Source organism: Macaca nemestrina, chromosome 15 (assembly GCF_043159975.1).
Source record: "Macaca nemestrina isolate mMacNem1 chromosome 15, mMacNem.hap1, whole genome shotgun sequence".
NCBI classification, from domain to species: domain Eukaryota; kingdom Metazoa; phylum Chordata; class Mammalia; order Primates; family Cercopithecidae; genus Macaca; species Macaca nemestrina.
Window position 1 is genome coordinate 113,004,587 of NC_092139.1, and position 205,941 is coordinate 113,210,527.

Consider the following 205,941-nt stretch of genomic DNA (forward strand, 5'->3'; position numbering starts at 1 on the left):
TCCTAGGATAACCCAAAGTTATTTCAGAATGGCTCCACCCTCCCCACAGCCAATAACAAACTCACTAGTGAGGTTTGGGGTTCTGTCACAGTTCTTACAGTGTACTCCACTAAGGAGGTACCGCTGGATAACCCAGCTCCGTAGTTACTCAGATCATTTTATTCTTTTTTGCAAGTGGGGTTAAGTCATCAACATCATACAGAGATTAATTAGTTTCTGTTGATTTTCTTTATCCTTTTTCTAAGAGACAGGGTCTGGCTCTGTTATCACAGCTTTAATCACAGCTCAAAGTGGCATGATCATAGTTCACTGTAGCCTCGACCTCCTGGGCTCAAGCAATCCTGGGACTACAGGCATGCCCCACTAGGCTGAGCTATTTTTTTTTTTTTTTTGGTAGACATTGGGTCTCACTATGTTGCCCAGGATGGTCTCTAGCTCCTGACCTCAAGGGATCCTCCCACCTTGACCTCCCAAAATGTTGGGATTACAGGCATGAGCGTCCTTACCCTGCTTCTGTTGGTTTTTCTCCTATCCTTGTTGACTTACTTTTATTTATTTATTTATTTATTTTTCTTTTTGAGACGGAGTCTCGATCTTTCTCCCAGGCCGGATTGCAGTGGCGCGATCTCGGCTCACTGCAAGCTCCGCCCCCGGGTTCACGCCATTCTCCTGCCTCAGCCTCCGGAGTGGCTGGGACTACAGGTGCCCGCCACCACGCCCAGCTAATTTTTTGTATTTTTAATGGAGACGGGGTTTCACCATGTTAGCCAGGATGGTCTCGATCTCCTGACCTCGTGATCCACCCGCCTCGGCCTATCAACGTGCTAGGATTACAGGCATGAACCTCCTTGCCCCGCTTCTGTTGTTTTTTCCTCTTATCCTTGTTGACTTGTTTTTATTTCTTAAATGTAAAATTGATTTAAGGTGCATCCAGAGATGTGCACAGGTTCTTGTGATGGAAGGAACCACGCAGCCCAGGTGAGGCGTCCGTCACAATTTTCAAACACCCCTTTAAGAGGTAGGCATTAACACAGCGCTCCATCCCTTTGGAGGCAGCCCCGGGCTGAGCGCAGGACTCCTAGGTTCCACCAGCCTCGGGGTTTCCAGGAGTCCAAGAGCGGCCAGGGGGTGAGTCCCTGTCCCCGTGCCCCTGACCACGCTCCAATACCTCCCCTGCACCCTCCATCCTCCCCGCCCCCTCCCCCCCCCCCCCCCCCCCCCCCGCCCTCCTGGGCCTTGGCTTGTGCCTGTGAACCGAAGGGGTCATACCTGGGTCTCTGGACAGCTCCCAGGCCTGGACTTCGTTTTCCAGGTTATCACCTTTACTGGTCAACCCATTTTGTTTCACAAGAGCCCAGTGAGTGTTTGACACGAAATAGAGCCTCCGTAAATAGTTGTAGGAATTAGCGTCATTTTACAGTATGGAAACTGAAGCTCCAAGTGAGAGTAACTTACCCCCAAGGTCTCATTGGTGAGAGACGCTGTGGAAGGGCTGCCCTGGCCTGGGTACACAGTAGGCGCTTTGATGCAGGCTCGGGAAGGTCCTGCCTGGTGGGATTGCGCCCTGGGGCACCGCGCACTAGTCGGGGAAGCCCCGGGCAGGGCGTATGTAAATAGCGCGCGAGGAGGCCGCGGATTGGCCGGCCCGGGCGGGGGCGGGGCGTGCCGAGGGGCCAGGGCTGCCAGGTGCGCTGGCAGGGAGAGGTCAGGTGTCCGCGCCCGCCCGCTGGACCTCCAGCCCCGCGCTCTGGCGGCTCCTCCCGGGCGATGCCTCCGCTCTGGGCCCTGCTGGCCCTTGGCTGCCTGCGGTTCGGCTCGGGTAGGCAGGGAAGGGCAGGAGGAGGCTGAGCTCAGAGAAAGGGGGCAACTGTGTCCTGGGGCACCCGCCGCCTGGACCCTGATTCCTGGCGCTGGGGACCCAGATACTACTATTATGAATAATAGTGCTAGCCAACGTTTACGTGCGTCCTCTGGTGGGAATCCGAGGGCTCACGGATGGCTGCAGCCCTGCGATGTGTGTTGCAAGAGAGCAACATGCAGGGGGGCTGCGGGAGGGCAGAGAAGGGACTAGCCCCGGACCCATGGTGACGCCTGGAAGGGGGCAGATAGAGAGATATTTCCGCCGAGGAAAGCACATGGGCAAGGTCATGGAGGTGGGAGACAGCATTTGGCTGTCCTGGGAATTGCCAGTCCTTGGGACCGGCTGGAGTGTGGGATAAGGGGAGCCTGTGGAGGAAGGGGTGAGGCTGGAGACCCAGAAAAGCAAAGCCCAGAACTTCAGGACCTCCCTGCCTTTCCAGAGAGGCTGGACTTCGTCAGGGGGCGCTGGGGGACCATGGAAGGGCCATAGCAGGAGAACGAGACAGCCAGATTTGCATGTGGTGGGGAAGGTGTTACTAGGGTCCAGGTGAGGAAGTTGGGATGGAGGAGGGCTGGGCCCATGGGGCGGAGAGATGCTTCGGAGGGGCAATGGAGTTCTTGGCAACTAAGTGTCTGCAGCAGGGAGAGAAGGCAGCAGTTTGGCCCCACTGCCCCATTTCTGAGCAGGATGACTGGGCAGGGGGCAGTGTCTGAGACAGGTTATGCGGTGGCCCAGGGGTGGGTGAAGCCCAGGGCCTGGCACACGGCAGGTGGTCAGTAACTGCAAGCAGAGTGGGTGTGGACAGTTCTGCCGGGGGTGAGTTCCCATCCTCACTGCCTCCTCCAGCTGTGAACCTGCAGCCCCAACTGGCCAGTGTGACCTTCGCCACCAACAACCCCACACTTACCACTGTGGCCTTGGAAAAGCCTCTCTGCATGTTTGACAGCTCAGAGGCCCTCACTGGCACCCACCAGGTCTACCTGTACGTCCTGGTTGACTCAGGTAAGGGTCCTGCTTCCCTCTGGCTACTCCAAAAGGGGCTTTGACCTGTCTGCAGGGAGGAGGGAAGGAGGCAGGTAGAGGAACCCTCCACGCCTATAGTCGTTTCATTAAACTACCCACGCTCTTTATTAGCATGCCCTGGCTTCCACTCCGGGCCAGCCCTTGGCTGGGTGCTGCAGTCACAGACCTGTCCTTGCTCTGCAGGGACATCCAGTTAGTGAGGGAAGTAATAATACCAGCAATCACTGAGGACCTACACCATACCGGGCACTTTGCACACTGTAGAGCTAATATCTACAACCAGCTTGTAAGGCAGCTATTACCAATCCCCATTACAGAGCACGGAATCAAGGCTCAGAGAGGTGGAATAAGCCGCCTGGAGCTCCCAGAGCTGGAGAGTGAATCCTGATCTCTCTAGTCCCCAAGCCCAAGGTCCTTCCTGAGGCTTCGCAAGGCGGCTCGAGATTGGTGTTTTTGAGGCAAAACCATGGATTTGGACCTGCTGCTCTGGCCCAGCCCTGATCCCTTCCCTGGAGGGGATCCTGAGCTTCTGAGACAAGCCAACATCAACTCTTGCATTTCTAGCTGCCAGTCATTTACAACAGCTCGTTCAGGGCCATCATTTTCTTCTTTCAGCACGTCTTTATTGACTATAAACTAAAGTGCCTGATCTCTGGGCACTGTGAGGAATTTCTCTCCCATTTCATAGAAGACTAGGGTCTGGAGAGGTAGAGTAAGTTGGCCAAAGTCACCCATCTAGTAAGGAGGAGACCTGGGACCTGCCTCCACTTTATTTCCCTTGGTCATATGACCCTCCTTTCCCATTTTACACAAGAGAAAATCCAGGGCTTTCAGCAATGAAGTGACAAAGGTCTGTTGGGAATGGGGGGTTGCAGGAATGTCACAAGATAAGGCGAGAGTCAGACACAGTGCCCAAAGCAGGGAGGTGATCCTTGCCCGTCTCCCACATTGCACTGGGAGGGCAGAGACTAAGCTAGCCCCATGCCTGTGACCCCAGTGCCCAGCACAGGGCTGGGGCAGAAAGGATGATCGGGGCTTTTGATGAATAACTGAGTGAGTGCTGCTGAGCCGGAGTGGCCAGGAGCCTCACTTCCTGCACTGCCTCTGCAGCTGGCTCCAGGAATGCCTCAGTGCAAGACAGCGCCAAGACCCCACTGGGCTCAACGTTCCTACAAACAGAGGGTGGGAGGACAGGTCCCTACAAAGCCATGGCCTTTGACCTGATCCCCTGCAGTGACCTGCCAAGCCTGGATGCCGTTGGGGATGTGTCCCAGGCCTCACAGATCCTGAATGCATACCTGGTCAGGGTGGGCGCCAACAGGACCTGCCTGTGGGACCCCAACTTCCAGGGCCTCTGTAACCCACCCCTGTCGGCAGCCACGGAGTACAGGTGGGTGTAAACAAACTGCTACAGGAAAGCGGCAGTTCCCCAGTCCTGACAAGGGAAAGCAGGGGCAAAGCAGGAGCAGCCACATTTCTCGAGAGCTCATATGCTAAGTGCATCCCAGGTTCCAGGCAGGCTGTGCTGAGCCTCAAGTTCAGAAGGGGCCCCTCTTGGATTGATGTTCTGCAACTACCATCTTGGAATTCTTTTTTTTTTTTTTTTTGAGACGGAGTTTTGCCATCTCCCAGGCTGGAGTACAGTGGCACGATCTCAGCTTGCTACAACCTCCACCTCCCAGGTTCACATGATTCTCCTGCCTCAGCCTCCCGAGTAGCTAAGATTACAGGTGCATACCAGCACGCCCAGCTAATTTTTGGGGTTTTTAGTACAGATGGGGTTTCACCATGTTGGTCAAGCTGGTCTCGAACCCCTGACCTCAAATGATCCACCTGCCTTGGCCTCCTCCATAGTGCTGGGATTACGGACGTGAGCCACCATGCCTGGCCCATCTTGAAATTCTTTTTTTTTTTTTTTTTTTTTTTTTGAGACGGAGTCTCCCTCTGTCACCCAGGCTGGAGTGCAGTGGCTGGATCTCAGCTCAGTGCAAGCTCCACCTCCCGGGTTTACCCTCCCGGGTTTACCCCATTCTCCTGCCTCAGCCTCCCGAGTAGCTGGGACTACAGGCGTCCGCCACCTCGCCCGGCTAGTTTTGTTTTGTTTTTTTTTTTTAGTAGAGACGGGGTTTCACCGTGTTAGCCAGGATGGTCTCGATCTCCTGACCTCGTGATCCGCCCGTCTCGGCCTCCCAAAGTGCTGGGACTACAGGCTTGAGCCACCGCACCCAGCCGAAATTCTTAATTGTTGAACAAGGGCCCACATTTTCATTTTGCTCTGGGCCCTACAAATTATGCAGCTGGCCCTGGCCCATCTACATGTGTGGAAGTCACCCACCCAAACCCCTTCGTCTTACAGGAAAGGAAACTGTGCCAGAGAGGGAAGGTTGCCCAGTGGAAAGCTGGGGCCCAGCGTGAACAGAAACCCTACCAAAGCCTTGCCATCCGCAGCCTCAACGGAGTTTCGCTCTTGTTGCCCAGGCTGGAGTGCAATGGTGCAATCTTGGCTCACCACAACCTCCGCCTCCTGGGTTCAAGAGATTCTCCTGCCTCAGTCTCCCAAGTAGCTGGGATTACAGGCATGCGCCACCATGCCCGGCTACTTTTGTACTTTTAGTAAAGACAGGGTTTCTCCGTGTTGGTCAGGCTGGTCTCGAACTCCCAACCTCAGGTGATCCGCCCGCCTCGGCCTCCCAAAATGCTGGGCTTACAGGCATGAGCCCTCGCACCTGGCCTGGGTGAGACTTCAAGGATCTTAATTTTTATTTGCATGTTAAGCTACAGGTTGTAGATGTCTTTGTCATCAGAACATCCATCATTTTAAAGTGACTGTGTATGAGACCTTAAGTAGGCTGTGACTATTTTGTACTGCATTGCCCAGTCTTCTTCTGTGATTAGTAATACTTGTTGTGGGGTTTCTGCGCTTAAAATATACCTCCTGTACAAGGGCAGCAGGGTTTATGATGGATATTATTCCAGTTTTTTTTTTCTTTTTCTTTTTCTTTTCTTTTCTTTTCTTTTTTTTTTTTTTTTTTTTGAGACAGGGTCTTATTCTGTGTCCAGGCTAGAGGGTAGTGATGCAATCTCATCTCCCTGCGCCCTCTGTCTCTGAGGGATCCTGTGGCCTTGGCCCCCTAAAGTGTTGGGATTACAGGTGTGAGCCACCGCATCCAGCCTCAGCTTTTTTCTTTTTTCTTTCTTGCTTTATTTTTTATTTATTTATATTTTTTTGAGACAGAGTCTTGCTCTGTCACCCAGGCTGGAGTGCAATGGTGTGATCTTGGCTCACTGCAACCTCTGCCTCCTGGGTTCAAGTGATTCTCCCGCCTCAGCCTCCTGAGTAGCTAGGATTACAGGTGCCTGTCACCATGCCCAGCTAATTTTTGTATTTTTAGTAGAGACGGGGTTTTGCCATGTTGGCCAGGCTGGTCCCGAACTCCTGACCTCAGGTGATGTGCCCATCTTGGCCTCCCAAAGTGTTGGGATTACAGGTGTAAGCCACCACACCCAGCCTCAGCCTTTTTCTTTTTAAGTTTTCTTTGTGATGCCAAGGAGTAGGCTTGGAGTAGTGGAAGGCAGAAATGCAAGGAAGATAGATGCATTAGTGCTCAGCAACTATACCACGTGTGTTACATGGAGGAAAGAAATGGAGGGGGCCGGGCGCGGTGGCTCAAGCCTGTAATCCCAGCACTTTGGGAGGCCGAGATGGGCAGATCACAAGGTCAGGAGATTGAGACCATCCTGGCTAACACGGTGAAACCCCGTCTCTACTAAAAAATACAAAAAAATAGCCGGGCGAGGTGGCGGGCGCCTGTAGTCCCAGCTACTCGGGAGGCTGAGGCAGGAGAATGGCGTAAACCTGGGAGGCGGAGCTTGCAGTGAGCTGAGATCCGGCCACTGCACTCCAGCCTGGGCGACAGAGCGAGACTCCGTCTCAAAAAAAAAAAAAAAAAAAGAAATGGAGGGGAGCTCTAAGAGGCAGCACCTAGAAGAGCGGCTTCCTACTCTGAAGGCTTCATGGATGGAGGAGGTGGCAGCTAAGCTGGGGAAGGGTACAGGGGGTCCTATTGGCCAAGCTCAGCACTGTCCTGTTGCCCAGAGCCCACTCAGTAGCTGTTTATATTTCCATCTCCTGGAAGGAACCCCCCACCGTCTCCCACCTCTAGGCCATCCTATGTTTTCCCACCGCCTCCCTGTGGCTGGGGCTCACAGGAAGCGTAAAAGTCACCCTGGCTCCATCTCCTTCCAGGTTCAAGTATGTCCTGGTCAATATGTCTACGGGCTTGGTGGAAGACCAGACCCTGTGGTCGGACCCCATCCGCACCAACCAGCGTAAGTGGTGGGCCGTGGTGGGGGTGATGCTCAAGGGGACCCGAGAAGGCAGGGCCAGGCACGGCGGTGAGAATCAAGGCTCATCTGTTCCTGTGAAAGCCTCCCAGGCCAGGCGGTGATGAGTAAAATGCTCCTCAAAGCCGTTGATCCAGGCCAGGCGTGGTGGCTCACACCTGTAATCCCAGCCTTTGGGAGGCTGAGGCAGGTGGATCACGAGGTCAGGAGATCGAGACCATCCTAGCTGACCCGGCGAAACCCCGTCTCTACTAAAAATACAAAAACATAATTAGCCGGGCGTGGTGGGGGCACCTGTAGTTCCAGCTACTCTGGAGGCTAAGGTGGGAGAATAGCGTGAACCCGGGAGGCAGAGCTTGCAGTGAGCCGAGATTGCGCCACTGCATTCCAGCCTGGGTGACAGAGTGAGACTCCATCTCAAAAAAAAAAAAATACAAAAATCAGCTGGGCGTAGTGGTGCGTGCCTATAATCCCAGCTACTCGGGAGGCTGAGGCAGGAGAATTGCTTGAACCAGGGAGTCGGAGGTTGCAATGAGCCAAGATCATGCCACAGCACTCCAGCCTGGTGACAGAGCTAGACTCTGTCTCAAAAAAAAAAAAAAAAAGGGTCGTTAAACTTGGAACTTCCTCCTTCCTCCTTTCCATCCTTGAGGGCCAGGCGTGGGAACAGATCAAGGTGGAGGCCTTGGTGGCATTTGGGCTGCGGATGGGTGTAAGTGGATCAAAGCTGGCCCATCCCTCCATCTCTCCAGCCCTTGCAGTGGGTTGGCCTCAAAGGCTCGCGGAGCTGACCCGGCATTTAGGTCCTAGCCAGCCCCTTTGCTAAATCCTCATAGCAGCAAGCACCAGTGGCCAGGTGAGATGGCTCCAAGGCCTAAAACTAAGATAGTGAAGGCAGCAAGGAACGAGTCCGCCTCCCCGCACTCCTACTCCTTAGCACCTGGGCAGCTGTCCTGGGGGTGGAACGCCAGGGTCCTGCCCCGTTCCTTGCTCCGCAGAGACCCAAAGTTTATACGGAGTCTTGTCTGCTGAACGGCAGGGGTCATGCCAGGGACTCTGATGGTAATTTTGAGTGAATGATACCCTAACTGAAGACCCCCTCCCGCCACACCTTAGCCCCTAAGACGAGGCTGTCTGGCAGGATGGGTGTCAGGGGGCTGTGCATTTTACCTGCAGAGCCTCCTGCCGTGCCCGTGTGCACCCCCCAGGGGTGTGGGGGGCTCCGAAAGGTTGCCTGAGGTCACACACAAGTGGGTGGTAGAAAGCCTTGTGTGTGTGTATGTGGGTGCCTGTGCCTGTTGTGGTATGTGTGTGTGTGTGTGTGTTTGTGTTGTGTGTGGTGTGTGGTATCCGTATAATGTGCATGTAGTTTACGGTGTTGTGAGTGGTGTGTGAGTGTGAGAATGTGTGCGGTATGTGGTGTGTGGAGAGTATGTGAGGAATGTGGTGTGGGTGAGTGTGACAGTGTGTGGCGTATACCAGGGGTCCCCAACCCCTGGGCCACGGACCGGTACCAGTCCCTGGTCTGTTAGTAATGGGGCCGCACAGCAGGAGGTGAGCATCTGCATTTGCAGCCGCTCCCTGTGGCTCGCATTACTGCCTGAGCTCCGCCTCCTGTCAGGTCAGCAGTGGCATTAGAGTGTCACAGGAGTGTGAACCGTGTTGTGAACTGCGCATGCCAGGGATCAGGTTGCATGCTGCTCATGAGAATCTAATGCCTGATGATCTGTCACTGTCTCCCATCACTCCGGATGGGACTGTCTAGTTGCAGGAAAACAAGCTCAGGGCTCCCACTGATCCTACATGACGATGAGTTGTGCAATCATTTTATTATATATGGCAATGTAATAATAATAGAAATAAAGTGCACAATAAATGGAATGTGCTTGAATCATCCCGAAACCACCCCCAGCCCACTCCCATCTGCAGAAAACCTGTCTTCCCTAAAACCGATCCCTGGTGCCAAAAAGGTTGGGGACTGCTGGTATATGTGGTGTGTGGTGGGGGTGTGTGTGTGAATATGAGGCTGTGTGTGGTATGTGTGGTTAGTGTGAGAGTAGGTGTGGTGTGTGAGTGTAGGTGTGGGGTGTGTGTGTGGTGTGGGTGGTGTATGTGGTGTGTGGTGGGGATGTGTGTGAATATGAGGGTGTGTGTGGTTAGTGTGAGAGTATGTGTGGTGTGGTGAGAGTGTTTGGTGTGGGTGGTGTATGCGTGTGTGTGGTTTATGGGGTGTGGTATGTATGGGAGAGTGTGTGGTGTGTGAGTTTGAGAATGTGTGTGGTGTGTGATACGTGTGGTATATGTGTGGGTGGGGTGTGTGTGTGTGGTGTGCGGTATGTATGTATGAGCATATGTGTGGTGTCTGTAGTGCATGTGTCAGTGTGAAAGTGTGGGAGTGTGAGCATGTATGGTATGTGTGGTGTATGTGAGAGTGTGTATGATGTGTGTGGTGTGTGTGGTATGTGTGTGATGTGTGGAATGTGTGTGGTACATGGTACATGTGTGTGGTATGTGGTGTGTGAGTGTGAGTTGGTGTGTGGTGTGAGTTGGTGTCTGTGGTATGGTGTGTGTGGTATGTGGTATGTGTCTGGTGTGTGGTGTGTGGTGTGTGCGTGTATGTGTGGTGTGTGGTGTGTGGTGCATGGTGTGTGGTACATGGTGTGTGCCAGAGTGTGCATGAGTGTGATTTGGTGTGTGTCATGCGTGGTACATGGTGTGTGTGGTGTGTGGGGTGTGTGTGAGTGTGTGTGAGTTGGCCTGTGTGGTATGTGGTGTGATATGTGTGGTATGTGGTGTGTGTGTGAATTGGTGTGTGGTGTGTGGTGTGTGTGGTGCGTGAGTTGGTGTGTGGTACGTGTGTGCTATGTGGTGTGTGACAGTGCATGTGGTGTGTGTGTGGTGTATGTGAGAGTGTGTATTATGTGTGTGGTGTGTGTGGTGTGAGAGTGTGGCAGTGTGTGTGTGTTTCAGTTGGTGTGTGGTGTGTGGTGTAGTGTGTGAGTGTGAGTGTGTGTGAGTTGCTGTGTGGTATGTGAGTGTGAGAGTGTGTGTGAGTTGGTATGTGTGCTGTGTGGTGTGTTAGAGTGTGGCAGTGTGTGTGTGTGGGTTTGAGTTGGTGTGTGGTGCATGAGTGTGACTGTGTGTGTGTGAGTTGGTATGTGTGGTGTATGGTGTGTGAGTTGGTATGTGTGGTGTGTGGCGTGTGTGTGAGTTGGTATGTGTGGTGTGGTGTGTGTGTGAGTTGGTATGTGTGGTGTGTGGTGTGTGTGTGAGTTGGTATGTGTGGTGTGTGGTGTGTGGTGTGTGTGTGAGTTGGTGTGTGTGGTGTGTGGTGTGTGTGTGAGTTGGTATGTGTGGTGTGTGGTGTGTGGTGTGTGTGAGTTGGTATGTGTGGTGTGTGGTGTGTGTGAGTTGGTATGTGTGGTGTGTGGTGTGTGTGTGAGTTGGTATGTGTGGTGTGTGGTGTGTGGTGTGTGTGTGAGTTGGTGTGTGTGGTGTGTGGTGTGTGTGTGGTGTGTGGTGTGTGTGTCAGTTGGTATGTGTGGTGTGTGGTGTGTGTGAGTTGGTATGTGTGGTGTGTGGTGTGTGTGTGAGTTGGTATGTGTGGTGTGTGGTGTGTGGTGTGTGTGAGTTGGTATGTGTGGTGTGTGGTGTGTGTGTGAGTTGGTGTGTGTGGTGTGTGAGTGTGGCAGTGTGTGTGAGTTGGTGTGTGTGGTGTGTGGTGTGTGTGTGAGTTGGTATGTGTGGTGTGTGGTGTGTGTGTGAGTTGGTATGTGTGGTGTGTGGTGTGTGAGGGCGGCAGTGTGTGTGGCTGGGGTGACTCCTCCCATCTTCACTCCTGCCCGCCCCTCCTGTGGCATTCCTACTCAGTGTGATTTCACTGAAACAGCCTTGGAACCCTTGGGACTAAGAGTCCTGAGCCCAAGACCAGCCTCTGCCCCTCACTGCTGTGTGAGCCATTATGGACCTCGGTTTCCTCATCTGAGAAGAGGGGAGAAGAATTATTGAAGGGCCTCCACGGCAGGGTTCCTTCCGCAGGCAGAAGCACAAGGCCCAGTTCTCTTGGGGGAGGACCGCGGGGCCCGTCTGGGGGACAGCATACACTTCAGGACCAGGCGGGCCCGTCTTGAGCCTGGATTCTGCATGTTCTTGGCTGGGGACTCAGGCTCCCTGAGCGCAGTGAGTGATCTCCAGGGTGGGGTCTCCAGGGAACCTGCCTGGAACAGTAGCTGCAAGTGGCTGGCTGCAGTAGGACCTATACATCATCTGTTCACATCGTTCCAAAGGGCGACGCCAGCCCCAGAAGAGTGACAGCCACCGTCCACCTGGCCCCGTCAGACCAGGGCCCTTTGCCTCATCTTTGTTTATAATCCATATGTCATCCATCTCACTAGAAGACTCGAGTCAGTTTATGATTTAAAATTATACAAAGCCCGGGTGCTCTGGTGGCTCACACCTGTAATCCCAACACATTGGGAGGCTAAAGCGGGAGGATTGCTTGAGCCCAAGAGTTCAAGACCAAACTGGGCAACATGGTGAAACCCATCTCTACAAAAAAAAAAGTACAACAAATTAGATGGGTGTGGTGGCGTGCACCTGTAGTCCCAGCTACTTGGGAGGCTGGGGTGGGAGGATTGCTTGAGCCTGGGAGTTTGAGGCTGCAGTGAGCCAGGATGGCACCACTGCACTCATGCCTGGGTGACAGAGCAAGACTCTGTCTCAAAAACAATAACCTAAAATAATGCAAAAAAAAAAAAAAAAAAAAAAAAAAAAAAGAAGAGTTAAAAGAGGAAGTCGGCCGGGCGCAGTGGCTCAAGCCTGTAATCCCAGCACTTTGGGAGGCCGAGATGGGTGGATCACGAGGTCAGGAGATCGAGATCATCCTGGCTAACACAGTGAAACCCCGTCTCTACTAAAAAATACAAAAAACTAGCCGGGCAAGGTGGCAGCGCCTGTAGTCCCAGCTACTCGGGAGGCTGAGGCAGGAGAATGGCGTGAACCCGGGAGGCGGAGCTTGCAGTGAGCTGAGATCCGGCCACTGCACTCCAGCCTGGGCTACAGAGCGAAACTCCGTCTCAAAAAAAAAAAAAAAAAAAAAGAGGAAGTGGCCAGAAACACACAAAAGAAAGTTGGGAAGTGGAATGTGCGGAAAACAAGGTAATTGTGCCTAAAACCTGAGAGAAGTTGCTGCACTGGGTCCCAGGGTGATCCCTGGATCCCCGGCAGCCAGGGCGGGGGAGACACCTGCCACCTCCTGGGAGAAGGCTGAGGGTGGCGCTGTGTCTGGGGAGTAATCAGGCTGCATCCCACCACAGTCACCCCATACTCGGCGATCGACACGTGGCCAGGCCGGCGGAGCGGAGGCATGATTGTGATCACTTCCATCCTGGGCTCCCTGCCCTTCTTTCTACTTGTGGGTTTTGCTGGTGCCATTGTCCTCAGCCTCGTGTAAGTACCCAGCTGGGAGGGCTGGACCCCAGGGACACGCCAGACACATTCGGCTTGCAGGGACTCAGCAGCAGGGTCCTCCAAGGCAGGGGACAGCCCGGAAGGCAAGGAAGCTACCCTCTGCCCTGTGGGTGGGGTCTGGTGAAGAGGGAGCAGAGTCCTGGGATTTCAAAGCAGGAGGACCATCGAAGTCAAGTTGCTTAGCTGGGAAGGGTGGGGCTCAGCACCTGGGCTTTTGGGCAGACGGCCAATTCAGATCTTAGCTCTGACACTCAGAGTTATGCAACCTTAGATATGGCTTACTGTCCTTCTATTCTTCAGTTTCCCCATCTGGAAAATGGAAATAATAAATATTAGTCATCTCACGGAGTTGTGAAGGTTGAGTGGAATAATCTCTATAAAGTTTCTAGAGCAGCGCCTGGGAACTCAACAAGTATTTCCTTTCATTGTCATTATAATACACCCACTTGTAGTACAGAGGGGGAAACTGAGGCCCAGAGGGGGTCAGAGTGGCCCAAGGCGACACAGCCTGCAGACCAGAACCCAGAGTTGGGGTCCTAGAACCTGGGACTCGGGACTCCACTGACACCTCTGATTTGTGTCGGCTTTGGATGAGAGTGGTGTACCAGAGTTAGCAGGGCTGTGGGTGGGGAAAGCAGGTGAGCCCACAATCCACTAACCCCTGGGAAGACCAGGCAGCAGACAAACCAAGGTACTGTAGGAATCCAGAGGAGGGCAGGGCGGGTGCTGCCTGGAGCATCAGGGTGGCCTTCCTGCAGGGTCAGTGTGAGCAAACTCTCATTGGCAGAGTCCTTCTCAGTGAGAGGCAGGGAGGCCCAGGGGACTTTGAAGACCCAGAGAGGTCCCAGTGTGGGTAGGGGTGGAGCAGATAGAAAAGTTTCTTGGAGTAAGTATAATTAAGTGGATCCATGGAAACCAGCCAGGCAGGAAAAGATAGGTGGGGTGGGTGTGGGTGGAGATCGAATGAGGGAGGAGGCTGAGAACTTGCAAATCAGGTTGGTGGACTGTGGGCTTCCCTGTCTTCCCCACCCACAACCCTGCTAACCCTGGTACACTCCCCGGGAGACCTGGAGTCCTCATCCAAAGCCGACACAAATCAGAGGTGTCAGTGGAGTCCCGAGTCCCGGGTTCTAGGTCCTCAACTCTGGGTTCTGGTCGCAGGCTGTGTCACCTTTGACATTTAATGACGAATGACTCTGACGTTTAAGTTAATAAAAACAATAGATGATATCAGCCTCCCAGAAACTGTGCCTGGCTGCACCTGGGAGCAGTCAGAACATGGCAATGTCCCTCCTTCCTTTTGGGCAGTACCCTAATCTGGCACTGAAGAGCCCGTTATCTGAATTTAGCCCAGCTTTTCCATGTATCCCTCCTGCTACCCCCACTCTGTTCCGGCTCCAGCTGCACCAACTCTGATCTGCACTATTGCTCCAGATACTCCTCAGCCCTTCATGCTTCACACCTGCCTGCCATGTGCTGACCCCACACCTGAATGCCTTTCTCTACCCTAACACTCCTCTTTTTTTTTTTTTTTTTTTTTTTGAGACAGAGTTTCGCGCTTGTTGCCCAAGCTGGAGTGCAATGGTGCTATCTCGGCTCACTGCAACCTCCGCCTCCCAGGTTCAAGCGATTCTCTTGCCTCAGCCTCCTGAGTAGCTGGGATTACAGGCATGCACCACCATGCCCAGCTATTTTTTTTTGTATTTTTAGTAGAGACAGGATTTCACCATGTTGGCCAGGCTGGTATCGAACTCCTGACCTCAGGCAATCCACCTGCCTCGGCCTCCCAAAGTGCTGGGATTACAGATGTGAGCCACTGTGCCCAGCCCACACTCCTTCGTTAGGGCCACATGAGCTGCCGCCTCCTCCAGGAAGCCTTCCTGCAGCTCCCCCCTGCGTTCGTCCATGCTGCGTGGTCATTGTTGCAGTCAGTCTCCCCCTGCAACCTTAGCTCTTTGGGAACATGGGACAATGGCCTCAAATTGTCCAGCTTCCAGTAAGACCTATGCGTTGTTCACATCGTTCCAAAAGGTGGACCTCTTCCTTATTCCCAGTGCCTGGCACAGGGTCAGTGCTCCAGAAAGATGGGTAGATTGAGTTCATGTCTACGAAGACAACATCTGTGAAAGCGATGTCTGACTATGAAGGTCCTCAAGCAGCTAAAGGAGTTTGGGTTTGCTCTGCTCCCCTAATCCTGGGTCTCTCCATCCCCTTGGACAGGGACACGGGGAGTTCTGACGGGGAAATGACTCACGACTCCCAGATCACTCAGGAGGCTGTTCCCAAGTCACTGGGGGACTCAGAGTCTTCCTACACGTCCGTGAACCGGGGGCCGCCGCTGGACAGGACTGAGCCATATTCCAGCAAGCTCCAGGACTGAGCCCAGCGCCACCCCTGGGCAGCAGTATCCTCCTCTCTGGCCTTGCCCCAGTCCCTGCAGCGGTGGTTGTCACACCCTGACTTCAGGGAAGGTGAAACAGGGCTTGTCCCTCCAACTGCAGGAAAACCCTTAATAAAATCTTCCGATGATTTCTAGTTCAGTAACTACTTACAGAAGAATGAGTGAGAAGGTGTATGAATGAATGAGTCAATGTCAAACTGAGGGCTTGGATTGTTTCTCTACAGGGTGGGTGGGAGCAGGGGACTAATTTTCAGTCAAGGCTACAGCATGTGAGTTGCCAGGCAGTGGCACATGCCTGTAGTCCCAGGGACTCAGGAGGCTGAAGTGGGAGGATCACTTGAGGCCAGGAGGGCAGGGCTGCAATGAGCTATGATCATGCCATTGCACTCCAGCCTGGGCAACACAGCAAGATACTGTCTCAAAAAACAGACAGGCTGGGTGCAGTGGCTCATGCCTATAATACCCGTACTTTGGGAGTCTGAGGTGGGTGGATCACCTGAGGTCAGGAGTACAAGACCAGCCTGACCAACATGATGAAACCCTGTCTCTACTAAAAAATACAAAATTAGCTAGGTGTGGTGGCGCATGCCTGTAATCCCAGCTACTCAGGAGACTGAGGCAGGAGAATCTCTTGAACCTGGGAGGCAGAGGTTGCAGTGAGCCGAGATCGTGCCATTGCACTCCAGCCTGGGCAACAAGAACAAAACTCTGCCTCAAAAAACAAACAAAAAACCAAGTTGGTTGACCCTCCCTTACCCCTGAAGCCTCTAGTCTCGGTCTTCTCATCTATAACATGGGCTGGTGGAAATGGTGAAATTCCGAGGCCATGCACGCCTGACTAGCAAAAGGGAAGAGCTGCCCAGCCCCCCTTCCCCAGGCCTCAGTGCACTCCCACTCCAGCAGGAAGACCGGAGGATGGTGAATGAGGCACAGCCACAGAAGCACCCCGATGGGCCGAGGCTGCCGGATGCCTGGGAGGGGCACCGGGTCAGCCTGGGGGGTGAAAGGGCTGTCCCAGTCTAGGGTCTCCATTCAAAAGCTTCAGCTCTCTCTTCGAGCCAGGCAGGAAGACTGCTTCCCCATTGAGTGTGCAAGACAAAATCACGGTCCGTCTTCCTGTTGCTGAAGGAAGATGTGGTTTGTCAGAGCAGGGTTGGTTACAGTGTGGATGCCATCCAAGCGCTGCAAATACGACAGCCCAGGCAGGCTGGCAGGTGCCCCAGGTGGACCAGATACTTTACCCAGGGCCACTGTTAAGCAATGAATGTTTGTGTCGCTCGACATTCATGGGTTGAAATCCTAACACTTGCTGTGATGGGATCTGGAGGCGGGACCTTTAGAAGGAGATAAGGCATGAGAGTGGAGCCCTCTTTCCACGTGTGAGGATACAGTGAGAAGTCTGCAGCGTGTAACACAGAAAGGGACCCTCATTAGACCCCCCCACGCGGGCACCCCGATCCCAGATGTCCAGCTTCCAGACCTGTGAGAGAGAAATTTCTGTTAACAAGCCACCAGTCTGCAGTTCTTTCTTACTTTTTTTTTCTGAGATGGAATCTCGCTCTGTTCACGAGGCTGGAGTGCAGTGGCACAGTATCGGCTCACAGCAACCTCCACCTCCCAGGTTCAAGTGATTCTCCTGCCTCGGCCTCCTGAGTAGCTGGGACTACAGGCGCGTGCCGCCGTGCCTGGCTAATTTTTTGTATTTTTAGTAGAGACAGGCTTTCACCGTGTTAGCCAGGATGGTCTCGATCTCCTGACCTCGTGATCCGCCTGCCTCGCCCTCCCAAAGTGCTGGGATTACAGGCGTGAGCCACCACACCTGGCCCAGTCTGCAGTTCTTAGTGATGGCACCTGAGTTGACCGAGATAGGTGTGGATTCTGAGACAGGCAGCAAATCCATTAGAGGGACCCTAAGTGGAGAAGGCAGGAGGCAGAAGCCAGAAGTCGCTTCAAGGCAGGGAGTGGTGAAGAGGGCCATAGCAGGGGTCAATTCCCGCCACAGGTGCCGAGAGGAGCCTGAGTCTGTGGGTGTGGAAGGTGCCGATCTGGAAAGGGCACCCAGGCTGGACATACCCTGGACACACCATCCCTGGAGAACATCTTCTAGCCTCACAAGGCTGGCCTCGGCAGCCACGGGAATTCCCAGCTCCTCCCCTCCTTGGGTATCCTTACTAGAATCCCTGTTCTTTAGGAGGTGGGGTCCCAGCACTTCACTCTTAAGAATCGGCAGCAGCGGGGAAAGGCAAAGCTGCCTTGAAGTCTGCTATTGTTAAAAATCCATGCCAGTGGCCCAGCGCGGTGGCTCAAGCCTGTCATCCCAGCACTTTGGGAGGCCGAGGCAGGAGGATCACTTACAGTCAGGAGTTTGAGATCAGCCTAGCCAACATGGTGAAACCCTGTCTGTACCAAAAAATACAAAAATTAGCCAGGTGTGGTGGTAGGTCCCTGTAGTCCCAGCTACTCGGGAGGCTGAGGTGGGAGAATCGCTTGAACGTAGGAGGCAGTGGTTGCAATGAGCTTGGCGACAGAATGAGACCTGTCTCAAAAAAAAAAAAAAAAAAAAAAAAAATTCATGCACGTTTTGCATTCTGTTTTTTTTTTTTTTTTGAGACGGAGTCTTGCTCTGTTGCCCAGGCTGGAGCGCAGTGGCCGGATCTCAGCTCACTGCAAGCTCTGCCTCCCGGATTTACGCCATTCTCCTGCCTCAGCCTCCCGAGTAGCTGGGACTACAGGCGCCCGCCACCTCGCCCGGCTAGTTTTTTTGTATTTTTTTTTAGTAGAGACGGGGTTTCACCATGTTAGCCAGGATGGTCTCGATCTCCTGACCTCGTGATCTGTCCTTCTCAGCCTCCCAAAGTGCTGGGATTACAGGCTTGAGCCACCGCGCCCGGCCTGCATTCTGTTTTATACCATGCCTATGTTTATTGTATTTTGTAATTGAGGTGAAATTCATATAAAATTAATCATTTTAAAGTGAACAGTTCAGTGGCATTTGGTACATTCACAGCCTTATGGAGCCACAACCTCTATCTAGTTCCAAAACCTTGTTTGTTTTTTTGTTTGTTTGTTTTTGAGACTGAGTTTTGTTCTTATTTCCAGGCTGGAGTGCAGTTACGTGGTCTTGGCTCACTGCAACCTCCACCTCCCAGGTTCAAGCAATTCTCCTGCCTCAGCCTCCCAAGTAGCTGGGATTACAGGCATGCACCAGCAGACCTGGCTAATTTTTATATTTTTAGTAGAAACAAGGTTTCACCACGTTGGCTGGGCTGGTCTCGAATTCCTGACCTCAGGTCATCTGCCCACCTCTGCCTCCCAAAGCCCTGGGACTACAGGTATGAGCCAACGCGCCTGGTTGTTCCAAAACATTTTAATCACCCCAAAAGGAAACCCTGGACCCATTAATCAGTTACTCCCCATCTCTCCCCTACCCTCAGCTCCCGGCAACCACCAATCTGGTGGCATTTTGTCTCTATGGGTTCACCTATTCGGGATATTTCATATAAAGGGAGTCACACAGCAGGTGGCCTTTTGTGTCCGCCTTTTTAAACTTAATATCGTGTTTTCAAGGTTCATCTACATTGTAGCGTATAGCTTCATTCCTTTTTATGACTAATATTCCATTGTATGGATAAACCACATTTTATTATTATCAGTTAGTAGACATTTGGGCTGTTTCTGCAATTTGGTTATTAGGCATAGTGCTGTAAATATTTGCTTTCAGTTCTCTTGGGTACATTCCTAGGAGTGGAATTGCTGGATCATGGGGTAATTCTATGTTTGACTCTTTTTTTTTTTTTTTTTTTGAGACAAGGCCTTGCTCTGTTGCCCAGGCTTGAGTGCAGTGGCATCATCACAGCTCACTGTAGCCTTGACCTCCCCAGGCTCAAGTGATTCTCCCACCTCAGCCTCCCAAGTAGCTAAATTCCAGCATGCACCACCATGCCCAGTTAGTTTTTGTGGTTTTTTTTTTGTAGAGATGGAGTTTCATCATGTTAGCCAGGCTGGTCTCGAAACCTGGGCTCAAGCAATTCACCCACCTCAGCCTCCCAAAGTGCTGGGATGCTGGTATTACAGGCGTGAGCCACTGCACCTGGCCTGACTCTTCTTCTTCTTTTTTTTTTTTTTAAAGACAGGGTCTCACTGGGCACGGTGGCTCACGCCTGTAATCCCAGCACTTTGGGAGGCCAAAGTGGGCAGATCGCCTGAGGTCAGGAGTTTGAGACTAGTCTGGCCAACATGGTGAAACCTCATCTCTACTAAAAATACAAAAATTAGCCAGGCGTGGTGGCAGATGCCTATAATCCCAGCTTCTCAGGAAGCTGAGGCAGGAGAATCGCTTGAACCTGGGAGGCGGAGGTTGCAGTGAGCCGAGATCGCGCCATTGCACTCCAGCCTGGGGGACAAGAGTGAGACTTCGTCTCAAAAAAAAAAAAAAAAAGGACAGGGTCTCATTATGTTGCCCAGGCTGGTTTCGAATTCCTGGGCTCAAGCAATCTCGTCTCGCCTTGGCCTCTCAAAGTGCTGGGATCATAGGCATGAGTCACCGTGCCTGGCCTGTTTGACTTTTTGAAGAACTTCTGCACCGTTTTCCTTTGCCACCAGCAATGTAGTCTGTATTCATCTTAACATGAAAATAGTGTTTAAATGTTCCTATTTTGGAGTAAAATAGTTGCTGTGGAGAAGGCCTCAGACTTATCCTATGGATTTAGGCACTCCCAGATTTATATGCATTCATCCAGTTTGCAAAGCAGGATTGCAGCTAACCTGAGCCCCTCTCTTAGCAGCAACTGCCCCTCATTCGAGTAGTTGTTGAGTGGCCGTCCTCTCCGCTGGCCTGGCTAATCACAGTTCCAGGGAACGTGAATTTCCACACAACAGTTCATGAGATATGAGCTAAGGGGACCAAAGCAATTGAACAAACATGTTTCCAGACAAGTGAGTAAGTGAGCAAATGAAAGATCTCTCCTGCCATTTGCTGAGCCAGGGACCCCTCCCTGGTGACCAGCCTCTCTCGTCAACCCAGAGAGTATTTTTTTCTTTTTCTTTTTTTTTTTTTTTGAGATGGAGTTTCGCTCTCTTTGCCCAGGTTGGAGTGCAGTGGCGCAATCTCGGCTCACTGCAGGCTCCGCCTCCCAGGTTCAAGTGATTATCCTGCCTCAGCTTCCCAAGTAGGAGAGATTACAGGCACCCACCACCACACCTGGCTAATTTTTTGTATTTTTAGTAGAGACAGAGCCAGGCGCAGTGGCTCACACCTGTAATACCAGCACTTTGGGAGACTGAGGTGGGTGGATCACGAGGTCAGGAGATCGAGGCCATCCTGGCTAACATGGTGAAACCCCTCTGGTAAAGGTTGGACCCATTTTTGTGACCCCTACTCCATCCGGCACACGGCAAGGAGGGGAAGGAGTTTGGTAATTTTAATAATCGCTCGCGTCGTTATTTATTGGACACGTGTTTTGTGCTCCATGTTCACGGAAGGAATGAGGCATCCACGTAAGGAGATATATATATATATATATATATATTTTTTTTTTTTTTTTTTGAGATGGTGTCTCGCTCTTGTCACCCAGGCTGGAGTGCAGTCGCACCATCTCAGCTCACTGCAACCTCCACCTCCCGGGTTCAAGTGATTCTCCTGCCTCAGTCTCCCAAATAGCTGGGATTACAGGCGCACACCACCACACCTGGCTATTTTTTGTATTTTTAGCAGAGATGAGGTTTCACCATGTTGACCAGGTTGGTCTAAAATCCTGACCTCAGGTGATCTGCCCTCCTCAGCCTCCCAAAGTGCTGGGATTGCAGGTATGAGCCACAGCACCCAGCAAGGAGCAATATTTTGCCAATGTTGGCAGGTTCAAGGCCAGCAAGAGGAGAGGTGGCCGAGGGTGGGCAACGTGGCTTGAGGCCACCATGGGGAGGCTGGATTTTATTCGGGGGCTAACGGGAAGCTCTGAACAGTTTCGCACAGAGAATGGTCTTCATAAAGCCCAAGTCACAGCCGTGCAGAGGATGGATTTGCGGGCAGGAAGCCGAGGGGTGGCAGTGTAACTCTGATGGGGACACGGAAGAATTTGCTGATGAACTGGCTGTGGGGAAGGAGGGGGAAAGGGGATCTGGCGTGGCCTCTGGGTTGGGGGCCGGGGCCACTGAATGCATGGTGGTACCCTCAACCAGAATGGGGACACGAAGTTTGAGCTACGGGCAATCCAGAACGTGGGGTGGGCTCAATGCAAGCTGCATGGGATGCATCAGTAGGGCTGAGCAGCAGGCTATCTAGGTATCTGCATACCCGGGGTATCTGGCTCTGGCACTCGGGGGAGGAAGGGGCTGCAGATATCCGTGTTGGAGTTGTCAGAGTTATCAGAGTGGGTGGAGCAAATGGTTGCTCTCAAATACTGGCTGCCTGGATTGAAAAGGATTATATTACCTCCCACCCTGCATCGTCAGGTCTGGCCGTGGGACAGGCGGGGCCACTCTGAGCAGAGGTTTGAAGAGCCTTTGGATGGTTCCTCTGTCGCTCAGCCTCTGTGGGGAGAGAAGCATAGCCCAAGGGGGGCTGCTATGTGTTCCTGGGACCTGAATGAGGAAGACGCATGGAGTCACAGCCTGCTCACAGCCAACAGGGATCCCAGACAGGAAATTAACCTTTGTGTTGTAAACAACTGAGACATTAGGGTTGGTTGTCACTCACTGTAGGGGAACTGCTTGGAGCAGAGCCAGTGTCCCGCAGCCCTTGCCCGTATCCGCAGAGGCTACAGAGGTCCAGCTTCCCTGCTGCTGATCCAAACCTTGGCAGAACTCCCAGTGCTCCTCCCAGAACATGAGAGCATGGGAGGTTTGCGAGTTGCTGCCACATGGCCCTGTCCCCACCTCCCATCTTCCTGGGGCCTTTATGAGAGTTTCTAGTGGCCCTCGGCTCTGATGAGGTTTGAGGCTCCTTCCTCGTCCTCCTCCTTAGGGTACAGCTGCAGTTCAGCAACAGGGTGCCTCCCGCTCATGCTGTCCTCATTGGGCCCCTCTTATTTCAGTGTCATCCTGTGGGATGAGGATACAGGGAACAGGGAGTGAGCATCTCTGATCTTTTGCTGTCTGAGTCTAAAGAGGACTCTGTTTTTGCTTTTTTTTTTTTTTTTTTGGCCAGCTGAATCCATTAGCCTTGCTTTGTCAGTCATATTAAAGCAAAAAAAAAAAACAAGTATGGCAAGCTTTCTGATACACTAAGCAATGAATGATAGTATTTGAAGCTCTGGGACTGCTGAGATCATGAAAGGCGAAGGACCAGAGATGCAGCGAAGGTGATGGACAGAGCCGCAGTAGTATTTGGGTGGGAACAGAGGGTCACCATGGAGGCCAAGAGAGAATTCATGGGAAAGCCGGACCCTGCTCTGTCAGTCACTGAGACATCCCTGTCACTGAGACAGCAACGGTGTTACTCCACCAGCCACTCTACCCGCACTTTTTTTTTTTTTTTGAGACACAGTCTCACTCTGTCACCGAGGCTGGAGTGCAGTGGTGTGATCTCAGCTCACTGCAACCTCTGCCTCCTCGCTTCAAGTGATTCTCCTGCCTCAGCCTCCCGAGTAGCTGGGACTACAGGTGCCAACCACCATGCCTGGGCTAATTTTTGTATTTTTAGTAGAGATGGGGTTTCACCATGTTGACCAGGCTGGCCTCGAACTGCTAACCTCGGGTAATCCGCCTGCCTTGGCCTCCCAAAGTGCTGGGATTACAGGTGTGAGCCACCATGCCCGGCCCTCTACCCGCACTTCTGCAGACAAAACAGCTCCTCCTCTCCGGATGGGGCCTTGGAGAATGTGGATCCCAGGCCCCTCCTAGGCAGCACGAGGGGAGAAGCAGTAAGTCTGGATTCTGAGGAGTAGAAAAAGCCCTTGACATCTTCCCATCAGCTCTCCCCAATCCCCCTGAGCTGAATAGCCCAAGTTGATGGTGGGGGTGAGTGGGAGTTGCTGCGCTTGGCTGCTGGGCTCTGGGCTGGACTCAGGCTTCACAGAAACTGCTAATTATAAATCCATGCAGAAGCAGTTTTATTAGCTCGCTTCTCCAAGTCTGTAGAGCTCATCTGCCATGGCCGAAATGGCAGGGCCTTCAGAGCTGAGCTTCCCACCTCCACGCAGAGGTGGCTTCACCTTCCTCCCATTCCAGCCATGGTTCATGGGTTAGCTACTCACCCTAGGGGTGCTGTGTGATCTGGGACAAGGACGTAACCTCTCTGGGCTCCCCTGACCTCATCTGTGCAAAAAGGGCCAGATGCTTGGGAAGGCTGCTCCTGAGTGGGTTATTTCTTCTGAGATCAGGCTAATCATAAGGGATGCCATTCAGTTTGATCCAACAGAACCCGGAGTCCCAGGCTTAGGAAACCTAGGAGCCACCCATCCGCTCAGAAGAACAGAAATTCTCAAGGAGTTGTCAGAGCAGAATCTTGGACAGAATTGGCACCCTAAATAAAAGAGCCCCTGTTCCTTATCACCCTCTGTCAACTCATCCAGCTTGATTTTTCCACTTTATTGGGGCATCACCGATTTATAATAAGATGCACCTATTTAGAACATATCTAATGAGGACTTTTTTTTTTTTTGAGACGGAGTCTCGCTCTGTCGCCCAGGCTAGAGTGCAGTGGCGCGATCTCGACTCACTGCAAGCTCCGCCTCCCGGGTTCACGCCATTCTCCTGGCTCAGCCTCTCGAGTAGCTGGGACTACAGGCGCCCGCCACCACGCCCGGCTAATTTTTTTGTATTTTTTTAGTAGAGACGGGGTTTCACCGTGTTAGCCAGGATGGTCTCGATCTCCTGACCTCGTGATCCGCCCGCCTCGGCCTCCCAAAGTGCTGGGATTACAGGCATGAGCCACCGCGCCTGGCCATGAGTACTGTTTCTGTTTTTGTTTTTTGAGAGGGAGTCCCTCTCTGTCGCCCAGACTGGAGTGCACTGGCGCAATCCTGGCTCATTGCAACCTCCTCCTCCTGGGTTCGAGCGGCTCTCCTGCCTCAATGTCCTGAGTAGCTGGGACTGCAGGTGCCCACCACATGCCCAGCTAATTTTTGTATTTTTAGTAGAAATGGGGTTTCACCATGTTGGTCAGGCTGGTCTTGAAGTCCTGACCTTGTGGTCTGCCTGCCTCGGCCTCCCAAAGTGCTGGGGATGCAGGTGTGAGCACTACGCCAGCCTATCTGATGCGTTTTAACAAATGTATACGCCTGTGAACGCTCCACTGCAATAGTGATGACATATCCATCTCCCTCAAAAACTTCCTTGGGCTTCTTGGTAATCGCTCCCTGCCACCCTGTACTGCACTGATCTTTTTAAATTTTTTTAAAAAAATTTTCGAGGCAGTCTCACTGTGTTGCCCAGGCTGGAGTGCAATGGCACAATCTTGGCTCACTGCAACTTCCGCCTCCCAGGTTCAAGTGATTCTCCTGCCTCAACCTCCTGAGTACCTGGGATTACAGTCATGAGCCACCATACCAGGGCTATTTTTTGTATTTTTAGTATAGACGGGGTTTAATCATGTTGACCAGGCTGGTCTCAAACTCCTGACCTCAAGTGATCTGCCCACCTCAGCCTCCCAAAGTGCTGGGATGACAGGCGTGAGCCACTGCACCTGGCCTGATCTTCTTTCCATCACTAAAGATTAGTTTGCAGTTTCTATAATTTTTATATAAATGGAACCATATGGTATGTTCTCTTTTGTGTCTGGCTTCCTTCACTCAGCATAACTATTTTGAGATTCATCATCCTGCTGCATGTATCAACACTTTGCTCCTTTTCCTTGCTAAGAAGCGTCCCACTGTGTGGATATTCTACAATGTGTGGATCCACCATTGACCTGTTTTGTTTCCAGTGTGGGACTATCACACATAAAGCTGCTGTGGGCACTCATGTGCAAGACTCTGTGTGGACATCTGCTTTCGCTTCTCTTGGGTAAATACTGGAGAGTGGGATAGCTGGGTCATATCATGGGGGTATGATGAAAATAATTTTTTTTGAGACAGTCTCAGGCTGAAATGCGATATTGGCTCATTGCAGCCTCTGCCTCCCAGGTTCAAGCGATTCTCCTGCCTCAGCCTCCTGAGTTGCAGGGACTACAGGTGTGCCCCACCACGCCCAGTGAATTTTTTGTATTTTTAGTAGAGACGGGGTTTCACCATGTTGGCCAGGCTGGTCTCAAACTCCTGGCCTCAAATGATCTGCCCACCCTCAGCCTCTTTTTTTTTTTTTTTTTTTTTTTTGAGATGGAGTCTCACTCTGTTGCCCAGGCTGGAGTGCAGTGGCACTATCTTGGCTCACTGCAACCTCAACCTCCCGAGTTCAAGCAATTCTCCTGCCTCAGCCTCCCAAGTAGCTGGGATTACAGGCATGCAGCACTACACTCGGCTAATTTTTGTACTTTTAGTAGAGATGGAGTTTCACCATGTTGGCCAGGCTGGTTTCGAACTCCTGACCTCAGGTGATTCGCCCACCTCACCCTTTTAAAGGCATGAGCCACCATGCCTGGCCGCGGGGTATGATGAATTTTTAAATAAACTGCCAAACTCTTTTCCAAAGTGCTTGTACATTTTTCAGAGAAAACCTTTTTATTTTGAAATGATTCACAGGAAGTTGTAAAAAAGAAATGTACAGGGAGGTCCTGAGCACCTTTACCCAGCCTCTCCCCATGTTAATGCCTCATATAACTACAACATAGTTATGTCAAAAACCAGGAAATTCATATTGGTACAATCCACAGAGCTTATTCAGCTTTCACCAGCCACAAGTGCTTGTGTGTGTGTGTAGTTCTATGTAATTTTATCAAATATGTAGCTTTGGGTTACCATCAACACAAACAACATACAGAACTGCTTCGTGTCCACAAGGCTCCTGCAGCCCTGCATAACCACACGCACCGCTTCCCTAGCCCCTAAACCCTGGCAATCACTAATTTGTTCTCCATCTTGACAATATTGTCGTTTAAAAATGGTTCTATATGACATTTTGAGCTGGATGATAAAAACAAAATTAAAAATGAAAATAAAAAAATAACTTCTATAAATGAATCATAGAGTTTATGTAACTTTTATAGATTGCCTTTTCTTCATGCAGCCTAATTTCTTTGTGATCCATTCAAATGATTGCGTATATCAAGAGTGCATTCTGGCCAGATGTGGTGACTCATGCCTGTAATACCAGCACTTTGGAAGGCCGAGGTAGGTGGGCCACCTGTGGACAGGAGCTCAAGACCAGCCTGGGCAACATAATGAAACCCCATCTTTACTAAAAATACAAAAATTAGCCGGGCGTGGTGGCAAGCGCCTGTCATCCCAGCTATTTGGGAGGCTGAGGCAGGAGAATCCCTTGAAGCCGGGAGGTGGAGGATGCAGTGAGTCCATTGCGCCCCTGCACTCCAGCCTGGGCAACAGAGCAAGATACCGTCTCAAAAAAAAGAAAAAAAAAGCGCATTCCTTTTTAAATTTTTTGTAGAGACAGGGTCTCAACATGTTGCCGTGGCTGGTCTTGAACTCCTGGCCTTAGGCAATCCTCCCCACCTTAGCCTCTCAAAGTGCTGGGATGACAGGTGTAAGCCCCTGTGCCCGGCCTCCTACTTACTGTTGAGTAGTATTCCACAGTATAAATGGGCCACAGTTCGTTTAACCATGCACCCACGGAAGGACATTTGGGTTGTTTCCCGTTTTTGGCTATTGTATGAATATAGTTTTCATCTCTGTGGGATAAATACCCAAGAGCACAATTGCTGGATGTTTTGGTAAGTGCAAATTACTTCTATGTTTTTTCTGAGATGGAGTCTCGCTCTGTCCCCCAGGCTGGAGTGCAGTGGCACTATCTCAGCTCACTGCAAGCTCTGCCTCCTGGGTTCACGCCATTCTCCTGCCTCAGCCTCCCGAGTAGCTGGGACCACAGGCGCCCGCCACCACGCCTGGCTACTTTTTTGTATTTTTGGTAGAGACGTGTTAGACAGGATGGTCTTGATCTCCTGACCTCATGATCTGCTTGCCTCGGCCTCCCAAAGTGCTGGGATTATAGGCGTGAGCCACTGTGCCTGGCGCAAATTACTTTTAAAAGAAACTGCCAAACTATTTTCCAGAGTGACTGTACCATTTTACACTCTTTGCTTGCAATGTATGCATGGTCCAGTTTCTCTGCATTCTCACCAGCAATTGCAACGAGGGTCATCACTCTGTTTTACTCTAGCCATTCTGGTAGGTGTCTGGTGGTGTCTCATTGTGTTTTTGATGTGCATTTTCCTAATGAATAATAATGTTGAGCATGCTTTCAAGTACTTATTTGCCATCCATATATATTGGGGGAAGTATGTGTTCAAATCTTTTGCCCAGTGTTTTGTTTTTCTTTTTCTTTTTTTGAGACGGAGTCTCGCTCTGTCGCCAAGGCTGGAGTGCAGTGGCCGGATCTCAGCTCACTGCAAGCTCCACCTCCCGGGTTCCCGCCATTCTCCTGCCTCAGCCTCCCGGGTAGCTGGGACTACAGGCGCCCGCCACCTCGCCCGGCTAGTTTTTTGTCTTTTTTGGTAGAGACGGGGTTTCACCGTGTTAGCCAGGCTGGTCTTGATCTCCTGACCTCGTGATCCGCCGTCTCGGCCTCCCAAAGTGCTGGGATTACAGGCTTGAGCCACCGCACCCGGCCTTCTTTTTCTTTTTTTTCTTTTCTTTTTTTTTTTTTTTTTTTTTTGAGACAGGGTCTTGCCCTGTCACACAGACTGTAGTGAAGTGGCGTGATCTTGGCTTACTGCAACCTCTGACTCCTGGGCTCAAGTGATCCTTCCATCTCAGCCTCCCAAGTAGCTGGGACCACAAGTGTGCACCACCACGCCCAGCTAATTTTTGTATTTTTTGTGGAGACGCAGTTTCGTTATGTTGCTGAGGCTGGTCTTGAACTCCTGAGCTCAAGCAATTTGCCAGCCTTGGCCTCCCAAAGTGCTGGGATTATAGGTGTGAGCCACTGTACCCAGTCTTACACAATTTTTAAAAATTGAGTTGTGTACCTTCTTCTTATTTATTTATTGTTTTAGAGACAGGGTCTTACTCTGTCACCTAGGCTGGAGCACAGTGGCACAATCATAGCTCACTGAGACCTCAAACTGCTGCACTGAAGCACTACTACTGTCTCAGCTTCCCAAGTAGCTGGGACCACAGACGTGTACCATCACGCCTGGCTAATTTTTAAATTTTTTTAGTTGAGACAGGGGTCTCACTATGTTGCCCAGGCTGGTCTCAAACTCCCAGCTTCAAGTGATCCTCTCACCTCGGCCTCCCAAAGTGCTGGGAATACAGGCTTGGGCCACCGTGCCTGGCCCCTTCTTATTGAACTGTGAGTGTTCTTGTCATATTCTAGATTAGGTCCTTGGTCCAACATATGTTTTGCAAATTTCTTCAGTCTACGTCTTGCCCTTTAAATTTTGTAGCAGCCTCTGTCCCTTACACAACTTCATTTGTCTTCATAGCCTGACACCAGGGATCATTGTCCATTTCCCCACCCACTACGCTGTGAATGGCAGGTGGACCTGACAGCAGTAACTTAAGCATACCCTGACAATGACCTTTTGGTCTAAGAAGAATGTGTGTTTGGAGTCCTGAAGTAAGGAATCTGGGAGTGGCCAACTTGGAGGTTCACTTCTTATCTATGAAGAGATCTGAACCCCTGGCCTGTCGGTCCCTTGGAATGCAGGCCGTACAGGGGATCCAGGCCCTTTGCTGTGGCTCAAATGGAGGTTGCTAGGTGAAGGGGGCTCCATAAAAATTGCTATATAAATAGGATGCTTTTTACAAATGATAGTGTTTCTCCTGTCTAGCCCGCTGCCACTGGATCACTTTTGTATCTAAGTCCTCAATAAGCCCCACATCTCATTCACTGGCTCTGGGTCTCTTCTTCAGCCTCTTGGACATGGTGCCATTCTTATTGGAGTCAGTAGAGGCCTGGCGCACCATACTGTCAGCTCCACGAGGGCAGGGCTGGTTTTCCCACTGTGTCCTCAGCTCCTTACACAGTGGGTGTTCAGTAGATATTGTTCAGTGCTCCTGCCAGTCCTCCCGGACATGGCATGTCTTGGTGGCAGGTGACACAGATTGGTGAGTGGAAACCTCAGAGCAGCCGGTTGCAAAACTTCTAGACCAGCAGCAAGGGGGCCTGAGCTGGGGCACGGGCAGGGTCTGGGGAAGGGGAGACGAGCTGATGGAGAAGGAGAGCCAGAGAGATTTTTCCAAGGTGCAGCCTCCCCTCTTCCCTTCCCCTGCCTGCCACACACACCCCACCTGCTGCTTAGCAATGGCATCACGGCCCCTCCTGCCAGCCTGCCCAGATGCAGGGAGCAGCAGGAGAGTTTCTTTTTTTTTTTTTTTTTTTGAGACGGAGTCTTGCTCTGTCGCCCGGGCTGGAGTGCAGTGGCTGGATCTCGGCTCACTGCAAGCTTCGCCTCCCGGGTTCCCGCCATTCTCCTGCCTCAGCCTCCCGAGTAGCTGGGACTACAGGCGGCTGCCACCTCGCCCGGCTAATTTTTTTTTGTATTTTTAGTAGAGACGGGGTTTCACCGTGTTAGCCGGGATGGTCTCGATTTCCTGACCTCGTGATCCGCCCGTCTCGGCCTCCCAAAGTGCTGGGATTACAGGCTTGAGCCACCGCGCCCAGCCCTAGCAGGAGAGTTTCTATAGGAAACAGACATGGGCGTGACTGACATGTGGGGAGGCTCTAAAAGGCTTAATTAGCTTCTTTACCAGTAAGGAAGGAGACCACTACTACTCCGGCTGCCCTCCTCCCCCGACCTTGCCTAGTTCACAAGACAGGAGGAAAGAGAGAAAGAAACAAAAGTAAGATAAATAGCCAGACAACCTTGGCACCACCACCCGGCCCTAGGAGTTAAACAAAGTAATAATAATATCAACCCCTGGTCTAAACTACTTGTGTTATCTGCAAATTCCAGACACTGTATGAAAAAAGCATTGTAAAACTTTTTGTTAGCTGATGCATGTAGCCCTCAGTCACGTTTCCCACGCTTGCTCGATTTATCACGACCCTTTCACGTGGGTCCCTTAAAGTTGTAAGCCTTTAAAAAGGCCAAGTATTTCTTTTCGGGGAGATCGGCTCTTAAGACGCGAGTCTGCCAACGCTCCCGGCCGAATAAAAAACCTCTTCCTTCTTTAATCCAGTGTCTCAGGAGTTTTGTCTGCGGCTCGTCCTGCTACACCATGAGTGTGTTTACAGCATGTATGTGTAATGACACACACGGTGTGAGGGTGTATATTGCATGGTGCATGTTACCTCTGTGGGGTGTGTTCTCGTACACCGGTGCAGGGCATATATGTGTTATGGTGTGGGTTTGTCCACAGAATAAAGCAACAACTTCCTCTCCAGGATGGGAGGACTATTATGTGGTCTCTGGTGTCCTTTCTGTCCATTCCCTGGAGCATCTCACCAGGGGCCCTGCCTGTGAATCTGTTGGCTGTCTCCTTTCTGACAGTGCAAAGCTCCTTCTGCAGCCAGACAGACCCTGGCAGCAATTCCAAGCAGATGCCCACTTTCCAGCTTGGACTAGTTGCTCTAAAGCCTCTGAGCCTGTTTTTCGGTCTGTTAAAGGAGATTAATAACACCTACCTCACAGGGTGGCAGCGATAGTGAGGAACGGTATGCCTACGAAGAGTCTGGAATAGCGCCTGGCACATAGTTGGTGCTCAATTCATAGTAGTGTGTACGCCCACACAAAGGTGTGTACATTCCAAATGCACGAATGCCCCCCAAGGTACCCTCAATACACAAATAGATTGAGTCTGGACTCGGTGCAGTGGCTCATGCCTGTAATCCCAGCACTTTGGGAGGCCGAGGTGGGAGGATCACTAGAGCCTAGGAGTTTAAGACCAGCCTAGGTACCATGGTGAGTCTGTCTCCATGAAAAATAATTAATTAAAAATTAAAAAAACATATTTTAATTTGAAAACTTTTAAAAAGGAAAGAAATGGACTGGGTCTGGTCGCTGGGCTCCTGGGGACAAGCCTTGCTGTGCACACACATCTTCATTAGTGTGAGTTGTGCTCACACCGGCTGTGTGGAGGCTGGGACACGGACACTCCGCAGTGCCCAATGATGTGTCACACCCACACATTAGCACCACGCGGGCCCCTTGCCAACCTGCCATATCTGCCCCCTTATCTACTCAGAATGGTCAAGGTGCCCAGGGCACAGTGTCTCAGTAATTTTCCACAACCTGAGAAAAAGCTGCATCTCTCTTGGATGTGGGGAGAGGGCGAGCCCTTGCTCCTGAGGCGTCCTTCTGGCTGTCCTTGCTCTTATAAGGCTGACTGGCTGAGTTTTTGGGTGGAGGGGCTGAGGTTCCCAGCCTGTCTCAGATGGTGCTGAACGTGACTGGAGATTATGATTGCTTTGGTCTCACCACCCCTCAGAGGATGCCCTGTGCAGAGTCTTGGGTCTGACTGACCTCTGCAGCACCCAGCCCATAGGTCCTGTTAATCAAAATCCTTGCTGGGGCCTGGAAGCTCCTTGAGGGGTCACGTCTCCCACAGGTCTAGGGCTTCAGCACCCAGTACAGGAGCAGGTGTTCATGAACTGAATTATATATTTTTTGCATTAAAAAAATTTTTTTTCAGACAGAGTCTCGCTCTGTAGCACAGGCTGGAGTGCAGTGGCATGATCTCAGCTCACTGCAGACTCTGCCTCTTGGGTTCAAGTGATTCTCCTGCCTCAGCCTCTGTAGTAGCTGGGATTACAGGTGCCCGCCACCACGCCTGGCTAATTTTTGTATTTTTAGTAGAGACAAGGTTTCGCCATATTGCCCAGGCTGGTCTGGAACTCCGGACTTCAGGTGATCCACCCGCCTCGGCCTCCCAAAGTGCTGAGATTACAGGCATGAGCCACCGGCCTTTTTTTGCATTTAAATCGCACCTCCAGGGGTTAGGAAGCTGTATGCAGTGGTGGTTACTTGTGTAGGTCGAGGCATGGCACTACACAACCTCTTGGGCCTGAGCTTCCCCTTGTTAAATTGGAATAACAATGAAGACGCCTTCCTCATAGGGCTGTCCCAAAAACACCACGAGGAAACTCAGGCAGAGTCCTCAGGGAGTGCCTGATCCCACGTACGGAGCACCCAGGGGTTGCCCTCTTCATCCCAGAGTCACAGTTCCCACAGTTTCCTGGACTCTGCCCCTTCCCAAAATATCACAGGCCGCTAACACAGCACTACCTTCTGTCACACCCTAGTCCTGGTGGGCTAGGATGGGGGAGATATTAACAGCCAACTTTAAAATCAGACAGATAAAAAGGTGCTATGGAGACAGGAAGTCATAATTGACTCCAGCTTGGGCAGGGCAGGCTGGGAATAGGAAGTAGATTGGGGTCTTGTTTAGGTAAGAGAAAGACTTCAGTGGCAGACAAAGGAGGAGTAATAAGATCGCTAGGGGGCCCGTGCCCAGCCAATCCACGCATATTCTCACTTAGGCCTTGCAATACCCCCAAGGCGGGTGCTAGGATCACATCCTTTACGGACGCGGAACCTGGGACAGGGATGCGCGAGTAGTCAGGGGGCCTCGCTAGATCGAACCTAAGCTGGGGAAGAGTATTTCTTGTATTTTTAGTAGAAATTCTCAGCCTCGGGGAAGAGTATTTCTTGATGAGGGAAGAGCACGGGGAAGACACTCACGCGCGCACAAACATGTGGGCGGCCGTGGTGTGCCCAGCGCCGTGCTGGCTTCTGGGGACTCCCGGTGTACAAGACGGATAAGGTACCCGGATGGGAAGTGGGAGCCAGTCACAAGCGCACCTAATTTCGGAGAGTGACAAGCACTCTGAAAAGAAAGAACGTAGGGCTGGGGAGGGGACTGGCCAATTTAAGCGGGCAGGAGTCTGTTGGGGAACGGAGACTAGCCTCAGGTCTAGGCCCGTCTTGGGTTGGGGACAGAAGCTGTGCCTAAGTGTGGTGCAGGATGCAACTGCAAAGGAGCGCTTCCGAACGCACTTGATGCTCGCCACGTCCCTGCAAAGTGCTCCCGCCCCCACTCTGTAGATAAGGAAACGCGACGCGCTGCTCGCCGGGCCAGGTGGGGGCGGGACGCTGACTCCCAGCCCAAGGCCTCACCTGCGCCCCCGATTGCGCCTGCGCTGGATACCCCGGGGGCGTGGCCTCCCTGGTGGGCGGGACCGTGACCACCCAGGTGGGCGGTGCCAGTGGCTCTGGCGGCGGGGTTGGGCGCGCGTCCTGGCTCCGCCCTCTCCCGGGGAAGGGCCTCCGGCGGCGGCTTGGCCGTTGGTTTCGGGACGGAACGTTCACGCGGCGGGGGCGGGCGCGCGGGGGAAGGGTTTGCGGCGGCGCCGCTGCCGGCTAACGCGGAGGGGCGCCTGGAGGCGGTGTGGCGTCCGCTCGGGCTCCGACTCCGGTTCTGGCTCTGGCTCTGGCTCTCGCTTCTAGCTCGCGTGCCCGTGCAGTCCCCTCCCCGAGAACCATCCCCTTGCCCCGCCCAGCGTGAGGGGCGCGCGGCCGCCGAGAGACCCCGGAGGCGTAGCCGGCCGCGGAGGTGAAGAGTCGGGAGCGCGAGCTGGGACCAGCGTCTCGGAGGCGCCGCAGGTGAGGGGGCGGGGCGGGCCCGCGGGCATCTTCCTCAGGATCCGCCTCGGCCCCGGGGCCACCCCCAAGACTCCCTCTCAGCTCTTCCCCTGGAGCCCCTGCCCCCGAGACCCCCTCAGGATCCGCCTGCCCCTCCAGGCCCGCGAACCCTGAAACTCCCAAGATTTTCTCTGGACTCCGAGACCCCCTGAGGACCCCGGCCGCTAGTGGGCCCTGAGAACTGTTGGTTCCGGAAACTCTCGAGGTTCCCTTGAGACTTGCTTCCAGCAGCCTCCTCAGAAGCCCCCAGGCCCGGGGCATCTTCCTGGGGGGAGCCGTGGGTCCCAGTGTCCTTAGCCCCGCTAGACCTCGGGCCCCCGTGCCGCCCACCCTGAGGCTCCCTCTCCGACCTGATCTCAGGGCTAGGTGTCTCCAACTTGAGGTCCCTGGACCTGCCGGGCGTGGGTGGAAGTGTTCCTAGGGCTGGTGATAACTTAAGATGGTAACAGCGCGCCCGACGACCACCTCCTAAGCTGCGGTCCCCGCGCCTACAGGTGCAGGGCCGGGTTTAACTTTAAATGCTCTGCTGAGACTCAGGTGGCCGCACAGGACAGTCTATAGATCAGGAGACCTGAAGTGGGCGAGGGCGGCTGAACCGGGGAGGGAGTGAGTTAGGGCACATGGGGACGCTTTTAGGTTGTTTATTCCTCTTAATGTTTTCATTTAAGGAACTTTTTTTTTTTTTTTTTTTGAATGCCTGATAGGCTTCAGGAATTGACACTGGAAATAGAGATGACACGGTCCCTGATGTCAGGGCCTAGGGACCCCGGGGCATAAGACAAGTAGGTCGGTTTTACCTGGAGGAACCTGTGTCGCCGCTGACAGGGAACCCATCTGGGTGGGCATGGGACTCTGGGAAGGGGTGGGATTCTGGGGAAGGAGTGGGTGTTAAGGAGGGCGTTTAGGAGTCGTGGGGAGGAGGTGCTAAGTAGCAGGTGAGCTGATTCTTGAAGGTTGAGCTAGAGAAGTTTGCCAGGGTCGTTCCAGGCAAAGTTCCAGGGGACAGCCAGTATGTCACAAGGCAGAGAGGTTCTGCCATAGCACAGCACACAGTGTTGGAAGGCGGGAGGTGTGGCTGGAGCGCACCTAATGAAGGTGGCGTGGGAGTGAATGCTAACTGCAGAGAACCCAGCTTTGCACCCGGAGGCCCACCGTGCCCTTGGCCCTTTCTTGAACGACTGCCCCTGCCATTGTCCCGAGAAATGATCCAGCTGAGCTGAAGGAAGGTGGGAGGTGGTCGGGGGGAGAAGTGAGGGAAGTGTCTCAGTAGAGACCTGGAATGGGAGAAGCTGGCACTTTCGCAGAGTGCTGGGTTTGAGGTGGGAGCGACAAGAAGGAGGATGTGATTCTGAGAGCCAGTCAGGACCAAAGCATGCCCAGTTTAAGCTGAGTGGAGGGTTTGGTACTTCAAGGGAGTGGGTGACCATTGAAGGGCTTCGGGAGCAGAGGGGCGGGAGTTGGTGTGTTTTTCAAAGATCCATATGGCTGTGCTGGGGAGACTTTTTTGGAGGAAGCAAGACCCTATAAGAGATGGGGGTGACCTGGACCAAGGCGGTGGTAGTGGGGGACTGTGGCTTCCTGGAACAGGGCTAAGCTGCTGAAAGCCCGGGCGCAGAAGACTGGTTCCTCCTCTTTCCTGTCTGAGCCTGGGGACTGAACTTTTAAGTGAGGTTTTTGTCCTATTACCATAGGGCCTGTGGTCGTCTTAGTGCTTCAGGGTGACTGTGTTCATCACTGTAGACTAATGACCACACAGGATGCAGTGGGGTAGGGTGAGTAGAGGTTGAGTCTCCGAGGTGGGCCAGGACCATGCTGGGCTAGGGGTCCTGAAGAGAACCCGTGTGTGGATAAAACACCCAACGTGCTTTTTCTATTCTCTCACTCAACAACAATCAACAGAGTTGTCTTCTGTGACCAAATGTGGGGAGAGGTTTCTCCCTACCACTAAGTGGCCAATCGTTTGTGCAAGAGACGCCAACTGGGTATCTTCCAATTCAGTTCTGACACTGTCTACCTGGAGATAGCATCAAATCCCACAAGTTAAGGGCTCAGTCCCCAAGACTGCCCTCCACCCCTTTGGACACCAGTCACAAGCCTGGGCCTCTGGAACTTCTGATCCATCAGCTTCAAGTTGGGGTTCCCATGACCCTTCCTTAGGTTTGATTAATTTGCCGGTTGCGGTGGCTCATGCCTGTAATCCTAGCACTTTGGGAGGCTGAGGTGGGTGGATCACCTGAGGTCAGAAGTTTGAGACCAGCCTGGCCAACATGGCAGAACCCCATCTCTACTAAAAATACAAAAAATTAGCTGGGCATGGTGGTGTGCACCTGTAATCCCAGCTACTCAGGAGGCTGAGGCACGAGAATCCCTTGAACCTGGAAGGCTGAGGTTGCAGTGAGCAGAGATTGTGACACTGCACTCCAGCCTGGGAGATAGAGCAAGACTTCGTCTCAAAAAAAAAAAAACCAAAAACATTGCTGTAGAACAGCTCACAAACACTCATGTTTACTGGTTTGTTATAAAAGATATTGCAAAGGACACAGATGAGAAGATGAATAGGGTGAGGCGTGGGGGATGTTGTGCAGCGCTTTCATGCCCTCCCCGGGTCATACCATCCTCCAAAAACCTCCACATGTTTCTATTTCTCTCAGGAAGTTCTCAGAACCCGACCTTTTGGGCCTTTTATGGAGACTTCTAAAGCATGTAGGCATGCTTAATTAAACTGTTGGTCTTTGGTGATCAACAAAATCTTTAGCCCCCCCTTGCCCGGGTTAGTGGGTGGGGCTGAAAGTTCCAAGGATTTAATCCTGCCTTGGTCTTTCTGGTGATAAGCACCCTTCTGAAGCTATCCAGGGCCTGTCTGCGTCAGTCAGCTCATTAGCATACAAAATGACAGCACTTTGGAGATTCCAAGGATTCTAGGAGTAGTAAGACAGGAAACAGGATGAAGACACAATAGAGATTTCAACAAAATGGAAAGCTGTTGGAGGGGAGACAAGTTCAGATGTGTCAGAAATTTCCCTCTGGCAACTATGTGGGACTAGAGGACTAGAGGGTCTGGAACTGGAAGCAGGTGCTTTTCAGTGTTAGACATGTCCTGAGGGCCTTTTTTTTTTTTTTGAGATGGAGTTTCGCTCTTGTCGCCAGGGCTGGAGTGCAATGGTACAGTCTCGGCTCACTGCAACCTCTGCCTGCCAGATTCAAGGAATTCTCCTGCCTCAGCCTCCCAAGTAGCTGGGATTACAGGTGCCCGTCACCTTGCCCAGCTAATTTTTTGTATTTTTAGTAGAGACGGGGTTTCACTATGTTGGCCAGGCTGGTCTCAAATTCCTGATCTCAGGGTGATCCACTCGCCTCGGCCTCCCAAACTGTGGGATTACAGGTGTGAGCCACCGTGCCCAGCCAAGTTGTGAAGGCTTTTAAGACTGTGGCAGACGGGGCCGGGCGGGGTGGCTCAAGCCTGTAATCCCAGCACTTTGGGAGGCCGAGACGGGCGGATCACTAGGTCAGGAGATCGAGACCATCCTGGCTAACACGGTGAAACCCCGTCTCTACTAAAAAATACAAAAAATCAGCCAGGCGAGGTGGCGGGCGCCTGTGGTCCCAGCTACTCGGGAGGCTGAGGCAGGAGAATGGCATAAACCCAGGAGGCGGAGCTTGCAGTGAGCTGAGATCCAGCCACTGTACTCTAGCCTGGGCGACAGAGCCAGACTCAGTCTCAAAAAAAAAAAAAAAGACTGCGTCCGACGGTATGGATTAAACAGATTAGGAAGAAAAATCTACAGGACTTGTTTGTTGAAGTCTTGAGTTAGGTGAGGGAGAGAGAGACTCTGGGATAACTGCACAGTGGAACTTCCTGTGGTAACCCAGATGTAAGGACTGCTGTCCAGTATTCACTGGCTGCTTGTGGCTGCCGACCACCAAAAATATGACTCATGTGACGGAGCTGTTTAATTTTATTTAATTAGCTTTATTTAATTTTAATTAAATCTAGGCCGCATTCCCCGTCACACATCTCGGGTGCAGTAGGAAGTACACTGTTCCAGGCTTTGTTCTTTTATTCCATTTAAAGCTTCCAGCAACCTTAGGAGGTATAAGATATTCTTTTCTTTGTAGAAAAGGTAAATAGTCTCAGGAATGAGTCCTTGCCCAGGTAGTAAGGATTTCAGCCAGTACTGATTTGTTGGCCAGGCTCTTGCTCCTATGTCCTAACTCCTTCCCCCAAGGAGCCTGCAGCGTCTCCTTGTCAGGAAAATGCCCTCCTCTTGAGTGGTGGCATTGTTCCTCCATGTGGCCCTCCTTATCTGTTCCCACCCCGCCAAGCTAACAGGGACAGTTAGGTGATAAGCACACTGTCCCGGGGCTGGTCTTTTTCCTGAGGCTGCTCTGCCTACTGCCTCATCTGTCTGCCTAATGGGAACTCTTTCAGCATTTCTGGGGAACGAAAAACTATAGAAAACAAAGCTCTGTGCCTTATTTGTAACAATTTGGTGGTACAGAGGTAGAAATGAGTGCCTTAAAGTGTTGGGGTCACAGTGGACCAGACAATGCCCGGGCCAGTGGGAAGAATATGGGACATGAGCCAGGAGTTACTCTATAGCTTGTTCCCAGCCCCGTGGGGGAAGTTGACGAAGTCACTGCTTCTCAGTCTCAATTTTCACTTCTGAAAAATTAGGGCATTTGGTTTCATGTAACCTTTAAGATCCTGCCCGCTCTGAAATTCTGTCATTTTAAATTTTGTTGAAGGTTTACCTTCTAGAACACGTCTTACGTATCCTTTCGAGGTGGGGTAAAGGCAGGTGGGTCCATAAGCCCCTGGCCTCTGTCTTGGCATGTTTTAACATTGGCTTGTTAAGTAACACGTTTATTTGAGTTAATGTGTCCCATCTGGTGGACAAACTGTATGTAAAACGTTGAATGTTTTAGTGGATGGCAGAGTTCCCTGTAAAATATCAGGTATATTTGTTTGCCATTTCAAGCTGCACTGATGTTAGGAGGGAAGGCGCAAGAATATGTAACACACAACTTGGGGCTGGCCTGTTGGAAAGGTTCGGTGCTGGCCTTGGCCAGGTTGTGGGTCATAGTCACCACCTCATTGGGTTATTGAGAGGGTTAACTGAGATAGTGCGTTAAAACGCTTAGCATTTTCCCTTGAATCTCTATTAAGGGCTGAAAAAGTGGCAGTAATTAATGTTGCTCTTTGAATTAATTTGTGACCAAGTTAAACTAAATTTGAATTAGATTGTTTTTCTAGTGGTAGGTTTTGCTGTTTTCCTGTATGTCCAAGCAGCTCTATTTGGTGGGACTGGTTTCAGGAATCCAATTAACTTATTTCCATCGTTACAAAATAAGACATTTTTTCCATTAAGTTCAACGGAATAAAAAGTGATTGGTTAAGTGGAGTGCGTTCAGATTAAGGGTTCGTATTTTCTGTAAATTGAAGAAAATAACTCATCCTGAAGATCCCTTATTATTAGTAATGGCTGAAATTAAGTTTTACCAGAACCATGATTACATTGAAAGTAGTTGTGGTGACTGCTTTGGAAAAGTGCTGGCGTGAGGCGGTTGAGTAACAGATTGTGCGCTTTATTGAGCACCTTTCAGGTATGCGTCTCCCTTGCAAGTCTGCAGCAGTCCAGTCGGTCCTGTGCATGTTGGAATTCCCATTTAAGAGACAGGTTTAGAGAAACAGGTTTAGAGAGGTCTACCTGGCTGGGGAAAGGGTGGCGTCTCCTTGTCTCCAGGTCCTGTGTTTTCTCCACCTTAGTCCTAATGCTGCTTCAGGTGGAGTTGTTGTGGTTTCGAGACTAAGCCTCTCCTTTGCAGTTCCAGAAGCTTAATTTTTTGCCCATTTGTGCCTTGTTTCCAGTGCAGGTGAACCTAGTCATGCTAATCACACTCACCTGTCAGCTAGGTCGCAGATGATTCATTTGTGGTTGGAAATATGACTGCCACATGTGCTTGAAGACTGTTGCTCAGTTGCTCGGTGATTTTTTTTTTTGAGATGGAGTCTTGCTCTGTTGCCCAGCGTGGAGTGCAGTGGCACGATCTCGGCTCACTGCAACCTCTGCCTTCCGGGTTCAAGCGATTCTCCTGTGTTAGCCTCCAGAGTAGCTGGGATTACAGGTGCGCACCACCACACCCGGCTAATTTTTGTATTTTTATTAGAGACACAGTTTTACCATGTTGACCAGGCTGGTCTCGAACTCCTGACTTCAGGTGATTCGGCCGCCTTGGCCTCCCAAAGTGCTGGGATTACAGGTGTGAGCCTCCACACCCAGCCTTGCTCAGTGATTTCTGCTGCCACACTCTTCCGCCTCTCCCAAGCCTACATGGGAGACCTGATTGCTGTGAAAAAGGAAGTTTGTGGGAATCGTATCTAGAATGAAGGGAGAGGAGGATATTAATGAGCAGGGTCTGGCCATTGAGCTTCCATGGCATGCAGTCATCTGTCATGCTGAGGGTCATGCTGGGAAGGGCTTGCTTGAAGGCTCCCCATCTTCCAGACCTGCCTTGGTATAGTCAGAATGCAGTGGATAGATTCTGGCCTCCTTTAAGGACATTCCAGTCCTTAAAATCCACCCTGGCTACACAGATGAAATTTAGTATTTCCAAGCCTCTTGTCTCCTGTCAGTAGCACATTTATAAATGGTTTCTTAGTGTGAGGCACTTTTGTAACAGTGGCAGTAGTAATATTGGAACTAATAGCCTACTGTGTTGCTGGGCTTTGCTCTAAGGGCTCAACATAAATCAACTCATTTGTAGTCACAGCGACTTTGTCTGACTTTCTTTGCAAATTCTGCGTTCATTTTTTTATCACTCTGTGGGTTGACTACAGGTGAGTTAAAGGTCAGCATTCGGAAACTTTGCCGAATAAACGTGATACCACTCACTCCTGTGTGAGATGGATGTAGTTTGAGCATATGTTTACTCTGAGTCCCTCTTGCTTCATTGTAATCAGATGCTGCTTGAACACTCTTTATCTCCCTGCTTTTTGAAACTGCTCAAAGCCCATGTGATCATCTGTTTATAGAAAGAAATTAAGCTTGGCTGGGTGCAGTGGCTCACACCTGTAATCCTAGCACTTTGGGAGGCTGAGGCAGGTGGATCGCTTGAGGTCAGGAGTTCGAGACCAGCCTCTGACCAACATGGTGAAACCTGTCTCTACTAAAAAACCTCAAACTTATCCGGGCATGGTGGCGTGTGCCTGTAATCCCAGCTACTTGGAAGGCTGAGGCAGGAGAATTGCTTGAACCCAGGAGGTGGAGGTTGCAGTGAGCTGAGATTGTGCCATTGCACTCTAGCCTGGGCAACAAGAGCGAGACTCCGTCTCAAAAAAAAAGAAAAAAAGTTTTCTTAAAGGATACTTTTGAGGATCCCACAATCTTGACACTTCCAGTTGATGGTTGTGCTTGTTAAGTGAAAATATAGCTTGTAATGGAAAGCGAGTAATTTAAGGTTTTTTTGTTATGCCACTTTTAATCATTACAGTTCTTGACACACATTCCCCTCTCCCCACAGACTGTCGTGATGTTGGTTCATTCGTCTGTCTGCTCTGTTTTCTTTGGCACTCTGGGCTTCTCCCTGTCCCACCAGGGTTTAGACAGCCACAGCCTATTTGCTAGCTCAGCGCCAGGCCCAGGCCCAGGTCCCGGCCCAGCAGGTTCTTCTGCCAGGCTCGCTGGGGTCACTCATACAGTTGTGGCCCAGGGCAGCCTTGCTTTTGTGTTGGTGGATGGTACCTCGGCTGCCCACTGAGTGGCAGGGCAGAGTTCCACTGGGACAGGCTCTGTGGTAAAGGGTGTGTCAGACTTGTACTTGCTTCCCATTATCCCATTTGCTGATATCTCAGTGGCCCGAAAGTCATGTGGCTAAGCCTGGAGTCTGTGAGGGGCTGTAGAAGGGTGTGGCTGCCAGCAGGCATGAGAGGGGCGGGGCCATTAACATCCTCCTACAGTAGGGTTGTGAGGTACTTTGTTTTACTGCCTGTAAATAACAAGTTCGATTTTGGTAGCTTATATTTTGCATTGAACTCTGTTTGATGAACGTTTATGTAGTGCTGGATGCCAGGGATTGAAGAATACGACCGTCTCTGGCTACTCTGTGCTAGTTTATAAAATGCTAGTGATCTCAAGTTCTAAGCAGATAGCATCCTGGTAAGACTTTGGCTTTGGATTAAAAAAGACAGGAACTGCTTATAAGAATCTCTGCTGGGGCCAGATTTTGCTTTCAGAAATGCTGATAGGTCCTTGAAAAAAGAGAAGGGTTGCTATAATGACTTGGCTCTGGGCCTGCAAACCATGCTGACAACATAGTCACCAAGGAAACCAAGAGATGCAGCGTCTGAAAGGCCTCCAAAGGGTTTTGTTACTGTTGTCTAGGATCTGATTGGCTTAGATGGTGTCTGGATGGGAGCAGAACCCTGGAGCTTGCTGTCCTGCTGAAACTTCGAGGACCTGGTGCTGAGTGCTTTGGAGATCACCTTACTTGGATTTTGATTTAAAAACAAGGGGGAGATTTAGGGTAATTTCTAGGTTATTGTGAGATTTGACTCTGATGTTTATGCTGCTGTAAAACAGGAAATGAGGTAATGTCTTTAAACATGTAGTGTGATAATGAACTGTAAATGTCTAAATATGGGCAACTGTGCAGTTGAGGTTGCAGAGTTACTGTGTTGAGTTTTTATATAATTGGGTACTTCCCATCTGCCTATTGAGGTTGAACTCTGTGTGGTTCTGTTTGAAATACTGTCTGAGGAGCCAGTACCAGACTTGCAGTTCAGGCTGAGAGAGAGGTTTGGAGCACTTAAGCCAGCCACAAACCACCCAGGAGTGCAAGCTGTGGCCTGTTATGTAAGTGTTAGGAATAGTGATACCTTGTTCTTTTGGGAAACTTTGAAATCACTTAATTTCGGAGTTAAATATAGCCTGCAAAAGTTTAATTTGTTCATACTGTTTTTGAAGATGTGTAAATGCAATATTTAGGTTTTGAATTTGTAACCATAATCGCATATATATGGAGAATCAAAAGCAGTTGAACAGTAGTTGAAAGAACTAGAGGTAGATTTTGAAAGTTCTTTACTGTGGTAACAGTTTTGGGCATGTGGTTTTTTTAGGTCACTGGTTGACCAGTATGTGTTTAAAAAATATTCTAAAATGTCATGTACAGAAGGCTGAGCTAAACAAGCCCTTCTCATAGACAGGGAGGAGTAACTATTTGGAAGCGATGTGGATGATTTTGTGGGGGGCAGGAGTGGGGGCACTTGGATTAGTCAGCTGATGAGCCCTATTATCGTCCCCTTCCAAATAGGATTGAACAGGAGTGGCTCCTGAGTCCTGCCCCGCAGCAGGAGGCCAGGAAGGGAAGTGCCGGGCAGCCTCCTCCACAGGCCAGAGCCTGAGCTGTTGGACTCAGCAGTTCCAACTTTCAGAGCACTTTCATACAGAGGCCTGAGCTTTCCAAACTCAGCGCATTAGCAAGAATCCATGTTTTATAGTTGGTAAAACTGAGGATTGGTGAACAGTTAAATCAGTCATTGAAATCTCAGGGATGGGGTCCAGAGTTGCTTATATTATTAACATATGGTGGAGGGATTCTGTTACACAGTGGAGAAACTCAACATGTTACTTTCCTTAGAAAGTATCTAGTGATTAAAAAAACAAAAACGATGAGTTTGATGATTGGTGTTAACTCCTCGGCGGGAAGAAGGGTCAGTGTTAGGGCCTGGACTGCCAGCCTTTCCCTGGGGCAGGTCACAGGCATCCGTGAGCCTGGCTTTCTTTGCCTGTGGACTGTGGTTTCTTGGCATCTGGGGGAAGGTCGCAGACATGTTTGGGAGTTGATGGAAGCTGTGAACTCTCCCTGGGAAAATGTATGCATGGACTTAGGCAGTTGTGTACATTTTCAGGGAATAACCAGGATCCCATTTAGCTCTGCGATCTAATGATGCTTATGGACTGATTAAGCCTTGTTTCCTTACCCTGGAAAATTACTTTTGATGGCCTGATTCTAGTGGCGGGGTGTGTGTGTGCGAGTGAAGAGTACACATGTGAAAAAGTGATTTTTCAGCCAGTCGCCGTGGATCACACCTGTAATCCCAGCACTTTGGGAGGCCGGGGCAGGCGGATCATGAGGTCAAAGATCGAGACCATCCTGGCTAACATGGTGAAATCCCATCTCTATTAAAAATACAAAAAATAGCCGGATGTGGTGGTGTGGGCCTGTGCCACTGCACTCCAGCCTGGCGACAGAGCGAGACTCCGTCTTAAAAAAAAAAAAAAAAAAGGTAATTTTTCTTTTTCTTCCTTTCTTTCTTCTTTTCTTCTCCTCCTCCTCCTCCTCCTTCTCCTCCTTCTCCTTCTCCTCCTCCTTCTCCTTCTTCTCCTTTTTTTCTTTTTCTTTTAAGACAGGGTCTCACTCTGCGGCCCAGGCTGGAGTGCAGTGGCACACTCGTGGTTCACTGCAGCCTCAGCCTCCTGGGCTCAGGTGATTTTACCATTTGGCCTTCCAAGTAGCTGGGGCTACAGATGAGCACCACCATGTTTGGCTAATTTTTGTACTTTTTGTAGAGATAGGGTTTCCCCATGATGTTGCCCAGGCTGGACTTGAACTTCTGGGCTCAAGGGATCCTCCCGCCGCAGCCTCCCAAAGTGCTGGGATTACAGATGTGAGCCACCGTACTCTGCCGAAGTAATTTTCAGTCAGTGCTGATTCGGATGTGGCAAAGCAAGCCCCGACGCGTTCTGCTGACCACTTTTCTGGAAAGCGGTTTGGTAGTGTGTGCTAAGATACTTTACAGTGTTCATACTCTCTAACTCAGCAGTTCTTCTCAGAAATCTCTCCTAAATAAGTAATTTCACAATATACAGGCTTTGTGCACCAAGTTGGTCGTCAGAGTGTTATACTGACGTTCTGCATGAGAGATGTGTCAGTAAGACACATACATGTACATTACACTTACATTTATGAATAGTTTTTAATAACATAAGGGAGATATATTTATTTTAATGCATGAAAAAGTAGGATATGCACTGTGTTCTCAAATGATGTCAACACTTTTGTTTGTTTATTTATTTTTGAGACGGAGTCTTGCGCTGTTGCCCAGGCTGGAGTGCAGTGGCGTGATCTTAGCTCACTGCAACCTCCACCTCCTGGGTTCAAGATATTCTCCTGCCTCAGCCTCCCTTGTAAACAATTTTAAAAGAGAGTAGAGAGAATATATAAATGTTAACAGTTAATGCTCAGAGGCCATAGGATTAGAGGCAAAACTTTATTTTTCTGTCTTTTTCCTTGCTTACTGTAGGTATTATTTCTAGAATTGGGGTAAAATGTGATTTTGGAAAATTTTTATTTTTTATTTTTGAAACGAGGTCTCACTCTTGCCCAGGCTGGGGTGGCGTGACATGGCCACAGCTCCTTGGAGTCTCGACCTCCCAGGCTCAGGCGACCCACCCACCTCAGCCTTCCTAGTAGCTGGGACTACAGGCATGCACCACCATGCCCGGCAAATTTTTAAAAATTTTTTATAGAGACAGGATCTTAATGTATTGCCCAGGCCGATCTTGAACTCCTGAGCTCAAGCAGTCCGCCTTGGCCTCCCAAAATGCTGGGATTACAAGCTGGGATTACCACATCTGGTCTGATTTTGGAAAAACTAAGGAATATGGAGATAGCTTGGTGATAGAGACCCAGATGGTTTGGGATTTCTATTTTTATATAAGGTAAGAATTGGCTTTTTACTTGGATGACTTCTTTCGACTGGATTTCAGTAAGGCTGAGGGGAGGACTGGTGCCTTGGAGCGGGTGCTGATGCTGAGAAAGGGCCATGCTCCAGCCCAGTGCTGTGCGCCTTAGAGCACTCGTTGGCTTCCTCTGCAAAACCACCTTTGGCTTCGCTTTGTTGTGCTGGTTACTGTGTTTTGCTTCTGTGATAAGTCATCTGTTTTCATGTGCACTGGAAATTCTTCTAGAGCGGTGTCCCAAGAGACAGCGAAACCCCCAGCCTGGAGCCCACGGGGCCCACCCCTCCATCTGCGCCTGTGTGTGCGTTTTCCAACAGCGAGAGTCCAGCTAGCCTGATGAGTCACGTGAGACGAGGAATGGTGGCTTAGGAAACATTTTGGATGTGTGTCATTTGCATATGACATTTTTCAGATATTCTAATTTAAATAAAGATCGAGGACCTTCGATTTTAATTCTAGCCTTAACTCTCTTCCAGGGTACAAATAAAAACTTTGACCTGGGAAATAGAAGTCATTTCTGACTAATTTTTCCCTTCAGAATTCACAGATGGATTCAGTGGAGAAGACAACAAATAGAAGTGAACAAAAATCCAGGTAATTAAAGACAGCTCTGCCTTCAAGCAGCTTCACTGACTTCATCTAGCATCTGTCGGGAGTCTGCGTACCTGTTCTTTAGTACCTGCAAAGGCCAAAGTGAAATGGAAATACTGGGGCATGAGGGAACCTTGAGGGCCATTTTCCACCCTTGACTTCAATGTAAGGAACATTCCAGTAGGCAGTTTTCTGCCCAGTCTCCAAACCAAGCAACATGTCATTAGAGGGGTCACGTCTAGAACTGGCAGTGTCAGGCTTCCTCAGAAAGAACTCTTTGACTACAGATGGACAGCAGGCTGTGTTTGCTGTAAAGTAAAGCACGATAAAGAGGCACTTACTGTAGAATGGTTTGGGAATGGTGGGCGGCAGAAAACCAGCATTTGCCAGTAACTTTCTTATCCGTCACTGCAAGGAAGGGTCATTTTGTCATCATCATTTGTGTTCATAAGCTGTGTGCAGCTTCAAAGGAATGAAAATTGCTGAACTTCTGTTTCACAAATATGTATCACTTAAACATGAGCTTAACACTGGGCAACTTAAGACGCATGAGACACAGCTGTCCCACATCCTTTAAGGAATAAGGGTAGAACGTGAAATAAATACACGGAGAAGGATACACAGGCTGACTCCCCGCAGTGTAAGAGGGGACTCTGTGTGTGTGTGTGTGTGTACAGCACAAGGCCTGAACTCACAGAGAGTTCCAGACTTTGTATTTGCAATGTTTCCGCTTTGACTTTCGTTCTCTCGCTTCCTTGTTTTCAAGTAGAAAGTTTTTAAAAAGCCTCATCCGGAAACAGCCTCAGGAGCTGCTCCTGGTTATTGGGACTGGTGTCAGCGCAGCAGTGGCCCCGGGAATCCCTGCCCTTTGCTCGTGGAGAAGCTGCATCGAGGCCGTCATTGAGGCTGCAGAGCAGCTGGAGGTGCTGCACCCCGGAGACGTCGCCGACTTCCGGAGGAAAGTGACAAAGGACCGGGACCTGTTGGTTGTCGCCCATGATCTGATCCGGAAGATGTCACCTGTAAGTGTCAGACAAGTACCTCTGGTTTCTTGGGGACAGCTTGGTTCTGCACCAGGCTGGATGAGTCTGTGAACCTAATGTTAAACTCTGCAGGCCTAACGCGTTCAGTGTTCAGCAGAGTCAGGCTGATGAGCCAGAAATCCTTGAGTCCATTGGAGTGTCGTCTTTTAAAATTGAGGGAATGCCAGGCACAGTGCAGTGTGGGGCTCCTAAAGTAACTCCTATTAATTAGAGCCTGACTGTGTGAGATGGTCTCAGGGAGATGGTCCAGCTGCACTCAGTATGAACCTTGGGATTGTATGTTCACTTAGTAAAGGGATATCCCTTAGGCATGTTTGGTGTAAGCAGGCCAGCCATATTTCTTCAGATGACAAGTGCTTCCTAGAAAACATTTGAAGATGGGAGAAGTTCCAGCTTCTTTGTCTGCGGTGGAGATGATCTAGTCGAGAGGAGAAGCACTGATGATGCAGGAGCTATTCCTGAGTGAGGCCCTGGGGCCGATGGGTCTGGTGCAGGGGGAGGTGCGGCAGGCCATTGTTGTCCCAGGTCAGCCCAGGTGTGGGCATAAAGGCTGGGAAGCTGGACCCTGGCTGGGGCTCTTGGCAGGTGCTGTCTTCTTCTACTCTTGTATTTACTGAAGAGGCACAGTCACCATCTGAGAGGAGGAGATGTTGGAGGTTTGAACAGAGGAGAGAGCAGGGAAAAGAGAGCTTGTCACCAAGGAGAGTGGAGAGTTGAGGTTGACTGTGAAAAGAGACCTTAAACCACATGGCTTCATGTGAGCACCTTTATACTTCCCACCTGGAGACCCGGGTGGGCAGCCCGAGGAGAAAACGGTGGCTGGGCAGGGCTCCTCTTTGCTGGCTCTGCCACCCTCAGCAGGCAGCTTCTGTCTGGTGCTCTGTGGGCAGCTGTAAATGGCATGCGTGCGCAGGGAGTGCGTGCAGGAGGGAAGCGCGGGGAGGGGAGGAAGTGAGGGCTTCAAGGGCCGCCACCGAAGTCACATACACCACTTCTGTTTCATCTCATTGGCCAGTTTTACCTAGGGCTGCACCTAGCTTTGCCAGAGCTTGAGGAGTGTTTTTAGTTAGGTGACTGTGCCACACGTGGATGTTTTATTAATAAGGGAGAACTCTCATCACAGGCCAGGAGTTGGAAATTTATGGCCTTGTTTGGGCCTGGTTTTACAAATGAGGTTCTGACAGGCAGCCACACCCTTTCATTTACTATAGTATGTGGCTGCTTTCATGCCTCCAGGCCGAGGTGAGTAGTTAAAAGAGAGACTTTATGGCCCACAAGACCTAAAATAGTTCCTCTCTGGCTCTTACAGACAACTTTTGCTCACCCTTCCTAGGAAGGAGAAGGGAGGAGTTGAAGGGAGGGCAGGGAAGGGTAGTGGGGTCGCTGGGCAGCTCTGAGGGCCCTCATTGTCCTTCACGTGAAGAGAGGCCGTTTGTCTAGAATGAGAATCGTTTGTCTTGAAAACAGATAGTTGAGCGTCATTCAGCTCTTCTGCTCACTTTTGCGTGTTTTTGAAAACCTCCATCAGGAAGTGTTGAGGTGAGGCCGTCGACACAGCTGTGTTGAGAGTTGGAGAACAGGCACGGAGGAAGCCGAGAGTTGGTTGCATCAGGAATTCCAGCAATGCCAGAGAAGGGCGAGGGGCTTGCAAGTGTATTTGGGGAAGTTGTAGTGATCCATTGTAGACTCTAAGCTGCTCAATGGAAGAAGGCAGGACAGCAGGGCAGCGAGTGACTGGTCGGTGGTAGTGGGGTCAGTAGCTCACGGGCCTCAGTGGGCTTGAAGTTTCCCTGGGAGCCAAGTGCTAGAGAGGTGGGCAGATGGGAGTGGTTGGACAGGGGAAGCTGGCCCAGAGGTTCTGGAAAGGATCCAGGTCTTGGTGATGATGAGGCCTGGGGGGCCGTGGTGTGGATGGCTGAGATGGGCCAGGACCATGGGAGAAGAGTGATGGGTGGAATTTAGAGGCCATGATCCCAGGAATAATCATCCAAGTGGACGTGAGAATCACCCCAAATTATGACAGCACAGCTGGAGAGACTCCAGGGAGCCTGGAGCCAAGCCCTCACCTTCATCCGTGCAGGGAGTGCAGAGGAGCCCCCCGGGAGGGATCTCAGGGATGCGCAGAGCCAGGTCTCGGGTCGGGGAGAAGGTGAGTCTTCCCAGGAGAGGATGGAGATGTGGGGCTGGCTGACGGCAGACCCACTGGGGGCAGTGGGAGGGTTTGCGGGGGTGGGAGAGTCAGAAGGGCTGAGGCCATGAGTGGGAACCTGTGAGTCTTGGGTTTCTTGTGCCGGCCAAGCAACACGAACAGGCCCAGAGGGCGAGGGGAGGGATTGTGATGCCCAGGTGCCGAGGCAGAGGGTGATAGTGAGGCTGGGAGCCAGGCAGGGGGGACCCCGTGTCCTCCCAAGCCAGCCCCTGCCCCGCCTCTCTGTCCCCTCCAGCAAAGCTCTGCAGCATGGTTGCTGCATCTGCTGTTGCCAGCCCTTCTTTTTTCTCTTGAAGCCATGCCAGCCAGGCTTTGGCTCTCAAGGCCCCTTGGAGGCAGCTCCTGTCAAGGCCACCGGTGATCACTGAGGCTGCCTCTGGAGGCCAGGTCTCAGTCCTGATCCTCTTGTGTCTCTCAGAGTATATGCAGCACTACGGGCCGGGTGTGCTGGCTCATGCCTGTAATTCCAGCACTTTGGGAGGCCAAGGTGGGCGGATCACTTGAGGGCAGGAGTTCAAGATGAGCCTGGGCAACATGGCGAGACCTCGTCTGTACAACAAATAAAAAAAATTTTAGGCCGGGTACAGTGGCTCACGCCTGTAATCCCACAACTTTGTGAGGCTGAGGCAGATGGATCATCTGAGGTCAGGAGTTTGAGACCAGCCTGGCCAACATGGTGAAACCCCATCTCTACTAAAAATACAAAAATTAGCTGGGTGTGGTGGTGCACACCTGTAGTCCCAGCAACTTGGGAGGCTGAGGCAGGAGAATCGGGAGGGGAGGTTGCAGTGAGCCACGATCACGCCACTGCACTCCATCCTGGGTGACAGAGCAAGACTGTTTCAAAAAAAAAAAAAAAAAAAAATTAACTAGGTGTTATGGCGTGCACCTGTAGTCACAGCTACTTGGAAGGCTGAGGTGGGAGGATCACTTGAGCCTGGGAGATCAAGGCTGCAGTGAGCCGTGATCGTGCCACTCACTGCACTCCAGCCTGGGTGACAGAGTGAGACTGTCTCAAAACATAAAATAATAAAATGAAAGATGAAATAATATAAAAGATGAAATTATTATTATTAGTTTTAAATAGAGTGAGCTGGGTGTGGCAGTGGCACCTGTGGCCCTAGCTACTTGGGAGGCTTAGGTGGGAAGCTCGCTTGGGCCCACGAGTTGGAGGCTGCAGTGAGCCATCCTGGTACCACTGTGCTCCAGCCTGGACAACAGTGCAAGGCCCTATCTCAAAAAAAAAAAAAAAAAAAAGAAAAGAAACACTGCCTCCCACCTCACTGAAGGTGCCATGAAGACACGCTGTTTCATATGCCACCGAGAAAGAGAAAACTGGGACTCTGCAGGGAAAGCCAGAGTCTTTACCGTGGTCTTCAAGACCCAGGTCATCTGCTTCTGCTGCCGACCCTTCCCCTCACTCCTCTCCTGCCTCAGTGGCCTCTTGCTGACCTGGGATGTACCTGAGCCATAACCTCAGTGCTGTGGCCCTTGCTCTTCCCTCTGCTTAGAACATTTTCCATGAGCCCTCACCTCCTCAGGGCCCTGTTCAGATGCCCTCTTCTCAGAGAGGCTTCCCTAGTGCCTTGGTCCTGTCTACTCTTCCCCCGACAGCGCCTGCCCCGTCTCTGCTGTGCTTTCCCATGGCAGCGTCACCGGTGGCGTGCTACACGTGTGCGTTGCCTGCCCCCTGCTCTGGAGTTTCAGTGCACTCTGTGAAGCCAGATTTTCTTTGTTTTCAGCTGCTGTATCTCTGGCACCCAGAACATGGCCTGCTTAGCTGCTCAGTAGTTAAGAGCTGATGTTTTTGTAACTGTCATTCCACCTTTTTGTAGCGCACAGGCGACACCAAGCCCAACTTCTTCCAGGACTGCCTGATGGAGGTGTTTGACAACCTGGAGCAGCACATCCAGAACCCTCTGGTGCTGCAGTCGATCCTCCGCCTGATGGACAGGGGCACCATGGTCCTGACCACCAACTACGACAACCTGCTGGAGATCTTTGGGCAGCAGCAGAGCAAGCCCATGGAGTCTCTGGACCTGAAGGACAAGACCAAGGTACGGGCTGGGGCTGCGGGCAGCCACCGGTGTGGGAGCTCTGTGGTTAGGAGCAGCTTTCACTCATAGCAGTGAATTAATAATGAAGTAGCCAGGCGTGGTGGTGCCTGCCCGCAGTCCCAGCTACTGGGGACGCCAAGGTGGGAGGATTGCTTGAGCCCAGGAGTTCCAGACTGAAATGAGCTGTGATCATGCCACTTATTCCAGCCTGGGTGACAGAGCGAGACCCTTTCTCTTAAAAAAAAAAAGTAGGAATGGGAGGTGGCACACTGGCATCCTCCGGGATACTGTGCTCCATCGGAAAACAAGACGCTAGGACGTAAAAGGCTGAGCCGGCCTCCGCAGGGCAGCTGGGAACTGATGGGGCAGTGTTGCGTGCATCTCAGGACTTCTCTTTCCTGCTCTTATTTTGTGTTTTCAGAGACAGGGTCTTGCCCTGTCACGCAGGCTGGAGTGCGGTGGCACAATCATAACTCATACTGCACAGCAGCTTTGAACTTGCGGCTCAAGTAATCCTCCTGCCTCAGCCTCCCAGAGGGCTGGGGTGACAGGTGTAAGCCACCAGCTCTGCCCAAATTGCTCTTATTTTCTTTATGTGTTCTGTCCTGTAGTATGTAAGCATTTCTCATCTGCATTTATTCATTATGGTCATTTGAGGAAATGTGGACAGTAAAGAAAATAATAAAGAAAAGCAAAATCAGCCACAGTCCTATTACTGTGAATTTTTTTTTTTTTTTTTTTTTTTTTTTTTTTTTTGAGACGGAGTCTCGCTCTGTCGCTGGGGCTGGAGCGCAGTGGCCGGATCTCAGCTCACTGCAAGCTCCGCCTCCCGGGTTTATGCCATTCTCCTGCCTCAGCCTCCTGTGTAGCTGGGACTACAGGCGCCCGCCACCTCGCCCGGCTAGTTTTTTGTATTTTTTAGTAGAGACGGGGTTTCACCGTGTTCGCCAGGATGGTCTCGATCTCCTGACCTCGTGATCCGCCCGTCTCGGCCTCCCAAAGTGCTGGGATTACAGGCTTGAGCCACCAGGCCCGGCCTACTGTGAATTTTTTTTAAACAAATTGCGATTGTAATATATGCAAAGATTTAATCCTGATTTTTTTCCTTTATATTATGGACTGTGATTATATTATAATTATATTAATATTATAAACTATATTACTATGTTCCTGTCATTAAGCATTTTTAAAAAGCATGATTTAAATGGCAATAAGATTATAATACTAAATTAAAATTGTTATCCTGCCTCTGTTGTTAGCGTATTAGGCCATTCTTACACTGCTATATAGGAAATACCCGAGGCCGGGTGTGGTGGCTCACGCCTGTAATCCCAGCACTTTGGGAGGCCAAGGCAGGTGGATCCCTTCAGGTCCAAGAGGTCGAGACCAGCCTGGCCAACATGGCAAAACCCCATCTCTACTAAAAATACAAAAATTAGCCAGGCATGGTGGCACGCACTTGCAATCCCAGCTACTCAGGAGGCTGAGGCAGGAGAATAGCTTGAACTGGGAGGCAGAGGTTGCAGTGAGCTGAGATCACTGCACTCCAGCCTGGGCAACAGACACAAAACAAAAGAAAAACAAAAAAAATCCTGAGACTGGGTAATATATAAAGAAAAGAGCTGTAATTGGCTCACAGTTCCACAGCTGTCTAGGAAGCATAGCAGCGTCTGCTTCCGGGGAGGCCTCAGGAAGTTTCCAGGAGTGGCGGAAGGCAAAGTGGGAGCAGGCATGTCACATGGCAACAGAGAGAGTGGCAGGGGGGAGGTGCCACATGCTTTTAAGTGACCAGATTTCTCAAGAAGTCACTATCACGAAGATGGCAGCAAGCCATGAGGGATGATCCTGCCTCATGATCCAAGCACCTCCTGCCAGGCCCCACCTCCAGCACTGGGATCACAATGCAACATGAGACTTGGGTGGGGACAAAGGTCCAAACTGTATCAGTTAGCATGTATTTACAGTTACAAATAACACTACAGGGTCCTCATACTTTTATGTCCTATTTTCAAGGTCAATTCCTATAAGAGCTTTATGGTCAAAAGGTATGAATATTTTAAAGACTGATGATGTAAATTACCAAACTGTTTTCCAGAACGGGCGCCAGTTACACTCCTGGTAGCGGCTGTGTGTGGGAGTGTCCATTTCCTGTATCTTGCCAACACATGGTGTTATTAAAAAACAAAATGAAATATGCTTTGTCCATTTGATAGCTGAAAATTTTCAACATTGATTTCTTCTGTTACTAAAGGTTGAGCATAGTTTCACGTGACTATTGATATTTCTTTTGTGACACACTTGCGACTTTTCTGGGTCTGCTTATGTTATTCATAACTAACACTGCTGCCTGTGTTGTCTGGGCTGCCTTGTGAGGGAAGGCCCTGGCCCCGCTCTGTGTACGAAGAAACTGAATTACGCAGAGATGATGTTTCCTCCAGACGTCAGTGTCTGTGTGAGGGCTGGGCTCGGCTACAGCCCCTGGTCCCCTTCTGCACGGGGTGGTGGACGCAGGGGCAGGGCCGCCTGAGGGGAACGGGCAGGACCAAGGCACCCATTCCTGCCGGCAGTGCCATGAGGTGGACACCTGCTCTCTGCGTCTCAGCCACACGGTCCCCACTGCTGAGGCTTGCTGTTGGAAACAGATAGACAGTTGCATAAACAGAACTGCCAGCTGGCTACCGCCCAGTGATAGCAGCAGGGCTGTGGGTGTCTGTGTCCCTTCCACCTGCTGCTGCACGGGCCCTGGGTGCAGACAACTTGACAGTGACCTGATGGGCATCTTTATCAGGTCCTGTGTTCTGTATCTTGAACTGAAAGGAATGTACTTAGCTATCTGATAAACACTTTTCCCCATATATATATATATATATATATTTTTTTTTTTTTCCTGGGTGTGTAGAAGTAATACAGAAATAGCAGTAATTAAAATATAACATATAACGTAGAAGTGAAAGTCCCCATAACCCAACTAAAGTAATCATTCTTAACAGTTTGCTGTAATCTCAAGTGTTAAAGACATTTTCTATGTAACTGTCTTTAAATAAGTTCCTTTTTTTTCCCCCCCCCAAGACGGGGTCTGACTTTGTTGCCCAGGCTGGTCTTGAGCTCCTGAGCTCAAGTCTTGGCCTTGGCCTGAGTAGCTGGGATTATAGGCATGAGCCACCAAGCCCAGCTAAAGAAGCTCTTTTGCTATCACGGAACCCGCATGACTGGCACTTAACAGCCGATCTTCTCTCAGGTTTGACAGGCGTAACTGTACTGTCGTAGGACGGGAATAACTAGGGCTCACAGCCGAGTTTCTCTTAGGTTTTGAAGGTGTAATTGTAAAGTGAAGCGTCTCTCTGATTCTTTCCAAGATAAGTTTCAAAACTATGGATCCAATTTCAGTATTTTCTTCTCTCTGTTTGAAACAGTTTGAGGATATGTTTGTCTTGGCTTGATGTTTGGTAGGTCCTTGAGTGGGCAAGAGGGCACATCAAGTACGGCGTCCTCCACATTCACGGCCTCTACACGGACCCCTGCGGGATGGTGCTGGACCCATCGGGGTATAAAGACGTCACTCAAGACGCAGAAGTCATGGTACGGCCCGTCCTAATTAGCATCGGTGCGTCCTCTGGGGGATTCCTGGTGGCCACTGGCCATTGGCTGCAGTCGAGTGGCTTCGCAGGCTCCAGGCGTCTGTGCCCTTCAGGTCGGCCCTTCACACAGTTGCTGAGAGAGGGGCCCCGTCTCTTGTCCTCATCTGTGTCTCTGGGATCCTGCATGGTGCCTCCATGTTGAGTAGATGCTTGGCGAACATTCGTTGGAGGAAGGAATCCATGATTGCTTTAAAAGCATAGATCTGCCCTTACCCTCTCCAGGAGCCCCAGCCATTTGGTAATTCTCATCTGCCCAGGTGTACAGTGGAACTCCTCAGCATGACATACAGGGCCCCGTGCAGTCTAGAATGTTGTCCTTATTCTTCCAGGCATCTTCTAGTCTGAAATTCTCTGCTCTCCTTCCTGTAGTTGCAAAGCTTCATTCTTGGCCTGGTGTAGTGGCTCATGCCTGTAATCCCAGCGCTTTGGCAGGCCAAGGCAGGAGGATCGCTTGAGTCCGGGAGGGAGAGGCTGCAGTGAGCTGGGATCACACCACTGTACTCCAGCTTGGGCAACAGAGCGATACTTCATTTCTAAAAATAAAAAATAAAAGTAAATAAAACTTCATTCTCTGTGAGGTTTTTATTTTTCTTCTTAAATAGACAGGGTCTTGCTCTGTGGGCCAGACCGAAGTGCAGTGGCATGATTAAAGCTCACTGCTTCCTTGAACTCCTGGGCCCAAGGATCCTCCTGCCTTAGTCTCCCGAGTAGGTGGGACTGCAGGTGTGCGCCCCCACGCCCGGCTGTGAGGTCGTCTTGATGCCCTCGAATGAAGTGTGGAAAAGCTGTGCTTCTGTTAATCGCTGAGAGACTTGGTGTCTGTGGATTCACCCGCAGGCACACAGCTAGGTGCCCTGTTCCTCAGTGCTCAGCGCTGGGCTGGCGTCATGCCGTGACAGGTGTCAGCAGGATGAGTGACGAGGCAGATGCTTTTCAGTTACATCATTAATACTGCTTGGTTATAAGAAATGCCTGTGCTGAGATTGAGCCTCTCTGAGATATTTGGTTAGCTGAATTGGTGATTCCCTCCTGCCTGCCTAAGTGACCCCAAGCAATCTGCTTTCTCTTTGCCCACCCGACCCCGTCAGTCACGGTCACTGATGCCCTCCCCAGCCCTGCCCTCATTTGTAAAACCACCCCTGCAAGAATTCCCACATACGACCCACTGAGGCCAACGTTAATTTCAGGGTGTTTTATGTGTGTAATTCTGAACTGAAAACATTTACTGTCCTCATTTGATGTTTTTTAGTAATTTAAAATTGTACCCAGTTTGAGAAAATTTGAGTTTGGTGACTTCCCTGGTGAGTGTGCGGAGTGGGCTGGCCTTGCTGTAAGGGGCGTGTGCACTGCCACCCACCGCGGCCAAGACCAGTTACCCTGGCTTAGGTGGGGACAGGCAGGCTCAGCCCGTGGTCTTTGCCGCCACGGGCTGCTGCTGTGAGGTGACCTGAGTGCCATGTCAGGAGAGGATACTGTCCTTCTAACTGTGTTCCTCAGTGTGGCCCTGGGAACGCCTGTCAGGGAGCAGTGATTTAAAAGCACACACATGTGACTCAGAGCAGTGATGTGAAAGCACAGGGATGTGACTTGGTTAGTCGTAAGCTCTTGCTGTCTTTCAAATGAGCACCCAATTTCTCCGTTGGCCTTTTCTAGGAAGTCCTCCAGAACTTATACCGCACGAAGTCCTTTCTGTTTGTGGGCTGTGGAGAGACCCTTCGTGATCAGATATTCCAGGCCCTCTTTCTTTACTCCGTGCCGAATAAGGTGGATTTGGAGCACTACATGCTGGTGCTGAAGGAGAATGAAGACCATTTCTTTAAGCATCAGGCAGATATGCTTCTGCACGGAATCAAAGTTGTATCCTACGGGGACTGTTTTGACCATTTTCCAGGATATGTGCAAGACCTTGCCACTCACATCTGCAAACAGCAAAGCCCAGGTATGGGATCTGGCTTCACTTTCCTTTTTCTTTTTTCTTTTTTTTTTTTTGAGATGGAGTCTCGCTCTTGTTGCCCAGGCTGGAGTGCAGTGGCGCCATCTTGGCTCACCACAACCTCCACCTCCCGGGTTCAAGGGATTCTCCTGCCTCAGCCCCCCGAGTAGCTGGGATTACAGGCATGTGCCACCACGCCCGGCTAGTTTTGTATTTTTAGTAGAGACGGGGTTTCACCATGCTGGTCAGGCTGGTCTCGCCCTCCTGAAGTGCTGGGATTCCAGGCGTGAGCCGCCGCACCTGGCTGCCTTCGCTTTTCAAGTACGAAACTCACAGGGCTCTTCCAGTTGTTGCTCTCTCTCTCTTTTTGATGTAATTCACGTATCCAGAAAATTCACCAATCTTCCAGTTATTATTTTTAAAAACTGCATCTGTAATTTAAAATGAGAAGATTGGAGTAATTGGTGTCCTAGTGACAGTCTGTAACTAGAACTTTAACTTCAGGCTGGATGCGGTGGCTCATGCCTGTCATCCCAGTTTTTTGGGAGGCCAAGGCAGGAGGATTGCTTGAGCCCAGGAGTTTAAGACCAGCCTGGGCAACATAGGGAGACCTGGTCTCTACAAAAATGTTTTAAAAAATTAGCTGGGTTTGGGCTGGGCACGGTAGCTCACGCCTGTAATCTCAGCTCTTTGGGAGGCTGAGGCGGGTGGATCACGAGGCCAGGAGATTGAGACCATCCTGGCTTACTCGGTGAAACTCCGTATCTACTAAAAATACAAAAAACTAGTCGGGCGTGGTGGCGGGTACCTGTATTCCCAGCTACTCGGGTGGCTGAGGCAGGAGAATGGTGTGAACCCAGGAGGCGGAGCTTGCAGTGAGCCGAGATCCGGCCACTGCACTCCAGCCTGGGCCACAGAGCGAGACCCCGTCTCAAAAAAAAAAAAAAAAAAGAAAGCTGGGTTTGGTGGTGGACATCTGTGATCCCAGCTACTCTGGGGGCTCAGGTGGGGGGATCTCTTGAGCCTGGGAGTTAGAGACTGCAGTGAGCTGTGGTCAGGCCACTGCATTCCAGCCTGGATGTCAGAGCAAGCCCTGTCTCCAAACACAAAACATAAAGTAACTTTGAAGTTTACAACTGTACACATATGTATAGCTGGACACATTTATTCCTGTTTCAGGTTTCCTTAACCAAGAAAGAAAACTACCAGGCTAGCTTTATCAGTTGTGATACTTAACACTTGAAAGATGCAGATACCTCATATTTGTGTCCTGTCACTGCAGTTGAAAAGTTACAACTTCACAAGCACAACCTGATTTCATGATGAACACTTGACTTCTTTTTTCAAATGATGTATTTTCCCTGTTCTGAATGTCCCTGTTCTGAATGCAGCACCTCTTTTAAGTAGTGCTCCTTGGCCCTTTTCAGAAATTGCTCATCTATCAGGAATGACCAGGATAATTGAGAAATTTTAAAACTTGGTCATCTTGACATAAGGGAATTAATAGCTGCGAGTTTGGCATCATAAAACATTGATGATGGCAAGCTTGGAAAGGCCTGTGCTGGCTCATTTAATTGTAACAGGAAACCCAGGCACACTCACCATACACTGGAACCAGGTTAGCCACAGAGGCAGGTGTATGTATCCAGCTGTGAACTTGGAGACTAGAGAATGCACAGATAATCCAACAGCTCAGGTTTTTCTTGTTTTTTTAACCACTATCATTTCTTTTCAAAATTGCTAATAATTAGCAAAATGGACCAATGTAAGTTCCATTTCCATAAATAAAAGTATAATTCTTATTAAGGGCAGAAGAAAGGAGCTCCTGCTTGCCGTGTGTCACCCCCTACTAGGAGTTCCATATTCTTACCTTAGTTGGGTTTTCAGTGGCAGCACGCAGCGCCAGTAAGCAGATGATTTCGTAGACGAGACGAGTGGAGCTGGCACAGGCACACAACGTGCCCAGTTAGCGCCCAGACATTTTGAAGCTGGGATTGGGATCCTGGCCTGACTGCAGAGCAAAATACACCATTTGGTGCGTCCTGGCACCAGCCCAGTGCGTGGCTCTGCAGAGAGGCAGCGGGCTTTCCTCATGTCTGCCCCCGTCCGCCGCTTCTCATTCCGCCCCCACACTCCCCGAAGAACAGGGCCCAGAGCAACCCTGCATGTGCTCGGGCTCCTGGAGTGGGGCTGAGCAGCTTTCTGTCCCGCTGAGGCTCCCTTTCCAGGTTGGGGCAGGCAAGTGGATTCGACAGGCTGCCGGAAGACTGCAAGGTCACTGGGAGTTTTAATCTGTGACTGTCATGAAGGACATTTGTACTCGAATTCATGGAGTGCCACTCCTGATGGGAGAGGAGGCCCATGCCAGTGACAGTCATGTTAGCGACCACGGACACCACGCCACGCTCCCTGTGCCAGCTGGCGCCTTCAGCGAGTCCTCGCACCAAGCCTGGAAGGTGCAGAAGAGAGGGCAGCGGGCGGCCCAGGAGCCCACCGTCCGTGTGGGCCGAGCTGCCCAGAAGCCTGTTGCCAGTCACTGCCGTTCCTAGTCACTGCCTGCCAGCGGCTGAGGAGGACGAGCTCTGGGTGTCTCGGCTCCACTGACTGCTTTTCTTTCTCCTTCAGATGCTGACCGAGTGGACAGCACCACATTATTGGGTAAAGCAGATCTTTCTTCTCGCCAGCCTGTTTTTTGCCTACACATTCCATTGTCTTCTGTCATTCACTGTAAAATCATAAACGTTTGTTTTTCACCTTAAATAATTAGCTTGTATTAAGACAGCCCCACTGAAGATGATAAATAGCCATGCATTAGCATGGTGCCTGCCACACCGAGACACTAAAAGCCATCCCTTTGACGAGGAAGCACAGCCGGATCACACGTGGGCCAGCTGGCACCTGAGAATAATTTCTTGCCCTAGAACCAAGAGTGACAGGGGACTTGGAACAGGTTCTATTTGTGGGATACCATGTGGGGCAAGATGCAGTGCCTTAGAATGACCCAGCTCTTCCGCAGCGTTCATTGCACGGGTCTGAGCTTTCACACAGAAGCTTCTATTTAATCCTTGTTTGAAATGTGAACGCTCTTATTGCTGGGCTCAGTTCTGCCTGGTTATACATTTAACAAGACTTGGTGGCTACAAGCGTCCTCCTGTGTGTGAACTGGGCACCAGGTGCCTCCCCTTGCTGAGTCATTTGGGTAAAAGGGACTCTGGTGAGTGGCGCGGAGGCCTCTGTCGCAGCCCCGTTTTCCCTGCCTGTTTGGCCCAGTGCGTTCACAGATGAGACAACGCGCATCGATGTGGGAGCTGCTCGCATCACATCCATGTTAGTGGTGCGGGAAGTATAAAACCGCCGCAGTCAGCTTCCCATCCACCTATTCCCATGCGAAAGGACATCTTTATTACAGTTGCTTTCTTACTGAAATGCGACTCCTGGAAGCATGGCTTTCCTTGGAGAGAAGCCGTAGTGTGGTCAGTGTCATCTGCAGGGGATGGCAGGGTCTGTTTGGCCTATGCTTCAGTAAGGTCACATTTATAAACTGTGCCTCGGCGGGTGGATTCTAAATAAACAAGCTTAATAAATTTTCCTCTTTCAGGTAATGCATGCCAGGACTGTGCAAAGAGGAAGTTAGAAGAGAATGGAATTGAAGTTTCAAAAAAACTCAGACAATCAGATACTGGTATTGTGTCCGTTCTTTTTGTGGGGAGCTGCCTCAGGTCTGTCTGGTTGGCAGGCATCTTCAGGGACCATGCCGCGCTTTAATGCTCCGGGCCCTGTGGTGGGAGGATGGTGCATACATTCTGTCAGGGCCAGAGAGCACAGGAGGCTTAGCAGAGACCCTGACCTCTCACCCCAACCCAATTCCAACTGCCCAGAGGTGCTGGTGCCTCTTTAGAAAACTGTTATGGAGAAAACATACACTAGGAAGGTGCAGTGGGCAGAAGGGTGCTGTCTACAAAAAGAAAAAAACATGAATAAAAAGTGCACAAGTTATGTAAGGTCAGCTCAGTGCATTTTTGCAAAGTGCACGCTCCCATCTAATCACACCCAGTTGAGGTAGCAGCATTGCCAGGACCCCCCTTGTCACTCTCCAGCCTTCTCCAGCCCCTAAGGGTGACCACTAGCCTGATGCATGTCACCCGAGTCTCTGTAGAAAAGCACTTTAAATCATTTGAGCTGTGCTGCCTGTTACAGACTGAGATGTAAGTGACTGAACTATCTAAACAGTGTATTTGAATAGGCCTCTCTGTTGACACTACGAAGGACGATCTCGCTCGTTCGTGCCGGTCCCTCCCTCTCCCCTTCTCCTCCTCCTCCCAGGTTTGCGTAGTGCTGTGTGTTATTTCTCATTCTTTAAATAACAGACTTAAGCCAGACTTCCCAACACGAAGCCTGGGCTGGATGGCCCCCCGCTTGCGTATCCCACCCCCTGGCCCGCTGGCTTCCCCGTTTTGTTGGTCTCCGTGGTGACAGGACAGAAGGGAAATGAGACCCCCAGTCTGTCTGTAGGTTGACTATAAAAGTCGGCAAACAAAAGCATTTCCTTGATGAAAACAGCGTCAGTGTTCTTTCCTGCTTAGCCAGCTTGTGGCGGTGGCCGTGGGCCCAGTGCCACGGCACCTGTGCCAGCTGCAGATGTGTTCTCAATGTCAGGGTCAAATGTGGCTTGTTCTTACATTCCATTCTCCCATGTTTTATTGTTTAACATTGGGGCTTTGAGACATTTGTGTTACTTCTTATTTTTTGAGGAGTTTTTAGGTTCTTCTTTCCCCTTTGTTTTCCAAAAAATAACGTTTCCCAATATTCTTAAATGTATGCATTCCCTCAGCTTTCAGAACTAAGAATTTTTTTTTAAAAAAAGTATGCATTCTCTTCATCCTGCCACCCCACGTCTCCCAGGACACCTTCTCCTGGTCAGCTCCGTGGGGGACTGCTGTGTGCCTGCCTCCCGAGCTTCCCTCCTCCTCTCTGAGATGGAGGCCCAGGTCTCCCTTGTTCTGGCCCCCCGTCCATCCTGCTAGTAGCTCCTGAGGCTGCTTCTGCAGAGCCCTGTGTGGGGTCGCCTCCCGAGGGCGATGTGTCTGCAGGTGTCTGTGCCATCCTCACGCTCGTTGGTAGTTTTGGCGTGGGATTCTTGGTTGTGATTCCCCCAGACTCCACTGTCTGAAGACCAGGTTTCCTATGAAGAGGGTCTGATGGGAACCTGTTCCCAGTGATTTGAAGGTACCCGTTGCTTTTTTTCCTGGGAGTTTTTAGGGTCCCCTTTTCCCTTGAGTAGAAATCCAATGAGGATGTATTTAGGTGGAAAACTTTTTTTACCTGCCTTATTCACGTGTTCTTTTTCTTCCTCCATTTCTCCAGTTCTGGAATAGTCTGTGATTCTCTTTATTTCTTCTTTCCATCTTCTCTGTTCTCCCTTTCTGGAAGTCATACTAGTTGGGATTGCTTGGATTGGTTTCCACTGTCTTTTAAGTTTTCTCTGATGTCTTTTTTTTTATTTTTTGAGACAGAGTCTTCTGTCGCCCAGGCTGGAGTGCAGTGGCGCAATCTCGGCTCACTGCAACCTCTGCCTCTGGGGTTCGAGCCATTCTCCTGCCTCAGCCTCCTGAGCAGCTGGGACTACAGGCGCCCACCACCATGCCCGACTAATTTTGTATTTTTAGTATAGATGGGGTTTCACTATGTTGGCCAGGCTGGTCTCAAACTCCTGACCTTGTGATCCACCCACTTTGGCCTCCCAAACTGCTGGGATTATAGGCGTGAGCCACTGCACCCAGCCAAGCTCTAGTTTTCTTAGTTACCTTTTCTCAGAGCATCTGCTGTTCTATGTCTGTGAGAACTCTGGAGACAGAAGTCAATCTGGTTATCTGACTCTACTACATTCCTGAAAACAGTGGGAGAGAGGATTTTCATATAATAGTTTATATTTTAGTACTTCATATAAGTAAACCAAAGTAAAACACTCTTAAATACCTACATAGCAGTCCACCAAAAATTTCTGAGAGCTATGAAGCATCCAGCTTTTCAGTTACCTCTTCATTTAACATTTAAATCCTTCAGCGGGTATGTTGGAGCAGTATTATGTCCCTGCATGTTCCTTCAACACCACAGGGACCATGTGCAACAGTACATGTTATAAAGATTCATAGTGAGTGCAAACTTAGTCAAGTAAAATAAGGCAGTTCTAAAAGGGCCAGCTGCAGAGTGAATTATAGCGCAAGTGAGGGCTGGCAGCAGGGGGTGGGGGTGCCCTAGTGTCCTGCCGTCCAGGGGCAGGAAAGATGAGAGTGAACTGGTGTGGGGGTCCTCATGGGAGAGCTGTGAGGGGCAGCTGTCGCAGACTCGACATCCTCTCGTTTAGTTTTATACAACTTTGGCCAGGCGCGGTGGCTCACACCTGTCGTCCCAGCACTTTGGGAGGCTGAGGCAGGTGGATCACCTGAGGTCAGGAGTTTGAGACCAGCCTGGCCAACATGGGGAAACCCCATCTCTACTGAAAATACAAAAATTAGCCAGGCGTGGTGGCACGTGCCTGTAGTCCCAGCTACTCAGGAGGCTGAGGCAGGAGAATTGCTTGAACCTGGGAGGCAGAGGTTGCAGTGAGCCGAGATTGTGCCATTGTACTGCAGCCAGGGTGACAGAGCAAGACTCCGTCTCAAAAAAGATAAAATAATAATAATAGTTTTATAGAACTTCAGGTGCACTTGGGGGCACACACATTTTAGAGAATTAGATTTTGATAGTGTTTTGGATCAGACTGAAATATTTTTGCAAATATTTGGATTGTGAGTTCAGCTAGTAGAACCATCGTGTAAGTAAAAAAACACAAAACTGGTGTTCTGTGAACTGTTTCCTCTGGGGTAGGTGGTTCTTTCCCACAACTTTCTTTCATGTTCCTTGTTTGTTTTCTGCACATCTGGGCTCCTCCAGTGCCTGCTGACAAGAACGAAGGCCCGGGCAATTATGCTCAATAGATTGGCTTTCTTCTGCCGTTGCTCTTGTTTTGTGTACATAGATTTTGTCCCCCCGTAGCCTACCTCTGACTGGTGTGCGCATCAGGAGGCAGGGCCTACTGCCTGGTAGACCTTGCTGTGGAGCATTGGGCAGGGATTTTCTTCAGTACCTGTGAGATCTGTGCTCCTAGACGCCATCACCTGCACCTGCAGTCCCAGTTGTCCCCACACAGTCATGTCTCCTTAGGGCGAAGCTCCTGGCCTCTGTTGTACAGAAAGCCTTGGCCTGTCCTGCATGTGGGTGAGAGAAGCCAAGCCCAGGGATCCCAGAGGAATCGACAGGCTGCTTCTCCATACCTCCAACAGGCTCTCACTGTATGTTTGTTGAAATTGCCCCATCCTCAGTCCACTAAGAAATAAAAGAGCATCCATGTTCATGGATTGAGATTCCCACAGATGGTTGCAAATGTAATTGTCATCACTTGCTTGATCCCCTGATGGTATTGATAATTACACAAGGTCATTTCCAGACAGTGACTACTGTTTCCATTGTGGAGGGGTTTTCTAAGTCTTCCGCACGTAAGAACAATTGTAAAGCAGTTTCTGAAATAGAAATCTATTGCAAATAATTTCTTTTAGCTGGACTTTAACCCTTGGGCATATCGTTCTTTTATTTAAACAGATGATGCTGGAGGGTCTTGAAATCTTTAAAACCAGTAAAACCTGCAACTTGAAAACCAGCCTTCTGTAACCACAGTGCCCAAACGAAGAGGAATTCGTGGAGAACTCCACGTGGATCTCTGATTGCAAAACCTCACATACACCAAGAGAGCCACATGGGCGTGTGGCCCTCAAGGCTGGGTGAGAGGGCTCCCCTGTGTGTTGAACTGTGCAGGAGGTGACGCGGACACACTTCAGGTGGACTTTGCAAGGACTGATGGACAGCTACCTCAGGGGCCAGGATCCATGGGAAGGGGTGGACCTGGTGTTCCTGTTCCCATCTGACAGGCTCTCTTTTGTCAAGGTGGTATTTTTTGTAATAAAAGGGGAAGAGTAAAGACTGTCCAAGCAACAGTAGTTGCCAAAGAGAAAATACAAAATAGACACTTTTTTTTTTTTTTTTTTTTTGAGTCAGAGTCTCACTGTCACCCAGGACAGAGTGCAGTGGCGTCATCTCAGCTCACTGCAGCCTCCACCTCCTGGGCTCAGGTGATTCTCCTGCCTCAGCCTCCCGAGTAGCTGGGATTACAGGCGTCCACCACCATGCCTGGCTAATTTTTGTATTTTTAGTAGAGTTGGAGTTTCACCATGTTGGCCAGGCTGGTCTCGAACTCTTGACCTCAGGTGATCCACCTGCCTCAGCCTCCCAAAGTGCTGGGATTACAGGCATGAGCCACTGCGCCCAGCGAAATAAACACATGTTATAATTTGTATGTGGAAACATGTTACTATAGAAAGCATTTTAAAGGTATGTTTGTTCCACTGTTAAATAGTAAAGAATGAATCCGCTAGTGAAAATGGTATGTTTTTAGGGAGAACAACTGCATCAAAGGGCTTCTTTGGAATTAGTTTTAGTAACTTCTGTTCCAAAGAAACACAGGTCTGATATTGCTAAGAACTGTGAAATCGGAGGAGCCAGAGGCCCTTTGCAGAAGTTCAGGCCAGCGTTGTGCAGGGCCACTGTGGCACTGACAACCAGGACAGCCCAAGTTTGAAAGACCAGGTTTCAAACATTATAAATTCCAGGCTTTGCAAGTCTGTTATTGTCTCTTAAAATTCTCTTCTATGGCCCATATTAAGGGAGTTTGCAGAGAGTGAGGGAGGCAAAACTTGAAAAGGGCCTGCAACACTTTAAACCTTCTCAGGTTCACCCACATGAAACGGCTGTGCTGGGTGCGCTGCTGGTGCCGGGGAACTTCTCTGACTGTGACACAGCAGCGGCTTCTGTGGTGGTTCATGAGTGGCCCTACGGTCGGGGGTTCTCTTTGGAAACAAACAGCCCTGCTTGGTTTCAGTTTGAGGCCACTTATCTTCAATGTGACATTTCTTGCCAAGCCCTGTGACACTCCCCATTGATGACTCCCACAGGTACAGAGAAAGTTAAGAACAGGAAATAGAAGGGTAGAATGCAAAGGGAGGGAGATAAGCCCTGAAAACTTTTTTTTTCTTTTTGAAGCATGGAAAACAAATATTTTATGCCACTCCAGCCATAAATAAAATTTTAACTTCAACCCTGTGTGCTCAGTGTTTCTTTAGTTATGCCAAGGCTTGCTAGAATGCTATTTAGTGAGAATTTGTAGCTTGAGTTGCCACCCAACTGTGAAATCAACTAAATGATTACTTGAATGTGTTTAAATGTTTTAAAAAGCAAACATTATAAATTATTGTTTTAAATGTCATTTACTAAGTGCAGTCAGGGAATATCTGAATCTGAGAGCTGGCCAGACACAGGGTATAGCAGAATTACAGGCGTAGAGGATGCTGTGCAGTAGGATGTAAAGCTCATTACAGCCCATTTTAAGAAAAGCTTTGTGTTCTCTGCTGGAGGACGCAGCCATGTTGCTGTATCACATGGATGTATCTAGTTGGTTCTGTTGTATGCTCGTTGTAGAATGTAAAGTTTATTCCAGTGCGATTGATAGATTAGAGGCAACTCCAGCATAGTGTACTTGCTTGTGTATAGTTTAGTCAGTGAGAAACATCACATGAGGAGGCAACAAAGTTGGCCCTGCTGTTTACTGCCTCAAGCTAGAATAGCCATTACATTTTAAAATGGTTACATTTTAAGGCAGGGCAGGTAGCTGAAACCTGTAATCCCAGCACTTTGGGAGGCTGAGGTGGGCAGACCACTTGAGGCCAGGAGTTTGAGACCAGCCTGGCCAACATGGTGAAACCCTGTCTCTACTAAAAATACAAAAATTAGCTTGGCGTGGTGGCGTGCGCCTGTAATCCCAGCTACTTGGGAGACTGACGCAGGAGAATCACTTGAACCAAGGAGGCAGAGGTTGCAGTGAGCCCAGATCGCACCACTGCAGTCCAGCCTGGTCGACAGGGAAATTCCATCTAAAATAAATAAATAAAAAATAAAAATAAAATGGTTAAAATTTAAAGTTATACAAGTACCTGCTAAGAACCTCCTTACTATCTCAACAAAGCCTGAATATGTACTGTGGCCCTTAAATTAGGTTACTGGGCATGCTCTGTTATATCAGAAATGACTGAATTTGGTGGGATCACTGATGGTCTGTCTGTAAGTCAAAGTTATGAAACAGAACAGCCAAGTGCGGCGGCTCACGCCTGTAATCCCAGCACTTTGAGAGGCTGAGACGGGTGGGATCGCTTAAGGCCAGGAGTTCGAGATCAGCCTGGCCAATGTGGTGAAACCTTGTCTCTGCTAAAAATACAAAAATCAGCAGGGCACGGTGGCGGGTGCCTGTAGTCCCAGCTACTTGGGAGGCTGAGGCAGGAGAATTGCTTGAACCCACGAGGTGGAGGTTGCAGTGAGTAGAGATCGTGCCACCGCACTGCGGCCTGGGCGACAGAACGAGACTCCGTGTCAAAAAAGGACAAATAGAGTGGCTTCTGCTGTCTGCAGTTCATAGAGGTCAGCTATCTCACCGTACTGGAAGTCCCCCTCAGGGAAGGAACCAAATCTTTTTGAGATTTAATTTCTTCCTCACAGAGTGCATTCTGTTACTACATGAAACAGTGTTGTTAAAACGGATACATTTACTCAGGAGGCTACTCCTTGGTTAGCACTTGGGCCCAAAGCGGTCTAAAGTGGAAGCCCACCTCAGAATTTTCTTGTTCCTTTTTTTTTTTTTTTTTTTTTGAGACAGTCTCTGTCACCCAGGCTGGAGTACAGTGGTGCAATCGCAGGTCACTGCAGCCTCCACCTCCTGGGTTCAAGCAATTCTCCTGCCTCAGCCTCCCAAGTAGTTGGGATTACAGGTGCACTCCATCATGCCTGGCTAATTTTTGTATTTTTAGTAGAGACAGGGTTTCACATTGGCCAGGCTGGTCTCGAACTCCTGAGCTCAAGTGATCCACCCACCTCAGCCTCCCAAAGTGCTGGGATTACCAGCATGTGAGCTGCCGCACCTGGCCTGTCTTGTTCCATTTTGAAGTGGAAATGAAGTGGTGAAAGTGCAGCTTTCCTGCACATAACAACGTTTGTAAGTAGAGAAGTCAGTTGTCACTTGAGAAACTCTGTATTCTTCAATATTTCTGTAACAGAAATTCTATTTAGAAGAATTCGGATTGCATTGAAACATATAATTCAATTTCACCATTAAAGTATTTTTTGGCTTCTAAAATTCTACATTGGAGACATCTGAAATTAGAACATGTTTTATTGATATTTTCAATACTAACATAGTTTCTCTGAAACCATTTCCCAAAAGCCAGGTTCAACAGTTTATTAACAATCTTATAACTAGTATGTTTAAAAACCAAAGAGTAGTTCCCTTCAGGATTACTTGGGTACAAGGCAAGATCAGAGTGAAGATGAAGCCGAATTCAAAATTTTTCTAACCAGACTAGCTTATTTCAAAATAGAAGTTAGAATTATAGTACAAAGTTGTATCTTTTGTTTGTTTTTTAATAACTCATTTAACAGCAGCTCTCACTGAAAACTTTCCCTACTAACTAGAAAGGGGTCTGAACACTCAACTGAAGTGAGCTACAGCCTCTTTAGCTACAGCAACTAAGGTTTCTCTTAAAGGGTGCACCAGGCTGGTCCCGCTTGCTCCAGACGTCGTCTGTGGAGGAGCTGTGTGAGTATTAGAGTGGAAACTGAACAGTGATCAGGAGCCCGCTGCAGGGCTGCCCCTAGCGGGACTCTCCGTGTCTCTTGCTTTCTTGGCCTTCAGTGTCTGGATACTGAGAAAGATCTAGGGTCAAAATTCGGCTGAACATGCAGTCATCGTACTAAAATAGAAGACAGTTAAAAGTTCTCTTAATTAGGGAAAAAGTATTAAAGTAAAATAAGAGCCATTAGTGAGTCTAGAATTGCATTTAAAAGGTATCTTCTTCAACCTAAAAAGATATCAGCATTTATATCGGTTGTGGGTTTTTTTGGTGTTATCTGGTAGGAGAATTTCCATTGCTCATGCATTATATTTCCAGGTGGTCCCCTAACATTCTGTAGGCACAGGAAGGTAAATTTTTACCTTTGCTTAAAGGAAAATTCAGGAAGTAAATCCTAACTGTCCAAAACCACATGACCTGAACTAGTGGCTCTACTCCATGAGTTCAGATTAGAATTTTCAATGGCTTGAGAAAGGTGTGTTCACATTTTAGAAGTTACTATACAACTTGGAACTTCTAATGTATTTCTTTGTTTTGTCCTCAGATACCTTTGGAGGATAAATGGTTCCTTGCTCTACCATAGTGCATTTGTTTTTGCTTAAAACACTGAAACATTACAGAAATAAGTATAATGTTAACAGTTAGTGTAAATTAACATAGACTATTATTTCACAAAACAATACTTATTGTTCTGCAATTTTCCATTTGCTTTTTTCACTTAAAATATATCTTCAATCTCTATGTATTGTCTAGGAAAACACCAGTAGTTATTTTTAATCTTATTTGACTAAAAAATCATTTCAGCCTTAGACTCCATTTGGAAGTTTTCATTATAAAAGGAAAGCCCGGTGGCTGTCAGGGTCCTAAGGGAAGTTGGCAGTGGGTACACTCCTCCCCTCTGATTTGTCTTTACCTCAGGATAGATGCCGATCAGTGCGTCGGCTCTGGAGTAGAACTCTTCTTTTAGGGAGATGACTATCATCTGAAACTGGTCTTGAGTTTGCTCTTTGATGTAACTTGACACCTGGAAGAAATAAAAAAACATTTCACTAGGAAAGAAAGGCCTTGCCTGGGCTCTGGGGACAGTAATTCTGCATGTCTCTGAGTCTGGACAAGGACTTATCCACCTTTCCAATAATTCAATAAATCCCCAACAACTGCAGAAATGGAAATAGATTCTAAAATGAGATAAACTTCATTAAACCTATGATCTAAAACTTTAAGAACATTTTAAAGAATAAAGCTCCAACTTAAGATACTGTGGTGTAAATAGGTAATCAGCCTTTATAACAAGAAAAAAACTACCACTCGAAGTATTTTTTGAGGGTGAAAAAGGACTGGTATTTACACTTATAACCTCCAGGCCAGGCGCAGTGGCTCATGCCTGTAATCCCAGCACTTTGGGATCCACCCGAGGCGGGTGGATCAGTGGAGGTCAGGAGTTCAAAACCAGCCTGGCCAACATGGCGAACCCTGTCTCTATTAAAAACACAAAAAGTTAGGCAGTCATGGTGGCAGGCGGCTGTAATCTCAGCTATTCAGGAGGCTGAGGCAGGAAAATCCTTTGAACCCGGGAGGCGGAGGTTGCAGTGAGCCGAGATTGTGCCACTGCACTCCAGGCTGGGCGACAGAGAGAGAGACTCCATCTAACAACAACAACAGCAAAAATCCAAAATAATTTCCATCTTCCTATTTTGCCAACTCAAAGCCTGAAAGGAAAAACAGGGCAATTATGTATGTATTTGTAATCCATAATCAAGTCATTTGGTTAGAGGTGAACTCTGGTTCCTTAAGGAAGCTCAATTCCAAGGAAATGAGAAGTGCAAAATGGACTCAATAGAGATGAGTCTTGGTGAACAAACTACTCAGAACTTGGACAGTGATAAACCCCAAGAAAAGAAAAGCTACCAACAGTTTAACAAAAGTACTGCCAACTCCTGGGATTTCGCTGAGGGCCTAGAATGGGTCTTCTCCATGTGCACCAAAGATCCTGTGGACACAAGCTCTGGAAGTATTGGAATGGCAGCTTCCATTGAGGAATGAGTGGTCATGTTTTACATGAGAAAGGAAAGAACTGCTCTATGATGCTGAATTCATAGAAGGAACTTCCAGTATTAGAGGCAATGGTAGTAGCCACTATGACAGGGCTGAATAAAGGTCTTGGGCCCATAATAGGAAAAGAAGGGGAGACAGGATGCGAAGATGCAGGGCATGCATTTTTCCTGCAGAGTTACCTGTTGTAAATGTTGGGTACCCTGATCACAAGAGGGAGTGAAGGGTGCTTCATAGTTCCTCATACTACATAACTGCTCATACTCAATTCAGCAACGGAGTGTCAGAAAGATACGTCTCAAAGGGATAATGCAATTAAGAGGTTTTAGTACATAGGATGGGTACTAATAAGAGTCTTAAGTAAGACCTAGTACCTGGAGATGCCACCAATGCAAACATCTAATTTTTCCTCAAACATAGATACCTTAAATGCAGCCAAGAAAAGATAGCCACAAGATTTCCCCTCACAGAATGTGGGATATAAAGTGCCAAAATTATCCTCCTAAGGGGAGATTTCTCCCAAATGAGTCAGCCATGGAGTCCAGTCATTTGATGCACACTCGCTGGCATTCAAGAGACAACTCAAGATGTTCTTCTGTTCCTATGTTTTCTTTCCCCAGCTACCATGAAGTTTCTGGCAGAGACTTTTTGGGGGTATGGAGTTGATGTGATACTCTTGTGTATCCTGTGCCATGTTAAAAATGCAGGGCCTTCAAGAGATTTTCTCAGATGAATACCACTTGAGAAATGCCCAAAGACTACATTCATGCCATCAGAGGGTACCTCAGGTTGCAGCTACCCAGGCAATTCATGTGAGACTCAACAGAGTAAGAAATCAAGGAGGTCAGCTTCAGAGGTGCAAAACCTGCTGGGCAGTACCCTGAGGCTGCAAACATCTCTCAAGCATGGGCTCCTTAACATCACCCACAAGGCCAGGTTATAAACCAGAATGCCAATTTCTTTCTTTTTTTCTTTTTAAATTTCTTTATAATAGAGGCAAGGTCTCACTATGTTGCCCAGGCTGGTCTCGAACTCCTGAACTCAAGTGATCCTCCCGCCTCAGCCTCCCAAAGTGTTGGAATTACAGGCATGAGCCACCGCACCTGTCCCAGAATGCCAATTTATAAATAAATGATGAGAAATACATATGTCAGCATGACCACAGCAGCCACCTTGTAAGCAGCCATTAATACAAAGCCTGGTCATTTCTAGAAGATGGATGGGCCTGGAATCAGAACCAGGAGACTCTAATTCACCCATCTCCAAGAATGAATGGCCCCAGTAGCAGAACCATGATACCGGGAACTCTGCAGGCCGATGCTACTCTTCCCCTGGGCAGTGTCAGGCACTGCCAGGATTTGCCTCCATCCTGTGTTCATGTTCCATAGCAGACCCCACTCTCATGTCCAAAATTCAATCCAGTCACCATTAAGATGTGTGGGCTGAGAGCCCAGCTCTTTCAGGTGCGCCAGCTCTGAGTATCTACCCACTGATCCTTGAGTGCTGACTAAAGTTTAACTCCTAAGTGTGAAACTGTTCCTTAGTTCTCTCATTCTCTCAAAGACTGAAAACAGGTTCATGCTCAAGTACAGTGAATTGCTGGATACATTTTGATAGAACTGGGAGGTAGGGCTGGCGTGGTGGCTGAAGCCTGTAATCCCATCGCTTTGGGAGGTTGAAACGGGTAGATCCCTTGAGCCCCAGAGTTCGAGACCAGCCTTGGCAACATGGTGAAACCCCATTTCCAACAAAAACACAAAAATTAGCCAGTCTCATAACCTGGTCTCAAAATAAATAAATAGATTAAAATTTTTTTTTAAATGGGAAGGTAGGATTTTAAACTTTAATTCTTTTGGAATTTATTTAGAGATGGTACTCTTGGACTTTGTAAGTGGAGACTTAACAAGGCCCTGCCACAGGGCCTATTAGGGGTTCTCTAACTGCCAATATCTAGATTTGGTGAGAAACCTGTTATGCCAGCAGTAACACTGTTGATCAAGTACAGTGATCCTCATTTGACCCCCATGTTGATTGTCCCATCAACTCTGGAAGGTCCCCTAAGCTTTGAACGAAAACTACCCTGAATCAACTTGTTTCAGATATTTATCTTAGATTTTAAAAGGACTAATTTTTTTTTTTTTTTAATTTTTTATTTTTTCTGGAGTGCAGTGGCATGGTCTCGGCTCACTGCAATCTCTGTCTCTCAGGCTCAGGTGATCCTCCCACCTCAGCCTCTTGAGTAGCTGGGACCACAGATGTGTGCCACCATGCTCAGATAATTTTTTTTTTTTCACACTTTTTGTAGGGACAAGGTCTCCTTATATTGCCCAGGCTGGTCTCAAACTCTTGGACTCAAGCAATCCACCCGCCTTGGCCTCCCAAAGTGCTGGGATTACAGGCATAAGCCAACAAGCCCAGCCTACAAGGAATGATTTTTTTATTTTATTTATTTATTTTTTTGAGACAGAGTCTCACTCTGTTACCCAGGCTGGAGTGCAGTGGCACAATCTCGGCTCACTGCAACCGCCGCCTCCCGGGTTCAAGCGATTCTCCTGCCTCAGCCGCCTGAGTAGCTGGGATTACAGGCACGCACCAACATACCTGGCTAATTTTTGTATTTTAAGTAGAGACGGGGTTTCACCATATTGGTCAGGCTGGTCTAGAACTCCTGACCTCAGGTGATCCACCTGCCTCGACCTCCCAAAGTGCTGGGATTACAGGCATGAGCCACTGCGCCCGGCCCAGGGACTGATTTTTAATGAGCATTTTCTATTGCTTGCTTCACATGATCCTTGAATTGTAGACAATCTATTGAAAATGAAAAGCAGAAACTTACTTTGCCTATGTTAGTATTGTCTAGGGCTGCATCCACTTCATCTAAAACAAAGAATGGGGCAGGACGAAAACTAGAAAAAAATTACAATCAAGTAAGTTACAATTTTCTATCTGTTTTATAAAAGACTTGGAGGAAAAGATTAACAGTATTCAGAATAAAAAAAACACACTCTTTTGGATATTTCTAAGTATTTGATGACCTCTATGTTACTAAATCCAATGCTCAGTTATCAGTCCACATGTATGTGACCTATGCAAGGAGTATTTGGGGTTGGTCACTCCCTCCTCCTTGAAATACTGCTCTGTGACTTGCAGAGGGACATAGTCTACTTCCCCTCAGCCCCTGCAGAGTCTGCTGAGAACTCTTCATCTCTGTGCTTATCTAATCAACTCCCTTGGTGATTAAATCTGGCCTCAGGGTTTTAAATACCGCCCAAATACTGATGGCTCCCACCCTTCTACCAATAATTCTAACCTGTCTCCTGAATTCTCACCTCAAATGTCCAACTACTTTCTCTACAATTCCATGTGGGTGTCTAATACATATCTCAAACTCATCTCAAACTCATCTCAAAGCAAACTTCTCCCCTGCCCTCCAAACCTGTTCCCTCCTGTGGTTTTCTCCATCTCAGTTAATGGCAGCTCTTATTACTCTAGTCGATTAGGTCAAAACCCACAGAGCCATCCCCTTCACATCTCTTCCTTCACACCCGTACCTGTCAGCAAATTCCGTCTGCACAACCATATCCTCTCACCCTGGCCCAATCACCATCGCTGTCTTTCACCTTGATTGTGACCAGTCTTAGCCCTGTGCCTGCCACTGCTGCATACAGTCTATTCTCCATCCATGCTAGGCTCACTCTGGCCTTGGAGCCTTTTGCACTTGCTATTGCTGATGTCTAAGAACATTCTTCCCTTAGCTGTCCACATGACCTGTTCCATTTATTCCTTCAAATCTTTGCTCAAATGTTACCTTCTGAAACAGACCTTCCCAGATGACTCTTTAATATTGCTAACCACTTCCCTGCCACTCACCATCTCCATTCCCTGCTTTTTTTCTCTACAGAACTTGTCACTTTCTAATGTTCTCTATATTGGATAATTAGTTTACTAATTTACCTTATTTATTATCTGCCTTTCCCAACTAAAATGAAGTATCTTCAAGGCAGGCGTTTTGTTTTGTTCACAGCTGTCTCCCCACTGCCTGCAGCAGCACCTGATACACAGTAACTAGTAAGTATCTGTTGACTAAATGGATGTGGGTGCCACCTAGTCTGATTCTGCTCAGATTACTTGTTCAGAGCAGGCCTCCAGCTACCATGGTTTTCTCTTTTCCTTTCCTGTGGCAGCCTATTCCTTTTCCTTCTAGAGACCAGTAAAAAGTTGTCAAACTCTTGTATGTTTTTGTTCCTGGTCATGGAAATAGAAAAGCAGCAGCATCTATATTTTACTGATTGTATTATATGTATATTTTTTGAGACAGAGTTTTGTTCTTTCACCTAGGCTAGCGTGCAGTGGCGTCATCACAGTTTATTGCAGCCTCGAACTCCTGGGCTCCAGCAATCCTTCCACCTCAGCCTCTGGGTAGCCGGGACTACCGACATATGTCACCACATCTGGCTAACTTTTTTCTATTTTCTGTAGACACGGGGTCTCACTATGTTGCCGAGGTTCAGCATCTATACTTTAGATCTTCATCTAATATTCTGAATGTTGAAAGAGGCTAATTGCCTTAATTGTAGATAACTTTTTATTTCTTGATTTGTTTTACAAAGAAACAGTTCCACCACCATCAGTAAAAATAAGGAGATTAAATACTTTTATAGAAGAAATACTTCAACATTCTTTACTAAGTAGCAGATCTCTGAATATTGACTAAGAAAATAATATACAAATTGGGATTTTTTTCAATCCTGATGTCACCTCTGGCCATTCCAAATATTTTTTCTTTCTAAAATGGAATAGTAGTAGCTATTGATAATAACAGAAATTGAATAAAAATCTGTCACTAACTAGCTGGGCATGGTAGCACGTACCTGTGGTCCTGGCTACTCAGGTGACTGAGGCGGAAGGATCACTTGATCTGGGAGTTTGAGCCTAGCCTAGGCAACATAGCAAGTCTCTGTCTCCAAAAAAAAAAAAAACCCCACTAAAAATCTGAATTCTCTCTTAGATTTTCTGTCTAAAGTCTAAATTGTTGTAGGCCTAAAACATAATCTGAATTGTCTGGCTGAAGAAGATAGTTTTGTATCCCATTTGCTAAATATTAATAAAGACAATAGTTAATATATCTTCTGTAGGAAGGTCCCCTTGGCTTCTGCCCTATATGAAAACTGAATAGCTTTTGTGACCTTACCTGTGCACGGCAAACAGGAGAGCCAAGGCGGCCACACACTTTTCTCCCCCTGACAAATTGTCCATTGGCATAAACCGTTTGCCTGGGGCCACACAGTTATAACTAATTCCCTCCAAGTAAGGTTCTTCAGGGTTCTCTGGGCTAAGAAATGCCTGAAACACATATGTTTATTTAGCAATATCAGAAAAGCAACTGATAAAGTTCAACTTGGAGTTTAACTGCAAAATATTCTATTGGTTAGCTTTTCTCCAATTTTGATGGAAAACTACCAATGCCTATAAATAATGTATTTAGTTCTACATGTAATCACAGAAAACAGGGTTGTCTGGATAGGTGGTAGACGGAAAACACTCTAACATACCCAGGGATCAGCCCTTTCCACCAGACTGCCAGTCAAACCTCAGAGGCACCTGCCACAGTCTTACAAAACAGTCTTCATGCAATTTGCTCACTGATATATTCATCAAACATTTACTGAATACCTATTATGGGCCAGGAACTGTAGATACAGAGATGAATCTTGTTCTCAAAGAGTTAGGCGTGGTGGCTCACACCTGTCATCCCAGCACTTTGGGAGACTGAGGCAGGCGGATCACTTGAGGTCAGGAGTTTGAGACCAGTCTGGCCAACATGGTGAAACCCTGTCTCTACAAAAAATACAAAAATTAGCCAGGCTTGTTGGTGTGTGCCTGTAATGCCAGCTGCTTGGGAAGCTGAGACACTTGAACCTGGGAGGCATAGGTTTCAGTGAGCTGAGATCGCACCACTGCATTCCAGCCTGGGCAACAGAGGGGAACTCTGTCTCCAAAAAAAAAAAAAAAAAAAAAAAAAAGGAGTTAATGGGTTTAATCTTACTTTACTGAAAATAAGTTATTTTCAGTTGAAGTTCTAAATATCTGATCCAGGATCACCTTTTAGTCATAAAAGCACATGAGAAAACAAAAGCAGAAGAGGTACGTAAGCCCCGACCTACATCTTTATTTCACATTCAATTCCACGAGTATTTGCTACGTATATTGATAATGGAATGGGAGTGGTTATCATTAAAAGGGTCATATCTGAATTTGAACCCTGCCTTTAGTTCTTTACCTCTCTTTTGTTACTCTGGTCAACTCCACAGATGAACCATCTTCCCAGGATCCTCTAGTATTCCACATTTACCACAGAAAACAACAGTGCTATAAAATCAAATTAGTACCAGACTACAGAATTTTGGAACTAAAAGAGAATTTGGAAACCAAATGATTTAGTCCATTCATTTTTCGGATGAAGAAACAGACCCAGAGAGGTTTTGACTTGTCCACACTGAATAGTGTGGAGTGAACGGGATCTACAATGCAGGTCATTAGATAACCACTCTTCATGAACTGACTTTGCCCCATGAGTGAGTTGCTCAAATAATGTGGCAGCGGTTATTTATTTCCCACCAAAAAAAAAAAAAAAAAACCACCACCAGTAACACAGATTTCCCACTAGTATTGGAGGATGAAAGATACATACTTGGGCGCTGTTGTTTCTGCAGAGCTTCTTGTAGATTTGATCAATTGAGACTGAGACATGCTCAAAACACTGGGTGAAAAGATCGTATCTCCTTTTTTTCACTTGTTCAAACTCTTGCCTACACATTCTGGCTTCCTTTCTGCTGGCCTCAAAAGCTAAGAGAGAATCAATGTTCTTCATTTTAGAGACCACTGAGGAGGTTCTTTTACTTAAACTGTAAAGCATAAAATATTTTTAAAATTGGATTTGAGTTTGGATCTCTTGAGTAAAGTTACCTTCGAAATACCTAAACTACTATTAATTCCAAGAGAATAGCTCTTAGAATTGATGAGTCTCTTTTCCAGTAGGGCTAACTGCTAAATAATATTGACAAGTTCTGATAGGGTATTTATTTATTTATTTATTTATTTATTTATTTAGAGACGGAGTCTTGCTCTGTTGCTCAGGCTGAAGTGCAGTGGCGTGATCTCGGCTCACTGCAGCCTCTACCTCCCAGGTTCAAGTGATTCTCCTGCCTCAGCCTCCCGAGTAGCTGGGACTACAGGCGTGAGCCACCACACCCAGTTAATTTTTATAATATTTAGTAGACACGGGGTTTTACCATGTTGACCAGGCTGGTCTTGAACTCCTGACCTCAGGTGATCCACCCACCTCAGCCTCCCAAAGTGCTGGGATTACAGACGTGAGCCACCGCGCCCAGCCTGATAGAGTATTTATTATGTCAATTTTGTTGGTGTGAAAAAAATCTATGTGTTTTAAAATCACCAATAAACTTGGTTTTAAATTAAAGCAAAACACTTCAAAAAGGAAACAATTAATGATTCAGTATTAAAAGTACACATTAATATAAGACCACAGAGGAAAAAATCTACAACAAAAAGGGACAACAGAGGGGAAATTGTTGGCAAATGTTATAGAAATCAAAACACCCATGAATATAATCTTGTTAGTGACTAAACTCAATTTTACCATCTGTGGATTCTTGAAACTTGTCTCTGACAGTCTTTAAGTTCTCCAGTGCTCGCAGGTTTGGGGCTGCTGTTTTCAGTAAGATATCTTCCTGGGATGCTACTTGCTGCCGTAAGAGCCTAAGGTGGGCCTCGACTTCTTGATCAGACTGTAGAGCCTATTATGGGCAAAGAACAACACTGACTGGCATGGCATGCCTTCTACATCCAGCAAGGTAGGGTGTGTGTGTGGCCCTTCGCCATCTGGACCCCCCAGGTCTTGTCATCCACTCCTTCTCTCCCCAAAGCCCTCTCTGAGCCCGGGAGGTGCAGTCCTGCTGCAATACTTATAGCTTCCTGAATCGGCTGTGCTCTTTTCTTGGAACACATTTCGGCTCATTTTTTTAATCTGGCTAAAAAGCAACAATTTATACTTCACCTTCATTTATTTAAAAATATTCATAATCTACTATGTATTACACTGAGGATTCAATGATGGAAGCTATTCAGTCTTTGCCTTTAAAGACTCACAGGGAAGTCAGACACATAAACTGGATTAAAAATTTTTTCTAAGACACAGGTCTCACTCTGTTGCTCAGGCTGGTCTCGAGCTCCTGACCTCAAGCAGTCCTCCCACTTCCCGAGTAGCTGGGATTTAAACCGGCTTTTACAGTGGGGTGAAAAGACTTCTGACAGGGCAAACATAGGTACTACGGGGCAGGGAGAGGGGATCCAATCCAGCTAGACAGGTTAACACTTAAACCTGGCACGAGTGATGAAGAGAAAAAGTAGCCACGCTCTTCCAGAAAATCTTTTTTTTTTTTTTTTGGCCACAAATACAATCAGTGTACAAAAAGTAGGCCGGGCATGATGGCTCATACCTGTAATCCCAGCACTTTGGCAGGCCAAAGTGTGTGGATCACCTGAGGTCGAGTTTGAGATCAGCCTGACCAACTTGGTGAAACCCCATCTCTACTAAAAATACAAAAATTAGCCGGGCATGGTAGCAGACACCTGTAATCCCAGCTACTCGGAGGCTGAGGCAAGAGAGTTGCTTGAACCCAGGGGGTGGAGGTTGCAGTAAGCCGAGATTGCGCCATTGCACTCCAGCCTGGGCAACAAAGCAAGACTGTCTCAAAAACAAAACAAAACAAAAAACAAAACAAAAAAAGTCTAACAAAATATATTAACAGCATATGAACTGAAAAGATGTGGTGGATATTGTTACTCAGCATCTGTTTCCATTTTTTCTTTTAATGCAGCACACACTTTTGACCAGGTAGATCCACTTCTCCCTCCTGGACCCCATGTACTTAGACTGAGAGGCAGGGCCTGCTTGGTTTAAGGTAAAGTTCACCATCCTCCTCCCTCTACAGTGATTGGTTCAGCAATGAATATGTGACCCCATTCAGGCAACTGTGATGAGGGGACAATTGCTGGGGCTTTGTAGGTAAAACCTTTCTTCAGTTTTAGAAAAGCATGTAAACCAAAGAGTATCTGAGATAGGTCTCAGTCAGTTGAGTTTATTTTACCAAGGTTAAGGACATGCCCCAGAGAGAAGTCTGTGCCTTTCTCGAAAGATGATTTTGAGGGCTTTGATATTTAAAGGGGAAAAGCAGGCAGAAGCAAGAGGAAGTATATGGTCACATCACTGAATCCATATGTTGCAAGAGAAAAGTAGGTAGGAAACAGTCAATTATGTATTCACCTCATGCTCAGTAAATTAGCACTTTACCATAAGACGAAAAACCACAAATATCTCCCCACGGAGTCTCTACCTGGGGAGATACTTAATTTTTTTTTTTTTTTTTTGAAACCGAGTCTCTCTCTGTCACCCTGGCTGGATTGCAGTGGCACAATCTTGGCTCACTGCAACCTCCACATCCCAGGCTCAAGCAATTCTCTTGCCTAAGCCTCCTGAGTAGCTGGGATTACAGGCACATGCCACTGTGCCTGGCTATTTTTTTTTTTTTTAGTGGAGACAGGGTTTCGTCATGTTGGCCAGGCTGGTCTCGAACTCCTGACTTCAGGTGACCTGCCTACGTTGGCCTCCCAAAGTGTTGGGATTACAGGCGTGAGCCACCACGCCTGGCCTGATACTTAATTTTTTATATGTAGCTCTCTGCTTAGGAACAAAAGGAAAGGCAGTTTTTTGCATGACTCAGCTTTCAGCCTAATTTCTTTCTCTTGGTGTAGTGAATTGGGGTCCAAGTTTTCATTTTCCTTTCACTAGTACCACCACAAAAGACAGCTTCTTTCTTCTCTGAAGGTTGCAGCTGTGTGGCTGGAAAGCCAAGAATATGCGCTCATTTTGTCTTCAGGAGAGAAGCAGCTTCAGAATGAAGCCAACGCCCAAAGACATGTATGGCTACAGGGATGACTGGGAAACAGAGCCAGAGCTGCTCAATTAAAGGCATGAAATTAAGTTAAATTAAAGCTGGAGTCCAGCTCTGTGCTCTGCAACTGTGAAGGGTGTGCCACACCATCACCTACAATCCTGAGAGAGGCCTGTGTCTACTGAGGGTACTGCAGTGGGATGCCAGCAGAGCAAATTTGGGATGCTGGAGTAAGTAGTTGGTTACTTTTGTTTATTGAAGGACTTCTCAAAAACTTAAATATACATTGTGAATCTCTTCCCTTCCCAAGAAGGGAAGACTTTCTCAAAAAGTAACCACAGGAACTTTTCTTATTTGGCTAGACATTTCATGATACCAGTGTTCTACACAACACAGTCAGAAATGCTGACATAAACATTTTTTAAAGTAACCAATATGTTTACTGCTATTTTGTGATAACATGATACAATAAATATATATTTGGTTTTCATCCCAGTTCTAGGCACAGCATACCTAAAGCATTTGCAGTTTCCTGAGTGGTAGCAGTGAGAGGGGCATCTTTTATTATTCATGATAAGCCCCTTTCAATCATACCTAATGAGCTGACTGTTGGAAGATGGGGACTATTGCAGGAGGAACCAACCAGGTGATTGGAGGGCTGGAACCTTCAGTCCCTCTTCTCTAAGGAGATGGGGGAGAAAGGCTGAAGATTGAGTCTGGATCACCAATTGCCCATGATTTATTAATCATGTATGTAATGAAGCTCCCATAAGAATCCCTAAACAGTGGGTTGTGAAGAGCTTCCAGGTTGGTGACCACACAAGAGATGCTGGGAGGGTGACAAGCCTGGAGAAGGCATGAGATAGGGCATGGACCCTTTCTCATACCTAGTCCTATGTATCTCGTCCATTTGGCTGTTCCATGAGTTGTAGCCTTTAAAAATGAACTGGTTAATGTAAATGAAGTATTCCCCTGAGTTCTATGAGCCATTCTAGCAAATTATCAAATCTGTGGAAGGGGTTGTGGAAACTCCTGATTTACAGCCAACTGGCCATGAGTCTGGGAGGCCTGGACTTGTGATTGGCATCTGAAGAGTGGCCAGTCTTGTGGGACTGAGCCATGACCTTGTGGGATCTGATGCTAACTGCAGGTAGACAGTGTCAGAATTGAACTGGATTGTAGAATACCCACTTGGTATTCAAAGAATTAGAGAACTGCTTGGTGTGGGAGAGACCCACAATTTGGTGTCAGAAGTTTCATGATTATACTGTTTTTCCTTTGTATATTTCTTTCAAAACCATTAGGAAATCTTTTTTTAAAAAAACCTCAATTCTATCTTCCAAAAATGATTCTGTAATATTTAAATATTCCATATTACTGTGAGTGATAAACAACAGAAAGCTTTCCATTACCTTCAAATCCTCATTTAGAGAGCTGTAGTCTACTTCGAAGGCTTCTTCTTTTTCATAGATATCAATTGTTGCCTGGGTACTTTCTGCTTCAGTTCCCATCTGAAAAATACGTGAACACATACATTTGTTGATTAAGTTTGTTGTCTTATATGGGAGTGGTTCATGGCACTCCAACAACAATTACAACAGTAACATCAAAGATCACTTATCACTGATCACCTTAACAGATATATAATAAAAAAAAGTTTGAAAGATTTAGAGTTATCAAAATGTCACAGAGAGACCCAGAAAAGTGAGCAGATGCTGTTGGAAAAACGGTACCAACAGACTTTCTCAACATGGGGTTACCACAAACCTTCAACTTGTAGAACAAAAACAAAAACAAAAAACCCTGCAATATCTGTGAAGCACAATAAAATGAGGCATGCATGTGTATGGGAGGATGTGCATAGGGTATACACCAACACTATGCCATTTTAGGTAAGAGACTTCAGCATCCTTGGATTTTGGTATACATGGGGGATCCTGGAACCATCCCTGTGGATACCAAGGAATGACTGTACTTCCAGCCAATCTAAAATGTTCTGTATAATCCAAATGTGGTGAAAAAGAAAGAAAAAAGGCCAACAGGGAAATGTTAGTGAGGCTTGCTTTTATCTTGTGATTTCTTTGGTGTCCATTCTTGCCTCTTCCTTTTCCCTCACCACCTAGAGATACTCAGCAGGGCATGTTTCTTCTGAGAAGGACCTCAGTACAACTGTTGGAGAAGGTGCAGAGCAAGAACCACCCCCTCCACATGATGTAAAATATTACGAGAGTCCAGGGAACCGCCCAAGCAGCAGATGATCTGCATACTGCCTGTGCCTCATTGTGCAAAAACATTCTTAACTCCAACAACTTTAATTCTCTGATTTATCTTGGGTATCTAATATGTAGGTAAGAAACATGGGTTCATCCTGTGGCCCTAGTCCTCTGAGATGACAGTCATTTTGCCCTTTTTCCCTCCTAGGAGATGTCTTCACCATCCCTAAAGGGGCTACAGAACAAGAGAAAGAATAAGCAAAGGGCAATGCATTAAGTTCCACACAATGGCACATATTTTACAGTCATTTGCTAGAATACCTCCACTTCAATGATGTCATCCAGTGACCCGAACAAAAGGATTATCTCAATGTCTTGCACTTTGCAATCAAGCAGCAAGTTATGCTTCTCTAATCGTTTCTGTTCCAGAGAAGTTTGAGTAATTACAACTTCTTTTTGCAACTTCCCCACTTCCCTGTAATTACACCGATATGAAAAAGTAATTTTACTCATTATATAACACTGCACCAAGGAAGAAAAATGTATGCTATAAACTTATATGAAAAAAAGATTATTCCTGTGAGTGCTGTAAGTTCTAGAATCCTCTCACTGATGCTTGTAATTTAATTGTTAACACTCCTGAGAAAGGTCATGAACATAGTTAATCTAAGGGAGCATTTTCCACTAATACATGTTACTGATTTAACCAAAGACAGTGCTTTCCTAGTTACTTTATTTTTAAATCTGAGCAATTTTTCAAGCTGCAATTCTCACTCAAATATAAGCTCCACATTTTAGACCTCAAACCAAGATAAATAGTCTCTTAGCAAAAGAAATCCCTTGCCAGGTAAGTCATATACACGTAATAATCTGGTTTCTTTACTACCACCACCACTAATGTAGTAATGCCTTCTATCTGAAAATAAGGGCTTGGGTTTTACTAATCGAAATGATGTGGGATTTTTAAAAGAACTGGAAAGAGGACCAAAAGAAAATGGAAAAAAGAAAAAAAAAGAAGAAAGTAAGAACTATGTATTTTTCAAGAATATGAAGGGAAAAAGAAAGTATTCTGTTTGGGCTGAGTGTGGTGGCTCATGCCTGTAATCCAGCACTTTGGAAGGCCAAGGGAAGAGTATCATTTGAGCCCAGAAGTTTAAGACCAACATAATGAGACCTCATCTCTTTAAAAAAAAAAAAAAAAAAAAAAAAAGGAGAATGTGTTCTATTTACACAAAATACAAGAGTTTTTAAAAAGCAAGAGTAAACAGACTTTAATTCCACTCCAAAATCTTAGAACTTTCTGGCTGTATCTTGAAACACTGAAGGTCTTCGAATAGTGAGAAAAATTGTGAAATGCCAAAAGGCTGAGCAAAAACAGAGAATTAATTTTGTCTAATCACTCATAGTTGTGTAAATCATGATGCATGACAGGAAAGCAAGTGTCATTTTGGTACAGGCCAGTCAATTCAAAGTGTCGTTGCCATCATCATGGCAAACACACAAGCTAATCTTATGCCAGGTACTGGTCTAAGTACCTGGCACAGGTACTTTTTTTTTTTTTTTTGAGACAGAATTTCACTTTTGTTGCCCAGGCTGGAGTGCAGTGGCACTCTAAGTGCATATGAATATTAACATATGTAATATTTACAGCAATTCTGTGAGGCAGGCACTATTACTATCTCCATTACTGATGAGGAAATTAAAGTATCATATGTAAACAGCAGAGCTGGGATATGAAACCAGAAATTGTGGCTCCAAATTCTATCTCCTTACTCTCTACGCTATCTTGCACAGATTAGAGGGAATCTCTGTACAACAGGAAGACAGAAATGTCAAGGTAGAATTAGCGTAAGGGACTCTATACAGGTTCATGTTTTCATCTAACAAAAATAACTATTTGTTCTACGCCAGGAACAGTGGCTCATGCCTGTAATCCCAGCACTTTGGGAGGCTGAGGCGAGCAGATCACTTAAGGTCAGGAGTTTGAGACCAGCCTGGCCAACACAGTAAAACCCGGTCCCTACTACAAAAGAAAAACATACACACATACACACACACACACACACACACACACACACACACACACACACACACGCCGGGCGTGGTGGTGTGCTCCTGTAGTCCCAGCTACTCGGGAGACTGAGGTAGGAGAATCACTTGAACCTGGGAGGCAAAGGTTGCAGTAAGCTGAGATCATGCCACTGCGCTCCAGCCTGGGCAACAAAGGGAGACTCCGTCTGAAGAAAAAACAAAACACCATTTGCTCTAAACAATTAACCACCTCGCCTGGTTTAGAATGTTTGAAAAAAATTAGAATGTCTGAAGGGTGTGATGTGAGACTAAGAGCAACAAAGGGCACATATTCAAATGCAACTCATTTAGTATATTTCAGATAGTTGGTGTCCATGTTTAAAACTGACTAGGTCTTTCAAACTGATAAAGTCTTAATTACCTATCAACAGCCAGAAACTTCTTCCGTTCCTCTTCAATTTGAGTTTGAACTTTCTCGGCATTGGAGTTCTGAGTGACACGTATGTCCTTAAGTTGCTGCTGCTTTGCCATGAGTTCATTCACTATCTGCAGACAGTTTTCTTCAGCCTGAACAGAGAGGATCTGTATTGTAGATTTACCATCTTCTATATTAATAAGGTAATTCTATGATCTTATCAATAACACCAAACCAGTTATCCTGAGATGAACCTTCTCACCCTATGTGCTACTTGACCCTCCATCATGGACGGTGACTCACATTCTATACTTTTTAGAAACTGGTGATCATTACCTGCCTTTGTCGTTCATTTTGCTATTGTTTTTTATCCTTCATTTTGGATTCATTCCTCAGCTCACTGCCATCTGACTTCTGTTCCCACTCTCCAATGAGAGTGTTTTTGCTATCATGATCTCTAATTGGGAATTAAACATTTTCCAGACTTTTATGTTTTTGACAGCCTTGATCATTTCCTCCTTCCTGAAACTCTGGGGCTTGTGATACCACCTCTTCTGGCTCTCCTCATAAGCTAAGTGACCATCTTCCAGATCCCATCGCTGCTCTACTGCTCTTCACTGCCTACCTCCCTGCTAGGGTGTCTCAACCATTCTCATGTGGTTTCAGTTTACTCCCATAAACCAGCAACTCCCAAATCTGTATCTTCAGCCTAGACTTCTCCCATTATCTTCTCTTTAACAGCCTGCTGGAAATTGCCATCTAGACATTACATAGGCAACTCAAGCTCCACAGGTCCAGAATTTTCTCTCCTTAACCTGCAGCTCTCATTCACCAATCACCCAAGTTAGAACTAATGAGTCATCTGTGGCACCCCCTTGCCCTTCCTCCCATGCTGACAGCCAGTAATTCATAAAGCTCTGCTGATTTTACTTTAAGTATTTCTTTTTTTTTTTTTTTTTGAGACGAAGTCTCACTCTGTCGCCCAGGCTGGAGTGCAGTGGCCGGATCTTAGCTCACTGCAAGCTCCGCCTCCCGAGTTTACGCCATTCTCCTGCCTCAGCCTCCCAAGTAGCTGGGACTACAGGCGCCCGCCACCTTGCCCGGCTATTTTTTTTTTTGTATTTTTTAGTAGAGACGGGGTTTCACCGTGTTAGCCAGGACGGTCTCGATCTCCTGACCTCATGATCTGCCCGTCTCGGCCTCCCAAAGTGCTGGGATTACAGGCTTGAGCCACTGCGCCCGGCCTAAGTATTTCTTAAATCTGTCCCCAACCCCTTCGATCACTAACAGGACCCTTCAGGAGATCACAAAAGGTTTACTACATGAAGGAAGTCATAATTTCAATGAAGAAGCACTTCAGCCACTCATTATTAATTACCTTCTTTAGGTGATCAATATCTTCACTACCTTTCTGGATAGTTTCTTTTAATGTGTTCATCTTATTCAGTTTCTTCTTAAGCTGATTGCGACTATACTCAAGTTGAATATTAAGCCGAGTTTTTTGTTTTTCAAATTCTAATCTAGTATAATAAAGTCAAGCATTACAAGTGTTAACAGAAAACTTTGATTCCTTCTTAACTTTTTCTTATGGGAAATTTCAAACAAATATAAAAATAAAAGGAATACTATAATGAACCCCCAAGTAGCTGTCACCCAACTTAATAATTATCAATTCATGCTCATTCTTGTTTCATCTATAACTCCACTAATTGCCCCTCTTACCGCTGGCTTATTTGAAGCAAGTTCTAGACGTGATGTAATTTCATCTGTAAATATTTGTGTATGTATCTCTGGAAGTGAAATGACTTTTAACTCATAACCATAAAGTATTATGGCTAAAATATAATTCATTAATATCAAATTGCTGTCACTGCCAAATTTCCTTTTTAAAAATTTTCTTTTAGTCTGGGTGCAGTGGCTCATGCCTGTAATCCCAGCACTTTGGTAGGCCAAGGTGGCAGATCACTTGAGATCAGGAGTTCGAGACCAGCCTGGCCAACATGGTGAAACCCCATCTGTACTAAAAATACAACAATTAGCCAGGCTTGGTGGTGTGTGCCTGCAGTCCCAGCTACTCAGGAAGTTGAGGCAGTAGGAACTGCTTGAACCCGGGAGGTGGAGGTTGCAGTGAGTTGAGATCACACCACTGCACTCCAGCCTGGGTGACAAAGCGAGTCTCCATTTCAAAAAAACAAAAACGAAAACAAATACCAAAAAATTTCTTTAAAAAAAAAAAAAAGAGGCCGGGCACGGTGGCTCAAGCCTGTAATCCCAGCACTTTGAGAGGCCGAGACGGGTGGATCACAAGGTCAGGAGATCAAGACCATCCTGGCTAACCCGGTGAAACCCCGTCTCTACTAAAAAATACAAAAAACTAGCCGGGCGAGGTGGCGGGCGCCTGTAGTCCCAGCTACTGGGGAGGCTGAGGCAGGAGAATGGCGTAAACCCGGGAGGCGGAGCTTGCAGTGAGCTGAGATCCGGCCACTGCACTCCAGCCTGGGCGACAGAGCGAGACTCCGTCTCAAAAAAAAAAAAAAAGAAAAATTGGTTGTTTGAATCAGTATCCACACATTGCATATGGGTATGTTTCTTAAATCTTTTATAATCTACAGATTTCCTCCCCTTTTTCTTTAAATTATAATTTATGTGTTATTCTTATTTAGTCTTTTCAAATTATTATTATTATTATTATTTTTTTTTTTGAGACGGAGTCTCGCTCTGTTGCTTAGTCTGGAGTGCAGTGACGCGATCTCAGCTCACTGCAACCTCCGCTCCCTGGGTTCAAGCAATTGTCCTGCCTCAGCCTTCCTAGTAGCTGGGATTACAGGTGTGTGCTACCATGCCCGGCTAATTTTTGTATTTTTAGTAGAGACAGGGTTTCGCCTTGTTGGCCAGGCTGGTCTCGACTACTGACCTCAAGTGATCCACCTGCCTCTGCCTCCCAAAGTGCTGGAATTACAGGCGTGAGCCACCGCGCCCGGCCCAAATAACTATTCTTATATAAACACCAAACTTGGGAACTTTCATTTCTACTGTGCCAGCTTCATAAACTCCTCATAAAGAATTCCATTATCAACTGTAGCTCATCCCTCCATGCTCCACCTACCCCTCTACACACCCTGCTAACAGAATCAGTTGTTCAAGAAACACTAAGTACCTCTACACACCCTGCTAACAGAATCAGTTGTTCAAGAAACATTAAGTACTAACAGATATTGTGCTAGATACTGCTAATACAAAAACAACTATAACAATTAAAACATTAAAAACTATTTAATGAGAGGTTACTATATACCTGACACTGTTATAAAAGTTTTTACATGAATTAACTTACAATTTGTAAAACTCTCCTAGGTCAGTAATACTATCATCTTTATTTAACAGATGAGAAGATCAAGGAACAGTGAGTTAAGCAACTTGCCCAAGGCTACCCACTTAGTGGTAGAGCCAGGGATGACACACTCAGACAGAGGGACAACAAAATCCCTGCTCTTCATCCGTGACCACACTGCCTGTAGGAGAGGTTAAGAAATGTATTTGTGCCGCAGGAGGCAGACATACAGACGATGTAGAAGTGAAACACTTCTTCACTTGGCTTTAGGGCGTCACATTACCCTGGCTTTCCTTTCCCCTGACTAGCTGCTCTTTTAATGATTCTTTCTCATCTCTTCAACTTGCTAACATCTTGTAGGATCTCTTCTCCTTTCTCTTTTTTTTTTTGAGATCGAGTCTCGCTCTGTTGCCCACGCTGGCGTACAGTGGCATGATCTCGGCTCACTGCAAGCTCCGCCTCCCAGGTTCATGCCATTCTGCTGCCTCAGCCTCCCAAGTAGCTGGGACTACAGGCACCCACCACCACACCCAGCTGATTTTTTGTTAGCCAGGATGGTCTCGATAGTATGACCTCGTGATCTGCCTGCCTCGGCCTCCCAAATTGCTGGGATTACAGGTGTAAGCCATTGCACCCGGCCTAGCTGTTTCTTGATGAAATGAAACTCAGGCATAATTCCTCTAAATTATGAAATAATAACTATTTTTATAAATATGTAAGCTTCTTACCAACATATAATACTTTTTTTAATAAAAATACCTTTTTTGATCAATTTCTTGTTGCTGTTTAACACGTTTGTTCTCAAATTCACGAATATTTTCCACACCAATTTCTTCACAGAAGTGTTTGAAGATATCATCTTCTACCTTTTAAGTTATTTTTAAAAAACAGATTTAATAAGCAATTTTAAGAAATATATAATCTTTTTTTTTTTTTGAGACAGAGTCTCGCTCTGTCGCCCAGGCTGGAGTGCAGTGGCACGATCTCCACTCACTGCAAGCTCCGCCTCCCAGGTTCACGCCATTCTCCTGCCTCAGCCTCCAGTGGAGCTGGGACTACAGGCGCCCGCCACTGCGCCTAGCCAATTTTTTTTGTATTTTTAGTAGAGACGGGTTTCACCGTGTTAGCCAGGACAGTCTCGATCTCCTGACCTCGTGATCCGCCCGTTTCGGCCTCCCAAAGTGCTGGGATTACAGGCGTGAGCCACTGTGCCTGGCCAAGAAATATATAATCTTAAATATAAGTTTTTCCCTCCAAGATTTTCCTGAATTAGGCCAAAAACTAATCCCACCAAGCATTACTATATTCTGAGAAGCCAGTACTTTCTTTTCCTTTAAGTCCATAAATTATGCCCACCTACTTTCAAATCTCTTATTCAAAAAAACTAAGAAAGCTCATAACTGGCCTTATTAAGTGTTTTGGCTTTATGAGTGTTTAGTATAAAACTGGAAGAATTCCATTTACTTTAGACCCACCAAAATATAACATTCTACATAAATAAAGAAAAGATTCTTTATGTATGAGTAATACAATAGCACCTTTGCCAGTATAATAACAAGTGGAATGAGGCATAGAATTAAGAATGAAAAAGATTTGGAAAAACTAGAATGGGGAAATTCAACAAAGTGAAATTTAACCTCAATGTTTTAAAGCTCTGATTTTATGTATAATTATAGGATGAGAAAGACCTATTTTAAGAACAGGACATTTAAAAAACTTCCAGATTGTAGTTGAATATACATTAAATATGAATGTGATATGACTGATGCAGTAGTAAGCTACAATTAGCATGACTAGATAATCCAAGTCATGGAAAGTTACAGTTATAAACATAAAAACCCACAATATGCTGTACTGGCTAGGAAATATTTTGACATGCTCTGTTCAGGGGCATTGATAAACATCCAGAGGATGGTTACCAGAGCTGGTCTTAAATCCATGGTAATGTGAAATGAATAAAGAAACTAGGGCTATTTAACCTGGAAAAGAGATAACTAATTAGGAAGCACAAAAAGTATGGTTCCAAATCATGTGGTAAAGATCAGGCCTAAAAGCAATGGGTGGAATCAATAGAACGGGGGTATAACAAATCACTTTCTAAGGATCAGAGATACCCCACAGTAGAATGAATTAAATCAGAAAGTTTCTGTCCCTTTATAAGCAGAAGCTAGGTGACCAAATTTTTATTGTCCTAGAGCCAAGTACTGTGCCTGACACAGAATAGGTGTTTTAAAAAGAACTACTGAGTGAATAAATAACTTTAAAAGATAAGCTGAATGACAGTTTTCTTTCCCTCACAGTATTAGGGAAGTGGGAGAAAAGAATGAGCCTATAATTTTCACAATGGGTAAGGAGAGGTTGGAGTGCAGAGGAGAGTAGGCACAGGTCATTGTCTCTTGAGGTGAGCAACAGAGGTTCTCAAAAAACACAAGGAAATTAATTTGGCAAACCAATAAAACTTAGCTTACAACACTGTTGTTTCTGATAGGGCACTGTTACCTATCAACCTTTGCTTTAGCATATATTTAAGAAGCCCTAAATCTAGTATCTGGTCTAGAACTACATATACCATTTAGGAATAAATATAACATTTATGACCTTATCTATCTTTTCTTGAAATTCTTTAATTCTTCGTTGTCGTTCCTTTATTCCTTCACTCAACATAGTACATTGAGACTCAATATTTAGTAGTTCACTTTGTAGCTGAGATTGTTCCTAACAACAAAAGAGAAAATTTTTTTTTAACATGGCTGTTTTAGCTTTATATAGTGAAGCCAAAAATGTGATAGGTATCTTTTAGAATAAAAGAAGAATCTATGAGATAAGATGAATTCACCTGGATAAAAGATTAAATACCACATAAATAATTAAGGGACTATAATATAATCTCAATCATGGGATAAAGTATCTAAAAATTGGCCGGGAGTGGTGGCTCTAATCCTTGGGAGGTCAAGGTGGGCAGATCACCTGAAGTCAGGAGTTTTGAGACCAGCCTGGCCAACATGGTGAAACCCCATCTCTACTAAAAAAATACAAAAATTACATGCCTGTAATCCAGCTACTCAGGAGGTTGAGGCAGGAAGAGCACTTGAACTGGGAGACGGAGGTTGCAGCGAACAGAAACAGAGCCACTGTACTCCAGCCTGGGTGACAGAGTGAGACTCTGTCTCAGAAAAAAAAAAAAAAGTATCTAAAAATTACATTGAGCTATATAAATGTAATTCCTGAAATTCTATGTCCTGGGTCAAGTGCCCAGCATATTTTATGTAAATCTATATTACCCGGTAAAAAGCAACAAGGTGCTTCTTTTTAATCATCTCCAGTTCATTTTGTGAATATTTGAGTCGTGTTTGAGTTCCTTGTACCAGGGTCTGTATTTGTTTCAAATCTGTTTCTTTGCGGAGTGTCTTCATTAAATCCTAAAAAGAAAGAAAAATATGAGAATATTTTATGATAGAAAAGCACTTTCACTTTTCAAAGTGCTTTCATATGTAATAATTCACTGATTTTTTACATACCACCACACCCATGCCTTACCTCCCTTTCCTCTGATAAGAGACTGGGCAATTAAGTACATTAGTGATCTGGAGTAACTAAAACGCCATACAGCTTCCTCAAAAAAACTAACATTGCTTAACAGGAAAGAATTGGGAATGGAAAATGAAGAGGGGTGTGTATATTCCATCCAACACACATTAATGACATAAATAGGATCTTGTAATTGCCTTGCTTTTAGTGCATCTTTACCTTTTGGCTTGCCTCCCTCATTCCCTTCTTCTTTCACTCACCTTATGCCTCAACCAAATTAACTCCCTCAGACACTCCCTCCCATTGACTCCAGGTTTTTTTTTTTTTTTTTTTTTTTTGAGACCGAGTCTCACTCTGTAGCCTAGGCTGGAGTGCAGTGGTGCGATCTCTGCTCACTGCAAGCTCCACCTCCCTGGTTCACGCCAGTCTCCTGCCTCAGCCTCCCAAGTAGCTGGGACTACAGGTGCCCGCCACCACACCTGGCTAATTTTTTGTATTTTTAGTAGAGATGGGGTTTCATCATGTTAGCCAGATGGGCTCGATCTCCTGACCTTGTGATCTGCCCACCTCGGCCTCCCAAAGTGCTGGGATTACAGACGTGAGCCACTGCGCCCAGCCGACTCCAGGTCTTTAGATAAACTCTTTCAACCAACTGCCAAGCAGAAACTCTGAATCTACCTATAACTTGGAAGTGCTTTCTCCAACCCCAGCTCCCAGTTCTCCTCCCTTCTGGACTTAACCAAGGTACATCTGACATGTATTGACTGATGTCTTAAGTCTCCTAAAACATAAAACCAAGCTGCAGCCTGGTGACCTGGGACACACGTTCTCAGGACCTCTTGAGGTAGTGTCACGGGCATGTCCTTAACCTTGGCAAAATAAACTTCTAAATTGATTAAGACCTGTCTCAGATACTTTTGGTTTACAATAATATAGGGCACAAAATTACTTTCTCCAGATATGCTGATACCATTTATTAAATAATCTATCCTTTTCTCACTGAACTGAAACATCATCTTTGCTGAACATTAATTATTAATTGTTAAGTATACTGGTGTCTATTTCTGGAGTTCCTGTTGTTTCATTAACCTGTTAGATACCTGTAAATAGCTATATCTTGAATTTAGTAAGATTACCATAACTTCTAATCTTGAGGCTTTAGGCAATCTAGTCCACAGGCAGTAAGGTTTTGGGAAAGGACTGTTACTGTCTTTGTTTCAAAGCTAAACTATAACCTAACTTCCTCCCAAAGTTAGTTTGTCCTATCCCCAGGAATGAACAAGAACAGCTTGGAGATTAGAAGCGAGGTAGAGTCAGTTAAGTCAGATGTTTTTCACTGCCTCAGTTATAATTTTGCAATGGTGGTTCCATAACTTTAAATGATGACTATTGCAGTTTTCATAAATAATATAGGTAAATGATTAAAATAATTAGGCGAATGTGATGGGATAAATACTTATAGACAAACTCATAATTTGGAATCTAAAGTTATATTAAATAATAGATATTTCATTATTTGGGTATTTTCCAATAAAAATATATTGTAGGAAAACATTCTTTAAAAAAAAAAGGGTGTCCATTTCAAAAAGGTGAAAAATTTTTGTCTAATTCAAAGCTTATTTAAAAGTTATGTATAAAAACAAGGTAAAAGGAATCAGAAAATAAGAGAGAAGTAAAGAAAGTTATAAAAATAGAGGGTTTTTTTTTTTTTTTTTTGGTAAGAAAGCTTAAAGAGAAATAATTTTATATGAGAAAGAATCTTGTATGGTAAATTTAGTCCTAGAATAAAATGAATGGTTGTTTAAGAAAAAGGGATGTTCAGGACAAACCAGAAAGTTCAAGCATATCATGAATGGTCTGTGTAAATCACAATAAAAGGATTTATAGAAAAAAACCCAAAAAACTTTTATATGATCAAGTTGTCTCATATTAAAGGGAAATTATAATGGTCTTTCTAGAGATTGGGCTTGATGTAAAAAAAATTATTCTTGCAACATTATATACAAATAATCAGGCCAAGTATATAATACAGCATTCAGTCCAACCATAACTTGTCTTTAGTAAAAACAGAAAATTGGAGAGAGAAAAATTATGTTTCAAAAACTAGTACACTTGTTGTTAGATTCTAGTCTTGCCTAATGTTTTTGAATTTTTACAGTTTGGACCAAATTCTAATTTTTCTTGGTTACAAGTCTTCAAAATAACGTTTTCAATTTTTTCCTTCTTTTTTCCCCATTTTTCCTAATGTGGAGTCGCTGAAAACTAAGCTATGCTTTTCGTAAAGCCCTACGAACTGAAGCTAGACAACTTAAATTTCAGAAGAAAATAACAGCAACCTATTTACGTACATAAGCCACTTTCATACCTGCCTGCTAATGTATGGACTTCATAGTAATGTGACCTATATCGATTTTCCAGGATTGTTCTTTTGTTTCTTGTTGTTCTTCCTTCCTTCTCCTATTTTCACAGGACATGAGAAATTCAGCTTTCCTAGTAACTTGGAACCTACCCGTCTAGAAATAAACCATCCTAGCCATAAGAGATCACATGAAACCTGAGACCAGAGACTCATTTTCCTCTAAAATGCTTTCACCAAAAGATTTTTAAAAAGAAAAGGGGGGAAATGCAAAAGGAAAATAAATCTTGGGGCTCCAAAATCACTAAGCTAAAAGGAAAAGTCAAGCTGGGAACTGCGTAGAGGAAACCTGCCTCCTATATTCTATTCAGAGTCCCCCCTCTGCTCACCAAGATAAATGCATATCTGACTGCCTCCTTTGGAGAGGCTTCATCAGAAACTCAAAAGAATGCAACCATTTGTCTCTTATCTACCTATGACCTGGAAACCCCCTCTCTGTTTTGAGTTATCCTGCCTTTGCTTCCAGTTGTCTTGCCTTTTCCAGACCGAACAATGTTCATGTCACATGTTGATCGATGTTTCATTTCTCCCTAAAACGTATAAAACCAAACTGCTCTGACCACCTTGGACACATGCTGTCAGGACCTCCTGAGACTGTGTCATGGGTGTGTGTCCTCAACCTTGGCAAAATAAACTTTCTTTTTTTTTTTTTTTTTTTTTTTTTTTTTGGAGACGGAGTCTTGCTCTGTAGCCCAGGCTGGAGTGCAGTGGCCGGATCTCAGCTCACTGCAAGCTCCGCCTCCCGGGTTTACGCCATTCTCCTGCCTCAGCCTCCGGAGTAGCTGGGACTACAGGCGCCCGCCACCTCGCCCGGCTAGTTTTTTGTATTTTCAGTAGAGACGGGGTTTCACCGTGTTAGCCAGGATGGTCTCGATCTCCTGACCTCGTGATCCGCCCATCTCGGCCTCCCAAAGTGCTGGGATTACAGGCTTGAGCCACCGCGCCCGGCCATCAAAATAAACTTTCTAAATTAACTGACATCTGTCTCAGATATTCAGGGTTCACACTTCCAAGACTATGTTGAATAGTGGTAACAGATAACTGTCTATTTCTTGATTTTAACTAAAATGATTTCACTGTTTTCACCATTTAAGCAATTATTTCTGTTCAAGAGCTATTTATTTTATTTAAATAATTTCCACTAATTAGTCTTTTACTTAGTATTTTAATTAGGTCTGGCTGCTGAATTTTATCAAATGCCTTTTTTACACATGATGACATGACTTTTCTCCTGCCTTTAATTCATTAATATAATGAATTATGATGATCACTTAAACACCCATGTATCTGTGAAATAAATTCTATCGAGTCAGATTATTTTACTACAGTGCTCAATTCTCTAATACTGACATTTTATTTAGATATTATATATTTATACTCATAAGGGAAGTCAGTTTTTAGGGTTTTTTTGTACTATATATTATTTTATATTAAAGTTATACTACCTTTATAAAATAAGCTGGAAAGTTTCCATCTTTTTTATATATTACATAAAACTAAGCTGTAAACTCATATGGTCCCAGAGGTTATTTTTGGTTTTTACTCGTGGTCAAACATACATAACATAAAATTTACCATCTTTACCATTTTTATTTGGCTAGTCAAGCACAGTTGTGAGATCTTTACCATTTCTAAGTGTACAGTTCAGTAGTGTTTAAATATATCCACATTGTGTGCAAGCAATTTCCAGATCTCTTCATCTTGCAAAACTGAAACTCTGTCTCAATTAAACAACAACTCATTCTCCCCTTCTCCAGCCACTGGCAACAACTGGTCTCCTTTCTGTCTCTATGAATTTGACTACTCTAGGTACCTCATGTTAGTGTAATCAGACAGTATTTGTCCTCAAGTTTCATCTATGTTGTAGCATATGTCAGAATTTCCTCCCTTTTTGATGCTGAGTAATATTCCATTGTATGTATATACTACATTCTGTTTATCTATTCATCTGTTGATAGACACCTGGATTGCTTCTACCTTTTGGCTATTGTGAATAATGCTGCTATGAACATGGGTGTATAAATCTCTTTTTTGAGACCCTGCTTTCTTGTTTTGGGTATATGCCCAACATATTCACAGGTTCTGGGGTGACAAAAGAAAGAATTGCAGGATAATATGGTAATTCTATTTTTAATTTTTTGAGAAGCCATCATACCATTTTCCATGATATGATATATACCATTTTATATTCCTGAAGCCTTTTTTCAGTGTAGATCACAGTGGCATTAAATATATATATATATTTAATTCCTCACGCAAAACTAGTTTGCCATTAATCAATAATGGATCTAATTTTCAGCTCCTTAGTACAATGACTTTTATCCTCATGCTTGCTTTTCCTTTGGTGCAATATTGCTGCTGCATCTTGACTGCGTTGCAGTCAGGAGGAAGAAATGCAGAAGATAACACCAAAACTTTCACTTATATCTCACTGGCCAAAACTGTCACACGGCCAGCCCTATCTACAAGGCAACTTGTGAAATTAAGTTGTTTTTGTTTTTCACAATCTTGGAATAGAGTCTAGAAAGGAAGGAAACTGTGGATGAGGATTAGGCCAGCAAACCACACCACTGCCTACCTTTTCAAACATTTCACCTTTTTTCTGTTCAATCTTGGTAATTTATATTTTCTAAAAAATATCCATTTCTTCCAAATTTTCCATTTTTAAAACCATACAGTTATTCACATGTAGGATTCTTTTAAAATTATTTTAATGTTTTCATTCCTGATCATGTATGTTTGCTTCTAGCTTTTTTTTCCCTTCATTAGGATTGCAGAGTTTATCTAGTCTTTCAAAAGCACTAGCTTTTAGATTTGCCCCTTTTCTATTTTGAGTTGTTTTCTACTAAATTAATGTCAGCTTTAAAAAAATTTCCTAGCCTGGGCATGGTGGCTCATGCCTGTAATCCTAGCACTTTGGGAGGCCAAGGCAGGCAGATCATGAGGTCAGGAGTTCCAGACCAGCCTGGCCAGCACGGTGAAACCCTGTCTCTACTAAAAATACAAAAAATTAGCTGGGCACAGGAGTGCGTGCCTGTAATCCCAGCTACTTGGCAGGCTGAGGCAGGAGAATTGCTTGAACCCAGGAGGCAGAGGTTGCAGTGAGCTGAGATCACCCCACTGCACTCCAGCCTGGGCAACAGAGTGAGACTCTGTCTCAAAAAAAAAAAAAAAAAAAAAAAAAAAAAAAAAAAAAAAAATTCCGTGTATAACTTTTGTTATTTTGTGGGTATTCTAATTTCTTTTATTTTTAAATAGAGATAGGGTCTTATCATGTTGTCCAGGCTGGTCTCAAACTCCTGGACTCAAGTGATCCTCCTGCCTTGGCTTCCCAAAGTGCTGAGATTACAGGCAAAAGCCACCATGCCTGGCCAGTTCTAATTGCTTTCCTTTTTTTTTTTTTTTTTTTTTTTTGAGACAGGGTCTCTTTCTGTCACCCAGGCTGAAGTGCAGTGACATGATCACTGTTCACTGCAGCCTTGACCTCCCAGGCTTAAGTGATCCTCCTGCCAAGTAGCTGGGACTATAGGTGCATGCCACCACTCCCGGCTAATTTTTTAATTTTGAATTTTTTGTAGAGAAGAGGTCTCACTATGTTGCCCAGTCTGTGGTTCCTCTAATTTTTAAAAAAAGTGACTAATAAGTTCCCTTATTTATTTATTTATTTATTTATTTTTTTTTTTTGAGATGGAGTCTCGCTCTGTCACCCAGGCTGGAGTGCGGTGGCCGGATCTCAGCTCACTGCAAGCTCCGCCTCCCAGGTTCACGCCATTCTCCTGCCTCAGCCTCCCGAGTAGCTGGGACTACAGGCGCCTGCCACCTCGCCCGGCTAAGTTTTTGTATTTTTAGTAGAGACGGGGTTTCACTGTGTTAGCCAGGATGGTCTCGATCTCCTGACCTCGTGATCCGCCCGTCTCGGCCTCCCAAAGTGCTGGGATTACAGGCTTGAGCCACCGCGCCCGGCCCCTTATATTTTTTCTTTCTTCTTTAGTAATGTAGGCATTACTTGATTACATCCTCTTGATGTAGCTTTTACTATGTCTCAAAGATAATGGTAGGAAGTATATTCCTATTCATCATTTTTGAAATACTTTGTAATTTGCCTCTGGATTACTTAATTCCAAAACTATCTACATTTCTTAATTTCTACAGAGACAAATATTATTTTGGTCATTATTTCTTGTTTCATTAAATTATGATCAAGGTGACCTATAAAAAGCTCTACTTTTAAAAAACTATTGAGGTTTCCATTGTGGCCGAGCATATGATCAATTTTCATAAATGTTTAACAGATATTTTTAACAGTATCTTGCATTTATTGAGCACTTATTGTTCTATGCAATTTACATTTATTAACCAACTTAATCCTCTTAACAATGCTACGAAATAGATGTTATTATTCACATTATACTGATGAGGAAACTAAAGCATAAAAGCATGTAACTTACTCAGAAGTCACTCTGCTGAAATGTTCCACTATATTTTTATTTTTATTAAGAAGTAGTTTCAAGCCTTCTTTTCCCTAATTCAACCAAACTAAACACTTAACCTTTCCTTCTAAGAGTGATTTTCCAACTCCTGAGTTATCTTTTCCATTCTATTAAAAAAATTAGTTTTACTCTAAATATTAATATTTAGGTGCTATGTGCTGCAAACAGATTTATAATGGAAATCTTTGTCTTATGTTACATATAATCTTCTTTATTCAATTAAATTGTAAGTACTTACTGAAAGCTTACTACACACAAGGATTTTTAACCTTTAAGTTCACAGTGTCTGATATTATTACTTTTGTTTTCTTTTTGTTTGCATTTGTCAGGTGAGCATCCCATTATTTTTCAACATTCAGGTTTTTTTCTGTTTTCCTTCTTTTTTTTTTTTTTTTATTTTTTTTGAGGCAGAGTCTTGCCTTGTTGCCCAGGCTGGAGTGAAGCGGCATGATCTCAGCTCATGGCAACCTCTGCTTCCCAGTTCAAGCTATTTCTCCTGCCTCAGCCTCCTGAGTAGCTGGGCCTACAGGTGCGCGCCAACGTGCCCAGCTAATTTTTGTATTTTTAGTAGAGACAGGGTTTCACTATGTTGGACAGGCTGGTCTTGAACTCCTGACCTCGTGATCCGCCCACCTCAGCCTCCCAAAGTGTTGGGATTACAGGCGTGAGCCACTGCGCCCGGCCAAGCCTCTGTTGTTTCAAGGCCACTGCTGTTTCAGGTCAGTTTTAGGAGCTGGTTGAGTGAAGTGCCTGAGAGCCAGTTCTCCTTGGGTTCAATCCCAAGCACCCATAGTTCCTGGGGGTATGACCTCGCCAAGCCACTTAACGTGTCTGTAACTCAGGTTATTCAACTAGAAAATGTGAGTAGTAAAAATACCCATCACCAGCTGTTGTGAGAATCAAATTAGTGAATTCTACATGAAGTGTGTGGATTTGCACATAGCTTTGCATTTGGAGATGGGGTTTTGTCCTATTGGCCAGGCTGGTCTCAAACTCCTGACCTCAGGTGATCCACCCGCCTTGGCCTCCCAAAGTGCTGGGATTACAGGCGTGAGCTACCACGCCTGGCCAGAAGTACGTTTTTTAGTCCTGGAAAATCTTTTTGTGCGTTGGGGATTGGCAGGGGAAGGATGACCCTATACTAAATTTCCTTAATGCTCCGTTACTTTTTTGCTCAAGTTGTTGCCTGGCTCCTAGAACACCTCAGATACATTTATGTATTTCTTTCACCACTGAGGACCATGTCTGAGTATTAAAGTCCCCGAAATCACAGCACCCCACCAGGATTTTCTATACCTGAGGGTCAGTGATTACAAGAGAAGACTGTCAGTACCACCCTGAGATGAGGCAGAGGAAAAGATCTCTCTGGTATCCCTGGACTCTTCCCAACTCAGGAATAGGGAGGCCACAAATTTCCTACTAAGCTAATATTTAGCTTCATGGGGTTCAAGAAGATCAGGCATCCTCACATGGGACAAATGTTTAACTTACCCCCAGATTCTGCTATGTCCTGATTCTTACCCAAGCACTCTTCACATCAAAAGAGAGGAAGCCCTATATCAGCTTTTCCCAGCAGCCTCCCTCAGAACCCAAGACATCATTCTCACCTAGCTGCCGCCTGGTTCAGGTTGTGACACACAGATGGAACCTTAGCATGGACATGGATGGGAAGCAAGATTGACTTTAAGTTGGTATCTTCCCAGAACTCTCTCTGTGCCTAGGCCTAAATTTGTTGAAGTCTTTAAAAGCTGAATATTTCTACACCTTAGATTAAAACATAAAATGTAGTCTTATGCTTCAGAAAAAGATGAAAATTAGTCAAGTAACTTTGCCAAAGTAAGTGCTTGAATCAACCAATGAAGAAAACTAAATAGAAACAATAAATAAATAATCTGAAAGCATTCTATTGATTTAGCATCTGTAAATTTGGCTTCAATAAATGAGGGAATTACAATATTCAACAAATTATACTTTTGTAAAATGGTAAGTCAGTCGGTAAAAATAAAGCAGGGTCCCCAGTCATCAAAATAAATTCCAGATAAATAAAAAATATAAATGTTAAAAACACAAAAGCACTAGAAGGAAGCATTATTGAACTTCTTTTGTGATCTTCAGAAAGAATTAGGTCTTTCTAAGCATAACACATCCTAAAATCCAGAAGTTATAAAAGATTAATAAATTTGGCTACATAAAGATTAAAAACACATGCATGACAAAAAGAACAAAGTCAATGTCAAAGAGATACTCAGCAATTAAAAATAATAACTTTTGATACACACCTGAATCTCAAAAATACTAAGTGAAGAAAATATAACACAAAAGACAACTGACTGTATGAATCCATTTATATGGAAGTCTAGAAGAGGAAAAACTATAATGATAGAAAGCAGATTGGGTTGTGAGGCCCCAAAGGGTCCAGAAGAAGGGACTGACTAAAAGGAACCCAAAGGAATTTTGGGGGGTGATGAAAATGTTCTATATCATGAGTGCATGATCATGATATAGATATCATGATATATCATGATGGTTATGTGACTATGTACATTTGTCAAAACTTACTAAATTATACTTAAAATTAGTGACTGTTACGGTATATAAATTATATTCCAACTGAAGCTGACTAAAAAGTCAAATGAAAAATGTTTACAACACATATGACTAAGGACTAAATTACTTAATACAAATAATTCTTAAAATAGTAATAAAATAAGGAACAATGTACTAGAAAAATGTGCAGAGAAAATAAGCAGTTCACAGAAGGAAGAATTACAGAGGACCATTACATTCATGAGGAAATGCCCAACCTCAGTTATATTTTAAGAAATGCCTATCAGGCCGGGCACAGTGGCTCACAACTGTAATCCAGCACTTTGGGAGGCCCAGGCAGGCGGATCACCTGAGGTCGGGAGTTCAAGACCAGCCTCACCAACATGGAGAAACCCCATCTCTACTAAAAATACAAAATTAGCTGGGCATGGTGGCACATGCCTGTAATCCCAGCTACTCAGGAGGCTGAGGCAGGAGAATCACTTGAACCCGGGAGGCGGAGGTTGTAGTGAGCCGAGATCACGCCATGGCACTCCAGCCTGGGCAACAAGAGAGAAACTTCATCTAAAAAAGAAAAAAAAAACTTGCTGCAAACACTATAGCAACAGTCTATTATAAAACAAAGAAAATAGGAAAAATAATACATATGCTTGCACATACCAAGAAAATTTCTGGAAGCTATGTATCAAACCGTGGTTAGTAAATACCACTGAGATATAAGGAAGAGAGTAAGGGAAAGATTTTTATTTTTTATTTTTATTTCATTCTGCATTATTTCAATTCTTAAACTACAGAAATGGTTATTATAAAAAACCCACCCAGTTTAAAAACACAATTATTCTACTTACTATATTACAACTTTTATGGCATGGATTTACCTTTAGCTCTTGGATTTTCTGGCTTCGTCTGTCTCTTAGATTCTTTAACTCTTTCTCATCCCAGCATCTAGCCTTGTATTTTAAGTCACTTGACCCTCCGGAGATCACTCCAGATTTTAAAAATAATGTTCCATCAAGAGCTACTGTCTGTAAAATTAAAAATATTTTGCCCTGAAGAAATGTACACAAAGATACAAATAAAAACATACTGTGGCAATTTTTAAAGTTAAGAATAAAACAGATGAGAAAAGATACTTACTGAACTTTACTAATAAAATATCTAGTTTATGAAGAGACCCCAAACAATAAACAAACCACAAATTTAAAATCCATTTTACTAAGGCCCAAAGCAATTCTAGGCAATAAATTATTGATTTAGTCTTATATCAATATCTGGGTTGGTTCCAATTTTTCCTGTTATACACAATGATTCAGTGAATAAAGCTTGTACACACATCATTTCATACACATGTAAGTTAATCTATAAGCTAAGTTCCTCAAAGGCACAAGTGAGAGAACTGCCCTTCATTGAACTGGTATAAATTTAAGTTCCCACAACAGTGAACAGAAGAATCTCTTTCCCCATAAAGTGTTACTAAACATTTTGATGTTGGTCAATCTGACAGGTAAAAATAGTACCTCAGTGTAATTTTAACGAGTATTTTCCATATGAGTGAGGTTGCATTTCCATGTTTAAGAATCATTATATTTCCTTTTATGAAAACAAGTTTGTTCATATCCCTTGCCCATTTTCCCACTATATTATTGTTCTTTTCCACAGTGATTTGTAAGAACATCTGCTCTTTACTATGAGCTACAAATATTTTCCCGTTTGCCATTTTTCTTTTGATTTTTCTTATGGTAGTCTTTGCCATGCAGAAACTCTTTGTTAGGTGAATTCATTCATCTTTTATAGCTTTTGGGTTTTTTTTTCATATTGGAAAAGCCTTCCTGTCTCTGAGATTAAGAAAAAATTTCCCAGGCCAGGAGTGGTGGCTCATGCCTGTAATCCCATCACTTTGGGAGGCCAAGGCAGGCGGATCACTTGAGGTCAAGAGTTTCAGACCAGCCTGGCCAACATGGTGAAACCCCATCTCTACTGAAAATACAAAAATTAGCCAGGTGTGCTGGTGGGCACCTGTAATCTCAGTTACTTGGGAGGCTGAGGCACGAGAATCGCTTGAGCCTGGGAGACAGAGGTTGCAGTAAGCAGAGATCGCACCACTGCACTCCAGCCTGGGTGACAGAGCAAGACTCCATTTCAAAAAAAAAAAAGAAAAGAAAAAATTTCCCATGGTTTCTCTTAGAAATTTTATGGTTTTACTTTTTACATTAACATTTCTAATTCATCTGGAATTTATCCTGATACAAGGAATGAGGTTTAGATTAACGATATTTTATTCCAGGTGGTACCCAGCAAAGTGGTACCCTGCACTTTATTTGCTATTGTTTAATATGTGAAATTTTGGAAAAAATAATATTTTCACAAATTTTCCAGCTACTTACTGACATTTTTCTAGGTCTGTTTTTTGCTTCACCATATTAAAAGGGCACAGTACAAATAGATCTTTCTATAATATATGTTTTAGAGTAACAACCAACCAGTCTATAGGAGAAGAAAATAAATAATTGTGTCTCTGGTTAAGGGAAACAGATAGAATAATTACATATATGTAAAGAGATTCGGGCTTTTCAAATTGTGGTACATAAATTTTTAAAATATGTAAAAACTCAGTTATCACTAAAATATGGTGACCAAACTATAGCTAGCAGAATTGATGTAATTCATATTTGTAGTTTATAGATACTGTATGTAGTTTATATATACTATAGTTTACAAGTAAACAAGTAAACCAAAATATTTAATACTACTCGCAATGTTTGACTAAAGAAAATTCTAAAACATGGTATCAAGTATATAGAAAACCAAAAGCACAAATTGCAGATGATTCACCAGATGATTTCTGTGAAAATGTGACATCTATCCAACGGTTTGACCCAATCTAAAATAGAGAAAATTCTTCCAAAGTTCCTAAGATATAGTCAAGATACAAATAAGATACACCTGATTAAAATTTTAAACTACTGATAAAAATAAGATACAATCTAAAGGGGTAAAGATGTTATTGTGAACAAGATAGAAACCATAAATATTTGTTATATGAAGGAATAAGCAATCATATCTTCACGTGACTTCTTTGACCACACAAATCTTCAAATATCAATTCTATGAAATATACAAATATACAAAAGTAGATGTTAGTGTAGTTAATTAGGCAGCAAAATAAGAAAAACAATAACTACACTACCTTAAATTTAACATGTAGAATTCAACGACAGTGATTACATTATGCTTAAGATTATTGATCAGACACACCAAAATGTATGAAAAATTAATCATATTACATAAGTCAATAAATTTAACACTGGAAATCTTCATGTCTCATTAAGAAGTGCCTGTTTGTGTTAATTTGCAATTCTGGACAGTCCAGATTAAATGTGTTAATTGACTAGTAAGTAATAAAATTACTACCAGTTTTTGAGAGCTATTTGCCAGGCACTATAATAGCGTTTTTCATGTTATTACTTAATTCTTATAACCCTATAAAACAGGTAATATTATTTCCCCAATTTTAGATGAGAAAACTAAAACTAGAGGTTTATAAACTTCCCTAAAGTCACATAATTAGTTACTAAGTAGCATCACTGGTCTTACTTTATAGCTTATATACCCTCAAGCATTATGTTATACTTCATCGTAAATGTAGTTTTTTTAAAAAAACTACATCAGATTATTTGAGTTTAACATTGCTCAACTAAATACAAATATAACTAAATACTCTCTATTCAACTAAGAGTAAAATAGTACTTACTTTTAAGACCAAAATTATTCCCTCAAGATACCTGTATTTAGTAATCTCATTTCAATTGTGTTCTCTAGAAATTCAAATATGTTAAACCTTGAATATGCAAAAGGACAGTTAGTATCTCCACTAAAGTATGGAAGAATTAGCCCACGTTGTAAAATAAATACCCAAAATCTTTCCTGGTATTCAAAACCACAGGTACTATATCCAGCGTTCCATGTAAGGTTAAACAACAACAACAACAACTAACTGCTTTAGGATATTACTAAAATAAATCTAATTTCCGAAATATAATTTATGATGTTGAGAAATGCTATAAGGGTTTTTTTTTCTAAATTCAACAGAAAATTATAAAAACCACTGAGGCCATAACCCCCTTAGGTTCTATGTTGGTTCTCTTTAGAAAAAAGAACATAAAAAACGCATATATAAATATTTGTGTTTGTGTATGTTAGTCATATAAATACTACTTCAACTTATCCAAAGATGTGATCCAAGCCTCTTTTCTTACTTTCCGTCTTTCAGGTCCACCGAATGCAATATGCCTTGCTTCTTCCACAGTCTCACAAACAAGACCATTTCCACACACAAACTGAATCACTTTCTTCAGCTGAGGAAACTGAGTTTTTATGACATCAATCACCATTTTACAGCCTTTAAGTTCCCTTAATCTTTCGTTGATTGGCTTGATCTAAAGGGTTTTAAAATATTTAACACGTTAGATACACTGAAATAAAAACCAAATGTTCATTATATTCTTTCTCACAAAACGTATATACGCATGACAGCAAAAGATTAACAGTATGTACCCAGCCGGGCATGATGCTCACGCCTGTAATCCCAGAATTTTGGGAGGCCAAGGTGGGCAGATCACTTGAGGTCAGGAGTTTGAGACCAGCCTGGCCAACATGGTGAAACCCTGCCTCTACTAAAAATACAGAAAAATTAGCCAGGCATGGTGGCACATGCCTGTAATCCCAGCTACTCAGAAGGCTGAGGCAGGAGACTCGCTTGAGCTTGGGAGACGGTAGTTGTAGTGAGCTGAGATAGCACTACTGCACTCCAGCCTAGGCAACAGAGTGAGACTCCATCTCAAAACAAACAAACAAACAAAAAAACCCAAAAAACCAAAAAGACAAAAAACAAAACAAAAAAATAGTATGTAATTACACACCATAAAAAACTGATAAGAACATGATGAACTACATCCCACCATGGGTTTTGGTAATATTTTTTAAAAACAAAAACTTCATCAAAAGCCAGAAGATGTAATTTCCAGTTTCAACTCTGTCACTAACCAGTCAGGATAAAACAATGTATAGGAAGTGTTCCACAAGACACTTTCAAAATCATAAAATCTAGTGGAAAATAATGCCCATTTAGATATGTGTCAAGAGAGCAACAAAACACTATGGAATTTTAAAAAACCACTTTTGGGCCAGGCGTGTAGCTCACGCCTGTAATCCCAGCACTTTGGGAGGCTGAGGCAGGTGGATCACCTGAGCTCAGGAGTTCAAGACCAGCCCAGCCAACATGGTAAAATCCTGTCTCTACTAAAAATACAAAAATTAACCGAGTGTGGTGGCAGGCGCCTGTAATCCCAGCTACTCAGGAGGATGAGACAGGAGAATTGCTTGAACCCAGGAGGCGGAGGTTGCAGTGAGCAAAGATTGCGCCATTACACTCCAGGCTGGGCAACAAAGAGTGAGACTCTGTCTCAAAAAAAAAAAAACAAAAACAAAACAGAAAAACACAAACAAAACACTTTCCACTTAAATGATCAGGAAAGCCTTCAGACCTTCTTAGTAATGACTTTTAGGTTGGGTTTACAACAGATCACAAAAGTGTCTACAATGTATTACCAAAATCCAGCAAGTATGATCTCACTTTTTAATAAAACAAACAAAACAAAGAAGAAAACATATATACAACCAAAATGTGTATGTGTACGTGTGTGTATATACACTTGGGAATATATAGTTATATAAATTGAGTGTATGGAAGCAATCTAAAGCTGTTACTATTAGGGAATCAGACATTATGAAGGGGTAGGAGTATTCCCTTTATATTTGATACACTTCTGTGTAAGATTTTTTAAAAAATGAGTTTGTCTTGAAAAAAATCTCAAGTGAGAAATAAGTAAAACAGGATTCTAACAGGCAGATGAGATGGGGTAAAGAATTTCAGTGAGCAGAAGGTAACAACAGTGTGGAAGTACAAAAGGGAGGTCTGGACCATAAGTAGCACCAGCCCCTCCTCTGTGGAGATCTTATGCCAAGTGCTTTACATGTAACAACTCCTTGTAGTAATCCAATATAGTAAGAACTAATTCTTCCATTTCCACACATGGAAAACTGATACTCAGAAAAATTAATAGGCCAGGCGCGGTGGCTCACGCCTGTAATCAAAGCACTTTGGGAGGCTGAGGCGGGCGCATCACCTGAGGTCGGGCGCATCACCTGAGACCAGCCTGACCAACGTGGAGAAACCCCGCCTCTATTAAAAATCCAAAAAAGAAAAAGAAAAAGCCGGGTGTGGTGGCACATACCTGTAATCCCAGCTACTTGGGAGGCTGAGGCAGGAGAATTGCTTGAACTCGGGAGGCAGAGGCTGCAGTGAACCAAGATCGCGCCACTGCACTCCAGATTGGGCAAAAGAGCAAGACTCCGTCTCAAAAAAAAAAAAAAAAGAAAAGAAAAAAGAAAAATTAAGAATAAATTAGTAAGATCTAATTAGAAGTAGGGCTGAGATTCAAACTCAGAGCAGTCTAGCTCTAAGGCATGTGCTCTTAACTACTATGAAGACTGCCTGCAATTCAGGGTCTTGACTGGTGAACCAAAGAGGACACTTTTTTGAGTAGTCAATGAATAATCACTGAAGGATATCAATCATGATATGACAGAGTTTCTGCTTCATGAATTTAGACTCAGGATATGTTAAGGTATCTCAATACATACCTCAAGGCTCAAAATTTAGCCTCTTTCACAAAGAGTTAACACACTGGGTCAAATATTTACAATTAAGACTGAATTGGCATTTCACCAACAGACCATACGTCTTATCCATTTCCTATACTTTGCTATATAGGACAAAATACATTGCTGGCTAATAGGTAGAGTGGTGTACTGCTAGTGCAATGAAATCAAAGGTAGAATTCTGTAAAAACTAGATAAGGAAGAAATGATATGATGTCAAGAAAGAGAATAGCCACTTGATATTATTCTTTGCTTGCCAATATATTTAACACCAGCCATTTAAATGATTGCCTAACTGACATACAAGCTACAATTTTTTTCAATCACTATCATAGTTTTAGGCAATAAGATCATTCTTTAAAAGACAAGATTTTTATCACTATAAATACCAGGCATTACAAAGTTCTTACATCAAGGTAATCTAGAGCGAGGAATGTCTCAGGTTCAGCTCTTTCCTCTTTCAGAAATCGAATACAATCTTTTGCTACCTTTTCAGAGGCTACAACAATGGCAATAATGTACCGGCCAAAAAGCTTAGTAACAGCCAGCTGGTATTTCTTATGAATAGGATGACACAGGTCAAGTAGTCTTCCAAACTTAGCAGGTTTCAAAAAAGGAGAGAAAAATAGATATATTAGACTGAAATATATAATTCATTGTTATCTAATGTAACAAAGTAGCACAGACAAAAACTAATTTTATAAAATTACATACATCATAATTAATAGAGTTTTATTCAAATAGACCTAAGTTTCATTACGCAATGTCCATCTAGCTATGTAACACTTCATTTAAAAAAAGAGTAATAAAGAGGGACTAGCCTTACCAAAATATTAAAATAGTTTCTAAAACTACATGATTAAATACTAATTTATTCCCTTATCTATTAAACAAGAATCTATAAGAGACCTGCTATTGCAGGTACTGAGCTAGGCGCTGGATAAAACATTAATGAACAAAGTAGATACCTTCTGACCTCACAGAATTTTCAGTCTAGTGAGGAAGATATAAATAATCAATAATCACATGTAGGTACAAAATGGAGCTAGACACTGACAAAGTAGAGAGTGCTCTGAGAATATTTAACAGGGACCAGGTTGGCATAAGAAGTCTAGGAAGGATTTCCAGCTGGGCGTGGTGGCTCACACCTGTAATACCAGCACTTTAGGAGGCCGAGGAGAGTAGATCATGGGGTCAAGAGATCGGGACCATCCTGGTCAATGTGGTGAAACCTTGCCTCTACTAAAAATACAAAAATTAGTTGAGCGTGGCAGTGCGTGCCTGTAGTTCCAGCTGCTCGGGAGGCTGAGGCAGGAGAATCACTTGAACCCAGGAGGCGGAGGTTGTGGTGAGCCGAGATCACGCCACTACATTCTGGCCTTGCGACAGAGCAAGACTCTATCTCAAAAAAAAAAAAAAAAGAAAAGTCAAGGAAGGATTTCCACGAAGTGTTACTTGATCTGAGACCTGAAGAATGGTCAAGAATGTATTAGATTGAAGTTCAAAAACTTTACTAGAAAATGTTTGGATGTCGAGCATCATGTATCAGTGGTCTCTAGAATATCTGAAGGTTTAATTTTCTGTCTTTGGACTCCTTCCTCCATTTGTTAGGTTCTACTTCAAGAATACCATTTTCCTATGATAAAACATCACTGTCTTTGCTCTGTTTAAATATCTTTGACTTTTTCTTCTCCATTAATTTGTGATTATCTCAAGCCTTTCTTCAGGGTCAATAATTTGATTTTCAATTGTGTAATCTATTATTTTTTGCTACCTTTTTTTCTGTTTTTTTTTTTAAAGAGATGAGGTCTTGCTATGTTGCCCAGGCCGGTCTCAAACTCCTAGGTTCAAGCTATCCTCCTGCCTCAGCCTCCGAGTAGCTGAAACTAGGTACATACCATCACACCTGGCAGCTACTTCTAATTTATTAACATTTCTTGCTATTAATGCTTCTAATTTGTTAATTTGTCTATGTTACTTATTACTTACATGCTAACTATAATTATTTGGTAATAATGCCTATTCTTGATTTGTTTTCACAGCTTACATTTTCCTTTTTATCTTATTGTTTTACCTTATATTTGAATCTAGTTTCATAAATTCAAGTTCTTATTAAATTGCCCATAGTGCAAAACATTTACAGGGGATTTTGTTCTGTAACCTTCTAGACTGGGCTCTTTGACTTCTAAATGTTTTTAAATAGTTTCTTCCTCTTTGTTATTATATGTACCTATAGCTGCCACAGTGATTCTTTTCACTTTGCTTATGTTTAATGTGAGCAGCTCTGTTCAGATCTTTGATTTGCTATGGTGGATAATTTTCTTAATTCCTTTTCTCACAGAACTGAGACAATTACCTCCTCTGAGCAACACTTGATAGAATAAGTATTTCCTATTCTGTTTACTTTCTTGTAAGGGATTGGATAGTAGCGGCAAGTGAGAACTCACCTAAGACTTTTTAAGAACACACTTCATTTAAGTACCTGAATTCTCTCTCATCTGAGTTTTTAATTAATATCCCATACCAAGTTCTTCTACCTTGAGGGAGGAGGACAAATCTCATCTAGAAAAGAGGGCTTCAAAATGGCCTCCCAATTTTAAAGCCCTAGTGAGACCTAGGGTCTTCACTCTCATTAGAGAGCATATGAGCTTCACGTTCCCCAATTCACCAGTGTTTTTTTGTTTTGTTTTGTTTTTTGTTTTTTTGAAACAGAGTCTTGCTCTGTCACCCAGGCTGGAGTGCAGTGTTGCAATCTCCGCTCACTGCAACCTCTGCCTCCCAGGTTCAAGCAATTCTCCTGCCTCAGCCTCCCAAGTAGCTGGGATTACAGGCATGCACCACCACGCCTCACTAAATTTTTTGTATTTTTAGTAGAGACAGTATTTCACCATGTTGGCCAGGCTGGTTTCAAACCCCTGACCTCAAGTGATCCATCCACTTCGGCCTCCCAAAGTGCTGGGATTACAGGCACCCAGTTCACCAGTTTTTAAATCTAACTCTCTCCAGTTAGAAGAGAAAAGGAAACAAATACATGTGAGTTTGCTTCTTGCTAGATCAAGGAATACTAGGTGAGAATTCTCAGGAATTAGTCAATTTATCAGTTCAGCTTCTGTGGAGTTGAGAAAAAGCAATGCTATACTTCAATACATTTTTTTAAAAATCCTAGATTATCACCATTTTCTAAAGTTTATGGCATCAGGTAGATTTTTTTTTAACTAGTTGTGTGTGTGTGTGTGTGTGTGTGTGTTTTACTAGCTGTTGTCATTTGGATAGGAATTGGGGGATCCAGATTTTGTGACCTAGACTTACTTCTGCATCATTATCTGGAAGTCAAAACCAACATTTAAGAGTGAGAAAGTCAAAACAGATGCTATAAAGGAGATGAAGATGGGTGGCCAGAGAGATAGGAGGAAAACCATGAAAGTGTGGATATGGAGGCCAATGGTAGATGTTTCCTTTTTTTGGGAGACAGTCTCACTCTGTCACCCAGGCTGGAGTGCAATGGTGTGATCTCAGCTCACCGCAACCTCTGCCTCCTGTGTTCAAGCGGTTCTCCTGCCTCACCCTCCAGAGTAGCTGGTATTACAGGTGCCTGCCACAAAGTGCGGCTACTTTTTGCATTTTTAGTAGACACAGGATTTAACCATGTTGGCCAGGCTGGTTTCAAACTCCTGACCTTAGCTGATCCACCTGCCTCAGCCTCTCAGAGTACTGGGATTACAGACGTGAGCCACTGCCCTGGTCGGTAGGTGTTTCAAAATAGAGCAGTAGTTACCAGTCTCAAATGCTGAAAATAGGCCATATCATAAAATAAGGACTGCACAGTATACAGTGATATTAGTGACAAGAGGGTCAGATGCCACCTCGATACAAAAGGAAATAATCTTGTGATGCTGACACCCCAAGCAACAAGTGATATTGTATTTTGGTTAATGAAATACACTAGCAATACCGGATGCACAGTCATACTTAAGAGAATAAAAATATGCCAATCATGTCTGCTGAAAAAATATTTCAAAAACAAATAAAATCATGAAAAACATGAGGTTCGAGGCTATGTGTCTGGAGGGCTCAGGTTACTTCACAGCATCCAAGTCCTTTAGGGGATACTGGCCACAATTTGAACTTTCTGAGTACTACGTTCATGTCATGCTTCTCCCCAATAATTACGTACCTACAGCTACTACCGGAAGTTTTACCCTAATTATTTACTGTTACATTTTAAATATAAAGAGTCAAACACAAAATTTAAAGATGTCTAAAATAATATTGCTTTGTAATAATGGTAATATTTCTAATCCCAAATGAGAAGATACTGCTGTAAGCAAACAGCAAAGCTTAGTTTTTTTGTTTAAATTAACCATTCCTTCTCATTACCACAGAATCTGGGTACAGTCTTTTAAGATGTTCCAGAACCTCTGCTCTCTTTTGCTGACGTTTTCCCTCATGGGTGTCAATCCCAGCATTCTGCAATTCACTTCTAATAAGATTCAATTCTTCATTAACTTCAGATATTCTTGATTTTGTTTTTTCAATTTCATCCACTAGGGTTTCCTCTTGCTGTTTTTTCTCTTTCAAGCAATCCCTACAAAATAACAAATTATATAGCAAAACGATAAACCAAAATTTAGGAATTACCAGGTACAACATACTCTTGTCTGGCATTGCAGGGGAATAGAGCAGTGCTCTATCAATTTTTAAAGGGTAAAAAATGCAATAAACCTGACACCAAACATGGGCAAAAAAGATTTTGCTCATTCTTCATTGATTTGAAAAACGTGGCTGGGCCAGGTGGCTCACTCCTGTAATCTCAGTACTTTGAGAGGCTAAGTGGGTGGATAGCTTGAGTCCAGGAATTTGAGACCAGCCTGGCAACATGGCAAAACCCTGTCTCTACAAAATACAAAAAAATTAGCCAGGTGTGGTGGCACACACCTGTAGTACCAGCTATTCAGGGGGCTGAGGCAGATGGATCACTTGAGCCCAGGGGTGGGTGTAGGTTGCAGCAAGCCATGATCACGCCACTGCACTCCAGTCTGGGTGAGAGTGAGACCCTGTCTCAAAAAAAAAAAGAAAGAAATACATAAATAAGAAAGCTGCAAAGGGTGCAGTGGCTCACACTTGTAATCCCAGCACTTTGGGAGTCCAAGGAGGGTGGATTGCTTGAGTTCAAGAGTTCAAGACCAGCCTGGCCAACATGGTGAAACCCCATCTTTACCAGAAATACAAAAAATTAGCTGGGTGTGATGGCATGCGCCTGTAGTCTCAGCTACAGGCTGAGGTAGGACAGTCATCTGAACCCCAGAAGTTGAGGCTACAGTGAGCCATGATTGTGCCACTGCACTCCAGCCTGGGCGATGGGAGTGAGATCCTCTCAAAAAAAAAGAAAAGAAAACAGCTGCAAGAAATTTTTTTTTATTCTACCTACATGCATGTCTTTGTATACTCCTCTAACTTCTCTATTCGTTTTTTATGATCTTCTATTTGTTCTTTTATTTGTTTTAGATTTCCCTAAAAGAGGAAATGAAATCTAAAATCAATTACAGCAATTCCAAACCAACAAAATTACATGCCTATAATTTACTATAATATTATAAGCTGTTACAAATTTGAAAGATGTCAAATATAATTATATGAAAACATATCAGAGCAAATTACAGATCAGGGTTCAACTCCTGACTCTTACCATTTCCTAGATATTTGATCTCTAGCGATTTCTCTCTGTAACTTCAAACTTCAAGGAGATTATTTTCAAATATCTATATAGTTCTTATCCCTAACTAATTCACTCAACAAATATATTAGGTTGGTGCAAAAGTACCGCAACTACTTTTGCAACAACCTAAATATATTCACTGGCTACCACGTGATAGGAACTAGAGGTACAGAAACAAGCAGGAAAGAGTCCCTGCCCTCAAAGAACTAATGCCTAGTAGGAGAAACAGACAATTAAATAAGTAATTATATAGTAGAGTGGTTTTGTGTTATAATAATATAGGCACCTATAGGGCAACTAACAGGCTTGCGGGTGAGGATTTCACAAAAGTTTTGTTCTATTCACTTTATCATTAAATCCAACTGGAGACTACTACAAGTCTTCTCCACCTGTCTGCAACTATGTATGTTCTTCTTACTGTTTTTTTTTTTTTTTTTTGAGACAGAGTCTCACTCTGCCACCCAGGCTGGAGTGCAGTGGCGGGGTCTCAGCTCACTGCAAGCTCCGCCTCCCGGGTTCACGCCATTCTCCTGCCTCAGCCTCCCGAGTAGCTGGGACTACAGGCGCCTGCCACCTCGCCCGGCTAGTTTTTTGTAGTTTTTAGTAGAGACGGGGTTTCACAGTGTCAGCCAGGATGGTCTCGATCTCCTGACCACGTGATCCGCCCGTCTCAGCCTCCCAAAGTGCTGGGATTACAGGCTTGAGCCACCGCGCCCGGCCCTTCTTACTGTTTTTTTGTATCCAAAAGACAACAGCAATTCAACCAACACTTATTGACATCTACTAAGTGCAAGGTTTACAATGGACACAATTAGAATCCTGTCTTTAATAAGCTTTCAGTCTAGTAGAGAGGTACCAATTCATTGTTATTTTTATGCAATCTGACAAAAGCCCTTAGATATAGATAAAAAATTGGCCCGGCCCGGTGGCTCAGGCCTGTAATCCCAGCACTCTGCGAGGCTGAGGCAGGCAGATCACCTGAGGTCAGATCACCTGAGTGCAAGGTTTACAATGGACACAATTAGAATCCTGTCTTTAATAAGCTTTCAGTCTAGTAGAGAGGTACCAATTCATTGTTATTTTTATGCAATCTGACAAAAGCCCTTAGATATAGATAAAAAATTGGCCCGGCCCGGTGGCTCAGGCCTGTAATCCCAGCACTCTGCGAGGCTGAGGCAGGCAGATCACCTGAGGTCAGGAGTTCAAGACCAGTTTGACCAACATGGAGAAACCCCGTCTTTACTAAAAATACAAAATTAGCCGGGGACGGTGGCACATGCCTGTAATCCCAGTTACTCAGGAGGCTGAGACAGGAGAATCGCTTGAACCTGGGAGGTGGAGGTTGTAGTGAGCCGAGATGGCGTCATTGCACTCTAGTCTGGGCAACAAGACCAAAACTCCATATCAAATAATAATAATATTAATAGGTAGTTATATGAGGAAGACATTATTTTTGGCTTTTTTAGGAACTGGGATATAAAGAAAAGGAGGGACAGGGAAGGCTTTGCAGTGTTGGTAACTCTAGATTTTAACACGTAAAGATAAATAGATTATTCCAAGAAGAAATTAGCATGCACAAAGTCAAAAATGTGCAATGTGTATTTTCATAAATCAGCATATAATTTTATAACATATCAATTATACAAATGTTTTAAAAGTAATTCCTGCTATGTTACCACCTTTGTTTTTCTTCTTGCACAAAATACCCTCTTCTACTCACAGAACTATCATAGATTATGCCTTTTATATTTGTATCTTCATCTGCCAAATCATGAAATAAACGAAATGAGGCAGTATAGTGTAAGGTTAAGGAGATTCATTCTGGAGACAGGTACAATAAGGAAATAAAATTTCATTAAGAATAATTCTAAATCATTACTGTACAACCCAAGATACCTGAACTTCTCCATGCCTCCTCTTTTCAAATGCCAGTCTTTCTTCATCTGTCTTCTGTTCCCATTGCAGTTTTTCCAGTTGTTGAGTCATCGTAGCTACTTTCTTTCTTACTTGTTCCTTAAGTTCTTTATAATGATCCAGCTGCATAAACAGTATTGAAAAATTGCTAATTCATGACAGCAAATTCTTTGTATGAAATCCTGTACTAGAAGATAATTAATCTTCCCAAAAGTTTGCTTTATATAAATTAAATCATAATCGACCACCTGCCCAGGGAAAATAATGTGAGCATGAAAGCTCCTTTTAAAAAACTGTTTATTATTTATTTATTTATTTATATTTGAAACTGTTATTTATTTTTATTTTGCTCTGTTGCCCAGGCTGGAGTACAGTGGCACAATCATGGCTCACTATAGCCTTGGCCTCCTGGACTCAAGTGTTTATCTTATTATTCATAAGGTAACCATTTTTTCCTCTCATAAACACTTAAAAGATACATGTGGCTTTGAGGGGACATGATCACTTAATTGACAAGAAGGAAACTAATTACTTAAGGTGCTTTAAAATGTTCAGTGACGAATTAATCTCTAACTTATTATACAAGATTTAATTATAATCAGTAGATGGCAAACACACGTAATTGACAACCACATTTTTATCATTTATCTTTTATCAATTTTATGATAATCTTATATCACAATTATATACAAAAATAATTATGACTATGTAAGTAGAAAAAATACATCATTTTCTCTGGATTCTCCTTTCTCTTTTAAGATTTTTGGACAGAGACCTTAGTATAGAGGTTTTCATTGCTCTATTTTAAACAGTCTTTTAGGCCAGGCACAGTGGATCATGCCTGTAATCCCAGCACTTTGGGAAGCTGAGGCGAGGATCACTTGAGCCCAGGAGTTTGAGACCAGCCTGGGCAACACAGTGTGACCTCATCTCTACAAAAAATTTAAAAATTAGCCAGGTATGGTAGCATGCACCTGTAGACAGGAGGATAGACTGAGCCCAGGAGTAACACTGTAGTGAACTATGATTGATAGCAGCAGGAGGCAGATAAATCCTAGGCGGACAGGGGTGGGCCCCCAGTGAAACCTTCAAGACAAAGACAGTTTAAAGCCTAGCTACAAGTCCTGGGTAAATCCCCAGACAAGATTGAGAACCTCTCTTCCTGTTTGGTGTGCTTACCTCTGATTGATCCCTACCCATCACCTATTTTACATACGCCTACCCTTCCCTAATTGGCTTTTCACACTGTTGTACCCACTTTAGAGTGGTGCCTTTATTTTAGCCTTTTTATGCATACTCACAAACCAATCAGCACACATTCCCCCACTGTGAGTCTATAAAAGCCCCAGACCCAGCTACACTGGGGGAGAAACCACCTGACTTCAGGTAGTGGACGACAACCTCTTGCATCCCCTCTCTGCTGAGAGCTGTTTCATTACTCAATAAAATTCTTCTTTGCCTTCCTCACTCTTCGATCGCCCGTGTAGCCTCATTCTTCTTAGACACAAGACAAGAACTCAGGACCCACTGAACATGAGTACACAGAAGGCTGAAACACTGTGGCCCTCTGTCCTCTGCTGGCAGAGGGCAGCCGCCCCACATGACAGGAAGCAGTGGCAGGGCTGAGTCAGCCCTGGAGCTGAGGGCCAGAGTGGGCCAAGAGGCTGACAGAGCTGTTAACACGCGACCATGGCAGCTGTGGCATTCGCACCAGAGTGCAGGCTAGGTGCAGCCTGGCAAGCTGAGTGGACGGGGTGTCTCCTGCAGTGAATGTGGGACCAAGCAAGGCCTGGAAGCAAGGCCTTGGCCTGGGCAAGGGTGTCACCAACTGAGGGTCTCTGGCTAACAAAGTGACTGAGAAAAATCCTGCATCGGCCAGGCATGGTGGCTCATGCCTGTAATCCCTGCACTTTGAGAGGCCGAGGCGGGTGAATCACCTGAGGTCGGGAGTTTGAGACCAGCCTGACCAACATGGAGAAACCCTGTCTTTACTAAAAATACAAAATTAGCCAGGCATGGTGGCGCATGCCTGTAATCTCAGCTACTCAGGAGGCTGAGGCAGGAGAATCACTTGAACCCAGAAGGCAGAGGTTGCAGTGAGCCAAGACCACACCATTGCACTCCAACGTGGGCAACAAGAGTGAAACTCCTTCTCAAAAACAAACAAAAATCCTGCATCATGATCATGCCACTGCACTCCAGCCTGAGTGACAGAGCGAGACCCTATCTCTACAAAATTAAAATTAAAAATAAATAAATTTAGATTCTGTATACAGGCTGAAAAATTTAAATCCCCACAATCTACACTGAGGATAATCTCTTAAAATATCACACAGGTCATCTTTTAAATTTTTTTCTAATTCAAAGAAGCTGAAATAATAGAAACATAAGATTTCCCCTAAGTTGACCTTTTTTACCTGACTGGCTTCCAGTTCAATGTCTCGCCCTTTACGTAAAATTTCTTCCTCAATCTGTTTTTCGAAACTTCTCCATGCACCATCTAAATCAGCCAGCTCTGTCTCCAGGGCTTTTATATCATCTTCCTGTTTAGAACATTGTTTTTCGCTGTCCTTTATTGATTTCTTAGCCACATCTAATTTCTTAAGGTGGTGAGAAGTGTTTTCTTTGGCTTTAATGTACTGAGGCCTCTTCTGATTTAAAAGGGTTTCAAGTGACCTGAAAAGGGAAAAACATTTGCTTTAAAGAAAATTTCATTTCTTTGATATATAAAGGGAAGAAGTTGTTTTGATCAAACCACTTTAAAAAAGAAATCCTAAAATCAACTTTCAGAAACTGTAAGCAGATCAGTGGTTGCCAAAGGTTGAGCAAGGTCAGTGGGAGGGTTGAATAAAGCACAGGATCACTTTTGAGAGTGGTACTGTAGTGGTAGACACTTGACACTATGAATTTGCCAAAACCTATACTACTTTACAGCACCAAGAATGAACCTTAATGTAAGCAAATTAAAAAAGAATCACTCAGGAGGCTAAGGGATCCTAGATGGAATGTAGAATGCAATAAAAGAATCTAACTTTATTACAAATGTAGAAACAACCTTACTGAAGTGGTGGAAGGAAAACATGCTGACCAAATTCTAGAAATGAGTGGAGTCTGTAAGACTAAAAACAGAAGAATTGTACCTAAGTACTTTGTAACATATAGTTACAAAGATGCTTTCCAAGGGGTATGGGTTAACAATTCTGACACTATTACATATGATTACTGGAATTGCACAATTAAGCAAATGGATGGCAGATGGTAGAAGCCAGATTTCCCACTGTTGAAGTGGGAGGTTACAGATAAGCAAGAGAAGGCTAGAATGATTAATGGCTTAGAATTGGGAGACATCAATATGAACTCATGTTTAGCTTAATATAGATGGTCACATACGAAAATATTTATAGCTATGTGTATAAATAGTATACACACGTATTTCCTAGTTCCAACAGCTGAGAAAGCCTAGAAGCAAGGACACTCCAGTAACAACGAACACATCTACCACCTAGATGTTGGTTCCCAATACCATTCTTCAATAAAAGGAACCAGGGTTCCTTGGAGAGCCTGGGGCAGGCTCACACAAGTTGGGGCAAGCTGATGCTTGGACTGCCTTATACAAGATGACACTAGAAGATACTTATCTTCTAGAAAGTAAGGAAGAGCTCCAAAAAAAATCACAATAATGAGAATATTTCAAAGGGATGCAGGAGCCAACTCAAAGAGTTCTCAGTGGCCACAGCAGGAACAATCTAAGCAATAAAATCAACAAGGTAATATTGGATTATAACCCCAAATGTAAAATATCCATAAATCTATACTGATGTAAATAACAATTAATTTAATTTAAAAATAAACAAGTAGAGACAAATCTGTGCAGAATTCCAAATAAATCATGTAGATACTTTGCCCTCAAGGTAAAACATAACTCTCCCTACTCCTTAAGTGTGGGCTATGCATAGTGACTTCCTCTCAAAGACTGCAGTATGAAAAGGGAGAAAAACTTATAGTGGAGAAACATGAGAAACACTACTTCAGTCAGGTGATCAAGGTCAACATCAACAGTGATACCATGTTGATATGACATATGATATACTATACGATAAATGTCATGTGACATATATAATACACTGACACTCTAATAGAATATAATGCAAATGACATTTTACTTCTGTGGTCTTCCCACAGTCTGTATCTTCAGTCTAATTATGAGAAAACCATCAGACAAATCCCAGTTGAAAGATGTTCTACAAAAAAACTGACCAATATTCCTTAAAATTGTCAAGCTCATCAAAAACAAGAACTGTCACAGCTAAAAGGTGCCTAAGGAAACATATAACTAAACGTAATATGGCATTTTGGATCATAAAAAGGACATTAGGCAAAAACTGAGAAAATATGTATAAAGTATGGACTTTAGTTAATGTATCAATATTAGTTTATTAATTGACAATGTATCATAATAATGTAAGATGTTAATAGCAGAAACTGAGTGTTGGGAATATGGGACTGATACAGGAGCAAAAAATAAATTATTTAGGCAGATAGTAAAGGTTAAGAGAGTTCTCAGCAGAGCTTCCCTTTTAACAAAAAGCAGCCCCCAAATCATTTCTTTTATAACAAAGAGGAGCCTGAAAAGTCAAGCTACAAACATACATAAGCAAGCTGGAAGCTTGTACGAGTGAATGCCAGCAGCTGAGCCAACAGAAAAGGGCTACCCAGAAGCCAGCTAAGTTCAACTTGAAGGCTCCATCTTCCCTTTTCTTTGTCACCATGTGTACAGTAGAAAAGGTGGCAACATGGTATCAGCCAGGTACAGAATCTGCACAATAAAAAATTAGGGTGGGTGGCCAGCTTCTTTGTGCACTATGCAAATGGCACACCTACTCCTAACCAGTTCTTCACGTGCTCTGCAAATGGCATACCTGGTGTGAGCAATCCTTCATGCCCTAAATCAGACACCACCTCCTCAAGCACATCTATAAAACCTCCTGTACTTCGCTGTGGACCAGAAGACCCGATCGGGAGCCCCTCTCTCTGCATGGAAGAAAGCTTTTCTCTTTCTTTCACCTATTAAACCTCCACTCTTAACCTTACTCCTTGTGGGTCTGCATCCTTGATTTCCTTCGTGTGAGGCAATGAACCTCGGGTATTACTCCAGACAACCACCACCACTTCAGGACCATTCTATACTATTTTTTTTTTCCCTTGAGATGGAGTCTCACTCTGTCACCTAGACTGGATCTCAGCTTACTGCAAGCTCCACCTCCTGGGTTCATGCCATTCTCCTGCCTCAGCCTCCCAAGTAGCTAGGACTATAGGCGCCTGCCACCATGCCCAGCTAATTTTTTGTATTTTTAGTAGAGACGGGGTTTCACCATGTTAGCCAGGATGGTCTCAATCTCCTGACCTTGTGATCCACCCACCTCGGCCTCCGAAAGTGCTGGGATTACAGGTGTGGGCCACCGCGCCTGGCCTGTACTATCTTTATAATTTTTCTGTATATCTAAAAGTATTCCAAAGTAAAATGCTTATTTTTAAAAATCAATTTTCAAAGTGTCACTTACATTATTTCCTCTGTCATTCTACATATAATCCAATTGTTAATACCAACTTTTAAAAACTCACTTTAATTCTTTTTCTGTTTGTTGTAGTTGTCTAGTTAGAATTCCATGTTCCTTTTTCCTGGCTTTAACTATGTTTTCATGATGAGACAAAGACTCTCTTGTGACACTCAAATCCCTTTTCACATGCTCTAACTTGGTGTTCAGGAAATCAATCTTTTTCTCATTATGGTATAGTTGAAAAAGCTGCAGTTGTATCTTGTTCATTTTCAGTTCTTCAAGGAGACTCTGGTAACGTTCTGCCTATAAAAGAGTATAATTCAACAGCAGTTAAAAGGGAGTATATTTAAGTTGGCCTTTAATAAACTCAACTATTGTACCAACAAATTAATAAATTTTTATTTGTCATTAGGACATAATATCCTTGCCAAAAGTAGCATAATTTGGCGAGGGTTTCTGAATATACTTTTTAAATAACCCAGTAAACCAGTAAATGATGTTGTGTTCTTGTGCTCAGTGGTATGATGATAAGAACAATGAAGTGGCGTGCATTCACCTGGGTCCCTTTTGTCTGGACCTGTGAGCTTGACAACTCAATCAGTATTTCTGGCATCAGCTTCCTCCTTTGTAAACTGAAAGAAGAGTGTGATATGACTAATAAAGTGCTAGCAACTTTAAATTCAGTGACTCCAGGAAAAATTCCTACTACAGGAAGTAGTTTTGCTACTGATAAAACAGGACTCTTACAATGCTAAATTATATGTGAAAAATAATAATTTCCTTAACATTTGTGCTATTAAAGAAATAAAGGAACAGACTACCTCAAGAGGAGCTCCTAATCAATACTGGAAGTATTTCAAGTAATAGGCTATCTGCTAGGATGTTTAAAAAACAATTAGGAAGTTGTTTTGTTCTAACTGTCCTTAAAATGTTTAAATTCTGCAATTCAGTATATCGTGATTACTACAGTCTGATTTCCACTGCTGCCACTCCTTTCCACTAACAAAACCAAGGACATGTATACACACATTCGAAAATATGAAGACATAGAGAAACATCACTAATAAGAAACATCCACTTTTCATTTACTTCTTCAAATATGTATCGAGTACTATGTGCCAGGCACTGGTCTACGCATTGGCAATACAGCAGAAAATAAGACAGACTATCCCTGATCTTGTTTGTTTGTTTGAGACAGAGTTTTGTTCTCTCACCCAGGCTGGAATGCAATAGCACGATCACAGCTCACTGTAGCCTCGACCTCCTGGGCCCAAGAGATCCTTCTGCCTCAGCCTCCTGAGTGGGTGGTCTCCTCCCTTACCACCACACCTGGCAAATGTTTTAAGTCTTATTTTTGTAGAGATGAGGTCTCACTATGTTGCCTAGGCTAGTCTCGAACTCCTGGGCTCAAGGGATGCTCCCACCTCGGCCTCCCAAAGTACTGGGATTAAAGATGTAAGCCACCATACCCAGCCCAACCCTGCTCTCATGCAGTTTATATTCCAGTTATTCTAATGGGGAGAAGAGAGGAAGAAAAGTCAGAGAATAAATACGAGGACCAAACTCTGACCTTTTTTCTTCTCTTGCCCAAATTTCTATCTAAGGAGCCTGGGGAATCTGCTCTACAAAGTGTCATCAGAGAATTTTTTGTTTTTTTTTTTTTTGAGACAGAGTCTCACTCTGTCACCCAGGCTAAAGTAGCGCAGTGGTGCCATCTCGGCTCACTGCAACCTCTGCCTTTTCAGTTCAAGTGATTCTCCTGCCTCAGCCTCCTGAGTAGCTGGGATTACAGGCATGTGCCACCACACCCGGCTAATTTTTCTATTTTCAGTAGAGACGGGGTTTCTCCATGTTGGCCAGGCTGGTCTGAAACTCCTCACCTTAAGTCATCCGCCCGCCTCCGTCTCCCAAAGTGTGGGGATTACAGGCGTGAGCCACCACGCTTGGCCAGAGGGGTTTTATTCAACCCTATATAATATAGCTTACTTTCCAACCTGATGCTGGCATAGTATCACATGACAGAAAAGGAAGGAAGTTAAAATATTTTAACTGCGAATATGTTTCTTTGCCGTATCTTGAAATAGCCCTGCAAAGTTGTCTCTTGTGGGGAAAAATCTACATTCTGTAAAGAATCCCCTTTCCCTTTTCCAAGCCTCTTTTCCCGAACCAGGAGACAATCAACTAAGAGTCCAATACCTTTTTAAGTCTGATAAGAAACATTTACAATCTATTCTCTCTGAAGCCTGCTACCTGGAGGCTTCATCTGCATAACAAGAACATTGGTCTCTACAATCCCCTATCTTAACCCAGACATTTCCTTTCTGTTGACTCCAGGTCTTTATATAAGACTCTTTCGACCAACTGCCAATAAGAAAATCTTTGAGGCTGGGCGCGGTGGCTCAAGCCTGTAATCCCAGCACTTTGGGAAGCGGAGACGGGCGAATCACGAGGTCAGGAGATCGAGACCATCCTGGTTAACACGGTGAAACCCCATCTCTACTAAAAAGAATACAAAAAAACTAGCCGGGCGAGGTGGCGGGTGCCTGTAGTCCCAGCTACTCGGGAGGCTGAGGCAGGAGAACGGCGTAAACCCGGGAGGCGGAGCTTGCAGTGAGCTGAGATCCGGCCACTGCACTCCAGCCTGGGCGACAGAGCAAGACTCCGTCTCAAAAAAAAAAAAAAAAAGAAAGAAAATCTTTGAATCCACCTGGAAGCCCCGCTCCCCCTCCTTTCCAGAATGAACCAATGTACATCTTACAAGCATTGACTGATGTCTTATAGCCCCTAAAATGTATAAGACCTAGCTGTGGCCCGACCACTTTGGACACATGTTCTCAGGATCTCCTTAGAGCTGTGTCACAGGCCATGGTCACTCATATTTGGCTCAGAATAAGTCTCTTCAAATATTTTACAGAGTTTGACTCTTTGTTGACAAACAAACAAATAATAAACAAGATAATTTTATACAGCAATAAATGCTACAAAAGAAACAAAATAGGGCAATGTGCTAGTACAAGGGAAAGGGTGCTAATTTAGATTGGAGGAATGAACAGTAAATGCCTACCTGAGAAAATGGCTTTTTAATAAAAACATGAAAGAGAGACTACCAGGTATGCAAAATCAGGCATACAGCTATCTAGGCAGAGGAAATAGCAAAAATCCCAGAATAGAAAGAAGTTTGTTGTGTTCAACACATAACAAAGGTCAATGTGGCAGCAAAGCACAGGAAGTTAAGGTTCAAGAGGTAAACAGGGACAAGACCAGTATGCTTTATAAGAGACAACATTATCAGTGCAGTGAGAAGCACTGCACTGGAAGGTTTTATGCATGGAAAGTTAGGATCTGATTTGAGTTTCAAAAATATCACTTTAACTACAACCGACGACAAGGTACTATATTAGGCATTGTGAAGCGGCCCAAGAAATGTACAGAGATACATTTGCATGTAATGTGGCCATGGCCTCCTAGGAGCTTCCCAAGACACTTTCAGGGAGTCCTTGAAAGCAAAATTATTTTCATAGTAATACTAAGACTTTATCTGTCTATTTCAATGTGTTGACACTTGCATTGACAGTGTGGATAAAATTGCTGGGTCTTATCATAAGTAAGATTTAACACAGAAGTGTTTATGAGAATCCAGCTGTCTTTTATTAAGTTAGACATTAAGGAAATTATAAAAGTGGTAAAACAATGTCTATTGGTTTCGGAAAATATAGTCATCTTTCATAAAAATGCTATTTATGTTAACATGTAATGAGTTTATTGCTATTTTTACAGGGATCATTAAAACAGTTTTTAAATTTCCAGTGTTAATTTCAAATACAATAAATATTAATAGATATAACCCATATGAACAAAAACTCCTTGGGGTCCTCAATAATTTTTAAGAGCATAAGGGGTTTAATATCCAAACATCTGAGAGCCTTTGCTACATAAGACATAAACCCCTCAAGCTTGTTTTCAGTTGGGAAAATCAGACATTTTTCTAGTTTAGGCTGTCCTGCCTATTCGGAAAGAAAAACCCAAATAGTGGGAAATACATAAAAAAGTTTATCTTAATGAATATTGGGCTTTAATTGTCTTATACTATTAAATTAATCTTCTTGGTAACCCCAAGCCCATATCTAGTGATTCTAATATAGAAAATTTGGTATCCAATACTTAATGGTTACATCTTCATGACATCTTACCTCTTCCTTCTCTAATTTTGCATGTCTGCGCTCTGCCGCTACATTTTTTTTCTTATTAAAATTAAACTGTGCATCCTCTTCGGCTTTTTGTAACTTTCTTTTCTTTTCTTCGTATTCTCCTATAAGCTCTCCTGAAGTGCTGATTTCTTCAAAAAACTGTGTCCTTTCTTTGGGTTTCTTCATTGAAATTGACTCTACAGTTCCCTTTTAAAAACAGTAATGCACACCAACATAAAAAATATAGTGATGTGTTTTCAAAATTCTGAATCAAATAAACTACTACAGCTACTTACCTGAAAAACTAAACAATTTTGTCCTTTGGCTATTATGCCTATCTTTTCCAACTCTGCAATGTAAACAGAACGACTCACAAGATTATCATCAAAGCGAAATTCTGAGCATCCCCCTAAAATAAAAGAATAAAAAGCCTGTTAAAAAATATATAAATACCAGATATATCTCAAAATCCATTGAAAGTTTAATAAAATTACTTTTACATGGGAATAAATGCATTTAATGAGTCAACAAATATTAAGTGTCTATTACATGTCAAGGTCTATTTTACAGTGGCGAACAAAACACATGAAAGTCTCTGATCTGAAGGAGCATATATCCGAGTCAGGATGTAAAAGGAAAATAAATCTCAGAACTCCCAACTCACTAAGCCAAAGGGAAAAGTTGAGCTGGAAACTAGGTCATGCAAACTTGCCTCCTATTTTGTTCCTAAATAAGGTAGCTGTAAAGATTAAACAACAACAACAACAACAACTGCATGCCTCCTTCACAATTTACCCACAGGGAAATTCCTTGTGGGCCCCAAGATCTTTACCCTAAAACAGTTCTGTTGAATTTCAACCTGACAATATAAAATGACAGCTTATCTTCACATGTACAGGACAAAGGACAGAACTCAAAGTCATCCCTCTGCTCATCTGAGATAAATGCATATCTGATTGTCTCCTCTGCCCTATCTTTATCTTTTTTTTTCTGAGACAGGGTCTTGCTCTGTTGCCCAGGTTGGAGTGCAGTGGCGCAAACTCGGCTCACTGTATCCTAGACCTCCCAAACTCAAGTCATCTTCCCAACTTAGCCTCCTAAGTACTGGGACTACAGGCTCACGCTACCACACACAGCTAATTTTTTGTACAGACAGTGTCTCACCACGTTACCCAGGCTGGTCTCAAACTCCTGAGTTCAAGCAATCCTCCCGCTGTGGCCTCCCAAAGTGCTGGGATAACAGGCGTGAGCCACCATGCCCAGCCTATATTATCTTATATAAAAATGCAGATTCACTGAGCTAGCCTAAGGCATGAATGACTCTGCCTCTACCCCCATCACATGTAAACAACTGATCAAAGGCTCAAATAATTCAACTACTGGTCTCTTATCCATCCACACCTTTAAAAAAAATTTCTTCCTCTTTCCCCAATCCTCGCCCTTTTCCTGTAAATATATATATACACACACACAAATTCAAACATTTCACTCAAGTTGCTTTTTGGTGGTAGAAAAAACTGTCTATAAAAGCCAAAAATGTGCATACAATTTGTTCATCACTAAGAAAAACTGATAAACATAAAGAACTTCAAGAATAAATGTTATGATTTCTCTGTCTTCAAGGTACTCCCTCCTTCATCTTAACTAAATATCCAGATTTTAAAATGTTATTTGACAGTAGGGGGATTTGAACAATTATGTCTGTTAAGGAAAAGCAGACATAATTGGAGAATTATGTGGCGAATCAAACAGGTTCTGTTACTTGCTTCTGAGATACGCTATGCAAGAGAAAAAAAGAACTCTAGCTCATTATGCCAGTAGAATAATAAACCATACCCTCCCAAAAAAGAAAAAACGGGCAATCTTACTTGACTCTTGAAAAATAAAATGAAAAAAAATTTTATAAAAAGTACCTCGGATAATCCTTGTAAATGTTTTCTCTTCACCACTTTCCTCCACATATACAATTTTTACACTTGCAGAAGAAGAAATAGGTTTTCCAATATGTGCTCCATGAATGAGTTCTTGAATATTTTTCACTCTTAAATTAATTGTTTTCTCTCCCATTACAAAACTAAGTGCATCCATTACATTAGATTTTCCTGGGGAAGAAAAGAGAAAAAAACTATACATTCTTAATGCTAAAAAGCCCTGCCCAGAGCTGAAGAAACCAGGTCACCAGTTGAAGTGAAATATAGCCAATAGACATGTCCTTCTTAATCAATGTTCAAAATGCATGACTGAAATATCTGATGTAGAAAATTTGCTTCTTCCACGCATCCATTGTAGACTATTAAGAGGTCTAAATTTAAGGACTGAAATACATGTATCTAAATTCCAGCTCTCTTCCATTATTAGGTATCACACCATGGCAAATCATTTAACTTCACTGAGTTTCAGTTATCCTCATTTTATAAATATGGAAACTATCACCTAAAGCATTGGTGCAGCAACAAATCCTCATATACTCTAAAAAAAGAGACGCTAAGGCTGGGCGCAGTGGCTCACACCTGTAATCCCAGCACTTTGGGAGGCCAAGGTGGGCAGATCACCTGAGGTCAAGAGTTCGAGACTAGCCTGGCCAACATGGTGAAACTCCCTCTCTACCAAAAAATATAAAAAACAGCTGGGCTTGGTGGCACGGACCTGTAGTCCCAGCTACTCAGGAGGCTGAGGCAAGAGAATCGCTTGAACCTAGGAGGCAGTGGTTGCAGTGAGCCGAGACTGCACCACTGCACTCCAGCCTGGGCAACGTGGAGACTCCAACTCAAAATAAACAAACAAACAAACAAACAAAGAGAAGCTAACTAAATCCAGGATCTTTTCAAGGGCTAGATCAAAATTGTTTATGATTGGTATGAGATGGTGCTACAGAAAATTTATATAACAGGATTGATACTGTTATCTTTTGAAAGTCCTACTTACAAGGTTGGCTGGCTTACAGGGATTTGGATTTGGATGTTGGGAGGGTTTCTAACATTCCCTATTAAGAATGGTTCACTGTGCCTAAACTATCTGTGCAAACAATATGATTTAATCTGAACAAATGCTTTCTTTCTAGGATTCTGGAATATTATTTTATAATTTCTTTTGAGGAAGATCTGGCGTAAGAAGATTCTGGAACTTGGGTACATGATAGGCAAACCGTGCCTATGTGACAATCTCCCGATAAAAACGCTGCACATTGAGTCTTTAGTGAGGTTCCCTGGTGGGCAACATTTCACATGTGTGGACTAGCTGCTGGAGGAATGAAGCACTGAGTGACACCAATGGGTAAGGACTTAGAATCTTGCACCTGGTTTCCTAAGACTTTGCCCCATATACCCTCTCCCTTTGCTGAGTTTGCTTTGTATTTTTTCACTGTAATAAATAATAGTATTGAGTCAAACTATATGTAGAACCCTGTGAGTTTTCCCAACAAATTACTGAACCTAAGGGTAGTTGTGGGCATTCCTAATCCCAATGTTAAATCTGTTACCCAATCATTGGCCCATAATTTTCTCGAAGACAATTTCCAAGGTGCAACGTCAATGCAGCTGTCACCATCTCTATTAATTTATTTCCCCTTTTCACATCCCTTTCCCTATATCCATAGAGCAGTTTAAATTTTCAGGCTGGGTGCAGCAGCTCACGCCTGTAATCCCAGCACTTTGGGAGGCCGAGCCAGGAAGATCACCTGAGGTCAGGGATTTGAGACCAGCCCGACCAACATGGTGAAACCCCATCTCTACTAAAATACAAAAAATTAGCCAGCTGCATTGGCACGCGCCTGTAATCCCAGCTACTCGGGAGGCTGAGGCAGGAGAATTGCTTGAACCCATAAGACAGAGGTTGCAGTGGGCTGGTATTACACCACTGTACTCCAACCTGGGCAAGAGAGCAAGACTCCATCTCAAGACAAAATAAATAATTAATTTTCAATGCCAAAAGTAGGAAAGTAACATGAACAAAGCAAAGAAATACTATCAGCCACTGGAAATATGGCTTAGTTTTAGAGGTTTAGGGTCTTTCTAAAAAGAACTAGAAATAAATTGCTGCAAATTTACTTAGCTGAGTCTCAGTCAACTAACAGATATGAAATGGCTTTTTTGGGTTAATGGATAATCTGCACATTGAGGGCTATTGTAAGACAGTGAAAATGGGACAAGGTAAACATTCATTGAATTAAATTATTAGGTAATTCAAGTATAAGTAACAGAACTAAACAGAAACTTTTAAAATCAATGTCATTATTTAAATCTGCCTAAAATAAATACTTCTCATCCAAATCCATTTATTCCATTAAATTTCATTAATATTGTCCCTGTCTAATAAAGGTTATAGTCTGTCAAGAGACTCAAGGCAGCATAACATACCATAAAGTGGCAACAACCCAAACATCCATCAACTGATGAATGGATAAACAAAATGTAGTGTATCTATACAGTAGAATATTATTTGAAAACAAGGACATAAGTACTAATACAAGTAACATAGATAAACCTGAAAAACATTATACTAAGTGAAAGAAGTCAGACACAAAAGGCCATATATTGTCTGATTGTATTTATACGAAATGTCCCATATAGGTAATTTCATAGAGATAGAAAGTAGATTAGTAGATGCGAGGCGCTAGGTGGAGAGGAGATAACGGGGAGTGATTACTAATGAGTACAAGGTTTCTTTGGGGGCAATGAAAATGTTTTGGAAGTAGATGGTGATGATGGTTGCACAACTTTTGAATATACTAAGAACCACTGAACAGTGCATTTTATTTATTTTATTATTTACTTATTTATTTTATTATTTACTTATTTATTTATTTCGAGATGGAGTCTTGCTCTGTCGTCGCCCAGGCTGGACTGCAGTGGCATGATCTCAGCTCACTGCAACCTCCGCCTCCCAGGTTCAAGCGATTCTCCTGCCTCAGTCCCCCAAGTAGCTGGGACTACAGGCGTGTGCCACGACGCCAGGCTAATTTTTGTATTTTTAGTAGAGATGAGGTTTCACCATGTTGACCAGGCTGGTCTTGAACCCCTACCTCCAGTGATCTGCCTGCCCCAGCCTCCCAAAGTGCTGGAATTACAGGTGTGCGCCACCACGCCAGGCTAATTTTTGTATTTTTAGTAGAGATGGGGGTTTCACTATGTTGGCCAGACTGGTCTCGAACTCCTGACCTCAGGTGATCTGCCCGCCTCGGCCTCCCAAAGTGCTGGGATTATAGGCATGAGCCACTGCGCCCGGCCAATTTTATTTTATATTTATCTTATTTATTTTATTTTAGAGTCCGAGTCTCGCTCTTGTTACCCAGGCTGGAGTGCAGTGGCGTGATCTTGGCTCACTGCAACCTCTGCCTCCCAGGTTCAAGGGATTCTCTTGCCTCAGCCTCCTCAGGAGTTGGGATTACAGGTACATGCCACCACACCCGGCTAATTTTTATAATTTTAGTAGACACAGGGCTTCACCATGTTGGTCAGGCTGGTCTCTAACTCCTGATCTCATGATCCACCCACCTTGGCCTCCCAAAGTGCTGGAATTACAGGTGTGAGCCACCGTGCCCAGCCTCTATATATATATTTATATATATATATATTTTTTTGGACAGAGTCACACTGTGTCGCCCAGGCTGGAGTGCAATGGCGTGATCTCAGCTCACTGCAACTTCCACCTCCCAGGTTCAACCGATTCTCCTGCCTCAGCCTCCAGAGTAGTTGGGATTACAGGCATGCGCCACCACACCCGGCTAATTTTGGTATTATTAATAGAGACCTTCGCAGGTCCTCTGGCCTCTCCAGACCTCAGTTTCCCCAACTATAAAATGGGGATAGCAGCCATGTGCCATGGCTAATTACAGGCATGCGCCACCACACCAGGCTAATTTTGGTATTATTAATAGAGACCTTCGCAAGTCCTCTGGCCTCTCCAGACCTCAGTTTCCCCAACTATAAAATGGGGATAGCAGCCATGTGCCATGGCTAACCAAAGACCGTGTTGCCAGGAACTTAGCAAAAGCTCAGTAAACTGGGTCATCATCATCACTACATTCCTGGGTAACAACTCCCTTGGATCCAGCGGTGGTTCTGGCTGCTTGGAACCCATTACCCCCTCGACAGCTCCCTCTCACTTCAACTTCGGAAGAGAAGGAAAAAGGGACGAGAGTGACCAGGGCCGAGGGCCACAGCAGTCCCAGAAGCAGGAGTGAGGGCAGAGAACAGGGCCCAGGGCGGGACTGGGGGGGAGAGGAAGGGCCAGGACCCCCAGGGTGGGGGGCGAGGGTGGGCGCCCCAGGGTGGGGGGCGAGGGTTGGGAGCCCCTGAGATGAAGGGCGAGGGCCGGGGCTGAGGTGGGGTGGGGTCCCCCCGGGTGTCGGACGAGGGTCGGGAGCCAGGAGGTGGGGGGCGAGAGTGGGGCCCGAGAGGAAGGGTCGGGACCTCCGAGGTGGGGGGCGAGAGTGGGGCCCGAGAGGAAGGGTCGGGACCTCCGAGGTGGGGGGCGAGAGTGGGGCCCGAGAGGAAGGGTCGGGACCTCCGAGGTGGGGGGCGAGAGTGGGGCCCGAGAGGAAGGGTCGGGACCTCTGAGGTGGGGGGCGAGGGTGGGGACCGACGTGCGGCGGAGGGGCAAGGCTCAGGACCTCTGAGGTGGAGGGCGAGGGCCAGGGCTGAGGTGCGGTGATGGGCAGGGGCTGGGCCAGGGCCAGGCCGGGATCCAGTCAGGGTCAGGGCTGGAAGCAGAAGGCCGGCCAGGCGCCCGCGGCAGCCGCCCACACCCCACAGGCCACGTGTGGCCTGGACGCCTGGGGCGGCGGAGGCGCTCGGGTGGCGCCCTGAGCTGCTCAGTTACCAGAGCCATTGGGGCCGATGATGCAGGTGAACCTCCGGAAGGGGCCAATGACCTGGCGGCCCCGCCAGGACTTGAAGTTTTCCACCAGCAGCAGCTCCAGGTGGCCCATGGCGCCGCCCTCCACGCCTCACCCGCGTCCTCAAGCGCCGGCGGAAAAAGCGCGGGAAGGGATTCGCCAAGTGTCGCGAGAAGAGAGCGAGGCGCGGGGAGCGCGGAGTCGTTCCTTAGCAACGAGTTGTTGACATTTCCGAGGGAGCGGGAGGATCTGCACCTCGGAGGCGTCGCTGGGAGCCTGACGGAAAACAGTGCTGTAGGCTTGTCTTTCTCCGGCCCGACCCAGAGAGCCAACCTCCCCTCCGCTACAGCTTGCTTATTTTCATCGTCTGTTCTGATCCTGCGTGTTCTAAAAACCCCTTAGGCTTTCCGTGGGTTCCCAGACCATGGCGGTGGCGCTGCCCAAGGACTTGCGGCAGGACGCCAGCCTGGCCAAGAGGAGGCACGCGGAGCTGTGCAGGCAGAAGCGGATCTTCAACGCCAGAAACAGGATCATTGGGGTGAAAGGGCAGGGGCCGGGACGAGGTTAGAGCGGCAGATGCGGGCGAGGGGCGGCGTGGAGGGGGAGAGGAGATGAGTTCTAGGATGAAACATCTGAGCCAGGAGGCTGCAAACGGCACCGGGTTTTGCAGGGGGAGAAGGAGGTTGAGGGGAGGAAGAATTCGATGCTTTGACCTTGCCAAAGCTGTAGGAGACCTTAGCAGGCCCAATAATGCTCCGTCTCGAGCTCGCCTGGAGTCACCAGCGGTTCTCTTCCCCTGAGCCAGATTTTCTACAACTTGTGTACAGTGGGGCAGAGATTAAAAATAATAAGTGGGATTGTTATTACTGAATAAAATTATCTGACTCTAACCCTTCTCCCCTGTTTTTCCATTTATAGGGAGACACTGAAGCCTGGGATGTTCAAGTTCATGACCAGAAGATAAAAGAAGCTACTGAAAAAGCTAGACACGAAACCTTTGGTGAGCATTTCTTGAATGCTTATCTGTTGGTTTAGGATTGTGTGCCTTTAGACTCCAGTCTTCCACACCGCCCACCCAAACCCCGCCTTTTTTTTTTTTTTTTTTAATGGAAATAGGGTCTCACTATGTTGCCCAGGCTGGTCTGGAACTCCTGTGTGCGAGTGATCCTCCCACATCAGTCTCCCAAAGTGCTGGAGCTTCAGGCATGAGCCACTGTGCCCAGCCCTCATTTCTTCACATATATAAAAAGTTGGCATTTTCATACTCTTCCTCTTTTTAAATTTCACAATTCCTTGTGCTCAGTTAACTTAATGCACTGATTCTTCTTCTCTTAAAATAAAAACAGCTATTGAATTCGAATGTGGATTATAGTAAATCGATTTTAACGATAAATGTATGTTTTCCTCCATTTTCTTAAAAAACTGGCTAGGAAAAGCCTTAAACACACACTCACTTTCTCTGCTCAAAAGTTTAAGACCCTCTATGGGGGACAGCTGTTTATACCAGACAACACATATGTCCACGCTCACACCCTCAAGCTGACTCAGAGATAGACATGATTCAAATCAAGGTATTATTATTCCACTTCAAATAGAACTCCTTTTCCCCTATCATGTCCAACAATTTCAACAATTCTTGAAATTTCACACTTTGAGAGGCTAAAACTAGAGGATCACTTGAGACCAGTAGCTCCAGACATGCCTGTGCAACAAAGCAAGACCCCATCTCTACAAAAAATAAATTGAAAAAAAAAAAAAAGAAATTTCAGTGTTTTTAAACACCATAAAGATTTTTATAATAGAAAAAAAGCAGGATACAAAATTGTACATACAATGGGCTATTATGTTTTTGAAACATTTTTAAATATGCTTAGAAGAAGACAGAAAGGAAATATGCCAAAATGTTAGCAGTGGTAATGTTGGAGGGATAGAATTATGAGTAAACTTTATTTTCTCCTTTATACTGTTCTGTATGTTGCAAACATTTTATCTTTTTTATTAATATTTTTAGTTATGAGGTAATTCAATCTTACAAAAACAATGTGACAGGTACCCACCACCAGACTAGATGTTAACATTTTGCCAAATTGGCTTCAGGTATCTTGAGTGTTTTTTGAGAATTGTGTTTTTTATATAGCAACACCCCCCCACCTCTTAATTTTCCCTTCCTTTCTCCTCAGAAGTGTTTATCATTCCCATGCTTTTTTTTTTTTTTTTTTTTTAAGACAGAGTCTTGCTCTGTTGTCCAGGCTGGAGTGCTGTGGCGCCATCTCAGCTCACCACAACCTCTGCCTCCTGGGTTCAAGCGATTCTCCTGTCTCAGCCTCCTGAGTAGCTGGGATTATAGGTGCACACCACCATGCTGGGCTGATTTTTGTATTTTTAGTAGAGATGAGGTTTCACCATGTTGGCCAGGCTGGTCTCGAACTCCTGACCTCAGGTGATCCCGCCTCTGCCTCCCAAGGTGTTGGAATTACAGGCATGAGCCACCAGGCCCAGCCCCCACACACTTTTATGCTTGCACTGTTTATGTATGTATTCACAACAACATAAAATTGTTTTTATGTGTGTGTTTTTTTTTTTTTTTTGAGACGGAGTCTCGCTCTGTCGCCCAGGCTACAGTGCAGTGGTGCTATCTCGGCTCACTGCAAGCTCCGCCTCCCGGGTTCACACCATTCTCCTGCCTCAGCCTCCTGAGTAGCTGGGACTACAGGCGCCCGCCACCACGCCCGGCTAATTTTTTGTATTTTTAGCAGAGACGGGGTTTCACTGTGTTAGCCAGGATGGTCTCGATCTCCTGACCTTGTGATCCGCCCGCCTTGGCCTCCCAAAGTGCTGGAATTACAGGCGTGAGCCACTGCGCCCGGCCATTTTTATGTGTTTTTAAAATTTACGTAAATGGTATCCTATTGAATAGATCCATTTGCAATATGTTTTTCTTTCATTCAGGTTTGTATTTTTGAAATTAATCCATGATACACATTTAGAGAGTATTCATTTTAATTGTTTTATGATATTTTGTTATATGAATTAACTACAGTTTCTTCATCCATTCCCATACTGATGGCTGGTTTAGATATTTTTTTCAGTTGTTTTGTCACTGTGGACACTACTGCGATGACTGTCCATGAATTGTGTCCCTAGCACATGTGACAGGGATACCTAGAAGTGGAATTGATGGGTCAAAGGTAGTTTTATGGGATATTGCAAAATTGTTTTGTTGTAAGTGTACCAAGTTACACTCCTACAAGCAGTAAATGAGAGGTTTGTTTTTTTTTTTTTTTTTTTTTTTTTGAGATAGAGTCTCGCTGTGTCGCCAGGCTGGAGTTCAGTGGACCGATCTCGGCTCACTGCAGTCTCCGCCTCCCAGGTTCAAGTGATTCTCCTGCCTCAGCCTCCCGAGTAGCGGTGACTACAGGCGTGCGCCACCACGCCCAGCTAATTTTTGTATTTTTAGTAGAGATGGGATTTCATCATGTTGGCCAGGATGAGCTCGATCTCTTGACCTTGTGATCCGCCTGCCTCAGCCTCTCAAAGTGCTGGGATTACAGGCATGAGCCACCGTGCCCAGCCGCAAATGAGAGATCTTGTTTCCCCACATCCATACTAATATGTGCCATTGTTAGCATTTTAAATATTTTGCCTTCAATTCATTGGATGTTTCCCAACTTGTATGGGTGATCATCCTTTCATAAGTGTATTGGTTACCTGGTTTTATTTTTTTTGTTTATTTTATTTTGTGGAGGGGGGACAGAGTCTCATTCTGTCACCCAGGTTGGAGTGCAGTGGTGTGATCTTGGCTCACAGCAACCTCCACCTCCCAGGTTCAAGTGATTCTTTTGCCTCAGCCTCCCAAGTAGCTGGGACTATAGGTGCCCACCACCACACCCAGCTAATTTTGTATTTTTAGCAGAGACGGGGTTTCACCATGTTGGGCAGGCTGGTCTCGAGCTCCCAACCTCAGGTGATCCACCCACCTTGGCCTCCCAAAGTGCTGGGATTACAGGCGTGAGCCACCACACCCGGCCTCAGATTTCTTTATAGTGATTTGCCTGGCTGTTCCTACACTTTACCCATTTATTGGGTTGGGTTTTTGGGTTTTTTTAAATTGATTTGTAGGTACTCTTTGTATATTCAAGATACTAATCCTTTAATGGCTGTCTTACTTTTTTGGAGGGTTGTATTACTTTTGCAATCACTGAAAAAAATACTTTTTAAAGTAGATTCATGGGCTGGGTTCAGTGGCTCACTTCTGTAATCCCAGCGACTCAGGAGGCTGAGGCAGAAAGATCACTGGAGGCCAGGAGACCAGCCCAGGCAACATAATGAGGCCCTATCTCTAAAAAAGTAAATAATAAAAAATAAAATGGATTCGAATTTATTTTTTCCACTGAATCCTAAGCTTATGGATGTACTATATCTCTTCCAGCTGCTGAAATGAGGCAAAATGACAAAATCATGTGTATATTGGAAAACCGGATAAAGAGGGATAGGAAAAATCTCTGTAAGGCTATCAGTGACTTCCAGCAGAGCTTTCAGAAGCCAGAAACTCGCCGTGAATTTGATCTGTCTGACCCCCTAGCCCTTAAGAAAGATCTTCCAGCCCGGCAGTCAGATAATGATATTCGGAATACGATATCAGGAATGCAGAAATTCATGGGAGAGGATTTAAACTTCCACGAGAGGAAGAAATTCCAAGAGGAACAAAACAGAGAATGGTCTTTGCAGCAGCAAAGGGAATGGAAGAACGCCCGTGCTGAACAACAATGCGCAGGTAATGAAACAGAAGAGACGAGCTGGCCTCAACGCTGTCCTCAACAAACCATCGCTACAGTTTTTCTGGTTTTTTTTTTTTTTTTTTCTTATTGTTGTTGTTGTTTTAAGCAACCCTACAGTTTTTGTGGGATTTTTTTTAAAGTCCTACTAATGTGCACAGCCACATGCTGCTTTGGCCCTGTGGGGAAAGAAAAGTCAGAGCCTGCCCTCCAGGAGGGAAACGTCTCGAATCATGCCTCAGTCATGCAGGAAACACTTGCTGTGGTGGGGTCCTAGGTGGATGCTGGTGTGCTGGTGGGGTCCTAGGTGGATGCTGGTGTGTAACTCACACTCGGTCCTTGCCCTCCCAGTCTGCTGGGAAGATGAATGGAAAGATGCAGGTCTTCCTAAGTCTCTTGGGTGCTGTGGTAGAAGTTCCTACGGGGGACTTTGGGGTGTAGTTGCAGGCATGGTGGTCACATGCCCTCACCAGGCCTCCCCAAGTCCAGGGAACCTCTTGGGTAAAGGCTGCAAGGCCTGAAACAGCCTCTCACTGAGGGAACTGCAGAAAGCCCAATGCATCCTCACTGAGGTCAGTAGCATTCTGCTCTCCCGGCTCCTCTTCATGCCTGCACTCGAGCAGCACTGATCCTCCCAGCCACCTCTGTGCTGGGAAGACCTGGTAAGGAAGACGGCAACATCCCTGCTCTCTTGGGGTGTGTCAGCGGGCAATGAAATAGTGAGGAGCAATGAGGAAGACAAAACAGGGACCGGGCACAGAGAGGAACACACTTGGCCTTCTTGAGCCCCTCCTCTCTGCTTGTGAGTTTGCAATCTCCTTGTTCGGCTCATCCTCCTCCCAGCCTCTTCTTTCCCAGTCTACTCTCCATGAGTGATGTCTCCCCAGATCCTCTTCTCCCATTCTCTCTGAACCCACTCCTACCAGATTTATGCCCTCCCTGCTCCACTGGAACTGCCCTGGCCAACCTCACCAGTGACCTCCGTGTCACCCGATCCAAGGTCAGTTTTCCATCTGCATCTTGACCTAACACCAGCACAGCACACAGTCGATCTCCTCCTCCTCCTCGAAGTCCGCATACAATTCAGCTTTCAGAACACCACACTTATTAGTTCCCTTCCCACCCAGGTCCTTTGTTGGTTTCTCATCTACTCAACCTCTGGATGTTGTTCACACCAGTGCTCTCCTCTACCAGCTAAACTCACCCCTGAGTGATCTCGTCTGGTCTCATGACTTTAAATGCCACCTATAGGCCATCATTTCTCAGGTTTATACCTCCGGCCTGGACTCTTCCCTGAATCCAGACTCATAAATCCATCTAACTTCTCTTGGATGTCTAATGCACTTGGCAAGATCAGCACAAGTCCAATAACTCTGTTCTTCTCCGCAGACCTGACCTTCTACCCACATCCGTGACAGCTCCTTTCTTCTAGCTGCCTGGGCCCCAGCCCAGGTAATCTTGACTCCTTCTTTTCTCTCCATTTTTCAGCTACTTTCCCCGCTCTCCAACATTCCCGTTCTGAACTAAGGCTATCAGCATCTCTGGGCTGGGCGCAGTGGCTCACGCCTGCAATCTCAGCAGTTTGGGAGGCCGAGGAGGAAAGATCACTTGAAGCCAAGAGATCAAGGCCAGCCCGGGCAACAAAGTGAGACCTCATCTCTACAAAAAATTAAAAAGTTAGCTGGCCATGGTGTCGTGCCCATGTAGTCCCAGCTACTCAGGAGGCTGAGGCAGGAGGATCACTGAGCCTGGAAGGTCAAGGCTGCAGTAAGCCCTGATTGTGCCCCCGCCCTCCAGCCTGGGCAACAGAGTGAGACCCTGTCTCAAAAAAAAAAAAAAGGCTGGGCGCGGTGGCTCATGCCTGTAATCCCAGCACTTTGGGAGGCCGAGGCAGGCGGATCATGAGGTTAGGAGATCGAGACCATCCTGGCTAACACGGTGAAACTCCATCTTTACTAAAAATACAAAAAATTAGCCGGGCGTGGTAGCGGTCACCTGTAGTCCCAGCTACTCGACTCGGGAAGCTGAGGCAGATGAACCTGGGAGGCAGAGCTTGCAGTGAGCCAAGATTGTGCCACTGCACTCCAGCCTGGCGACAGAGAGAGACTGTATCAAACAAACCAACAAAAAGTATCTCTCAGCTGCTCTTTGGGTCTCTCCCCTTATCCTACGGTAGCTCCCCATTTCACTCAGAGTAAACGATTTTTTTCAGGGACCTATAATGCCTTCACAGTCTGGCCTTATCTCCTGCTATGCTGCCCTCTCACTCCATTCTTTCCACACTATCTTGCTGTTTTCAGACATGAGTGCATCAGGCTCACTTCCATCTTGGGGCCTTTGCGTGTGCTGTTCCCTCTACTTAGAAATGTCTTTCCCCAGGTATCTGTAGGGATCACCACTGTCCTCCTCCAGGGCTGTGCTAAAATGCTGTCTTATCAGTGAGGCCTCCCCAACCCCCTATTTTAAACCCTGTACCCTCTTCCCACCCCACATTCCCTATCCCCTTGCTTTATTTTTCTCCATAGCCTTGATCATTGACATGTTGTATGGTTCATCCATCTCCCAAGTGGTCTACATTTCCACTTCTGGCCAAAAGGCTTTGTTTCAGCTGTATGCTTGGTTCTTCAGCGGTCTCCTTGACATCTCACGGGACCCCTCACAACATATTGGAAAGCAGCCCTAGATCCTCTTCTGCATCTGCTCCTTTGTCCATCTTTCTCCTCCCACTCACTGGTACCTCTTGCCCTTAAACCAGAAGTCTAGGGAATCATCCATGACCCGCCTCCGTCTCCAGGCCATCTCTAACTCTTGTCCCTTCTACCTCCTGCATATATTTTGAACTGTCCTCTTGTCTTTATCCCTGCTGTCACCCTTGTGATGCAAGCCACCACCTCAGCTGGACAGACCTCTGCCGAGATCTTTCTGATGGCCTCCACTGCCTTTCTTGCCCCTCTCTGATCCATTCCCAACACAGCAGTCAGGGATACTTTTAAACAATGTGGGGTTCAGCCAGGTACGATGGCTCATGCCTGTAATCCCAGCACTTTGGGAGGCCAAGGTGGGCGGATCATCTGAGGTCAGGAGTTTGAGACAAGCCTGGCCAACATGGTGAAACCCTGTCTCTACTAAAAATACAAAAATTAGCTAGGTGTGGTGGCATGTGCCTATAATCCCAGCTGCTTGGCAGGCTGAGGCAGGAGAATCACTTGAACCCGGGAGGTGGAGGTTGCAGTGAGCCGAGACTCTGCCACTGCATTCCAGTCAGGGCAACAAGAGCAAAACTCGTCTCAAAAAAAGAAAAACAAAAATGCGGGGTTGGACAGCATCACCCTACCCCGTCGATCCCAGCTTCAAGCCCACTAATGGCTTCCCAAGCACTTGGAAAGAGATGCAGAATCCTCCTGCAGCCCACGGGCTCTGCATGCTGGGCCCCGCCCACCTCTCCACTGTCGACTCCGCCCCCTCTGCTTGCTGTGTTCCTGCCACCTTCCTTTTTCACTTCTGGATTCCACTGTATCCTTTCCCAGCCCAGAACCTCTGCACCTGCTCCCAACCCACTTCTTTCGTCCTCCAGGTCTCGACCGGCATTTGCTCCCAGAGGAGCAATCCCCTACCCTCCTCCCTAACCTCAGCCGCCTCAGCCAGGCACCCCCAGCATGTTTCCTCTTGGTCTCTCCGTCCTTGTCTCCCTGTCACTGCTACAGTTGGCATTAATACATTTATTCTGGATTCCTGTGTTGGTTGATGTCTCCTCTCCTAGGCAGCAAGTTCCAGGAAGGCAGGAAAAGCCCTTTCTGTCTTACTCCCCATTATGTATCCTGTGCCCAGCAAAGTGGGACCCCCATGCTCGGCTCTCCATGGCTCTATGTTAAATGGATGAATGAACAAATGGACGGTGAGAGGTGAGGCTGACTGACTGTTCAGAGGCCAGAATCGAAGATGAGAGTTTGGTCTTTGTTTCTGGAGGCAGTGAGGAGACCCACAGGGCACAAATACTTGAATGAAGAAACCTGATCGATGACTTTTTTTTAACCTAATAGTTCTGCAAGCCAGGCGCAGTAGCTCACGCCTGGAATCCCAACACTTTGGGAGGCCAAGGCAGGCGGATCACCTGAGGTCAGGAGTTCAAGAGCAGCCTGACCAACATGGTGAAACCCTGTCTCTACCAAAAATACAAGATGAACTGGGCGTGGTGGTGCACACCTGTAATCCCAGCTACCCCGGAGGCTGAGGCAGGAGAATCGCTGGAACCCAGGAGGCAAAGGTTGCAGTGAGCTGAGATGCGCCACTGCACTCCAGCCTGGGCGACGCAGCGAGACTCCGTCTCAAATAATAATAATAATAATAATAATTCTGCGAAGGAAGTGTGTCCTGCTTCACAGGTATGGACACAGGCTCAGCGAGGCTAAGTAATAGTTGAGGTTAACAGCTAGGAAATATCTGAGCTGGGATGTGAGCCTGCTCTCTTTGACTCCAAATCTTCACATTTTTCTGTTTGGACCTTCTACCTTGACCCCTTCACCTCCTCCTCTTCCTCTTTCTCTTCCTCACTGGCCTAACCAAGTCCTCCTGTCACCCCACAATATCTGTCATCTGGCCCCACTTCCTCCGTAGAGTCCTGTGGGGTTTCTTGTTCTTTCACTTCTGGATTCCACTGAATTCTTTCCCAAAACCTCTGCATCTGCTCCCAACCCACTTTGTTTGTCCTGCAGGTCTCAAACGTCATTTCCTGGGGCTGTAGAGTACCTCTTGCCCACTGTAAGGATGTAGCTGCCTCTGGATAGAGCAGGACAGCAAGGGGCACACCACCAGCCTGTCCCAGGACCCCAGCATAGTGGTGATCACTAGCACTCCTCTGGGAGCTTGACTCTCCCACAGCCTCAGAGGCAGGTCCTTTCGTTATTGTTCCTGTCCTCATGGGTAAGGACGTGGTAGGAGGCAAAGGCATGAAAGGCCACATGTCAGAGGGAAGGCGCTCCCGTGGCCAGGTTGGTCTGATTGCTTCTTGCTTCCTTTCAGAGGCCCTCTACACAGAGACAAGGCTGCAGTTTGATGAGGCAGCCAAGCACCTACAGAAGCTGGAAGGCACCACCAGAAAGGCGGTTTGTGCATCTGTGAAAGACTTCAACAAGAGCCAGGTATACGTACTCCGAGACCCCGGGCTCGATGACCGGAGGGGAGGATGAGCCCACTACGGCTTCCCAAGGCTCTCTGGCCTCCCTGGGATCCCAGTCTCTGCCTGCTTCCCTGGTCACATCACCAGCCCTGACAGAGACCCTGATGGGCTGCCTGATTATGCCTGATTATGGAGAAGGATGAGACCCAGTCCTGTCCCTTAGCTCTGAATCTTGGAGGGAAACCCACCAAACTAGCCATGTAACCTGGGGAAGTCAGCTCACCTTTCTACACCTCAGTTTCTTCTACTGTAACATAAGGATGGTGACATTACCCTAGACTGTTACCACCTAGCTCTGCTCCAATGGCTGGTGCTGGTTTCCGTTCTTCCCACCTCTCAGACTTCCCCTTTACCGAGAACAGCTACTGGGCTGCTCACCAATGGCGGGGATGATGAAGGAGATCATGATGAGCTCGGACAATGGGGCCTCCTGAGAGCTCCTGCCTCCCCTCTAAACTCTGCCTCCCCTCCTCCCACACACTCCCCTCCCCTCCTCCCACACACTCCCCTCCCCTCCTCCCACACACTCCCCTCCCCTCCTCCCACACACTCCCCTCCCCTCCAATCTGATGCTGAAGTTGCTGAAGTAGGTTCTTCTTTTTGTTTCTTTGGGTTTTTTTGTTTTTGAGACGGGGTCTCACTCCATCGCCCAGGCTGAAGTGTAGTGGCACGATCACGGCTCGCTGCAGCCTCGACCTCCCAGGCTCAGGTGATCCCCCCACCTCAGCCATCCAAGTAGCCAGGACTACAGGCATGCGCCACCGTGCCCGGCTAATTTTTGTATGTTTTTGTAGAGACAGGGTTTTGCCATGTTGCCCAGGCTGGTCTCAAACTCCTGAGCCCAAGCGATCCTCCCGCCTCAGCCTCGCAAAGTGCTGGGATTACCACATCTGGCCCTCTTTTCCTTTTGGAAATTAGAGCTCATCCCGGTATCTCTCCCTCCCCTGACAAGGTTTTCTTTTCTTTTCTTTTTTTTTTTTTTTTTTTGAGACGGAGTCTCGCTCTGTCACCCAGGCTGGAGTGCAGTGGCCGGATCTCAGCTCACTGCAAGCTCCGCCTCCCGGGTTCACGCCATTCTCCTGCCTCGGGGACTACAGGCGCCCGCCACCTCGCCCAGCTAGTTTTTTGTATTTTTTAGTAGAGACGGGGTTTCACCGTGTTAACCAGGATGGTCTCGATCTCCCGACCTCGTGATCCGCCCGTCTCGGCCTCCCAAAGTGCTGGGATTACAGGCTTGAGCCACCGCGCCCGGCCAAGGTTTTCTTTTCAAATGCAATTCTATTATCTGGTGGGTGGGGACTTTGCCTGGGTTCGTTGATCAGGTTCGCTTGTCAACTAGAACTATGGTCCCCAAAGAAGGCTGTGCAGGATCTGTGGGAGAGCAGATACCAGAGCCCTGCTTCATATTTATTTTTAACCTCATCGCTTTTGATTTCTATGTTCATATGTAGTTATAAGCATGTGCTGTCATTAAAATATAGTAGTACCACACTGTGAACTAAATATATTGGAGATACAAGCTCAAAACTGTCCTCCTGGTGGGGGCAGGCAGTCAAAAATCCTAGAGAGGCTGGACCAGACACCAGAGAATGTGAGTTTTCAACACAGGGGAGAGGAATGAGGAGAGCCAACTGGGTGCTGGGGAGGACCAAAGGGCAAAGCAAGACACCTGAAGTCCGAGCTCACCACCCAGTGAGCTGCAAAGGTCTTACAGATCATCCATCCCTGCCCTTCATTTTACAGAGGGCGCCCAAAGACGGGGGTCTGTTCGCTCCAGTCCCCACTGCAAGTGAATGGCAGGATGCGACCCTTGACAATTAGTCCACTGTTGGCTGGTGATCCGCTCATTCGTTTATGGAAGCGATGATGATGATGATGATGATAATTCACTCATTCATTCATCAGTTCAACCAGTGTTTATGGAGCCCTTCCTGCTGGGCTTTGGGGTAGCTTTTGCTAAACCCTATTGTCTCCTTCATCAGTTGATTCATTCCTGTATTCTAGAAGATGTTGAATGGGCGTCTACAGCCTGCCTGGTATTCTCAGCCCCCAGCTCCTCATGTGGACGCCGCGAGGCAGCGCCATCACAAACACTCCTGCACTGGGGAGAGCCGCCCTCCGGCTTCTGCAGCTCTGTTCCTAACTAGAACTGGGCTTTTTGATTAACCTGGGATATTAGTACAAGGTTCTGGATAACTATCCTCAAAAGAAAAGCCCAAGAAGGCTGGTCCAGTTCAACAGGAAGGACACACTGAGGGCCTCCAGTTCTTGGGCTGGGGCTCACTTCGTCAGAGAGGCATCGTGTGTCAGTTGTGGCATCAGGGTCTGACACACAGGCTCTGGAGCCTGACCACATGGGTGCGAGACCACGCTCTGCCCTGCAGCCTTGGGCAGGCCACCCACTGCCTCGGTTTGATCATCTGCAGAATGAGGAAGCGATAACGCCCTTCTGTGTCAGTGAGAATGTGCTTACCCTTTTGCTGGGGTAAGAAGCACCCACCAGTCTCAGTGGCTTAAACAGAAAGTTGGTGTTCCATGCATGCTCCCTGCCCACCGTGGACTGGCTGTGAGGCCTGCTCCTCGGCATCCTCACTTTGGAGCCCAGGCCCTGGGACTGAGCGACTGCCAGCCGGAGGATCCTGGCAGCACAGGAGGGAAGGAATGTGGCTAGTCCCCCGAGGCATCCTCCCAGGAGCAGTACTGCTGCCCCTGCTCACATTTCACTAATGAAAGCAAGCCACATGGCCACACTCACTCTAAGTGGGCAGGACACGTAGTTCTGCCCCGTGCCCAGGAAGAACACTGTTGATAGCGAATGGTCAGCAGTATTGGCCATCACACCTGCTAGTAAGGTGGCTGCGAGGACTCACATGGTAATGCACGTGACAGGTCAGGACAGTTTGGCACATGATCAGGACTCAGCAGATGATGGTCATTATTATTATTGTTATTATTATTAGAGACCAAGTCTCACTCTGTCGCCCAGGCTGGAGTGCAGTGGTGCCGTCTCAGCTCACTGCAACATCTGCCTCCCAGGTTCAAGCGATTCTCCTGCCTTAGCCTCCTAAGTAGCTGGGATTACAGGTACACTCCACCACACCTGACTAATTTTTTTTTTTTTTTTTTTGTATTTTTACTAGAGATGGGGTTTCACCATGTTGGTCACACTGGTCTTGAACTCCTGACCTCAGGTGATCCACCTGGTTGACTATTATTTTTAATTTTAGCAACAATTAGCTGCTCTTAGTAGTCACTGTGTTCAACAGCCCTCCCACAGAGGCACGATTAATCCCACTTAACTGACAAAGAAACAGGCTCAGGCCCAGGCATGGTGGCTCATGTATGTAATCTCAACGCTTTGGGAAGCTGAGGCAAGAGGATCACTTGAGCTCAGGAGTTCATGACTAGACCGGGCAATACAGTGGGACTTTGTCTCTAAAATTCTTTTTTCTAATTAGTCGGGTGTGGTGGCACGGCCCTATAGTCCCAGCTGTTTGAGACACTGAGGTAGGAGAATCACTCAAGCCTGGGAGGTGGAGGCTGCAGTGAGCTGTGAGTGCACCACTACACTCCAGCCTGGGCAACAGAGTGAAACCCTGTCTTAAAAAACAGAAAGAGACTGGGCACAGTGGCTCATGCTTGTAATCCCAGCACTTTGGGAGGCCGAGATGGGCAAATCACGAGGTCAGGAGTTTGAGACCAGCCTGGCCAACATGGTGAAACCCCGTCTCTACTAAAAATACAAAAAATCATCTGGGCGTTGTGGCAGAGGCCTGTAATCCCAGCTACTCGGGAGGCTGAGGCAGGAGAATCACTTGAACGTGGCAGGTGGAGGTTGCAGTGAGTTGAGATTGCGTCACTGCACTCTGACAGAGCGAGACTCCATCTCAAAAAAAAAAAAAAAAAAAGGAGGCTTGGAAGGATGAGCTGACTTTCTTAGGGAGTACTCAGTGGCAAGTCCAGTATTTGAAGTTGGGCCTGTCTAGCTACAAAGTGTGTGCTGTGTGACTCCATCAAGCTGGCCTCCGGTGAGCACCTGTGGAATGCCAGCTCCTTGCAAACTGCCCTGTCCGTGTGTTACTGAGGACAACTGTTATCCCAAGTACATATCTCCTAAAAGCCATCTTCCGACTTTACAGAGAAATGACTGCAGCCCAGAGAGGGGAGGTGACTTGGTGCAGGTCACCCAGCCAGAAACCCCCCAGGGAATCAAACAGAAATGAGACCTGGAATTGCTTTGTACTGGGCACTGCGGCTCAGGACCACTGAAGTGACAGTGCATTTTCTACCATTTAGAAGTCACCACTGTTGTAAATCACTCTGTTGAGTGTTCTTTGCAGCCCACAGATGTCCAAGGGTTGCCAGGGGCACAGAGCCGTGCCTTGGTTGGGGCCAGGCCCATGTGGGGTGGCGGCCTAATCCAAGGAGAGAGCTCCCTGCCTTGGCAAGTTCGTGCAAGACCCAGAGCTCTTATGCACACACCCAACAGGTGGTGATCCCCCGAGTCCAGCCCACCCGCCCAGCAGTGTGCAGACAGCCAGGGGTTCAAGGACCCTCCCGCATCCGTGCCTGACAAGTCTCCCCTCCACCGAACTCCTGCTGCCCTTAGCATATCCTCCCCTCAAGGGCCCCCAGTGAGGTTTGCTGGCCTGGGTGTTAGAATACCCCTGGGGTCACTCGGACCATCTTCTTTAATGTCTTCACCTGCTTAGGCCATTGAGTCAGTGGAAAGGAAAAAGCGAGAGAAAAAGCAAGAACAAGAGGACAACTTGACTGAGATCACCAACCTGCTGCGTGGGGACCTGCTCTCCGAGAATCCGCAGCAGGCAGCCAGCTCCTTCGGGCCCCACCGTGTGGTCCCCGACCGCTGGAAGGGCATGACGCAGGAGCAGCTGGAGCAGATCCGCCTCGTCCAGAAGCAGCAAGTCCAGGAGAAGCTGGTGGCTGCCCCGCCCCTTTTCCCGAGCCCGCAGAGCTGCCTTCCAGGCACAAATGTAGTTGTAGCAGGCCTTGTGCTCTGCCCTAGGACCTGCCCTCAAGGAATTTCCCTTCTAATTGGGGGGGGGGGGGGAGAGACAAGAGCCAGATAGTCTCACACCCATATGATGTGGCATCAGGAGTAGGCGTGCCAAGAAAGAGAACAGTAGACTGGGAAGACACTGAAGCAAAGACCCAAAAGAGGGTAGGGAGGGAGCCATGTGTCTGCCTGGGAAAAGGGTGACTGGGCAGGGCGAGCTGCAAGGGCACAGGCCTTGAGGCAGGACCCTGCCGGACCTGCTCAGAGAAGAGCGAGGAGCCTGGTGGCTGGAGTGGAGTGAGGAGAGGGGCAGGTGCTGAGGCCTCAGAGGCAGAGTGTCAATGTCCTGGCAGGCCACTGGGGAGGACTTTGGCCTCTTCTGTGACTGAGATGGGGAACTCTGCAGGGTTTTGGGCAGAGGAGTGACAGGATCTGACTTAGGTTGAACAGGACCCCCAGCATGATCCTCCTGTATTGAGGGCGAACACTATAGGGGCTGAAGGGGAAGGAAGGAGATCTCCAGGAAGGCCTCTGCAGTGTTCACAGTGAGAGGCGATGCTGGCTGGGACCACGGGGCAGGCAGTGGGGTTGCTGAGCAATGGTCAAATTCTGGATCTATGTTGAAGGTACAGTTGACAATATCGGATGAATGTTTGGGTGGGGATGTATGAAGGAGAGGAGTTAAAGGCAACTCCAGGTCCTGTGGCCTGAGCAACTAGAGGGATGGAATTGGCTTTTCCAGAGATAGGGAAGATGGTGGGAGGAGCAGGTTGATGGGGTGGGAGGGGTGGAAATCAAAGTTACAATTTTGGATATATTAAGTGTGCAAAGTTCATTAGAGATCTGTATCTATTAGGATTAGATTTGCCTGAATGTGGCAGAAAACCACAAATAACAGCATCTTAAACAAAATAGAACTTTCTCTCTTGCAAGTAAATCCTCAGGAAAACAGTTCAGGGCTAGTATGGCAGCTCTGTGGTCATTGACTGATGTCCTGCTATCCTTGGCTCCTGGCTCTCACTTCTTAGTGGACGATGGCTGCTCGAGCACCAGCCATCACATGCATAGTCCAGCTACCAGGAAGGAGGAATGGAGAACACTCGAAGGAGATTTCCACTTACATTTCACTGGACAACACTTAGTCACAAGGTTGCCCCTAACCCTAAAAAAGTCAAGGAAATGTGTTTATTCCAAGCAGTGAAGTGCTGGTGATTCTTTTACTAAGGAAGAATGGAAAATGGTTACTGGGAGACAAGTAGTATTTTCTGCCACAGCCTCCAATTAAAGCCCAGGAGGCAGCTGGATATGTAACACAGGGCTCAGAACAAGGTCTGGGCCAGAGGCATAAATGTGAGTCGTCACCTACAGAGAGTATGTATGCATGCATTTTGAGACAGAGTCTCACTCTATCACCCAGGCTGGAGTGCAGTTGTGCAATCTTGGCCCACTGCAACCTCTGCCTCCCAAGTTCAAGTGAATCTCCTGCCTCAGCCTCCCCAGTAACTGGGATTACAGGCATGCACCACCACATCCAGCTGATTTTTATATTTTTAGTAGAGGTAGGGTATCATCATGTTGGCCAGGCTGGTCTCAAACTCCTGATCTCAAATGATCCTCCCACCTCAGCCTCCCAAAGTGCTGGGATTACAGGCGTGAGCCACCATGCCCGGCACTACAGAGAGTATTTAAAGCTGAGGACTGAGTCCTGCTCCCCACTCAGAACCCCTCTTCTCACCACCACTATTTATAAAGAGCAAAGGAATCTGAGAAGGGGCCGCCAGGGAGGTGGACAGATGCAAGCCGTGGTTTCCTGGAGGCCAAGTGAGGAAAGGTGTTTGGGAGGGAAGGAGAGGAGAACCCCTGGGTCAAACGCTGCTGCCAGGCTGCAGGCTAAACGCTGGATCCGGCACCATGGCAGTCACCGGGGACCCCGTCAGGAAGGAGCACATTTGGCAGAGGAGTGGGGCCTCCAGCCTAGTGGGCTCAAGAGAGAACAGGCAGGAAACAAATGGAGATGGCACATGTAGACAGCACTTACAAGGCGTTTGCTATAAAGGGTGCAGAGAAATGGAGTGGGAGCTGGTGGGGGCCGTGGGGTGAAGGGAAGGTTTTTGTTTGTCTTGATTGTAGAAATAACAGCATGCTTGTCATTCAACTGGAGTGATGCAGTAGAGGGGGCATTGATGCCTGAGGAGACACTTGCTGGAGCCATGTCCCTGGGCTGCAGAGAGCAAGGGACATGGAGTGCTAGCTGAGGGCTTGGTGTGGCCTGGGAGTTCGGAGCCGTCATTGGAGTCACGGGAAGGGGCGTCAGGGCAGGAGCTTGTGGGTGAACAGAAATGAGACCTGAAATTGATTTGTTCTGGGGACTGTGGCTCAGGACCACTGAAGTGACCGTCATTTTCTACCTTTTAGAAGTGGAAGTGAGCAGGGTTGGGGGGAGTTAATGTAAATGGTCATCTAGAAGAACTGGAAAGGGAACAGTCTGGAGGAAGGGGACAGGCTGGTCGGACAGTGCCCAGGGCCCACTGGGGGGTCATAGTCATAACCTTGAAGTGACCCCAGAGAGTGCTGTCGGGGTGTCCCCACCCATGCTTAGCCGGATTCATCGTGGTCACTGCCTGCCTGACCAAGTGAAGAACTCAGGGGACCGAGGGTAGCAGCCTGGGAGCGTCTTCCATGAGACTAACCAGGAGGCCAGAGAGAGATTGGAAAAGTGGCGGCCAGCGGACTGGAGGTCACACTTCGCGGGGGGCATCATCATTGGAATCAGGGACTTGGAGAGAGTGGAAGAGGCGGGTTAGAGCAGTGAGACTGTGGGGGCAGCGTTATTGGTAATAACAAGGGAAGGGTGGAGGGTCCCAAAGGGAGGGTCTCCGGACCTGCAGCATCGGCTGGGTGGGGCCCGCAGTCTGTGATTTCAAAAGCCCCCAGGGGATTCTGATGCCCACTCAGGTTTGAGACCCACTGGTAGGGTGTGCCCAGCGGGTGAGAAGGTGAAGCCGGGACTAGGTCTTCGGAGAGGAGGCGAGAGAACTGAGCAGCTGGGGACAGGAGAGGGCTGTCTCTGTATATGCTGAAACCACTGAGAATCCTGGCTGGAGAGATCTGGAGAGGGCCTCAAACCTGCAGAGTGAGTGGGAGAGGCCAGGCTGGGCTGGCAGGTGCATAGTTGGTGTGAGCTTCTGATTTGGTGGGTCTGGGGAGGAGGAGGGACAGTGGCGGTGGTGTGGACCAGGGCATGAGGAGTCGGGGCGGCAGCTCGCCCACCTGCTTCCCTGCAGGCCAGAGGTGCATGTGTGTGGGAGGCTGCAGTAGGGCCGGGACCTGCGCAGGCCGCGGGTGTGAGGTTCAGGATGTAGTCTAAGGTGGAAAGGGTGCTGGGGCTGGAATTGGGGTCCAGGGCCCTGCTCTGTGCTTCAGGACGCAGCTCTGCCTGGACTGTCTGGCACAGAAGATCAGCCATCCTGAAAGCAGCATTGCTGTCTAGTTTTCATTTTTTATAGAAAATTAAGAAGACGCCGGGCGCGGTGGCTCAAGCCTGTAATCCTAGCACTTTGGGAGGCCGAGATCACGAGGTCAGGAGATCGAGACCATCCTGGCTAACACGGTGAAACCCCGTCTCTACTAAAAATACAAAAAATTAGCCGGGCGAGGTGGCGGGCGCCTGTAGTCCCAGCTACACGGGAGGCTGAGGCAGGAGAATGGCGTAAACCCAGGAGGCGGAGCTTGCAGTGAGCTGAGATCCGGCCACTGCACTCCAGCCCGGGCGACAGAGCGAGACTCCGTCTCAACAACAAAAAAAAAAAAAAAAAAAGAAAATTAAGAAGACAGAAAAGCACAAAGGGGGAAAAACCTCCCCACTCAGAAATACTGCCCCTTCCTTTCTGGGTCCTTGCCTCCATCCCCTTCTGTGCGTGGAGGTAACTGGGAAGGCTGGAATCTCGCAGCAAACAGCTGGGCTGTCTGCTTTGCTCTTAGCCCGGCTGACTGTTTCCCATGCCATTCCCTGTTTGCCACCAAGCAGCTCTTGTGATGACCCCGGGCTCCTGACAGCAGCCTGGCTTTACAGCGGGGGACACTGAGGTTCGTGAGAGCAGGTGACTTGCCTCGTGGGTGGCAAAGCCCACCAGCCTGCCCTCAGTCCCAGGATGGGGCCGCCCAGACCCCCGTGCCACTCACCGGACACTTATCCTTGCTTATTTGGCGGGAGGAGGCTCTGCCCTAAAAATGGCAAAAGTGGGCAAAGGGGACCCGTCTTCAGCCCTAACAAAGCTGACAACACGTGGGCAAGTGCCCCTCCCTCCACACAAATCCAGCGTCCTCTTCCAAGGCCCCGGAGTTTTCACAGTGAGGAGGGCAGTGAGGAATGAGCTGAAACACAGCAACTCAGGGGTCGGGGTGCCCCTCTGGGACCATGAGCTTCTTGTCACCGGGTGAGGCTATGGTGTGTGCATGTTCTGGAAGCTGCCCAGGTGATCTGCGTTCAGTTGTGGGACAGCTGGCCATGGCTCTTGGAGGTGGCATCTGACTGCTGACCGAGTCAGGGAGCCCCCTGAGGACCTGAGGAGGGAGATTCTGGGCCCGGCCTGCACCTGGGAGCCCGGCAGCCGGGAGTGGAGGCTGTGGTAGGAATTGAGTCCCTTCTGTGCCTTCAGGAGAAGGAGGACAGCCAGCACCTCCTGATGGGGGAGGACAGCGGGCCACGTGGAATGAGGGCAGGCTGGGGGTCTCCTCTGGCTTCCTGCATGACATTGGTCACCAACCTGCCCCTCCTCTGAGCCTTGGTTTCCCCATCTGTAGAATGAGAAGCCAGGCCCCCTAGACAATCCCCTGGGGCTCTTTGGCTCTGGGGAAAGGCAGTGGTGAGCCGCCTCTTTTCCTTCCAGAGGCTCCAGGAAGAAAAGCACCAGCGAGACCTGGACTGGGACCGGCGGAGGATTCAGGGGGCCCGCGCCGCCCTGCTGTTTGAGCGGCAGCAGCGGCGGCAGCAGCGTGACCTGCGCAGAGCTCTGGACAGCAGCAACCTCAGCCTGGCCAAGGAGCAGCGTTTGCAGTGAGTGCTGGGTGGGACCAGGGCCAGGGGGGGGACCTGGTGGAGGGACTGCAGGGCTGTGGAGGTTGAGGACAAGGAGGGGCCAGGAGGGGAAACACCCCGGCCTGGTGGTCCTCATCTGGACACTGTGGACCTCAAGTGGGCTGGCTTGGGTTGACAGACCCAACCCAATGACAGTGACCTGTGTGGTCACTGCTGTCCACACAGGGTGCATGGGGCTTTTCCACACCAGAAAGCCCCAGAGAAGAACACTGAGTCTGCTGGGGGAGTCAGGAAGGCTTCCTGGAGGAGGCTTCATGGCTGAGACCCAGGAGGAGGATGGCATTACCTACTCAGGGATGGCTTTCCAGGCAGAGAGAGGGGCTCCCTGGGCTGCCCCCAAAAAGCCTGGAGTCTCTTGGTTATAGACAGGACCCCAAGAGTTCAGAGTTCCAGCTACAGGAAGATGTCAAATGCAAGTAAATAGGTGAACTCGCAACTGAAAAACACAATATTTATTTACTTATTTATCAAGCTCTTGGCTTAAACTCAGGAGGGGCCCAGGAATATTTTCTCCAATCAGATGTCTGGTTGCTGGTTGGTCCATCTGTTATCATCACTTCTGCTGAGGGCCTAAAAAGGAGCATTAAGAATGATCTGAGGGCCGGGCGCAGTGGCTCACACCTGTAATCCCAGCACTTTGGGAGCTGAGGTGGGCAGATTACGAGGTCAGGAGTTCGAGACCAGACTGGCCAACATGGTGAAACCCCATCTCTACTAAAAATACAAAAATTAGCTGGGTACAGTGGCATATGCCTGTAATCCCAGCTACTTGGGAGGCTGAGGCAGGAGAATTGCTTGAACCCGGGAGGTAGAGTTTGCAGGGAGCCGAGATTGTGCCATTGCACTCCAGCCTGGGCAACAAGAGCAAAACTCCGTCTCAAAAAAAAAAAAAAAAAAAAAAAGAATGATCTGAAAAGCCAGGCATGGTTGGCGCATGGTTGAAATCCCAGCTACTGGGGAGGCTGAGGCAGGAGGATCGCCCTGAGCCCAGGAGCTAGCGGCTGCAGTGAGCTATGATCACACCACTGCACTCTACCCTGGATGACAGAGCAAGACTTTGTCTCTAAAAAAAGAAAAGAATGATCTGACAAATCAAATGGGGTGAACAAAGTGTACAGTCACACCCATGGAGATTTAATTTTCCTATGTCCCCAACTGTTACTGGTGTAAGTCCCTCATCTACCTGCAGTGTAATTATCAAATGACCCTCGCCGCCGAGGAGTGGTTGAGATGGATCATTCTAGGGGGGCTCATTAGATGTGAACTGTATTCTGTATTTTGGGGATAACACACTAATAAAAAGTTTGTGTGCCTTTTCAAAAAAAAAAAGACAGAATATTTAGGAAGTATACACATTTGCTGACTTTTTTTCTCGTTTTGTTATCAGGAAAAAATACATGAATGAAGTCTATACAAATCAACCCACGGGAGATTATTTCACACAATTTAATACAGGAAGTCGATAATGAGGAAGACACTCTTGTTCCCGTCATTCACATATAAAGAGTGACAGCCTTAAAGAGTCACATTGCTTTTTTAAAAATACACTCCTTGGGCCACAAGTACCCTTCAGCTGTAATTGTCCACTGTGGACAAAACAATTATCTAACCTCTCCGTTGTATTTCTGTGAGGAATATTAGTTTCTGTTCGGCTCAGCTCGGTGAAGGTCTTGGGTGGGGCTCTGGGAAGTAGCTCAACACGGGCCTGCTCAGGGCCACCCTAGGGAGAGGTGGTATTTAAGGTGGTGTTTAAGGTGGGCCTGTGTTCCGCACAGACTCAAGGTTCAGCTGCAGTAATAGTTACTGCTCCCAAATGCAAAGCTATGTGCAAATCCACACACTTCATGTAGAATTCACTAATTTGATTCTCACAACAGCTGGTGATGGGTATTTTTACTACTCACATTTTCTAGTTGAATAACCTGAGTTACAGACATGTTAAGTGGCTTGGCGAGGTCATACCCCCAGGAACTATGGGTGCTTGGGATTGAACCCAAGGAGAACTGGCTCTCAGGCACTTCACTCGACCGGCTCCTAAAACTGACCTGAAACAGCAGTGGCCTTGAAACAACAGAGGCTTGGCCGGGCGCGGTGGCTCACGCTTGTAATCCCCACACTTTGGGAGGCTGAGGTGGGTGGATCACGAGGTCAGGAGTTCAAGACCATCCTGGGCAACATGGTGAAACCCCGTCTCTACTAAAAATACAAAAATTAGCTGGGCATGGTGGTGCACACCTGTAGTCCCAGCTAGTTGGGAGTCTGAGGCAGGAGAATCGCTTGAACCCGGAAGGTGGAGGTTGCACTGAGCCAAGATTGCACCACTGCACGCCAGCCTGGCGACAGAGTGAGACTCCGTCTCAAAAAAAAAAAAAAAAAAAAAAAAAAAACAAAAAAAAACCAGAGGCTCATTTCTGCTCTCATAGAAGTGCAAGCTCATATGGTAGCTCTGCTGAGACTCCTTCCAGCTTGTGACTCTGTCCTCTCCACCACCACACAGTTCCTATCTTGTGGTCCAGGATGCTGCTCCGGCCTCCAATCCTGCCATGCCCTGGCCAAAAAAGAAGGGGGTCGGCTTGCTACTTCTCCATGACAACATGGCATGGAAAGTGCATTTCACCTCTGCTTGTATCCCATGGACCAGAATTCAGTCATGTGACCACACCTAGGTGAATGGAGGCTGGGAAGATTAGCTGGCTGGCCGTGTGACCAGACCATCATTCTACAATTGTATACAAATGAAGTAATACATAGTGGGGGACAACTAGCTATCTGCTGCAAGCCACACTGGAAGAGTGACTTGGAAATTGCCAGGCCGGAGGTGTGGGGAGGCATTTTCCACTGAGAGTGGAGACTAAGTCCAGCCCCCTCCCTGTCCTTGACCTCAAGGACAGGATTTCTGGCCCCAAGACTCAGAAATGACTGGGTCGCCCCACCCCAGTTACCTCTTCCTTCTCCACATGGGTTTCTTGTGGGGCCATATACCCAGGGCCATTGACAGATGGCAGCTCTTGACACATTGCCCTTAGCTGAGATAGAGCTGGACACTCCGACACTCCAGTGCAGACAGCTTCGCTCACCTTCCCCTCCGTCTGAGCGCCCCTTTGGTTCTTCCCATGCTCAGACCCTTCACTGGCGGGCGTTCCACCTGAGCCTCAGGATCGGCAGGGTTTTTCGGTGGACAAAGGGGCTGGACTCGCTGGCAGGCACAAACAAAGGCACTGGGGTGTCCAGGAGAGAAGGTCAGCGCATAGAAGGCGTGGGGGCTGGCGTGGGGTAGGGGTAGAAGGAAGAGGCCTGTGGCCAAGGTGTGAGGAGCAGGTGGAGCCCTACGAGGAAGGCTGCAGACTTTATCCTGAAGGCAAAAGGGGAGCTTGGAGAGAGTTGTCAGCCAGGCAGAGAGGGCTGGGTGTGCTCTAGCAGTCCAGCAGGCTCAGGCCACCCATGGGCTGCCCGAAGGGAGGCGAGGCTTTGCAGACAGACTTTATGCCTCCCTCTGGATCCAGGCCCACACGAGCTCCCAGGCAAAGCATTTGAACAAATGACCACACTGAAGACGTGGTTCAAATCCACAGTCAACCAAGTAATGCTGCCACCCCCAGGCTGGTGTGGGACCACAGATGGGACCCAGGGGACTGCCTCAGGAGCTCTAACTAGAGTGTGGATTGTGATGTAAAGCCAGAGAGGGGAGGGCAAGAATTGGTTTGTTAGCACGCCCTGTGTACCAGGCTCCCACTGGGCCTCTTGGGCAGATGGTCTCTTGAACCTGCCCCCATAGCACCTCTGGAAAGCAGCTGCTTAGCCTCGTTTTGCACCCACAAAACGAAGGACCTCACCATTCTGACTGCACCAGGCAGGGCCACCATGCAGAGTCCAGGGCTTCAAAACTCTCAGCCAGCTGCTCACCCCTTGTTTCCTGAACCGGAGCTGCCTGTTTGCAGAGTGACTGACAGTAACACAGACACTGCCTGTCGGGGAAGGGGTTAGGGGATGTACTCATTTCCCAGGCTGCCATTAACAAAATCCTGCAGACTGAGTGGCCTAACCAGGAGAAACTTAGAGTTCCTTGAGGTGCTGGAGGCCAGAAGTCCAAATCGAGGTGTGGGCTGAGTTGCTTCCCTCCGAGGCTGCGAAGAAGGATCTGTTCCGGGCCTCTGCCCCAGCTCCTGGCAGTTTGCTGGTGATCTCTGGTGTTCCTTGGCTTGTATGCACATCACTCTGGTCTGTGACTTCCTCTTGCTGCCGTCTTCCCCGCATGTGTGTATGCGTCCAAATTTCCCCTTTTCATAAGGACACCAGCCATATTGGGTTGGAGCCTAACCTAATGACCTCATATTAACTAATTTCATTTACAATTAACCTATTTCCAAATAAGGTTCTATTCTGAGGTGCCTGGGGTTGGGAGTCCAACATATCTTTTGTAGGAGGACACAATTCAACACACAACAGGGGGAGAGGCAGGAGGACACCTGGTTCCGTTGCCTGCCAAGATAACTCCATTAGGAACATTCGTGTGTCCAGGCTGAACAAGCCAGACTCTGGGAGGGCCCCAGTGATGGGCGAGTGACAGCCAGTACTGTCCTGCATCCTCCTGCTCTCAAGTGGGCAGATAAGGCAGAAATGGGAAGTAATGTCGGTTCATTCAGTGAGCACTGAGCACTCTTCCTGGCCTGGGTCAGGCCAGGCACTGGGCCGGGATCGCCCCGTCTAATGGGAGACACAGACAGGGAAGGAAATCCTTGGGAAGGAGGCAGAGGAGAAAAGGAAGGGAGCGCTAGGAGGTCGCCGCAGCCATTACCACTGCGTTTATATGCCTGGAATCATGACCCAACGTGGAGAGGCTTTAACTCTGAATCCTGCAACGTTGTAAAAACTATTCCTGAAGGAAGGGCAGGCCTGAGAACTTTGGACGCAGACTTGCTTTCCGTGCGCCCTCTGCTGGTGACCAGCAGCACAACACAGTCCCTGCCGTTCTCCAGGCAGGAAGAGGAACCAGGTGGGGTTTTTTGTGTGTTTTTTTTGTTTTGTTTTTTGTTTTTTGTTTTTTTGGAGACGGAATCTCGCTCTGTCGCCCAGGCTGGAGTGCAGTGGCCGGATCTCAGCTCACTGCAAGCTCCGCCTCCCAGGTTTATGCCATTCTCCTGCCTCAGCCTCCCGAGTAGCTGGGACTACAGTTGCCCGCCACCTCGCCTGGCTAGTTTTTTGTATTTTTTAGTAGAGACGGGGTTTCACCGTGTTAGCCAGGATGGTCTCGACCTCCTGACCTCGTGATCCGCCCGCCTCGGCCTCCCAAAGTGCTGGGATTACAGGCTTGAGCCACCGCGCCCGGCCAACCAGGTGGTTTTTAAACTGCGGAGGCCCAGGCCTTGTGCTGGGCAGGTTCTTGCAACAGCCGCGACACTACTGGATGTTGTGATTCCCGTCCACAGGATAAAAGACGTTCCGTGTGTTGCCCCTGAGTGGAAGACAGAGCCGAGGCCAGAAGTGGGGGGTTACTCTCCCCCGAAAGGCCCATTGTGATTTCATAAATCCAAAGGATTTTTGTCACATTTCCCTACTAACGTTTGTTTGTTTGAGATGGGGTCTCACTTTGTCACCCAAGCTGGAGTGGCACAATCTTGACTTACTGCATCCTCTGCCTCCCGGGTTCAAGCGAGTCTCCTGCCTCAGCCTCCAGAGTAGCTGGGATTACAGGAGTGCACCACCACGCCTGGCTAATTTTTGTATTTTTAGTAGACACAGTGTTTCTCCATGTTGGCCAGCTGGTCTCAGACTCCTGACCTCAAGTGATCCGCCCAGGTTGGTCTCCCAAAGTGCTAGGATTATGGGCCTGAGCCACTGCACCCAGGCCTCCCTGCTACATTTTATTTCAAGCATATAGAAAAACTGAAGGAATTGTACAGAATGTACACATACACCCACCACCTAGATTCTACAATTAATATTTTGCTATATTTGTCGCCTAGCTCTCCGCAGACTGGCTTTTAAAAATTCTAGTTATAGGCCAGGAGCGGTGGCTCAAGCCTGTAATCCCAGCACTTTGGGAGGCCGAGACGGGCGGATCACGAGGTCAGGAGATCGAGGCCATCCTGGCTAACTCAGTGAAACCCCATCTCTACTAAAAAATACCAGAAAACTAGCCGGGCGAGATGGCGGGCGCCTGTAGTCCCAGCTACTCGAGAGGCTAAGGCAGGAGAATGGCGTAAACCCGGGAGGTGGAGCTTGCAGTGAGCTGAGATCCGGCCACTGCACTCCAGCCTGTGCAACAGAGCGAGATGCTGTCTCAAAAAAAAAAAAAAAAAAAAAAAAATTCTAGTTATATTTATGCTGCTTACGAAAGACACATCTAAAACAAAACAGCACAGAAAAATTAAAATAATAGCATTCAATAGCCATTTGGATTTGCCCAAATGACTTATGTCCACATTTATGTCTGGCACATGGGTGTCTACAGGAGCTGTATTCATAATTGCCAAAACCGGGAAGCAAGCCACGTGTTCTTCAATAAGTTAATGGATAAAAACACTGTGGTACCTCCGGACAATGGAGTCTGATTAAAATAAGATAGAATAATAAGAAAAGAGCTATCAAGCTACAAGAAAACATGGAAGAAACTTAAATGCATATTGCTTGGTGAAAGAAGCCTGTCTGCAAAGGCTACTGTGTGAGTCCAACCGTATGACTTTTTTTTTTTTTTGAGACAGAGTCTCACTGTGTTGTCTAGCCTGGAGCACAGTGGCGCCATCTTGGCTCACTGAAACCTCCGCCTCCTGGGTTCAAGCAATTCTCCTGCCTCGGCCTCCCAAGTAGCTGGGACTACAGGCGTGCACCACCATGCTAGTCTAATTTTTGTATTTTTAGTAGAGATGGGGTTTCACTGTGTTGGCCAGGCTGGTCTTGAACTCCTGACCTCCGATGGTCCACCCACCTTGGCCTCCCAAAGTGTTGGGATTACAGGCATGAGCCACCGCACCCAGCCTGACTTTTCAAAAAAGGCAGAGCTATAGAAACAGTAAAAACATCAGTGGTTGCCAGGAGCCGGGGGAGGGAGGGATGAATAGGCAGAGAGAGCACAAGGATTTTTAGAGCGGTGAAGCTTTGCTGTGTGACGCTGTAACCGTGGGTACATGTCGTTATACATTTGTCAGAATCCACAGAATGTGCACAGGGTGACCCCTAATGTAGATTATAAACTCTGGGTGATGATGATGTGTCAGTGTTGGCTAATCAATTGTAACAAATGTACCACCCTAACATGAGACATTAATAATAGGGGAACAAGGGGTCTGTGGGAAGGGAGCATATGGGAACCCTCTGTACTTGCTACTCAATTTTCTTGTAAACCTAACACTGTTCTAAAAGATAGCCTCTTCATTTTAAAATGAAGCCATAAGATAAACAGGAAGAAAAATAAAGTCATTTGCACATGGTTCTTTATTCTGTGTTCAAGTTCTTATGTTTAGAATAATGGGAAGGGGGCCGGGCATGGTGACTCATGCCTGTAATCCCAGTAAGGGAGGAGACCACCCCTCATATTGTCTTGTGCCCAGTTTCTGCCTCCAAAGAAAGAAAAAGTAAAAACTAAGAGGCAGAAATGAAATTCACAAGCAGACAGTCCGTAGCCACACCCTGGGCCTGGTAGTTAAAGATCGACCCCTGACCTAATCGGTTCTGTTATCTATAGATTACAGACACTGTATAGAAATGCACTGTGAAAATCCCTATCCTGTTTTGTTCCGATCTAATTACCGGTGCATGCAGCCCCCAGTCACGTACCCCCTGCTTGCTCAATCAATCACGACCCCCTCACACACACCCCCTTAGAGTTGTGAGCCCTTAAAAGGGACAGGAATTGCTCACTCCACTCGGGGAGCTTGGCTTTTGAGACAGGAATCTTGCCAATGCCCCCGGCCGAATAAATCCCTTCCTTCTGTAACTCGGTGTCTAAGAAGTTTTGTCTATGGCTCGTCCTGCTACACCAGAACTTTGGGAGGTCGAGGTGGGAAGATCACCTGAAGTTAGGAGTTTGAGACCAGCCTGGCCAACATGGTGAAACCCTGTCTCTACTAAAAATACAAACATTAGCCAGGCATGATGGTGGGCACCTATAATCCCAGCTACTCAGGAGGCTGAGGCAGGAGAATCTCTTGAGCCTGGGAGGTGGAGGTTGCAGTGAGCCAAGATCACACCACTGTACTCCAGCCTGGGCAACAGAGCAAGACTCTGTCTCCAAAAATAAAATAAAAATAAAAATAAGGCCAGGTGTGGTAGCTCACAGCTTAATCCCAGCACTTTGGGAGACTGAGGTGGGTGGATCATGAGGACAAGAGTTCAGGACCAGCCTGGCCAACATAGTGAAACCCGGTCTCTACTAAAAATACAAAAAATTAGCCGGGAATGGTAGCAGGTACATGTAATCCCAGCTACTTGGGAGGCTGAGGCAGGAGAATCACTTGAACCCAGGAGGCGGAGGTTGCAGTGAGCGGAGATCACACTCCTGCACTTCAGCCTGGGCGACAGTGTGATACTCCATCTCAAAAAAATAATAATAAATAAAACAAATAGGCCGGGCGCGGTGGCTCAAGCCTGTAATCCCAGCAGTTTGGGAGGCTGAGACGGGCAGATCACGAGGTCAGGAGATCGAGACCATCCTGGCTAACACGGTGAAACCCCGTCTCTACTAAAAAAAATACAAAAAACTAGCCGGGCGAGGTGGCGGGCACCTGTAGTCCCAGCTACTTGGGAGGCTGAGGCAGGAGAATGGCGTAAACCCAGGAGGCGGAGCTTGCAGTGAGCTGAGATCCGGCCACTGCACTCCAGCCTGGGCGACAGAGCGAGACTCCGTCTCAAAAAAAAAAAAAAAAAAAAAAAAACAAATAAAAGTAAAGGATCAACCTTATGCTAAATAATGAAAAGATTGTTTCTTGCAGTGTCTGGGTGACTCCTGCCTCCCCAGTCTGCTCTAGTGAGTCACATCTCAAATGCCGTGTTCTTCAGCCTACAGAGCTACACAGTGTAGAACACATACAAAATAAATGTGCAGAACCACATATTCAGTGGCTTGAGGGTACAGCCCTCGAGCTGAATTTTCCTAGCTTCGTAGATACATTGCTTTAATCTCTGCCTCCATCCTCACATGGCCTTCAGCTCTGCGTGTCTATTTCCCCTTCTTTTCTCTTGTAAGAGCTTGTCACTGGATTTAGGGCCCACCCTACTACAGGTTGATCTCATTTCCAGATCTCTCTGTTCCCTCGTATCCCTAAATCCTACCCTTACTGACTTCTGGTATTTACCTGCTGCACTGTAGACAAAGACGTCTCATTGAAATGACATCACTGGGTCCTTGTAATGACCCTGGGAGATAAAGAAGCCGTTACTCATGACCTTTTCTCTTTTTGAGACAGGGTCTCACTCTGTTACCCAGGCTGGAGTGCAGTGGTTGGTGCAATCTTGACTCACTGCAGCCTCGACCTCCTGGGCTCAAGCGATCCTCCCACCCCAGCCTCTTGAGTAGCTGGGACTACAGGCATATGTCACCATGTCGAATAATTTTTGTATTTTTTGTAGAGACATCACCATCGCCATTCACCACCGTAATCATCATCGCCCCCACCACCATCACCATCACCACCATCACCATCACCATCATCAGCATCACCATCACCATCATCATCACCATCACCATCACCACCATCACCATCACCACCATCACCATCACCACCATCACCATCACCACCTTCACCATAATCATCACCATCATCACCATCACCACCACCACCACCATCACCATCATCACTATCACCATCACCATCACCACCATCACCATCTCCATCATCACCATCATCACCTTCACCACCTTCACCATCATCACCATCACCATCATCACCATCAGCATCACTGCCATCACCACCATCACCATCATTGCCATCACCATCACCATCACCACCATCACCATCATCACCATCAGCATCATCATCACCATCATCACCATCATCACCATCACCACCATCACCATCATCACTATCACCACCATCACCATCACCATCACCATCATCACTATCATCACCATCACCATCACCATCATTACCATCCCAGAGCTGCAGTGAAGGTTCGTGGGTTTCTAGCAGTCTTTTTTCTATCCACTCCCCATTCCCCTTTTCACTGAAGATGTAGCCACCTTCCAGGTTCCAGATTGATGCAGAGGTCTTAGTTTGGATGCTGTCTGTATTAGTCAGGGTTCTCTAGAGGGATAGAACTAATAGGATAGAGGTATGTAGGAAAGGGAATTTATTCAGGAGAACCGACTCACACGATCACAAGATAAAGCCCCATGATAGGCCGTCTGCAAAGTTGAGGATCAAGGATTGTCATGATGGTTGCACAATTCCGTGAATATATGCAAAACTGGTGGCTTATACACTTTAAGAGGGTGAATATTATGGTCTGCGCATTATATTTGTTTTTAAAAAACCCATGAGATATCACTACACAGCCACTGAATTGACCGCATCAGATGAAGGTCCAGATGCAGAGTGACTACAACTTTGGTCCACTATTGGTAGGAGAGAGGTAGTTTCTACAAAGCTGACCACACATTTACCCTATGACCTGGCTATTGCAAGAGAAATGAAAACAGACATTTGGCCTGGCATGGTGGCTTACTCCTGTAATCCCAGAACTTTGGGAGGCCGAGGTGGCTGGATCACCTGAGGTCAGGAGTTTGAGACCAGCCTGGCTAACATGGCGAAACCCCGTCTCTACTAAAAATACAAAAATTAGCTGGGTGTGGACGCACGCACCTGTAGTCCTAGCTACTCAGGAGGCAGAGGCATGAGAATCACTTGAACCAGTGAGGCGGATGTTGCAGTGAGCTGAGATCATGCCGCTTCATTCCAGTCTTGGGTACAGAGTGAGACTCTGTGTCAAAAAAAAAAAAAATCACAAAAAACCTTTACAGAAATGTTTATAGCATTTTATTCATGATAGCACCAAACTCAGATCAATCAAAATGTCTATCAACAGGTGATCAGATAAACAAAAGTTATATTCCCATCACCGCTTAAAAGAAACAAACTGCTGATATACCCATCAAAACAGCCGAATCAGAAATCATAATCAGGGCCGGGCAAGGTGGCTCACGCCTGTAATCCCAGCATTTTGGGAGGCCAAGGGGGTCACGAGGTCAGGAGATTGAGATCATCCTGGCTAGCACGGTGAAACCCCATCTCTACTAAAAATACAAAAAATTAGCCAGGTGTGGTGGTTGGCGCCTGTAGTTCCAGCTACTCAGGAGGCTGAGGCAGGAGAATCGCTTGAACCTGGGAGGCAGAGCTTGCAGTGAGCCAAGATCACGCCACTGCACTCCAGCCTGGGCAACAGAGCGAGACTCCATCTCAAAAAAATAAAATAAAATAAAATTAAAATAAAAACAAAAACATTAGCTGGGTGTGGTGGCATGGGATGGGGTGGGGGCGTGCCTGTAATACCAGCTACTCGGGAGGCTGAGGCAGGAGAATTGCTTGAACCCGGGAGGCGGAGGTTGCAGTGAGCCAAGATCGTGCCACTGCACTCCAGCCTGGGTGACAAGAGCGAAATTCTGTCTCAAAAAAAAAAAATCATAATCAGAAACACTGTAACAGATACAATGGCCCACAATTTACAATTCTATATATGGGAAGTTCCAGAATCGGGATAACTATTCTATAAGTGCCTGCCCGGGACACGGTGATGGCGGCTTGATGGCAAATAGACATGAGGCTACTTTTTGGAGTGATGGAAACAGACAGAAAAAGAAAAACCAACCACACTCCCACCCCTGAGTCCGGACCGCAAAGGGAGGACCCCTAAGAAACCAGGTACCGTGTGTACGCGCAGTGAGCTGTTGCTGTCTACCGGAGAGCTGTCCGCCAGCAGGTGGCACATCTATCTCGCCGGCTCCCAGCATAGCCCCTGGCCATCTTGTTTCCACCTGCACCGGGTCTCCCTCTGCAGAGGCGACAGCCGCTTTAGAATGTTGGTGTGATGAGGTGACAGGTCCCCACGCTCCTGGCTGGAGCAGTGTCCTGAGCCTGGTTACAGGAGGGATACTGGGGTGAAGGTTGGGGATGGAGCAGGGGCCTCTGGAGCACCTTTTCCAAAGAGGCATTTTTTCTTTTTGTTTTTCTTTTCTTTTCTTTTTTTTTTTTTTTTTTTGAGATGGAGTCTCGCTCTGTCACTCAGGCTGGAGTGCAGTGGTGCGATCTCGGCTCACTGCAACCTCCGCCTCCCGGGTTCAAGCAATTCTCCTGCCTAGCCTCCTGAGTAACTGGGATTACAGGCACGTACCACCACGCCCGGCTAATTTTTTGTATTTTCAGTAGAGACGGAGTTTCACCACTTTAGCCAGGACGGTCTCCATCTCCTGACCTCGTGATCCACCTGCCTCGGCCTCCCAAAATGCTGGGATTATAGGCGTGAGCCACCACGCCCAGCAAGAGGCATCTTTTCAACCATATGGATTGTGCCCATGTGATGTTAAGAGAGTGGTGAAAAGAAGCTGGAGGAAGCCTGGTGAGAAACGAGGCTGTGAGTGACACAGAGCAGGTAGTTGCCAGGTGGGGCTTCATCTGTGCTTGCCCTGACCAAATAAAGGCCTTGCTCCTCCCCCACCCACCACCTCATCCAGCCCACCCCCAGATTCATGGTCGCCCATCTTGGAACCTCACTTGCCCGCTGCCCAGACCTGGCAAAGTCAGTTTCATCTACTGAGTCTAGAAGGTCTGCCTTCCTTTCTTCTTCCAGCGAATGAAGCATGAATCCAAAGTCCCTGGGGCCAACCTCTAGCATGGCCCCCAAAAGTAAACAGGAATGGGAAAGAGGGCAGATGGGATGTCTGCGAGTCAGTGGGTCTTTTCTTTTCACCAGACGTTCTAGAAGGCTTCCCAAACACACTTGTTCTAACGGTGTCAGAAAAGACTCTGGCCGCATTGTTCACAATTGTTGGGGACAGAACATTCCAGAGCCTATTGAAGCAAAAAGCAGGTAGGGCCATCTCCACACCAGGCTGTTCTGTGAATTAATCACCCCTGAAGGTTTTCCCCAGGGCTCTGGAGCTGACAAATGCGCTTTTGTTACCTGGATATCCCTTGGGACTTGGCAGAGTCTGAGGACAGGACTCACAGCCACAGAGTCCCTCACCCAAAGCCACTCAGTGTCCTCGGCTGCCCATCTGGTAAGTGGCCCCACAACTGCCACCCCTCCCAGCCCCACCGGCCCAGCCTCCTCATTCCCAGCTGTAATTCGTGACCAGGGGGCCTATGGGACCTGGTCATCTTTTCAGATGGACAGTCCATAGGTCAAGGCTCCCTCGCTGGCCGCATCGTCACATGGGGAGAGTCGGCTAAGAGTATATTCAGAGGCAAAAAGGGCAGTGGGCTTGCAGCATCAATAAGTATGTCCAGCAAAATATGCTGACGGTATACATGGCTGCTGCTTGCTGAGCCTGCGTGTGCTGACGCCACAGAGTTTATCTTCTTAAAATCTGCAGGAGGCGGCCGGGCACAATGGCTCATGCCTGTAATCCCAGCACTTTGGGAGGCCAAGGCGGGCAGATCACCTGAGGTCAGGAGTTCGAGACCAGCCTGACCAACATGGAGAAACCCCATCTCTACTAAAAATACAAAATTAGCTGGATGTGGTGGAGCATGCCTGTAATTCCAGCCACTCAGGAGGCTGAGACAGGAGAATTGCTTGAACCCAGGAGGTGGAGGTTGTGGTAAGCTGAAATTGCACCATTGCACTCCAACCTGGGCAACAAGAGCAAAACTCCATCTCAAAAAAAAAAAAAAAGAAAAGAAAAAAGAAAAAAGAAAAATCTACAGGAGGCTGCGAGAAGTGTTACTAGTTTCATATCCCCGATAAGGAACGTGAACACGAAGTACCTAAGACCGGTCTCAATCCATTTAGAAAGTTTATTTTGTAGCCAGACTCAGTGGCTCATGCCTGTAATCCCAGCACTTTGGGAGGCTGAGGCAGGCAGATCACCTGAGGTTAGGAGTTCAAGACCAGCCTGGCCAACATGGTGAAACGTTGTCTCTATTAAAAAGACAAAGTTAGCCAGGCATGCTGGCAGGCGCCTGTAGTCCCAGCTACTTGGGAGGCTGAGGCAGGAGAATCACTTGAACCTGGGAGGCAGAGGTTGCAGTGAGCCAAGATCATGCCACTGCACTCTAGCCTGGGCAGTAAGAGCGAAACTCTGTCTCAAAAAAAAAAAAAAAAAGAAAGAAAGTTTATTTTGCCAAGGTTAAGGATGTGTCTGCGACCTCAGGAGGTCCTGATGACAGGTGCCAAGGAGGCTGTGGCACAGCTTGCTTTTATACGTTTTTGGGAGACACGAGGCATGACTCAGTATGTGTAAGATGTACATTGCTTCAGTTCGGAAAGGCAGGACAACTGGAAGCAGGCATTTCCAGGTCATAGGCATGTAAAAGACAAATGGTCGCATCCTTTTGAGTCTTTGATCAGCCTTTCACAGAATACACAATTTCCATGTGAGTGGAGGGTAGAGGAATAGTCCTGTGTGCCCTAGTCTGGCTCAGGGAATCTGCATTTTCACATAAACAGTAGGGCAGAGGAAGCAATCATATATGCATTTGTCTCAGGTGGGCAGAGGGCTGACGGTGAGTTCTGTCCTTTGTCCCACATCTGTGAAGATAAGCTGTCGATTTACATTGCCAGGGTGAAATTCAACAGAACTGTTTTAGGGTAAAGATCCTGAGGCCCACAAGGAATTTCCTTGTGGGCAGATTGGGAGGGAGGTACGCAGCTTGTTTATCTTTGTAGCTATCTTATCTAGGAAGAAAATGGGAGGCGAGCTTGCCTGATGCAGCTCTCAGCTTGACTTCTCCCCCTTGGGCTTTGCGATTTTCCAGTCCCGGGATTTTCCTTTCACAAGAACTAAGGGCTAGAGAGGAGAACTCACTTTCCCAAGATCCCAGAGCCAGTTCAAGGTTGAGCCAGGAATTGCACCCAGTTCTAAAGTCCCAGCTACCTCTGACAGAATGCCCCCAACGAGACAGTCAGCAGAGCTCCAGGTGGTGAAGACTGGTGACAACACTCCAGTGCTTCTCTCTAGCTTGACCTCTGCTGTGAATTCCAGGCTCGGTATCCAAATGTCGACTTGATAGCTTTACTTGGATGTCTAACAAGCAGGCAGTCAACGTGAAGGCATTTGAACAGAACTGATTTCCCTCTACCGACACCTGTCCCTACAAAGTCTGCCCTGTTTCAGGCTGTGGAAACCCCATGCTTCTGATTGCTCAGACCAGAGAGTTTGGATCCTTCGTTGGGCTTTCTCTCTCTCTCCCCCATACACCCGATCCATCAGCAAATCTTGTTGGTAAGACTTCAAAATATAAAACAAATCTGGCCAGCCACAGTGGCTCACGCCTGTAATCCCAACACTTTGGGAGGCCGAGGTAGGTGGATCATCTGAGGTCAGGAGTTCAAGACCAGACTGGCCAACATAGTGAAACCCCATCTCTACTCAAAAAAAAAAAAACAAATTAGCTGAGAGTGGTGGCTGGCACCTGTAATCCCAACTACTCAGGAGGCTGAGCCAGGAGAATTGCTTGAACCTGGAGACAGAGGTTGCCGTGAGCCAAGATCATGCCATATTTGTTGCATGAATTGGTGAACTGTGGGCGTGAGTTTCAGAGCCTGAGCCTGAACACCCAGGGTTCAGGTATACTGAGGACAGGTCTAGAGAGCAAGGAATGTGGATCCTCCAGAGACCTCTCTGTGTGATGATGGAGGAGCTGCTGGGAAAAATCTCATCCTAGGGGCCGTGTCAGTCCAGGCACACAGATGTGTCCTCATTACAGTGGCGTGATTGATAACGAAGAGAGCTGGGGCTCAGCTCTGTGGGGTCTGTTAGAGGTCTGGGGGAGGGCATTGGAATCCAAAGGCTAGTATCTCTGTGAGCCCTAGGGGGCACAGGCAGCATGACCCCACAGTGGCACCCAAACCATGGCCCAAGCTGTCAGAGAGTGTGATCAACCAAGCCTGGACGCCAGGAAAGTGGCACCAGCTCCTGGCAGTGGAGAGGCCATGTCAAGAGGCCGGAGCAACACGGCCTGAATCACACCTACCCCATGCTCAAAGTGCAGCACTCCTAAGGAATGCATTAGTGCTGCATCCCTCTCTTTCCTAGGTTCAGAGGTGAGAGGACATAGCTTCTGTTGCGGAGAACTCATGCTCTGGAAGTCAAGGCTGCAGTGAGTCGTGATGGCACCACTGCACTCCAGCCTGGGTGACAGAGCGAGGACCTGTCTTAAAAAACAAACAACAACAACAACAACAATAACAACAAATGAACACGTAAAATATGTGTTTATCAAGATCCCACAACAATATTCCCAAAGTTCTGGACCTGGGCTTCTGTAGTAATGAAGAAGTCCTGGCTAGGCGTGGTGGCTCACACCTGGAATCCCAGCACTTTGGGAGGCCGAGGCAGGTGGATCACCTAAGGCCAGGAATTTGAGACCAGCCTGGCCAACATGGCAAAACCCCGTCTCTACTAAAAGTACAAAAATTAGCTGGGCATGGTGGTGGGTGCCTGTAATCCCAGCTACTTGGGAGGTTGAGGCAGGAGAATTGCTTGAACCCGGGAGGTGGAGGTTGCAGTGAGCCGAGATCATGCCACTGCACTCCAGCCAGGGTGACAGAGTGAGACTCTGCTTCAAAAAAGAAAAAAAAAAAAGATTGACACCTTTGGAGGGTTTTGAGCAAGGAGCGATTGGACTTCCCTGCTGGAATGACCTGTCTGGCTTCTGGGATGAGACTGGAGTGTAAGAAGGCAAGGATGGAACAGAGAGACCAGAGAGCACAGGAAGTGGTAATTATCCAGGTCGGAGACAGCAGTGGCTCAGATCCGGATGGGCAGCAGAGATGGTGAGAAGTGATTCGCTACTGCACAAATGTAAGGATGGAGCCAAGAAACCTGCCAACAGATCAGACGTGGGGTGTGAATGTGGGTCAAGGATGATTCCAAGGTTTTTGGACCTGGCAATTATTTGAATAGAGTTGTGGTTACAAAAATGGATGTCTTCTTTCAAAAGGATCCCTTGGGCTGAGCTCACCAAGCAAGGACAGGCACTGGGCATTGGAGTTAACCCTTCTGCAGCCCCTTCGGTCCTGGTTGTCCAGTGGAGGAGACACCAGGCAGCAGATGGTTTAACCAATCAGGTGGGGCACAGCTGTAAAGACAGAGAGACCTGGTGGAAGTGAGGAGCGGAAATGGAATGCACCTGTGACCTTGTTTCTTCTTCTGGGACACGTATTTTAGGAAGGGCATTGACAAATTGATGCATTAAACGAGATCCAGGGCCAGGTGCGGTGGCTCACACCTGTAATCCTAGTACTTTGGGAGGCCGATGCAGGTGGATTGCCTGAGGTCAGGAGTTAGAGACCACCTTGGGCAACATAGTGAAACCCTGTCTCTCCTAAAAAAAAAAAAAAAGAAAGAAAGAAAGAAAAAAATCTAGCCAGATGTGGTGGTGCGTGCCTATAATCCTAGCCACTTGTGAGGCTGAGGCAGGAGAATCTCTTGAACCCGGGAGACGCAGATTGCAGTGAGTCGAGATTGTACCACTGCACTCCAGCCTGGGTGACAGAGTGAGACTCCGTTTCAAAAAAAAAAAAAAAAAGATCCAGTGATAAGTCTAATAACTACCCTATTTTGAAGCAAAGGCAGCCATATTTATTGATGAACTGGTCACAGGTGCTGCTAAACTTCCTCTGGAATGTTCTGTACCTCCATCATGGGAAGAAGCGCTGCATTAGGTGACGGGCTGGTTGGAATAAAGGAGCAAGTTTCCCCCGTTCTATTTCACGGGCTCCCTTCTCCTCCGGCTTCTCCCTTCTCCATAGATCTCTTGGGAATCTGTGGACTCAGCTCAAGAAATCCTGTATTGGCTGGGAGTGGTGGCTCATGCCTGTAATTCCAACACTTAAAAAAAGTTTTTTCAAGCCAGGCATGGTGGTTCATGCCTGTAATCCCAGCAATTTCGGAGGCTGAGGTGGGCAGATCACAAGATCAGGAGTTCAAGACCAGCCTGGCCAACATGGTGAAACCCTGTCTCTATTAAAATAGAAAAATTAGCCAGGTGTGGTGGCTCACACCTGTAATCCCAGCACTTTGGGAGGCTGAGGTGCTTGGATCACCTGAGACCAGGAGTTTGAGACCAGCCTGGCCAATATGGTGAAACCCCATCTCTACTAAAAAATACAAAAAAAATAGCTGGCTGTGGTGGCATGTGCCTGTACTCCCAGCTACTCGGGAGGCTGAGGCAGGAGAATCACTTGAACCCTGGAGGCAGATGTTACAGTGAGCCGAGATTGTACTACTGCCCTCCCATCTGGGCGACAGAGTGAGACTCCATCTAAAAACAAAATTTTTTCGAATATTAAACAAAAGGAACCCTGAATTACACTCATTTTGCTGATGAGTTGAATAAAACGAGGCTCAGGTAGGTGAAGAGACTTGCTCGAGACCATGTGGTCCTGAGCTGGATGGGAATGCGGGCTGCGTGGCCGCAAAGCCACTTCAGACTCCTGCCCTCCATCTGTAAATTGGAGATCATCCGGCTTACCTGGCTCGGCTGCTGCGAGAATTTGGTGCAATGTGTGTGCAAAGGCCCAGTCCGTGGGAAGGGCTCCATCAACAGCCACTCCTGGGATCCTGGGATCGCCAGATGAGATGGAGGCCAGACAGAGAGAATGGACTCTGGGCGCTTGCCCTGTGGCTGTCAGCGGCCTGGATGATTTGAGGCTGTTTTTGAAGAGCCCAGCCCTCCCTCAGGCTGTAAGTTGGCAAGCTGAGTCCTAGGCCCGGCCGGTGGCCTGGGGCCAGCTGGGTGGGGCAGGGAGCTGGCTGGTCACTGAGGCACCAAGTGGGGAGGAAGAGAGAGGCTCCCCCAGCCTTGACCCAACCCCGCCTCGCAAGCAAGCCCCAGAGGAGCAAAAGAATTGACTCCATCTCTCAACTCCTTTCATGTGGCCATGTGCACAAGATGAATGGCGGGGGAGCTGTCGGGAGGAAGGCCTCGGCCTCTGGATCTGGGTGGTCTCCCTTCCTGTGGAATTAGCTGCACAGGCTCCACGCTGTCTTGCCACCTTGCCAGGGTTCCCAAGCCACACCTGGTACAGTCAGAATTGCACTGAGGCCCCTGGAACCTCCTGGGGGTTTCTTTATTCTTTATTTATTTAAGACAGAGTCTTGCTCTGTCTCCCAGGCTGGGAGTGCAGTGGCACGATCTCAGCTAACTCCCAGGTTCAAGAGATTCTTGTGCCTCGGCCTCCTGAGTAGCTGGGATTATGGGCACCACCACGCCCAGTTAATTTTTGTATTTTTAGTAGAGATGGGGTTTCGCCACGTTGGCCAGGCTGGTCTCAAACTCCTGGCCTCAAGTGATCCGCCCGCCTCGGCCTCCCAAAGTGTTGGGATTACAGGTGTGAGCCACCTCACCCAGCCTATTTATGTATATATGTATTTTTTCCAAGACAGAGTCTCACTCTCTTGCTCAGACTGGAGTACAGTGGCGCAATCTTGACTCACTGCAGCCTCTGCCTTTCAGATTCAAGCAATTCTCTTGCCTCAGCCACCTGAGTAGCTGGGACTATAGGCATGTGCCACTACACCTGGCTAATTTTTGTATTTTAGTAGAGATGGGGTTTCACCATGTTGACCAGGCTAGTCTCAAACTCCTGACCTCAAGTGATCCTCCTGCCTTGGCCTTCCAAAGTGCTGGGATGACAGGCATGAGCCACTGCACCCGGCCCTATTTATTTTATTTATTTATTTATTTATTGAGACGCAGTCTCACACTGTCATCCAGGCTGGAGTACAGTGGCGCGATCTCGGCTCACTGCAAGCTCCGCCTCCCGGGTTCACACCATTCTCCCCCCTCAGCCTCCCAAGTAGCTGGGACTACAGGCGCCTGCCGACACGCCTGGCTATTTTTTTTAGTTTTGTATTTTTAGTAGAGACGGGGTCTCACCAGCCTGGGTTGGTCTTGAACTCCTGGGTTCAAGAGATCTGCCTGCATCAGTCTCCCAGAATGCTGGGATTACAGGCGTGAGCCACCGTGCCAGCCCTCTTGGGGGTTTCTCGGGCCAAGCCATTACCTCTCAGCCTCCGTGCCCTGGTGGGCTCTGAAGGAGCCTGTTTCGTCCTGAGCAATGGTGGAGGCGGAGGCTGCAGAGGAGAGGTGAAGTCCCGGGACTCTGGGGGAGACAAAGAACCCTGCTGGTGTCCCTCAGACCCGGGTTCTGGCCCTCTGCTTTGTGTAACTTCAGACAAGTCGTTTTCCCTCTGTGAGGCTGTTTCCCCAGCTGTAAAATGGGGATGGTAACACCAACCTTCCTTTCAGGATCCCCAAGAGGAGGCAGTAGGTGAATGTACAAGAAGGCTCTTCCCACCCAGCCTGGGCACTGCTGGTGCTCACAGGGACTCAGGAACAGTGCGTCATGGGGCGTGGGTCACCTTCCTGGGCTCAAATACCAGCTTGCCTCTCACTGTTCTCTTGGAAAAATGACCTACATTTCCTAAGGCTGTGTTTCCACATCTGTAAAATGAGGATGATCCGCAAATAGTTGTCCCAGTATTATTCTGAGAATTAAATGAGATACTTCATTAAAGTACTTGGTGCATAGGATGAACTTAATAAATTACTATGTAACGATACACTTTTGGAATATGTAAGGCCTGTGAGTGGAGAACACCATGCCGGGGATGTTATTTGGAAGCATCCAGAATCACTAATACAGAATTTAACAAGGAGAAGGATAAAAGTTCTCCATTAAAGTTCCAAACATGAGTTTCGTATATTTTTCCGTTTCTGTGTCAGAGAAGCCACACCTCTCCCATCACCAGCCCTTGGAACCTGCAGAAAGAAATGCCAGATGGGAAGACCTCGCATGTGCTGGCTTGTGGCATTCGCCTGTTTCTTTTCACAGCCAACGAACCCTCACTGAGCACCATCTGTGTGCCCCGAGGTAAGGGGCCCGGGGAAGCCCCAGGAAATGAGCCTGGGTCCTCATCCCTCAAGGGTTCACCCTTTAAGGCTGTTCTGCCTTCCTGGTTGAAAGTTCAGATGAACACCCTGAAACTGACCAAGTGGCTGGCTGTCTTCCACCCAGAAACACATTGGGAAATGGATATTCTAGAAGAGTTCTCCAACAACCATTTCTTGGAATCGTAAATGTCTGAGGGCTGCTGCAATACTTCAGATTATCTTGTTTTCTTGATCCGTGGAAGCCAAGATTTTAATGCTACATCTGTGTGAGTATCTTTTGATAATAAGAACCAAATGTTGTCGGTGGAAATGACTGGAAATTACACTTAGGATCAGAATGTGGGGTTTTAGATTCCCTCTTGGAAGGCAGTGCTGAGAAACAAACACAAGGGACATTTTCCCTATAAATCACTCAGGATGTTGCAATACTCGGGGCTCCTGCCTGCTCCTCTCTCCGGGCATCAGGAAGCCTGGGATGGAGCACCCTGGGCGAAGGCGTCCACTGGTCAGTAGTAAATATCCCATAGCTCAAATTAAACCTCCAGTTCCCATCTCCCCTCTAAATTCCTTCTTATTTTTTTGAGACAGAGTCTCACTTTGTTGCCCAGGCTGGAGTGCAGTGGTGCGATCTCGGCTCACTGCAGCCTCCACCTCCCAGGTTCAAGCAATTCTCCTGTCTCAGCCTCCCGAGTAGCTGGGACTACAGGTACACACCACCACGCCTGGCTAATTTTTGTATTTTTAAAATAGAGATGGGGTTTCACCATATTGGTCAGGCTGGTCTCGAACTCCTTACCTCAGGTGATCCACCCACCTCGGCCTTCCAAAGTGCTGGGATGACAGGCAGGAGCCACTGCGCCTGGCCAGTTCCTTCTCTTTCTGCTGCTAGAAAGCTTCACCTGGCTGTCCTACAGGCATGTCCAAAATGAACTCATCATTTCCCCCAAACCTGCAGACTCCACATTGATGAAAGATACCACCTGGCCCTGGGAGAGAAACCTGGGAATCGTTTCTGATCCTCCCCGCCGTGCTGCCCCCACATCAATCAAATCCTGGCCCTTCTCTCTCTCCCTTGGCTCCCCCTTCACGCCTGTCCTGGTTTGGGGTCCTCCCGCAGAGCTTGGGCCATCGCTTCAGCCTCCTCTTGCCAGCCCCCAGCAGTTGGCCTCCCACTCCTCCAATCTCACCTCCAGCCAAAGTAATCTTTGGAAAAAGTCAGTTCCCACTTGGCCATGGCTCTTCTTGAGGACGAAATTGGAACCTGAATGCGTCAGTTTCCTCCACTTGAACTCCGCCTTCACATGAAAACATAGATGACATCCGTATAAACTGAGATCTGGGATTTAGGAAAAGACGGTAGGGAACTTCCAGGAACTGTCCTGAGACCAGGACACTCAGGGTGCAGACTGTCCCCCTTCCTTCTGTCCACTATGTCCTGAACAATGGAACTGATGGTCTGGTGGCAGGATCTGGTACCTGTGCTGGGCAGGGCGCAGGACATAGAGATGACCCAGAGGCAGTCCCTGCAGTGAGGGGCCCTGAGGATGGGTCGTTGAGAATGACTCAAAGGGGAGGGGCCAGACAGGGGCAGAGCCAGCTTAAGAAGCACCTTGGAAGGCAGGCCAAGAGCTGGATCCATGCCCGTGGGCTGGGGGTGATGGCAGAGCATTGGCAGGATGGGGAATGGGCGATGCCGAGCTTTCGAGCAGTCCGGCTGAAGTCCACAAGCTCACCTATACCCCTTTTCAAATCTCAGCCTGTGGCTTGGGCTTTGCACTTGGGAATCAGGATGAAGGACAGAGACCACCCTAGGCCCCACCATCCCTCAGCTAGAACTGCTTCTTAGGCCTGGGCCGGCATCTCCACAGTGCTGGGAGGCCTTCCTGTTGCAGCCTGAGAGTTTCTGATTAATAACAGATTCATGTGCATTTGATTCACTTTGCTTTTTAGAGGGCCTCAAGGAAATAAATATTTGCTTGGTGAATGAACAGTCCTCATTTCTCTAACATAACTCCCCTCCCAGTCTGCCCTGAGATACCCAAAGAGCAAGGCTAACAAGAGCTCGATGTGGTTTTGTCAGTGAAGCGGGTATCTCCAGCACAACAGTAATCATGGCTAATGCCTGCTGGGCCCTATCATGTTCTCGGCATTTTGTTTGGATGACTTCATGTCAGGCTGACAACAATCTGTGAGCTCCGTGCTCTGATTACTCCCATTTGCAGATGAGAAATTGAGGCTGCTGTGGGCTAAGCCACCTGTACAGTCACCGAGTCAGTGAGGATCTGGACCCAGGTGGTCTCACTCCAGAAAGCCCACTGTGATGCATGGTGCTGGGCTGCCCTGGCCCCAAGATCCAGCAAAGCCCCTTCCTGTGGCACATTCTCTTTCTCCCCCTTCCTCCTGCTAGAGCACAGGCCTGAGCCAGCCACCCTCTAAGCCTGTGATCAGTGGGCGCACAGAGTCTAAAGAACCGTATTGAGGCCGGACGAGGTGGCTCACGCCTGTAATCCCAACACTTTGAGAAGCCAAGGAGGGTGGGTGGATCACTTGAGGTCAGGAGTTCGAGACCAGCCTGGCCAACATGATTACAAAAATACAAAAATTGGCCAGGCGCAGTGGCTCACACCTGTAATCCCAGCACTTTGGGAGACCGAGGCAGGCGGATCACGAGGTCAGGAGATCGAGACCATCCTGGCTAACACGGTGAAACCCCGTCTCTACTAAAAATGCAAAAAATTAGCCGGGCGTGGTGGCGGGCGCCTGTAGTCCCAGCTACTCGGGAAGCTGAGGCAGGAGAATGGTGTGAACCCGGGAGGCGGAGCTTGCAGTGAGCCGAGATTGTGGCACTGTGCTCCAGCCTGGGCGACTGAGCGAGACTCCATCTCAAAAAAAAACAAAAACAAAAACAAAAACAAAAATTAGCTGTGTATGGTGGCGCATGGCACGCCTGTATTTCCAGCTACTCAGGAGGCTGAGGCAGGAGAATCATTTGAAACTGGGAGGTGGAGGTTGCAGTGAGCTGAGACCACGCCACTGCATTCCAGTCCCAGCCTGGGCGACAGAGCAAGACTCTGTCTCAAAGAAACAAACAACAACAACAACAACAGAAACCAAGAACTGTATTGCACAGAATGTGGGACAAACTCAGAACAGTCAGTACTCAGCAGATGCCTGCGGAAGAGTGTTGGGTGCCTTCCCTAATAAGACAGTCAACAGCCCCCACCACTGCAGGACCCTGCCTTCCCCAGGACAAGCACCTCTTTTGGATTCCAATACTAAAGGCTGTTGGGCAGCTGTAAATTGATATCTGGGAGGGGAAGTCCTCACCCCTCAAGCCAGTTGATATAAATGGATCCGTCTGTCCTTTCCAAATGGCTGGTCCTATGAGCAGTCAGCTCCGTGGTCAACGAGATTCACTGAACACCCTCAGAATGGTCAGACGTTTCGGTGAATCCGTCATAAATCAATGTGTGGTTTTCCTTTGGGAAGGCAGGCATAGGCTTTGGGGACAGGAAAGTCACAGAAGTGACAGTGGAGTACACTGTCCCCACCTTCCCGCAGAGGAGCCCATCCTAAAGGGGCCACTTCCAGCCACCCTGACTGCAGTCACTGCCTCCTAGGCCCTGGGTGCACATAATTGGTTCTGCATGGTGTTTGTTATGGTTTATGTTGAAATCAGAAAGAAAGAACTTGGTGGGGAGGGCCGTGTCAGAGACCACATGGTTGACTCCCTACTGGCGTCTCTACTAACCTGTTCCCAATTAGAGGTTTGTGGGGCTCAGGACCTGGAGTTTGTTTGCAAAGCTCTCGACCAAATTCGGCCTCCAAGGGCCCTTTTTGGAGCCATGTTTCCTTTTTAAAACGTAGGCTAAAAAATTGGAGGTGAGAAACAGCAAGATCTTGCAGCCCGGAAGGGTTGGGATATTATTAACCCTTGTCCTTCTGCACCAGGCCGAGCCCAGCAACAGGTTAACGGTGCTGACACTCCTCCAGCCAAAGCTTCCAGCCGTCGCTGGCCACCTGGATTCAAGAAGGAGCTAGGTGGAAATTTGGGAAGAAGCAGTATTTTCTGCCAGGGCTTGGGTACCATTTTTGCCGTCTACAGAAATACACTTTGCTATATTTAGGCAATGCTATTAACAGGACTCTCTCTCTTTTTGCTCCCCCTCAAGAATGTTTCTCAGTTTGTTTTTGTCATTTAACATTTTTTTCCTACCACCTGGAGAAATCATCAAACACTCATATCCATGAATCAAGTTTTCCTGCCGCTTGCTAATTAAAATAAACCTCTGGCAAGATCACGGCCGTCTAACCTAATTTAGGTGTCAGTGGAAAATATGTGTGCATGCATGTTTCCCCCACCTCGGAGAGATGGTCGCTGGTATTTATGGGCACCTGCTCTGTGCCAGGCACTGCTGGTTGCCATACACACATTCGCCGAGTTCAGGCTTTTGTCCGCTGCATTGTGGGAACCGTGATCCTCATACCACGTTACAGAGGGAACGCTGTGCCCTAGGGAGGTCACGCCACTTTAATTCCACAGCCACAGGGGATCGGGGAGATGGAGATTGGAATTCAGATTTGCTTGACTCTCATCTGTGTCCAACATGATGCTAAACAGCCTCCCTTGGTGTGGTGCTCAGGTCAGAGCTGGAAGTGAGACACATTTGGGACATCCACTTCTGAGGTTCAGCAGATTTTATTTTAATTTAGAATTCCACTGGCGTCTGACGAATTGATCCTGCCCAAAGCGTGTTCCATCAAAGTGATCCTGACCTAGGGACTCGAGGGGGGCGGACTCCCTCCGAATACACCAGCCTCCATCGGCACTACCCTGAGAAGTCTGCTTTTAGCTTCTAGACCTCTCCCTAAAATGAAAGTGACAAGTGAGGCCCTCTTTATTGCTCCCAGGGGCCCCAGCATTTTAAGTATTTTAGGTATGAATTAGGAAAATCCACCCCCGCCCCCATGCAGGGCTCTCTGGGTGGGCGTGGTCCCTTGTCCAGACACACGGCTTGGCCAGCTTCCAGTGGGTGACGTTCAGGGCACAGCCTTTATCCCAACAACGGATAACCACAGGGTCCCAAGAACATGGGTCGTATTGATCCTACAGAGGGAACTGCGTGCAGACACCGCTCTAAACTTTTAGTTATGTTAACTCATTTAATCTGCACAATAGTCATATGAGGTAGGTTCTATTACTATTGCTACTTAACAGATGAGGAAGCTGGTCGGGCACGGTGGCTCACACCTATAATCCCAGCACTTTGGGAGACTGAGGAGGGTGGATTACTTGAAGTTAGGAGTTTGAGACCAGCCTGACCAACATGGCAAAACCCCGTCTCTACTAAAAAATAAAAATTAAAAAAATGTTAGCTGGGTGTGGTGGCGTGCGCCTGTAATCCCAACGACTCAGGAGGCTAGGGCAGGAGAATCGCTTGAACCCAGGAGGCAGAGGTTGCAGTGAGCCAAGATCATGCCACTGCACTGTATCCTGGGCAACAGAGCAAGACTCCATCTCAAAAAAAAAACAAAAAAACAGATGAGGAAGCTGAGGTTGTCGTTTGAGAATGCAGGAACCATGGGCCAAGGGTTTTTGTCTTTTTTTTTTTTCAGACAGGATCTCCCTCCATCCTGGTCACTCAGGCTGGAGTGCAGTGGTGCGATCACAGCTTACTGCAGCCTCAGCTTCCCAGGTTCAAGCAATCTTCCCACCTCAGCCTCCTGAATAGCTTGGACGACAGGCGTACACCATCATACCCAGCTAATTTGTGTATTTTTTTGTAGAGGTGGTGTCTCACTATGTTGCCCAGGCTGGTTTTGAACTCCTGGGCTAGAGTGATTCTCTCACTTCAGCCTCTCAAAGTGCTGGGATTACAGGCGTGAGCCACCACACCTGGCCCCAGGATTATTTTATAGGACAAACTTCTCCACGTGACTCTCCTGAATCTTCTGGGCAGCCCTCACTGTAACATCACAGCAGATGGACATGGCCTCCGAAGCGCCCTCAGTCACATTCCTGCCTTGCCCCTTCCAGGGCCCCACACCCACCCTGCTCTGGCAGTGCTCCAAAAGCGCTCTGAGCTTTTGCACTGGCTTTCTATACTCCTCAGATTATCCTTCCCCACCTGATCTGCCTGGCAAACACCTCTTGTTCATCTCTCAACACTTCTTTGAGCACCAGTGGTTTGGGGCTCTTTTCTTTTTATTTATTTATTTTTATTTTTATTTTATTTTTATTTTTTTCCAAGACAGTGTCTCACTCTGTCAGCCAGGCTGGAGTGCAGTGGTGTGATCTCGGCTCACTGCAAGCTCCACCTCCCAGGTTCACGCCATTCTCCTGCCTCAGCCTCCCGAGTAGCTGGGACCACAGACGCCCGCCACCACGCCTGGCTAATTTTTTGCATTTTTAGTAGAGACGGGGTTTCACCATGTTAGCCAGGATGGTCTCGATCTCCTGACCTTGTGATCCGCCCACCTCGGCCTCCCAAAGTGCTGGGATTACAGGCGTGAGCCACCGCGCCCGACCTGGGGTCCTTTTCAAGAGCAGTTTCTTTCTTCCTTCCTCCGGGTCCTGCTGTGTCCACCACATACATCTGTCACAGGACACCTTACAGCTTTTCTGTGTTCACTGTCCACCTCCTGCAATCAACAGTGGGTCCTGGAAGGACAGGTGCCAGGCCACTGTAGGGGTCTTGTGCCCTAGGCATCCTGCAGGCTGGCCCAGGCTAACTGCTTAGTGCTTGGGAAGGGCCCTGCCCTTCTGCCAACCCCCAGCCCAGGCCAGCCTTGTTCGATGAGTCTGCCCCAACCCGATCCCCATGCCACCTATGTTAGGCTCCTCGGGGATGATCCAAACCACACTTAATATTTGCTGAAACCAAAATACCTTCTGTCTAGATCTGATGGTTACAAAATTCTGGATAATATAATCTAGCCTGTTCTTTTCTCGTACTTGTTTGGCGGCACTGGTTTGTCTTGAGCATCTGTGAAACAGTCCCACAGGGGCCTGGGGAGAAAGCAAACAGATGTAGAAATTTTACAGACATCGCCACTCATTTCAGTGAACCCGAGGCCGCGTTCTCAGCAGAGCATCCTGGGAAACACTGGGCTAGGCATGCGTGGCAACCATGGGTCCTCAGACTCCCAGCTCCTCAAGGGAGGTGTGCTCAAATTCATGGTGACAGTATTCAGATCGTCCAGGGAAAGGCCTTTCCAAATTGAGAGAAGCCCTCGGTATAGACCTCTTGCACTGCTGAATACCTCACTCAGAAATTGCATTGTAATGGTTTTGCATGGCTATAAAAGGGCCTGGAGTAAGCCGTGTTGGCCAGGCCTCATGGCCAAATTCCTGGGGCATTTTCCCCATCCTACAGCCCCGCACCACTGGGGCTTTGTAGTAATGTCTGGGCGGCACTCACATGCAGGCCCCCTGTCGCCATGAAATGACGGCCCACTGGTGCCCTACCTGGCTGTGTGTACTGGGGTGACAGGTCCTGAGGAACATGGATGGTGGTGGTGAGAGAGGAGGAGGCAGTGCGAATCTCAAGGCTCTTTCTGACTTGGGCAGATGGCTGGGTGGGAGTCTCTTTCACAAAGGCAGGAAACACATGAGGCAAGCCAGGGCTGGAGTGGAAACATGTAATGAGCGTCCTAGGGCTGCCATGACAAAGCCCCACAGACTGGCAGCTTAGACCCCAGAGTTCTTTTTTTTTTGGAGACTGAGTTTTGCTCTTGTCGCCCAGGCTGGAGTGCAGTGGCGCGATCTCAGCTCACTGCAACCTCCACCTCCTGGGTTCAAGTGATTCTCCTGCCTCAGCCTCCCGAGGAGCTGGGACGACAGGCGCGCACCATCACACCAGCCAATTATTGTATTTTTAGTAGAGATGAGGTTTCACCATGTTGGCCAGGTGTCGAACTCCTGACCTCAGGTGATCCACCCCCCCCTTGGCCTCCCAAAGTGTTGGGATTACAGACGTGAGCCATCGCGCCCAGTTTAGATCCCAGGCTTCTTTCCTCACAGTTCTGGAGGCTGGAAATCCAAGACAAAGGTGTCAGCAGGGCTGGTTTCTTCAGAGGTCCCCTGCCTTGGCCTGTAGATGCCTCCTCATCCCTATGTCTTCATGTAGGCATACCTCTGTGTGTGTCTGTGTCCTAGTCTCCGCTTATAAGAAGAATAAGGCAGGCCGGGCGCAATGGCTCACGCCTGTAATCCCAGGACTTTGGGAGGCCGAGGCGGGCAGATCACAAGGTCAGGAATTTGAGACCAGCCTGGCCAACATGGTGAAATGCCGTCTCTACTAAACATACAAAAATTAGCTGAACGTGGTGGTGGGTGCCTGTAATCCCACTTCTCGGGAGGCTGAGGCAGGAGAATTGTTTGAACCCAGGAGGTAGAGGTTGCAGTGAGCCAAGATCACACCATTGTACTCCAGCCTGGATGACAGGGCAAGACTCCGTCTCCAAAAAAAGCTGAAGGCAACCTCAGCTTTCATCTGTTAAATGGGAAGACAACCAGTCACATTCTTATAAGAACTCACCCTAATGGACTCATTTTACCCTGATGACCTCATTGAACACCCCGTCTCCATGTGCAGCCACATTCTGAGGTTCCGGTGATGACAGACTTGAACATGTGGATTTCTCGGGGACATGATTCAGCCTGGAACAGCATGTGTGCAGTTCTGAACAGGCCAACTTCCGAGAACCTCTGAGATGTCCAAGAGGTGGTGTTGGAGGTATGTGTCTAGGTTCAGAGGGAGGGCGGAGCTGGGGCTGGGAAAACGGTGGTGCCTAGAGCCACAGAGGAGGGAGAGCTGAACCAGGATGGAGCGTGGAGGGAGAAGCCAGGACTAAACACACAGGAAACACACAGGGAAAAGGGGGATGGCAGCTGTGACTGATGGGACACGGGAGACCCAGGGGACAGTGGAGTCACAGGAGAGACCTAAGGAAGGGACTGCTTCAAGGAAGAGGAAGTGTGGCCATGCTGAATTGGTCTGGTTGGGGCAGGCCTCTTTCCCTCTGGCCCTCATTCTACTTCATATCTTTCCCAAGATGGTGGACATCTTGAGACAGGAACTTGGTTTCATCCAAGTCCCCAGCACTCACCCCAGGGGCTTAGTTCAGGAAAGAAATAAAAATTGAAATATAAAAATATCCATAGGCCGGGAGTGGTGGCTCAAGCCTTGTAATCCCAGCACTTTGGGAGGCCGAGGCGGGTGGATCACCTGAGGTCAGGAGTTCAAGACCAGCCTGGCCAAGATGGTGAAATCCCGTCTCTACTAAAAACACAAAAAGTTAGCCAGGCGTGGTGGCGGGCGCCTGTAATCCTAGCTATTCCGGAAGCTGAGGCAGGAGAATCGCTTGAACCCAGGAGGCGGAGGTTGCAGCGAGCCGAGTTTGCGCCATTGCACTCCAGCCTGAGCAACAAGAGTGAAACTCCGTTTAAAAAACAAAAAAATTCGCCAGGCACAGTGGCTCAAGCCTGTAATCCCAGCACTTTGGGAGGCCGAGACGGGCGGATCATGAGGTCAGGAGATCGAGACCATCCTGGCTAACACAATGAAACCCCGTCTCCACTAAAAATACAAAAAAAATTAGCCGGGCGTGGTGGCGGCGCCTGTAGTCCCAGCTACTTGGGAGGCTGAGGCAGGAGAATGGTGGGAACCCGGGAGGTGGAGCTTGCAGTGAGCCGAGATCGCGCCACTGCACTCCAGCCTGGGCGACAGAGCGAGACTCCGCCTCAAAAAAAAAAAAAAAAAAAAAAAAAATTCATTCACAGTTTTCCTTAATCAGATATGAATTTCTACTTTAATAAAATCAGCCTCCTTTCTGAGAGTTAAAGATGGGTAGACATAGACTTTGATCATAAGAGGCTTATACCCTGCCCAGCAAATGGTTCTGAGCTAAAGCGAAATACCCAGACAGGCTGTTCTACTTGGAAGATTAAAAAAAAAAAAGAAAGAAAAAGACCCAACCCAGCCTGTGCTCACTGTGGCTTTCTTTGGCTTTTAAACACTGATTGGTTGAAGTGAATGATGTTTTCCAGATGCTTCCATCTCCTCCAGCCTGGAGTCCAGCTGGCCAGCTGGGCCCCCACTGTGGGCCTCTCCTTCAGTCCAGCCTCCTGCGCAGCCAGACGGCCTTCCCCGGGCCCGGCTTCCATCCCTCCTCCCTTCAGCGGTGTGGCTGTGGCCTCGCTTCCTGAGTAGAGGAGGGCTGGGCCCATGGTCCCCGGGGACCCTTCTGGCTCTAACGTTCTACAGCTGTGTGCCTCCTGGGCTTACAATGCCTCAGAATCAAAGTCAGGCATTCAAGGAGCCCCAGAGGGTTAGCAGTCGTGATGCCTTTTATTTGAAAAGTGCTTCATGATCCTCAGAGACACCCCCTCCACATCTGTCCCCAGCTGCCTGCCTGGCCCCACCTCCTTGAGCACGGGTGCTGTTCCTGGTCCCACTGCCTCGATAAACTCCCTCCTGTTGACATGCGCCCCATGCGCCTCTGCCTCTGAGCTGCTGTCCTGGGGCTCCTCCACTACCTGGCATTCCTCACACACTGGCTTGAATCAATAGATAGCTTTCTTCTCTTAGAATAAATACCTTTCTGGCTGGGTGCAGTGGCTCACGCCTGTAATCCCAACAGTTTGGGAGGCCAAGGAGGATGGGTTACGTGAGGTCAGGAGTTCGAGAGAGACCAGCCTGTCCAACATGGTGAAACCCAGTCTCTGCTAAAAATACAAAAATTAGCCGGGTGTGGGAATGCACACGTGTAATCCCAGCTAGTCAGGAGCATGAAGCATGAGAATCACTTCAACCTGGGAGGTGGAGGCTGTAATGAATTGAGATCGCGCCATTGCACTTCAGCCTGGGCAACAGAGTGAGACTCAGTCTCAAAAAATAAATAAATAAATAAATAAATAAATAAATATCCTTATATTCAGCTACTTAAATTAGTGAGACATCAATATTGGAATTTCTCTTTAACTTTTCATTTTGAAAGAATTTATGCATTCACAGGAAGTTGCAAAAAATAGCACAGAGACTTCCGTTTCTGTAAAGATGGACAAGATATACTTTTTCCCTATTTCTCCCGCTGTGTACAATCCCAAACCCCAGACATTAAATATGAAACAAACATAAGAATATTCTGAGAGAAGGCTGGGTGAAGTGGCTCATGCCTATAATCCCAGCACTTTGGGAGTCCGAGGTGGGTGGATCATTTGAGGTCAGGAGTTCGAGACCAGCCTGGCCAGCATGGTGAAACCCTGTTTCTACTAAAAATACCAAAAAATTATCCAGGCATGGTAGCACATGCCTGTAATCTCAGCTCCTCAGGAGGCTGAAGCAGGAGAATTGCTTGAACCCAGGAGGCAGAGGTTGCAGTGAGCTGAGAGCACGCCACTACACTCCAGCCTTGGAGACAGAGGGAGACTCCATCTCAAAAAAAAAAGAAAAAGAAAAGAAAATTCTCAGAAGGCAAATCGACAAGGGACCACAGGACCCAGGGAGCCAGCATGATGGTGGGCTTTCTGGGTCTTCCTTCTGCCTTGTATATATATTGTAGAGTGGGAGCTAGGGGAGCTGGCATCTAGAAATGCCAAGAGACCCAGACAAAAACAAGTCCCACCAAAAGCCTGTTCTCTCTCACCAAAGGACTAGCAGAGGGGCAGTCTAGCAAGACAGAAAACTTAGACAAAAACTGCTCTAGCTAAACACCACAGAAAAACACGTTGCCCCACCCACACCCACAAGAGGCTGTAATGAGGTGGCCCACCATCCCCAGTGAGCTGGAACTGGAGAAGGTCAGGTGGAGAGCCAGGTCTTTCGTCCCTGCCAGCTCGTGATGAGGCGCCCCACCCCCCGCCATCTTGGTATCAGTGGAGACACACAGGGAGTCTGGGCTTCCACCCCCACCTGGCATTAGCAAAGCATCCCTCCTCCTCTGCAATGGGACAGTACCCTAGGAGGCATAACAGACAGCCAGGACTTTTTACCACGGCCCAGCGGTAACGAGGTCACCCCTTCCTGTCATCCCATGGCTTCAGATGGGAAGAAGTGATAAGGAATTTTCATTTCATCCAACCAGGGAAGTATCAGTCGAGGTTAGCAGGGAGCCTGAACTCCCTCCCTGATCCAGCAGCAATGAGGAGCACAGTACCCTCGACATCCAGGTGTCAACAAAGGCTAAGTGAGAAACTTGGACTTCTGCTGCCATCTGGCAGTCATAAGGCAATGCCCCTTGGTTCCCCTGCCTGAACAGTGTCAGAGAAAGTCAGCTGAAACAGAAGGTTTAAATAATATCCAGAATCTTGTTTTTTTGTTTTGTTTTGTTTTGAAACGGAGTCTCACTTTGTTCCCCAAGCTGGAGTGCAATGGCGTGATCTCAGCTCGTTGCAACCTCCGCCTCCCGGGTTCAAGCAATTCTCCTGCCTCAGCCTCCTGAGTAGCTAGGATTATAGGTATGTGCCACTGCTCCCGGATAATTTTGTATTTTTAGTAGAGACAGGGTTTCACCATGTTGGCCAGGCTGGTCTCGAACTCCTGACCTTAGGAGATCTGCCCACCTCAGCCTCCCGAAGTGCTGGGATTACAGGTGTGAGCCACCACACCCGGCCTAGAATCTTGTATGTTATATACGAATATCCAGGTTACCACTGAAAATCCCTCATTATACCCAGAACCAAAAAGATCTCAACCTGAATGAAAAAAAGGCAATAGATATCAACCCCAAGATGACAAAGATGTAGATTATTGAACAAAGATTTCAAAGCAGCCATGATAAAAGTGTCAGCAAGCAATTTGCTTAAAACAAATTTAAAAAATAGAAAACTCGGCTGGGTGCAGTGGCTCACGCCTATAATCCCAGCACTTTGGGAGGCTGAGGTGGGCAGATCACCTGAGGTCAGGTGTTCGAGACCAGCCTGGCTAACATGGCAAAGCCTCATTTCTACTAAAAATACAAAAAAATTAGCCAGGCGTGGTGGTGTGTTCCTGTAATCCCAGCTACTCAGGAGGTTTGAAGCAGGAGAATTGCTTGAACCTGGGAGGCAGAGGTTGTAGTGAGCTGAGATTGTGTCATTGCACTCCAGCTTGGGCAACAAGGGTGAAACTCCATCTCAAAAAATAAATAAATAAAAAATAGAAAACTGGCTGGGCATGGTGGCTCACACCTGTAATCCCAGCACTTTGGGAGGCCAAGGTGAGTGGATCACTTGAGCCCGGGAGTTCAAGACCAGCCTGGGCAACATGGCAAAAACCTATCTCTACAAAAACACAAAAATTATCCAGGCATGGTAGCATGAGCAGTTGGGACACAGGGCACCAAGTCCCTAGGCTGCACACAGCTCAGGAACTCTGGGCCAGGCCCATGAAACCACTTTTTCCTCCTAGGCCTCTAATGGGAGGGGCTGCTGCAAAGGTCTCTGACATCCCCTCGAGACATTTTCCCCACTGTCTTGGGGATTAACAGTTGGCTCCTTGTTACTTATGCAAATGTCTGCAGCCTGCCTGAATTTCTCCTCAGAAAATGGGATTTTCTTTTCTATTGCATTGTCAGACTGCACATTTTCTAAACTTTTATGCTCTGTTTCCCTTTTAAAACCAAATGCTTTTAACAGCACCCAAGTCACATCTTGAATGCTTTGCTGCTTAGAAATCTCTTCTACTTGGCCGGGCGCGGTGGCTCAAGCCTGTAATCCCAGCACTTTGGGAGGCCGAGGCAGGCGGATCACAAGGTCAGGAGATCGAGACCACAGTGAAACCCCGTCTCTACTAAAAATACAAAAAATTAGCCGGGCGCAGTGGCGGGCGCCTGTAGTTCCAGCTACTCAGGAGGCTGAGGCAGGAGAATGGCAGGAACCCGGGAGGCGGAGCTTGCAGTGAGCCGAGATCGCGCCACTGCACTCCAGCCTGGGCAACAGCGTGAGACTCCGTCTAAAAAAAAAAAAAAAAAAAAAAAAAGAAATCTCTTCTACTTAGATACCCTAAGTCATCTCCCTCAAGTTCAAAGTTCCACAAATCTCTAGGGCAGGGGCAAAATGCTGCCAGTCTCTTTGCTAAAACATAACAAGAGTCACCTTTGCTCCAGTTCCCAACAAGTTCCTCATCTCCATCTGAGACCACCTCAGCCTGGACTTTATTGTCCATATCACTATCAGCATTTGGGGCAAAGCCATTCAACAAGTCTTTAGAAAGTTCCAAACTTTCCCACGTTCTCCTATCTGCTTCTGATCCCTCCAAACTGTTCCAATCTCTGCCTGTTACCCAGTTCCAAAGTGGCTTTCACATTTTCAGGTATCTTTTCAGCAACTGGTACCAACTTACTATATTAGTCCATTTTCATGCTGCTGATAAAGAGACATACCCAAGATGGGGTAATTTATAAAAGAAGGAGGTTTAGTTGGACTTACAGTTCCACGTGGCTGGGGAAGCCTCACAATCATGGCAGAAGGCAAGGAGGAGCAAGTCCCATCTTACATGGATGGCAGCAGGCAAAGAGAGAATGAGGAAGACGAAAAAGTGGAAACCCCTAATAAAACCATCAGATCTCGTGAGACTTATTCACTACCATGAGAACAGCATGGGGGAAACTGCCCCCATAATTCAATTATCTCCCACCAGGTCCCTCCCACAACATGGGGGAATTATGGGAGGACAATTCCAGATGAAATTTGTGTGGGGAAACAGAGCTGAACCATATCAGATGGAAAAAGTTATATCATGCAAATGTTTATTAAAGGAAAGCAGGTGGCTATATTAATATCAGATAAAGTGGACTTCAGAGCAAAGAAAATTACCAGAGACAGAGAGGACATTATATAATGATAAAAGAGCCAGTCCACAAGAAGACATAGCAATCCTAAATGTGTAAATATCAAAGAATAGAGCTGCGAAATATGAGAATCAAAAACTGGGGCCAGGCGCGGTGGCTCACGCCTGTAATCCCAGCACTTTGGGAGGCCAAGGCGAGTGGATTGCCTGAAGTCAGGAGTTCAAGACCAGCCTGGCCTACATGGTGAAATCCCGTTTCTACTAAAAATACAAAAAAATAGCCAGGCGTGGTGGTGTGCACCTGTAATCCCAGCTACCTGGGAGGCTGAGACAGGAGAATCACTTGAACCAGGGAGGCGGAGGTTGCAGTGAGCCAAGATTGTGCCATTGCACTTCAGCCTGGCGACAGAGTGAGACTCCGTCTCAAAAACACAAAACAAAACAAAACTTTGCCAAGCGTGGTGGTGACTGCCTGTAATCTCAGCTACTTGGGAGGATGAGGCAGGAGAATCACTTGCACCCAGGAGGCAGAGGTTGCAGTGAGCCAAGATCATGCCACTCCACTCCAGTCTGGCTGACAGAGCAAGATGCTCCCTCAAAAAAAACTGAAAGGACAAATGGATAAATCAAGAATTATACTTGGAGACTTTAATACCCCTCTCTCAATAAATTATAGACTAATTAGGCATAATATCAACAAAGATATAGAAAAAGAAAACTCAACGGAAACATCAACCAACAGTATCTCAACAATATTTATAGAACACTCCACCCAACAAGAGCAGAACATATGTTCTTTTCAAGTGCTGTAGAACATATACCAAGATAGACCATATCTTGGACCATAAAACAAACTTCAACACATTTTAAAGAATTGAGATCATGAGGGTATGCTCTCTAATCACATAGAATCCAACAAGAAATTAATAGCAAAAAGATAACAGGAAAACCTCCACATACTTAGAAACTCAACAACACACTTCTAAATAATCTATGGGTCAAACAGGAAGTCTCAAGGGAAGTAAGAAAAACACATTAAATTGAATAAAAATTAAAATACAGCCAGGCGCGGTGGCTCACACCTGTAATCCCAGCACTTTGGGAGGCCGAGGCAGGTGGATCATGAGGTCAGGAGATCGAGACCATCCTGAATAACATGGTGAAACTCCATCTCTACTAAAAATTAAAAAAAAAAAAAAAAATAGCCAGACGTGGTGGCAGGTGCTTGTAGTCCCAGCTACTCGGGAGGCTGAGGCAGGAGAATGGCGTGAACCCAGGAGGCAGAGGTTGCAGTGAGCCAAGATTGCATCACTGCACTCCAGCCCAGGCGACAGAGCAAGACTCTCTCTCGAAAAAAAAAAAAAAAAAGAACTTCCCTGAGACTGGGTAAATTGTAAAGGAAAGAGGTTTAATTGGCTCACAGTTCTGCCTGGCTGCAGAGGCCTCAGGAAATTTAACATTATGGTGGAAGGTGACAGGGAAGCAAGTCCTTTCTTCACAAGCCATCAGGAGAGAGGAGGATGAAGGACAAGTTTCCAAACACTTACAAAACCATCAGATCTCGTGAAAACTCCCTCATTATCCCAAGAACAGCATGAGGGAAATCGGCCCCATGATCCATTCACCTTCCTCCCTCAACATGTGGGGATTACAGGTCCCTCCCTCAACATGTGGGGATTACGATTGGAGATGAGATTTGAGTGGGGACATAGAGCCAAATCATATCATCTGCCTATATTGAAATGATTACATGATTTATGGCAATGTGGTGAATTACACTGATTGATTTTCAAGTGTTAAACCAACCTTGAATTTCTGTGATCAGTTTGACTTGGTCATGATGGATTGTCCTTTTTTGTATATTGCTGGATTTGATTTGATCATATCACATTAAGGATTTCTGTGTGTGAAAGGAACATCAAATCTTGGGACCCCCAAATCACTAAACTAAAGGAAAAAGTCAAGCTGGGAACTGCTTCGGACAAACCTGCCTCCCATTCTATTCAAAGTCATCCCTCTGAGGCTCCCCTGAGACAAATGCCTGATTGCTTCCTCTTCCCTATCGTTTATGTAAAAATGCAGATTCACAGCCAGGTGCGGTGGCTCACGCCTGTAATCCCAGTACTTTGGGAGGCCGAAAAAAAAAAAAAAAAAAAATGCAGATTCACTGAACTAGAGTAAATGGTGTATTCAGTGGAAGGCTGATCAAGGACTCAACAGAATGCAACCTTTTGTCTCGTGCCTACCTCTAACCTGGAAGCCCCCACTTCGAGTTGTCCCATCTTACAGGACCGAACCAATGTACATCTTACAGGACCGAACCAATGTACATCTTACAGGACCGAACCAATGTACATCTTACAGGACCGAACCAATGTACATCTTACGCAGGAAGCTCAGAAAGCTTAAAATAATGGCAGAAGGTGAAGGGGAGCAGGCACGTCACGTGGCAAAAGCAGAAAGGTGAGAGAGAAAGAGAGAGAGAAGAGGGGGAGGTGCCACACACTTTTAAATGACCAGATCTTGTATGAACTCAGGGTTAGAATTCACTTATCACCAAGAGGATCTTGGCCCAAGCCATTCATGAGAAATTGGCCCCCATGATCCAAACACCTCCCACCAGGCCCCACCTCCAACTGGGGATTGCAATTCAATATGAGATACGGCTGGGGACAAATATCCCAACTGTATCAGCAAGGATATTTCTTTTTTTTTTTTTTTTTTTTTTGAGACGGAGTCTCGCTCTGTCGCCCAGGCCGGAGTGCAGTGGCCGGATCTCAGCTCACTGCAAGCTCCGCCTCCCGGGTTTACGCCATTCTCCTGCCTCAGCCTCCCGAGTAGCTGGGACTACATTAGCTGGGACTACAGGCGCCCGCCGCCTCGCCCGGCTAGTTTTTTTTTGTATTTTTTAGTAGAGACAGGGTTTCACCGTGTTTGCCAGGATGGTCTCGATCTCCTGACCTCGTGATCCACCCCTCTCGGCCTCCCAAAGTGCTGGGATTATAGGCTTGAGCCACTGCGCCCGGCCTTCAGCAAGGATATTTCTATATTTTGGAAATCTTTCCATTCAAAATTGACAAAATGAAAAAACAAAGGCTTGTCACTGGAAGGGGTAAACTTCAGTATTGCGGCGGGTTGTGGGGGGCAATTGCGCAGGGGGAACTGGCATTTCCCAGATTCATTCCAACTCATTTGATCAACAAGTCATTACTGTGTGGGGTTTTTAAAGAGTGGTTGAAATATTCTATTGCTGCAGCAGAGAAGGATCCAGGCAGCCCAGCTTCATGTTTTGAGTCTCCGTGGTGACTTCAGCGTTTAGAAACAGTTGTTTTTGGTTCAGTTCTAAAGCATTATGAATTCTGTTTAACCATGAACAAATTCTTACTTGACCCTCTAAAGTAGATCTCCTATCTTTATGATCTGTTTCATTTTCCATTAAAGTTTTAAAAACATATTTCAAATATTCCCTGGCATCAAAATGAAGTTATAAGACCTCAGAATCACCAACAAAGGCTCTCTTTCCACAATGCGAATGTGTGGGGAAGTTTTATTCAAGTGATTTTCGTGTGCAAAAAGAGATTAGGCGCGTATAAAGCCTGCCATAAAAAGCACACACGTTCTCTGGGGGATGTCTCAGTTTTGATTTCAGGGTTCAGTCTCCGCGATATAATGATAGTCTTTAACATATGCATATTTCTTTTCTTTTTTAGTTTGGGCTTGTTTTTTGTTTGTTTGGCCTGTGTCCCCATTGTGACTCTAACTTGCCAAAACTTCAACCTGGAAAATGGCATTCGAGATTAGGCATAACATTACGAAATTATACATACCTCCAAATTTTTTCATGCATTTTGGTTAGTCTCAATTCCAACGTTCTTTTATGCCAATAATGAGCATGTGCTGAGATGCAGTGCGGGTTGTTAAAAGTGCTTGCCAAACATACTTCTAAAGCTAACCCCATTAGGGGAAGAAAAAAAATCACATTACAGCACATTGGCTCAAAAGCAATTTACCCAAAGGTTGGCCCTCAAATGTTTCTCATTAAGAATCTTCCTTCCCCGAGGGCAGGCCTGGACTTGTTTGTTCCTTAATTTTCAGCCTTCAGCTCAGGGCCCAGCAGTGTGAGGTGGGTAATTGCTGCCAGCCAGACAGGTTATTTGAAAATATTTGCCTTTAAGAGGTGTGTTAAATGAACAGTCCCCAGAAGTAAGATTCACGCCTCAAGGCAAAGGATGCTGTACCGCTTTTCACTTCCAAAGTGGACTTTCAAACTGAGATGTCGCCCTGAAATCCAAGAAGCTGCTTGGCCTGGAGGGAGAGGTTTCTGAGAGGAGCAGAAGAGAGCGCTGGCACTGCCGTGTGCCTGGGTAGGACTGTGCCATGCCATGTTCCACACTCTCCTTTATTTTTATTTTTTATTTCTTTTTGTTTGAGACGGAGTCTTGCTCTGTCAAACAGGGTGGTATGCAATGTCACGATCTTGGCTCACTGCAACCTCAGCCTCCTGAGTAGCTGGGATTACACGCACTCACCCCCATGCTTGGCTAATTTTTGTATTTTTAATAGAGATGGGTTTTTATCATGTTGGCCAGGCTGGTCTTGAATTCTTGACCTTAAGTGGTCCGCCCACCTCAGCCTCTCAAAGTGCAGGGATTAAAGGCATGAGCCACCACGCCCAGCCCACACTCCTCCTTTAGAATAGTAGGGCCTGCACCCTGGTGGGTTGAGGGCTGGTGCAGACAGGACTCGCTGGTGGCTTCTGTCTGGAATAAGCTTCCTCATCCCTAAATAATTCTTTTTTGTTTTGTTTTGTTTTTTTTGAGACGGAGTCTCGCTCTGTCGTCCAGGCTGGAGTGCAGTGGCCGGATCTCAGCTCACTGCAAGCTCCGCCTCCCGGGTTCACGCCATTCTCCTGCCTCAGCCTCCCGAGTAGCTGGGACTACAGGCGCCCACCACCGCGCCCGGCTAATTTTTTGTATTTTTTAGTAGAGACGGGGTTTCACCGTGTTAGCCAGGATGGCCTCGATCTCCTGACCTCGTGATCCGCCCGTCTCGGCCTCCCAAAGTGCTGGGATTACAGGCTTGAGCCACCGCGCCTGGCCCATCCCTAAGTAATTCTTACCTGTTCTTCCAAACTCTGGTAAGAAGCTCCCACTCTGGGGAGACTACCTTGAGGCCCAGCCTGGGTTGCCTGTCTCCTCTCCTGGGCTCTCCTGGTCCTCCCTGTGTCTGCCTGTCACAAGCTAAGCCCAAGGTATCGCCATCCTGTCTCCCTCCTGGCCTGTCAGCTCCTTTGGGAGGGGACCACGTGTGGCTCCTCTTTGTGTCTCTGTGACCAGCAAAGGATGCTCCTGCGTTTCCCCACTAGCCCTCCCTCTGCCTACCCCAATTCATCAACGTTCTTTTGAAGGTGCTTTGTCTTCCCCAGCCCATCACCACCCCCAGCTGCTTTTTCTTGTGCTTGCTTTCCAGCACTTTGTGCTGTGCCTAGAATGTGGTTTTCTGTATATTTATCTCACTGGGGCTAAGTAGAGCTGCTTTATTCTGTGGATTGCCATCTTTTATTATTTTCTGGAAATTCCCTTTTTTTTTTGAGACGGAGTCTCGCTCTGTCCCCCAGGTTGGAGTGCAGTGGCACGCTCTCAGCTCACTGCAAGCTCCGCCTCCTGGGCTCCTGCCATTCTCCTGCTGCAGCCTCGGGAGTCGCTGGGACTACAGGCGCCTGCCACCACTCCTGGCTAATTTTTGTGTTTTTAGTAGAGACGGGGTTTCACCGTGTTAGCCAGGATAGTCTTCATCTCCTGACCTCGTGATCCGCCCGCCTCAGCCTCCCAAAGTGCTGGGATTACAGGTGTGAGCCACCGCGCCTGGCCATTTTCTGGAGATTCTTGGCCATAATCTGTTTCTTTCTCTACTCCTTTCTCTGCTCCCATTCCTCTCTTTCTCTCTCCTGGGGCTACGCTTACTTGAAGGGGTGATATGGTTTGGCTATGTGCCACCCAAAGCTCATGTCGAATTGTAATCCCCACATGTTGAAGGAGGAGCCTGGTGGGAGGTGATTGGATTATAGGCGTGGATTTCCCCCTCGCTGTTCTAGTGATGGTGAGTGAGTTCTCACAAGATCTGATGGTTTAAAAGTGTGGCACTTGGCCAGGCACGGTAGCTCACGCCTGTAATCCCAGCACTTTGGGAGGCGGCGGGTGGATCACCTGAGGTCAGGAGTTTGAGACCCCAGGCTGGCCAACATGGTGAAACCCAGTCTCTACTAAAAATACAAAAAGTAGCTGGGCGAGGTGGCGTGTGCTTGTAATCCCAGCTACTTGGGAGACTGAGGCAAGAGAATCGCTTGAACCCGAGAGGCAGAGGCTGCAGTGAGCTGAGATCGTGCCACTGCACCCCAGCCTGGGTGACAAAGGGAGACTCTGTCTCAAAAAAGTGTGGCACTCCCTCCATTTCCACACCTCCTGCTCTGCCATGGTAAGATGTGCTAGCTTCCCCTGCTCCTTCCACCATGTGTAAGTTTCCTGAGGCTTCCCGGTCATGCTTCCTGTTAAGCCTGCAGAACTGTGAGTCAATTCAACCTCTTTTCCTCATAAAATACCCAGTCTCAGGCAGTTATTGTTATGATTTATTTTTTAGCTTTTTATTTTTATTTATTTATTTATTTTTGAGACAGGGTCTCACTCTGTTGTCCAGGCTGGAGTGTAGGGGCACAATCTCGGTTCACTGCAACCTCCGCCTCCTGGGTTCAAGTGATTCTCGGGCCTCAGCCTCCCAAGTAGCTGGAATTACAAGAACCTGCCACCATGCCCAGCTAATTTTTGTATTTTTCGGTAGAGACGGGGTTTCACCATGTTAGCCAGGTTGGTCTCAAACTCAAACTCCTGACCTCAATTGATCCACCCACCTCAGCCTCTCAAAGTGCTGGGATTACAGACATAAGCCACCGCACCCAGCCTCAGGTAGTTCTTTATAGCAGTGCAAGAACAGACTAATATAAGGTGAGAGCTTTTAACTATGTCCTATAGATCTTTTTTATCCTCTGATTTGTTTTTCCAATTCTTCTTTCTGTGCTTCAATTTATGTATTTTCTATTAGCTTGTCTTTGAGTTTACTTTTCTTGGCTTCTGCTGTGTCTAACCCATTGTTAAACTCTTTCCTTAAGTTTTTGTTTTGTTTTGTTTCGTTTTTTGAGATGGAGTCTCGCTCTTTGTTGCCCAGGCTGGAGTGCAGTGGCGCGATCTTGGCTCACCGCAACCTCCGCCTCCCGGGTTCAAGTGATTCTCTTGCCTCAGCCTCCCGAGTAGCTGAGATTACAGGCAAGTACCACCACGTCCAGCTAATATTGTATTTTTAGTGGAGACGGGTTTTCTCCATGTTGGTGAGGCTGATCTCGAACTCCTGACCTCAGGTGATCCATCCGCCTCAGCCTCCCAAAGTGCTGGGATTACAGGCATGAGCCACCATGCCTGGTCCTCTTAAGTTCTTAATTGTTTAGTTCTAGAATTTTAATTTCGTTTTTTTCTTCAAAGATGCCAATTTCTCATTGAAAAATATAACTTTTATTATTTTATCTGTATTTCCTCTATTTTCTTTGACACACTGATCATTATTACTTTTATTGACTTTTTGTTTATTTATTTTTAGAGACAGTGTCTCACTCTGTCCCCCACGCTGGAGTGCAGTGATATGATCATGGCTCACTGCAGCCTCAAACTCCTGGGCTCAAGAGATTCTCCCACCTCAGCCTCCCTAGTAGCTGGGACCACAGGCACAAACCACCATGTCCAGCTAATTAAAAAATTTTTTTGTGGAGATGGGGTCTTGCCCAGAGTACTCTTAAACTCCTGTGCTCAAGTGATCCTCCAACCTTGGCCTCCATCAGTGCTGGGATTACAGGTGTGAGCCATCGTGTCTAGCCTCATTATTATTTTAAAGTCCTTGTCTACTAACTTTAATATCTGCATCTGACTCTTTTCATGTCTAGTAATTTTAATGAGGTGCTGAACATTGTGTATAAAAAGCAAGGAGGCTCTAGGTGATGTCATTCGCTCCAGGGATGGGTCATTTTCACCTCCTAAAAATATTCATGCTTAAGTGAAAAAGGCTGTATACAAACTATCCCTATTGGATAACTAGTATGAAGGGGTTTTTCACCTCATTCTAATCAAAAACTGAGAAGTAAAGGGGCGGGGTTGCAGTTCTCATCATACTCAACCTATATCCAGGGTGTCCTTGTTTCCAGACTGTGCCTTCATAGTCTCTCTCACTCTCTCTTTTTTTTTTTTTTTTTTGAGATAGAATCTCACCTTGTTACCCAGGCTGAAGTGCAATGGCGCAATCTTGGCTCACTGCAGCCTTCGCCTCCCTGGTTCAAGCTATTCTTGTGCCTCAGCCTCCTGAGCAACTGGGATTACAGTTGCACACCACCATGCCCAGCTAATTTTTGTATTTTTAGTAGAAACGGGGTTTTGCCACGTTGGCCAGGCTGGTCTCGAACTCCTGACCTCAGGTGATCCGCTCGCCTCGGCCTCCCAAAGTGCTGGGATTACAGGCTTGAGCCACCCTACCCGGCCCATAGTCTTTTTATTGAGAACCCCCTGGAACTTTGTTTCCTCAACCCTAAAAGATTACAGGACAGCAGCTCTGTCCGTCAGAGGTTCCAGCCTAGCTCTCCCACCTCTTCCCAAGTAGCCTTAAAATCTGGCAAGTGTCTGGAGAGGAGACATTGGCAGTGTGTTTGAGACAGGTCTCCTCCCCGGCTGATCTTTTGTTCCCTGAGCATAATTCTGCCCGTTAGAAAAAGTTTCCTCCCCACTCCCCAGCTTCCAGCACCAGAACCCAGCAAATATACCTCCAGGGAGAACAGGCCAGATTCCCAGATTCCCGCAAGTCTCCTTAGCATACTCTCCCAAGTGACAGCTCAAATATCTGCTGCTTCCCCCACCCTGCAAAGGCTTTCTGCCTTGAGAAGTCCAATCCTCAGCCCTCAGGAAAAAAAACAAAAAAAAACAAAAAAACAGCTGGAGACCGTCTGCTCACCTCAGGGCCTCCCAACACTAGAGTCTTATCTAATCTAAGCCGCATTGCCTCCACATACTTTGATGTCTTTCAAAGTATGTTTTTTGCTATTTATTCAGCTTTTTCTAATTGTGGCAGTGGGAACTTTGGCCTGTGATGATCTACTAAGTATTCCGATTTAAAAAGTAGAGAAAGAATGTCTCCTAATAGCTTATCCACATACTTGCTTTTTAAAAAAATCATGCTCAAGTGAAAACACTAAAAGCACAATTGCATGGATACTAGGATTGCAGCTGCAGAAAGCCTCCATGCAAGCAAACCAGAGCTAGATGGAAATGTGGACAAATGAGGACTGCTGGGCCCGGCGAGGTGGCTCACACCTGTAATCCCAGCCATTTGGGAGGCTGAGGTGGGAGAATCACGTGAACTCTGGAGGCAGAGGATGCAGTGAGTGGAGGCTGTACTGCAGTCTGGGAGACAGAGCGAGACTCCATCTCCAAAAAAGAATGAAAAAAAGAAACCTGGTGGGCTGGGTGGTGGGATTGTGGGCCAGTGTTTCTCTGTGCTTTTGATTTCCTTTAATATGACTTAAATGACTCAAATGAGGTTTATGGAATTTTCCAACGTATCATTTTGAAAGTCCAGGCTTGGCTCTGTGGTTCCACCTAAGGTCTGCTTGAAGCTTTTGTCCCGGGTTCTTGAATGGACCAATGCCCACCCACTCTACCTGTTCCGCGTCACCCCAGGTGATTCCCTGCCCTTTTTCTTTTCTCTTTTTTTTTTGAGACAGAGTCTCACTCTATCACCCAGGCTGAAGTGCAGTGGCACCATCTCAACTCACTGCAAACTCCGCCTCCCGGGTTCAAGCAATTGTTGTGCCTCAGCCTCCTGAGTAGCTGGGATTACGGGCGTCTGCCACCACACCCAGCTAATTTTTGTATTTTTAGTAGAGACAGGGTTTTCACTTGCTTTGGCCTCCCAAAGTGCTGGTACTACAGGCATGAGCCACCACGCTGGGCCAATTCCCTGCTCTTTTGAAGAAGCCCCTACACCTCATCTTGCCCCTGTCATTAAGAGTCTTACAAAGGTTAAGGTCTGGGAGAATAAACCACATCAATCCATTTAAGTCTCCTATTGTCTGGTGCTTTTGTGGACTGAGCTCTGAACTTGGAGCTGGGGAGAGAAGAGAACCAGGCTGAGCCTCTCACACGCTGTGTGCCACCTAGAAAGCCACTGCCTTTCCAGCCTCAGTCTCTCCATCTGTAAAGTGGGCACAATATACCTGCCTCTCAAGGTTGTTGGAGGACTCAGGGCCATGCTGTGTGTGGTGCCAGCCCCAACCCATGGTGAGAAAGATTGTCAAACCGTCAATGCCAGCATGAGCTGGCAGGGGGGAAGGACCCGTGGGGACCCAGAGGAGGGCAGAGAGGAGAGGAAACACACATCCCACACGCCCCCACAGACCACCCACCCTGCACCCCACATCTGCACACTGGTGCACATTGCACCATCAAACCCTGAAACCCCAGGAGGAGTTAAAGGCATCTGGTGGTCTGAAACATGAGAGCACATACAACATGGTCATAAATGAAGTCAGCCTTATAAAGTGTGAAATCCAAGATGTGGGCTGACTTTTTCCAGTTTCCGAATAAACTCCGCAGATTTTACATTCAGAAGGAAACTAAGACCAGAGATAAAGTTGGAACCCTGTTCTGCGGTGAGATCACCACCTGGTATCAAGTGTACCTCTCAGACCTAGAAGCTTCTGTCTGTGATCAGGGAGGGGGAGTGCAATGCTGAGATAGTTTTTGTCTGTTTGGTTCGATTCCGCTCCCAGGACGATGCTCGGCGCATAGTCACGCTCAAGAAAATCCTTGGTGAGTGAGTGCATGAATGTGTAAAGAAGCCGTTCGCTGAGCATGCAGAGAGAGGAGGCTGAAGATGCAGCTGAAGAACACAGACAGAGTAGAGTGTCCCTAGGGCCACACGTGGCAGTTTGGGAGGCTGGACTGAGTCCTGCAGACACTGGGGAGTCAGGGCACGTGGCAGGATCCCTCTGCTGTTGCCCAACCATCCCTGTGCTGCAGGAGGAAGGGGCGGGCGTGGGGATGGCTGGGCCTTGGGCGTCCCCAGAGACGTCACAGCCTTCCAGGACAGCCCAGGGGCTTGGCGCAGTGTCTTGTTGTAAAGCCTTTGGGGCCTGCAGGGCCTGTTCTGGCTACACCCACCCACAAGACCACACAGCCAGAGGCTGCGGGAGACAAACAGGAGCCGAGCCAAGTGGCCAGAAGGAAGGCCCAAGCAAGCCCCAGCAGAAGCCAAGCCCAGTAGACAAGGTTTGTGACATCGAGAGGAAGCCACTGTGGTGCCCTGGGCACAGCGTGGCAGGGGGACGGTGTGAGGGGACACAGAACACCCCACACCTCCCTCTGTAGAAAGCAGATTCCCAGGCCTCGGGGTTAAATGGGAACGAACAGGCAGCATGGGGCCAGGCCTTGGTTAGAGCTCCGTAAACACATGCTGGCATGGAATGGGTGGGAATGGCTCACGCCTGTAATTCCAGTGCTTTGGGAGGCTGAGGCAGGAGGATCACTTGAGCCCAGGAGTTTGAGACCAGCGTGGGCTACACAGTGAGACCCCTGTCTCTACAGAAACTAGAAAAATTAGCCAAGTGTGATGGTGCGTGCCTGTAGTCCAAGCTACTTGGGAGGCTGAGGTGGGAGGATCGCTGGAGACTGGGAGGTCAAGGCTGCAGTGAGCCTTGATTGCACCATGATTGCACTCCAGCCTGGGCAACAGAGTGAGATTCTGTCTAAAAAAAGAAGACATACCAGCATGTGGCTAAAACAGTGACGGAGACACCCACTCCACCTACAGAGGCTAAGGCCTGTCTCCAAACCTTTGCTCTTCTCTGCCTCAGATGCCTCTCCCCTCCCATCTCTGCCTACAGAACTCATTGTCCTCTTCCCAGCTCAAGTTTCAGAATCTCCGCGAAGTTTTCCAAGGTCACCTCTTCCTGCCACATCCTCCTCCTCCTCTATCATAGCCAACACTTACCAAACAGTGCCAAGCACATGGCTAGAAGCTTCCTATGTGTTATTTAATGCTCCCAATACCAGCACGAGAATGGTGTCATCATCCTTTTGTACACAGAAGCCATTGCAGCTCGGAGCAGGTAACTGGCTTCCCCAAGGTCATTCAGCCGGTGACAGATAGAGGCCATGTTCAAATACAGGTCTCTGAGGGCAAAGCTCATTCTTAAGCATTAGGACCCCTTGCTACCCGTGAGACAGTGGACATGGCCCCCAACATTGTCCCTTGGTGCTCTCTCTTGATCTTTTTCTTTTAGGGTTTGTTTTATATACTTGTCTCCACCCAAGAGACCAGGAGCTGAGTCTCTTGAGAGCCAGGACCTTGCCCCAGTTGCCCAGATGGCTGCGTGCTCTCCTCTCTTGTTCCTAGCCCTCACCCATGCTGCCCTTCCCTCCCTTCCCTGCCCACCTGGCAAACCTGCTGGGCTCCAGGCAAACACAAGCTCCTCCAAGGGCCCTCCCTGCTCCTTGCAGGTCACCTCTTCTCAGGGATCCCACAGTTCTCCATGGCACTGAAATGACTGGTATAGGAATCTGTCTCCCTGAGACCATGAGCTCCTCAAGGAAGCTAGGACTGACACCTCCATGTTTCCAGGGCCCAGCTCAGGACCTAGCACGGGTCTGTGTTCAGTGTTGGTTGAATGGATGAATAGAGTCCACCATGAATTGATCCCGAAGTGGACCTAGAGTTGGAGGGACTAGACTATTGATTTTGCAACTTATTAACTATGTGATCTCAGACAAATCCCTTCACCCATTTGGGCCTCAGTTTTCTCATCTGTAGAATAGGGATGATTTGAGGAAAAGAGAGGTTGAAGCACTTCATAAACTGAGTTGCTGCATAGTTGTGAGGTGAGATGATGGAGGTCCCCAAGCCCAGGCTCCAGGGAAGGACTTTGGCACCTGCTCCTTGCTAAACAAGCATGCAATTTTAAAGGCTCACAGCTATCACAGATTTTCCTAAAACATGCGTCAATACAAAAGATTGTGGAGTTCCTTTAGAAATACACTGTAACAGTGACTCCCTGCACTGACAATTTAGCTGAGCAAGTTTGCTCTGGTTGTACAGGCCCCAGGGACTCCTCCATACCTGCAGCTGGAACCCATGAATAAACTTTAGGCTTTAATTAGAACCATTTGTCCTTCCAATGAACGGCAGGTGGCTGGGCCAACTTAGAAAGAGATGCTCATTAGAGCAGTATGTGCCCTTTGATCCATCCGTCTGACTGCTGGGACTCTGTCCTAAAGAAATAATCCCAAATATGGAAAGGCTTATGAACAAATAAACCATCTTTGGAGTATTTCTTGTAACAGCAGAGAAACTGGAATCAACCGGAATATCCAATGGGGAATGAGTTGGTGATGTTTCCTCAACGTGATCAGACTTTATTGCCCACTGAGAAGAAATGGCTGGGAAGGCTTTGGAGCAACATAAAGTATGTTTATGAAAGAATGTTAAGTAAACAGATCAGGTTACAAAACTATGTACCCTGAGATGAACTATGCAAACTATGCATATAAATATTAGAAATAGGCCGGGTGCGGTGGCTCATGCCTGTAATCCCAGCACTTTGGGAGGACGAGGCGGGCGGATCACGAGGTCAGGAGTTTGAGACCAGCCTGACTAACATGGTAAAACCCCATCTCTACTAAAAATACAAAAATTAGCCGGGCATGGTGGTGGGCGCCTATAGTCCCAGCTACTCAGGAGGCTGAGGCAGGAGAATCACTTGAACCCGGGAGGCAGAGGTTGCGTGAGCCGAGATCACGCTGCTGCACTCCAGCCTGGGCAACAGAGTGAGACTCCGTATAAAAAACAAAAACAAAAACAAACAAACAAAATATATGTATATGTTAGAAATAAATACACCACAATTCTAGTTGTATCTCTTGACAGGATGGGATTATGGGTAATTTTTATCTCCACATTCCAATTTTTCTGCTATGTAGTTATGGTTAAAAGTTAATTATAGGCCAGGCACAGTGGCTTACGCCTGTAATCCCAACACTCTGGGAGGTCGAGGCAGGTGGATCACTTGAGCCCAGGAGTTCGAGACCAGCCTGACCAACATGGAGAAACACCATCTCTACTGAAAATGCAAAATTATCCAAGCATGGTGGCGCATGCCTATAATCCCAGCTACTCGGGAGGCTGAGGCAGGAGAATTGCTTAAACCAGGGAGGCAGAGGTTGTGGTGAGCTGAGATGGCACCATTGTACTGCAGCCTGGGCAACGAGAGCAAAACTTCATCTCAAAAAAAAAAAAAAAAGTTCGTCATAAAATTTTAAAAATCAAAAACATAGACTGTCTCTAAAATAAAATCAAGACAAAACAAAAACAAAATAATTAAAAATAAAAAAGAAACAAAGAAAGGGCTAGTTTTCCAAGGGCAGAAGTAAAACCTGACTTTGTAAAAATATATTCTGGAGAATCATTCGTATGGCCTGTTTTAGATTTCTTTTCTTTCTTTCTTTCCTTCCTTCCTTCCTTCCTTCCTTCCTTCCTTCCTTCCTTCCTTCCTTCCTTCCTTCCTTCCTTCCTTTCTTCCTTCCTCCCTCCCTCCCTCCCTCCCTCCTTTCTTTCTTTCCTTTTCTTTTCTTTCCTTTTCTTTTCTTTTCTTTTCTTTTCTTTTCTTTTCTTTTCTTTTCTTTTCTTTTCTTTTCTTTTCTTTTTTCTTTTCTTTTCTTTTCTTTTTTTGAGACAGAGTCTGACTCTGCCACCCAGGCTGGAGTGCAGTGGTACAATCTCAACTCACTGTAACCTCCACCTCCCGGGTTCATGCCATTCTCCTGCCTCAGCCTCCCAAGTAGCTGGGACTACAGGCGCCCGCCACCACGCCTGGCTAACTTTTTGTATTTTTAGTAGAGACGGGGTTTCACCATGTTAGCCAGGATGGTCTCGATCTCCTGACCTTTTGATCCGCCCGCCTCGGCCTCCTAAAGTGCTGGGATTACAGGCGTGAGCCACTGTGCCCGGCCCTAGATTTTTTTTTTTCTTTAATGAAAAAGTAACACATGTACAGGGTAAAAAATATTCTTTGTGAAAGATATACAAACACCACTATCCTAATGAAAGTGCCTTTTTCTTCCAATATTTTATCTATATTTGTGTATACTTTTACAAAGTCTAGTGTAGACACAATTCAAAATTCTGGCTCGACATGGTGGCCCATGCTTGTAATCCCAGCACTTTGGGAGGACAAGGTGGGAGGATCCTTGAGCCCAGGAGTTCAAGACCAGCCTGGGCAACATAATGAGACCCTGTCTCTATAAAATACAAAAGAAAAAAAATAAATAAAAGCTGGGTATTGTGGCATGCATCTGTAGTCCCAGCTACTTGGGAGGCTGAGCTAGGACTGCTTGAGACTGGGAGGTTGAGGCTACCGTGAGCTGTGATGGCACCCCTGCACTCCAGCCTAGGCCACAGAAGGAGACCTTGTCTCAAAAAAATTTTTTAACTTTAATTTTTATTTTATATAAAAAACAAATACCTTGGCTGTAACAATCTTCATATTTATAGATTTAAAGAGTTATAGGATACTCCATAGTAGAAATATATTTACTTCACTGTTCTTTGATATTATATATTAGTTGTTATGTTTCTATTTATGATTATGTTTCTTTTATATATCTCATGGAAATACATATGGTTGTACTCAATGCATATATAGTTGTACATAATTAATATGTAAAATTCATATGTAATATGAAAAATGAGATTTTTCCTTTATATTAACAATAACAAATTAGAAAATACGATACAAAAATATACTCCAATCAGAAAGAAAATAAAAATATTAAGTGCTTAGAACTGAAGAAGGTACCCACAACATGGATGAACCTTGAGGATATTGTGCTAAGTGCAGTAAGCCAGACACAGAAAGAAAAATATTGCATGATCTCACTTATATACGGAATTCAAAGAAGTTGCAGACATAGAAACAGAACAAAACTGTGCTTATCAGGGGCAGATAGGGCGGGCAGGAAATGGGGAGATGTAGGTCAATGGATACAAAATTATAAGATTTAATGTATAATGTGAGGATTATAGTTAATAGTATCAAACTAAATTCAGAGTTTTTCTAGAACAGGGGGATATAGTTTGGCTCTGTGTCCCCATCCAAATCTCATGGTGAATTGTAACCCCTGCATCAACTGTGTTGGAGGAGGGGCTTGGTGGGAGATGACTGAATCATGGGAATGGACTTCCCCTTGCTGTTCTCGTGATAGTGAGTGAGTTCTCATGAGATCTGGTTGTTTAAAAGTGTGTAGCACTTCTGCCTTCACTGTCTCTCTCCTGCCCCCTTGTGAAGATGTGCTTGCTTCCCCTTTGCCCTTCCTCCATGATTGTAAGTTTCCTGAGGCCTCCCCAGCCATGCCTCCTGTACAGCCTGTGGAACTGTGAGCAGATACAACCTGTTTTCTCTGTAAATTACCCAGTCTCAGGTAGTTGTTTATAGCAATACAGACATTGGGGACCCCTTGTATTAGTCTGTTCTCACATTGTACTGGTCCATGGTCTGTTAGGAACCAGGTCATAGAGCAGGAACCTGAGCGGCAGGCAAGCTAACATTATCACCTGACCTCTGCCTCCTGTCAGATCAGTGGCAGCATTAGTCTCACAGGAGTGTGAATCATTTTGTGAACTGTGCCTGCGAGGGGTCTAGGTTGCACGATTCTTCTGAGAATCTAATGATAAGTGTAAGGCACTTGAATAATCCTGAAACCACCTCCCCACCACCACTGCCCCTCGTCTGTGGAAAAATTGTCTTCCATGAAACCAGTCCCTGGTGCCAAAAAGGTAGGGGACCACTGTTCTAGGGAGTAGATTTTGGGAGCTCTTGCCACACACACACAACGGAAAACTGTGTGAGATGATGGCTATGTTGATTTGCTTGACTGTAGTAGCCATTTCACTATCTACAGGTATATCAAAACATCATATCATACACCTTAAGCATATACTATAAAAAATTTAAAAGGTGCAAGATCTAAATATATACAACAAAAAATAAAGAAAAAAGGTGCAAGATTTATACTTTAAAAAACTGCAAGATTTTAATAAACACATATAAAAGAAGACGTGAATAACAATAGCTAGAGCAACAACTTCGTCACTGATAGAAAGAATCAATATTGAAAAGATGTGGCTGGGTGTGGTGGTTCATTCCTATAATACGAGCACTTTGGGAGGCCCACGTGGGCAGATCACTTGAGGTCAGGAATTTGAGACCAGCCTGGCCAACATGGTGAAACTCTGCCTCTACTAAAAAAATAATAATAATACAAAAATTATCGAGGCATGGTG

The 205,941-nt window shown here is 46.8% G+C and overlaps 4 protein-coding genes and 1 long non-coding RNA gene across 23 annotated transcripts; 3 read left to right on the forward strand and 2 right to left on the reverse strand.

Moving 5' to 3' along the window:
• Positions 1-1,044: 1,044 nt before the first annotated feature.
• On the forward strand, positions 1,045-15,232 carry LOC105464289 (uroplakin 3A). Of its 2 annotated transcripts, none has more exons than XM_071080963.1 (6): positions 1,045-1,128; positions 2,708-2,863; positions 3,995-4,274; positions 7,131-7,213; positions 12,544-12,676; positions 14,918-15,232. In XM_071080963.1, exons 2-6 carry the CDS (start codon positions 2,797-2,799, stop codon positions 15,075-15,077), a joined length of 723 nt encoding a protein of 240 aa, XP_070937064.1. In that variant the 5' UTR covers positions 1,045-1,128; positions 2,708-2,796; the 3' UTR covers positions 15,078-15,232. The 2 variants fall into 2 exon arrangements, with proteins under 2 accessions (XP_070937064.1, XP_011710330.1); XM_011712028.2 differs by lacking the exon at positions 1,045-1,128 and adding an exon at positions 1,703-1,819.
• An 18,187-nt stretch (positions 15,233-33,419) lies between these two features.
• Positions 33,420-66,131, forward strand: LOC105464287 (family with sequence similarity 118 member A). Of its 13 annotated transcripts, none has more exons than XM_071080740.1 (10): positions 33,725-34,226; positions 34,437-34,514; positions 46,012-46,067; positions 46,831-47,086; positions 51,152-51,373; positions 54,824-54,952; positions 56,665-56,950; positions 59,570-59,602; positions 60,543-60,626; positions 64,583-66,131. In XM_071080740.1, exons 3-10 carry the CDS (start codon positions 46,021-46,023, stop codon positions 64,600-64,602), a joined length of 1,077 nt encoding a protein of 358 aa, XP_070936841.1. In that variant the 5' UTR covers positions 33,725-34,226; positions 34,437-34,514; positions 46,012-46,020; the 3' UTR covers positions 64,603-66,131. The 13 variants fall into 13 exon arrangements, with proteins under 13 accessions (XP_011710320.1, XP_011710317.1, XP_011710323.1 ...); XM_071080741.1 differs by having other exon boundaries at positions 33,726-34,226; positions 46,834-47,086; XM_011712018.3 differs by lacking the exons at positions 33,725-34,226; positions 64,583-66,131 and adding an exon at positions 33,420-33,693 and having other exon boundaries at positions 60,543-64,575.
• A 2,103-nt stretch (positions 66,132-68,234) lies between these two features.
• Positions 68,235-132,786, reverse strand: LOC105464539 (structural maintenance of chromosomes 1B). Of its 6 annotated transcripts, none has more exons than XM_071080734.1 (25): positions 132,621-132,777; positions 127,715-127,903; positions 126,098-126,210; positions 125,805-126,008; positions 121,679-121,917; positions 118,474-118,732; positions 116,039-116,179; positions 113,855-113,937; positions 112,804-113,011; positions 108,837-109,022; positions 105,963-106,142; positions 102,585-102,731; positions 92,007-92,144; positions 91,324-91,440; positions 89,485-89,591; positions 86,773-86,914; positions 85,401-85,546; positions 83,270-83,423; positions 82,148-82,246; positions 78,422-78,578; positions 77,453-77,607; positions 75,953-76,104; positions 73,598-73,667; positions 69,623-69,733; positions 68,235-68,829 (listed from the first exon to the last, which is right to left on the reverse strand). In XM_071080734.1, exons 1-25 carry the CDS (start codon positions 132,727-132,729, stop codon positions 68,731-68,733), a joined length of 3,705 nt encoding a protein of 1,234 aa, XP_070936835.1. In that variant the 5' UTR covers positions 132,730-132,777; the 3' UTR covers positions 68,235-68,730. The 6 variants fall into 6 exon arrangements, 4 of the variants coding, with proteins under 4 accessions (XP_070936835.1, XP_070936836.1, XP_070936837.1 ...); XM_071080735.1 differs by having other exon boundaries at positions 68,528-68,829; positions 112,843-113,011; XM_071080736.1 differs by having other exon boundaries at positions 68,528-68,781.
• Positions 132,787-132,853: 67 nt separating this feature from the next.
• On the forward strand, positions 132,854-154,222 carry LOC105464286 (RIB43A domain with coiled-coils 2). Its single transcript, XM_011712014.3, has 7 exons — positions 132,854-133,174; positions 133,555-133,636; positions 137,066-137,410; positions 142,431-142,549; positions 147,300-147,527; positions 152,494-152,660; positions 154,090-154,222. Exons 1-7 carry the CDS (start codon positions 133,061-133,063, stop codon positions 154,166-154,168), a joined length of 1,134 nt encoding a protein of 377 aa, XP_011710316.1. The 5' UTR covers positions 132,854-133,060; the 3' UTR covers positions 154,169-154,222.
• Positions 153,141-155,776, reverse strand: LOC139358755 (uncharacterized). Its single transcript, XR_011614207.1, has 4 exons — positions 155,645-155,776; positions 154,748-155,250; positions 154,313-154,422; positions 153,141-153,272 (listed from the first exon to the last, which is right to left on the reverse strand). It is a non-coding gene; the product is annotated as an uncharacterized lncRNA (long non-coding RNA).
• Between the last annotated feature and the right edge of the window lie 50,165 nt (positions 155,777-205,941).

Excerpts from the sequence above, each read along its gene's own strand:
- LOC105464539 (XM_071080734.1), bottom strand. The coding sequence starts at position 132,729 with ATGGGCCACCTGGAGCTGCTGCTGGTGGAAAACTTCAAGTCCTGGCGG. Across the intron at positions 106,143-108,836 it reads TCGCTCTAGATTACCTTGAT|ATCAAGCCAATCAACGAAAG; the intron begins GTAAGAACTTTG and ends AAAACCCTTTAG. Across the intron at positions 73,668-75,952 it reads CTCCTGTTTGCCGTGCACAG|TTTTCGTCCTGCCCCATTCT; the intron begins GTAAGGTCACAA and ends ATTTTTTTCTAG.
- LOC105464286 (XM_011712014.3), top strand. The coding sequence starts at position 133,061 with ATGGCGGTGGCGCTGCCCAAGGACTTGCGGCAGGACGCCAGCCTGGCC. Across the intron at positions 133,637-137,065 it reads AGCTAGACACGAAACCTTTG|CTGCTGAAATGAGGCAAAAT; the intron begins GTGAGCATTTCT and ends TATCTCTTCCAG. Across the intron at positions 152,661-154,089 it reads GCCAAGGAGCAGCGTTTGCA|GAAAAAATACATGAATGAAG; the intron begins GTGAGTGCTGGG and ends TTTTGTTATCAG.
- LOC105464289 (XM_011712028.2), top strand. The coding sequence starts at position 1,768 with ATGCCTCCGCTCTGGGCCCTGCTGGCCCTTGGCTGCCTGCGGTTCGGC. Across the intron at positions 2,864-3,994 it reads GTACGTCCTGGTTGACTCAG|CTGGCTCCAGGAATGCCTCA; the intron begins GTAAGGGTCCTG and ends CTGCCTCTGCAG. Across the intron at positions 12,677-14,917 it reads GCCATTGTCCTCAGCCTCGT|GGACACGGGGAGTTCTGACG; the intron begins GTAAGTACCCAG and ends CCCCTTGGACAG.
- LOC105464287 (XM_011712018.3), top strand. The coding sequence starts at position 46,021 with ATGGATTCAGTGGAGAAGACAACAAATAGAAGTGAACAAAAATCCAG. Across the intron at positions 46,068-46,830 it reads AGAAGTGAACAAAAATCCAG|TAGAAAGTTTTTAAAAAGCC; the intron begins GTAATTAAAGAC and ends CTTGTTTTCAAG. Across the intron at positions 59,603-60,542 it reads GGACAGCACCACATTATTGG|GTAATGCATGCCAGGACTGT; the intron begins GTAAAGCAGATC and ends TTCCTCTTTCAG.